Here is a 286,616-nt window from a genome sequence, read left to right on the forward strand (position 1 = left end):
GTGAGTCTCCGCTCAGATAACTCAATTCTGTCTTCTGAGCCAGGTAGCAAGACTGCTTTCCTTTCTGGGATGTGCAAAACAAGTCAGTCCCACTTCCCATCACTGAAAGAAGAGGTTTGTCAGGGTACTTCCCCAGCGGTCCGGTGGTTAAGACTCCGTGCGTCCAGTGCAGGGGGCGCAGGTTTGATCCCTGGCTGGGGAACTAAGATCCCACATGCCAAGCGGTGTGACCAAAAAAAAAAGAAGAGGTTTGTCAGAGCAGGGTTGCTTAAAGAAAGGACGCTACCTGACAGCTGTGAAGAGCCCCAGCAGGCTGATGGGGTGCTCTCCGGGCACCAGATCACGGATGCTGAGACATGTCCAGATGCACCAGAGGGGGCCATAGCTGACAAGGCAGGAGGCCTTTGACCCCTTTGGAATGGCATTCAGGCCCCTTCTGTGCAGCACAGGGGAGAGGAGGATACACCTTCATCTTTGGGCAGCATGGGGTTGGGGGGTGAGCTTGGATTCGAAGGCAGAAGCCAAGCTGTGGCCAGCTTCCAGCCAGTTCTATCCAGTCTGCAGAATAACCCAAGCTGGTGGGCGGGGGTGGGTGGGAGAGGCTGGGCTTGGCTCATGGATTCTGGGCTGGACTCAAGCTTCCCAGAAACTTCTAACTATAAATACCCACAGAAGCAATTTTTCTAGCTCACTTCTCAGATTCTGAAGGATCCTCTCCTCCCATGACTGAGCTGGCAGGGCCTTCAGAGCTGAGCTTTCCACCTCCACACCGATGCTGCTTCACCTTCCCTCCCATCTCAATCATGGTTCATCAATGAGCTGATCACTGTAGACATGCTGTGTGACTTGGGGCAAGGAAGTACCCTCTCTGGGCTCCTCTGACCTCATCTGTGCAAAGAGAGTCAGAATGTTTGTGAAGGTTGCTCCAAAACAGGTGATTTTTTCTGAGATCTAATCAATCACGAGGTGATGTCATTCAGTTAAATCCAACCAAGCCCTGAGCTCCAGGCTTGGGAAAACTCAGAGCCACCCATCCGGTCAGAGTAGAAATGCACAGAGGAATTGTCAAAGCAGAGCCCTGGACAGAGCATGGTCTGTCCTTCGACACACAGGGCAGTCCAGAAATGCTAGAAATGCTGTAAGAATCAGAGGTAGGATTCTCCTCCCCACCCAACCAGGGCTGGCATAGCCAGGAGGGCTTCCTGGAGAAGAAGGTGATTTTCTCAACTTTTCTCAACATATAACCTTTTGAGATTTTTTTTTTTTTCTGTCAGCGTAATTCCCTTGGGGCCCATCCAAGTTGTTGCAGGTATCAACAGTGCATTCCTTTTTATTGCTGAGTAAGTGTCCCGTGATGTAAATGGACCACAGTTTGTGTATCTGTTCTCCCACTGAAGGACATTTGAGCTGTTTTCAGTTTTTAGCTGTTATGAATACAGCTGCTATGAACATTTATGTAAAGTTTTTACATGAACATAATTTTAATTTTTCTGGGGTGAATACCTGAGTGCTATTGCTGGGTTGCATGGGAAGTGCATGTTTCCTTTTTTTTTTTTTAATTTATTTTTGGCTGTGTTGGGTCTTTGTTGCTGCACGCAGGCTTTCTCTAGTTGCAGTGAGCGGGGGCTACTCTTCGTTGCGGTGCTCAGGCTTCTCATTGTGGTGGCTTCTCTTGTTGCAGAGCATGGGCTCTAGGTGCGCGGGCTTCAGTAGTGGTGGCTCGTGGGCTCTAGAGTGCGGGCTCAGTAGCTGTGGTGCACGGGCTTAGTTGCTCCTCCGCACGTGGGATCTTCCTGGACCAGGGCTCGAACCCGTGTCCCCTGCATTGGCAGGCAGATTCTTAACCACTGCGCCACCAGGGAAGTACAGCACTATTTTTTATTTTAGCCATTCTGATAGGTGTGTAGTAGTTGTATGCCTTCACAGTCCCACACACAGTGTGAGAGTTCCAGTTCCTCCACATCTTCTGCAACACTTGGTATGGTCAGGCTTTTAAATGCTGGCCATTCTGGTGGTGTGTAGTGGTTTTGATTTGCATTTCCCCATAATAATGTTGAACACCTTTTCAGGTCCTTATTTGCCATTCATATATTTTCCTTGATGAAACGTGTTCAAAGCTTTTGCTCAGTTTTTAAAAACTGGGTTGTTCGTTTATTATTGAGTCATGCGTTCTTAGTATATTTTAGATTGGGTCCTTAGTCAGATACGTGTTTTGCAAATTACTCCCAGGCTGTGTTTTGCCCTTTTATTTTCATAGTGGTGTCTGTCCCTGACCCAACTTCCCTTTTCTTTATAGCCTCCCCACGCCCTGACACGTGTTTTTTTTTTTTTTATAAATTTTAATAATGGTTATGTTTTTTAAAATTAATTAATTAATTTATTTTTGGCTGCATTAGCTCTTCATTGCTGTGTGCGGGCTTTCTCTAGTTGTGGCGAGCGGGCGCTGCTTTTCCTTGCAGTGCGTGGGCTGCTCATTGCAGTGGCTTCTCTTGCTGCAGAGCATGGGCCTAGGCATGTGACATGTGTTTACTGCTCATTTCCCTTCTACACCGTCAGCTCCATGAGGGCAGGGGCTATTTTCCTGCTGTGTCCTCAGCTCCTAGGAGGTATTCATGCTGGTCCCCCAGCCTTATCATGGCTGCTGGGGAGCAGGGGTCTGGATTGGTGAGCCGAGACCTCAGAGTGGCTTGTTGCAAACTTCCAGGCCAGGGGTGAGGAGGCCTGAGCTGGGGCCTGGGTGGGGGCAGACGGAACAGCAGAGAAGGAGGGCCAGAGAGGCTTCTCCAAGCTTCCCTCCTCCCTTCTCCTGCCAGCAAAGCCGTCCTGCTAGCTACACATGCCCCACCGGCTGCCCAGCACTGGCATCACAGTCCTACCTGCCAGCCTGCCCAGACATAGGTGCAGCACCAGGAGTTTCTACAGGAAATTGATGTGGGGGAAGGTAGGGGAATTCCCTGGCGGTCCAGTGGTTAGAACTCCGTGCTTTTGCTGCCGGGAACTAAAATCCCACAAGCCATACGGGGCGTAGTGTGTGTTATCTACGTAGGGTGTGGTCCAGAGGTATGCACACCTCAGGCCTTTACACCCGTGCAGGGCATCTTTGTGTTATGATGTGGGTCTTTCTGTGGCAACAGAACAACAACTTCCTTTCTAGGATGGAAGGATTGTCGGCTCATCCCTGATGTCTTTTCCCTCTTCCGGGGCCCCGCCTGTGACTCTGTCCCTTTTCTCCATTCTGCCAACACCATGCCCTTTCTGTAGCCAGGGATGTCCTGCAGCGGTTCCCAGCAGTTGCCTACCCTCCAGCTTGGCCTGGTTACTGTAAGTCTTCAGTGTCTGTTTTTCAGTCTGTTAAAGGGGAATAATAATACCTACCGCGTAGGACGACTGATGGTGCGGTAAGATGCATATGGAGAGCTTAGCACGTGGCACGTGGTAGGGGCTCAATAAACAGTAGTGTAAACACGCACACAAAAGCATGTCCACGAGAGCAACTTCTGCACAGAAGTGAGTGGGGTCTGTCCAGGGAACCGAGCCTTGTGGGTTCACGCATACACATATTCACTCCTGGGTTCAGTACCCGCTGAATGAGACGTGCTCACACCCATGGGGTGGAGGCTGGGATGCGGACTCCTACACCCTGCAGCGCCCACACCATGTGACATACATCCGCACCCCAGCACCATGTCGGCTCTGTGTCTACCTGCCCCGCCACTGCCTTATCTGCTCTGAGAGTGTGCAACGCGGCCAGGTGGCAGTGCCTCCCAGTAATTTTCCACAGCTTGAGAGAAGCTGTGTCTCTCTTGGATATGGGGGAGGGGAGGGGAAGGCATTGTTTCCAAGGTGTCCCTTCTGCTGGCTTTGTCCTTGTAAGGCTGCCTGGCTGAGCTTTTGGGTGGAGGGGCTGAGACTTCCAGCCTGCACCTCGCCCGGAGCTGAAATGATTACTCTAGCTCCAACGTCCTGGCACACCCTGCCCGGGGCCCCGCTGTGCCTTGGGTCTGACCTCTGACAGCACCGAGCCCACAGGGTTCTATTTATCAAGGTCCACGCTGGGGCCTGGGGGCCTTGAGGGCAGGGGCTGTCTCCTACAGATCCAGGTGTAAGCAGATAGGTTAGGGGGTCCCCAGAGAAAGAGAACCAGGCATGGCTTTTTTTTTTTTTTTTTTTTTTTGCGGTATGCGGGCCTCTCACTGTTGTGGCCTCTCCCGTTGCGGAGCACAGGGTCCGGACGCGCAGGCTCTGCGGCCACGGCTCATGGGCCCAGCCGCTCCGTGGCATGTGGGATCTTCCCGGACCGGGGCACGAACCCGTGTCCCCTGCATCGGCAGGCGGACTCTCAACCACTGCGCTACCAGGGAAGCCCTAGTTGTGTCTTTTGACTCCACGTTCACCAAGAGGTGAACCCGGTTTTCGGGTAACACAGGTGCCCAGCACCCAGCACAGGTGCTCAGGAAGTGAATTGCACTGTGTTCCGACCCTGGGTACAGGGCATTAGGAGCTGCAGGCAGTGGTGGTTAAATGTGCCTCAGCTTCCCCATCTGGAATAATAACGATGGCGACTTCCTCACCTTGTTCCAAGAACTAAAGGAACACAGGTAAGTGCCTGGTACCACATAGGAAGCCCACCTCTGCTCCTCCTTCACTCCTGACTCACTGGCCCCCACGGTGTTCGGGGCTCTGGGGCCCCAAAAGTTCACAGGCTTTTGAAACTTACCAGCACGACTTCCCTCACGAATGGGAGGCTCCCTGTGGGCTGGGGGTGGGGTGGGGTTTGTTAGCCAACTTTAAAACCCGCGGGGGGTGGGGGTGGGGGGATGGGGGGGTGCTGAGGAGAGAGGAAATAGCCATTAACTCTGGCTTGCTTGGGCAAGGCAGGGCAGGGAGGGTGGACTCAGGAAGGACGGGAAGGCTGGCTAGAGGAAGTGGCTTTTGATCCGGTTAGGTTTTCTTCAGGGAAGGGAAGGGCTTCCAGGGGCAGACAATGGGAGGAGGGGGCCACCAGAATAATAAGATCACTAGGGGACACTAAAGCAGCTGCGTAACGCTGTGCCGAGCCCGTCTATGCGCAACCTCATTTGGTTCTCTCAACCACCCCAGGAGGCGCGCACTAGCGAGCGTCACAGGTTTTACAGACGCGGAACCTGGGACACGGACGGGTGTGTGGTCACTGGGACTCACGGGATCCGAACCCAAGCTGGTCCTATTCTCAGCTTCCGGGTGAGAGTATTTCTTGATGAGGGAAGAGCACGGGTGGACACTCACTCATTCACATTTGGGCACCGAACGTGTGCCCAGCCCCCTTTTAGCTTCTGGGTACCCAGGGATGGACACGGCGGACAAAGTCCCGACTTTCCCGGGGAGCTGGGGAGAGACAACAAGTATACGTAACTTCGGGTAGAATTCTGAAAGAAAAGAACGCGGGGCTGGGGGAGGGGACTGGCGATTTTAGGTCCGCAGGGTCTTTGGCAAGCAGGGCGTGTTTGGAGACCCGACATTGGCCCGGGTCTGGACCCAACTCGGGTTGGAGAATAGAAGCTGTGCATGAGTGTGATGCAGGGCCTGGCTGCAGAGAGGCGCCTCCGATTGCACTTAATAGTCTCTATATCCCTGCAAAGTGCGCCCGCGCCCATTTTGCAGATGAAGAAGCTGAGAACGCGCGGTGAGCAGCTGCAGGCGGAGTGCGAACGAAGGCTCGGCCCAGAGAGAGCCCTCCGCGCACTCAACCGCGCCTGCGCCGGAGATGGGGGCGGGGCCTCCGCGGAGGGCGGGGCCGGCGGCTAGGGAGCCGTTGGTTTTGGGGCGGAACCTTCGCGCGGCGAGGGCGGGCGCACGGGGCAAGGTTTTGCCGAAACGCCACGGCCGGCCTCCGTGGGAGTCGCGGCTGGGGGCTGCGCGTCATCTGCTCCGGCTCCGGCTCCGGCTCCGGCTCCGGCTCCGGCTCCGGGTGCGCGCGCCGTCCCCCCACCCGCAGACTGACTTCCGCCCGGCCTCGCCCAGCGCGAGGGGTGCGCGGCCTCCCGGAGCCCCCGGAGACTTGGACCGCTGAGCGGGAGGAGGCGGCGGGAGCGCGAGCTCCGACCAGCGTCTCGGCGGCGCCGCGGGTGAGCTGGCTGGTTGGGGAGGCCCGGGGGTGCCGGATGGAGAGCCCCTCAAGACCCCCGGCCTCTCTCTGGGTCCACGGCCGCCTCAAGGACCCCAGAAGCTCGGTTCCCAAGACCCCCGTCTCACCCGCCCTCGGGAGCCCCAGCCCCCAGGACCCCTCGGGATCCGCCCCGGCCCCCGAGACCCTGTCGGAGTCCCCGGCCACCTCTGGCACCTACACCTTCAGGACTCTCGAGCCCCCAGACCCTTCAGGATTTCCCCTAAACCCCGATACCACCTGAGGCCCTCCCGCCGTTTCAGGGCCCCGGGACCCCTTAGGATCCTCGGTTCCAAAAACCCCCAAGATTCCCTCAGGACCCCCGAGACCGTCCCTGACGTTCCCATCCCCGGGTTCCCTGAGGCCTTCCGCGCCATCTCTCCCTAGCTCCTCCCCCGGCTCCCTGGGCCGCCGTCCCCACCCTCGGCGTCTGCCCTGCCCTCTGCCACCGGCCCCGAGGTTCAGTTGCCGTTTGCCTCCCTCTCCTTGCTGGTCTCGAGGCTGGGTTTCTCAAACCTGAGGTCCGTGGACCAATGCGGTGTCCGTGAAAGTGCTCCTGGGGGCTCGTGAATTCTTGATAATATAAAAGAAGTAGAGTCACCTGATGACCCTTTGTAACCAGGTAGGGGTGTGATCTCAGCGCAGGCCGTGGCGTCGTGTTTACTGTTGCATTGAGGCCAGAGCAGGACTGGGTTTAATTTTCATGCTCTGCGGTGAGACTCATGGCTCCACAGAAGCGCCTAGAAAACAGATCCGATGTGGTGCAGGGTGGCCCAGCTAAGTAGGTGAGAGCCTTGGGGCGGATCAGGACGCTTTGAGCTTGTCTCCTAATTTTGTCATTCATGGAGCTAACTTTTTTTTTTTTCTTTAAATGGATGTGGTGGGAGAGAATTGTTTGGAGGAAGCAAGACCACATGAGAGGTGGAGGTGACCTCGACCCCGGGTGGTGGCAGTGAGGACCGTGGCTTCTTCAAGCACGGCTAAGCTTCTTAAAGTCTAGACCCAAAAGACTAAGTTTACAGGAATTGGCACTGGAGCCAGAGATGACACAGTCCCTGCTCTCAGGGCCACAATGGAGGGGGATAGTTAAGCACCTAGGTAGTTTTTATATGGCCTTGAACTTAGATGGGGTGAGGGTCAGATTCTCAGGAAGGGGTGTTATGGAGAGCTTCTTGGAGGGGAGGAAAAGTGACAGGTAATAGGTGAGCTGATTCTTGAAGGTTGAAATAAAGAAGTTTGCCAGGGGCTTCCCTGGTGGCGCAGTGGCTGAGAGTCCGCCTGCCGATGCAGGGGACGCGGGTTCGTGCCCCGGTCCGGGAGGATCCCACATGCCGTGGAGCGGCTGGGCCCGTGAGCCATGGCCGCTGAGCCTGCGCGTCCGGAGCCTGTGCTCCGCAACAGGAGAGGCCACGACAGTGAGAGGCCTGCCTACTGCAAAAAAAAAAAAAAAAAAAAGTTTGCCAGGGTCACTCCAGGCAAAGGGACAGTATGTGAAAAGGTAGAGAGGCAGCCACAAAGCACATGAGATTTTGGAAACCAAGAAGTGGTCTGGAGCATAGATTCATCCTGGGGGCGTGGCTGGAGATGTAATACCTCCTTAATGAGCAAGGTCCTCAGGGGCTATTAGAGGGAATCCTAAGTGGGAAGAATCCAGCTTTGTTCCCTGAGGCCCACCGTGCCCTTGGCCCTTTCCCCTTTCCTGAATTACTGCTTCTCCCATCCCCCTGCGTAAGTGATGGTCCAGCTCCAAGCTGAAGAAAGGGGGGCGTTGTCAGTGGAGAGGAGTGAGGGAGGTGTTCTGGATAGAGGAGACCAGAATGGGGGAAACGGGGAAGCCTGGCAGAGGGCGGGGTTTCAGGCGTGGAGTGGCAAGAACGGGCTGGGCCAGGGTAGTCAGGACCAGAGCAAGAGGAGCTCCTGAAGCCTGGTGGAGGATTTGGTATTTGAAGGGAGTGGGGGGCCATCGAGGGGTTTGAGGAGGGGAGTGAAGAGGGATTTTGTGATTTTGAACAATTGCTGGGTCTGATGTGGGAGAATTGTTTGGAGGAAGCAAGACCACAGGAGAGGTGGAGGTGACCTGGACCAGGTGGTACCAGCGAGGACCTCAAGCACGGCTAAGCTTCTTAAAGTCTAGGCCCCAAAGACCTTTCCAGCTCTTTCTTGTCTCAGCCCACCGTTTTCTGCCTGGGGACTGATGCTGGTAACTTGTTAGTCCTTTTAGGGGAGGTTTTGGTCTTTTGCCCATAGGTCACCTAGGGCTTCATCAGGGTGACTGTGTGTCAGAGTGAGCCCAGCATCCACCCCGGAGGTGCACATGTGGCACAGTGGGCAGGGAGAGGAGAGGCTGGGGCTCAGAAGTGGAACCAGATCATGGAGTGTTTGGAAGCTGGGCTTGGGGGTCCTGAAGGAACTGGAAAGCCCTTGAAGGAGAGACGAGTTCAGATGTGTTGTGTCAGAAACGTCACTTTGGAGACAGGGTGGGACCAGAGGGGCTGAAACCGGAAGCAGGGTGGCTGTCAGTCCAGACAAGTTGTGAGGACTGCAAGGCATGGCGGAGGGTATGGATTAGAGATTGATCGAGAATAAATCCACAGGACTTTTATTTGTTGAGGTCTGGACTTGGGTGAGGGGCAGGGAGACTCGCCAGGTACGATGACGCTGTACAGTAGAACTTTCTGTGATGATGAAAACGCCCTGGATCTGTGCTGTCCAGTTCACTCGGCACGTGTGGCTGTCAAGCATTTAAAACGTGACTAGTGTGACCGAGGAACTGAGTTTTAAATTTTATTTAATTTCAATTGATTAAATCCAGGAAGGATACCCATCGCGTGCACATGGTATAGTGGGGATCGCACTATTGTGGGCTCTGCTGTTTTAAGTGTTACCCCTTTTAGTGTTTGCAGCAACCCTGAGGTGTAAGATATTATTCCTTTTTTACAGATGAAGGAAACACAGCTCAGAGAGACGGAGTAACTCGACCCCATATTAAGTAGTACAGCTGATACTCGGTTAACTTCTAAGCCTGGACTCTTTCTGCTGGATCCTACTTCCTCCCTCAAAGAGCCTCAAGGTCTCTTTCCCAGGAGACTGAAGTCCTCTCCAGTGGTGGCTTTGTTTCCCAGCTGAGCCCTCCTTATCTGTTCCTTATCTTATATTTGCTTGCTAAAGTTAACCGGACAGCTGTGTGGTGAGCTGCCAGCCCGGAGCAAACAGAAAGCTCTTCTGAGCTAGTTGTTTGCCCGAGGCTTCTTGCTGCCTCTAGTATCTTCTAATGCTGGCTGTTTCTCTTAGCATTTCTGGAAAATGAATGGAGCGAGGAAGCAGGTGAACCTGCAGATCAGCCAGACTGTGTGGCTTGGTATTTATAAAGATATGGTCGTAAAAAGAGGTACAAATGGGTACCTTACATGAAGTTTTGGGGTCACAGTGGACCAGCTGGTGCCCGGGATAGTGGCAAGATTATGGGACATAAGCCAGGAATGAGTTTATAGCTTGTCCCCAGACTCCCTAGGGGACCTTGACCAAGTCACTGCCTCTCAGTCTCAATTTTCACATCTGTTATTTAGAGTATTTGACATCGCGGAACCTTTAAGATCCCTCCAGCTCTAAAATTCTATAATTTTAGATTTCACTGGAGGTTTACTTTCTAGAACATCTCTTATTCCTCTTGGGATGGATAAATGCTGGTGCTTCAGCATTTGGCCTCTGCATTGATACATTTTAATAAGCCATTATTGGCTTATTGTTAAGTAACGTGTCTATTTGAGCTGTGCAGCATGTCACATCTGATGAACAGGCTGTTAAGCAGTGACCACTTCAGTTGTTGGCAGTGTTCCTGGTAAAATGTCAGGTATGTTTGCTTGCCCTCCTGAGCTGCACTGATGATTGGAGAAAACCTTCAAGGCTCCATTTAGCATGGTGGCTGGCCTCTTAAAAGGGTTTAATGTCAGCGTTGGCCAGGTGAGAGGTAATAAGAGCCACGTCACAGGGTTGTTGAGAGCTTTACGTGAGAATGCACGTAAGGTGCTTAGTGTTTGCCCTTGAATCTAATAGGGGCGTAGAAAGTGTCAGTAATTAATGTTGCTTTTTGAACTAAACTGTGGCCTTTAAATTTTTTATTAGTGGCGGGTTTTGTTGTTTTCTCAGTTTGAGCTTATGTGCCCAAGCAACTCTGGAGGCGCTGGTTTCAAGAAGCAAATGAGCACATTTTGATCATTACAAAATAAGGACTTTTTTCCCCTTGCAGTTTATTTTGACTGAATAAAAAGTGATTCGTTAAGTAGCATGTTTTCAAATTAAGGTTTTGTATTTCCTGTAACTTGAAGAAAACAATTCATCCTGAAGATCTCTTACTAGTAATGACTGGGTTAAGTTTTACCAGAATCCAGGTTAAATGAATATGTCATTGTGGAGAAGCAGTGTTGAGCCGAAAGCTTCCTGTTGCTGAGGGAGAGCAGCTGGCTGCTGAGGTGGTTTATAGTAATAGATAAACATCTTAAGGTTAAGTGCCTTTCAGATATTTGACTCACTCAAAATCTTCGCGACAATCAGTGATGTGGATGATGGCATTCCCATTTGACAGATATGGAAACTGAGGTTCAGAGCGATCTCGGGGCTGGGGGATATGGTGGTGTCTCCTGTCTCCAGATTCTGTATTTTCTCCACCAGAGCCCCAGGTGTTGTGGTTTCAGGGCAAGCCTCTCCTTTGCAGTTCTGGAAGCTTAATTATTCAAGGTCCATTTGTACCTTGTTTTCAGCTCAGATGAACCTACTTAGGCTAACCAAACTCGCCAGAAATACCTCTACCAACCAGACCCCAGATGATTCGTTAGTGGTTAGAAGTCTGTCAAATGTACTTGAAAACTTCCTCTTGTTGCCGAATGATTTCTGCTTCTGTGGCCCCCCTCCCGGTTAACACCGGGAACCAGATTGCCGTGAAAAAGGCAGTTGGAGGGACTCAAGTTAGAGAAAAGGGTGAGGAGGAGGATGTTGAGGACCACGTGTGTCAGTGTCAGTGAGCTGTAGCCCCAGGCACTCCTGCGATACTCGGATGGAGCTGGGAAGAGCTTGCTTCGTGGCCGGAGGCCTGCAGACCTGCCTGGGTGTAGTCACAGGGCGATTGGTTTGGCCTCATTTGAGGACATTCCAGTCCTTAGGAACCACACTGGCTACAGGGGTTCCATTTAATACTAGTATTAATATTTCAGGTCTCCTGTCTCCTGTGAGTAGCAGATTTATAAATCATTTCTTAGTGTGGGTTACTTTTGTAACAGTAGCAGAGTGTAATACCAGAGCTAGCTGTGTTGCCAGGCCTTTACATTAATCAAGTCATTTGTAGTCACAGTGACCTGACTTTTTCCACAAATTCTGGGGGCATCTTATTCCATGACTGTGGATTGGGTACAAGTGAGTTAAAAGCGAGCATTTGGAAATTTTCATGAATATTTGCGATGTCCCTGTGTAAGAGGAATACGTTTTGAGCGTGTCTACTGTAGGCCCCTCTTCCTTCATTGTCATCAGGGGCTGTACCACTTGGGAGCGCTCATCTCCCTGCTCTTATATACCACTCAAAACCCATGTGATTATTTACAGGAAGAAGTTAAGTTTTCTTAAGAATATCTTTGAGGATCCCACAGACTGGAAACTTCTAATTCAGGGTTTGTACTTAAGTGAAGATGTAATTTATAATAGAAAGTGATTCGTTTTAAGTTTTTTATTATGCTACTTGTAATAAAATACTGTTCTTTTTAAAAAAATATTTATTTATTTGTTTGGCTGCACTGGGTCTTAGTTTAGGCATGCGGGATCTTTGTTGTGGCATGCGAACTCTTAGTTGCGGAATGCACTCTTAGTTGCGGAATGCACGTGGGATCTAGTTCCCCAACCAGGGATCGAACCCGGGCCCCCTGCATTGGGAGCGCGGAGTCTCAGCCACTGGACCACCAGGGAAGTCCCTAAAATACTATTATTGACAAATATTTTCTCCCTCCCCCCTCAAAACTTTATGGACCCTTTTCACTCATTGATCTGTGCTTTTTTTTTTTTTTTTTTTTGGTCTTGATACTTTTGTCTTTTTTCCCATCCCTCTGCTCTTTCTGGCTGTGTAGAATGGTGATGAGCCCTTCAAAGAACGGCCAGTTCTGTAGATCAGCACCTGGGCCTGGTTCGGCAGGACTCAGGCTGGCCTCGCTGGGGTCGCTCACGCAGTTGTGGTCATCTGGCCGCTTGCCTGGCGTTGAACGGTCCCTCGTAGCCTCGCATGCCTGTCGAGTGGACGGTGCTGGGTTGTCAGCTGGTGTGCTCTCCATCGGTGGCCGTCCAGGAGGCTAGACTGGGCTTTAGGAGGCTGAGTTCCAAGAGGACAGGCTCCAGCGTCAACATGCTTATCAAACGCTCGCTTGCTTGTTTGCCGACATCCCATTGGCCAAAGAAGTCACATGACCCAGCCCAGAGCCAGTGAGAGTGGGACTGACTGCACAAGGGCCGGGGGACCAGGAGGCATGATGGAGCGGGTCGGGGAGGTCACTGACAGTCTGGTGCAGTGGCGTTAGGGAGCTGGGGAGCGGGACTTCGTTTTGCTCGCTGTAAGTAACAAGTTTGGTGTTTGTAGTTTATTCTGTTGTGCATTAGACTCAGTTTGGTGAACATTTATTTAGTGCTGGACACTAGGGATTCAAAGGATAAGTAAGGCAGTCTCTGGCTACTCTGAAGTTCATAAAATACTCATGATCTCCGATTTTAAGCAGAAAATATCCTATTCAGACTTTTATTCATGGCTTTAAATAAAAGGACAGGAGCTGCTGATACAAACCTGTGCTGGGGCCTGATTTTGCTTTCAGAAAATGCGCATAGGTCCTGGGAAAAAGGGTTACCATGGTGACTTGGCTTTGGGCCTGCAAAGTGTGGTGACGACACGGTCACCAAGGAAGCCAAAAGGTGCCGTGTCTAAAAGGTCTCTGAAGGCTTTTGTTCCTGTTGTCTGGAACCTGACTGGGTTGGAGGAATGGTGTTAGGGATGTAAGCAGAGCCCCAGAGGCTTGCCCGCCTGCAGGAACTTCTAGGATCGGGCACTGGGTGCTTTGGAGGGAGAGCTCCTGCTTGGCCCTTGGTTTAAAACCAAGGAGAGAGTTGGGGTACTTTCTAAGTCATTGTGAGATTTGGCTCGGATAATTATGCTGCTGAAAGAGCAGGAAATGAGGTAATGTCTTTCAACATGCAGTGTTATAATGAACTGTAAACGTCTAAATATGGGCAGCTGTGCAGTTCATCATTACATCGTTATTGTGTTGAGATTTAATGTAATTGGGTACTTCCTGTGTTGGCTACTTTGATCCTTACAGACCCCCACCGGTATTAAAGCTTAGAGGCCCACCTGCCTATTGAGTCTGGAGCGTGTGCGGTTCTGTGGGAAGTGCTGCAGAGCCAGCGCCGGGCTTTCATCACGCTCGGGAGGCGAGTGAGTGCTGAGCGCTCCAGCCGGCAAACCACCAACCAGGAGCGCAAGCTGTCGCCTGTTATGTACATGCTCAGTGCTTGCAGTGGTAACTTGTTCTTCTGGAAAACTTTGAAATCACTTAATTCTGGAGTTAAGTCCAGCCCACAAAAGTTTAATTTGTTCATACCTTTTTGCAGATGTGTAAATGCAATGTGTAGGTTTTCCATTTGTGTCTACCTTCGTACATATATGGAGCATCGAAAGCAGCTGAGCAATAATTGAAAGAACTGGAGAGAGATTTTGAAAGTTCTTCACGATGGTGACAGTTTGGGGCATGTGATTTCTTAAGCCATCGGTTGACCAGTGACTGTTTAAAAAATATTCTAAAATGTCTTGTAGAGCAGGATGAGGTAAAAGACTCCTTTCCCGGTGGGAAGGAGTAACTATTCTCAAGTGATGTAGATTATTTGGGGGAGCAGGATTGGGGGGCAGTTGGCTTAGTCAGCCAGTAAGCATCTTGTATTAACCTTTCACACAGGCTTGAACAGGAAGGACTCTGAGTTCCGTCATGAGGTGGAAGGTTGAGAAAGGAAGTCTGCGGCCTCCTGAGCTCTGTGACTCCAGAGGTTGAATCCAGAGCATCTTTCCTATGAGAGGTTCTCAAGCTTTCAAAGCTCGGTCAGTTAGCAGGATTTCCTATTTCATAGCTGTTGAAACTGAGGATCGACGAATAGTTAGGTCGGTCATTGGAATCTCCTGGCCGGGGCCCAAGGTTGCTTATTCTCGGGATTATATAACATAGTGGAAAACCTCAATATCTGTTCCTTTCCTTAGGAAATATCTAGTAGATAAAACAGAAATGGAACAATCTGACCTTTGATGACTCAGATAGTAACTCCACAGTGGGAAGGAGTTAGGGCCGATCACCAGCCTTGGGCAGGGGACGGGCATCAGGGAGCCGCACTTTCCTCGCCTGCAGACTGGTCTCTTAACATTTGGGGGAAGGTCACAGACACCTTTGGGAGTTTGAAGGGCGCTCTGGACCCTTTCCCATGAGCGGGGGTGGGGGGAGATGTGCACGGGCACCTGCACAGAGTCCTTTGTGCATTTCCAGGGGATGTTCTTAGGATCCTGTTTAGCTTTAAAATCTACAGATGCGCATAGAGTGATCAAGCCTTGTTTCCTTCCCCTGGAAAATTGTTTTTGGTGACCTAATTCTAATTGAGGGGGAAAAAAAAGATTATACATGTGAAAAGGTGGTTTTCAATGAGTGCTGGTTAGGCTGTGCAAAGCAGGCACTTAGGTGTTCTGCTGACCACTTTTCTGGAAAGCAGTTTGGCGGTAATGTGCTGAGATACTTTACAGAGTTCATATTCTTTAACTGAGCAATTCTGCTTGTCAGAAATCTCTCCTAAATAAATAATTTCAAAATAGACGAAAACTTTGTGCACAGAGATGGTTGTCAGAGTTATGGTAATGCCCTACATTGGGGAGGTAGGTAAAGTAAAGGATAGCGTATCAGCAAGATAGAATTTCATGTGTGTTGCTGTTACACTTATATTTAGGAATAGTTTTGAATAACATAAGAGAAATACTTTTATTAAAATGCATGAAAAAAGTAGGATATGACCTATGATCTCAAATGATGTAAAAATTTTAAAGGAAAAAGTCTAGAGGGAACTCTAGAAATGCTAACAGTCATTGCTTGTAGGTAGTAGGATTATGGGCTTTTTAATCTTTTTTTTTCTGTATATTTCCTTCTTTGCAGTAAATGTTAGGTAGAGAATTGGGGGGGGGGGGATGTGATTCTGGAAAAACGATAGAACATGGAGATAGTCTGGCAATAGAGACCTGGCTGATTCGAGAGTCGCGTTTTATGTAAGCTAAGAATTGACCTTTTACTTCGGTTATTCCCTTGGACTGGATTTCAGCACGGCCAAGGGGGGCCTGGCGTCTCCTCGGAAGACTTGCTGGGCGTGTCCTGGTCCCTCTCAGTGCACTGCTCGGTGCCCTCGAGAGCTTGGACAGGCCTGGAAACCCGTGTGTGGCTTTACTTTGTCGTGCCGTTGCGTTGCCTTCCTTCCGTGATAAGTCGTTTGTGTTCGTGTCACCTGGAAGCGGTTCTGGAGCAGAGTCATGAAGGGGCAGTGAAAACACCCAGTGCTGAACCGCTGCACCACCTGCGCTCCCTCACACTAGTTTCCCTTCATTTTCCCCCCAGTGTCGGGCTTTGCAGAATCTGGGTCTGAGACTTTGCCTGGCCTGTTAAGTCACAGAATTAGGAATGGGGGCTTAGGAACCGTTTTGGGTGTATGTTCTTGTATACTATGCTTTTCAGTTATTCTAATTTAAAGAAAGCTCCAAGACCTTTGATTTTAATTCCACCTCATCTCTCTTCCAGGGTACTATTAAGAGAACGTTCATCTGGGAAGTGGAAGTTGCTTCTGACCGATTGCTTCTGAATCTCTTTAGGATTTACAGATGGATTCCGTGGAAAAGACAACAGACAGAAGTGAACAAACATCAAGGTAAATGAAGTCAACTGCACCCCAAACAGGCGCATAGCTTCCATCACAAGTCTCCTTGTATGTTATCTGGTACCCGGGAGGGTGAGCGAAGTGAGAACACCAGCTGGGGAGGGCGTCTCCGGGGCCAGGTAACTACCCTCTGCTCCAAAGTAAGGAACGTTCGCAGAGGCAACTCTCTTTCTGCCCAAGGAGGCGACGGTCGCCTGGCCTCCATACCGAGCAGCAGGTGACCAGAGGGTCACGTCTAAGGCTGGGGGTGCCACGTTTCACAGGAAAGAAACCTCTGACTGGGAGTGGGCGGGTTACACTTCTGTGAAGTGACGCAGGAGAAGGGGGTGCTTGCCGGGGGGTGGGTTGCAGAGGACCAGCATTTTGCCAGGAGTTTTCTTTTCTGTCCCTGTAATCAGGGATCATTTTATCACTATAGTCTGTATTTACAAGCCCTTTGCAGTTTTAAAGGAATTTAAATTGCTGAGATTTCTTGTGCACAAATACGTATCACTTAAGCGTGTGCTCAACACTATGGGGGACTCGAGATGAATAAGACAGTACTGTCCCAAGTCCCTTAGGAATGAGGATAGAACATGTGAGATTAATACACAAAAAGAAAAAGACACAGGCTCCATCTTGCGGTTAGTATAACTGGGGGGACGTGGCGTGTGTGTTTGTGTCCAGCACGGGCTGTGTTTGACCCGACGCCTCTCGGATGTTCCCAGAGTGCATTGTTTTCTTCATGGTTGCAGTACTTCCACGTTGGCTTTCATTCTTTCCCTCCCTTGTTTTTAAGTAGAAAGTTTTTAAAAAGCCTCATCCGGAAACAGCCCCAGGAGCTGCTCCTGGTCATGGGGACGGGAGTCAGTGCCGCTGCGGCCCCAGGGATCCCCGCCCTGTGCTCGTGGAGGAGCTGCATTGAGGCCATCATCGAGGCCGCGGAGCAGCTCGAGGTGCTGCACCCCGGGGACGTGGCCGAGTTCCGCAGGAAGGTGACCAAGGATGGGGACCTGCTGGTTGTCGCCCATGACCTGATCCGGAAGATGTCCCCTGTAAGTCTTTTCGCACAAGTGCGTCAGGTCTCACTGGGGACACCTTGGCTGTGGGCCAGGTTGGTGAATGAGTCTAGCGTTTAGCCTTCTCCAAGCCTGCATCGTGTCTGTTTCTCACCGAGTTGGGCTGACAAGCCAGAAATCTTTCAGTTCATCAGAATATCGTCCCTTTAAACAGAGCGGGTGCCGAGCACAGTGTGGGCTCCTAAAACAGTCCTTGTTAAACAGGGCCTGGATAGGGGGCTTGTCTCAGGGAGGTCGCCGTGCTGCTCTGGGGACCAGCCTGGTGATCTCACCCTCGTTTAGCGAAGGGACAGAGCAGACAGGTCTGCGTTTGGTCCAGGCAGGCCAGCTGCGTCCCTTCACACGACTGGGGCTTCCCAGACATTGTAAGATGGGAGAAGACGGAGCTTCTTTGTCTGCAGGTGGAAAGGATCTAGCAGAGGAAGAGCGGTTGGTGATACAGGGGACACTCACTGAGTGATGCCCTGGAGCCAGTGGGGCGGGTGCAGAAAGGGCTGAGCTCACACAGGTCACAGCCAGGTCGTCATGGGACAGGACGCACACGGGGAGCTGGACGTGCGGCCGAGGCCCGAGGCAGCTTTCTTTCCCTTAGGTTTGTTGAAGAAGTATAGCCGTCATCTGAAGTTGGGGTGGGCAGATGTTGAGGGTTAACTGAGAAGAAAGCCTGAGAACTAGTACGCAGAACTTCGGCTGCTGCAGAAAGAAACCCCAAAGTACGTGGCTTGACTGTGATTGCGTTTACATTTCTCACATAAACATCTGGGTAGGCAGCCCCAGCGGAGCACAGGGGCTTGACGGTGTGGGGAACCCGGGCCCCCGTTTATGGCTCCGCCGTCTTCACCGTGCAGCCCACACCTCATGCTCAAGGTTAGCTGCCCCGACTCCTGCTGTAAATGATGTGTGCCTGCCAGCTAGTGGGAAGGGGACAGAGGGGCCGTGCGTCCTCCCTTACGGGGGCTGCCATGCAAGCCGCTCTGTTTGCATGGCATTGGCCGGAGTTGTACATGTGGCCATACGTGGCTTTAGCAGAGTCTGGGTGGCGAGGCCAGGTGCGGGTGCTGTGTTAATGGGGAGCTAGCACCATGGGGCAGGGTTTTCGTGCTGCTTGCTTTGTAAATGGAGCTCTGCGTTCCTGGGCGGCTGCTTTCATGCTTCAGGGCAGAGTTGAGTATTGGCAGCAGAGACCGTGTGACCTGCAAAGCCTAAAATAGTTTGCTTCCAGGCCCTTTCTAGAGGAAGTTGCTGAGCCCTGTCAGGAGAGGGAGGGGCAGAGGCGATGGACCAGCGAAGGACCCCTCGGATGAGGCCGATCGTTCAAGTAGAGGCCAGCCAGGTGGCTGCTTGTTTAGTCAAGGAGGTGAATCTTTGGAGCATATCTTATTCTCCTCTTTACTTTTGTGTATTTTTGAGAACTTCCATAAAAAAAGAGTTCAAGTGAGGCAGTCAGAATGGTTGTGTTTTCCTCGTGTTCAACGGGATGGGAACAGGTGCAGAGGAAGTGGAGAGTTGGTTTTCTCAGGGCTGGGGTTTTGCCCAAGGATTCCAGCAAAGCCAGGGAAGGGCGGGGAAGTTGAAAGCGAATTTCAGGAGTAACTGCAGTGTTACATTATGGAATCTAGGCTGCGTGATGGGAGAAGTTAGGCTGGCGGGGGAGGGAGAGACAGTGGGTCAGCACCGTGGGTCCCAGTGGGGTGAAGTCCCCTGGGAGCCGCGGTGCTAAGAGTTGGGCAGGGGGAGGGAGAGGCCGGCCAGGGCTTCTGGAAAGGGTCCTGCTGCTGGTCATGATAAGGTTTGGGGTGTGGATGGCGGAGATGGGACAGGATCGCTGGAGGAGGGTGATGGAGGAATTTAGATATAGGAAGGATCAGCTGCGTGGATGTGAACCCAGCGTGAGCTGTGACAGAAGCGCAGCTGGAGAGACTCGGCAGCGAGCGGATGCCACCCTCGCATCCACCCTGGTCCGGAGTGTGCGGTGCCAGGGACGTGGGGAGCTGGTCTTCAGGGCAGAAGGAGGCGAAGGCTCACGGAAGCGCGTGACGGGAACAGCGCGGGGTCTCCAGAGCCGGGAGGGACAGGAGAGTCTCGGAAGAGGGGGCACTGAGCCCCGGGATGAGCGACCACCTGGGAGGACGTGGGGGGGCTCTGGTGGACGCTCCCGAGGCCGATGGCGGCGGTGCCGGGGGCGGGCAGGGGCCGGCAGAGGCGTTTCATGTGAACGCACGGGTCAGGCTCTACCGCCGTCCTGCTGGCCCCGGGGCAAGGCTGGCTGAGGGGCGCTCATGCCTGGAGTGCGTGAAGCATCCTCCTGGCGCCGCACCCCATCTCTCTGATCCCCTTCACAGCACAGCTCTTCAGGGGCTGTTGTATCCGCTCACCTCCCCTTGGAACCCAGCCCGGCCGGGCTCCCCTGAAGCCGCTCTGGTCAAGGCCACCAGTGACCTCTGGTGCTACATCTGGGGGCCCAGTCCCACTCCTGACCCTGCTCGGTCTCTCAGCAGCATGACACGCTGTCTTTCATCCAGTTCCCCAGAGCAGCAAGGCGGAGGAGACCGGTGCCTCTGTGGCTCCCGCGGAGGGGGAGGGAGCCCCGGTCTTCACTGTGGGCTTCAGGGCCCCACGTGATCTGGTTCCAGGTCAGCTGTCTGGCCTCACCTGCGGCACATGCCCTCACTCCTCTCCCGCCCTCAGCCCCACCTGTGCTCTGACCTCGGTGCCTGGCGCTGGCTCCTCCCCCGCTTGGACCACCCTCTCCAGAGCTGCCTCCCTCCCTCCGGCGCTCTGCTCGGAGGCCGTCCCGGGACCACTGGCCCGTCTGTGCTCTGCCGCGCGGCAGTGAGCCCCCTTCTCTGCTGGGCTTCCCCGCAGCGTGTATCACTGCTGACGTGTTTGCACGTTACCTGCCTCCCTCCCCCAGGGTTTCAGTAAACTCTACAAGGTCAGCCGTTTTCTCTTTTTTAAAAAACGACTGCATCCCTGGTGCCTAGAGTACTGTCGCCTGCCTAGGTGCTCGGTGGTGGCTGAGAGCCGGCGGTTTTGTAACTCCGGGTCCACCTCTCCATAGCGCACGGGCGACTCCAAGCCCAGCTTCTTCCAGGACTGCCTGCTGGAGGTGTTCGACAACTTGGAGCAGCACATCCAGAGCCCGCTGGTGCTGCAGTCCATCCTCAGCCTGATGGAGAGGGGCACCATGGTGCTGACCACCAACTATGACAACCTGCTGGAGATCTTCGGGCAACAGCACAACAAGCCCATGGTGTCTCTGGATCTGAAGGACAAGACCAAGGTGTGGGCCGGCCGCCCGGCGGGAGGCGGGAGTAGAGGCGGAGGCGCAGGCGTGTTTGCACTGCTGCTGTGGTGTGGCGCGGGCTGTCACCTCCCAGCAGAGGGCCCCACAGGAAGGGTGCTGTCTGCTCGCGGAGGCTCCTCTCCCCGCTGGAACGAGACATGAAGGGCCTGGGGCAGGGCGCTGCCGCCAGCTCCTCAGGACCCCTCGTCTGCCTGCCCTGGCTTGCGGTCTGCTTGTGTCCTGCACACCCGCAAGGGCTCTGTCATTGTAGGAGATGTGGGTGGTAAAGGCTGTGGTTCAGGAAAGCAAGACCACCTGCAGTCCCGTCGCTGTGAATTCTGGTTAATTTTGTTTATTATTTATTAACGAACACACCGGGCTGCAGCACACGCCAAGCTTTTGTGCTGACATTTTCCCCTTAACGTTGTACTGTGAGCATTTTCCTGTCATCAGACTGTCTTTAAAAGCATGGTTTTAAACGTAATTTCATTGTGAGACTAGATTATAGTTATCATTGTGAGCATATTTTCACAACTATAAATGATGCTACAGTGAAAATTCCTACACTTTTGATAAGTTCCTGGAGAACTTGTTAGGGTCAAAGGGTATGACCGTTTTAAAGACAAACGATGTGAATCACCCACGTGTTCTCCAGAAAGATCCAGTCTACGCTCCTGCAGCTGTGCGAGGGGGACTCCGTCTCCCATGTCTTGCCAGCACGAGGCGTTACTAAAAAACCTAACAAAACACATTTCTCCTGTTGGAAAGGTGCACATTTTACGCTTTTATTGCTAAGGTTGACCACAGTCTCATTGCATCGCTTGTATTTCTTGTGCGCCATGTGTGCCTGTGGATTTGTACGATCCCTGCCGGCTACGGCCGCTGCCTGTACCTGCTTCACTGCTGGTGGGCAGGGGGTCCCAGCCCCGCTCCACACGCAGGGACATCGAGGCCCGTTGTGATGCTGTCTTACTCGGGACCCGGAGAAGTGTGGGAGCTGCCCTTAGGCAGCCTGTCTCCCGGCGCTTGGCCGAGGAATTGTGACGGGGCCCCGGGCGACGCCTCGAGCGGGCCCCCCGTGACACGTGGCAGGACACCTTGCTCCCGTGTCGGAGCAGCGTGGCGCCGTCTGCGGGGCTGCTCCCTGCTGTACCGAGGGCCTCTGAAGTAAGCTGCATGTGGCAGGGAACAGAAGTGCTGGCTCAGACCTGCTCGTGGGGGGCGGGGGCAGGGGCGGGGGTTGCTCCATTTGTCTGGGGTTGTCAGTCCGGCCCGCTGATGTGAGAGCCCGTGGCGTGGAGATAAAAGGAATATACGTGATGTGCATCTTCTGTATCTTGAAATGAAGCCAGTTTAGAGCTATTTGATAAACTATTTTTTCTGTATATGTATATTTTTTCTGGGTGTACAAACATTGTATACCTAGCAGTAATTAAAATAAAACATGTGACTTAGAAGTGAAAGCCTTCATCATCTCCCTAAGCTCATCAGTCTTGACAGTGTGCTATAATCTGAGATGTTAAAGGTATTTTCTACATAATAGTGTCGGTCTCTGAAGAAGTTCTTTTCGATATGGCAGGACAGGAATAGCTAGCATTTAACACCTGAGTTTCTCTTAGGTTTAAAGATATAAACTGAAGCATCTCTTCCTGTTTCCCAGGTAGGTTTGAGAGGCCATGAGTCACTGTGGGTATTTTCCTCTTACACCTGTTTTAAATACCAGTGTTCTTCCTCTGTCTGGCTTGTGCTTTGCTAGGTCCTTCAGTGGGCTAGAGGACACATCAAATACGGAGTTCTTCACATTCACGGCTTATACACAGATCCCTGCGGGATGGTGTTGGACCTATCGGGATACAAAGACGTTACCCAAGACCCGGAAGTCATGGTACGCGCATCCTGACTAGGCACTGGTCGTACCCCTGGGGCTGCGTGGCGGCCGCTAGCCAGCAGTGGCGGTGGTCTGAGCAGGTTCCTGGCCTCCAGGCCTCCTGCCCCTCGGGTCACGCCGCTGCTCTCAGCTCTGTCTCCAGGGCCCGGCACAGGGCCTGGCACCTTGAATAGACGCTCAGTGGACTTTCCGTGATCCTCTTACTCAGGGTTCCAGTTACGTCGCCTCAGCATGACTCACAGGCCCCTGCACGGTCTGCAGCGCTCTTCTCTGGCCACTCCTCTCTACTCATCTTTTTTCTCTGTTCATTCAGGCATCTCCTTCCCCTTCTCTATTTAGCAATCTCTTTTAGCTTTCAAAACCTAGTTTTAAAATTTCATTCTCTGTGAGGCTTGTTTGATATCCTGGACAAAATGAAGTGTGGAGAAACTGCCTGCTGGCTTTTATAAACTCGTTTATTACGGCACTTAGGAAACCACAGGTCTTCACTGATTCGCTGTTGAGCGCAGTGTCAGGCCCTGCCTCCCTCGCCCTCCGCCCCGGGCACAGGGGTGACGCCCTCACCTTGCCGCTACTGCACCTCTCTCTGAGGTGTTTGGGTGTCGGAACTGGTGATTCTCTGCGTGCCTGAGCGACCCGGCTAATAATCTTTGTTTCCCTCTACGCCCACCCCCTTGGGTCCTTGTCACTGGTCTCCTCCTCAGCTCTCCTGCCCGCGCTCCCCAAAACCCTATTCTTCCGAGGCCAGGCCCCTCTCCGCAGAGTTCCCACCTGTGATTCACTGGGACAGAGGTCAATTCCAGGGCCTTACATATGCACAGCTCGGAGCTGAAAGAAAATTTCATGCTCTTATTTTATGTTTTAATCGTTTAAAATTGTACATAACTGTAGAAGATTTGAATTGAGTGACTACGCTGACAAGATGGTGGGTGGGGAGGGGTGGGCAGTAGCGCATCTGCACGGATTTGGGGACGTGGATTTGGGGCCTGGGCCGCTTGCCCTGGCTGGGAGAGGAAGGGGCTCCCTTCCTTTTGCTGCTTTTCTAACTTTGCTCCTCTGTGGCTCTTGGGAAAGGCCGGTTAGGGAGCAACGATTTAAAATCACAAATATCTACTTTACGTCGTAAGATCTCACTCACTTTCAGATGAGCATCTCGATCTCCTCGTTGGTTCTTTCACAGGAAGTTCTTCAGAACTTGTACCGCACCAAATCCTTTCTGTTTGTGGGCTGCGGAGAGACCCTCCGTGATCAGATATTCCAGGCCCTCTTCCTTTATTCGGTGCCGGACAAGGCGGATTTGGAGCACTACATGGTTGTGCTCAAGGAGAGCGAAGACCATTTCTTTAAGCAGCAGGCAGACATGCTTCTGCGTGGGATCAAAGTCGTGTCCTACGGGGACTGCTTTGACTACTTTCCGGGGTATGTGCAAGACCTTGCCACTCAGATCTGCAAACAGCGAAGTCCAGGTATGGGATTTCTTTTTTCACTGTTCACTATACAAATCTGATAGGATTCTTCCATTTTTTTCCCCCTTTTTTGTAGATATAAATTACATACCATAAAATAAAATTGAGAGGTAATTTTACATGCCATTAGATTTACCAGTCTTCTAGTTATTATTTTTCTTAACGTCTCTGTGTACTTTAAAAATAGAAGATTAGGGTTATTGGTATGACAGTAGTAGCGTATAAATAGAACGTTACCGTCAAAGCTGTGCATATAGTTGTACGCTTCTGCTCGTCACAGATGACATGCCATGCTTCAGATTACCTTAACCGAGAAAGAAAACTGCCCAGCCGGCTTCATCAGCTGTGATACTGACAGCCTGAAAAATGCAGATATCTCATACCTTTATCCTGTCACTACATTTTAAAAATTAAAACACGGCAGCACAAAATGATTTCATGAAGACTTTTCTTTTTTAAATAACATCTTTTCCCTGTTCTGCTGAGTGCAACACACCTTTTAAGTAATTTTCCTTGGCCCTTTGGGGAATTGATCATCTGCCAGGAACAACCAAGAGAAGTGAGCACTTAAATTGCTCGTCTTGCCATAAGGGCAGTTCATGGCTTTGAGTTTGGTGTCATAAAACACGGATGACGGCAGACTTCAAGAGGTCTGTATTGGCTGTCATGTCACGGTAATAGGAAACCCAGACATAGTCACCCACGCAGTGGAATTGGGTTAACCACAAAGCTGCCTGCATGTGACCGGCCATGAACTTGAAGACTAGAGATAACGCGAAGATCACGGGAACCAAATGCACAGATAGTCTAGCAGTCTAGCTTCTTCCCACTAGTCCTTTTCCGAATTGCTAATAATTAGCAAGATGGACTGACTTAAGTTGCATTCACATTAATAAAAGTGTCATTAGGGTGGCAGTCTGCTTTTTTTTTACTAAGGGAAAGAGCAGGGAGCCGACACTTGCTGTGTTACACACTGCTGTGAATTTTACATCCTTGGCCTTATTTCACTTTTGGTCACAGTATCCACTGCTACTAAGTAGGTGATTTTAGAGCTGATGAGATAGGCTCAGAGAGTTAGTGCCCAGGTATTTTGAAGCTGGGGCTGGGGTCCTGGACCGACAGCAGAGTGGAACATGCCTTCAGGGTGTCCCTGCGCGGGCCTGCGCGCTGGCGCTGCCGCTCCTGACCCACGGGGCCTCGCCCGGGGCTCCCGCGCCTGCCGCCGCTGGCGGGGCCTCCTGTCCCCACCCAGGCCCCCTTTTCCAGACCCTGGCAGCTGAGTGGACTTGACAGGCTGCTGGGGGCTGAAGGCCGTTTGGACTTGTAATGTGTGACCGTGTCCTTAGGGACGTCTGTACGCGTGTTCTTGAGGTGCTCCTCCTGCTGGGAGGGGCTGGTGGGTCAGCAGCAACCGCAGTCGTGGTGGCAGCTCCCCGTGCCCGGGCCGGCTCGGGGGCTTCACACGTCGGGGTTCAGCCCTCACGTCGGCCCTGGGGGTGGAGAGGAGGAAGCGCTGTGGAGTGGCCTCTGCTGACTGTTCTCCTTTCTTCCCCAGATGCCGATCGAGTGGACAGCACCACGTTGTTCGGTAAAGCACATCTTGGCTTTTGCCAGCCTGTTTTTTGCCTACGGGTTCCAGTGTTTTCCTGCTCTTACTTATAAAATCATAGATGTGTTTCTCACATTGAATACTTAGCCCGTGTTGCGTCAGGACAGCCCCGCCAGAGATGATAGATGGTAACACCTGCATGACGGTCCCTTGAACTGGGAAGCAGCTCTGTCAAACGTGGGCCATCCACTGGTGCCAGGAATAATTTCCTGTCCTGGAACCAAGAGTCTGGGGGAATTAGAACAGGAGTCTACTTGTATCATACCGTTGGGTCTAAGATGTAGTTAATTTTTTTTTTTTAATCGGATATAATTCCTTTACAGTGTTGTGTTAGTTTCTGCTGTATAATGAAGTGAACCAGCTCCATGTATACACATACCCCCTCCCTCTTGGCCCTCCCTCCCCCCCGCCCCCCGACCTAGGTCATCACAGAGCACCCAGCTGAGCTCCCCGTGCTGTACCGCAGGTTCCCGCGAGCTCTCTGTTTTACACGTGGTGGTGCATAATTTGACCCATCCCCTTCAGAGATTTTAATTGCAAAGGTTCTAAGTGTTGGTGTAAAATTTTCTATCTACTACGTGGTTGAAATGTCCATACTCATCTTGCAGGGCTCGACTCTGCCCATTTATGAGTTGACCAGGTACGACTGCGCTCAGGCTCCCGGCGTCCACCCTGGGGTGAACGTAGTGCCAGGTTTCCCCATGCTGGTCAGTCACTTGGGTTAGAAGGGGCTCTGGTCAGTGGAGCCGGAGGCCTTGCAGCCCCGGTTTCCCTGCCCCTCAGCAGAGCCACAGATAGAAACTTGGTAGTGCCGCACGGGCTTCAGTTAAGGAATTGTGAAACAGGCGCGCTCAGCTTTCCGTTTCTCCCTTATCTCCGTGGGAAAGGACGCATTTATTTTAGCTGCGTTCTCTGACTCCCAGAGTCATCCATTTCTTTTGAAAAAAGCATTAACTTGATAGACGTCTGTAGCGTATGGTAGGGATTAGTTGGTCAGTGCTTCAGTAAAATCAGATAGGTGTTTTTTAAATTAAAACAATTTTTTAAATTGAAGTATAGTCGCTGTACAATGTTATATTTTACAGGTGTACGATATAGTGATTCACAGTTTTTAAAGGTTATACTCCATTTATAGTTATTATAAAATACTGGCTATTTTCCCTGTGTTGTACAATATACCCTTGTAGCTTATTTTACACCTCATAGTTTTTACCTTTTAATCCTCTACTCCTATATTGCTCCTCCCCCCTTCCCTCTCCCCACTGGTAACCAGTGGTTTGTCCTCTATATCAGTGAGTCTGCTTTTTTGTTACTAGTTTATTATATTTTTTAGATTCCACGTGTAAGTGATACCATGCAGTCTTTGTCTGACTTATTTCACTTAGCATAATGTCCTTCAAGTCCATCCATGTTGCTGCAAATGGCAACATTTTGTTCTTTTTTTATGGCTGAGTAGTAGTATTCCATTGTATTCCAAGATGTATTCCACAACTTCCTTATCCATTCATCTGTTGATGGACACTTGCACTTTCTTCCATATCTTGGCAATTGAAATCATGCTGCTATGAACACCGGGGGGGCATGTATCTTTTCCAATTAGAGTTTTTGTTTTTTTCGGATATATACCCAGGAGTGGGATTGCTGGATCATATGGTAGTTCTATTTTTAGTTTTTTGAGAAACCTCCATACTGTTTTCCACAGTGGCTGCACCAGTTTACATTCCTACCAACAGTGTACAAGGGTTCCCTTTTCTCCACATCCTTGCCAGCATTTGTCGTTTATGTTCTTTTTGATGATAGCCATTCTTAGATAAGTTTTTTAATAAAAGTTTTCATCTTTCAGGTAATGCATGCCAGGACTGTGCAAAGAGGAAGTTAGAAGAAAATGGAATTGAAGTTTCAAAGAAACTCAGACAATCAGATACTGGTATAACGTCTTTTCTTTTTTTAAAAAAAATTATTTATTTATTTATGGCTGCGTTGGGTCTTTGTTGCTGCGCACAGGCTTTCTCTCATTGCAGCGAGTGCGGGCTTCTCATTGCGGTGGCTTCTCTTGTTGCACAGCACGGGCTCTAGGCGCGCGGGCTTCAGTAGTTGTGGCACGTGGGCTCAGTAGTTGTGGCTCGCAGGCTCTAGAGTGCAGGCTCATTAGTTGTGGCGTACGGGCTTAGCTGTTCTGCGGCATGTGGGATCTTCCTGGACCAGGGCTTGAACCCGTGTCCCCTGCGTTGGCAGGTGGATTCTTAACCACTGCGCCACCAGGGAAGCCCTGTAATGTCTTTTCTTTTTTGCAGATTGGCCTTATTTGGAGGTGTTTTCAGTCATAGTGCTTTGCTTTAATACCCCAGCCTCTTAGTGGAAGGAATGATACATAGATCATTCCAACTGCCCAGAGGTTCCTACTTTAACAATTTGTTTATTTAAGTTAGCATGTTATTGAAGAAAAACTCGCCAAGTACACAAATTGTAAGCAGCCCAGTGAGTTTTCACAAAGTGAATACACAATTGCGAAAACTCCCTGATTACCTCCAGTTCAAGAAACGAAACGGTGTCAGGAGCCTGCCCCTGCCTGCCCCAGGCCCCATCACTTTTTAGTCACTCCCTCGCCACCCGAGGGTGACCACTATCCTGATTTATGTCCTTAGTTTCCAGAGAAAACCACTTTTAATCATGTGTTTTTTGTTACCTCTATCACTGAATGAGATTTATTTAAACTATTTAAATATTTAGTTGAACTGTTTATTTAAATAGACAATCTCTGTCACCCCTAGGAAAGGGGATCTAGCATTCCCTCCCTCTCTTTCTTCCAGGTTTCCCTAGTCTGTACTTTCTTTCTTTAAATAGTGCACTTATGTTTTCTGACCTCTCGATACGAAGATGCAGCTGTAACGGCCCCTACCCTTCTCGCCTCCCCTTCCTCGTCTCACTTCCCAAAGCCCACCAGTTTTTACATCGTCAGTGTTGATCATCGTGGTCACGGACTGAGGGGAAAGAAGCCCTCCAGTTTGTCTATAGGTCGGTTCTAAAAGTTGGAAAACAATAGTTGCTTAAAAACACAGCAAGTATTTTTCCTGGTCAGCCAGCTGCGTGTTGTGTTCATGGGTCCAGTGCCGTGACTGCTGTGCCAGCTGTGGGACGTGTTCTTAGAATCAAGGTCCAGTGTGTTTCTTTCCCTAACGTTCCATTAATCACGCTCCCATTTTTGGTTGTTGCGTATTGGTGGTGTTTGTGTTGCTTTTATTTTGGGGGGAGTTTCTAGATTCTTTTCTCCTTATTGTCCCCCAAAAATCACATTTCACAACGTTTTTAAATGTACGTATTCTCTCAGTCATACTGCCCCTCATTTTCCGAGTCATCCCCTGACCACCTGCAGGCGTGTCACCCTGGAGCCCCCTTCCTTGCTGTCCTGGATTACCGCCCAGGTCTGCCTTCTGCCCACCGCACCCACTGCTGCCAGAACCTCCTCCGGTAGCCCCCACAGCCCCCAGCCCCCCGAGGACCGGCTCATCACTGTTGGTTGGAGCGTGGGATTCTTCATTCATGAATCCCCCTTGGAACTCCGCTGTCTTAAGCGGCCAAGTTTCCTGTTGAAGAGGGTTTGCTGCAACCCAGGTCTCTGTGATTTGTAGGTGACCTGTTCTTTCTTTTCTGGAAGCTTTTAGGATCTTCTTTTTCCTTGCTATTTAGAAACTTCATGAGGATGTGTATAGGTGAGCAAGGTTTTTATATACCTTGCTCAGTGTTTTCTTCCCTTCAGTTCTGGAATAATCGGGCTCCTCTGTTCCCTCTTCCTTCAGTCATATTAGTTGGGACCTCCTGGACTGATTTCTACTGTGTTTTCTCTAATGTCTTAATTTTCTTCAGAAACTTTCTGGAGGATTCTCAAAATACGTCCCACCCTTTTCTTTTTCGTTTGGGTGTTAATTTTATTGGGGTGTTATCGTTCATCTTTTTAGTTTGGGGTGTTATCGTTCATCTCCGGCAGCTCGTGTTTTCTGACTTAGTTGTTCTCACAGCATCTGTTGTTTTAGGGCTACGGTATCTTTTCAAATCTCTAGAGATACCAGAGACTTCCCTGGTTATCTGACTACTCTGTTCCTGAAAACATTAGAATAGAGGATTTTCGGATAACAGAGTTTATTTTTTATTAGATGAGAAAACCTCAGTAAAACACTCTTAAACACCAATATAATAATCCACCAAGAATTTCGGAGAGCTATGAAGCATTTAACGTGCTACCAGTTACTTACTAACATTTCAGTTAGGTCCGCAGTGCATATGTTTGAGCAGTACTGTGATACTGCATTTTCCTTCTACACCACAAGGGACGTGGACTGTTGAAATAGTTTGTTATGGATGTAAAAATTCATAATAAACGTTAAACAAGTAAGCAAACATGGCAGTTTTCTCAGTGGCTGCCTGCAGAGTGAGTTGGGCCCGGTGGGAGGAGGAGACAGGTGAGGTGGTGGCTCCTGCTGGCTGGCGGTGGTGGCGGTGAGTGTTGACGAGCCTTTTGAGGGGCCGGCTGAGTTCCAACCGCGGCTGACACTGCGCCCACCCCCCTTACATTTTGCACAACTACAGTGCACATATCTTTAGAGGAAGAATTCCATTTTGATAGTATTTTGGATAAAATTCTTTGCAGACTTTTAGCAAATATTTGGATTGTGAATCCAGTAGTTAGGGACATCTGTAACTAAATAAAAAAAATAAAACTAGTGTTCTTCGAGTTGTTCCCTCCAGGACAAGAGACTCTCTTCCTCTAGTCTCCTTCCTGCTGCGTGTTTCCCCATGTCTGGGGCTCCTCAGTTGCCTGCCAGCATTTAAGAAGAAGGTGGGCCCGGGTGACTGTGGATTTGCCGTGGCTGCTGCTGCGTATGCGTAGCTTTTCTGATTTGCCTCAGGATTTGCCGTGGCTGCTGCTGCGTATGCGTAGCTTTTCTGCCCCAGGCCGCCCTCTGAATTGGTGGTGTGTGTATAGGGCAGCAGGGCGGACTGCCTGGTGGACTTGGCTCCAGAGCAGTGGGCAAGCCAGTCTGTGGGCTCCTCGGGGATCCCCTGGATGCCAGCACCCACACCAGCAGCCTCCTCTCCAAGCAGGTCTGTCTGTAGAGCGCGCCCTCTGGTCTTTCTTACAGAAAGCTTTGTCCTGCTCTGCATGTGGGTGAGACCAAGGTTCTTCTCAGTGCTGCTGGCCATATGTGCAGGCTGGAGGGCTCAGAGCAGCACAGCAGGCTCCCACCTGCAGGCAGTCCCGTTGTGCACATACCCTGAACCTTCACTCTTGTCTACAAGTCAACAGGCTCCCGCCCTGTGTGTGCTGAAATTGCCCCTCACTTCCAGTCCGCTGAGAAGGGGAGAAGCACTCACATTCTCGGGTCGAGACTTCCATAGAGCTTTGCAAATCTAATGTTATCATTTACTTTGTCCTGTGGTGGTATTTATAACTCAGAAAGCCATTTTTAGACAGTGGCCACTATTTCCATTATGGAGGTATTTTCAAAGTCTTTAGCACATAAGAAAAACCATAATCAGTTTTTGAAATAAAAATCCCACGGCAGATACCTTTTTAAGGTCAACTTTAATGTTTTGGTATTCCTTTCTTTTTGTTTAAACAGATGATGCTGGAGGGTCTTGAAATCTTTAAGACCAATAAAACCTGCAACTTGAAAACCAGCCTTCTGTAACCACAGTGCCATCCCAAACGATGAGGAATGTTAGAGAACTCCACACAGGACCTCTTGATCTGAACCGTCAAATACCCCAAAAGAGCCATGCGGGTGTGTGGCCCTCAGAGGCTGGGTGAGGGAGTTAGGCGTTGTGTTGAACTGCTTGGGAGGTGACGCATACACGGCAGGTGTCCTTTGTGAGGACTGATACACAACTACCTCAGGGACCAAATCAATGGGCAGGGACATACCTGGTATTCCCGACTCCCATTTGATATGCCCTCTGTCAGGTGGTTTTTTTCTCTAATAAAAGGGGGAAAAGTAAAGACTGTCCAAGCAACAGTAGTTGCCAAAGAGAAAATAAGACACTAGACACTAGACACTTAAATTTTATAATTCTTGTGGAAACATCCGTTAGTGTAGAAAAAAAATTAGAAGTGTGTTTGTTACATTGTTAAATAGTAAAGAAGGAATGGAAACTGGAGGCACTGAGTCCGCCAGTGAGAGCGGTATGTTTTAAGAATGACTTGACCTGTAGGCTTCTTTGGAGTTGTGTAATTTCAGTTAGTACTTGGTCTCTAAAGAATGGCAGGTCTAACTGTTACTGAGAAGTGAAGTCTCCAGGAGCCAGGGGGCCTTTTCAGAAGCGCAGGTCAGTGTCCAAGTGTGTCATGCAATGGATAACTGAGAATTTATAAGTGGAGCACAAGACCAAGTTCTAAACTTTTAAATTCCAAGCTTTCCAAGCCTTTTTTCTATGGGTTAAGGTCCAACCTTTCTGTTCTTCTCAAAATCCTCTCCCCACAGCCCATACTAAAGGATTTGCACAGAGTGAAGTAGGCAAAACTTGCCAAGGGTCTGTAACACTTTAGACGTTGTCAGGGCAGATGGCGTGCTGAGCTGCGTGCTCGTGCCCAGGGAGTTGCTCTGTGGCCCTGGCGCTGTCCCTGCTTGGTTTCTGTGTCAAGGCTGCCTGTCCTGTAGCTCCCCACGGGTTTAGGGAAAGTGAAGCATGAAGTTGGGATGTGTAGGGAATGAGAGACAAGCCAGAGAGTTGCTTAAGACCTTTTTTGTTTTTTTTCTTTTTGAAGCATGGAAAACAAACCTTTTATGTTACTCTGGTCAGAAATAAAATTTTACCTTCAATTCTGTTTGCTCAACTTTTCTTTAGTTATGACAAGGTATGGTATCAGGTATTTAATGAGAATTTTTACCTTGAGTTGCCACTCAGTTGTGAAACTGATTACTTGAATGTGTTTATTAAACTTTTTGAAAAGCAAACCAAGTTGGCTTTTTTAAAAAAGACACATTTATAAAGTGCAATCCGGGCAAGATACGTGAATTTGAAAGTTGGTCATACATAGGGTGTAGCAATATTACAAGCATGGAAAATGATGTGAAACAGGATATAAAACTGGAAAAGTAAAGTAGAGCCAGTTCAAGACGAGCTATGAGTGCCACGCTGAAGAATCGGAGGCCTTCTTGTTGTAATGAGTGAATATATCTAGTCAGTTCTGCTGTGATTCTTATTTTAAAATGCAGATTTATTCCAACAAGATTGATATGTTAGAAAGAAACAATCTGAGCATAACTCGCTCACTTACTTATAATTTTGCTTCTGAGAAACACTGAGTCAGGGAGTGACTAAGTATGGATCTGTTTGCTGCCTCAAGCTGGAATAGTTTTTACATTTTTAAATGGTTATATTTTAAATAATAGTTACACAGACACCTACGCAATAGCCTCTTTGCTTCCTCATCGAAGCCTGAAATACGTATGACTCTCTGGCCCTTAAAGAAGTTTGCTGGACCTGCTCTAGGTGAAGGCGGGAGACTGCAGCCGGCTGCACAGAGCTGCGGGGGACACGCCGCCCAGCCCTCAGCTCCCTCAGACGAGCCTTCCCCCACTCGACCTCAGCAGCAAGCTTCACCCGATGGGTTGCCCATTTCACAAGCCAACGTCTGCGTGTTTTGAGATGAAGTGCCATATATGCTCTAGTATTTGTGAATTCCTTAACTACTTAGTGTGTATAAAACCAGCTATTTATTAAGTTCCTGTCTTTTTTTTTTTTTGGACCCCATGTTTCCCATCAGCCGGTGGTTTTCATTGTGCACTTTTGCATGGCGCCGGGGTTTTCAGGAATGTGGGTGTACTGCGTTAGAACAAAACCGTGGTCCTACTCAAGGATCACCGGCGATCCACGAGTCCAAGTTACGAGACAGAGAGAACAGCCCAGGCAGAGAAAAGGGTCTACACTGAGCTCCGTGTCACCGAAGGGACATTTCAATGTAAAGTTGATGCCTTTCAAGGCAGGAGGCGGCGGTGATTTAGATGGTATTACCAGCACTGAAAAAAGGAACAAAGGACTAGTGGCTTCTGCTGTCTCAAGTTCTTAGAGACTAGCTGATGGAGCACAGGAAAGCAAGTTTTACCTGAAATAATGAATGTTGTTCAAAAGCGATTCCATTACTTCAGGAGGCCACTCCTTGATTAATTAATTAGCACTTGGGCCCAAAGCAGCCTTAAATACAAGACCACCAGCACCTTAGAATTTTTTAATTCCATTTTTAAATGGAAATGAAGTACTATTGAAAACTCTGCAACTTTCTTTCCTACCCCTAATAATGTACAGTGGGCCTTCCGTTTCCATGGGTTCTACATCTGTGGATTCAACCAACCTTGGATTGAAAATAGGAAAGGGGGGCTTCCCTGGTGGCGCAGTGGTTGAGAGTCCGCCTGCCGATGCAGGGGACGCGGGTTCGTGCCCTGGTCCGGGAGGATCCCACATGCCGCGGAGCGGCTGGGCCCGTGAGCCATGGCCGCTGAGCCTGCGCGTCCGGAGCCTGTGCTCCGCAGAGGGAGAGGCCCGCATACCGCAAAACAAAAACAAAAACAAAATAGGAAAGGGAATTCCCTGGTGGTCCAGTGGTTGGTTAGGACTCCGTGCTTCCACTGCAGGGGTCACGGGTTCGATCCCTGGTTGGGGGAATAAGATCCTGCAAGCCGTGTCGTGCAGCCAAAAAAAAAAAAATAGTCGGGGGAAAAAAGATGCCAAAAATCAATACTTGGATTTGCCGCATACAGGCAACTATTTACATAGCATTTACATCGTATTAGGCATTATAAGTCATGTAGAGATGATTGAAAGTATATGGCAGAATGTGCACAGCTTATATGCAAATACTATACCAATTTAAATAAGGGGCTTGAGCGTGTTGGATTTTGGCATGCGTGATGCCCACAGATAATAAGGATGACTGTTTACGTGGAGAAGTCAGTTGTTACTTGGGAAAACCTGTGTTCTTCAGTGTTTCCTTAACAGAAATTATATTCAGAAAAATTTAAATTGCATTGAAGGAGACATAATTTAATTTCACCTTAAAGTTTTGTTTCTAAAACTGTAGATGGTAGACATTTGAAATTAGACTTTTTTATTGGCATTTTCAATACTGACTTCAGTTCCTCTGAAATAATTTTCCATAAAACACAGGTTTTAACACCTTAGAAACTAAGAGTTTCCCTTAAAGATTACTTAAACATACAAGGCGAGATCAGAGTAAAGATGATGCAGGATTTGAAAACTTTCTGACTGGCTTTCAAAAATGGAAGTTAAAACTATGGTTGTTTCTTTTTTAAACTTTCAGAGCTAACTCACAAAAAAATACTACCTGCTGGAATGGGGCCTGGGCACTCCTTAATGGAAGTGAGCTACAGCATCTTTGCCTGGTAGCAATTAAGCTTTTTCATAAGTGACACACAGGCTGTCTAGCTTTTGCTCCAGAAGTCTGTCACTCAAGAGTGCTGTGGGGTTGAACGGCAGAGTGAGAACAGTGACTAGCCTGGGCGCTGCGTGACTCTGCTCTTACAGCACAGGGGCATTCTGCGTCCTAACGGGCCTCCTGCTGCTTTCTCTTGTCTTCAGTATCTGGATACTGAGACAGATCTAGGGTCAAAACTCGGCTGAACATGCAGTCATCATGCTGAAAGGGAGAGAAGACAGTTAAAAGTCAGTTCCTTTACTTAGGGAATAAGTGCTATTAAATGTAAAATAAGAGCCATTGGTGAGTCTAGATTTGCATTTGAAAAGGAACCTCCTTAGAGCCACCTCAAAAGGTATTACTCTGCATTACATCAGCTTTATTTATTTCTTATATTAATCTGGTAAAGGGTACCAGAATATGCCACCCGAAAATAGGCCTCTTTTGCATATGGATTGTTTTGAGCCAGAGGCTACTGAAAACCAGCAGATGTAGGAAAAGCTCCAAAAACCAGGCACACGTTTTCCTTTTGTAAAGGAAGTTTACATTTATGTAAAAGATGACACCCTTTCCACTCTTAACTCTTTATCAGTGGAGAGGGCACCTCAATCTGCAGAGCAAATCTGACTGAACAGCCCTTGTTTACTGTACTTCTCCTGGTCACCTTCCCATCACTTGCCTCCCCTGCCCAGAAGCCCCAAGACTCTTCCTTATTTTAGCCTAGGATGGTATTAAGTCCAAGTTCTAGCCAGCCCTTTGAGTTACTCATTGCTGGGTGTACCCATGTGTGCACACATGATGCACATATTAATAACCTGTTTTTCTCTTGTTAATCTATCTATTGCTGGTCTAATTTACAGGGCCCCAGCCAGAGAACCTGAGTTGGGTAGGAAAAGGTTTTATCCCTCTCCTACACTGGTAATGAGAACTTCCATTTCTCTCTGGCAGCATATTTCCAGTGATCCCCTAACATTAATTAGGCACAGGAAGGGAAGTTAATTTTTATCTTAGCTTAAAGGAAAACACAGGAAGCAAAACCTAATTGTCCAAGAATTGAATGATTTGAATGAGTTGCCCTGCTCCATTAGCTCAGGTAAGTATTTTCGGTGGCTCAAGAAAGGTGTGTTTGAATTCTAGAAGTTACTGTACAACTTGGAACTTGCCAATTTCTTTGTTTTTTTTTTTCCTTGGTTAGTTTTGGAAGATAAATAGTTCCTTGTTCTACCACAATGCATTTGTTTTTGCCTACAACATTCAAACATTACAGAAATATGAAACAATATTGACAATTTATTCTAAGTTAATATGTACTACTATTTTATAAACAATTATCATACTGTTCTGCAATTTTCGATTTTCTTTTTCACTTAAAATATATCTTAAATTTCTGTGTACTGCCATGGAAAAATATCTGAGTAGTTACTGTTAAGTCTTATTTGATTAAAAAATCATTTAAGCCTATATTTATAAACTGCAGAAATCAAACAGTATCTATAGACTTCACTAGGAACTTATAATTGTGCTGTCAGGACACTCTAAGGTGATTTTTATTCCTCTCCCCCATTTACTTATCTTTACCTCTGGATAGATGCCTATCAGTGCATCAGCTTTGCAATATAACTCCTCTTTTAGGGAAATGATTATCATCTGAAACTGGTCCTGAGTCTGCTCTTTGATATAACTCGATACCTGGGAGGGAGGAGAAAGCACACATTTCATCAGTAAAGAAAGGTCTCGTCTCTCGGGGTCTGGAGGACAGTGATTCTGCATGTCTCTGCATGAATCTGCCCATTTTAGGTGACAAGGCGCTTACTTCCCTTTCTGTTAATTCAGTAAATCCACTAAAACTGCAGAAATGGAAATAGCTCAGATTGTAAAATAAGAGGTTAGTAAAAAATATATAAACCTCATTAATTCTATACCTGAAAACTTGGAAGAATATTTTTTTAAGAATAAAGCTCTAACTTAAGATACTATCATGTGAATACGAAATCAACCTTTACAACAAGATAAAATCACCACTCAGATATTTTATGAGGGTGAAGAAGGGCTGGTATTTAAACTTCCAACTTCCTATATTGCCAACAAAGCCTCAGGGTGGGAAAAATATGTCGATTATATATGTATTCATAATCCATAATCAACTCATTTGGTTAGAGGGGAGCTCAACAGCTCCTTCAGGAGGCTTAATTCCAAGGAATGAGAATAAGAACAGATAGACTGGATAGAAATGGGTCTTGGTGAACAAACTACTCAGAATTTGGAGAATGATAAAGAACTTAGACTCAAACCACAGTTTAACAAGATACTTGCCAACTCCCTGGATCTCTCTGCAATTCCAGAGGGTGTCTTCTCCATGTGTATTGGTCCTGACTGCACGCAAGATACTAAGGGCACAAGTTCTGGAAGGAGGAATGGCAGCTCTGGTTGAGGAATGAGTCACTAGTTGAGGTGAATGATGAGAGAGGAGGGAAACGGCTTTGGGCTAAGAGGCTGAATTCATAGAAGGAACTGCCGCATTAGAGGCAATGGCAGCCACTATGATACAGGTCTTTAAAAAGTCTTGGGATATTGATAGAATGGAAGAGGAGATGGGATGCAAATACGTAAGGCATGCATTTTGCTAGGAGAGTTGCCTGTGATCAATGCTGGGCACCCTGATCACAAGAGGGACTGGAAGCGCCTTCCAAGCTGCTCATATTACATCACTGCTCATACTCAGTTCAGCAGCGGGGTGCCAGGAACGTAAATCTCAAAGGGAAACTGGAAATTAAGAGGTTTTTGATACATAGGATAGGTGCAAACAGAAAAGTCTTAAGAAAGACCTAGTATGTGAAGATGCCACTAATACGAACATCTAAATTTTGCTAGAAGATATGGATCCCTTAAATGCTACAGAGAGAAGGGGCAGTCCACAGTGATGGATCCCACCCACCCCCCAGACCACACACAAAGGGTATGGGATACAAAGTACTAAAATTAACCTTCTGAGGGGAAATTTCTCCCAAATGAGTGAGGCTATGGAGTCCAGTTAGCTGATGCAGACTGGCTGGCATTCAAGAGAGGGAAATCAAGATTTTCTTTTCTTCCCGTTTTCTTCCCCCGGTAATCCTGAAGTCTCTGGTAGGTCACAGAATGTGGCTCTTGCCTGTTCTCTACAACGTTCGGGGGACTTTGGATTTGTTTTCTAACTTCTGTGGGGGTGGTGTTGATGTGCTATTCTTATGTACGCTATGACATGTTTAAAAAGCAAGGTCCGGGACTTGGCTGGTGGCGCAGTGGTTAAGAGTCCGCCTGCCAGTGCAGAGGACACAGGTTCGAGCCCTGGTCTGGGAAGATCCCACATGCCGCGGAGCAACTAAGCCCGTGCACCACAGGTACTGAGCCTGCGCTCTGGAGCCCGCAAGCCACGACTACTGAAGCCCGCACACCTAGAACCCGTGCTCCACAACAAGAGAAGCCACTGCAATGAGAAGCCCGCGCACCGCAATGAAGAGTAGCCCCCACTCGCCGAAACTAGAGAAAGCCTGAGCGCAGCAACAAAGACCCAACGCAGCCAAAAATAAATAAATAAATAAAATTTTTAAAAAAGTATAAAAAAATAGATAAGGTCCTAGAGAGGTTTGGGTTAGATGAATACAGCCTGGGAAATCTGAAAGATGACATTGTTGCCTAAAATTAGAAGTTACCACAGGCTGCAGCTCCTGAAAAATCCCCTGACTCTCCCAGGCATTACACATGAGGTTCAACAGAGTAACAAATCAGGGAGGTCAGTTTCAGAGACTCAACCTGTCAGGGTGGCACCCCAAGACTGACTACATCTCTCGGGGCTGGACTCATTAACCGAGCTCCTAAGACTAAGGTATAAACCAGAATGCCAGTGTACAAATTAACAGAGATATATCTGTCAGCATGACCAGAGCAGCCTCCTTGTAAGCAGCTGTAAATGCAAAGCCCAGTCATTTCATTCATCCGTTTCTGGAAATGGATGGCTCTGGAAGTAGGACCACAACACAGGGACTCTGCAGGATGGAGCTGTCCCAGCCCTGGGCAGTGACAGGCACTGCCAGTGTTTGCCGCTATCCTTTGGTCACGTGTCCATGGTCAACCCCATTCTCAGGTCAAAAATTTACAGTCAGGATGTGTGGTCTGAGAGCCTGTCTCTCAGGTGGCTTTGTGTATCTATGCACTGATCTTTAAGGCTGACTTTCAGTTGTGTCCTTAGTTCCCCCATGGTCTCAAATACTGAAAACAGTGCAAGTGTAGTAAATGACTATAAATTTTAATAAACGAAGGGGAGCAGAATTTTGAACTTTAATTCCTTTGGAATTTTATTTAGATATGTTATTTTTGGACTTTATTAAACACTAATTTGGTCCTGTTTGCCATGTGGCCTACTATTAAGGTCTGCTGCTGCTACTACTACTAAGGTCTACTACTAGGTCCCAAAAACCTAGATTTAGGGAAAAGCAAGTCACCCAGTAGCAATGTTGTGGATCCAGTATAGTGATTCTCACTTGACTCCCCAGGAACTCATTGAGGGTCCCCTAAACCTTGAATGAAAGCTACTACCCTGAATCATCTTGTTTTTAGATTCTTAACTTAGAAAAATCTATTTTTAACCAGCAATTATCAAATAAACATGTTCAGGGTAAATTGCCTTCTGACTGCTGCATCATGATCCTTGAATTATAGACACTGTACTGGAAATTAAAAGCAGAAAGGAACTTACTTTGCCAATGTTAGTATTGTCCAGGGCTGCATCTACTTCATCTAAAACAAAGAATGGAGCAGGCCGAAAACTAGAAAAAAATTATAATCGCTTAAGTTACAACTTTGTTTTACAAGACTTGGAGGAGAGGACTAAGAGTATTCAGGATAAATAAATAAAACACATCCTTTTGGATGCTTTTGTCTAGGTCACCAATGACCTCTATGTCGGTAAATGCAACGCTCAATTCTCAGTTCACATCCCAGGTGACCTTTGCAGATGGTACGGTGGCGGGGGGTGGGGGGGGGGCGGTCCTCCCCGTTCCTCTGACGTCAAGGACAAGGACATGGCCTCCGCCCCAGTGCCTCACCCATTGCTCCAGGCCCCAGTCTCCTAGCAGCTCCTCCTCATCTCTCTAACTTCTTGACGCTGCAGTGCCTTCGGGGCTCAGCGCCTAGAGCACTCCTCCATCTGATTAGCTCCCTTGGTGATTTCATCTGCTCTGGAGGTTTTAAGTATCTTCTATTGATAGTTCTGACCTCTCTCTTTAACCCTGGCCTCACGGGTCCAACAGCTTCCTCAACTCCATGTGGGTGTCTAGCGTGAACTCGTGCAAAATCAAACTCCTCACCTACCCCTCAAACTCATCCCTCCTGTGGTCCTCTCCAGCTTAGTGAATGGCAGCTCTTATCACTCCCGTTGATTAGGGTCCCTCCTACCCCACGCCCTGTCTGCTCCCACACTGGTCCAACCCGCCACGATCCTCCAGTCTGACTGCTACACGAGTTTCCTAATCCTGTGCCTGCCACTGCTGCACACAGTCTATTCTCTACAGGCGCCAGGCTCCCTCTGGCCTCAGGGCCTTTGCACTTGTTCCTCATGTCTAGAACATTCTTCCCTTAGAATTCTCCCCTAGAACATCCATCCACGTGACTTGCTCCCTTATTTTCTTCAAATCTTTGCTCAGATACTACCTTTTCAAATAGGCCTTCCCAGAAGACTTTTAAATATTGCAAACCCTTCCCTGTTACTATCACCATTCCCTTCTTTAATTTTCTCGATAGCATCTGTCATTTTCTAATAGTCTCTATATTAGAGAATTACTTTACTAATACACCTTATTTATCATCTGTCTTCCTCAACTAAACTGAAGCAGCTTAGAGGCGGGGCGTCTGCCGTCGTCACTGCCGCCTCTAACGTCCACTTTTGAAAACATACTTATTTGGCTGCGGCACGTGGGATCTAGTTCCCTGACCAGGGATCGAACCCAGGCCCCCTGCACTGGAAGCATGGAATCTTAGCCATTGGACCACCAAGGAAGTCCCTCTAATGTCTGTTAACACCACTCGACACACAGTAAATATTTAATAAATATCTGTTGAATAAATGGGATGGGGGTGACACCTAGTATTAGTCTTATTCTGCTAAGATTTACTTCACACAGGCTCTTGTTTAAGTTCCTGCCTCCTGTTTTTCCCAAAGTCCTCCTGCATTAATGGCATTTTCTTTTCCTTTCCTGTAATTGCCAATTCCTTTTCCTTCTTGAGACCAGTAGAAAACAGCTGTAAAACTTTTATGTTGATCTTTCTGATCATGATAATAGAGAGGCAGCATCATCTATACCTTAGTTCTTCATCTAATGCTTTGAATGTCAAAAGTTAATTGCCTTAATTTTAGCTAACATTTTTCCCCTTGCTTTATTTTACAAACGTTAAGTGTCACCATCATCAGTGGAAATGAGGAGGTTAAACATTTTTTTCAGAAGAAATACTTTAACATTCCTTACTAAATAGCAGATCTCTGAATAGGGACAAGGAAAATAATATACAAGTTAGGTGTTTTTATTTTGTTTGGCTTTGTTGTTGGTACTGTTTTTTGGCAATCCTGATTTCACATCTGGCCATTTGATACTCCTTTTTCTCCTTTATTTTCTATGAAGCTGGAATATTAGTAGCTACTGATAATAACAAATTGAATAAAAATCTGTCGAAGACTGAATTCTCTCTTAGATTTGCCGCCTAAATTGTTACAGGCCTACAGCATAGGCCTGACTTGTCTGGCTGAAAAAAAGTTTTGTATCACGTACGCTAAATATGACTAAAGAAAAGTAATTAACAGATCTTCTGTAGGAAGGTCTATTTGGTTTCTGCCCTGATGCAAAATCATATAGCTCACTGTGACCTTACCTGTGCACAGCAAACAGGAGAGCCAAAGCTGCCACACACTTTTCTCCCCCCGACAAATTATCCATTGGCATGAACCGTTTGCCTGGGGCCACACAGTTATAGCTAATTCCCTCCAAGTAAGGCTCTTCTGGGTTTTCTGGGCTAAGAAATGCCTGAAACACATGTTATTTATTTAGCAGCATCAGAAAAGCTATTAGTAAATTTCAACATGGAATTGCAACAGAGTTTAACTACAAAATACTCTTGGTTAGATTTTCTTCCATTTTGATGGAAAAATATCAATGCCTGTAAATAATGTATTTAGCTCTATCTATATGTAATCACAGACAGCAAGGGTGTCTGGGGCGGGGAGTAGAGGGAAAGCATTCTAACATAAAGGATAAGGCCTTCCCATCAGGCTGCCATTCAAAGCTCAGAAGCATACGCTGCAGTCTTACTAAAACAATCTTCATTCAGTTCTTTCATTGGTCCTTTCATCAAATCTTTATTGATGAATCCTGTCCTTTAGTCTTACTTTACTGAAAATAAGTTATTTTTGGTGAAAATTCTAAATATATGATTCAGGATTACCTCAGTCATAAAAGAATCCCATGAGAAAGAGGGAAAAGCAGATAGATCAGATCAGATCTACATCTTTAGTCCACATTCAAGTCCACAGTATTTGCTGTGGATGCTGATCACGGAATGGAGAGATTACAAGGGGCACATCTAGATTTGAACGCTGCCTTTAGTTCTTTCCCCCTCCTTTGTTACTCTGGGCAACTCCACAGACCCCAGATCAACCATTTTCCCCAGATCATCTACATCACCCTAACTTTACTACAGAGATGGCTCTATAAAATCAAATTAGTACAGGTGACAGAATTCCAGAACTGAAAGAGAACCTGGAAACCAAATGCTCTAACCCACTCATTTTGCAGATGAAGAAGCAGGACCAGAGAGATTCTGACTTGTCCAGGCTGGTTAGTGGTGGAATGAGTAGGACCTAGAACACAGGTCACTGCAATGACCAATTTCCATGAGCTGACTTTGCCCGGTAAGTGGGTCATTCAGATAGTGTGGTGGCGATTTCCCACCAGAAAAAAAACACACCACCAATAACACGAAGTTCCCACTCATATTTGAGGTGAAAAATACGTACTTGGGCACTGTTGTTTCTGCAGAGCTTCTTGTAGATCTGATCAATTGCGACTGAGACGTGCTCAAAACATTGGCTGAACAGATTGTATCTCCTTTTTTTCACCTGTTCAAACTCTTGCCTACATATTCTGGCTTCCTTTCTGCTGGCCTCAAAAGCTAAGAGAGAATCAATGTTCTTTATTTTGGAGACCACCAAGGGCTTCTCTTATTTCACCTTTAAAGCATAAAATATTTTTTAAACTAGATTTTGAGTTTGGTTGTCTTGAGTAAAATCTACCTTCAAAACACCTCAACTATTATTAATTCCAAGAAAATGACTTAAAACTGATGAGCCCTTTTTCTGGTAGGGCTGATTTTTAAATAATAATAACAAACTCCAACAGAGTATCTAATATGCCTCTTACGCTGGTATGAAATAAGACACTATTCTAAAATAATCAATACACCTGTCTTTAAATGAAAGCAGAACGCTTTTCAAAAGGAAGGAATTAGTGATTCAGTATTAAAAGTACATTACTATAAGATAATAGAGGAAAAAAAATATATAATAAAAACAAAGGTACAATTCAGGGGGGATTATTAGTAAATGTTATAGAAATCAAAGCTCCTAACACCCATGAATATGATATTGCTAACAACTAAAGCTTAATTTCACCGTCTGTGTACTCCTGAAACTTGTCTCTGACAGTCTTTAGGTTCTCCGGGGCTCTGAGGTTTGGGGCTGCTGTCCTCAGCAGGACATCTTCCTGGGATGCTACTTGTTGCCGTAGGAGTCTAAGGTGGGCCTCAATTTCTTTATCAGATTGTAGAGCCTATTATTGGCAAAGAACAGCAATGGTTAGCATGCCGTTTAGATCCAAACTGCTAAGGTACAATAATTAGGCACAGGGCCCTTCGGGATCTGGCCCATCTCCCTCCGCATCCACTCCTGCCCTCCTTTGCGGCCCTCTCTGAGTCTGCAGTGCGGTCAGGTCACACTGCTGTAGCTTCCTGAAGTTGGCTGTGCTCTTTCATAGCTCTAGAGTCATAGATGCTGCTCTCTTGGAACGCGCTGCACCTTCATCTTTCTTAATCTGGCTAAAAAAGTAACAATTCACGTATCACTTCATTTACTCGTTCATTAAAAAATATTGATCATCTACTATGTATTAGACACTGAGGATTCAGTGATGAAAACTATTCTGTCCCTGCCCTTAAAGAGCTCACAGGGAAGTCAGACATGCAAACTGGCGTCTGCAACAGCGCGAAACCCTCCACCAGGCAAGCACAGGTATTATGGGGCAGGCAGAAGGGATCCAACCCATCTGGATGGGTAACACTTAAGCTGAAACCTAAACAATGAGCAGAACTAACTTGAGTGAAGCGAGAAGGGAAAAAGTGATGTAGGCATCACCTTCCAGGAAAATTTTCTTGACCCCCTCCCAGAGGGGTTAATTAATATCTGATAAAGGTGACATTTTAATTCATTGGGAAAAGAATTATTTAGAAGATGTTGAGTAAACTGGTTAACTTACGTACCTTTTAAAAAACAGATTCTTACCTCATACCATATATAAAGATAAATTTCAGATTAATTAAATAGGTGAGTGAAAACAAAAAAATCACTAACAGGAAGAAAATATTTATAAATATTTAGTCAGTAATGTCGTGGGGAAGGACTTTCTAAATACGAAAGCACTGAATAGACTATAAAATAGATCAGAACTTTATTCTGATTGCCAAAAGTACCACAAGTACAATGAAAAGAGCCCAACAAATGTAACAAAATGTATTAGAAACATCTGAAATTAAAAGATGTGGTAGCTACTGCTACTTGGTGTCCATTCTCCATTTCTTCCTTTCTAACAGAGCCCATGTTTGACCATCTCCCTCATACGTCCCAGGAACCCTGCTTGGTCTAAAGCTAAGTCCATCCCACCCCCAACAGTGATTGGTCAGGAATGAACATGTGACCCAATTTAGGCCACTGTGATGAGAGGACAATTGGTAGAGCTTTGTGGAAAAGCCTTTCTTCAATCTTTAGAACAGCACCACTACAAAAGGCAGTCTCTCTCTTCTCTGAGGGTTGTGGTTGGGTGGCTGGAAGGCCAAGAAAGGCTACAGTCATTTTGCCCTCATGAGAGAAGCAGCTTCAGGACGAAGTCAAAACACAAAGCAAAATATGGCTATAGGGTTAAGAGAAAGAGTGAGAGCTGCTAAATTAAAGAGACCATGAAACTGGATTCCAGGTTTGTGCTCTGTAGCTGTGAAGTATTTGTCGCCTACTGAGGGTACTGCACTGGGACACAGACAGGGCAATTCAGGATGCTGGAGTATGTTGGCTACTTTTGTCTATTTCAGGACTTCTCAAAGACTTTATTATTCATTCTGAATCTCCAAGAAGGGAATAGACTTTCAAAACACTGACAGAAGCTTTTCTTCTTTGGCAAGACATTTCATGGTATTGGTGTTCTACAGAACACACAGTAAGAAACGGTGATATAAAAACTTTAAATGTTTTAAACATTTTATGTGTAACCTATTTAGACTATTTCTTAAAAAACCATTAGGAAATCTACTTTCTCCCCTAAATTTATGCTCTATCATCTAAAATTATTCTGCAGTATTTAAGTATTCACTATTACCATGAGTTAGTCATGAACAACAGAAATCTTTCAATTACCTTCAAATCCTCTCTTAGAGAGCTGTAGTCTATCTCAATGGCGGCTTCTTTTTCATATATATCCATTGTTGCCTGGGTACTTTCTGCTTCAGGTCCCAACTGAAAAACATGAAGCCCTTCCCTTGTTATCTGAAATGGCGATCTCTACTCATCTGTCTGTCCCAAGGCCTCCAGTTGATTGCCACCTCATGCAGATTGAAAGTTAAAACCCTTATGTTGGCCTGCAAGGCCATGATGGTCTGGCCTCTGCTTCCCCTTTAACTTTACTTTGCGCCAGTCTTCCTGGTACTCGCTTTGCTCCCACTACACTGGCCTCCTTGAACAGACCAGGCACACGTCCACCTTAGGGCCGGCACACTGCCCTCTGCCTGGACACCCTTCCCCTAGATGTCTGCATCTCTTCATCTTCTACGTTGTCTGCTAACCAGCTGCCTTCTCTCAGGACATCCATGGCCTCTGCATCTAACATTGCAAACTCTCCTCCACCAATACTCTCTATGCCCTTCCCTGCTTTATATTTTCTTTAGCCTACAGCATCACCAAATACATAAATATTTTATCTGTTTACCATTTTGTTTCTGTGCCTATCTCTCCCCTAGTAGAATGTGAAGGAAGGGATTTTTGGTAGTTATACTCACTGCTGTGGTCTCAGTGCCTAATGCAATGCTGACAACATAGCAATATATTTCAATTTCAATATATATCACTCTGAATGGAGAGAGGAATAGGAAAGAAGGGACAAATACATGAGCACTTACTCAGCTGTAGGCTGGTCTTTGGTGTAATGCTGATACCAAAAACAAAGACTTACAAATTAAGAGAAAAAAACCCCTTTGTCACTCACTCTTTTCTAGACGTTCTCAGCTGAAACAAACCCAATAAAACTACTTTTGGAATTAAGTCTATATTTTATGTAATATATTTATGTTAAAATGGTTCACAAGGAAGTGGAACTTGAATACAACATGTAATGCTGAATCCCTGAATCTCATGGTTCCTGTTGATGTGATTCAACATCGTGTTTTTTATTAAGCTTCTATATGAGTCATCTGATGCCTTGTTATTCAAAGTGTGGTCAGTGGGCCAGCAAGAGCGGGCCTCGCCTGGGAGCCATTAGAAATTCAATCTCTTAGGAAACAAGATCCCCAGATGCTTCATGTGCACAGTATGGTTTGGGAACCAGTGATCTGGTATAGTCTTCCCCACAATAGAAGAATCTTCTATGAGAATCCTGGCAGATGTAGGTAACTTACCCTCTGTCTGCACACCTCCAATGGAAGGGAAATCTCAGGTTCTACCTTACAATGGTTGTAAGACAATGATTCCTTACAACTGTCGTAAGACAATTAATTCTATTCGGCGATCCTTGTCCAGCCCTCTGGAGAGTCACAATTTATACCTAATGCCTTTTCTGTTTTGGGCTTTATACACTACCTTGTATAGCACCCCTATCACATGGCTGCTACTAGATGTCTTGTAAAATTTTAATCAGGGAACTCCCCACTAGAGGCCCTCCCTCTTTCTAGTAGGAAGTGTTCCCTAGTAGAAGAAATCTGACTCTGTCCTAAATCCCCCAGCCCTAGTATCCCCCTTAGGACCAAAAAGAACAAGTAGGGGCCGTCCTCTATGACAGACCTTCTTCTCTTCGAGGGATAACCATATTCTCCAAGACTTCTCTTCCCAGCACGACACGGTTGGGGCCTTTTCACTATCGTGGACACTTTACTCTCAAAGAGCACCATGCTTAGCACGCGAATGCAGTGTCCCAGTGTGGCTTGATCAGCACAAAGTGGAGCAGAACTATCACTTTTTCTTTTTAGGTAATGATTCACTATTAATCCAGCTTAAGGTATTAATACCTGCTTTGAAAGAGCCCACTATGAATATGAAAGTCGTTCACGCTAATAAACAAATAATTTCACACTCATGATGGGCATGTTGGAGAATACTTCTGAAAGTTCACACTAACTGAAAGAATAGGACCAAAGCAGCAGCAGGAGTACTTAACCAACAGCATTTACCTAGATGTCAGTCATTACAACTGCTTCTTCCTCTGCACTATTCTATGACGAACCTCTTCTAAAATTACACTGCCTTTTAAACAGACTTTCCATTTCTCTCTATATTATTGTGAGTACTGTTTTTCTGCTCCCATCCACTTCTGCTGTTACAGATGCCTCCCTTCCCTCTCTCTGCACCCTTAAGAGCAGACACGTGGCCCTGAATGAGCCAGAGTTCTTCCCCAGGATTCTTCTAACTGAGAGGGGGCAGGGGAGAGGTGTCTTTCCCCTCTGGTCAAAGCTGGTGGCTACAGCTGCAGCCCCACGAGGAAAGCTGATCTGAAAAAATAAAGCCAATACATACTGAGCCAGAAAGAGTTCTTGACAGTGTTCAAATTCCTGGACCGAGTCACGTATGAGACTGCCTCCATTCCAGCCCTAGCCCTTTACCTGCCTTTTCCCCCTTTAAAGCCATCTGAGTGGGGTTCAGGACACTTGTGGCCAGCAAAGGGTCTTCTCCTTTCCTTATCCTTTCCTTACCTTCTATCTGGGATGTGATCTCTGCTAAAATAGAGAAAAAAGACTTTTGGCCGAGCTGCGCAGCTTGCGGGATCTTAGTTCTCCATCCAGGGATCGAACCCCGGGGGCCCAGCAGTGAGAGCACCGAGTCCTAACCACTGGACAGCCAGGGAATTCCCAAGAAAAAGGATGTCTGAGTATATCACACCAGAATTATGCTATGAGAAGTGGTCAATATTAGCAGGAGAAAAACTGTTTTATAGTTACTTCAAATTGAAGAACTCAAAGGACTGAAGGCCTCTTCTGGAGTAGAAATTGGATGGAAATGCATGGATTTCTGACTGCGGGCAGAGCAGAAAGGGGAGGAGGGATGTGGAAGGGAGACCACAGAGATTCACTAAAGAACTCAGAGATAATCTGAGAGGTAAAAGAAATAACTATTTTCACCATCCTCTGGATTGGCTAACAGTAAGATATTCTTCCTGAACTGTATAGGCATATCTTTCTTAACATGAGTGACAGAACTAAGGGTGTATAAACTTCCAGCCTAAAGAGTACTGTGCGATACAAATGTGACGAGGAAGAAAGGAAAGAGGCAAACAGAGAAGCGTCCACCGCTGGCCGACGCTGGTCTCGCCCTCTGGCTCCGTGGGGCCTGCTGTTGCCTCCCCTCCCCCACACTCTCACCACCTGGACAGACTCAGTGAGGCACGTTTCTGCTGAGAGAGAACCACCTCAGGTTGTCAGTGAAGGTGCAGAGCAAGACCCCTCCACACACCGCGGACAACATTACCAGAGTACAGAGAAGTGCTCACGCCAGCAGGCCACTGGCACCTGGCCTGTGGCTCACACCGCCTCCCCAGCACCCCTAACTCCAACAGGTTCAAGTCTCTGACCCCTCTTGGGCATCTGTGCACAGGTAAGAGACTCTGGTCCATCCTGTGGGGCTCAAAGGACATGGATTAGCAAGAGAAATAGAACTGCACAAAATGCCCAGCCCTGTGGCATGAGGACCATCCTGCCCTTTTTCCCTCCCAGAGACGTTTTTTCTGCCCCTAAAGGAGCTTCAGAACAAGAGAAAGAATCTGTATAGATGCAACTTCACTAAGCAGCCAAAGGCCTTACATTAAGTTCCACACAACTGCACATATTTTAAAATCATTTGCTAGAATACCTCCACTTCAATGATGTCATCCAGTGACCCCAACAAAAGAATTATTTCAATGTCTTGGACTTTGCAATCAAGCAACATGTTATGTTTCTCTAACCGCTTCTGTTCCAGAGAAGTTTGAAGGATTACAACTTTTTTTTGCCATTTTCCCACTTCCCTGTAAATACACAGATATGAAAAAGTGATTATATTTTACTAATTATGTAAAGTTGCACCAAGGAAGAAAAACATGTTATAAATGTACATGAAAAAAAAAAAGATTTTTTCTTATGAGTGCTGTTAAGTTGCAGGGTTAGCCCATGGATGCTTGTAATTTAAACTTCAACACTCCTGATAAAGGCCATGAATATAATTATTTAATCCAAGGGAGGATTTTCAATAATAAACATTATTACTTTAATCAGGCTAGCACCAATACAGTGCTTTCCTAGTTACCTTATTTTTGTTTTAATTAATTAATTATTTTATTTTTGGCTGGGTTGGGTCTTTGTCGCTGCACGCGGGCTTTCTCTAGTTGCGGCAAGCAGGGGCTACTCTTTGTGGCAGTGCGCAGGCTTCTCACTGCGGTGGCTTCTCTTGTTGCGGAGCACAGGCTCTAGGCACGTGGGCTCAGTAGTTGTGGCTCGCGGGCTCTAGAGCACAGGCCCAGTAGTTGCAGCACGCGGGCTCAGTAGTTGTGGCTCGCGGACTCTAGAGCACAGGCTCAGCAGTTGTGGCACGCGGGTTTAGCTGCTCCGCGGCATGTGGGATCTTCCCAGACCAGGGATAGAACCCGTGTCCCCTGCATTGGCAGGCGGATTCTTAACCACTGCGCCACCAGGGAAGCCCCACTTACCTTATTTTTAAAGCTGTACAATTTTTCAAGCTGCATTTCTCTTTCAGTATAAGTTCTACATTTTAGAACATCAAACCAAGAGAAAGAGTCTCTTAGCAAGAGAAATGTCTTACCAGTTAAGTCATTATGCACCTGACAGTCTCAACTTTTTTTACTGCCACCACTAATGTAATGCCTTCTATCTTAATGAGGGCTTGGGAGTTTTACCAGTTGAAACAAGGTGGAACTTTAAAGAGGACCCAGAAGAAGGACCAGAAATGAAATTAAATAAATTAAGAATTATATGGTTTTTAAAAGTCTGATGACAGAGATGTGGTTCTGTTTAAACTAAATACGAGTTTTAAAAAAAAATCAAGAGTAAATGAACTTATTTCCGCTCAAAAATTTTAGACAAAGAATTTTCTGGCTGTATCTTGAAATACTAAAGGTCTTTGAACATTGTGGGAAATTGTGAAATGCCAAGAGGCTGAGCAAAAACAGAGCTCATTTCATCTGATCAATGTTTGTGTCAGTCACACAGGAAAGCAGATGTCACTGTGGTGCAACAAGCCAGCTGACTCAAAGTGTTATTGGTCATCATCATGGCAAACATACCTGCTTATTGTGTAACAGGTACTGTTCTAAGTACCATATGAACACTCACTTATTTAATCCTTACAACTATTCTATGAGGTAGGCACTATTATTATCCCCATTTTACCGATGAGAAAACGAAGGCACAGTAAATAAGCGGCGAAACTGGGGCATGGAACCATGCAGTGTAGTTCCAGATTCTGCGCCTCACCTGCTATGCTTTGTCACACAGACAGACTAGCAGGAGACTCCCCAACAGGAAGGTACTGGTGTCAAGGGGATTTAGGGAAAGGAACTCTTTACATAGGTCCATGTTTTCACCCACCAAAAGGAACTATTCACTCTAAACAACTAACCACCTCTCTTGGTTTTCCCCAAACTGCAATGCTTGATAGGTGTGATGTGGGACCAAAAGCAACAAAGGGTGTATATTCAAATAATAAGACTTCCTATAATAAAATTCAAATTGATGGTAAACATCTTTTAAACTCTGATAAACTTCTTAGTCACCTATCAACTGCCAAAAACTTCTTCCGTTCCTCTTCAATTTGAGCTTGGACTTTCTCAGTGTTGGTAATCTGAGTGACAACTGTGTCCTTAAGTTGCTGCCGTTTCTCCATGAGTTCATCCACAATTTTCAGACAATTTTCTTCAGCCTGAATGGAGATGATTTACATTGTAGATTTACCATCTTCCACATTAATAAGGTCAATAGATCATTTTATTATTAATACAACAAAACCAGCCATTCCAAGGTAAACCCCTATCCTGTAGGCTGCCTGAACCTCTACCACAGAACGTGACCCACCCTTGTTTACACTTCCGGGTAATCACTACCTACCTTTCTCTTTCACTTCGGAGTCATTTCTCAGCTTGCTGCCGTCTGATTTCTGTTTCCACTGTCAGTGAAAATGTCCTTGCTACCATGACCTCTTAATTGGCAATTTTCCAGATTCTGACCTCTTGAAATTGCCATTTTCCAGACTTTACCTTTTCGACAACTTTCCTCACTTCCTTCTCCCTCCCTCTCTGGGGCTTCTGTAACACCACCCCTTCTGGCCTCTTCATAACCTATGTGGCCTCTCCTTCCAGAACTCCATCCTCGCCCCACTGCTCTTCACTGCCTTCCTCTCTGGTTGGAGCCTCACCCACTCACATACGGATTCAATTTACTCCCCTAAACCGGCCTAGACTTCTGTTATCTACGTCCTCTCTAACTACCTGCTGGAAATTGCTATTTAGATGTCACACAGGGAAGTCATGCTCCACAGGTCCAGAATTTTCTCTCCTTAATCTCTCCTCCTATCCACCAAGTTAGAATTCAGGACTCACCGTGTCACACCCCTCCCAATATCTAATAATTCATGAAGCTGTGTGGACTGTACTTCAAGTATTTCTCAAATGTGTACCCTGCCCCCACCTTCTATCACTATTAGAATTTTTCAGGAACTCAACAAATGTTTAATCATGGAAGAAAGTGATCATTTCAATGACTTCAGCCACCCATCATTAATTACCTTCTTTAGGTTATCGATGTCTTCTCTACCTTTCTGGATAGTTTCTTTTAATGTGTTAATCTTATTCAGTTTTTTCTTCAGCTGATTGCGACTATATTCAAGTTGAACATTAAGCCGAGTATTTTGTTTCTCAAATTCTAATCTAGTATAATAAAGTCAAGCATTACAAGTGGTAAACAGAGTCCTTCAATTATTTAAACTCTTTTTTAGTTTTTATTATGGAAAATTTCAAACAAATACAAACATAAAGGGAATACTATAATGAATTCCCATATAGCTATCACCCAACTCTAATAAAGTATCAATTCATGGTCAATCTTGTTTTATCTATAATCCCACTCATCACTCCTTCCCACCACTGGATTATCTAAAGCAAATTTCAGACATCTTATAATTTCATCTATAAATATTTTAACATGTATCTCCAAAAGTGAAGTGATTTTTAATACATAACCATAAACTACTATAGGTAGAAATGATAATAACATCTTTAATATCAAAATGCTATCACTGCCAAATTTCCTGGGTCTCATTAATTAAAAAAAAACTGCATCAGGATTCATACACTGCATATGAATATGTTTCTTAAATCCTTTAAAATCTATAGTTTCCTTCCCTTATCTTTCTCTTTAAGTAACAATTCATATGTTTATTCTTATTTAATTAGCCAATCAGTCTTTTCAAATAGCTATTCATTCACAAACTCCAAACTTGGGAATTTAAGAACATGTTCCTTCCTGATGTACTTTCCTACTTTGCTAGCTTCATAAAGTCCCCACAAAGAATTCCAGCATCAAAAAGACAGTCTCTTCAACAAGCGATGCTGGGAAAACTGGACAGCTACATGTAAAAGAATGAAATTAGAACATTCTCTAACACTATATACAAAAATAAACTCAAAATGGATTAAAGGCCTAAATGTAAGACCAGAAACCATAAAACTCCTAAAGAAAAACATAGGCAGAACACTCTTTGACATAAATTGTAGCAATATTTTTTGGATCTGTCTCCTAAAGCAAAGGGAAGAAAAGCAAAAATAAACAAATGGGACCTAGTTAAACTTGAAAGCTTTCGCACAGCAAAGGAAACCACTGACAAAAGGAAAAGACAACCTACTGAATGTGAGAAAATATCTGCAAATGATATGGCTGATAAGGGGTTAATATCCAAAACATCCAAACAGCTCATACAACTCAACATCAAACAAACAGCAAGATTAAAAAATTGGCAGAAGATCTGAATAGACATTTTTCCAAAGAGGAAATGCAGGTGGCCAACAAATACATGAAAAGATGCGCAACCCTGCTAATCAGCAGGGCAATGCAAATCAAACCCACAATGAGATACCACCTCACACCTGTCAGAACGGCTATCATTAAAAAGAACACAAATAGCAAATGTTGGCAAGGATGTGGAGAAAAGGGAACCCTTGTACACTGTTGGTGGGAATGTAAATTGGTGTAGCCATGGTGGAAAATAATATGGAGATTTCTCAAAAAAAGAACTAAAAATAGAACTACCATATGACCCAGCAATTCCACTTCTGGGTATAAATCTGAAAAAACAAAAACTCTAATTTGAAAAGATACATGCACCCCAGTGTTCATAGCAGCATTATTTACAATTGCCAAGATATGGAAGCAAACGAAGTGTCCATCAACAAATGAATGGATAAAGAAGATGTGGTTTATATATACAATGGAATATTACTCAGCCATAAAACAGAACAAAATTTTGCCATTTGCAGCAACATGGATGGACTTGGAGGGTATTATGCTAAGTGAAATAAGTCAGACAGAAAAAGACAAATAGTGTATAATATCACTTATATGTGGAATCTAAAAAATACAACAAACTAGTGAATATAACAAAAAAGAAGCAGACTCATAGATATAGAGAAGAAACTAGTAGTTACCAGTGGGGAGAGGAAAGGGGGGAGGAGCAATATAGGGGGAGGGGACTGAGAGGTGCAAATTAGTAGTTATAAAATAAGCTACAAGGATATATTGTATAACACAGGGAATATAGCCAACATTTTGTAAAAACTACAAATGGAGTATAACCTTTAAAAATTATGAATCACTATATTATATACCTATAACATATAATATTGTACATCAACTATAACTCAATAAAAAAGCCGTATCTCTAAAAAGAAGAATTTCAATATCAACTGTAGCTCATACTTTCTCCACCCACTCTCCCTCACATAGCCTGCTAATATAATCATTCATTTAAGAAACATTTTAAAGCACTAATTGTATCAGATACTGTGCTAAATACTAGTAATACAAAGGCAACAACAATAATGATAAAAAACAAAGAGTCATATTTAATGAGAGGTTACTATATGCCAGACACCGTTATAAATGCTTTTACATGAATTAACTCACTTAAGTTATATGACTCTCTGAAGTTGGTAATACCACTATCCCTATTTAACAGTTGGGGAGACCAAGGCACAGAGAGTTAAGTATCTTGCCCAAGGCTACCCACTTAGGAAGTGCTGGAGCCAGGCATGACACACTCAGGCAAGGGCCAAAGAATCCCTGCTCTTAATCACTGACCATGCTGCTTGTACGAGCGGTTAAGAACAAGCCCTTCAGGGGTTTATTTCTGCTGCGGGAGGCAGACGCCCAGGCTGTGTACGAGTGGAACACTTCTTCACTTGGCTCCAGGATACCACTTTGGCTTTCGTCTCCCCTCACTGGCTGCTCCTTTGATAGTTCCTTCTTAACTCCTCAACTTGCTTACATAGCCTAGGATCTCTTCTCTCTTCTATCTACATTCATTCCCTTGGTGCTCGTATCCACTCACACGACTTTGAGTGCCATCTGTGTACTGGCAACCCCCATTTATATCTCCAGCCTGGGCCTCGCCCATGAATTCCTAACTTGTATGCTCAACTGTCCACTCTACTACACCTTCAACTGGATGTCACAGGCACCTCAAACTTAATACCTGGGACACATAATGGATGAGCTACTGTAAGTAATAAGAGGCATTAGCAAAGTTATCAGATGTTAGATAATTTAAAATTTGATACCATTTTTCTAAACCAGTAGAAGGCAACTAGGAAAATATCATAAAAATAGATACTAGTCATAAGAGGAAAAAAACTACAAAATATCTAGAAATTAAGAAGACACAAGATCTTTATGGAAAAAACTTTAAAATTTTAATAAAGGATAGAGATGATTAGAATAAATGAAGATATATTCTATGTTCTTAGATGAGAGTACTTAATATTTTGAAGATGATCTCCCCAAATAAATCTATAAATCCAGAGCAATCTCAATCAGAGTTCCAGTTGTATTTTTATGATTGATTGGCAGAACTCCTTAGCAAGAAACTATATTGAAGTTCAAGCAGACTACAGAACAAGGAATATGACAGGGATAAAAAGGGGCATTTTATAAAGATAAAGGGATTAATTCAGCAAAAAGACATAATGATCCCAAATATATATGCACCTAATCACAAGGTTTTAAAATACATGAAGTTTAACTGACAGAACTGGAAGAAGAGAATGAGAGATCCAAAAGTACTTAGAAATTTCAACACTCCTCTCTTAGGAAATGCTAGACCAACTAGACAGAGAATCAGTAAGTACACAGAAGACCTAGCAACACCAATCAACTTGACCTAAGCGCCACTCAGAAAACACTCCACCCAAAAGCACAATGCATATTCATTTCAAGTGTACATGGAACATTTACTAAGATACAATACATGCCATGCTATCAAATAAGTATCAATCAATTTAAAAGGATTTAAATAATGCAAAATATATTCCTTACCACAATGGAATTATTAAAAATCAGTACCAGAAACATATCTAAATCCTCCCCCCACCACAACAATTTCTATTAAATTAAATAACGCTTCTAAACACCCCACAGGTCACAGAAAGAAACCACAAAGGATATTAGAAAATACCTTGAATGGAATGAAAATGAAATAAAACATACCAGAAGCAGTGGGATGCAGCTTAAGCGGTACTTAGAGGGAAATAAACAGCTTACATGAAAAGAAGAAAAGTGTAAAATAAATAAAGCAAGCTTCTACCTTAAAAAGCAAGAAAAAGAAGAGTAAATTAAACCCAAAATAAGTAGAAGGAAGGAAACAATGTAGTTAAGAACAGAAATCAACAACACAGAAACAGATAAACCATAGAGAAAACCAATGAAGCCAAGAGCTGGTCTTAGAAAGGATCCAAGGATCCAAAGGACCTCTAGCTAGACATCAAGAAGAAAAAAGACAAGACAAACTAGCAATATCAGGAATGAAAGAAGGCACATCAGTACAGATCCTACATAAATTGAAAAGAATAAAAAGGAAATATTAATAACTTTGTTAATAAATGTGATAACTCACATGAAATGCACAAATATTCCTTCCAACACACAAACTACCAAAACTCACTCAAGAAAAAAGATATCCTGAATAGCCCTGTATCTAATAAGGAAACTGATTTTGTAATTTAAAAATCTCCCATAAAGAAAGGTGGGTAGCCCAAGTGGCTTCACTTGAAAAATTTACCAAACTTTTGGGAAAGAAATAATATAAAAACTCTCCATGAGAAAACTCTCCATGAGAAAACTCCATTTTATGAGTCTGGCATTACCCTGATACAAAAATGTGACAAAGACATCGCAAGAAAAGAAAACTATAGGGCAATACTCTCATGAATATAGATACAAAAATCCTTAACAAAATTTTAGCAAATCAATCCAAAATATTTGAAAAGGATACTACAGCATGACCCAGTGGGCTTCACCCAAGGTATGCTAAGTTGGTTTAACATTCTAAAATCAATCAGTGTAATTCACCATATTAATAAGCTACCCCCCCAAAATAAAACCCAACCATACAATTATCCCAAAAGATAGCAGAAAAAGTATTTGACAAAATTCAACACTCATTCACGATAAAAAATTTCAGCAAACTAGAAACAGAAGGGAACATCCTCAATCTGCTAAAGGGCACCTTAAAGTTAATATCATACCTAAACGTTAAAGACTTAATGCTTTGCCCCTAAGACTGGGAATAAGGCAGGATGTCCACTCTCACCACTTTTATTCAGTACTGTACTGGAGGGCCTTGCTAGTGCAATAAGACAAGAAAATAGAAGGCATACTAATTGGAAAGGAACATATAAACATGTATGTGTATGTATATTTTCCCCCTTATTGTCATTTGTCTTCTCATTTTCTTCAAGATGCTTTTGCCATGCAAAAATTGTTTTTAAATTTCTATACATTTGCAGTTTATCAATCTTTTCTTTTATGGCTTCTGGGGTCTGTCATACTGAAAGATCTTCCCTAATCTGAGATTATTTTTTTAAATTTTCTTATGACTTATTCTAGTAATATTTTTATGCTTTCATTTTATTTACATTAAAATATTTGATTCAGCTGGAATTAAATCTGAGTCTAAGGAATGATGTAGGGATTCAAGCAGGTTTTTTTCCAGGATGCTAACAAATGTATTCCAACTGAGTTACTGAAAAGTGTATCTTTTCTCCACTGATGAAATGCACCTTTATTTTAAATCAAATTTCCCTTATAGATCTGAGTATATTTCTGGACTCTGTGAGCCAGTACCTCAAGATTTAATTAAGATAGCTTTATACTATGTTTTAAAATCTGGGAGTTCTAGTCCTTTCTCATTACCTTTTTCATATTTTTCTTAACTAGTTCTGAATGTGAACTCTAGAATCACCTTATCCAGTTAAAAAAAATCTTGTCCATACATGTATTGAGATGATATTTAAAGTACACTATAGATTAAATTAGGGAATACCAACTTCTTTACAACATTGAGTCTTCCTATGAAAGAACTAGTTTGCCTCTCCTTTTAATTCACATTTCTGTATATAATTCTCAGTCTTGTTTGAAGGTTTCTTTATATATTGCTTTCACATCTTAGTTTATTTATAAGTAGTATTTTACCTTTTTCCTCTCTACTATAATTGGGATATTTTCACCTAATATATTGTCTCCCTGGTAGTTTGTTTATAGAAAGGCTACACAATTTCATCCATATATGGATATTTACAGAAAACTAAATAAATTTTAATAACCACTGTGTAATTATTTCCCCATTCTCTTATTTTGTATATTTGTGCTTTCTCTCTTTAAAAAATTGTGGAATAAAAGAATTAGATCTCTTTATTAAAATAGGAATGATTACTAGCTATTTCTTGACAAACTGAAATGAAGACTACCTCTGGCAAATTCCTTTAAATTATGAAATAATAGTTACATTTCTATAAGAGTAACTGCTTACCAACATCTTTTAATAAAAATACCTTTTTTGATCAATTTCTTGTTGCTGTTTAACATGTCTGTTCTCATATTCACGAATATTTTCTACACCAATTTCTTCACAGAAGTGTTGAAAAATATCATCTTCAACCTTTTAAATTATTTTAAACCAAGTGGTTTAATAATTAATTTTAAGAAAATACATAGACAATGCTTAAATCTACGTTTTTCCCACCAAGATTTTCCTGGTTTAGGCCAAAGACTAATCCCAACAAGCATCACTGTACTCTGAAAAGTCAGTGCTTTCTCTTTCTTTAACTCCATAAACTACGCTTACCTATTTTCAAATTTCTTATTCTGAAAACTAAGTAAGAAAGCTCATAGCTGGCCTTTTAAGTGTTTTGCCCCTATGAAGTGTTTAATACAAAATCGGAAGTATTTCATTCACCAAAATATAACATGCTACATAAATACATAAAATATTCTTTATATTTGAGTAATACTTTATATTTGAGTAATACTCTTTATATTTGAGTATATTTGAGTCTTAAGCAGTGTAAAACCAAGAGGACTGAAGCATAGAATTAAGACTCAAAACACCTGGAACAACTAGAATGAGCCATATCTAACAAAATAACATTTAACATTAATATTTTTAAAGCCCTGCATTTATGTACTATTATAGGATAAGAGAGACTTGTTTTAACAACAGGACATGTTAAAAAACTTTCAGATTTCAGTTTAATATAAATTAAATATGAAAGTGATATGACTGACACAACAGTAAGCTATAAATTGTATAAGTAGATAATCCAAGCCATGGAAAGTTATAGTTCTATGTGCAGAGTTCCAGGGTACTCTGAACTGGTCAGATAGTATTTTTACATTATTTTTTGTTCTGGGCATTGACAAATAACAGAGTACCCAAAGGCTGGTTACCAGAATTGGTCTTAGATCCATAGTAAATGTAAATAACTAGGGAATTAGGGGTATTTAACCTGGAAAAGAGATAATTAAGGGGCAACATAAGTGTAGTTTCAAATCATGTGGTAAAAGGCAGAACCAGAGGCAATGGGTGAAAGTTATTGAGCGATGGTGTGACAAACAACTTTTTAAGGATTAGGGATAAGCAACAGCGGAATGAATTAAACCAGAAAGTGTCTGTCACTTTATAAGCAGAGGATAGATGATCATATCTTTGGTGCCCCAGAGCCAAGCAACTGTGCCTGGCATATAATAAATGTTCAAGAAAAAATTACTGAGTAAATACACAACCTTAAAAGATGACACAAATGACAAAGTTCTTTCCTTCTTGGTGTTAAGGGCAGTGAGAGAAAGAAAGTGGCTGCAAATTTTACAATGGACAAGGAGAGGCTGGAGAGCTGAAGAGAATAACCATGTATACTAGTCATTTTCTCTTGAGATTAGCAATAGTGGTTCTCAAAAAAACACAAGGAAATTAATTTGGCAAACCAATAGAACTTAGCATTTATCAAACTTTGCTTTAGCACATATTGAAGAAGCACTAAATTTGGTATCTGGTCTAGAACTATATTCCACATGCCATTTAGTAATAATATATCATTCATAACCTTATGTATCTTTCCTTCAAATTCCTCAATTCTTCGTTGCCGTTGTTTGATTCCTTCACTCAACATAGTACATTGAGACTCAATATTTAGCAGTTCACTTTGTAGCTGAGATTGTTCCTGATTACAAAAGAGAAAAAAATGTCTTTTTAACATGGCCATTTTAGCTTTATATAGTGAAGCCAAAAACATGATAGGTATCTTTCAGAATAAAAAGAGAATCTGTAAGATAAGGTAAATTCAGGTACAACTGGATAACAACATTAACAACCATAAAAATAAAGTAACTTAAAGAACTATAATATACCTCAATCATGGGGAAAAGTATAAAAACTACATGGTGCTTTATAAATGTAATTCCTGAAATTCTATGTCCTGGTTCTAATTTCCATCAAATTTTATGTAAGTCTATGTTACCTGGTAAAAAGCAGCAAGGTGCTTCTTTTTAATTATTTCTAGTTCACTTTGCGAATATTTGAGTCGTGTATGAGTTCCTTGTACTAGAGTCTGTATTTGTTTCAAATCTGCTTCCTTGCGAAGTGTCTTCATTAAATCCTAAAAAGGAAGGGAAATATAAAAATATTTTATAACAGACAACACTTTTACTTTTCACAGTGCTTTCATATGACATAATTCACTGCTTTTTACATATAACCGCATCCACACTCCACCTGCCCTTCTTCTGATACTGGGCAATTAAGTACATAAGTCATCTGGAGTAACCAAGATGCCATACAACATCCTCAAAAACCTAACTATCTTCCTAACAGGAAATGGGCATGAAGATGAGGAATGGGGAGTGCATGTTCCACCCAAGGCACAAAAATGGCATAAATGAGATCATATGATATGTGTTGCCTTGTTTTTAGTGCATCCTTGTCTTGCCTCATCCATTTCCTTCTCCCTTCACCCACCCTATTACTCAACCAAATTAACTTGCTAGTATATGTTCTTCTGTGTTTTTACTCCAAGTCCGTACATGAAAACGTGTATACATACTCACCTATATATGTTGTTTTTTTCAGTCTTGTTTTACAAATTTGGAATCACATTAAACATGCTTTTCTGCCTCCTGCTTTTCTCATTCAGCTACTCACAAAGGTCAACTGATAAAGCTCTAAATTCAGTCTTTTAATGGCTGTGTATTATTCCACAGTGTGACTGTAACAAAATTATTTAACTCTTCTCGTAATGATGGGCATTCACTTGGTTTCCAGGTTTTTGCCAACACAAACAGTGCTGCAATAACATACTTGTATGTATACCCTTAAATATTGGTGTTTTTATTTCCATGCAATAGATTCCCCAGAGTGAGCTTAATGGGTCAAAGGTATTCATGTTTTTATTATACTAGCTGGTACCAACTGCTTTCCCAAAGGCTACAATTCACATTTCTATAAATAACGTTATGAGTATGTGTTTCTTTACAACTCTACCAGCATATACATTTTCCCCAAGTCTTACTGATATGTCTGAAGTAACACTAATTTAATTTGTGTTCCCCTGAGTACTATATTCTATATTGAGCATTTTTTCATGTTTACTAGCCATATGGATTTCTTCTATGAACTGACTACTCTTATCCTTTGCCCAGATGTTTCTATCATGTCTTTTTCAAGTCATTTATAGAGTTCTCTGATACTGCAGAACCTATAGTCTTCATTTTAAACTTTAAAAAAAATGTATCCTCATTTAAAATATTTTTTAATTCAAATTTTCAATCTATCTGGAATTTATTTTTATATGTCGTATTATGGGGCACAAAATTACTTTCCCTAGATGTGCCAATACCATTTACTAAATAATCTAACCTTTTCCCACCAAACTAAAACATCATTTTAGTTGTATATTAAATTATCACATATACTGGGCCCTATTCCTGAAGTCCTTATTCTTTTTCATTAATCTGCCCATTCCTATGCCAATACCACCTCAGCTTGGTTACAATGGCTTTTCATAGTATTCTGTATGCTGGTAACATACAATACTACCACAAGTTCTACCACACTCTCTTTTGTTATACCTATTTTTTGACTAGTCTCAGGAAATTCTTCCTTTGTAAGAATTAGAGGATCATTTTATCAAATAAAAAATTCTTGGTTTTATATATATATATATATATATATATATATCTTTTATTTTTTTTAACTGCATTTTGTCTTTGGTGCTGCGTGGGCTTTTCTCTAGTTGCGCAAGCAGGGGCTACTCTTTGTTGTGGTGTGCAGGCTTCTCATCGCGGTGGCTTCTCTTGTTGCGGAGCACGGGCTCTAGAGCGCAGGCTCAGCAGTTGTGGCGCACGGGCTTAGCTGCTCCGCGGCATGTGGATCCTCCTGGACCAAGGATCGAACCCGTGTCCCCTGCATTGGCAGGCCAGGGAAGTCCTCTTGGTAATTTAAAAAAATTTTTTTAATTTATTTACTTATTGATTTTTGGCCGCGTTGGGTCTTCGTTGCTATGCCTGGGCTTTCTCTAGTTGCGGCGAGCAGGGGCTACACTTCGTTGCGGTGTGTGGGCTTCTTATTGCTGTGGCTTCTCTTGTTGCAGAGCACAGGCTTTACGTGCGTGGGCTTCAGTAATTGCAGCACGTGGGCTCTGTAGTTGTGGCTCACCGGCTTAGTTGCTCTGCAGCATGTGGGATTTTCCCAGACCAGGGATTGATCCTGTGTCCCCTGCACTGTCAGGCGGATTCTTAACCACTGCACCACCAGGGAAGTCCCCCCTCTTGGTAATATATATATATATATATATATATATATATATATTTTTTTTTTTTTTTTTAAAGGAAGCAGTCTCTCCTTATGACTTTTGAGTGGTCTGTTCTCCTTTTTTTAAAAAAATTAATTAATTAATTAATTTATGGCTATGTTGGGTCTTCGTTTCTGTGCGAGGGCTTTCTCTACTTGCAGCAAGCGGGGGCCGCTCTTCATCGCGGTGCGCGGGCCTCTCACTATCGCGGCCTCTCTTGTTGCGGAGCACAGGCTCCAGACGCACAGGCTCAGAAATTGTGGCTCATGGGCCTAGTTGCTCCGCGGCATGTGGGATCCTCCCAGACCAGGGATAGAACCCGTGTCCCCTGCATTGGCAGGCAGATTCTCAACCACTGCGCCACCAGGGAAGCCCTCTTGGTAATATTTTAATTGAACTTGCATTGAAGTTACATTAATTGGAGGACTTCTAACCCAAGAATGTAGTATGTCTTTCCTTTCAGTTGTTTTGTCCTTCAATAAGATTTATTTTTCTAATAGTTACTGTGCCTTTATACTTATCTTTATTCCTATTGTGAGCAGGAATTCCTATTCCTATTATTCCCTTTTTAGATGCTTTTTGATAGTATAGAGAAAAACTACACAGTTTTGTTTATTTATATAGCCCTTCCATTATCTTATTAAATCTAGTAGTTTTTAAACTACAGTCTTATTATCAGCAAAGAGTCAATTTTTCTCTTCTTTTCAAAAATTTATACAAATTATTTCATTTTGTGACTATATTTAATATAACTTCTAAGATCATGTTAAATAATAACAGTGATAGCCCATATCTCTACTTCCTGATTTTAACTAAAACAGTTTTTATGTTTTACCATTTAGCAATTATTTCTGTTAGTTTTGGGTAAGAGCTATTTTTTATTTTATTGAAGTGATTTCCACCAATTACTCTTCTACTTAGAATTTTAATTAGGACTAGCTGCTGAACTTTATCAAATGCCTTTTTATGTATGATCATATGATTTTTCTCCTGCCTTTAATTTGTTAATGTAATGGATTATGTTGATCGATCACTTAATACTGAAATACCCATGTATTCTTAGAAAAAATTCCATTCAGCAGATGTATTTTTCTTTTACTACATTGCTAAATTCTCTATAGTAATATTTAATTTAGAAATTACATATTTATACTCACAAGGGAAGCCAGTCTTTAGTTTTATTTTTTGTAGTATCTTTATAATATTTGATATTAAAGTTATACTGGGGCTTCCCTGGTGGCGCAGTGGTTAAGAATCTGCGGACCAATGCGGGGGACACAGGTTCAAGCCCTGATCCGGGAAGATCCCATATGCTGTGGAGCAACTAAGCCCATGCGCCACAACTACTGAGTGTGCACTCTAGAGCCTGCGAGCCACAACTACTGAGCCCATGCGCCACAGCTACGCACCTAGAGTCCATGTTCCACAACAAGAGAAGCCACCGCAATGAGAAGCCCACATACCGCAACAAAAGCGAAGAGTAGCCCCTGCTCGCCGCAACTACAGAAGGCCCACATGCAGCAATGAAGACCCAACGCAGCCAAAAGTAATAAATAAATAATAAATTTATATTTAAAAAAGTTATACTACCTTTAGTAAATAAACTGAGAAGTTTCCATCTTTTTCTATGATCTAGAACGGCTTATGTAACATTAGAATTATATTAGACAGAACTGAGCTATAAACCCATCTGGTCCCAGTCTTTTTCTTTTTTAATTGTGGCAAAATATACATAAAATTTACCGTCTTTATCATTTTAAAGTGTACAGTTCAATAGTGTTTAAGCACATTTTCATTGCTGTGCAACCAATTTCCAGAACTCTTTTCACCTTGCAAAACTTAAAACTAGACCCATGAAACAACTCCCCATTCTAATCCCCCAGGCCCTGGCAACCATCATTCTACTTTTCTGTCTCTATGAATGAGACTACTCTAGGTACCTCATATAAGTAGTAGAATCATACAGTATTTGTCCTTTTGTGACTTGCTTATTTCACATAGCTAACATCTTCAAGAGTCATCCATTTTGTAGCATGTGTTAGAATTTCCTCCCTTTTTAAGGCTGAATAATATTCCATTATATGTAGAGACCATATTTTGTTTATCCATTCATCTGCTGATGAACACTTGGGTTGCTTCTACTTTTTGGCTATTGTGAATAATGCTGTTATAAACATGGGTGTACAGGTATTATTCCAGACCCTGCTTTCAATTCCTTGGGGTATATACCCAGAAGCAGAATTGCTGGATCATACAATAATTCTATTTTTAATTTCCTGAGTAGCCACCACACTGTTTTCCATAGCTGCTGCACTATTTTATATTCCTGGAGTCTTTTTTCAATGAGAGATCATTCAACTAACCATGGCTTAAAAAAATGTGTTTTTTTTTTTTTTTTCTCACACAAAAGCAGTCTACAGTGATGCAGCTCAACAATGGCATCAACTTTCAGCTTCTTTATACAATGGTTTTTATACTCAAGCTTGCTGTTTCTTGGTGCCAAACTGCTGCTGCATCTCCAAGCCTCTTGAATGCGTTCCAGTCAGGAAGAAGAAAATGCAAAAGATAATACCAACATTCCCATTTATATCTCCAAAACTGCCACAGGGCCACCACTAGCTACAAGGAAAGTTGGGAAATCAAGTTGCTTTAGTTTTTTATGATTCTACAATAGAGGCAAGCAAGGAAGGAAAAGGTTGTGGATAGGTACTGGGCCAACCAACTACACCACTGCCTGCCACTGCCTCATTTTTCAAATGTTCCACTTTTTTTCTGGTCGATCTTGGCAATTTATATTTTTCTGAACATCATCCTTACAGATTTTCAATTTTTTTTACTATATAATTATTTGCTTGTAAGATTCTCTTAAAATTATTTTAATTTTCTCATTCCTGATCTGTACATGATTACTTCTAACTTTTCTTCCCTTCATTGGAGTTGCAAAGAGTTTATCTATTTTATTAGTCTTTCAAAAGAACCAGCTTTAGATTCATTTTTCCCTTTTCTATTTGGAGTTTTCTATTTAGTTAATTGCAGCTTTAAAAATTTCCGTTATTGCTGTTTATTTTGTGGTGGTTCTAATTTTTTAAAGTAATAAATTCCCTTATATTTCATCTTTCTTCTTTAATAATGAAGGTATTTTCCTTTTGATGTAGCTTTACTGTATCTCAAAGATTTTGTATTCACCATTTTCAAGACATTTTGTAACTTTCTTCTTGATTGCTTGTTTGATCCCCAAACTATCTACAAGTACGTTTCTGAATTTTTATGTAGACAAAGATTTTTTTGGTCACTATTTCTATTTCATTAAATTATGATCAAGATGACGAATAAAAATCTCTACTTTAAAAAAACTATTGAAGTTTCCATTGTGGACAAGCATATGATCAGTTTTTAGTGTTTCATAGTTATTTTAAATAATATCTCACATTTATTGAGCACTTATTGTTTTGTAAAGTTTACATTAACCTACTTAATCCTCTTAACAATGCTATGAAATAGGTACTATTATTATCCCCATTATTATTGATGAGAAAATTAAAGCATAAAAGTATTTAAGTAACTTACTCAGAGTCACACTGCTAATAAGTGTTAGAAATAGAATCTGGATTTAAGCTTATTGATTGTATTACCAATTCCGCTAAGTTACTGTTTTTGTCTACTAGATCTGTCCAGTTTTGAAAGACATACAGTGAAATGTTTCACTATAATTTCATTTTTATTAACTATCCTTGCTTTAAATATTTAGGTACTATGTGCTGCAAAGAGGTTTAAAATGGAAATCTTGTTTTTTAATATATAATGTCCTTCTTTATTCAATTCATTCAATAAATATTTATTGAAAGCTTACTATAGGTGAGGATTTTTAACCTTAAAGTTCACATTGTCTGATATTGTCACTCCTGTTCTTTTTTGTTTGCGTTTGCCAGGTGTTCATCCCATAATTTTCAACATTCAATTTTAAGACAATTTCTTACAAATGACATTTAGCTGAGTTTTGCCTTATTTTAAGCTATGATGATCTTGGTCTTTTAATGGGAAACTTAAATCCACTCATGTTTACTGTAATGACTAATAAACAAAAATTTTATTTCCTCCATCTTACTTTTTATCTTTTATTCTTTTCATGCATTATTTTTGTTATTTGTTCCTGTGTTAGTGTACTTTTAAACACTCTAGTCCCACCAAGATACAATCTTTAGAATATTCTTACTTCTTCATCTCCTCACAGATAAGACCTCTGGAACATATTTACTTCTGTCTCCATCTCTAGTTCCCAGGTTTTGCTGAGTTAGTTTAGCACTATTCATTTATTATAATTAGGTCTGTTCTAATCCATGTGTTGCTTAGAGTACTTTCTCTGGTATTTTTGTCACATGGAGTATGTGCATGACATTATCTCTGAATCTGCTTATCTGCAGATTCCTGAAAGGTAAATGATATCTTGGGATGTAGCCCTTTTCCCTCAGTTGCCTATAGCTGTTATTCCAGTCTCATCTAGTTTTGTAGTCGGATACGAGCTTGATTTAAAAAAAAAAAAATACAAGGAATATTTTTTAAAGGGGGGTGGCGTATTTTCGTATTTTAGCCTTGCCTCTAAAACCTAGGACTTCTGTATTAATGTGTGGCTTTTCTCATTAAACCTACATGGAACTGCGTGTGTCCTTTCAATTGGTAAATTAAGGTGGATCCTCAGTTAGAGACATTTCTTCTTTTTTGTTTAATTATTTCCTCTCCTCTGTGCTCCCTTTCCTCTTTCTGAAACTTATTATTCTCTTAAAGTCTCTATTTTTCTCATGATTTCCTTAGCTTTGTGATTTTTTCCCCCTCATTGAGATACTGTTCCACTTGGTCTTCCAGGTTATTAATTTGGTTCTCAATAATGGCAATCCCATCCCTCAATCCACCTACAGCATTCTATAGTTTAGAAATACATTTATTAGTGCCAGAAAGTCTTTTTTTGTGTGTGGGGACAGAGAGAGGGTTGACACTACATTGTATTTCCTTACTGCTACTTTTTTGTTCAAGTGTTGATGGCTCCTGGAACACTTCAAATGCATTTGTGCATTTCTTTCCCTACTGAGGATCAGGTCTGGGTATTAAGGTATCCTAAATGGCAGCTGCCCCACAAGCAGTCTCTACACCCAAAGGCCAGCAATTACAACAGAAAACTGTCAGTGTCCCACTCTGAGACGGAGGAAAAGACGTCTCTCTGGTCTCTTTGGCCTCTCCCAAACTCAGGAATAGGGAGGCCACAACCTACAAATATTTAGCTTCATGGGGTTCAAGACTACGCATATTCACATGGGACAAATATTTAACCTTCCCCCAGGATTCCCCTATGTCCTGATTCTTCTCCCAGCACTCTTCAAACATCAACAGAAGCCCTGCATCAGCTTTTCCTGGTGGCCTCCCCCAGAACCCAAGACATCATTTGCACCCAACTCCCCACTAGGTTCAGGTGAGACACACAGGTAAAGAGCTTAGTATAAACGTGGATAGGAAACCAGATTCATTTCAAGTTGCCACCTTCCTAGAACTTTCTCTGTGCCTAGGCCTAAATTTGTAAAATCTTTAGAAGCTGAATATTTATTTATATATCTTACTTAGATCAAAACATAATTTGCAGTCTTATGCTTACAGAGAAAGATTAAAATTAGCGGAGTAACCTTGCCAGAATATCTCCTTGAATCAAAAACTGGTCATTTGTATACACAAAGGAAGAAAGCTAAATAGGAAAAATAAATAATCTAAAAGCATTCTACTGACTTAGTATCTGTTAAGGTTGACATTTCAAGTAAGTGTGTGTGTGGGATTACAATATTCAACAAATGATACTTTGGAAGGAAGCATTATTGAATTTCTTTTGTCATTTTCAGAAAGAATAAGGTCTTTCTGAGCATGACACTGAAATCCAGAAATTATAAAAGATTAATAAATTTGGCTACATAAAGATTAAAAATACATGTATGATAAAACAAGGTCAAATGTCAAACAGATACTGAATGGCAAAAAGGAATAAACTTTTGATACACACAATATGAATTTCAAAAGCACTAGGTTAAATGAAGAAAGCATAACACAAAAGACTACTTACTGTATGATTCCATTTATATGAAATTCTAAGTCAGAAAAAGCTACAATGATAGAAAGTAGATTGGGTTGCCAGGGTCCAGAGGGTCCAGGGGGTACAAAGGAGCCCAAAGGAATTTTGGGGGGTTATGGAAATGTTCTATATCATGATTTTGGTGGTGGTTACACGACTACATACATTTGTCAAAACTTATTGAATCATACACTTAAAATTGGTGACTTATTGTATATAAATTACATTTCAATATAGCCGACAAAAAAAGTTGAATAGAGAATATATTTCCGGGGCTTCCCTGGTGGTGCAGTGGTTGAGAGTCTGCCTGCCAATGCAGGGGACACGGGTCCAGGAGGATCCCACATGCCGCGGAGCGGTTGGGCCCGTGAGCCATGGGCGCTGGGCCTGCGCGTCTGGAGCCTGTGCTCCGCAACGGGAGAGGCCACGGCCGTGAGAGGCCCGCGTACCGCAAGAAAAAAAAAAATGGGGAAAATATATTTATAACATGAAATACTGAAACATGAACATGAATATATTTACAACATACATGACTAAAGGGTAATTTATTTATAATACAAATAATTCTTAAAGTAGGTAATAAAATAACAAATACCTAATAGAAAAACATGCACAGGAAATAAATAAGAATTTCACAGAAGAGGACTTCCCTAGTGGCGCAGTGGTTAAGATCCATCTGCCAATGCCTGGGACATGGGTTCCAGCCCTGGTCCGGGAAGATGCCACATGCCATGGAGCAACTAAGCCCAGGCGCCACAACTACTGAGTCTGCGCTCTAGAGCCTGCGAGCCACAACTACTGATCCCGTGTGCCACAACTACTGAAGCCCACGTGCCTAGAGCCTGCGCTCTGGAACAAGAGAAGCCACTGCAGTGAGAAGCCTGCGTACTGCAATGAAGAGTAGCCCCCGCTCGCTGCAACTAGAGAAAGCCCGCACGCAGCAACGAAGACCCAACATAGCCCAAAATAAATAAATAAACAAATAAGTTTATTTTAAAAAAAAGTTCACAGAAGAAAAAAATTACAAAGAACCAATAAATACATGAGTCAATGCTCAACCTCAGTTATTAAGAATTGCATATTCAAACAATTAGATTACACTTTTTTCTTTACCAGATTGGCAAAGATTAAAATATTTGTTAGTATCTAGTGTTGCAATCTAGGAACATACACACTCTACTACAGGTTTCTTTTGATGGGAACTTAGCTGTATCTATCAACATTTTAAATACACACATCCTTAGACCCAGAAATTCCACATGTAGGAAATCATCTTAGAGGTACAAGTAAAGATATAACAACAAACATTTATATAATGCTTAGATTTTTGCCAGGCATTGTTTTAAGTATTTTACCTGGAAAATCTGATTTAATCTTTAAAATAATTCTACAAGGAAGGTCCTTTTATTATCCCCATTTTACAGATGGGAAATTAAGGTACAAAGGGGCAAGGTAAGTTGCCTAAGGTCATACTGCTGCTGGTAAGTGGCAGAGTCAGGATTCAAACTCAGGCAGTGTGGCTATAGGATTTATATTCTTAGGCACTGTGTTATTTTCCCTCTCTAAAGAAAGTTTAATGCTGCATCATTTGTAATAGCAAAAACCAAATGTCCATTTTTAGACTCTGGTTAAATAAGCAAAATCTATATAATGAAACGCCAGGCAGGATTCATTAAAAATAAAATGGTTCTCTATATGCTAAAATGAAAACATGTCCACGTTATGGTATTCAGTGAAAAAGCTTGCTGCAAACACCATCAATAGCAAAAGTCCATAATAAAACAAATCAGAAAAATAACACATATGCTTGCATACACAGAGTACATTTCTGGAGGTTATGTATCAAACTATGTTTAACAAATACCACTGAGATGTAAGGATGGGTAAGGGAAAGATTTTTATTTTTTACTTTATTCCATTCTGCATAATTTGAATCTTTTAAACTATAGGCATGGTACTTTTATTACCCAAGAAATTAGCTTAAAAACACAATTACTCTACTTGGTATTCTACAATTTTTACAACATGGATTTACCTTTAATTCTTGGATTAGCTGAGTTCTCCTGTCTCTTAAATTCTTTAATTCTTTCTCATCCCAGCATCTAGCCTTGTATTTTAAGTCACTTGACCCTCCAGAGATGACTCCAGATTTTAAAAATAACGTTCCATCAAGAGCTACTGTCTGTAAAAATTAAAAATATTTTACCTTGGAGAAATGTACATAAAGATAAAAACAGAACGTAATATGACAACTTTCACAGCTGAGACTTTGTAGATGAGAAAAACTACTTACTGAACTCCACTAATAAGATAACTAGCTTATGAGGGACACCAGCCAACAAACTCAAATACAAAACCCTGTTTTGCTAAGGCCCAAACAATTCTAGGCAACAAATTAGCAGCAATCTAAAAATTTCAAAATAAAATTATATATTAGTTCTAAACATATTCAATATTGAGAAGAAAAAACCAGGAGTATTTGTATTTAATATCTCATAGTTTGTATTATATAATACTGTATTTTAAAGAATCTGACATCACATGTCAAAGACATACTATGAAAACAGCCTTAGTTACTTTAGGATATCAAAAATATCACATTCTCTAAAATGAATATGAAACTGGGACCAAGAAAAAACTTAAATGGAGTCAAAGGTATAAAATAGCTTAAAGTTTATAGCCCTATGAGTAACCATATGCTTTATAGAATAAATGAAAGCAATTCTCAGTGTTCTGCGAATGTTTCTAATCAATTAGTCAAAGCAGAGGAGACAGGCTGTGGAGGACTAAAACCACGTAATGTGAACTAATTTTAAAAAAAGCTGACAGGAATCTCATTCATTCCTGCATTCAGTCAAACATTCTCTTTGTGGCTGCTGTGTTTGAAACATTCTATACTGGGGACTGGAGTGACCAAAAGGGAGTGAAATATGGTACTGACCCTTAGGGAGTCATGCTGGTAGGAAAAAGAAACATATAAACATATCAGTACAATGTAAAGTATGAGACAATAAAAACACAGAGTAATCTGGAAGCTTAAAACTTGGGTGCTCCAACCCAGCCTGGAAGGTTCACAGAAGGCTTCCAGTGGAGTTGAAGGCGTTCACTGTATCTTATCAGAGGTACTAGTTAGAAGTACATTAATTATATTTAACAGAAAACTTAGTTTATTTCTCTTTTGCAATTACAGAGGTAAACATTCCAGCGTATGTATGGTGGTTGCATAGTTAACAAAAAAAGACTCCTATAATATTGCTCTACCATCCTTAGTACTTGGATTACTCCTCAAGGGAGACAGGCTTCTTATTTTCTGGAAGGCCCTGGGGGCTCCCTCCCCTCCCAACGGTTAGCTTGGCAATGAGTTTTCTCATCAGGTCTGAACTTTGGAAGGAGACTAGATCTCTACTGGATACCAACAGCCATGGCATGGAAACTGAACTCCTGTAGATAAGCTCTGGCTGGTCTGGAAAGCAGCTTCCCTGACCAGGAAGCCCACTGTTACGTGATCAGCTTACTCCTCCGACCTCCCCATAAAAATATAAAGTGGTATGGAGGCAGCTTCCCCCTCCTGGAACACTTTTAGCTCACGCTGTTTCTGCCTGGCCAAAGCCCACCTCTGTGGAATGAAAGCTGAGGAAATACACAGGCTCCACTGCTTCTCTGCTTTTAAGTTGTTCTAAATAAAGCTTACTTTACATCTACAGTGTGTCACTAGTGATGTGTGTGTCAGTGTTTCTTTTATGACAATCTCAAGTCATTTTGTAGTCCAAGATGACTCCTAGAGCTCTAGCTATGTGTCTGTATTTCAAGAAAGAAGGGAAAGAATGAGGCTGGTAGACAGGGCAGATCACAGAGTTCTCAGTATGTCATCACAGGAAGAATGTGGATCAAATACAAATGAGGACTGATGGGGCTTGTGGAGGGGGCTGGGGGATTAGCACTGAACAGTCTAACAGCAAATAGGAGAGTGAAATGGTCAGATATGAACTTTAAGTACACCAATCTGGCAAGTATCTAGAAAATGGGGTGGTCCAAGTGAAGCCAGAGGTGATGGTATGAAATCAGCCAATACCTACAGTGAAGAAAAGGAAAAAGATTTGAGAAATATTTAGGTGGTATAATCAGAAAACCTTGGGAATTGTAGAGGTTACAAGGAAATCCATGAGGAGAAAACAGAATTTCATTGGTTAGAATAGTGGTACTAAGAATTGAAGAATACAGGAGAGGGATCAAGATCTAGAAAGAAGAACCTGAGTGTAGTTTTATACATGATGATTTTATAGTGCTTGTGGGCTAATAGTTTACTTATTTATAATGTATATCTTGACTATTTCCTAAAAGAAATTATTCTTTTATAGATTATAATAAAGATTATTATAATAAATATAAATATACAATAAGATAGCTACAAATAATAATTAGAGATAACACATTATACTAGGTGAAAAAAGAACAAAGTATAAATAATTTAGACTCTGATGAGAAATCAGTAAATTCGATCAAATAAGTAGGAAGAAGAAAAATTATTCAATATATGATGTTGGGACCGGTAATTAACCATTTAGGGGGAAAAAGCTAATACTTACATCTAATAATACATATTAAAATGAATTCTAGATTAAATTAAAATATAAAAGTGATACGATTAAAAAAAAGTGAAGTTAAGTAAATATATTTTGATCTCATAGTAAAGACTCAATTATACATACACCAATACCTATAAAGGGTAAGAGTAATATAGTTGATTATCAAATATATGGCATATATACCACAATACTCAGTAGATCTTTCTAGGGTATGGTTGCCAGACTTAGCAAATAGGAATACAGGATGCCCAGGTAAATTTGAATTTCACATAAACAACAAATAACTTTTAAATGTATGTCCAAACATTTTATCTGGCAACTCTATTCTAGAGGACATGTTAGGGATGGTTATTTTCCTTTTTGAGCTCTTTTTCCCAAAATGAACATTTATTAACTTGTGTTTCCGATATGTAAAAGCCAAATGTAACACAAAGGAAAAAAATCCATGGGCTGGCTTGGAGAGAAGAGAGAGAAGTGTATTGAGAACTTTGAGCTAAGAATCTGTCATAATACACATGGTGTTCTAATGCCAACTCTCTCTTCCCAGCCATACTTGGGCAAGTCAACTTCCTGTCTCAGAGCAGAGGGACAAACGGTGTTCTGAGACTCTTTTTACTTTCATTGCTTCGTTGGCTGCTGCTGTTGTCATGGCAACCATTTACCATACTGTGCTTGACAGAGTGCATTTATGCTATTCAATTCTATGTTTCAACCCCGTGAGGTAAATATGATTTCCATTTTATAGATTGGGGCTTAAAGATATTAAGAAACTTGCCTAAAGTCATACACAGGGACTAAAATTCCTAAACCAAAAGTTGGTCAAACATCTATGTCCATGTTCTTTTTTTTTTTAATGTCCATATTCTCAATAACCACCATGTTATAGACCTTCAATTCTAAAAATGCAATGGGCAACAATTCATAGAATTACAGGGTTTTTTTTTGATAGTTTCTAGGTTTATTAAAATAATTTACTTCTTCTAAAAGTAAATTTAGTATCAAATAACCTATTTACATTTGATTTACAATCAAATTCCTATTCTGGAAGGACTATAATTTCTATTTCCAGCCTGCAAATTCCTTAACTTATAGCTTACAGTGGTTGCTCAGTGCAGTAATCCTATGCCTACTTTGGAGGTTGCATTCCTGAAAAAATACCACGGCTGGCACAACTGGGATCTTATATAAAACAAGGAGTTGGAGGAATTTTTAAATAGCATTAAATAAAAGTTCCAGAGAACATGGCTTAGGAAAAGGAGAAATTTTTTGGCATTAAAAATTTGCCCTGAGGGCTAACCAATCATTCCACTGAGCCAGCTTCAACTGTTTCAAGAAATACTGTTTCAGTGTTACAAGTAGATCCTCCATAATTTTTGTGTTATGCAGATTATACCTAGTTTTTAAGTTGCCTTTCACTGATATGGAAAATAATATACTTTAACCTTTGCTTTTATTTCTGAATGGGTAAAATATTCATGAGTTCAAAATCCAAAAAATACAAGAGTAAAGAGTAAGAAATCTCCCTGGCATTGCTAGACACCACCACCCAGTTATCCTCCCCAGAGGTAATCGATGCTGTCAATTTCTTATGTATTCTTCCAGAAATATTTTTGCATAAACAAACACACACATATATCTCTTCTTTCCCCATTTTTTACATAAATGGTAACATACTACACTCTAGTCTACTTATTACTTTTTTTTTAACTGAATGTATCTTGGAGATTGTCTGACACTTGTATATAAAGAGCTTCATTCTTATTTAAGGTTGCATAGTGTCCCATTCTATGAACGTATTATAATTTTATTGAACATAGTCTTGTGCAAATTGTTTCCAATTTTGCTTGCTACATACAGTGGTTCGATGAATAACTCTTTATATATATCATTTCATATACATGTGTATGTAACGTTCTGAAGAAGTACAACTGCTAGAATTGCCCTTCACAGAGCTGGTACAAATTCACACACCCACAGCAGTGAATGCAAGGGTCTCTTTCCCCATAAAGTGTTATCAAACTTTTTTATGTTGATCAATCTCACAGGTGAAAATAGTATTTCAGTGTAGTTTTAATGGGCATTTCCCATATTTGGGTTTTTTTTTGTCGTTTTTTTGGTCACGCACATGGCATGCAGGAGCTTAGTTACCTGACCAGGGATCTAAGCCGCGCCACCCACTCCCCACCCTGGCAGTGGAAGAACAGGATCGTAACCCCTGAACCACCAGGGAACTCCCTATCCAAATGTTTTATGCATCCTAAAACACAGAGAATATTCTTCAAGTGGAATAACAGTAATAGGAAGAAGATAAGACTCCCTGGAATATACTTAATGTAAAAATATGACAAATAAACCTGATTAAAATTTTGAAATAACGATAAGAACAAAATACAGCCTCAAGGGGTAAGGCATGTTACTGTGGACAAGATATAAACCATAAATATATGTTGAATGAAGGAAGGGTTAAACACAATCGTATTTTCCTGTGACTTCTTTAAATTGACCACACAAATCTTCAAAAATCAATTTTACAAATATTCAAAAATCAATTTTACCATAGTTAATTAGGTAGCAAAATAAGGAAGATACTGTAGTCGCTCACTTATTACACCTGCTTAAATTTAATATGTAGAAATCAATGACAGTGATTACTAAGACAGTGATCACATTATCATTAAGATAATTATAGATATAACTACTAAAATGTATGAGAAGTTAATCATATTAGACAAGTCAATACATTTAATACTGGAAATTCCTATCTTTCATAAGAATAGCCCAAACCCCCCCACTTTGTGTTAATTTGCGATTCTGGACATTCCAGATCAAATACGTAAAATGACTAGTAAATAAAAAATGACTATCACTTTTTGAGAGCTATTTCCTAGGCACTATAAAAGCATTTTGCATGTTATTACTTATTTTAATCCTATAACTCTATGAAATAAGTACTATTATTTCCCCAAATTTAGATGAACAAACTAAAATTAGAGGTTTAGAAACTTGCCTAAAGTCACATAATTAATTACTAAGTAGTATCACTGGTCTTACTCCATAGTTTATGCCCTGAGGCATTGTGTTACATTTCATCACAGATGTAGTTTTAAGAAAAACTATGTCAGATAATTCGAAGAATTTAATACTGCTTAACTAAATACAAACTCTATTTCAATTGACAGTAAAACAATATTTTTAAAACCAAAATTACTCCCTTGAGAGACTGGTATCTAGTAACCTCGTTTCAATTGTGCTATTTCTACAACTTCAAAATGTGTTAAAACCTTGAATGTGTAAAAGAACAGTTAATATCTCCATTGAGCTATGGAAGAATTAACCCAGAATGTAAAATAAGCACCTAAAATCTTTTCTGGTATTCAGAAACACACGTATTATATACGTAAGTACAGGGAAAATCTGAGATTCGACAGGGGCATTTATTGTATATAGAGTAAAAAAAAATTAAGAGCTTTAGGCTCTCACTACAGTAAATCTAACGTCCAAAATATGATTTATGATTTGGGGAAGTATTAGAGAAATTAATTTTTTGAAAACTGAACATTATAAAAACTACTGAAGCCATTAACATCTTAGGTTCTATTTTAGTTTCCCCTACATAAGAGAACATATGAAAGCATATATAGATATTTGTGTGTGTAATATGTTAGTCTTATAAATACTGCTTCAAATTATCCGAAAGTACAATCTAAGCCTCTTACTTTCCGTCTTTCAGGTCCATTGAAGGCAATATGCCTTGCTTCTTCCACAGTCTCACAGACAAGGCCATTTCCACACACAAACTGAATTACTTTCTTCAGCTGAGGAAACTGAGTCTTTATGACATCAATCGCCATTTTACAGCCTTTAATCTCCCGTAATCTTTCATTGATTGGTTTGATCTAAACGGTTTAAAATATACTTGATATATTAGGTGTATTAAAATAAAAACCAAACACTCAGTACATTCTTTTTCAAAGAATATACATAAGCATGAAAGCAAATGATTAGTAGTATGTACTTATACACAATAAAAGTTTGACAAGAACCTGATGAACAATATCCCACCTTTGGCTTGTGTAATATTTTTTAAAAATACACTTCATCAAAAGCCAGAAGATATAATTTCTAGATTCAACTCTGTCACTAACTAGTTGGGATAAAGCAATAGATGAGAAGCCCTTCATGCTCTCAAAATCATAAAATCTAGTGGGAGATAATACCCATTTACATACTTTCAAAAGAGTGGCACAACAGCATGGAACTCAGAAAATCATTTTAGGCTTAAATGATCAGGAAAGCTTTTACATCTTCTTTGACATGACTTTTAAGTTGGATCGATAAAGAGATCAAAAGATGTCTGCAATATATTACTGAAAAACAGCAAGTATAATTTCATTTTTGTAAAACAAAACAAAGGGAAAACCCTATATACAACCAAAATATGTGTGTATATATATATATGTATATATATATACATATATATATATATACACACACACATATATATACACACACATATATATATGGAGCATATATTTATATAAATTTGTATGGATGGAAGCAATCTAAAATAGTTGTGATAAAGGAATTGAGCACTGAGATGAGGTAGGAGTATTTCCTTTATATTTGATACACTTCTGTATTATATTTTTAAAAAATGAGTGTGCCTTGAAAAAACTCTTAAGCATGAAATACATAAAACAGAATTTTAACAGGCAGATGAACTAGGTTAAATAGTTTTAGTGGGCAGAAGGTATAAACAAAAGTGTGAAACTACAAAAGGCCAAGTCTGAACCATTAATACCCAGTTAGCATTTGCTGAGTCCCTCCTCTGTGCCAGGCACTGTGCTAGGTGTACTACATGTAGTGATTCCTTGCAAAAATACAATAAGGTAAGGACTAATTCCTCCACTTCACAGATGATGAAACTGACACTCAGAAAAGTTAAGGACAAATCAGTGAGAACTAATTAGAAGGAGGGCTACCATTTAAACTCAGGTCAGTCCAACTCTAGGGCATGTGCTCCTAACCACTATGCACACTGCCTGCAGTTCAGGGACTTGAAAGCTGGACCAAGTAGAACATTTTCTTTATTAAGCAATGAAAAGATCACTGAAGGATATCAGCTGTGATAATGATGGAGTTCCTGCCTCAGGAATTTAAACTTTGGATGCTCTAAGGCCTTTCAATACATACCTCAAGGTTCAAAATTTGGCTTGCTCCACACCAAGAGCTGACATGTATATTTACTGGACCACATATTTACAACTGAGACTCTGGGTTGGCATTTCACCGACAGAACATATGTCTTATCCATCTCCTATACTTTGCTATAGGACAAAATAAATTGCTGGCTAGTAGGCAGAGTGGTGCACTGCTAGAGCAATGTCCTTGAAATCACCAGGGTAAATTATGGCAAAACTAGATTAGGAAGAAATGATATGAAGGCAAGAAAGATAGCACCCACTTGATACTATTCTTTGCCTGCCAATACATTAACACCAGCCATTTGAATGAATGACTAACTGGCATCCAACTTACGATTTTTTCAATCACTACCATAGTCTCAGGCAATAAAGACACACTTTAAAAGACAGAATTATATCACTACTAAATACTAAGGATTATAAATTACTTACATCAAGGTAATCTAAAGCAAGGAATGTCTCAGGTTCAGCTCTTTCCTCCTTCAGAAATCGAATACAATCTTTTGCTACCTTTTCAGAGGCTACAACAATGGCAAACATGTACCGACCAAGAAGTTTAGTAACAGCCAGCTGGTATTTCTTATGTATAGGATGACACAGGTCAAGCAGTCTTCCAAACTTAGCAGGTTTCAAAAAAGGAGAGAAAAACAAATACATTAATGAGGAACATATAATTCATTGTTTTCTAATGTAACAAAGCAGCATAGACCAAAAACTAATTTTCTAAATTATAAACATGATAATTTAACAGTCTCATTCAAATGGAAATAAATTTCATTATGAAATATCCATTTAGGTGTGTCACACTTCATTCAACAAAAGAGTAATAAGGAGGGATTAGTCATACCAAGGTATTAAAATATTTTACAGAGCTAGCAATTAAATAGTATTCATTCATTCCCTTATTTATTAAATAAGAAACTGCTGAGGCACCTACTACATGAAGGCACTGAGCCACAAACCAGGTAAACATGCCTGAGTAAAACATCCTCTCTGACCTCACAGAGCTTTCAGACTAGTAGGGAAGGAAGATATAAATAATCAATAATTGCATGCATGTACAAAGTAGAGTTATAACAGGCACTGTGATTAAGCACAGAGAGCTCTGAGAATATGTATCAGAGACGAGGTTGACCTGAGAAGCCAGGGAAGGCTTCCCACGGAGAAGTGTTTTTGGGGATCTGAAGACTGGTCAAGAACCAGACTGAAGTTCAAAAAGTCTATTAAATGTCACAATGCCACCCGTACTGTACCAATGCTCCCTAGAATGTCTGCAGATTCAATTTTACATCTTTAGACTCTTTCTTCAATGTTAGGTTCTACTTCGAAATACCAATTTCTTCATGATAGATCATCATTGTCTTTAATATTTATTACCTTGGTCTTTGTTCTTCTCAATTTACCTATGATTAACTCAAGCCTTACTTCTAGGTCAGTAATTTCATTTTCAGCTATGTGATCCATTCCTTGTTATTTGCAATTTATTATTAGTTCAGCAGTGTTTGTTCTTGATTTGTCTCCTTAGCTCTACATTTTTCTTTTTATTTTATTCCGTTTTAGCTCATATTTGAACCTGATTTTATGAATTCAAGTTCTTATTAAATTGTCCACAGCACAGAACACTTATGGGGGATTTTGTCCTGTAACCTTCTTCCACAAGGCTCTTCGACTTCTAAAAGCCTTTTAAATTATTCTTTCTTTTTATTGTTATATGTACCTATAGATGCCATATCGATTCTCTTCACCTTCCCTATATTTAATGTGGGCAGCTCTGGGCAAAGCTTTTATTTTCTGTGACGGATAATTTTTTTGATTGTCTCACCTAAAATTGAGATGGTTATCTCCTCTGAGCAACAGATGATGGACCAAGTATTTTTTGTTCTATATTCTAAGTATTTTCTGATCTATTTCCCATCATCTAAGGGCTTAGACGGCAGGGGTAAGAGAGCTGTGCTAAGGCTGTGCATATGCTTTACTTGAATACCTGAGTTTTGTTCTTTCTTCTCAGTTTTTAATTAATATCCCATACCAAGGTTTCTCTCCTTGGGGGAAGAGAACAAATCCCATTTTTGGGGAGAGGGTTTTGATTTGGCTTCTCAATTTAACAAGGAGCCCTAGAGCCTTCACTTCCATCTAAGAGAAGCAGAGGTCCATGTTCTCCGATTCTATTTTAGTGATAATTTTTACTCTAAAGGAAACAAACATATGAGTTTGCTTCTTTCTAGATTAAGGGATAATAAGTGAGAATTCTCAGGAATTCACCGATGTATCAGTTTGCCTTCTGCATAATTAAGAACAAGCAATGCTATACTTCAATCTTTTTAAAGAAATTCTGGACTATTACCATTTTCTGAAGGTTACAGCATCTGATGTATGAGCCCCTTTCCTCTTTTGGTTGTTGAACTGGTTTCTCACTAGTTTTTGTCATTCTCCGTAGTATTAGGGGAAGAATTCTGTGACCCAGCCTTATTCCTCCATCATTGTCTAGAAGTTAAGACTAACACTTAAGAGTCAGAAAGGCAAAAAGGATGCTGTAAAGGAAACGAAGATGGGAGGCCAGAGAGACAGGAGGAAAACCAACAGAGTGTAGTATCATGGAGGCCAATGGACAGGTGTTTCCAAAGAGTGCAAGCGGTTAACACAGGGTACACTGGTGTCAGTGACAAGAGAGTGAGATGCCAGACCCCAATTCCGAAGGAAACAATTCTGTGAGGCTGACTCCCCAAGCAACAGGTTAGTAGATATTGCTGTACTGGGGCTAATGAAATACACTAGTAATACTGGATAGCAGTCACATTTGGAGAATAAAAATTCACTGTTTCAAAAGTATGCCAACAATGTCTACTGAAAAAAATATTTTAAAAAACCTGAAATCATGAAGAAATGAGGTTTGAGGACATGTGTCTATGGGCGACAGACTATTTCATGCACCTGTGTCCTTTGGGGATGTTGGCCATACCTGGACTTTCTGGGTAATGTGTTCATGTTAATGTTTCTCCCCAATAATTACTTATCTATAGACATTACTGGGAGTTATTTACATTTTACCTCAGTTATTTACTATTATGTTTTAAATATAAATAATAAAACACAAAACTTATAGATTTCTGAAATAACATTACTTCCTATTAATGGCAAAATTTTAATCCCAAATAAGAAAGCTTAGCCTTTTTATTTCAATTACCACAGAATCTGGGTGAAGTCTTTTAAGGTGTTCCAGAACCTCTGCTCTCTTTTGCTGACGTTTTCCCTCATGGTTATCAATTCCAGCATTCTGCAGTTCACTTCTAATAAGATTCAGCTCTTCATTAACTTCAGACATTCTTGATTTTGTCTTTTCAATTTCATCCACTAGGGTTTCCTCTTGCTGTTTTTTCTCTTTCAAGAAATTCCTACACAACAGTAACAATAATACATTATACAGCAAAAAGAAAACCCCAAATTTAGGAATTACAAGATACAGTATACTCTAGTCTGGCATTGCAGGGGAATGGAATAATGCTCTATCAATTTTAAACGATGAAAAATACAATATAATAAACTTAGCACCAAACATGGACAAAAGATATTTTAATCATTCTTTCTTGATCCAAAAGATACATATTTCTGGATTCTGAAAAAGAAAGGATAGGTCACTATAACCAGAGAAATCATCATAAGCTTAATGGTAAGTAAATACCAATTAAAAAGAGATTCTTCGTGGTAGAATATTTAGGTGGTGCTACCTTTCATGACATACATTTATTATAAAATATCGATACCAAAAGAGAGTTTTAAGTTTCACCACTGTTAGACATTTATATTTTCAGAACTTAAACCTTAGTGGTCAAGGATAATTTTTAATTATCTACAATGAAATAAAAAAACAATGGAGGACAAAGACATTATGATACAGTGGAAGTATTCATCTGATGACTATACTACAAATATCGAGACCCCTGAGATACAAGAAAGCTGCAAGGAATTTGTTTTTACTATACTTACATGCATGTTTTTATATACTCCTCCAACTTCTCTATTCGCTTTTTATGATCTTCTATTTGTTCTTTTATTTGTTTTAGATTTCCCTAAAATAGGAAATGAAATCTGAAATCAATTACAGCAAATCCAAACAAAATTGATTACTTTTCACTATATGCCCAGAACTTACTATAACAGTATACATTGTTCTAAATTTGAAATATATATAACCACATGAAAATTCTTATAAGAGCACATTTTAACTTTGAAAAGGCAATATGGTACAGAGCTTTGAGGTTTCAAGGCTCAGGGTTCAAATCCTGGCTCCATCATTTATGTCCTGGCTGGAGATACCTGATCTCCAGCAAGTTTACTTTGGTAACTTCAAACCCCAGGGAGATTATTTTCAAATATCTATATACAGTTCTTATCTCTCTCTCAAACTAACTCATTCAATAAATATTTATTCACTGCCTACCATGTGCTAGGAACTACAGATATAATAATGAACAAGACAGAGTCCCTGCTCTCAAGGACTAAGGTTTGGTGGGAGAAACAGACAAATAAGTAATTCCGACAGAGTGGCTCAGCACTATAATTGTATAGGAATCTCCGAGGCAGCTATAGGCTTGTGGAAGGAGGGCTTCATGCTCCACATTCACCTTATCACCAAGTCCAAGGATTGTGGTCGTCTCCAATTTGTTTCTCACCTTTAACATTCTCCCTGTCTCATGCATCCTGCACATTATAGCAAGATTAATCTGTCTTACTCCATTACTAAGTGATCTAAAACCAGGAGTGTACAAAAGTAAAAAACACAATTCTTTTTCAGTATACAACAGCAAAAAAGAGAAGAAATACCAGTTTTCAAGTGGTAAAGGATAAAATATACCATGAAGTTAATGATCTCATTTTACTCATTTATCACAGAAATTCACCGAACAAACATCTACTATGCTAGGTGCCAACAGCTATAAAAATGATTAAGATACAATTCCTTTTCTCCAGGGACTCCCACATTTTGAAATTAGAGTCCCCATATTGAAATTCTGTTATCTCACTTAAGAATTCCATTCAGGCTTCCCTGGTGGTCCAGTGGTTAAGAATCCGCTTGCCAATGCAGGGGACAAGGGTTCAAGCCCTGGTCTGGGAATATCCCACATGCCGCGGAACAACTAAGCCCATGTGCCACAACTACTGAGCCTGCACGCCTAGAGCCCGTGCTCCACAACAAGAGAAGCCACCGCAATAAGAAGCCCGTGCACCGCAGTGAAGAGTTGCCCCCACTCACTGCAACTAGGGAAAGCCTGCGTGCAGCAATGAAGACCCAATGCAGCCAAAAATAAATAAATAAAATAAATAAAAGTTAAAAAGAAGAATTCCATTCAAAGAGACAGGAACAAGATTAGCTAACATCAAGGACCAAGTTTAGTCAACTGGAAACACCTGCCTCTGCCTTTACTCTGGCCAGTCCCAGGGCTTGTGTCAGGGCCTGGATGCTCCGTTGGACACGTCATGGGGGATAATCAGACTGCCTTGACACCAGGCATTCTGGATTCAAGATGCCAGCTGATCATGCCAGTTGTCTAGAAAAACCAACCCCTGCCCAGCCCCTAGTGATCTTGGATCTGTGGAAAGTTATAGCCCTTTCCACCTGGGAACCACCAGTCCTGTGGGAAACCAAGTATGAGTACAGATTTTTTCATCTCTTTCCACCCTGATATGTTATTTCTTCTGTCAGTGTTTTTCTATTCAAAAGACAACAGAGATTCAATCAACACTTACCGACATCTACCAAGTACATGGGACTTACAATAGGACACTATTACGAATCCTGCCTTTAAAAAGCTTCCAGCCTAATAGAGCTATACCATTAACTGTACTTTTCCTCCAATCTGATAAAAGCCCTTAGACAGAAACAGATTAAGAACAATGGGTGATTAGATGAGGAAGAAACTATTTTTCAGGTTTTTTTTTTGGTGGGGTGGGGAGAAAAGGCAAACCAGGGAAGACTTTGTGGTGTGGGTAACTATTGAATTGAACATGTAATGATGAGTAGGTTTTTCCAAAATTAGCATGCACAGAGGCAAAAATGTGCAATGAGAAATCAGTGTATAATTTTATAATGTGATACAAATTATACCAGTGTTTTAAAAGTAATTACTGATATGTTATACATTTTTCTCCTTCCACAAAATGTCCTCTCTTCTACTCATATGATTATCAATATATAAGTATATTATCATATACTACCCTTCATATTTGTTTGTATTTTCATCTGCTAACTCACAAAGAGACTACAATGAGAGGCATACAGTGTAGGATTAAGAAGGTTCATTCTGGAGACAAAGTGTTTAGAATCAAATCCCAGTTCCTCCACTTACTAGTTCAGTCAAGTTAACTATCTCGTGCCTTGATTCCTTCATTTTTAAAATTCATTAATCCAACAAATACTTATTATCTGCTCTAGATCAGGAACTATTCTAGGTGCTTGAGATGTACCAGCGAACAAAACAAACATCCCTGCTCTTGTGCAGTTTACATTCTAGAGAGGGACAGTAGACAAACAATATGCAAATTAAACAGTATGTTAGGAGATAAACACTGGGAAAAACAGAGCTAGGGTAAGGGGAGCAGAAGTGCACTGGGGACTACAATTTTAAATAGGGTAGTCAGGGTAGTAGGTCTCATTGAGAAGGCAACATTTGAGCAAAGACTTACAGGACATGAGAGTGTTAAAAATTAAGAAATGTAGGGAAAGCATGTTCCAAGCAGAGGAATAGCCAGTGCAAAGGCCCTAAGGCAGAAACATGTCTGATACGTTCCAGGAGGCCATTACAGCTAGACCACAGAGAACAAGAGCAAGAACAGAAAAACAGGAGGTTTGAGAGGTAAATTGGGGTGGAAGGGGCAAGCAGATCATGTAAGTCTATGTAGGGCACTCAAGGACTTTGACTTAAACTTTATGTGCAAGGGGAAGTCACTAGAGGACTTCAAAAAGAGCAAGTTTCATGATCTGATTTAGATATTAAAAGCATCACTTTGGCTGCTGTGCTGAGACTATTATGAAGGAGACACAAGAGAGAAAACTTTCAGGCTACTACACTGATCTAAACAAAAAACAAAAAGATGGTGGCTTGGACCATGGTGGTAGCAGTAGAAATGGAGAGAAGTGGTAAGATTTTTGGTATACTTTGAAGGTGGAGCCAACACAATTTCCTAAAAGAGTAAAAGATGGACTCCAAGATTTTTGACCCCATCAACCAGTAAGACTGACTTGTCATCATCAGAGATTGGAAAGACTATGTTTGGGGTGCATTTGGGTGTGAGCAGAAGTTCAGTTTGGGACTTAAGTTTAAGATATCTATTCAATACCCAGAATGAAGATGATGAGGAAGCAGCTGGATATATGAGGTTGTGAGCTAGAAATACAAACTTGGGAGTCATCAACAGATGGTATTTAAAGCTATAAGAGTACAGAGGGTATGGCCAAGGTGGAGGAGTAGGAAAACCCTGAATTCACCTCCTTCCATGAGCATACCAAAATTATAACTACTTATAGAGTAACTATGAGAAAAACCTGAAGACTATCAGAAATGATTTGCCACAAAAAAAGATATAAAGAAGGAACCACGAGACAGGTGAGCAGGGCAGAGACATGGTACAGTCAGGACCAATACCCCCGGGTTGGGGACTCATTAACAGAAGAAATATGACGATCATAGAGGTTCTCTCCAAAGAGCAAGGGGTCAGAGCCCCACATCGGGCTCCCCAGCTTGGGGGTTCTGCACCAGGAAGGTGAGCCCCCAGAACGTCTGGCTTTGAAAATGAGCAGGGTTTACATACCAGAGAGCCAGAGGACTGTGGGAAACAGAGACTCTCTACTCTTAAAGGGTGCATGCAAAATCTCATATGCTCTAAGTCCCAGCACAGAGGCAGTAGTTTGAAAGCAGTCTGGGTCAGATCCACTTGCTGATCTTGGAGAACCTCCTGGAGAGGCAGAAGGCAACTGGGATTCTTCCTGGGGACACAGATGCTGGTGGCAGCCATCTGGGGGAGCTCATTCTATAGTGATGACACCAGTGCTGGCAAGCACTGTTTTGGAATCCTCCCTCTGGCCTAAAACTGCCCACCAGCAGGCCTGCACTGGTCATGTGGGGTCCAGGCCCCACCCACCAGCGGTCAGCAGCAGCCCTGGGCCCTCCCAAGCTGTGCAGCCAGCCATGCAGGACCTGGCCTCACCTATCAGTGGGCCAGTAGCAGCTCTGTGCCCTTTAGGCTGCACAGCCAACCACATGGAAGCCTATCTCACCCTCCAGCAGCCGCAACCACGCACAAAGTAGGGCCTTGCAGCCAACAGGGCCAGGGGCCTGCCCCACCTACAGCATGCCCAAGTAGTTACCTCCCTGCCAACAGAAGGGTGCATGCAGCCCACACAGGGGGCACCAGAGGGGAGTGTGCTGCTGGGCCCCACAGGACATCTCCTACGTAAGGCTACTTCTCTAAGATTAGGAAGTAAAAACAACCTACCTAAAACATAGAATTATACACAGAGAATTAGGTAAAATGAGAGGACAGGGGAGTATGCTCCAAATAAAGGATTAAGACAAAACCTCAGGGGACTTCCCTGGTGGCGCAATGGTTAAGACTCTGTGCTCCCAATGCAGGGGGCCCGGGTTCGATCCCTGGTCAGGAAACTAGATCCCACATGCATGCCGCAACTAAGAGTTCACATGCCATAACTAAGGAGCCTGCCTGCCGCAACTAAGGAGTCTGCCTGCTGCAACAAAGGAGCCCACGTGCCGCAACTAAGGAGCTGGCGAGCTGCAACTAAGGAGCCCTCAAGACACAACTAAGGAGCCCATGTGCTGCAACTAAGGAGCCCACATTCTGCAACTAAGGAGACTGCAAGCAGCAACTAAGACCCAGCACAACCAAATAAATAAATAAATAATTTTTTTTTTTTATAGAAAGACAAAACCTCAGAAAAAGAACTAAAGGAAATAAAGAGGAGCAATCCACCCCATAAAGATTCTCCAAGGTAATGATCGTAAAGATGCTCACTAAAATAGGCAGAAGAATGGGCAAACACAATGAGAATTTCAACAGAGAGTTAGCAAATATAACAAAGAACCAAACAGATTAAGAATACAATAACTGAAATAAAAAGTTCACTAGGGGACTTCCCTAGTGGTACAGTGGTTAAAAATCCGCCTGCCAATGCAGGGGCCACGGATTTGATCCCTGGTCCAGGAAGATCCCAGGTCTGGGAAGATCCCAAATACTGCAAAGCAACGAAGGCCATGCGCCACAACTACTGAAGCCCACGTGCCCTAGAGCCCATGTGCTGCAACTACTGAGCCCGTGTGCTGTAACTACTGAAGCCCATGTGCCTAGAGAAGCCACTGCAATGAGAAGCCCACACACTGCAATGAAGAGTAGCTCCTGCTCACTGCAACTAGAGAAAGCCCATGTGCAGTAATAAAGACCCAATGCAGCCAAAAATAAATTAAAAAAAAAAAAGTTCACTAGACGGAATCAACAGAAGATTAGATGAAACAGAGAAATAGATCAGCAATCTGGAAGACAGAGTACTGGAAACTGCCCAAGCAGAACAGAAAAAAGAATTTTAAAAAATGAGCATAGTTTAACAGACCCCTGGGACAATATCAAGTGTACTAACATTAGCATTACAGGGGTCCCAGAAGGAGAAGAGAGAGAAAAAGGGGCAGAGAACTTATCTGAAGAAATAATAGCTTAAAACTTCCCTAACCTGGGGAAACAAACAAACATCCAGGTCCAGGAAACACAGAGAGTCCTAAATAAGATGAACCCAAAGAGATCCATACCAAGACACTTTATAATTAAAATGGCAAAAATTAAAGATAAAGAGAGATTCTTAAAAGCAGCAAAAGAAAAACAACTAGTTATGTATAAGGAAACTCCCATAAGACTATGAGCTGACTTTCCAGCAGAAACTTTGCAGACCAGATGGGAGTAGCACAATATACTCTAAGTGATGAAAGGGAAAAATCTACAACCAAAACTCTACCAGGCAAGGCTATCATGCAAATTTGAAAGAGTGAGAATGAGTTTTACAGACAAGCAAGCAAAAGCTAAGAGCTCAGCACCACTGAACTGGCTTTATAAGAAATGTTAAAGGGACTTTTCAAAATGGAAAAGAAAAGGATACAACTAGAAATCTGAAAATTATGGAAAGAAAAATCTCACTGGTAAAGGCAAACCTACAGTAAAGGTAGTAGATAAACCACTTATAAAGCTAGTAGGAAGGTTAAAAGACAAAAGCAGTAAAATCATCTGTAACCACAATAAGTAGTTAAAGGATATACAAAACAAAAAGATGTAAAATATGATGTCGAAAGCATTAAACTTGGGACTTCCCTGGTGGCGCAGCGGTTAAGAATCTGCCTGCCAATGCAGGGGACACAGGTTCGAGCCCTAGTGTGGGAAGATCCCACACGCCACAGAGCAACTAAGCCTGTACGCCACAACTACTGAGCCTGTGCTCTACAGTCCACGAGCCACAACTACTAAAGTCCACGTGCCTAGAGCCTGTGCTCTGCAACAAGAGAAGCCACCGCAGTCAGAAGCCTGTACACAGCAATGAAGAGCAGCCCCCGCTCACCGCAACTAGAGAAAGCCCACGCGCAGCAATGAAGACCTGACGCAGCCATAAATAAATAAATAAATTTATTTATTTAAAAACAAAAAAACACATTAAACTTGGGCTTCCCTGGTGGCGCAGTGGTTGAGAGTCCACCTGCCGATGCAGGAGACATGGGTTCGTGCCCCGGTCTGGGAAGATCCCACATGCCGTGGAGCGGCTGGGCCCGTGAGCCATGGCCGCTGAGCCTGCACGTCTGGAGCCTGTGCTCCGCAACGGGAGAGGCCACAACAGTGAGAGGCCCTTGTACCGTAAAAAAAAAAAAAAAAAAAAAATTAAACTTAAAGAGGGAGTAAAAATGTGAGGTTGTTAGAATGCAATGGAACTTAAGATATCAAAATAATCATATGTATATATGAATCATATATATTATGTGTTACATATGACATAACATGTTCATATATTATATATGAACCTCATGGTAACCACAAACCAAAAGCCTATGACAGATACACACAAAAAAAGAGGAAAGGAATCCAAATATAACACTAAAAATAGTCATGAAATCACAAGGGAAGAGGACAAAAGATGAAAGGAATAAAAGATAATTACAAAGTGACCCAGAAACAATGAACAAAATGGCAATGAGTACATACCTATCAGTAATTACTTTAAATGTAAATGGACTAAATGCTCCAATCAAAAGACATGGAGTTACTGAATGAATTTTTAAAAAATGTATATGCTGCCTACAGGAGACTCACTTCAGATCTAGCGACACACACAGACTGAAAGTGAGGGGATGGAATAAGGTACTCCATGCAAATGGAAACAAAAAGAAAGCTGAGGTGGCAATACTTATATCAGATAAAACAGTCTTTAAAACAATGATGGGCATTATTATATAATGATAAAGGGATCAAACCAACAAGAAGATATAACAATTTTAAGTATATATGTGCCCAACATAGGAGCACCTAAATACATAAAGCAAATATTAAGAGATATAAAGGGAGAAATTGACAGATACACAAAAACAGGAGGAGACTTCAACACTCCAGTTACATCAATGGACAATTCATCCAGACAGAAAATCAATAAGGAAACACTGGCCTTAAACAGCTCATTAGATCAGATGAAATTAATAGATATATATATGACATTTCATGCCCAAACAGCAAAATAAACATTCTTTTCAAGTGCACTTAGAACATTCCCCAGGATAGATTGGATGCTAGGCCACAAAGCAAGTCACAATACATTTAAGAAAACTAAAATCATATCAAGAATCTTTTCTAACCACAACAGAGACTAGAAATCAACTACAAGGAAAAAACTGCCCAAAACACAAATATGTGGAGACTAAACAATTACTACTAAACAACCAATGGATTGATGAAGAAATCGAAGAAGAAATTAGCAAAAACACCAAGACAAATGAAAATACAATGATCCAAAATCTACGGAATGCAGCAAAAGCAGTTCTAAGAGGGAAGTTTATAGTGACCTAAACTGAGGTAGCAGCTTTGAATGGGAGAAGATGTTTGCAATCAATATATATGATAAGGGGTTAACATCCAAAACATAGAAAGAACTCATACAACTCCACATAAAAAAAAAGACCTGGACTTCCCTGGTGGCGTAGTGGTTAAGAATCTGCCTGCCAATGCAGGGGACACAGGTTCGCTCCCAGGTCCGGTCCGGGAAGATCCCACGTGCTGTGGAGCAACTAAACCCATGTGCCACAACTACTGAGCCTGCACTCTAGAGCCCACAAGCCACAACTACTGAGCCCACATGCCACAACTACTGAAGCCCGCACCCCGAGAGCCCGTGCTCCGCAACGAGAAGCCACTGCAGTGAGAAGCCCGTGCACCGCAATGAAGAGTAGCCTCTGCTTGCTGCAACTAGAGAAAGCCTACACGCAGCAAAGACCCAATGCAGCCAAAAATAAATAAAATAAAATAAGTTTATAAAAAAAGAAAGACCTAATTAAAAAATGGGCAGGGTACCTGAATAGACATTTTTCCAAGGAAGACATATAGACAGCCAGCAGGCACATGAAAAGATGCTCAACATCACTAGTCAGCAGGAAATGCAAGTCAAAACCACAATGAGATATCACCTCACCCCTGTCAGAATGGCTATTACAAAGAAAACAATAACAAGTGCTGGCGAGGATGTGGAGAAAAGTGAACTCTCTTACTGCTGGTGGGAATGTAAATTGGTGTAGCCACTATGGAAAACCTTATGGAGATTTCTCACAAAATTAAAAATTGAACTACCTTATGATCCAGCAATACCACTCCTGAATACTTATGCAAAGAAAACAAATACAATAATTAAAAAAGATATATGCACTCCCATGTTCACTGCAGTACTTTTTACAATAGCCAAGATATGGAAGCAACCTAAGTGTCCATCAATAGATGAATGGATAAAGATGTGGTATATTATATATACAGTGGAATGTTACTCAGCCATAAAAAATGACATACCTATCCTCATTGTTCAAATTAAGAAATCAAAGTTCAGAGAAGTGAAATGATTTATTTATACCAGCACAGGTCAGTGACAGGACAAGACTGGATGGAAGCCAGGTCTGCCTTACTCTAAGGCAGAACACTGTAATGCTGTCTTGATAGTTACCTCTCATGTAGACTATTAAGCTCCTCTTGGGCTATGTCCTTAATGTTTCCAAATGACTTTTCACCTGCATTATGATACTTGTTTTTTTCCTTTATCAACCCTCCTCCTAACCTCACTGGACTAACCTACATGTAAGAATAGACAATATCATCTGCCCACACCTATCATTATACAGGTGCACATAAAATGCTTACTGACTATATGAATGAAGACACTGTCTGTTTATATCTTAGACCATGAAAGAGCACCTAAATGATACAATACTAAGCAGTCTAACAGGTAATCCAGAAAATTTAATTAATTCCTTATGTCTGATGTAAATCCATTTATATACTGAAAAACCAATACAAAAAAGGGAATAAAATTTCATGAAAAATAATTCTAAGTCATTACTGCCCAAACCAAGGTACCTGAGCTTCCCCATGCCTCCTCTTTTCAAATGCCAGTCTTTCTTCATCAGCCTTTTGTTCCCACTGCAGCTTTTCCAATTGTTGGGTCATTATAGCCACTTTCTTTCTTACTTGTTCCTTAAGTTCTTTGTATTGATCCAGCTGTATAAAGAGCATTTAAACATTGCTAACTCACTTAAAGAAGCATGAGAGGAAATTCTTTATATGCTATCCTTCACTAGCTGATAATTAAACTTATCAAAATTATGTTTTATATAAATTAGGCCATAATTAGCCATTTTCTCTGGCTAAGATAGCATGAACGTAAAATGAACGTCTTCTTATTTAAAACTGTTTAGATAGATCAATAAGGTATTCAAAACCAACTCTATAAGGTCTCTGTAAGAAATTCTTAAAAGAGAAAGAGCATTAAAACTCATTAAAATTCTTAAAAAAGTTCAGAGAAAATTGTGTATTTTTCTATTTATACAGTCACAATTATTTTAGTATATATATTGTGATATAAGGTTATTATAAAATTAATGAAAGAGATAAATGACAAATTTAGTTGAGGGACTATTTGAAAACTCAATTATAAATTTTTGGATATCTACTATTGACTTATAATTAAATCTTATGTACTAAATGGATATTAATCACTTAACATTTTAAATAATCTTAAGGAATCAATTTCCCTTTTGTCAATTAAGTGATCATGTTTTCTTCACAGCCATATATTATCTGACTTTTAAGGTTTTACAATATTCATGAGGAAAAAAATGATTACCTTAAAAGCATAAGAATATAATTTAATTACCTAACTTTTATTACAAAATGATACCCTGTAACCTTGGTTGAAGTATTTCCTATGACTTTAATTAACTCATAAATGTTATAATGTCATCTAATTTTATGAAGGAAAAATAGCCTACTGTAAAGATTAAATTTAGATTCTACAATAGGCTGAAAAATTTAAATCCTCATTAATTTAAATTCTGAGGAAAATCTCCTAAAATATCAGAAAGAGAGGTCATCCTTTAATTTTTTTCTAATTAAAAGGAAAAGCTGAAACAATAGAAACAAATGATTTCCCATATGTCAACTTTTTCACCTGACTGGCTTCTAGTTCAATGTCTCGCCCTTTACGTAAAATTTCTTCCTCAATCTGCTTTTCAAAACTTCTCCATGCACCATCTAAATCAACCAGCTCTGTCTCTAAGGCCTTTATGTCATCTTCCTGTTTAGAACATTGTTTTTCACTGTCCTTTATTGATTTCTTAGCCACATCTAACTTCTTGAGGTGGTGAGAAGTGTTTTCTTTAGCTTTAATGTATTGAGGCCTCTTCTGATTTAAAAGTGCTTCAAGAGATCTAAAAAGAAAAATAAAGTTTGCTTTAAAGGAAATTTAATTTTATAGTATATAAAGGGAATAAGTTCTTTTGATCAAATTATACATTTAAAAAGAAACGATAAAAATTGACTTTCAGAGACTATAAGCGGATCAGTGGTTACCAGATGGCGGGGGAGAACCAAATAGGTGAAGCATAGGGAAATTATTTTTTTTAAATACATTTATTTATTTACTTTTTTTTTGGCTACATTGGGTCTTCATTGCTGTGCTCGGGCTTTCTCTAGTTGCGCGAGTGGAGGCTACTCTGTTGCAGCGTGCAGGCTTCTAATTGCCGTGGCCTCTCTTTGTTGTAGAGCATAGGCTCTAGGCACGCGGGCTCCAGCAGTTGTGGCTCACGGGCTCTAGAGCACAGGCTCAGTAGTTGTGGCTCACAGGCTTACTTGCTCCGCAGCATGTGGGACCTTCCTGGATCAGGGCTCGAACCTGTGTCCCCTGCGTTGGCAGGCGATTCTTAACCACTGCGCCACCAGGGAAGTCCCAGGGGAATTTTTTAAGAGTGATAAACTACTCTGTATGATACTGTAGTGGTGGACATATGACATCATGCATTTGTGAAAACTTACAGAAATTTACAGCACCAGGAGTGAATCTTAATGTATCAAATTAAAAAAAAAATCATTTAGGAGGCCGAGGGATCCTAGACAGAATGTAGAATGTGACAAAAGAATCTAACTGTATTACAAATGTATGAAACAACCTTATTGAAGAGGGTGGGGGGAAACGTGCTAACCTAAGTAACTCTGGAAATGAGTAGAGGCCACAAAACTAAAAGCAAAAGGGATTGTACATAAGCCTTGTACTCTAGTTGATAAAGTTGCTTCCCACAAGGATATGGGTTAATAATTCTTATATTGCCATACACGATTACTGGAATTGAACAATTAAGCAAATGGATGGGAGACTGTGGAACCCAGATTTCTTACTGTTGGAATAGGTGGTTACAGATAAGCAAGAAAAGGTCAACATCAATAACGATATGGGACTTCTCTGGTGGTCCAGTGGTTAAGACTCTGCACTCCCAATGCAGGGGCATGCGTTTGATCCCTGATTGGGGAACTAAGATCCTATATGCTGCGTGGTGCAGCCAAAACAAACAAACAAAAATAATAATGATGTCATGCTGATACTATGATATCTTAGATAGATGATATGTCATATAACATATATGATATATATTTTTTAAGTTTTGGTATAGCCACTTTATTTATTTATTGTCCACATCATGCAGCTTGTGGGATTTTAGTTCCCTGACCAGGGATCGAACGGGGCCCTCAGCAGTGAGAGTGCAGTCGTAACCACTGGACCACCAGGGAATTCCTCATATATGATATTTGACATCCCTGATATAATGTGATGATAACGGCATTTTACCTCTGTGGTCTTCTTCCCCCAAACCCATAAACGCTAATTATGAGAAAACTAACAGACAAATCCTAATTGAGATACTAAAAATATAAGATGTTATAAGTGAGAGAAATTGAGTGTGGGGAATATGGGAACTCTCTGTACTATCTTTAGAATTTTTTCTGTATACCTAAAAGTATTTCAAAGTAAAAAAGTTTACTTAAAAGATCAACTTTCAAAGTGTCACTTATATTTTTATTTTTTCTATCAATCTACATAAAATCCAACTGTTAATAACTATTTTGAAAACTCACTTTAATTCTTTTTCTGTTTGTTGCAGTTGTCTGCTTAACATTCCATGTTCCTTCTTCTTGGCTTTAACTGTGTTTTCATGACTAGAAAGAGACTCTTTTGTGACACTCAAATCCTTATTCACACGCTCTAACTCACTGTTTAGAAAAGAAATTTTTTTCTCATTGTGATACAGTTGGAAAAGCTGCAGTTGTATCTTGCTTTTTTTCAGTTCTTCAAGGAGACTCTGGTAACGTTCTGCCTATAAAACAGTACAATTCAACAACAGTTAAAAGGGAGTATATTTTACATTGACCTTTCATAAACTCAACTAGAGTGCCAACAAATGATCGCTAATTAATTTTTATTTTCATCATTAACAAATGTTATTCTTGCCAAAAGTACCATTATTTGGAGAAGGCTTCTGCATATGCTTCTACAATAAACCAGTAAAGGACTTTATTTATTTTCTAAAATTTCTTTCTTTCTTTATTTTTGGCTGAGTTGGGTCTTTGTTGTGGTGCACGGGCTTCTCATCTCGGTGGCTTCTCTTGCTGTGGAGCACAGGCTCTAAGCATGCGGGCTTCAGTAGTTGAGGCTCACGGGCTCTAGAGCTCAGGCTCAGAAGTTGTGGCGCATGGGCTTAGTTGCTCCGTGGCATGTGGGATCTTCCCGGACCAGGACACGAACCTGTGTCCCCTGAACTGGCAGGCGGATTCTTAACCGCTGCGCCACCAGGGAAGCCCAGTAAAGGATTTTATATTCATGCACTCAGTGGTATGGTAGTAAGAACCATGAAGGGCCACCCACTAACCGAGTCCTGTCCCATTTTTGTCTTGACCTCAGAGTTTGGCAAGCATGTCTGACATCAGCTTCCTCATTTGTAAACTGAAGGAAGTTATATGACTTTTAAGGTCCCCAGAGACTTTAAATTCAATGATTCCAGGTAAAATTCCTTCTATAGGATGTAATTTTTTCTAGGAATAGAACTAATAGGACTATTTTAAAGTTCTAAGTTATATGTGAGATGGAAGAATTTCTTTAGTATTTGTGCTATTAATAAAGAAATAAAGGAAAGTGCTGCCTTAAGAGGAAAGCTCTTAATCAATGAAATATTCCAAGTACTGGGTAAACGGTCATCTGCCAGGATGTTGTAAAAAATAACTGGGAAGGTGGACTACTCTAACTGTCCTTATAATTTTTAAAGGTCTTCAATTCTACACTGCTGTAAGCTGTTTGAGTATATTATGCATACTATAGTTTGACTTTCACTTAACACCACCCCTTTCTACTGACAAAACCAAGGACATACACATACATACAAAAATGTGAAGAAAACAGAGAAACATCACTAATAAGGAACACATCCACTTTTCATTTATTTCTTCAAATATTAATTAATTGCCTATTGTGTGCCAAGCCCTCTTCTATGTACTGGAAATATAGTAGAAAACAAGATCGAAACAGTCTCTGCTCTTGTAAGTTTATAATCTAGTAATTTTAATGGGGCAGGGAGGGAAGAAGAGGAGTCAGAGATGAAATAAGCAAACAAATAATACACAAGATAATTTCATACAGCAAAATATGCTACAAAATAGGGACTTCCCTGGTGGTCCAGTGGGTAAGACTCCATGCTCCCAATGCAGGGGGCTCAGGTTCGATCTCTGGTCGGGGAACTAGATTCCGAATGCATGCCGCAACTAAGAAGTCCACGTGCCACAGCTTAAAAAAAAAAAAAGATCCTACATGCCGCAACTAAGACTCGGTGCAGCCAAAATAAATAAATAATAAATCTTAAAAAAAAAATGCTACAAAAGAAACAAAATAGAGTAATGCAATAGTACCAGGGAAGGGATGCTAATTTAGATTGGGGGCGTGGACAGCAAATGCCTGCCTGAGTAAATGGCTTTTTTATGAAAACTTGAATGAGAGTACCAGCCATGTAAAAATCAGGTGTACAACTATCTAGGGAGAGGAAATAGCAAAAGCTCCAGGATAGAAGGGAGCATGGTGTTTCCAATAAATAATAAAGGTCAGTGTGGTAGGAGAGTAGAGGAAGTTAAAGCTTCAGCGGTGAACAAGGGGCAGATCAGCAGGCTGGAAAGGGAGACTAGATTCTCAGTGCAATAGGAAGCACTGCTCTCGAAGAGATTTTATGCAAGACAAAATCTGATTTGTATTTGAAAAAGATTACTCTAAAGGCAAACAGTTATCAACAATATACAAGGCACTACATTAGACATTGTGAAGGGCACCAAGAACTACCACAGAGGGACTTTCCTGGTGGCGCAGTGGTTGGGAATCCGCCTGCTAATGCAGGGGACACGGGTTTGAGCCCTGGTCCAGGAAGCCCCCACATGCCGCGGAGCAACTAACCCCACGAGCCACAACTATTGAAGCCCACGCACCTTGAGCCCTTGCCCCACAGCAAGAGAAGCCTGCGCACTGCAACGCAGAGTAGCCCCCGCTTGCCACAACTAGAGAAAGCCTGAGCGCAGCAACGAAGACCCAACGCAGGCAAAAAATTAATTAATTAATTTAAAAAAAAAAAAAGAAAGAACTACCACAGAATGGCATTCACAAAGTGTGGCTATGGCCTCCTAGAGTTTTACAGTTTCACTCTTTAATGAAACCCCTGAGGTCAAAACTAGTTTCATAATAATACTCAGATTTTATTTGCCTTTTTCACTGTGTTGACATCTGCACTGATGCTGTAAAAGCCAATGGAGGGTAAAGCTGCTAGGTCTTAGCACAAATAAGATTTAATACAGAAGCAGATATGAGAATTCATCTGTCTTCTATTAAGCCAGATATTAAGGAGATTATAAAAAGGTAAAACAATACCACTCTTCTAATTATTTGGTTTTAGAAAACTCAGTTATTTTTCATAAAAATATGTTACTTATGTTAATATGAAGTGAGTTTATTATTATTTTTACACTAATCATTAAAATATATTTTTTAAATGTCTCAGTTTTAATTTTAAATACAATACATATAAATAGATACAACCCACATGAACAGGAACTCTTCGGGGTCCTCAATAATTTTTAAAGTATAAGAGGACAAGATCCAAAAGTTTGAGAGCCTCTGCAATGTAAGATATAAATCCCTCAAGTTTAATTTTAGTTGGGAAAATCAGACATCTTTGCAGTGCAGGTTGTCCTGCCTATTTGGGAGAAAAAACCCGAACAGTGGAAAATACATCAAAAAGTTTATCTCTGATGAATAATGGGCTTTATTTGTCTTATGTTATTAAAAGAATCTTTTTAGTAACCCCACACCAATACCTACAATTCTAACACAAAGTTTTTGTATCCAACACTTAATTAGTTACATCATGACACCTTACCTCTTCCTTCTCTAATTTTGCATGTTTACGCTCTGCAGCTACATTTTTTTTCTTATTAAAATTAAACTGTGCATCTTCTTCGGCTTTCTGTAACTTTCTTTTCTTTTCCTCATATTCTCCTATAAGCTCTCCTGAAGTGCTGATTTCCTCAAAAAACTGCGTTCTTTCTTTGGGTTTTTTCAGTGAAATTGACTCCACAGTTCCCTTTTAAAAATAGTTAAGCACACCAACATATAAAATATAATGATATATTTTCAAAATCATGAATAAAATAAAATACTACAAGCTATTTACCTGAAAAACTAGACAGTTCCGTGCTTTGACTATTATGCCTATCTTTTCTAACTCTGTGATATAAGCAGAACGACTCACAGGACTATCATTAAAACAATATTCTGAGCATCCCCCTAAAATAAAAGAATAAAGGCTGTTATAGGAAGTATAAATACCAGACATATATCAACAACTACTGAAAGCTTAATAAAATTTTTTTCTTACTGAAATAGCCAGTTATGCAATAATATACATGTTAATAAATGCATTTAATCAGTCAACAAATATTGAGTGTCTACTACATGCCAAGGAGTGCTCTACAGCGGTGAACATAACAGATGTCTGACCTCAAGGAGCTTATATCCTAATAATGGAGACAGACAAAAATGAGATATGTAAGTAAAATGACTATCATGCGAGGAAGTGTTAAGTGCTAAGGAGTAAAGTAGAGGTAGGAAGGGGGTGTGGTAGTCTCTGTGTAGGAGAAAGAGGCATTGCAATTTTAAATAGGATGCTGGAATGGTCTGAATGTTTGTGTCCCCACTAAATTCATATGATGAAATCCTAACCCCAAAGGTGATGGTGTTAGAAGGTGAGGCCTTTGGGAGGTGATTAGGTCATGACAGAGGAGCCCTCATGAATGGTATTAGTGTGCTTATAAAAAGATCCTACAAGGCTCCCTAGTCCCATCCACATGTGAGGATACAATGAAAAGTCTGCACAGAAGAGAGCCTTCATCCAACCATGCTGGCACCCTAAGCTTATATTTTTAGTCCCCAGAACTGTGAGAAATAACTTTCTATAGTTTATAAGCTAAGAAGTCTGTGGTATCTTATTATAATAATGGACTAAGACAGATGAGCTGGGAAGAAGAACAGAGCTGGAGGCATCACACTTCCTGATCTGAAGTTACATTACAAAGCCACAGTAATCAAAGCAGTGTGGTATTGTCATAAAAACATACAGAACAATGGAATAGAATAGAGAGACCAGAAAGAAATCTAAGCATCTATAGTTAACTGATCTTCAACAAAGGTGCCAAGAACACACAATGGGGAAAAGACAGTCTCTTCAATAAATAGTGTTGGGAAAACTGGATATCCACATGCAGAAGAATAAAATTGGACCCTTATACAAAATGGACACCATACACAAAAATTAACTCAAAATGGATTAAAGACTTAAATGTAATACCTGAAACTATGAAACTACTAAAAGAAAACATAGGGAAAAAGCTTCCTGACATTGCTCTGGGCAACGATTTTTTTGGATATGATACCAAAAGCACAAGCAACAAAAGCAAAAATAGACAAGTGGAATTGTATCAAACTGAAAAGCTTCTACACAGCAAGGGAATCAATCAACAGAGTGCAAAAGGTAACCTACAGAATGAGAGAAAATATTTTGGAACCACTTATCTGACAGGGGTTAATATCCAAAATGAATAAGGAATTCATATAACTCAACAGCAAAAAACCAAATAACCCAATTTAAAAATGGGCAAAGAACCTGAATAGATATTTCTCAAAAGTTGACATACAGATGGCAAACAGGTATGTTAAAGGGTGCTCAATAGTAGGAATCACCAGCAAAATGCAAATCAAAACCAGAATGAGATATCACCTCACACCTATTAGAATCAAAAAGACAAAAGACAAGTGTTGGTAGGATGTGAAGAAAAGGGAACCCTTGACTATTGTTGGTGGGAATATAAATTGGTACAGTCACTATGGAAAACAGTATGAAGATTCCTAAAAGAATTAAAAATAGAACTACCTTATGAGCCAGCAATCCCACTTCTGAGCATATATACAAAAAAAATGAAATCTGTACCTTGAAGAGTTATTTGCACTCCTATGTTCATTGCAACATTATTCACAATAACTAAGATATGGAAACAACCTAAATGTCTTTCAATGGATGGCTGGATACAGAAAATGTAGGAATATTATTCAGCCTTAAAAAAGAAGGAAATCCTGCCATTTGTGACATCATGGATGAACCTGGAGGACATTATGGTAGTGAAATAAGCCACATACAGAAAGACAAGTATTGAATGATCTCATCTATATGTGGAATCTAAAACAGTTAAACTCATAGAAGCAGAGAGAAGAATGGTGGTTGCCAGGGGCTTGGGGGAGGGGGAAATGGGGAGATGCGGGTCAAGGGGTACAAAGTTTCACTTATGCAAGATGAGTAAGTTCTGGAGATCTAAGTATAGCAATGTGACTATGGTTAACAATACTGTATAGTATAGTTCAAATTTGCTAGGAGGGTAGATCTTAAGTGTTCACACACACACAGAAAATAGTAACCGTGTGAGGTGATACATATGTTAATTAGCTTGATTGTGGCGATTATTTCACAATGTATATTAAAACATCAAGTTATACAATTTGAACATATACAATTTTTATGTCAATTATACCTCAATAAAGATGGGAAAAAATAAATTTATGATGGTTTATTAAGTAAATAGAGTAAGCTAGGGACTCTGACTGAGATGGAGATTTTTTGATAAAAAAACTCCAAGAAAGTGAGAAAACTAACCAATGAAAATATCTAAGTGATAAAGTGGTGAAATACTTAAATTATGCACTAAGGTATATGTACATAATAATAAGTATTTCTAAAATTATCTGTGATTGAAGTTGAGGAAAGTTAATAAGAGTATTTATACATTAGAACATTAGAACCATGTTGTAGTGGCAGACTGAAAACAACAAAAAACAAAACCAAGAAACGTCTACTTACAGAGGCTCTGTAAACTCCCACATAAATAGAAAAAATATATATACATAACTCTCAATCTTGTTTACTCAGGAAATACAGGGATTCATGAATAAATCATAACAAAATACAAAGTCAAATATTTCACACAATTTGCTTTTTGGTGGTAGGAAAAACTTTCTAAACAAACCAAAAATACGCATTTAGTTAGTTCATCACTAGGAAAACCAGAGATAAACGTAAACAAAGAACCTCAGGAAGGACTTTTATGACATCACCGTCTTTGAGGTAGACTCCCTCCTTCATTTTAGCCGAATAACCAGGGAGAAAAATGCTACTTGACAGTAGGGGAATTTGAATAAATATGTCTGCTTAAAGAAAAGTCCGGTGTAGAATCAAACAGGTCCTATTACTTGCTACCCAAGATAAAAAAATACCTCGGATAGTCCTTGCAAATGTTTTCTCTTCTCCACTTTCTTCCACGTATACAATTTTTACACTTGCAGAAGAAGAAACAGGCTTTCCAATATGTGCTCCATGAATAAGTTCTTGAATAGTTTTCACTCTTAAATTAGCTATTTTTTCTCCCATTACAAAACTAAGTGCATCCATTACATTAGATTTTCCTGGGGAAGGAGAGAAAAAGTTATTTATTCTTAATGATGAAAAACCTTGCCCAGAGCCAAAGAAACCGGGCTACCAAGGGCCAATACACGTATCTAAATAGTACTGTCTTTTTTGTATTCAAAAGGCATGTGACGGAACAATTTTATGTAGATAACTGGTTTCTATGTAGCTATGGTAGAGTATTAAGTTATCTAAATGTAAGGATCTATACATGGATCTAAGCCCCAGCACTCTCCCGCTATTAAGTATTATACCATGGCAAATCACTTAACTTCTCTGAATTTCAGTTATCCCCACTTTATAAATTTTAAGTGTCACATATTTTTAAAAAATGGCTACCTCCAGGATTTTCCCAAAGGCTAGACTAGGGTTGCTAGAACATTTATGATTGGTATGTGTTGGTAGTGCAGAAAAGTTATATAGCATGTCCAAGCTTGCTATCTGCTGAAAGTCCTGCTTACAAGGTTAGCTGGCATCATGGGATTGGGATTTGGATTCTGTGAGGGTTTCCACCACTTTCTGATAAGAATGTTGCACTGTGCCTAAACTGTTTATATAAACAATATGATTTATGCTGAATACTTGCTTTCTTTGTAGGAGTCTGGAATTTTGGTATGTGCTAGGCAGAGGTGCTTATGTGACCATTTCCCAATAAAAACCCTAGGGGTTGAGTCTTTAATGAGGTTCTTTGGTAAACAACATCTCACAATGTGTTGTCACAACTCGTTGCTGGAGGAATTAAGCCTGTCCTGTGTGACTCCACTGGGGGAGGATTCATGGAACCTTGCACCTGGTTTCCTCAGAGTTCCTCATGTGCCTTTTCCCTTTGCTGAGTTTGCTTTGTTTCCTTTTGCTGTTATGAGTAACAGTCCTGGGTACAACTATATGCTGAGTCCTGGGAGTCCTCCTAGTGAAACTGGGGGTAGTCTTGGGGACTCCCAATTCAAATGGCAAACTGTTCTCCAACCATGAGCCGATAGTTTAAGACAATTTCCAAGGTGTAATGTCATTTCACCTACTACCATCTGTACTTAATTTTCTTTCTTTTTCACATTCGTTCCCTCATATCCACAAGCAATTTAAATTTCTAGTGCCAAAAGCAGGGAAAGTAACATAAACAAGAGAATACTGCCAATCACTGGAAATATGGCTTAGTTTTAGAAGTTCATGATCTTTCTAAAAAGAACTAGAAGTGGTTAAAAATGCTGCAAATGTATTTAACTAAGTCTCAGTTAACTAACAGGTATGAAACATGGCTTTTTTGGGTTAACTGATAATCTGCAGGTTGAGAGCTATTGTAAGATGGTTACATATATAGGACCAAACGAACAATTGAATTATTAAGTCTGACAGTAACAGAATTAAACAGAAACTGGTTTTGGTCAATCCTTATTGAAAGTCTGCCTAAAATAAACACTTCCCCATCCAAATTCATTCATTACATTAATTCTTTTGTGTGCTAGGTCATAAGGATACAGTAAAAGAACAAGAGAGATACAACTCTGTCTAATGAATATTATAATCTATTAAGAAAGTCAAACAATAAACAAAAAAGAATTATATATTATAAGTATCATGAGGAAACAAACTGAGTGATGAAATAGAGGGTAACTGGGAGAGGTAACTTCAGATAGGATGGTCAGGAAACATTTGTTAAGTGCCTAGCTTAACAACCACCTGTTGGCAAAAATGAATGAATTAATGAACCAAGTTAAGTTTTGTAATGGTCAGAGCAGGAACCTCTGCTATAAATAATTCAAAACCAACATCAGGAAAATAATAATTCTGGAAGAGTTACCTTTTAGACTATCATCACTTGATGAAGATGAACCAAATATTCAAAGACATAAAAATTACAGTATCACTCTCCCATCTCAAAACCTCAATATTTGCCACTCATTTGCCCTCTTAGCAACAGCTAGTAAGTTCCTTTTTTTAAAATAATTAATTAATTAATTAATTTTTGCGTGTTGGGTCTTCGTTTCTGTGCGAGGGCTTTCTCTAGTTGTGGCAAGCGGGGGCCACTCTTCATCGTGGTGCATGGGCCTCTCACTATCGCGGCCTCTCTTGTTGCAGAGCACAGGCTCCAGACACGCAGGCTCAGTAGTTGTGGCTCACGGGCCTAGTTGCTCCGCGGCATGTGGGATCCTCCCAGACCAGGGCTCAAACCTGTGTCCCCTGCATTAGCAGGCAGACTCTCAACCACTGCGCCACCAGGGAAGTCCCATAAGTTCCTTTTTGATTTCAGCTCTGCATATCTCTTCCAATCTGCTCCTTCTTTACCATCCTTCTAGTTATTTAAGTACTCCTTACTCCCAAAAGCCTCCTAGCTGGACTCAACCTTCACTCTCTTGCCTCTTCAAATGCATTCATTCATTCTACAAACATTTATAGAGCACCTATTAATCAGGCATTCTCCTAAGTACTCAGGCTAAAAAGAAACAGTATGTAGAATTTTCCCCTAAGGTACTTACAGTGGGGAATATGATCAATTTTTATTGAACCCCATTTTGTGCCAGACACTCCACATCTATTATTTTATTCAGTCTTTGCAATAATCCTATGAGATAGATATTTAATTTGCATTTCATAAGTAAAAAAGCAGAGGCTCAAAGTCAAACAAATCATGTTTTGGGGTTAGGCGTCTGATTCCAAAATCTATACTCTTCCCACTAAAAGGAGGAAATTATAACTTACTATAGTAAGTTCTAAGATAAAATTAACACAAAGAACTATGAAGCATTTAAGAGAAGCACTAACGACTGGAGACTCTGAGTAGACTCTGCAGGAGATAATTCTGGGCTAAGTTTTAAAGAGTAAGAGTAGTTTGGGGAGGAAGTGCTGAAGGTAAACATAACCACTCCAGGAAAAGATGATAGCTTGATCATTAGTACAAATGGGAAAGCAAGGTACCATTCCAGTGAGAAAAGGGTAAGTAATAATATAGAGGTGGAGCAAAGCTTACAAGGTTGGAAATGATAAGAGAGAAATAAACTTCATGCTGAAGATTATTTGAAGCCATAAAGGATTTTAGGAATAGCAGTGACGTTTTCAGATACATTTTATAAGGATTTCTGAGATAACAACCCACCAGAAAAATGGGCAAAGAACATAAAAGGGCAATTCAGAGAAACAGAAATACAAAAGGCCCTTAACCATATGAAAAGACACTTGAGCTCAGTCATAATAAGAGAAATGTAAATTAAAACTGTTTTGACTACCATTTCTCACTTACTAGACTGGCAAAAATCCAAAATTTTGAAAACATATTCTTAAACAGGACCTCTCATTAAATGACTGTTGGGAGTACAAAATGGTACAACCACTATGGGGGTGATTTGGCAATAGCTACTAAATTATAACTTAGCTCTTGAACCAGCAATTCCACTTCTGGAAATCTATCTCCCTGATACATGTGCAAAACTACACAATGGCAAATACACAATTATACAATTATAAGTCATTTCTAACAGAAGTAGATTGGAAACAACTTAAGTGTCCAAAAATTAAAGGACCACTTGAAATAACTATGTAGCCACACAATGGAGAATTACACAGCAACAAGAGAACAGAAGAGGAAGTGGGAAATGAAAAAAGAAAAGTACATAACAGCATATATAGCAAAAAAACAAATATGAACTTTTACTTAAAGAAAAAGTGTGGGGTTGGGAATAACAATACACACATATTTCCTAGCATTTGCATAAAGAAACACTGAAGGATAATCAAGAAATTAATGGTTATGTATAGAAGGTGAAGAAGAGCGGGACACAGAAACTGAGTTGGACCCCTTCTGTTTGCCTCACCCTGCTTCTGCCTTTATCCACAAGCTCTCATGCCTTTGAGCTTCTAGTTGGATTTGGCCAATGGAGAGCCCTGGCAGGAGGGAAGAAGGGAAAAGAGTGAGGTCAGGGTATTTACTTCCCTATTTTCCTCTGTAAGGTGGCTTCTGACTTGCTGTGCCCTTCAACACCAGGTCACTGGCTTTTTGAAGTTCCTTGTGGGTTCCTTCCTCTCTGAGCCTTGGGGTGGCAGCAGCTCCACTGCTGCTAGCTGTGTGATCCCTCTATTCATTGGGATTCCTCTACAGCCCTCCCACACCTTTGTAATTAGTCCCTTTGTAAATAAATCTTCCTCAAACTGTCCTAATTTGAGTGTGCCACTTGTTTCCTGTTGGGACCCTGACAGATACAGGGAGCAGGGGTAGAAGCAAGATTTCTGTGTATACTTTTCCATAGAGTTTTGACCTTTAAAGTATGTATATGCATTCCTGATTTTTAAAAAAAAAACCTAAATTGAAAAAATCCCATAAATGAAAACAATCACAAACAAGTAAACTTAACTGAATATTAAATTGGTAACACAGGCATACTGAGAAATGATTTATTTCAAGGGACTTCAGATCACAGAATTCTGACTGTACGTTCTTAGTAGGATCCATTCTAAGAACCAAAAAGAAGTACAAAGGAATTTCAAATTTCCTTCAGTTGCTTTATCATTTATAATGTTATTGGTGGTTTAAGACAGTTTTCTTTATATTTTAAGTTAAAGCAAATAAGTAATTATATTAGTCATATTAGGAAATAAGATTTTCAGAGTAAGAAAAAATATTTACAATGACAAAAAGCAAGGAACAGTGAAAACACAGTTAAAAGTGAATGGAGGGACTTCCCTGGTGGTGCAGTGGTTAAGAATCCACCTGCCAATGCAGGGGACACGGGTTCGAGCCCTGCTCCGGGAAGATCCCACATGCCGCAGAGCAACTAAGCCCGTGCGCCACAACTACTGAGCCTGAGGTCTAGAGCCCGCAAGCCACAACTACTGAGCCCACATGCCACAACTACTGAAGCCTGTGTGCCTAGAGCCCATGCTCCGCAACAAGAGAAGCCACTGCAATGAGAAGCCCGCGCACCACAACGAAGAGTAGCCCCTGCTTGCCACAACTAGAGAAAGCCTGTGCACAGCAACAAAGACCCAATGCAGCCTAATTAATTAATTTTTTTAAAAAAGCGAATGGGAAAATATCAGCATGAACTCAAATTTTAAAAATTACTGTAACATGAAAAGATGTTCAAAATCATGTTAGTAATTAGGAAAAAGCAAATCAAAACTATAATGAAATATCACTTCACATCAACTAGGATGGCTAAAAGAAATCACACAAACAATAACAAACAACTGCTGGTGAAGATGTGGAGAAATCTGAACACTTATTCATTGACAATGGAAATGTAAAGCCAGACACAAAGTGCCACATGTTGTATGATTCCATTTATATGAAATGTCCAGAACAGGCAAATCCATAGCGACAGAAAGTAGATGAGTGGTTGCCAGGGACTGGGTAGAGAGGAGATAATGGGGAATGATTACTAATGGGTACAAGGTTTCTGTTTGGGATAATGAAAATATTCTAGAATTAGATAGTGATGATGGTTATACAACTCTATGAATATACTAAACATCACTGAAGTGTACACTTTAAAAGGATGAATTTTATGATATGCAAATGACATTTCAATAAAGCTGTTTATTATTAAAAAAAAGAACAAATCTGAAAAAGCACTTTATGCATTTTCTAGCCCCATCCTCTGAAATGACCCAGAACCACTGTTACCCAAATGCACTGAATATTCTAGTTCCCAGATGGCGGTCTTTAATACCTTAACTTCTAAAAAAAACCAGAAATCATTGGAGAAGTGGCCAAGTCTGAGGCAGAGAAAACTGAAGATAAGCCTGAAAACTGGGACATCTTACGTTAGAAAGCAAGGAAGCTTTCAAATATTAATGAGGTCATGACCAAAGGACACAGGAGGCAGCTTGAAGGAGCTCCCACTGATTAAAGTTATGAACATCTGAGCATCAAAAAGAATGATTTTGGTGGATTAAAAACACAGTGTACCGGGCTTCCCTGGTGGCACAGTGGTTAAGAACCTGCCTGCCAATGCAAAGGACACGGGTTCGAGCCCTGGCTCGGGAAGATCCCACATGCCGCAGAGCAACTAAGCCCATGCGCCACAACTACTGAGCCTGAGGTCTAGAGCCCGCAAGCCACAACTACTGAGCCCACATGCCACAACTACTGAAGCCTGTGTGCCTAGAGCCCGTGCTCCGCAACAAGAGAAGCCACGACAATGAGAAGCCTGCACACTGCAACAAAGAGTAGCCCCCACTCACCACAACTAGAGAAAGCCTGCGCACAGCAATGACGACCCAACACAGCTAAAAATAAATAAATTTATAAAAAAACAAAACAAAACACACTGCACCAATGAAAATCTAGGTGTCCTTTTTTTTTTTCTTTTTTAACAGTATCCACCTTGTGAGCTGCTCAGTTTTCTCTGCTTCTCCTTGCTCAAGAGTAGGACAGAAGTGAGTACATCTGTGAAGCAAAATGAGTGTCTTCAGCTGAGCAGGCAGCAAGAAAGGGAGGATCACTTGGGAAGTTCTTCAATGCCTGATTAAGCTGTGCCAAGTTCAGAAATAGTTTGCTGACCCCTGCTCTAGACTCAGAAATGGAATGTTGCATAGATGACCAGAGAGAAAAATAATAGGATTTAAAAGAAAGGTGAAGACAGCAGAAGCAAGAACAACTACAACCCTGCAGCCTGTGGAACAAAAACCACATTCACAGAAAGACAGACAAGATGAAAAGGCAGAGGGCTATGTACCAGATGAAGGAACAAGATAAAACCCCAGAAAAACAACTAAATGAAGTGGAGATAGGCAACCTTCCAGAAAAAGAATTCAGAATAATGATAGTGAAGATGATCCAGGACCTCGGAAAAAGAATGGAGGCAAAGATCAAGAAGAAATGTTTAACAAAGATTGTTAAAGAAAGAACAATGTTTAACAAAGACCTAGAAGAATTAAAGAACAAACAAACAGATGAACAATACAATAACTGAAATGAAAACTACACTAGAAGGAATCAATAGCAGAATAACTGAGGCAGAAGAACAGATAGGTGACCTGGAAGACAGAATGGTGGAATTCACTGCTGCGGAACAGAATAAAGAAAAAAGAATGACAAGAAATGAAGACAGCCTAAGAGACCTCTGGGACAACATTAAACGCAACAACATTCACATTATAGGGTCGCAGAAGAAGAGAGAGAGAAAGGACCTGAGAAAATATTTGAAGAGATTATAGTTGAAAACTTCCCTAACATGGGAAAGGAAATAGCCACCCAAGTCCAGGAAGCACAGAGAGTCCCATACAGGATAAACCCAAGGAGAAACATGCCAAGACACATAGTAATCAAATTGGCAAAAATTATGGCAAAAATTAAAGACAAAGAAAAATTATTGAAAGCAGCAAGGGAAATACGACAAATAACATACAAGGGAACTCCCATACGGTTAACAGCTGATTTCTCAGCAGAAACTCTACAAGCCAGAAGGAAGAAGCATGATATACTTAAAGTGATGACAGGCAAGAACCTACAACCAAGATTACTCTACCCGGCAAGGATCTCATTCAGATTCAATGGAGAAATCAAAAGTTTTACAGACAAGCAAAAGCTAAGAGAATTCGGCACCACGAAAGCAGCTCTACAACAAATGCTAAAGGAACTTCTCTAAGTGGGAAACACAAGAGAAGAAAAGGACCTACAGAAACAAACCCAAAACAATTAAGAAAATGGTCTTAGGAACATACGTATCGATAATTACCTTAAACATGAATGGATTAAATGCTCCAACCAAAAGACACAGGCTTGCTGAATGGATAAAAAAACAAGACAGCATATATATGCTGTCTACAAGAGACCCACTTCAGACCTAGGGACACATACAGACTGAAAGTGAGGGGACGGAAAAAGATATTCCATGCAAATGGAAATCAAAAGAAAGCTGGAGTAGCAATACTCATATCAGATAAAATAGACTTTAAAGAATGTTACAAGAGACAAGGAAGGACACTACATAATGATCAAGGGATCAATCCAAGAAGAAGATATAACAATTATAAATATATATGCACCCAACATAGGAGCACCTCAATACATAAGGCAACTGCTAACAGCTATAAAAGAGGAAATCGACAGCAACACAATAATAATAGGGGACTTTAAAACCTCACTTATACCAATGGACAGATCATCCAAAATGAAAATAAATAAGGAAACAGAAGCTTTAAATGACACAATAGACCAGATAGATTTAATTGATATTTATATGACATTCCATCCAAAAACAGCAGATTACACTTTCTTCTCAAGTGCGCACAGAACATTCTCCAGGACATATCATATCTTGGGTCACAATTCAAGCCTCAGTAAATTTAAGAAAATTGAAATCATATCAAGCATCTTTTCTGACCACAACACTATGAGATTAGAAATGAATTACAGGGAAAAAGACGTAAAAAACACAAACCATGGAGGCTAAACAATACGTTACTAAATAACCAAGAGATCACTGAAGAAATCAAAGAGGAAATCAAAAAATACCTAGAGACAAATGACAATGAAAACATGATGATCCAAAACCTATGGGATGCAGCAAAAGCAGTTCTAAGAGGGAAGTTTATAGCTATACAAGCCTACCTCAAGAAACAAGAAAAATCTCAAATAAACAATCTACCCTTACACCTAAAGGAACCAGAGAAAGAACAACAAACAAAACCCAAAGTTAGCAGAAGGAAAGAAATCATAAAGATCAGAGCAGAAATAAATGAAATAGAAACAAAGAAAACAATAGCAAAGATGAATAAAACTAAAAGCTGGTTCTTTGAGAAGATAAACAAAATTGATAAACCATTAGCCAGACTCATCAAGAAAAAGAGGGAGAGGACTCAAATCAATAAAATTAGAAATGAAAAAGGAGAAGTTACAACAGACACCGCAGAAATACAAAGCATCCTAAGAGACTACTACAAGCAACTCTATGCCAATAAAATGGACAACCTAGAAGAAATGGACAAATTCTTAGAAAGGTATAACCTTCCAAGACTGAACCGGGAAGAAATAGAAAATATGAACAGACCAATCACAAGTAATGAAATTGAAACTGTGATTAAAAATCTTCCAACAAACAAAAGTCCAGGACCAGATGGCTTCACAGGTGAATTCTATCAAACATTTAAAGAAGAGCTAACACCCATCCTTCTCAAACTCTTCCAAAAAATTGCAGAGGAACACTCCCAAACTCATTCTATGAGGCCACCATCACCCTGATACCAAAACCAGACAAAGATATGACAAAAAAAGAAAATTACAGACCAATATCACTGATGAATATAGATGCAAAAATCCTCAACAAAATACTAGCAAACAGAATCCAATAGCACATTAAAAGGATCATACACCATGATCAAGTGGGATTTATCCCAGGGATGCAAGGATTCTTCGATATATGCAAATCAATCAATGTGATACACCATATTCACAAACTGAAGAATAAAAACCATATGATCATCTCAATAGATGCAGAAAAAGCTTTTGACAAAACTCAACACCCATTTATGATAAAAACTCTCCAGAAAGTGGGCAAAGAGGGAACCTACCTCAACATAATAAAGGTCATATACTACAAACCCACAGCAAACATCATTCTCAATGGTGAAAAACTGAAAGCATTTCCTCTAAGATCAGGAACAAGACAAGGATGTCTACTCTCACCACTATTATTCAATATAGTTTTGGAAATCCTAGCCACGGCAATCAGAGAAGAAAAAGAAATAAAAGGAATACAAATTGGAAAAGAAGAAGTAAAACTGTCACTGTTTGCAGATGACATGATACTATACATAGAGAATCCTAAAGATGCCACCAGAAAACTATTAGAGCTAATCAATGAATTTGGTAAAGCTGCAGGATACAAAATTAATGCACAGAAATCTCTTGCATTCCTATACACAAATGATTAAAAATCTGAAAGAGAAATTAAAGAAACACTCCCATTTACCACTGTAACAAAAAGAATAAAATACCTAGGAATAAACCTACCTAGGGAGACAAAAGACCTGTATGCAGAAAACTATAAGACGCCGATGAAAGAAATTAAAGATGATACCAACAGATGGAGAGATATACCATGTGCTTGGATTAGAAGAATCAATATTGTGAAAATGACTATACTACCCAAAGCAATCTACAGATTCAATGCAATCCCTATCAAATTACCAATGGCATTTTTTATGGAACTAGAACAAAAAAATTCTTAAAATTTGTATAGAGACACAAAAGACCCCGAATAGCCAAAGCAGTCTTGAGGGAAAAAAACGGAGCTGGAGGAATCAGACTCCCTGACTTCAAACTATACTATACAAAGCTACAGTAATCAAGACAATATGGTACTGGCACAAAAACAGAAACACAGATCAATGGAACAAGATAGAAAGCCCAGAGATAAACCCATGCACCTATGGTCAACTAATCTATGACAAAGGAGGCAAGGATATACAATGGAGAAAAGACGGTCCCTTCAATAGGAGGTGCTGGAAAAACTGGACAGCTACATGTAAAAGAATGAAATTAGAACACTCCCTAACACCATACACAAAAATAAACTCAAAAAGGATTAGAGACCTAAATATAAGACCGGACACTATAGAACTCTTAGAGGAAAACATAGGAAGAACACTCTTTGACATAAATCACAGCAAGATCTTTTTTGATCCACCTCCTAGAGTAGTGGAAATAAAAACAAAAATAAACAAATGGGACCTAATGAAACTTCAAAGCTTTTGCACAGCAAAGGAAATCATAAACAAGACAAAAAACCCTCAGAATGGGAGAAAATGTTTGCAAACGAATCAACGGACAAAGGATTAATCTCCAAAATATATAAACAGCTCATGCAGCTCAATATTAACTAAACCAACAACCCAATCCAAAAATGGGCAGAAGACCTAAATAGACATTTCTCCAACGAAGACATACAGATGGCCAAGAAGCACATGAAAAGCTGCTCAACATCACTAATTATTAGAGAAATGCAAATCAAAACTACAATGAGGTATCACCTCACACCAGTTAGAATGGGCTTCATCAGAAAATGTACAAACAACATATGCTGGAGAGGGTGTGGAGAAAAGGGAACCCTCTTGCACTGTTGGTGGGAATGTAAATTGATACAGCCACTATGGAGAACAGTATGGAGGTTCCTTAGAAAACTAAAAATACAATTACCATATGATCCAGCAATCCCACTACTGGGCATATACCCAGAGAAAACCATAATTCAAAAAGACACATGCACCCCAATGTTCATTGCAGCACTGTTTACAATAGCCAGGTCATGGAAGCAACCTAAATGCCCATCAACAGAAGAATGGATAAAGAAGATGTGGTACATATATACAATGGAATATTACTCACCCGTAAAAAGGAACGAAATGGGGTCACTTGTTGAGACGTGGATGGATCTAGAGACTGTCATATAAAGTGAAGTAAGTCAGAAAGAGAAAAACAAATATCGTATATTAACGCATATATGTGGAACCTAGAAAAATGGTACACATGAACCGGTCTGCAGGGCAGAAATTGAGACACAGATGTAGAGAACAAACGTATGGACACCAAGGGGGTAAAGCGGCGGCGGAGGGGTGTGGTGGTGGTGTGATGAACTGGGCGATTGGGATTGACATGTATACACTGATGTGTATAAAACTGATGACTAATAAGAACCTGCTGTATAAAAAAGTAAATAATATAAAATTCAAAAACAATAAAATCAAATAAAAGGTGAAAACAAAATCCATGTGTCCATAATGATACCAACAACAAAAAGAGAAAAACTCACTTTCACTATTTGCCCTATTAAAACTCTTTTCTGGGCTTCCCTGGTGGCGCAGTGGTTGAGAGTCCGCCTGCCGATGCAGGGGACACGGGTTCGTGCCCCGGTCTGGGAAGATCCCACATGCCGCAGAGCAGCTGGGCCCGTGAGCCATGGCCGCTGAGCCTGCGCATCCGGAGCCTGTGCCCCGCAACAGGAGAGGCCACAACAGTGAGAGGCCCGCATACCACAAAAAAAAACCCAAAACTCTTTTCTTTGAAAATACCAACTAAAAGGGGCACGCATTTATTCTGATTTTACAGTGCAAACTGCATTTTACGTTAATAAAATAATCCCAATTAATGAAATAAAACTTTTTTTTTAAAATATGGGAATATCATCCAATGAATGTAGAAAGCATGACAGGATTAGAAAAACCTGGTTTTGCAAACCTGAATGAAATACTGGCTCAGGCAAGATTATTAATTGGCATTAAAACCATTTGGGTAAATGGTTGATAGAGAATATTTGTATAATGCCAAAGTAACACTAGAACACTAGGCTAGAAAGGTTACATACAGCTAACTGTATAATGGAGAGATCATTGTCACCACCCTAATCCAGGGGTCAATCTTAGCATCACCAGAAATTATGTGATATAAGGTAATGTGAAGTACACAATAGCACCTAAAATGAAGTCTAGCCAAAAATCTTTAATTTCAAACCATCAACTTTTTAGACATCTTCCAGTTCAAAAAAATAGAGGGGATAGAGGAACAAACTAAACTGCATCATAAGGAAGCAATCAGACACATCTAAACATTCTATGGAAAAACGTTTTCAACCTTTTCAATGAGTCTGTTATAAATTAAAAAAAGAACTATGCTAAATTAATAGAGATCTAAGGGATATAACAATCAGATGGAATATGTGATTCTGGGATGGAAAATGGTTTGGTCAAAGAACACTATGGAGTAAACTGAGGAAATGTGAATTTGAGCTGTGCATCAGATGAAATGCACTAAGAAAGGTGAGGATAATTGTTTGAAAAGAGTGAGTTATACAACAGTATGTATTGTATAACCTCATTTTCATTAAAAAAAAAGTTTGCAAGGAAAAAGATCTACATGGACATGTACTAAGGTATTACAATAGTACTGTCTGGATTGTGGGAATATGTTTTTACTTTTTTACTCGTTTATTTTCTAATTTTTTACAATTCATATATAGTGCTTTTGTAATAATAAAATATTATTTTTAAGAATTCAGCTGCCATTCTGGATTATCTAAAATGTTTTTTTAAAATAACATTTTTATCCTGATTAGAACAGTAAACCATTCAATGTAGGGTTTTGGAAAACAGAAAAGTATTTTAAAAATCACCTGAAATATCACACCATCTGGAAAAAAACTATTGATGGAAATGGATATTGAATTTTGTCAAATGCCTTTTCCTCAAAAAAATAAAATGAATCTTCTTTCTTGAAGGAACGAATGAAGATTACTGTGGCAGCAGTGTGCCACATAGATTAAAGTAGGGTAAGACCAGAGGTTGGGAACTTAGCTAAAAGGTGACTGCATTAATCCAAGGAAGAAATGATGAGTGTGAAATAAAGTGATAGCAGCGGCATCAGAGGGAAGAGGACAAGGTTATTAAGGAGGCAGGACTGGAATGATGGGTAATGTATTGGCTGTGACAGGGAGAATTTATCAAGGATGATGGAGAATTTATTAAGGTAGCAGCCATATGAAACCCTGTGAGAAAGGCATTCTAAGTCCAAGGAACAGAAAATGCTAAAACCCAGAAATAGCAATGAGCTTGGCCTGTGTAAGGAAAGCTAAAAAAGCAATTCTGACCAGAGAACAGTAAATGTGGAGGAAGAGAATATTTGAGAAGAGAAACATACAGGGGTCAGATTATAAAGGGCTTTGTGGATCATGGTAAGAAATATGGATTTTACTCCAAGTGCAGTGAGAATGCACTGCACAGAGACAAAAAAGGAAGCAGAAGGACCTGTTAGGAGATTATAGCGATAGTCCAAATGAGAGCTCTAGCAGCTTCAACTGTAGTAGTGAAGAGTGGCAAGAAACAATTGGATTCTGGATACATTTCAGAGGTAGAGTCATTAAGATTTATAGGCGACTGGATGAGGAAAGTGGGGTGTAGAAGGTAAAAGGAGGAATCAAGAATTACTCTGGCTTTCTGTCTGAATAAATGAGTAAATTGTGCCCTTTACTGAGCTGGTAAAGACCTAAGAAGGAACAGGTTTGTTGTTTGGTAGTGGTGGGGGAGAGGAAATTAACTACTCTTCCTGATTATATTGTTTTAGGTGGCTACTAGAAATAGGAAACTAAATGCTAAATATTATAGGCTGGAAATATAATTTGGAAAGTCAGTAGCTTAAGGATGGGACTGGATAAGACCACCTGGGGAAAGGAGGGAGAGATGAAATGTGGTCTACCTTGCCTCCTTGACAGCAAGGCCTTCCCATGACCAACTTCTTTTAAAACACCCCCAGCATTTACTATTCCCCTCCCTTGTTTCTCTTTAAAACTTAACACTTTAGGGGCTTCCGTGGTGGCGCAGTGTTTAAGAATCCGCCTGCCAACGCAGGGGACACGGGTTTGAGCCCTGGGCCGGGAAGATCCCACATGCCGCGGAGCAACTAAGCCCGAGCGCCACAGCTACTGAGCTTGTGCTCTAGAGCCCGGGAGCCACAACTACTGAGCCCACGGGCTGCAACTACTGAATCCCGTGTGCCTAGAGCCCGTGCTCCGCAACAAGAGAAGCCACCGCAGTGAGAAGCCTGCGCACTGCAACGAAGAGCAGCCCCCGCTCGCCGCAACTAGAGAAAAGCCCGCACACAGCAACGAAGACCCAACGCAGCCAAAAATAAATAAATTTATAAAAAATAAACAAAAACCCCCCCCAAAAAAACCCTTAACACTTTAATATTCTATATACTTTTCATATTTAGTTTGTTGTCTGTCTCTCTGCACTTGAATGTCAGTTCTATACAGGCAGGAATTTTTATATAATGTTCACTGATGAATCCCCAACAAGCTAGAACAGTGCATGACACACAGTAGGCACTCAATTACTTTTAAATGAATGAAATACTGCTGAAATGTCAAACAGGATGAGGACAGGGAACTAACCGCTGACTTTTATAAGATATAGCTCAACAGTGACCTAGATAAGTGTCATTTCAGTAGACTTTGAGGCTGAGAACTGAATCAAGGCGGCTGAGAAGAGAATGGAACTACAGACAATGGTTTCAGAGAGTTTTGCTGTACTGATAAAAAAAAAAAAATGGGGCAATAGCCTAAGGAGACAGTGAGGTTCAAGGGATTTCCCCCCAAGCATTTCATCATAAAATTTTCAAACATACAAGAAAGTTGAAAGAATTTCATAGTAAAAATCCATATATTCACCACTAAATTCTATAATTAACATTGTACTATACTTGCTTTTCACACATCAACTGATCCTCGATGTCCTGAGAGTGTTCATAAGGCATGTATGTATTTATGCCAATGAAAATTATCCAATAAGGGAGAAAGATACAATTCAAGAGAGAAAGATAATAATTACAAAAGCAAAGAACTGAGGAGGGGACAGGATCCAAAGCACAAGTGGAGAGGATGGCCTTAGATAGACTCAGGCACCCTTGTGGTAGTTCACTGATAAAAATCCTTCAAAGTCTAACTTCTTTTTCCAGAAAGTTAAATATAAACTCTTCACTCTAGCAAGAACTTATCCAACAAAATTCCATTATATCCCACAACTTCCCTAAATATGCACTATATTCTGGCCAATTTGGACTATTACCTGCCCCACAAATAGACTTTCACAAACCCCTGGAAAAATACTCTTTATGCTTTCAGCCCAGGTCAAATGCCAACTCCTCTAGAAAACCTTTCCTAATCTTCACCTCTTCCTGCTCAAAACTCCCCAAATCAGATGTTGTATTTTTCTTGTTTAAAGTTTCATAAACAGTGTTACCTGGCTTTCTATTTCAATTAATGTGTCATTTTCTTATACTCCCTATACCTTCAGAGCAGGAGCTGTCTTAATCTACACACCTTCTTTTGCTCCTAACATTATATATAGGCAACAACCATTTATTTGCTGCATCTGAGTGGAAAACACGAATGTTAAAATTTAAAATGAAAAATTTCTGCTACCTATAAAAAGCCCCAAATTAGATTTTATTGAAAACAAACAAGGGACTTCCCTGGTGGTCCAGTGGTTAAGGCTCCATGCTTCCAATGCAGGGGGTGTGGGTTCGATCCCTGGTTGGGAAACTGAGATCCCACGTGCCATGTGGCATGGCCAAAAAATTGAAAAAGTAAAAAAATTAAAAAATAAATAGATAAAAACAAACAAATGAGAACATGTCAAGTTTTGGCAGGCAGTGACAATAGAAAATTATTACAAAAAGTATGACTAACTAAATTAAAGTATAACAGGAAATGAGCATGATGGGAAATTATCAATTGGTTTAACAAATTCTATCTGAATGTGCCAGTAATTCTGTAAGATTTTTAAAAATGATGATCTACCAACAAGTGCTCAAATGAACACAAATAGAATATCATCCATTCAATCGGTCATGGGTAAGTACTATATTGAGTTTGGGCCTTCATATAGCAAAAAGAATGTTAACACTTTAGGCAAAATTGAAAAATAAGTAAACCAGAAATTTCTGTTGTGGACAGATGGTATTGAAGACACTGCTGAAATGATCCACAATGGCTTTACCCGGTTCTATGCATAGTCTCTAGGATACCAGTGATTCTCTAGAGGGGAGTTGAGCTTCCAGGGCATGTGGATCTAGGGAGAGCAAGAGGATTTGTACAGGCATTTTCACAATCACGTTAAGATATGTTGTTAATCACAAAAAGTATTTTTAAATCAGGAAAAGAAATAATATTATTTTGAAACTCGTTTGGCACTAGGTTAAACAAGTTCAAAGCACCATTTTCACAGGATCTTGAATGGTAATGGGCATATAGTTCAAGTGGACTAAACGATGTTCACGAGTCTGCACAGATACTCATTCCAAGTATTGCACTGTTTGGAGTTGCAAAATGTAACTGAGCAACCCTTCACATAATCACCAGTTAAAAGGTGAAAATCCCCTGGTGGTGGGCTCAGCAACTTCCCAATAAAAGAGTGGAGAAGATTAGTTACGGTAACAGTGCAGGAGTGATTCCAGTAATTATTTTTTTCAATGTTTTCTGATAACAGAATAAAATGAAAATGAGGAAATATATTACACAGAAGAGGCAAGGAAATCTTCAAATACGTGAACGCATCTAAGCTCAGGTATTCTTTCGCATATACTAAGTGCAAAAGAAAACCTTCAACAGCAGCTGTTTTTGTAAGGCGACAGAAATTTCACAATAGTTTCACAGTAATTATATTCCAGATTTGGTGTGCGGGGAAAGCACACATTCAAGTGTCCTATTCATGTCTGTCAAATAAATTGAGTTACTGAGGCTAAGAAAGGAAAGCTGGGCTAAGAGAGCCAAACGGGAGACTCCAGGTTTCAGAAGGCTCTCAAGGTCACGATCCTTTTAGGCCCTACTCCACCTGCCCTGCTCATTACCCCAGTTTCCCATCATGGAGCCAAAGGGGGCCTGGCCAGGCCGCAACTCCAGTTCAGACTCTGCCCCTTACTGGGCAACCTTGGAAACTCATCTGGCCCCTCTGAACCTCAGTTTTCTCCACTGTAAAATGGGGATCATAGCCATCTGTGAGGATTAAACAAAAAGAGCGGGGCCAGGAACTCGGGAATAAGCTCAACAAACGCGGCCATTTCCACAATATTCCTGCGAAGCTTCCCTGGATCCAAATGGTTGTTCGGGCTCCTCGGAACCAATGACTTCCTCCCGATCTCGCTCCCACTTAATCTTTTTGGATGAGAAAGGGAAGGGGATGGAAAGGTGACCAAAGCTGAGGGCCGAAGAAGCCCACGGGGGGGGGGGGGGGGGGGGAAGGGGGGGGGGGGGTGGGGGGGGAGGGGCCAGGGTGGAGCCTCTCGGGTGGGGGGTGGGGCGGGGGTCTGGCCCCTGGGGGTGTTGTCGGAGGGCCGGGGGTCCGGGGCCGAGGGCTAGTGTCAACCTAGGGTGGACGGCAAGCAACTCCCTGCCACCTCCAACCCGCCCTGGGCGGAGTCTGAGGGTCGCCTCCCACCCCATCCCCCGTCCCCGGGGTGGATAGCGAGGGTCGAGCCCGAGTCCAGGCCGCGAGGCCACCCTCACGTCCCCTCAGGCGGGAAGAGGCCCGGACGACCGCGGCAGGTGGGGACGTTCTAGGTCCCAAGTTACCGGAGCCGTTGGGGCCAATGATGCAGGTGAACCTCCTGAAGGGGCCTATGACCTGGCGGCCCCGCCACGACTTAAAGTTCTCCACAAGCAGGACCTCCAAACGGCCCATGGCTGCGCCCTCCGCGCCTCTGCCGCGTCCTCACACGCCGGCCAGAAAAGAGCGGGAAGGGCCTTGCGCCGTCTCGCGAGAGGAAAACGAGAACACGAGCGAGCCCTGCGCTGTTTCTTAGCAACCGGAGTTGTTTTTGTTTCCGAGGAAACTGGGTCTCCTCGCCTCTGGCGCGGTGGGAGAAGGCCGGACTGAGAACCTCTGAAGCAGGCTCAGATCCCACCAGCCCAATCCTCTAGGGAGCCAGGCTCGCTTGGCTTGAGCTTGTTTTATGTTTGTTGTCTTTTCTTTTAATCTCGCATGTTTTAAAAACCTCTTAGAATTTCTTGGCGATTCACAGTCATGGAGGTAGCGCAGCTCAAGGACCTGGAGGAGAACTTCGGCCTGGCCAAAAGGAGATATGAGGAGCTGCGCAGGCAGAAACGGATCTTCAATGCCAGGAACAGGATCATCGGGGTGAGACCCTCCGGCCCGGAAGGGAAAGGGGCCGGGAGGGAATGTGGAGGAGCGGCTGGGGGCGAGCGAGGCGGGCGGCGGGAAACAAGAGGTGATGAACCCTTGGAATGAAACTTTTGATCCAGGCACAGCTGCAGACGGCTCCAGGCTTTGCCGGGAAGATTTGTTCCATGTATTAACTTTGCTGAGGATGGAGGAGACCTTAACAGACCAAATAATGCTCCCTGTCCCTTGTCAGACAGGCAAATTGAGTCCTGCAGCGGGGAGAGAGCTTGCCTGGAGTTAACGGCCAAAGACTGGAACGTGATTCTCCTCTCTCTGAGCCGGATTTTCTACATTGCCAGGAATTCCCTCCAGTCCGTTCATTTGACAAATGCCAGTGGAGTTCCTATTTTGTGGCAAGCCTGAGCTGGGCCCAGGAGATGAGGAGCAAGGGAATACTTGACCTTGCAGAGTTCATAGCCCAGAGTGGAGGAGGCAGGCATTAAAATGGTCACATTATAATGCAGTGGAGTCAGTGCTGTGAAGGAGGCGAGCAAAGGCTGCCAGGGAGCACCAACTGGGGCTGGGAGAGGAAATCAGAGAGGACTCCCCAGAGGAGGTGATGCCTAAACAGTGTTCTGAGGATGAGGATCTATTGACTGAGAAGGGGAGAAGGAAGCTCTAGGGAAATTTAAGACAGGCTGAAGAACCAGCTATAAGCAAAAGCATCCGGGTATGACAAGATTTGACTTACAGTAGGATTGTTATCAACTGAATCAAATTATCTGGCTCTAATTCCCTTTGTTTTCCTTTCCCAGGGAGACACAGAAGCCTGGGATGTTCAGGTTTGTGACCAGAAGATAAAAGAAGCAACTGAAAAAGCTAGACAGGAAGCCTTTGGTGAGCATTCCCTGAATGGCCATCTAGCGGTTCAGGGCTGTGTGCCTTTCGACCCCAGTTCACATTTCCTCACATATGTAAAAACTTGCAATTTTCATGCTCTTCCTCTTTTTAAAACTTCACAATTTCTTGTGCTCAATTAGCTTAATGCACTGATGCTTCCTCACTTAAAAGAAAAACAGCTATTGAATTCTATGTGAGCTGTAGGAAATATATTGTGAGGATAAATGTATGTTTTTCTCTGTTTTCTTAAAAAACTGGGTATGAAAAACTTTAAACACACACATTTTCTGCCAAAAAGTTCAAGACCTTCTACCGGGGACAGCTGTTTACAGTAGACAACACACACTTCTGAGCTCATACCCCCGAGCTGACTCAGAACCAGATATGGTTCAAATAATAGTATTCCGGCTCTTAGATCAAATACTCAAATAGTATTCCTTTTCCCCCATCATGTCTAGCAATTTCTTTTAAAGCACTGTAAAGATTTTTTAAATAGAAAAAAGCAGGGTACAAAATTGTATATACAGTGGGTTATCAATTAAGTTTAAATACATATATAAATATATATGTTTTAAAATACATAAAAATATGCTTAGAAAAAGACAGAAAGGAAATATACCAAAATGCCAGCAGTGGTAAAGTTGGAGTGATGGCATGATGAGTGAAATTGATTTTCTTCTTTATACTGTTTCATATTTTCTAAACCTTTTACCTTTTAAAATTCTAGCTTAAAGTAATTCAAACCTGTGATAAACCATAATGGAAAAGAATATGAAAAAGAATATATGTATGTATAACTAATCACTTTGCTATATAGCAGAGGCTAACACAACATTGTAAGTCAACTATACTTCAATAAATTTTTTGTTTAAAAAAGTAATTCAAACGTACAAAAATGACGTGACAGACATATACATACCCACCACCAGACAAGATATGAACATTTTGCCAAACTGGATTTAGATATCTTAAGCATGCTTTTTGAAAATTAAATGTTATACAGACATAGCTAAAGCTCTCCCCCACCTTACCATTTTCCTCTTCTTCCCTTCTCAGAGGTGTGATCATTCCCATGCATGTTTCTGTACTTGTACTATTTAGGTATGTACATCCATGACAATGTAAAATTTGTGTGTTTTAAAATTTTACATAAATGATGTTATATTGAATGTATCCTTTTGCAACATTTAAAAAATTCAACAGTCTATTTTTGGAATTTATAGGTGATCTACATACAGAATATTCATTTTAATTGCTTTATGATATTTTGTCGTATGAATTTTAACCACAATTTCTTTATTCCTCTACTGGTGGCTGATTTAGATTTTTTCCAGTTTTTTAATGACTGTCCTGCATTATGTCCCAATGTTCATGTCCCTGGTGTACCTAGAAATGGAATTGATAGGTCATAGTATATGTATGTTTTCAGTTTTACAGGATGTTGGCAAATTGCTTTCCAAAGTTATAAAAGTGTACCAAGTTACACTCCCACAAGCAGTAAACGAGAAATCTTTGTTTCCCCACATCCTTACTAATACCTGCTATTACCTCCAATTCATTGGATGTTTCCCATCTTGTAAGGTTGATGATCTTTTCACAAGTTTATTGATCATTCAGGTTTCTTTATATTGATTTGCCTTTTCCTCTCCTTGGCCCCCTTTTTGGTTAGGCTGTTTATTGGTTTTTTTTTTAAGTTGATTTGTAGGTGCTTTTTAAATATTCAGAATACTAATCCTTTAATGGTTGTGTTAAGTTTTTGGAAGGTTGGATTACTTTTAGAATCACTAAAAATCACTTTTTAAGTGGATTTGATCTTGGAGAGGCAGCAGTGAGTGGTGGCGTGAAGCAAGATCTTAATTCCCTGCCCTGGAATTGAACCTGGGGAGCTTGGATGAAAAGCAGGAATCCTAGTCACCACACCCCCTAGCTCTTGCCCCCAGTGAAAAATGCATTTCTCACGGAGGCAAAAACTGTAAAAACAGTTACAAAGTTTATTATTAGAGACACAGCACAACAAGTGGGAGAGCATACAGAGAAACAGTTTGCTTAGTTAAGACAGAAGCAGGGCAGAGATGCACACGGGGAGAGAAAGGGTGTGGGTGTCCCCCCTAATGAGGAGAGGCCCAGTAAAGAGGTGGTGACGTCATTCATATAGGGCAGTTCTTCCGGGTCTGTTTACCTTTGGCCAATCATCTGGCTTCTTTTTCCACACGTGACCTGCCCTAGGACCCTCCCCAACATGCGTGCGCAAATTTTTTTGCAAGATGGTATTTCAGCCCAGAGGCCTATGGGACGGCCTTAGCATCACCTGTTATGGAGTGGTGCCCCCTCCTTTTTTGACCCCCAAGGAGCCTTTCTGCACATGTGCAATGTCTCCCTTGCCCCAAGGATGGGAAATATGTGACCTTTTGATCCTTTACCCAAACAAGGGTTAGCCCCTCTCTGTTCCTGCCACTGACTGTTATCTTCGGGCGTCCTCAGGAGACAAAGCCTGGCTATTTACCTCGTTTCTGTTGTTACTTCCATTTCGGAGAGCAAACAGGAGGCTGATTTTAAATGTCTAACCTGGAGCCCATCTATGTCCTAATGCAAACAGGAGACTAGTTGTTAGTGTCTGGCCCAAAGCCCACTTTTTCCTGCTCCATGAAATGTACACGGGAGGCCAGCTGTAAAGGCCTAGCTTGGGACCCATCTATCTCCTGCCTCAGATTCAAATTTATGTCTTTCCTCTGAATCGTAAGCTGTATCTCTTCTAGCTGCTGAAATGAGGCAAAATGACAAGATCGCATGCATATCAGAAGACCGGGAAAGGAGAGATAGGAAAAATCTCTGTAAAGCTATCAATGATTTCCAACAGAGCTTTCAGAAGCCAGAAACTCGCCGTGAATTTGACCTCTCCGACCCCCTAGCCCTTAAGAAAGATCTTCCAGCCCGGCAGTCAGATAATGATGCTCGGAATACAGTATCAGGAATGCAGAAATTCATGGGAGAGGATTTAAACTTCTATCAGAGGAAGAAATTCCAAGAGGAACAAAACAGGGAATGGTCCTTGCAACAGCAAAGGGAATGGAAGATGGCCCGCGCCAACCAAAAATGCGCAGGTAATGGAACAAAAAAGACAAATGGGTCTCAATACTTTCTTCAACAAAACAATCCCCCCCCTTTTTTTTTCTTGTTTCATTTTGTCTTTTAAGTCTCACTAATATGTTACTTTGGCCACGTGGCCAAAGAAAGAAACATGAGAACCCGGGTTCCAGGATTTAAGCATCTTCAGCCACGTGCTCATCACGCAGGAAACACCTTCTGAGCTTGTGCTCTGTCCGGGCCCCAGTGGGATGCTGGAGTTCAGGGTAACTCAGCATCGCTCCCGGCCCTCAGTGTGTGGGCAAGACATAGGTCCAGCCTATATCAGTTCGTGTCCAGTAAGAAACTCTGATCATCCCCTGAACCTGACCGTCCACCTCCATCAATGGGAGCTCTGTTCCTCTAGTTGCCCAGGCCCAAACCCAAGTCATCTTGACTCCTTCCTTTCCCTCAAATGCCACACGCAGTCCAGCAGCAAGTCATCCCAAATTCCAACCACCTTCACCATGTCCTCCACTACCACTCTGGACTAAGCAGTCAGCATCTCCCAACTGGATCACTGCAATAACCTCTAACTGGTCTCCCTGCTTCTGCCCTAGTCTCTCTATAGTCTTTTCTCAACCCAGCAGCCAGAATGATCCCATTAAAAGTTAAGCTGGATCCTTTGCTCAAAACCAATACCTTCTCATTTTACTCAATAAAAACCAAATTTATTTCAAGGGCCAACAAGTCTGACCTTACCTCCTGCGATGCTGCCCTCTAAACCCCTCTCCCCTGGTTCCACGGCAGACATTACCAATCCACAGCAGACATTACCAATCCACAGCAGACATTACCAGGCCACAGTGGTGATTGCTAACACCGCCAGGCACCCATCTAAGAGCTTTACTTGAATTGACTCATGTCAATCTCCCACAGCCTTCCGATACACCCCCTTTCTTTGGATGGGGCCGTGATGAGAAACAGTTACTCCGCAGGGTGCTCTGCACATCTCGGAAGGATCTCCGGGCAGGCACGCAAGGTTTGATTGCGTTTTGCTTCCTTCCAGAGGATCTCTACCTGAAGACAAGGCTGCAGTTTGACGAAACAGCCAAGCATTTACAGAATCTGGAAAGCACCACCAGAAGGGCGGTTTGTACAGCTGTGAAAGAATTCAACAAGAACCAGGTGTATACCCCAGGCTCTGTCTGGAGGGGAAGACAAACACACAGCCACCTCCCCGGCGTGCCCCAGCCTCCTTGACTCATCAATGATAGCAATTCTTTTTTTTTTTTTTTTTTTGTGGTACGCGGGCCTCTCACTGTTGTGGCCTCTCCCGTTGCGGAGCACAGGCTCCGGACGCGCAGGCTCAGCGGCCATGGCTCACGGGCCCAGCCGCTCCGCGGCATGTGGGATCTTCCCGGACCAGGGCACGAACCCGTGTCCCCTGCATCGGCAGGCGGACTCTCAACCACTGCGCCACCAGGGAAGCCCAGCAATTCTTTTTAATCCCTGCAACAATCGGCTGCTCTTATTAGTCACTGTGTTCAACAACCCTTTCAGAGGGGCGTGATTAACCCAATTTAATCGATAAAGAAACGGGCTCAGAGTGGGGAACTGACTTTCTTTGGGATGCCTAAGTACTAATCTGAGCTGCTTTGGCAGATTCAAATACTGGACTTCCAAAGACCGCAAGTCCAGTATTCAAATCCCAGCCTGTCCAGCTGCAAGGCGTGGGCTTACGTAACGTAGTTCAGCTGGCCTCCTTGTGAGCACCTGCTGTGTGTGGGCACCTCAAAAAGTGCCCTGTCCATTCATTACTAAAGAGAACTGGTAACACTGACAAATGTCTCTTAATCCGTCTCTTGACTTTACGGAGAAATAACTGCAGCCCAGAGAGGGGAGGTGACTTGCTCCAGGTCACACAGCCAGGGCCCGTTCCCTCCACCCATCATCCTCATGTGAATAGGGATTTGGCCAGGAATTTATTTGTCCCTGGGGCTGAGGTTGCGGGCAGTGGGAGCACCTTTTAGAAATCACCACTGCTGTGCATCACTTGGTTGGCTGTTCTTTGTGGCCTGCCGCCATCCAAGGGTGACCAGGACCACACGGAGGGGTACACAGCCCTGTCCTGGGGTGGGTGAGGCCAAGCCCAGGGGAGATGGCAGCCTAACAGGGGGAGGCAGCTCCCTGCTTTGGCAAATCACTGCAGACAAAGACGTGCAGCAGTTATGCACACGACCAACAGGTAGTGGTCCCCTGAGCCCAGTCCACTCACCCAGCATCTCCCAGGCAGCTGGGGGTCTGAGGGCCTCCCCACATCCATGCCTGACAAGCGCCCCCATCCCCGGTGCCCTTGAGCACATTCTTCCTTCAAGGGCCCCAAGTGAGACTTGTCAGCCTGTGCCTCAGTCCCACCGGGGTCACTCAGAGCATCTCCCTTAATATCTTGCCCTGAGCAGGCCTTGGAGTCAGCAGAAAAGAAAATCCAACAGAAAAAACAGGACCAAGAGGACAACCTGGCCGAGATCTCCAACCTGCTGCGTGGGGACCTGCTCTCGGAAAACCCCCAGCAGGCAGCCAGCTCCTTCGGGCCCCATCGCGTGGTCCCCAACCGCTGGAAGGGCATGAGCCGGGAGCAGCTGGAGCACATCCGCCTGGTTCAGAAACAGCAAGTCCAGGAGAAGCTGGTGCCTGTCCCCCGCAAGCCCTCAGATGGGGCCCTGTGCTCCCTGCCACCTTCCTCAAGCATCTAGTTATAGCTACTGTCACGCTCGGCCCTAGAAGCTGCCCTCAAGGAGTCTGTGTTCTAGTGAGAGGAGGACAAGTGCTAGGGAGGGCAGGAGGCTGGGGAAGGGGCTGAGATTGCTGGGCGTGAGGAGGGTCATCAGGGGACCAATGGCTCTGGAACAAAGGGCTGAAGGTGCAGAGGGAGCCTTGCACGTGTCTGCGGAAAGGACGATCAGGCGGGGTGAAGAGCAAGGGCAAAGGCCTTGAGGAAGGGCCGTCTTGACGTGTTCACAGAAGGAGGCATCTGGTGGCTGGAGTGGAGGGAGGGGAGAGGGTGGGATGAGGTCCAAGAGGCGGAGGGTTGAGGGCCTGGCAGGTCACTGGGGAAGACTTTGCCTTTTTTGTGACCGAAATGGGGAGCTCTGGCGGGTTCTGAGCAGAGGAGAGACAGGATCTCACAGTTGATCCCTCCCGCCGCTGTGTTGAAGGTGGACTTAGGGGGATAAGGCAGGAAGGAGAGAGATCACTGGGGAGGCTGATGGTCGAGGTCAGAGATGGTGCTGGCTGAGGCCAGGGCGCTGGCAGCAGTGGTGCTGAGAAGTGGTCGGATTCTGGATGTATTTGGAAGTTAGAGCCAACAGAATTGGCTGAAGGGTTTGGCATGGCATATGAGAGACAGAGGAGTTAAGGATTACTCCAGGCATCCTGGCCTGAGCAACGAGAAGGAAGGAGTTGGCACTTACAGAGATGGGAAGATGGTGGTAGGAACAAGTCCAGGAGGGAAGTTCATGGGAGAATGGAAATCACAAGCACAATTTTGGATATGTTGTGTGCAATGTTCTTTAGATATCTATGTCTGCTAGGATTCAGCTGAAAATCCCAAATAACACCATCTTAAAGAAAATAGAACTTTATCTCTTGCATGTAGACTAAATCCTTAAGAAAACAGCCCAGGGCTGGTATGGCAGCTCCACGACCATTGACTAAAGTTCTGCCATCCTCATCACCTGGTTCCCACCTCTTAGTGCAAGATGGCTGCTTGAGCTCCAGTCATCATATGCATATTCCAGCTGGCAGGAAGAAGGAAGGGGTAAGAACGCTAAGGACACTTCCTAGAAGTTTCACAAGACATTTCGTCGGACAACTCAGTCACTAGGTTGCCCCAAACTATAAAGAAGAAATGTAGTATTTATTCCAGGCAGTGAAGTGCTGGTGATTCTTTTATTAAGAAAGAAGGAAAAATGGCTACTGGTGGACAAGTTATATTTTCTGACACAACTTCCAAGTAAAGTCCAGCAGGCAGCTGGATGTAGAGTCTGGGGCTCAGAATGAGATCTGGGCTAGAGACATAAACAGGAAGTCATCACTGCACTGAGAGTATTTAAAGCAGCGAACCTGGAGATCACAAAGGGAGTGAGCGTAGACAGAGGGACCCTCCCCTCCCACCCCCATCATTTATAAAGAGCAAAGCGGCCTGAAAGGGAGCAGCCAGAGAGGTAGGAGGGATGCAAGCAGTGGTGAATTCAGAGGGAGTGTGGGAACCCCTGGGTCAAACGCCACTGGCGGGCTGCCGACTGGATGCCGGACCCAGCACTGGGCAGTCACCTCTTTGGTGGAGGGGTGGCAGCCTGTCTAATGGGCTGGAGAGAGAACAGGCAGGAGGGCCAGGAGACAGCAAGTGCAGACGATACTTTCAAGACGATACTGTAAAGAGCACAGAGAAATTCACCCCCAAGATCCTGAGCCATTGTCCCGGGGTGGGGCTGTGGCATCAGCACATTCTAGAAGTGACCAGAGGACCCCAGTGACCAGCCAGGTGGTGCCACTGCCCACTGGTAGCATCCCAGATGCAGAGGACCTGACACCCGTGGGCCCTGCTTATGGAGCCCTGGGCTGGGAACCACTGTTGGAACTGAGACTCTGCTGTCCCTTCAGGCTCAGAGGACCAGCCAAGGCCTCCCAAGAGGGGGAATCAGCTGGGCCACCAGCATGATGACAGGTGGGGGGGGGGGGTCTCCTCTGATTTCCGGCATGACGTTGCTCACCTACCTGCCCCCTTCTGGGCCTCAGTTTCTCCATCTGTAAAATGAAAGGCCAGCTCCTCGAGACAATCCCCTTGGGGCTCTTGTGCTGGGGACAGGCGGTGGTGAGTCACCTCTCCTCTCTCCAGAGGCTCCAGGAAGAAGAGCGCCAGCGAGACATGGATTGGGACCGGCAGAGGGTCCAGCGGGCTCGCACCGCCTTGCTGCTTGAGCGACAGCGGCAGTGCCAACGGCGTGACCTGCGCAGAGCCCTGGACTGCAACAACCTCAGCCTGGCCAAGGAGCAGCTTTCGCAGTCAGTGCCAGGCGGGGGCCTGGGCGGGAGCGGGGAGATGGGGGTACGGGTGGGGAGGGCAGGCAGAGGGGGCTGGGATCAGGTTAGGGTCAAGGGGGGCAGGTGGGAATTGGGGGCATCATCGAGGGAATCAGGCTCGGGCAAGGCGGGGGTAGGCGCTGGCCGTGCAGGGCCCGTAGAGTAGGCACCGTCCTTTCCTGGACCCCTGGCTCACCCTCCTTGAATCCTTCCCACCCAAGGGCTCAGGACCCTTGGGGTGTATTTCACCAGAGGCCCTGTAGCAGCAGTGGTTGGGGCTATAGCATAGCCTCCTGGTAAAGAGAAGGGGAAGAAGGACTCAGAGCTAAGAAGCCAGAAATTAAGTGCGAGGAAACCATTGGTCCCCGCGCAGACCAGGGATTGAGATTCCTTTGTGCCCTCAACCTGTAAACACCCCTCCTTGGACGGTCCTCACCTGGGCACTGGCGGACCCCAGCAGGCTCGGACATGGGAGCTGGTGATGGAGTACACGGAGGCCACCAGGAGTCCCAGGGGAGGGCACCGGGTGGGCTTCCAGGAGGAGGCTGCTTGGCTCAGACGTGGGGGAGGACAGTGCCAGCTGCCCACTGCAGGGAGGGCTCTCCGGGGAGAGGAAGGGGCTCCTGGGCACAAGTCTGGAGCCTCTTCTTCATTTCAGAAAGGCCCCAGGGGTAGTTCAGAGTTCCAGCTACAGAAGATGTCAAATGCAGATCAGTAGGTGAATTTGTCACTAAAAAAACCCCAACCCATTATTTATTTACTTATTTATCTGTCTATTCATCAAGCTCTGGCTTGAACTCGGAGGGGATCCACCAGTATTTTTTCCAATGTCTGTTTATCGGTGGGTCCATCATTGGGGGCCTAAATAAGGAGAATTAAGAGAGAATCTCACAGAAATCAAATGGGATGAGCAAATGTCTTAACAATCATGGAATTCTAAGATATCCCCACATTTCACGTGCGCAGGTCGCTAAACTAATCAGCAGTGATGCAATGCCCCCTTCCTCCCCCTTTAGCTCGTAGGGCTGGAACGCACTCTGTATCCTGGGGTTAACACACCAGTTAAACAGTAGAATGTTTAGGAAGTCAGGCATTTGCTGATTTCTTTTTCTCCTTGTTTTATTATCAGGAAAAAATATATGAAGGAAATCTGTACAAATCATCTCACAGAAGATTATTTCGCACAATTTAATACAAGAAGTCGATAATGAAAAAGGCACCTTCTTTCCCTCTGAATCGTTTACCTATAAAGGGCAGTAACCTTGAAGAGTCCCATGTGTTAAAAAAAAAAAAAAAGGCGCTCTTTGGTCCATAAGTACTGTTGAACTTAATTTTTCCACCGTACACAAAACTTGATTAAACCCCTTCCTGTATTTCTATGAGGAGCATTAGTGTCCGTTCAACTCAGCTCAGACTATTTCTAGAGCAGCTCTGGTGCTGTAGATACAGGGAAGAAAGCCTGCGTATTAGACGCTAGGTTCAGCTGGTGCAATCGCCAATACTCACGGGCATCATTTTAACCGCTTCACGTGGAATTAACAAATTTGGTTCTCACAGCAGCCCGGGGTGGGTATTTTTATTACTCGCATTCTCCAGGTGAAAAGCCTGAGCTATAGACACGTTAAGTGACTTGCCCAAGGTCACGCTGACGGGAGGTGGTGGACCTGGGGTTGAACCCAGGGTGTCTGGCTCTCAACCACTTCTCTCTCCTGGCTCCCGGTAACACGACCCAAAACACGAGTGGTCAAAAAGGCACAGGTTTATTTCCTCCTCTCGTCAGAGCCCCAGCTGAGCAGTGCTCCCTCATTGCTCTGCCATCTAGCATCCTGCGGTCCCGGAACGCTGTTCCAGCTCCCACCAACCTATCACATTCAGGCCAGCAGGCAGGAGAAAACGGGAAGAAAAGGGGTGGGTGAACGTAGCACAGCAGCAAGGCCGTGCATCCGGAAGTGTACATTTCACCTCTGCTCACACCCTATTGGCCAGAATTTAGTCATGTGACCATGCCTCGCTGCGGTGGAGGCTGGGGAGCCTTGCTGGCTAACCACGTGACAGGCAATAATTCCGCAATGGTATAAAAGATGGAAGAGCACAGAGTTGGGGACGGCTAGCAGTCTGCAGAGTCTTGAACCGTGCTTTGGAATTTGCCCGTAGGGAGGTGAAGGGAGGCAACTTACACGGGGGGAGGGGGAGAGTCTGTCCAGCAGTAACGGGGTCACTAGCTCCCAGGCCCAGATGACTGGGTCCCGACCAGTTACCTCTACCTTCTCCGTGTAGGCTTCTTGCAGGACCATATGCGTCTGGCCAGTGACAAGTGGCAGCTCTCGGTGGCACTTCATCATTAGCCAAGGTGGAGCTGGATACGCCAGTGCTAGCTGCTTAGCCCACATCCCTCTTCTAAACACAGCGCCTCTTTCTCCCCAGCTGGAAACCCTTCACTGGCTGGTGTTTAACCAGAGCCTGAGCATTGGCAGGGTGTTCCCAGGTGGATCAGTTGGAGCTGAACATCCTTTAGAGAAGCATGTTGAGGGTGTATAGTTTCCTGGAAACTATCACAACAAAGTACCACACGTTGGGGAGCTTAAACAAAAAAGGTACAGTTCCTCCCAGCTCTGGAGGCCAGAATCCGAGACCAAGGTGTCGACAGGGCTGGTTCCTTCTGAGGGCCTTGCAGGAGAACCTGTTCCTGGCCTGTCTCCCAGCTTCTGGAGGTTTGCTGATGACCTTTGGTGTTCCATCACCCACATCTATGCCTTCACCTTCACATGGCATTCTCATCCCCTGTGTGTCTGCGTCCCAATTTTCCCTGTTCATAAGGACACTAGCCATATTTGATTAGGGTTCAGCTTAATGACTTTACCTAAACTATATCTACAATGACCTTATTTATAAGATCACATTCTGAGGTACGGGAAGTTAGGAATCCAATATACCTTCTGGGGGGGTGGAAGGGCACAATTCAACCCTTAATGGGGGAAATGCAGAGGGGCACCTGCCCGCTTGCTTCCCAGGATAATCCCATTGAGAATGTTGTTGCCCAGGCTGAACAAGCCACGCTTCAGGGAGGGCCCTGGATGAGCGACACCCTGTGTAGATTGTTAATCTTCCTGCAGTTGGGCAGGGAGATAAAATGAGTGATGGGAGGTGATGTCAGTTCATTCAGTGCACATCGAGTGCTCTTCAAATCCTGGACGCTGTGCCAGGCCCTGGGCTAGGATCTCTCACAGTCTAGTGGGAGACCCATTTATGGAAGTAGGTCCTTGCACAGGAGTGGGAGGTGGAATCATACACCGGGCTGCTGGGCACAGGCTAGGAGGGCGATGGCGCTAGAAGGACCCTGCAGTCGTCAGTAATACCAGTTATATGCCTGGAATCACAGGCCCAAAGTGGGGAGGCTTGCTTTGACTCTGAATTTCGCATCTTTTTTTTTAAATTAATTTTTATTGGAGTATAGTTGCTTCACGATGTTGTGCTTCTGCTGCACAGCAAAGTGAATCAGCTACGTATACATATATACCCTCTTCTTTGGATTTCCTTCCCATTTAGGTCACCCCAGAGCATTGAGTAGAGCTGAATTTCGCATCATTATAAAAAATATTCCGAAAGGAAGGCGAGGCGCGAAACCCGGACATTTGCTTGCTTTAAGTGCGCCCTCTGCTGGTGACCAGCAGCACAACACATTCCCCGTGGTTCTCAGGCAGGAAAATGAATGAACCCCAGGGATTAATTCAACTACCGCATCCCAGGCCCAGTGTTGGGTAGGTTGTTGCAACACCCGTGCACCCCTGGATGTTGTGATTGCCGTCCTGCCGAGAGAAGACAAAAGAAGGGAGGTTGAGTAACTTGCCTCCACCTGGAAGGCAGAGCCAGGTTCCCGGTGTGGGACCCTCTCCATGGCTCCTCTGAATGGCCCCATTACGATTTTACAGACACACACACCCCAGAGGGTTTTGTTTTGTTTCTTGGTTTTTCACTTTTTCCCCGAACATTTATTATGAAAAATGTCACACATACAGAAAAATTGAAATCATTATGCAATACACTCACACACCTACCACCTAGATTCTACAATTAATATTTTGCTAATATTTGCTTCGTTGTCTATCTCTGCACAAACTGGCTTTTAAAAATTCCAGTTATCAGAGAGGGGGAAGGGCAAACTGAGACGAAGTGAGAGAGTGGCATGGACATATATACACTATAGATAAAATAGGTAGCTAGTGGGAAGCAGCTGCATAGCACAGGGAGATCACCTCAGTGCTTTGTAACCACCTAGAGAGGTGGGATAGGGAGGGTGGGAGGGAGACACAAGAGGGAGGGGACATGGGGATATATGTATACATATAGCTGATTCACTTTGTTATAAAAAAGAAACTAACACACCATTGTAAAGCAATTATACTCCAATAAAGATGTTTAAAAAAAAGAATATTTGATCTAATAAAATCACTCTGAACTTAAAAAATCTATTAAAAAATTAAAAATATTAAAATTCCCGTTATATGATGCTTACAAAAGACACATCTAAAACAAAACAGCACAGAAAAGTTAAAATAAGAGGATTCAAAAGTCATTTGACTTTATCCAAATAAGTTGAAAACCTATGTCCACACAAAACCCTGCACATGAATATTTACAGCGGCTTTATTCATACTTGCCAAAACTTGGAAACAGCCAAGATGTCCTTCAGCAGAGGAATGGATAAACAAACAGCAGTCCAGCCATACAGTGGAATAGTATTCTTTGCTCAAAAGGAGTGAACTATCAAGCCATGAAAAGACACGGAGGAACCGTAAATGCATATCACTGAGTGATAGAAGCCAATCTGAGAAGCCTGCAGACTGTATGATTCCAACTTTATGACGTTCTGAAAAAGGCAAAGCTGGGAAGACAGTAAAAAGATCAATGTATGCCAGGGATTTGGGGTGGGGGGTGGGGTGGGGGCGGTAAATAAAGGCAGCACAGAGGATTTTTAGGGCAGCAAAACTATTCTGTATGACGCTACGATGGTGGATACGGGTCATTATACATTTGTCTAAACCCATAGAACGTATGACACAAAGCGCAAACCCTAACTATGGACTTGAGTTGATAATGATGTATCACTATTGACTCATTAATTTACACAAATGTGCTTCACCAAAGCTAGGTGTTAGTAACAGGGGAAGGGGGGGGGGGGGGGAAGTAGGTATATGGGAAGTCTCTGAACTTTCCACTCAATTTTTCTGTAAACCTAAAACATAAAGTCTAATTTATAAGAAATTAGACTCTAAAAACTAAAGTCTAATTTATAAAAAAAGAAGAAGCTATGGAATACAGAAATGCTGTCACGGAGGTGCTGACACAGAGGGGGAAGGTCTAGTACATGTTGGGAATTAGGAGCAAAAGAAATATTAAACTAAATGCACGAAATATACGGTGCAGCCTTGTCTAGACACCATGTTGTATCTGGTAATTTTTGTGCCAATAAACGACATCAGAATTAAAAAAAAAATAGAAGACGACATAAAATAGCTAGGAAGGGGAAAAAAGTCACTTGCGCTTTGTTCTTTATCTCTATTCTGAGTTCAAGTTCTAGTGTTCAGAATGATGGAGGGAAAAACTGAAAAAGGAAGGATTAGCCCTATGCTAAGTACTTCAAGGATTCTCCTTTGTAGCCTCTGTGTTACTCCTGGCCTTGCCAGTCTGTTCTAGTTGAGTATGTGGAGACTGAATTCATTTGCAGACTAAGGGGTATAATCCTAGAACCGAATTCCTTTGTCTGTCCTCTTATCCCTACTTTACAGATGGCCCAACAGAGAAAAGGCACACGCAGCGTTTCACGATTGCATACTGTAGAAGTGAGCTGTGCACCTTTATTCCTCTCTAGGGCCCACTGCCCTGTTCCTCCTTTGTCCTAGTATCTGTTTGTAGATGGTGTTGTACAACCAAGAGCCTTTGTAGAATCAAGACCCTGGACGCTGCATAGTATCTTAATGGCAAATACGAATATTTAAATCCTGGGTCATTGTTTCACCAATAGAACATCTTTACTGATGAAGTAATATAAACAGAAATTGCACACAACACAGTGTGTGTGTTCAATAGCGTGTATCTTTGCACACATCAGAAACTTCGTTTTGCTTCTCAATGTTTTTACTAGTATCTTTCCCTGCCTATTTTCTTTGGACTGCCCTCCTTTAGGAAAACCTAGCAAAATTATGTTACTATTACTAGTCACTGCTCAAGGGTCAGCGCTTCTGACTTTGCTAAAGGGTAGATTGACTAAAGGAATAATTTGGAAACGTTTTTTATTTGTCAGTGCCTCCTTACCTGTTCAGACTTCCTGTGTATAACTTGTCCAGCAGTTTGTACCCTCTAGTAACTGTGGTCCAAATGAAGATAAAATTTTAATTGGTTCTTGCCCACACCATTTCATGCAGAACTTGGCCCTTTCGTATCATCTGGTCTTCCAAGATTCTCACTCCAGAGTTTTTAATAAGCATCTTCTACGGGAAAAGCATATATCCTCAGCATAAGGGACTGGTACGAAATCATTTGACGCAATTATTTTTAAAACTTTTGGCGAATCTTCCTGCCCCTGCTGAGTGTTTTTCTCTTGCTTTTGTCTGTTTTCCAAATATGCAAATTGCAGCACACGTATCCAATTTTACACATTTCACATAATTAGAGTGTAAAACGTTCCTCCATAATCTTTGACAGCCCAGTTATGCTTACGCCACACTCCTTTGGCTTCCAAATATCCCCCATTATAGGAACGGTTCCTGCTAATCCAACACCTACTATGTGCCAGGCAGGAACTCAGTGAAGTGTGTTACATGGAATATCAGCTCGTCTCGACAACCGCATGATCGCTGTTTATCCTGGTTTTACACATGAGGAAGCTGAAGAGCAGAGAAGTCATCAACTTGCTGGAGGTCAAACAGCTAGTAATGGGGGGAGCTGGTTTCAAACCCAGATAAGCTGAATCACCATCAGTCTCCCTACCCTTAGTGTTCCCTACCACCCTTGCTACTGTAATGGGGAAGAATCTTTGTGTTCTATTACAAGTTCATCACTAAAGGGATGTTGCCTATAAGCTTAAATTATACATGGTGGCCCATCTCTGGGAACCCTGCCTCCCAGGTAATGAGCGTTAAGCTAAAATACCTCTGTTTAGCTCACAGGAAACCTCCAGAGCGGGGCCACCTGTGAATGACTGCAGGGAGGAAGAAATGAACACCTCCTCTCCGGAGGCTGATGGGAACCAGGAAATGCTTGACTTTACCCCACTCCCCTTTTCGTATAAAAGGAGCCTGAATTCTAACTCAGGCAAGATGGGTCTTTGGGACATGAGTCCACCGTCTTCTCAATACGCTGGCTTTTCAAACAAAGTTGCTACTCCCTGTCCCAACAACTTGTCTCTCAATATATTGGCCCATCAAGCCAGTATGAGCTTGGACTTGGTAACACTACCAGCCAGCCCCATTTCATGGACACAGAGCTCCGTAGCCTCAAGACGTCACCTCCCTCTCTCCAGTTCTACCTGCCTAATAACCTCTGACATCTACATGCTGCATTGTAGACAAGTGTCACTGACATAATGTCATTGGATCCTTGCAACCAACTTGTGAGATAGGCAGTTGTCTATTACTTTGATTCACAGTTAAGGAGACTGAGGTTTAGAGAGATCAATAATGTCACAGCATGAGAAGAGAAGAGCAGGGATCCAAACCCGGGTCATGCTGACTCCTGCTTTAGTGCTCAGGCCATCTAGCCACAGAGAGGCCCAGCTCAAGCACACAAACCCCACAGACGGAGGTGGTGCTTTTGTCCCGGGCACCTGGCCTAACTTTTGTCTTTGTTGAAGAGTAAACAGTGCGTCATGTTGTATTTAGTGCTTTGGTCTACCTCCCACTTCAGAATGGCTACTGCAGGCAGGCTGCATCTGTGACAAGCACTATGCTAAGTACCTTCCTTTTACAGATCTTGGTTCCTTGCAACAATCCTCAGAGGTCAGGATTATCGTCCCCATTCTTCACAGATTTCTGCTTCCAGAGGAGTGATGTGTACGGCAGATTAAATATCCTAAAAAGTCCGTCCACTACAATTCAGCTAGATCCTAAACAAGTTACAACCAGCATTTTATATGCATTGCTGAGCTCACAAGAGGGTAAATGAAACCATGAAAAAGTTACACACGCACAAGAAGGAACAGTGGACTGAAACCAGAACAGTGAACGGTAACGAAAAAAAGAAGCTGGGGCTGCCCTGGTGGCAAAGACTGATAACAGAAACCCAGAGTTTGGGGACTAATAATAAGGGGACTAATAATCAGGAGGAAGATGAGAGACCCTCGTAAAGGGTGAGCCTCAACATTGAGACCTCAGCGTTAATCTGAAAACTTGGAAGGTGGCTACACTCTTAGGGATAGAGAGATTGCTAGAGACCAGTGAGTCTTCCCTGTGGCTGAGACAGTGATAGTGATGACGGTGGTGATGACGATGATGGTGATAAGATGATGGTAATGGTGGTGATGATGGTGGCGTTGCTGGTGATGATGATGGTGATGCTGGTGATGATGGTTGGTGATGATGGTGATAGTGATGATGATGGTGGTCTTTGAGAATTCACACCCGTATGCTCACTCTTTTTTTTTTTTTTTTCCACTCCTAGGTATATGCCCAAGAGAAGTAGAAACATGCCCATACAAAAACTTGTACATGGGACCTCCCTGGCAGTCCAGTGGTTAAGACCTTGTGCTCCCGATGCAGGGGTTGAGGGTTCAGTCCCTGGTCCGGGAACTAAGATTCTGCATGCTGCACGGTGCAGCCAGAAAAAACAAAAAAAAAACACCAAAAAATCCTTGTACATGAATGCTCAGAGCAGCCTTATTCACAATAACCAAAAACTGAAAACAACCCAAATGTCCATTGACAACGAAATGAATAAACAAAATGTGTGTGTGTATACATACAACAGAATATTTGTCCATAAAGAGGAATAAAGTCCTGTGAAACGCCACAATGCGGATGAACCTTGAAAACAGTACGCTAAGTGAAAGGATCCAGACACAAAGGACCACATTTTGTCATTCCATCTGTATGAACTTTCCAGAATACACAAATCCATAGAGACAGAAAGTAGATTAGTGTTCTGCCAGGAACTAAAGGGTTTTGGAGTGATGAAAATGTTATGAAGCTAAATAGTGGTGAAGGTTCCACAACTCTGAATATATTAAAACCCGCTGAGTTGTACATTTTTAAAGGGTGAATATTATGGTATGTGAATTATATCTCAGTGTTTCAAAAGCCCATGAGATACCATTACATAGGCACTAGAATGGCTAAAGTTAAAAAAAAACAAACAACCATACCAAATGATGACCATGATACAGAGCAACTAGAACTTTAATCCATTATTGGTGGAAAAGAGGCAGTTTTCACAAAATGAACCATAAACATTTAAAGCTAACATTTAACTCTACATTTAACCATATAGTTAACATCTAACAAAGTAACCATACATTTACCCTATGACCAACTATTCCAAGAGAAATGAAAACATATGTCCACAAGAAGACGTTTACAGGAGTGTCCGTAGCATCTTTATTCATAATAACCCCAAACTGGAATCAACAAAAATGTCTATCGCCAGGTGATCAGATAAACAAATGTGACACCCATACCACTCACCGATTAAAAGAAACAAATTACTAATATACCCAACAAAATGGATGAATCAGAACTGTAGTCAGAAACATTGTAGCAGGCCCCAAAAAGTACACAAATACAATTGTCTATATGTGAAGTTCTACAGTGCGCAGAAGTATTCTGTGTTTGCCTAGGTCAGGGGGGGGGGCGTTGGCTGCAAAGGGCACGAGGCAATTTTTTTTTGAATGATGGAAATGTAAAGAAAAAAGCACCAAGACCCCACTTCACCCCAGCCCCCAGCCAGACAGCAAAAGCAGGGGCCTTAACACACCTGCTACCAGACAGTGGGAAACGAGCTGGCTGCCAGCTGCCCATGCTGAAGTCCACCAGCAGGTGGCGTTTCTGCCTCGCATGCGCCAGCCCTCCGCAGGGCCCCGACCCCCGGCCGCCTCGTTTCCCCGTGTGCCTCTGGTCTCTCCAGGCAGGTAGACGGGGCTGCTCTGGAGGCTGTGGGTGTAACGGGCTGCGACAGCCACTTTACAGCATCGGCGCACTGAGGCGGTGACTGGTCCCCATGCTTCTCTCCTGGTCACAGGCAGGTACATGGCGGGGCGGGGTGGTGGGGAGTATGGAGCTGGCGCCTCGGGTACATTTTCCAAACGAGGCGTCTTCCTGATCGTGTGCGATGTGTCCACATGACGTTAAGACATTGATGAAAGGATTTGGAAGGAGCCTAGTGAGAGCAAGACGGAGCTACACGGAGGAAGCACTTGCAGGGTGGGGCCTCCCTCTGCGCTTTCCACAACCACGCAGAGGCCCCGCCGTTGCCCCCAGGTTCACGCTGCCCCATCTTGGAAACTAGCCACCCCTCTGCCCAGGGCCGGCCAAGCTGGTTTTGCCCATCCTGTGGCTGTTAGGTCTGCCTTCCTTCTTTTCCTTCTTTTTTTAAAAAATATATTTATTTATTTATTTTTGGCTGCGTTGGGTCTTCGTTGCGGTGCGCGGGCTTCTCATTGCGGTGGCTTCTCTTGTTGCGGAGCACAGGCTCTAGGTGCGCGGGCTTCAGTACATGTGGCAAGTGGGCTCAGTAGTTGTGGCTCGCGGGCCCTAGAGCGCAGGCTCAGTAGCTGTGGTGCACGGGCTTAGTTGCTCCGCGGCATGTGGGATCTTCCCGGACCAGGGCTGGAACCCCTGTGTCCCCTGCACTGGCAGGCGGATTCTTAACCACTGCGCCACCAGCGCAGTCCCTGCCTTCCTTCTTTCCTTTTGCCAAGCGAGGGATGAATCCAGTGCCTCTGTGGCCAATTCCCAGTGCTGGTTATGGCCCCAGAATGTGGACATGGATAGAGATGTGGGAAAATGGAATGCCTGTGATTTCACGGCTCTTTGCTTTTTACCAGAAGTTCTAGAAAGCTTTCAAAACACACTTGTTTTAACAGCGCCCAAAGAGACTTCAACCCCATCGTCCACGATTGTTGGGGACAGAACATTCCAGAGCCCATTGGAGAAAGAAGCAGCCGGGCCCATCTCCTCCACAGCAGGCTGAGCCGTGAACTCATCACCCCGTAAGGTTCCCATTGAGGCTCCTGGGCTCAACAGATATGCCTTTGTTGGCTGGATGTCCAGTGGGAATTCAAGGAGGCTGAGCACAGGCCTGACGGCCATCTGGGCCTCCCAGGGATGACAGCAGGATCCAACCAGCCACCACGAAGTCTCTCACTCAAGGTCACTCTGTCCTTGGCTTGCTCACATGGGAAGTGACCCAGAATGGCCTTTCGGCTCCAGACCCACCACTGATGGCCCCAATTTTCTCATCCCCAACTCAAATTCATGCCCAGGGAGTCTGATTAGACCAGGACATCCTTTCAAATCAGCAGTGCGGAGGTCAAGGCCCCATCTCTGGTCCCCATCACTGTGGCCAGGGGGACATGGCTCAGAGTTAACCAGAGGCCCAGAGGGCAGTGGGTTTGCAACAACAATAAACACGCCCAGCAAAATATAACGGCATCCATGGCTGCTGCTCTGTGAGGTCAGCACAACACTGGCACAGCCTATATTCGGTGATTAAAACCTTCATGAAACTAGTGTATTATTGCTAGTTTTATTTCCCAGTTGAGGAACTGAGACTCAGAGAATGGGACTGACTTTCCCAAGGTCCTGGAGCCAGTTACACGTGGAGCCAGGCATTGACCCCCAAGTCCCACAGGCTGAACCCCCGACAGAGTGCCCGGAAGTATGATTAGCAGAACCCCAGAAACTGGAGATGGGGGACAGCTTGCCAACGTATCTCTCTAGCCCGACCTTGGCCCTGAATCCCAGGCTCAGCATCAAACGCCGACTTGATAGCTTCAACTGGATGTCTAACAGACGGTCAGAATGAATGTGTCCAAGCAGCTCTATCCCAAACTTGTTCCTTCACACTCTTTTTCAGTTCAGTCAATGGCAATCCTATTCTTCCAACTGCTCAGGCCAAAAAGGATGGATTCATCCCTGGATTTTCTCTTTCTCACATCCCACGTCCAATGCTGTCAGCAAATCCTGTTGGCTGGACTTCAAAATATATGAACAATCTGACTGCTTCTTACCACCTTCATGGCTAACCCCTTGTCCAAGCCCTTATCTCCTCACTGGTACCCCTGCTTCTCCCCTTGTCTGCACATTCCTTCTCAACACAATAGCCCCAGAAACCAAGTGAGAATGCAAGTCAGACTGTCTGTCTGTCCTTTCACTCAAACCCTCCCGTGGCTCCCAGCTCACTCAGAGTGGAGCCAGTTGTCTCTGAGCCCCATCTGACCCTGTTGTCTGCGGTCTCTCCCACCTCCTCTCCTGCGCACGCCCCCGCCCCCTTGTTCACTCTGCTCCACCGTCCTCACTTCCCTGCTCTCCACTGAGCATGCCAATTACACTCCTGCCTCAGGGCCTTTGCACCGGCTATTCCCTCAGTTTAAAATCCTCTTTCTCGGAGTATCCCTGTGGCCAACTGTATCACTTCCTTAGGGACTCATCTCAAGAGTTACCTTCTCAGTGAGGCCCTTTCCTGCCCCCTAAGTAAAAGGGCAACACCCCTCCTCCATGGCGCCTCCCTCCTCTCCTGCTTTATTTTTCTCCATGGCATATATCACCTGATGTGTATATTGACCCCCCGCCGCTAAAATGTACGTTCCTAAAGGGCAGGGACTTGACTTTATTCGCTACTGTTCCCAGATCCTTGGACGGTACATGACATGTATTTGTTGAATGAGATTGATGATGTGTGGGGCGTGAGTTTCATAGCCTGAGCCTGAGCAGGTCCACCCAGTGTTCTGACATACTCAGGACACGTCTAGAGAGCAAGTGGGTGAATCCACTGGGGTCTTGTTTGTGTGATGATTGAGGAGTTGCTGGGGAAAATCTCAGTGTGGGGAAAATGACAGTCCAGGCACACGGTGTTTCCTAATCATAGTGGCTTAGTTGATAACAGAGAGATCCGCGGCTCAGCTCCGCGGCGCTTCTGTTAGAGATCCGGGGGATGGCACTGGAAGTCCAAGGACCAGCATTCCTGGGAGCCACAGGGAGTACCAGGCAGCATGTCCCTACAGTGGTCCCTGAGAGGCGCCCCAAGGGGTCAGAGAGCCTAACCAGCGAGGCCTGGGTGTGGAAATGTGACATCCACTTCCTGGGGGTGATAGGGCCAAGAGGCCAGCACAACACGACCCTCATGCTCATATCCCAACCCTGGTAACTCACGGATTAATGCCAAAAGCCTCTTCTGGCAGATCCAAAGTCACATTCTGTAAGGGGGAGAGACGTTCATTCATCTGATGCTTGTGTATCAAGAGCCTGTAATATGCCAGGCACAGTGCTAGGCCCTGGGCTGCAGCCGTTACCAAGATGTGTAGGCTAAAGAGGGGACGGAAATAAACAAGCAAATCAGTACGCAGATAAGATCAACAAAAGCAGACAGAAATGCTACCGAGAATATGGCTGTGAGAGCTACTTTGTTCTATGCAGCATTTTTGATGGTGACTTGGATGGAGCTCCAAACTGTATGCTTCTCAGTTCTCCAGGGGATTAGAGTCAGAACCAGGACCGACACAATCAGCAGGATGGAATGTAGCCGTGACAGGTTGTCGAGATCTGGAATCAGGCCCTGAAATCAATTACACAAACTCGGAATGTCATAGTCGACAGAGTGTGAGAAAAGGATTTGGAGGAATTTGTTGACTACAAGTCAAGGATGGTGTAGCTGTTCACTCACTCATTCACTCAGCAAATTCTGAGTGGGTGACGATGGTGCCAGGTACTGTTCTGGGCCATGAAAGGACAAAACAAAACAAGTTCCTGTCCTTATGGAGGTTATGTTCTGGTGGGAGGAAAGACAATCAACAAGTGAATCTGTGGTTGTAGGTGGTGATGGGTGCTGACGAGCAGGGAAGGAAGGGCTGAGGGAGTGTGAATTTGGGGAGAAGCTCTGCGATTTTAGGTTGGGTGACCGGGATAACTGAGTTCCCGGGGAAGCAGGTGCTGATTTGGGGATTCGCGTGGGGGTATTTATTGGGGAGGACAGTTGGAATCCACATATGCAGGAGGAAGGGAAGGAAGCAGGATTGGGCTTTGGGAGGAGTTGAGCTGTGACTGAAGCCGAAGAACTCAGCCAGCGCCCCATGGAGTTCTGGACACAGATGAGCCTTCAGAATTGTCTCAAATCCCCCATGTTCACCAGCATCGGATGAGGCTGCCTTGGAAGGATGCATGTGCTTGAACAGGAGGTTTTCTTCAGCTGAGACAATCCTCAAAGGGGCTGAGAGCCGAGGGCGCCTCCCAGCAGCCAGGGGACAAGTCCTTCGCTCCTGAAGAGGGGTCAGGACTGCACGTCACAGTGCCCACTACCCCAGGGAAGGCTTCAGCAAGAAGAAGACATTGACAGAAGAACCTGAAGGTGCGAGGACCAAAACCTTTCCAGGCAGAGGGAACAGCAAGCACACAGGTCCTGAGGAGGGACGATGCTTGGGTGGTCCAGGAGGTTGGCATGGCTGGAGCACAGTGGGGGAGGGGGAGGGGTGGGGGGAGCTGGATTCTCGGTGACGGTCCAGGTTGCAAGGACTGTGACTTCTACTGGGAGTCAGACTGGTGCCTCTGGAGGGTTTTTAGCGAGGAACAGTTTGACCTGCATGTTGAATGGCTTCTCTGGCTGCTGGGGTGAGACAAGCGGGGGGGGGGGGGGGGGCGGGCAATGATGAAGCTGGGAGCCGATCAGGGAGCCCGCGGTAATGATCCAGGCAGGCGACGATGGTAGCTTGGACCCGGGTGAAGCAGCAGACGTGGAGAGAAGTGACATGCCTCTGGACAAATTTAGAGATGGAGCAAATAGACATGATGACAGATCGGAAGAGGGGTCAAGGGTGATGCCAAGGTTTGGGAACCGAGGAACTGTTTGAAGGAGTTTCTGTTACCAAAATGGATGCCTTCCTCCAAAAGGATGTTGGGCTGAGCCTACCAGGAGAGGCCTGCACTGGGCATTAAAGAGTCAATCCTATAGAGAAGAGGCTTGTGGTTGCCAAGGGGGAAGGGGGGTGGGGGAGGGAAGGATTGGTAGTTTGGAATTACCAGATGCAAACTGGTGTATATAGGATGGATAAACAACAAGGTCCTACTGTATAGCACAGGGAACTATATTCAAAGTCCTGGGATAAACCATAATGGAAAAGAATATGAAAAGGAATGTATATACAGGTATAACTGAGCCACTTAGCTGTACAGCAGTAATTAACACTACATAGTAAATCAGCTACACTTCAATTAATCAAAAAAAAAGAGTTAGTCCTTTTCCAAACCCTCCCCTCCATGCAGGAGACGCTGGGCGACAGGTGGTTTAACCGATCAGGCGGGCAGGCTGTGTGCACAGAGGGACCTCACGTAGCTGAGGAGCTGAGACAGACCCCGCTGGCCAGCTGAGGGCTCCTTTCCTCTGAGACACACACTTCAGGAAGGGCACTGACAAATTAACGCATTAAACAGCAAGACCGGTGACAGATCCAATGGTGATTGTAATTTTGTTTTAATTAATTAATTATCTATTTACTTATTTGGCTGAGCTGGGTCTTGTTGCTGCGCGTGGACTTTCTCTAGTTGTGGCGAGCAGGGACTACTCTTTGTTGTGGTGCGCGGGCTTCTCATTGCGGTGGCTTCTCTTGTTGGGAGCACGGGCTCTAGGCGCGTGGGCTTTAGTAGTTGCAGCTCTCGGGCTCTAGAGCGCAGGCTCAGTAGTTGTGGCGCACAGGCTTAGTTGCTCCGCGGCACGTGGGATCTTCTCAGACCAGGGCTCGCCCATGTCCCCTGCATTGGCAGGTGGATTCTTAACCACTGTGCCACCAGGGAAGCCCAGTGATTGTAATTTCGAAGTAGCCACAGCCATTAATTGATGACAGGTCACAGGTGCTACTAACACTCCTCTGGAAGCTCTGTGCCTTCACGGTGGAAGGAAACGCCACATTTCAGTTATAGGTTGGTTGAAATAAAGAGGTAACTATTCCCCATCCTCTTTTATGGAACCCCCTCCATCCTTTCCAAGGATCTCTCAGGCATCTGTGGGCCCAGGTCAAGAACCCCTGGAGGGAACCCATTTGGCTGATGAGATGAACCAACGGAGGCTCCGAGAGGTGAAGGGATTTGCTCAAAGCCAGGCAGTACTGAGCCGGGATGGGCATCTGGGCTGTGTGGTCCCAAAGCCCACTTTGGATTCCGCCATCCATCTGTATATTGGAGATAAACCTGCTCACCTTGCTGGGCTGATGGGCAGAGGCCTGGTGCACAGAGGCTTCCGTAAACCGCCGCTTCTGGACCCCATGACACCACGATGCGGTGGAGGGCAGACAGTGAGAATGGGCTCTGGGTGCTCGAGCCGCAGCTGGCAGCATCCTGGATGATTTCAGGCTGTTCTCGGGGAGCCCAGTCCTCTCTCCTGGGCTGGGTGGGTGGGGCAGGGGACTGGCTGGTCCCTGGGGCACCACACGGGGAGGAAGAGAGGCTTCCCTTGACTCAGACCTGCTAAGCAAGCAAACCTCCTAAGAGGGACGGGATTGGATCAGTCTCTCGATTCTGTTCATGTGGCCGTGTGCACGGGACGAACAGCACGGGAGATGTGGAAAGGAAGGACGGGTACTGGGATCCAGGCTCCCTTCACGTGGTATTAGTGGCACGTGGTCCATCTCTTTTGCCCCCTGAGCCGCGCATGGTGCGGCCACAATTGCACTGAGGCCCCGGAGGGTCCTGGAGGTTCCCAGGGCTGAGGCTGACCCCTCTCAGCCTGGGTGCCCCTGGGAGACCCGATGGAGACCTGCTGTCTAACAGAGACTAAGTCTCGGGCACTGGGGAGAATCAGGGGCTACAGAGGGAGGAGCAGAGTCCTGGGGCCGGTGGGAAGACAAAGGGGCATGCTGGCGTCCTTGGACCCAGGTTCAGCCTCTGTCATGTCACACGGCTTCACCTCTGTGAGGCTCAGTTCCCCCAGCTGTAGAGTGGGTTCAGAACACGACCTATGTCTCAGGGTTCCCGAAAGGAATAAGCAGATGAATGTTCGTGAAGGCCCATCCCACCCACCCCCGGCTCACCGTTGGCTCAGAAACAGGAACAGTCAGTAATTGGGCCGCGGGGTCACATTCCTTAGGCTCAAATACCAGCTCTGCCTCCCACTAGCCGTGGGCCCTTGGAAAAATGGCCTACGTTTCCCAAGGCCGAGTCACCATGACTGCAAGATGAGGATAATAAGCATATCATCGTCCCAGAATTGTTGTGAGAATTAAACGAGATAATTTGTTAAAGTGCTTGGCATGTAAGAAGTACTTCATAAATGTTAGCTATTACTACGTAAAAAATATACTTTGGGGATAACCAGGACTCACGAATGAGGAGCCCTCTACTAATTACCGATGCTTGAGGGGACCCCAAATCACTAATATAGAATTTGACACAGGAAAGATAAAGTTCTCCATTAAAGTTCAAAACATCAGTTCCGCATAAATATGTTTCCATTTCTGACTTACAGAAGCTTCCTTTCCCTGTAATTTAAGCCCTCGGAACCTTTGAAAGGAAATGTCAAATGAGAAAACCTAGCATGTCCTGACTTAAGGTATTCAGCTGTTTCTTTTTTCAGTCAGCAAACCCTTAGTGAGCATTGTCTGTGTGCCTGGATGTGTGTCAGGTCTGGAGACATCAAGGGGAAATGCCCATGCCTAATTCACCATCTAAGGCCCTAGGACATTCCTGATTGAAGGTTCAGATGAACGGCCTGAAATTTACCAAAGGGCTGGCTTTCTTCCACCCAGAAACACACTGGAAAATGGATATTCTAGAGCAGTTATCCAACAACCATTTCTTGGAATCGTAAATGTCTGAGAGTTGCTGCAGTACTTTAGATTATCTTGTTTTCTTTATCCATCGAAGCCAAGATTTTTAATGCTACATCTGTGTGAGTATCTTTTGATAATAAGAACCAAATGTTGTCGGTGGAAATGACTGGAAATTACACTTAGGATCAGAATGTGGGGTTTTAGATTCCCACTTGGAAGGCAGTGCAAGACGTTTTCCCTATAAATCACCTCGGGATGTTGCAACACTCTTCTATCCAGGCATCAGGAAGACTGGGATGAAGTGGATGGGGGGAAGGCATCACCAGTTGGTAGTAAATACCCCACGGCCCAGATTACGCCTCCAGCACCCACCTCCAGCTTTTCTCGTCTGCCACTAGAGCTCGCCACCTGGATGTCCACATGCATCTCAAACTCAACACGTCCAAACTGAACTCATCATTCTCTCCAGAACTGCTCTGCTATATTCAGATTCCACACTGATGAAAGGCACCACCTCGTCCTGGGCAGGAAAGCTGGGAATCATTCCCCGTCTCCCCCGTCCACCGCCCATGCTGCTCTCACATCAATCAAGTGCTGGCCCTTTGCTCTCTGATTTGGTCCCCTCTTCCCCAGCCCCCTGGTCCCTGTCCTGGTTTGGGGTCCTCCTCCAGAGTCTGGAGCATTGCAGCAGCCTCTCCTTGTCCACCTCTGACAGCCACTCCCTACCCCTCCAGCCAAAGTGATCTTTGGAGAAACCCACATAGATTCCATTTGGCCATGGCCTTTTTTGAGAACTGAACTGGAGTGCAAATCCATCGGTTTCTCCACTTGAACCCCACCTTCCAAGAAAAATGTAAATAACAACAATATCAACCCATACCTAGGATTTAACACAAGAGGGGACCTTCCAGAAACTGCCCTGAGACTAGGACACCCTGGGGGAGACTGTACCCCTTCTTCCGGTCCACCACGTCCTGGATAATGGAACTGATGGTCTGGTGGCAGGATTCTGGCACATGGAGATGACCCAGATGCCGTCCCTGCCAGGTGGGGCTCCAGGATGGGTAGTTAGGAATGACTGAAAGGAAAGTTTCCAGAAGGAGGGAGCAGAGAGGGGCAGGGCCAGCTTGAGAAAATCTTGAGCCTTGAAAAGGCCAAAAGGATGGACCAATGCCTGTGGTCTGGGGAAGCTGCCAGTGCCTTAGCAGGACAGCAGACGGGCAGTGCTGGGCATCGGACAGATGAGGCATGCTGCAAGCTCTCCCGCACCCCCTTTCCAATTCTTAATAGCCTTTCACCTGGGCTTTGCGTTTGGAACTCATGGTGCGGGGCACAGTTGACCCTGGCCCAACCCCCCCCCCCCCTCACCTAGAACTGGCACCTTGGGACTGGACCAGTGTCTCCGAGTGCTGGGAGGCCCACATGTTGCAGCCTCAGGGGGCTCTGATGAATAACAAACTTGTATGCGTTTGTTTCTTTGCTTTGTTCTTAGAAGGCAGCTAGGAACTAAATATTTTCCGGGGGAGTGCATATCCCCATTTCCCTAACCGGCTTCTACCAGTCTGCCCATGACACCCAAAGGACAAAGCTAACGAGCTCAGTGTGGTTTTTTTTTTTTGCGGTACGCGGGCCTCTCACTGTTGTGGCCTCTCCCGTTGCGGAGCACAGGCTCCGGACGCGCAGGCTCAGCGGCCATGGCTCACGGGCCCAGCCGCTCCACGGCATGTGGGATCTTCCCGGACCGGGCCACGAACCCGTGTCCCCTGCATCGGCAGGCGGACTCTCAACCACTGCGCCACCACGGAAGCCCTGGTAGAATCTTCATAGTAGCTAACGCTTGCTGCATCCGTGCCGTATCCTGAGCATTTTGCTTGGATTATTTCATTGAATCCTGACAAAGGCTTGTGGGCTGCACACTATGATCACACCTATTTGCGCGTGAGAAATCGAGGCCCTACTCAGCTAGGTCGCTGGCCCAAGATCGCACAGCCGGTCAACGGCGGAGCCAGGCTTTGAACCTGACGTTGGCACCCGCAGATGTTTGCTGATAGAGCACTCGGATGCCAGACAGCTCCCACCACCCAGCAGCTCCCACCCATCCAAACCCCGGCCTCCCCATGCCACACCTCGTTTGGATTCAGCACTGAAGGGCCTTTCTGCAGCTGTAAATGGATATCTGGAAGGGGAAGTCCCCACTCTCCACTCATTTAATATAAACGGACCCACCACCCACCCTTTCCAAACGGCTGATGCCACAGCGGCTCCCGACCGGCGGTCAGCTCTGGGGTCATCAATTTCTTGGTCACCCACGGAACACTCCAGCTTTTCAGCGAGTTCACGATAAATGCTGTGGGGTTTTCCTCTGGGAGGGCAGGCGCGGGCTCCAGGCACAGACGGGTCACAGGACTGACAGCAGGGTGGCCCCCCGCAGAGGAGGCCGTCCCAGGGGGTCCCCTTCCAGCCACCCCGACCAGAGTTGCGGCCTCCTCTTCGGAGCCGGGCGTAATTGGTTCTGCATGGTGTTGTTATGGCTTATGTGGGAATCAGAGCAAAAGAATTCGGTGGGGAAGGCCGCTGTTGGGGACCACGTGGCGACTCCCGGCGGATGTCTCCGCTAACCTGTTCCCAATTAGGGGCTTGGGGGGCTCCAGGCCTCCCATATGTTTGTGAAGCGATTTGACCAAATTCTGCCTCAAAATTGGTCAAAGGGGAAGGCCCTTTGTGGAGCCGTGTTCATCTTTTCCTTTTTAAGTTTTTCTCTTTTTTTTGGCCACACCAGGTGGCTTGTGAGATCTTACTTCCCCAACCAGGTGAGAAAGAACCAGGTTTCCCAGTCGGGCCGCTCTACTGGATTTTATGGGAAGGGTTGGAAAATTGTTAAGCTTTGTCCCTCTGCATTGGACGGTGCCCAGAAGTCAGGTGGACACACTGACACTCCGTCAGCTGGAGCTTCCAGATGTGCCTGGCCACCTGGATTCAAGAAAGAGCTAGCTGGGAAATTTGGGAAGAACCAGCATTTTCTTCCCCAGTTTGGGCACCATTTTTGCCATCTACAAAAATACACTTTGCTATATTTAGGTGGTGCTATTAACAGGACTCTCTGTCTCTTTTTCCCTCAAGAATGTTTCTCGGTCTGTTTTTGTCATTTCATATTTTTTCCCTACCACCTGGGGAAATCATCAGGCACTCACATTCCTGAAGCAACCTTTCCCACTGCTAGCTAATTAAAAGAAACCTCTGTCCAGATTTCGACCTTCATATTTTAGGTATCGGTGGAAAGTATTCGTGCATGTTTCCCCCACCTTGGATGGACGGCACGTTGCTGGCATTTCTGGGGTGTCTGCTCTGTGCCAGGCACCATGCTAGTTGCCATCTGCGTGTTTGTTCATGTCAGGCTCTTGTCTACCCTGTGCAGGGGAGCTGTTAGCATCACACTCTGTTCCATATGACAAAGCCGAGCCCTAGGGGGTCAAGCAACAGCCACAGGGGCTTGGGGACACTGAGATCTGAATACAGGTTTATTTGACTCTAAGTTCTGTGTCGAACATGACGCACAGGCTGGGGCTGGAGGAGATACACGCTGGGAACATTCACTTCTGAAGTTCTGTGGGTTCTCCTTTAATGTGGAATTCCATGAGCCTCTAACTGACCCTGGTCAGCCTCTAACTGACCCCTCCACGGAAGGGGCCTTGACCTGGGGGAATCAAGGGGGCAGACCTCCCTCCCAATTTGCCCCCGCCCCCAACACCACTCTGAGATGCCTCTTAGCTTCCAGCCCTCACCCCAAATGGCAGCACCTCTCCAGGGGGACCCCAGGACATCAGGCACGAATTAGGAAAAGCCCCCAGCCCCTTCTCCCAATGCAGGGCTTGGCAAATTGGAAAAGGGTGTCGGCTGGCTCTCTGGATGGGTGTGGTCCCGTGTCCAGGCACACGGCTTGGCCAGCTTGCAGGGGGCGGTGCCCAAGCCACCATTCACCCCTTGGCCTGGCGTCCGTGTGCAGTAAACAGCTTCACACTGCGCAGCACTGACTTTCCTTAGCAAGGAGGCCATCAACACAAGCGCCCAGGCCATGTGCTCCTGAGCCTGCCATCCCGGGCCTGACGAATGATGACAACAGTGACACAACAAGAAAATAGGTCATGCCGATCTGTAGCTACGATGCATGTGCCGGGCACGAGGCTAAGCATGTCTGGTTGTATTAACTCGTTTAATCTGCACCACAGCCCCATGAGGTACGTTCTATTATTGTCCCCATTTGAGAGATGGGGAAACTGAGGTTGTCATTTGAAAATACAAGGACCATGAAGTCAAGCTTCTTTAAAAAAAAAAAAATCTGGGAATTCCCTAGTGGTCCAGTGGTCAGGACTCTGCACTTTCACTGCCGAGGGCACAGATTGGATCCCTGGTCGGGGAGCTAAGATCCCGCAAGCTGCATGTTGGCTAAAAACAAAGAATGAATGAATAAATAAGTAAATAAGTACACAAATCTGACCCGATCACTCCACTCAATCCTCTGGGCATCCACCCGTATAACCTCAGAGCAGGTGGGTATGGCTCCAAAGCCCTCCATGGTCAGCCTCCTGCCTGTCCCTGCAGCCACGTCTGCTCTTGGGCGCCCCTACGTACTCTGCTCCAGAGGTACCGTAACCTCCCACCCCGTACGAGACATTTGCCTAGGCTGCCGGTCCCACCCGGTCTGCCTGGCAAATACCTCTTGTTCACCTTTCATCGGTGGTTTGGTCTCTTTTCAAGAGCAGCTCCCTCCTTCCTTCCTCTGGGTCCTGCCGCTCTCACTGCATACCTCCGTCACGGTCCACCTCCTGCAGTCGAGCGTGGGTCCTAGGAGACAGGTGTGGCTGCTGTGAGCAGGGTCTGGCTGTGAGTGTTAGGGAAGGGCCCTGTCCCTCTCTTCTCCGCCCCTGACCAGCATTCCGGGTTAGGCTCCCATCGGTGATTCAAACCACGAACCTAACATTTGTGTCAATAGCATCTTTCTACATCTGATAGTTGCAAGATTCTAGCCTGTCTCTTTTCATACTTGTTTGGTGCCCCTGGTGCTTGTGTCCTGGGTGTGTGTGAAATGAGCCTGCTGAGGCCTGGGGAGAAAGCATGCAGACACATAAATCTTGCGGACGTTCCATTCATTTCAGTGAACCCAGAGGCCACGTTCTTGGCAAAGCACCCAGGGAAGGCCTGGTGGGGGGATGCTTGGTGAGCACGGGGCCTCAGCCTCCCACTTCCTCCTAGGAGATGTTTTCTGGTTAATGGTGACAGCAGTCTGAGTCCAGGGTGGGGGGATTTCTGAGTTGAGAGGAGCCCAGAGTAGGGACCTCTTACACCCCTAAGCACCTCACTCTGAAATTACAGCACGATTGCCTTCTGTGGCTGCAAAGCGTGTGAACTGGTGTAACGCCCACGTCCCTGGTGTGATTTCTGAACACCACAGGACTGTGGCATCCTGGGAAGCAACGTCTGGGTGGCACCCACACGCAGGACGCTGTAGCCACCGAGCGCTCCCCCAGCGGTGGCCACGTGTGGTCGTGCTCATTGGGGCTACAGCTCCTGAGAAACACTGAACTTGGCAGTTCTGCCTATTTCGTGGCCAGTCAGCCTTGGGTGGGAGCAGGGAGGGGGCGGGGCTGAAGAGATGGAAGGAAGTTAATGGATTTAAGAGCTATTTAGGAGTCCAAGTGCCCAGGTGTGGCCGTGGACCACTGTGGAAGACACAGAGGAGAAGGATTTGGAGGAATCTTCAGCTTCTTCCTGGCTTGGGCAGTTGCCTGGTGGACGTGTTTTTCACAGAGGAGGGAGCACAGGAGGCAAGCCAGGTGGGGTGAAAGTGTGCGTATCGGTCTGCTAGGGCTGTCACCACCAAGTTCTACAGACTGGGGGGTTTAAACAACACACATTTGTTGTCTTACGATTCTGGAAGCTGGAAGTCCAAAGTCAAGGTAGCAGCAGGGCTGGTTCCTTCTGAGGCCTCTCTCCTTGCCTTACAGATGGGCATCTTCTTCTTGTGTCCTCACACGTCATCCCTCTGTGTCTGTGTCCTAATCTACTCTTCTTATAAGGATGCCTGTCATATTGGGTTAAGGTCCACCCTAATGACCTTCTTTTAACTGAATCACCTCTCCAAGTGCAGTCACATTTTTTTAAAGGTAAATGAATTATTTTTTCTTTTTAAAAAAATTTTATTTATTTTTGGCTGCACTGGGTCCTCGTTGCTGCGTGCAGGCTTTCTCTAGTTGCTGCGAGCACGGGCTACTCTCTGTTGCAGCGTGCGGGCTTCTCATTGCAATACCTTCTCTTGTTGCAGAGCACGGGCTCTAGGCGCTCAGGCTTCAGTAGTTGTGGCACACGGGCTCAGTAGTTGTGGCTCGTGGGCTCTAGATCGCGGGCTCAGTAGATGTGGCGCACGGGCTTAGTTGCTCCGCGGCATGTGGGATCTTCCCGGACCAGGGATTGAACCTGTGTCCCTGAATTGGCAGGTGGATTCTTAACCACTGTGCCACCAGGGAAGTCCCTGCGGTCACATTCTGAGGTACCGAGGATTAGAACTTCAACAGATGAATCTTGGGAAGATACAATTCAGCCCATAACAGCATGCATACAGTTTTAAACAGGTTGAGTCCTGAGAACCACGCAGACACCCAAGCCATGTTGGATGTGTCCTTCTGGGTTGAGAGGGAAGGGCTTGGCTGGAGCTGTGAATTTGGGGGTCGGTGGCAAGGAGATGGTAATTGGGGCCCCAGGAGAGGAGGAATTGGTCCAGGAGAGAGAGTAGAGGGAGATGAGAGGAGATTCAGGACCAGCCATCCAGGAACCCAACATGGGAAGGGCGGGTGAAGCCGTGGCGGGTGGGACTGGAGAAGATCCAGGGGAGAGTGGAGTCCCAGAAGGGACCCCAAGGAAGGGATTGCTTCAAGGAAGAGGGTGTGGCTGTCGTTTTGAACAGCAAGTGCTCTTTTTTCTATCTGGCACTCGTTCTGTTTCGTGTCTCCCACAAGGCAGCAGACAGCTTGGGGCAGGGGCTTAGTTTTGCTTTTCTCCAAGCCCGCTCCCACCCTCGACTCACCCCAGGGCCTGGTTCAGGAATAGAATAAAACTTGAAGTATGGAAATATTCATTTCCAGTTTTCCTTAGGCAGGTGTGAGTTTCTGTTTTCGTGAAATCAGTCTACTCCTGGGAGTTAAAGGTGGATAAACGTGTCCTCTAGTGGCAAGAGGCTCGTGTCCCCCCCCCACCACTAAGGCAATCTCGTGGCAGCAAATGACCGTGAGCTAAAATGAAACACCCAGATGTGCTGTTCGACTTGGAAGGTGGGGGGGGAAAACCTGGCTGTGCTCGCTGTGGCTTTGTTTGGCCTTTAAACATTGATTGGTCAAAGTGAATGATGCTTTCCAGATGCTCCAGTTTCCCCCAGCCAGGAGTCCGGCTGGCCAGCTGGGCCCCGCTGCGGGCCTCTCCTTCAGCCCAGCCTCCCGTGCAGCCAGACAGCCTTCCTCAGGCCCGGCTTCCACCCGCCTGGCTAGAGCTGTGGGGCTGTGGCCTCGCTTCCTGCTGCGGGGGGGGGGGGGCTGGGCAGATGGTCCCCAAGGACCCTTCCAGCTCTAACAGGCAACAGTTGTGTGCCTTCTAGCCTGGCAACTGCCTCAGAATCAAAGTCAGGCATTCGAGGACCCCCACAGGGTGAGCGGTAATGAGGCCCTTCATTTGCAAAGGGCTTCATGATCTTCTGAGACGTGATCTTCTGAGACGCCACCCGACATGTCTGCCCCGAGCTGCCTGCCCAGCCCCAGTGCTCTGGGCACGGCTGCCTGGATAACCCACTCCCGGTGACGTCAGCCCCGCGCCTGCCCCTGCCTCTGAGCTGCTGTCCTTTGGAGTTTATCACACTTTGATGTGAATTGATGAACAGGCTTCTTCTCCTAGAGTAACTATTTGTCTCGGATTCTAATACTCGAACAAGCTGGTGAGACGCCTATGTTAGAATTTCTTTTAAACTTTTAATTTCAAAATAAATATAGATTCACAGGAAGTTGCAAAAGTAACACAGAGAGACATTTCTGCTTCTGGAGCAGATGTACTTTTCCCTATTCCTCCCACTAAGTACAAGTAAAAACTCTGAATGTTTTATATAAAACAAATAGAAGAAGATTCTGAAAGGTGGAGAGAAACAGGTGGGCTGACTAGGGACCTCAGGACCCAAGGAATTCCACAGTGGCAAGTTCCCTGGGTTTTCTTTTGCCTCGTACATCCTAGACTTGGAGGAGGAGAAGCTGGCATTTAAAAATGTCAGCAGGCACAGACAAACAAAAGCCTTCTCTCTCTGGCCAAAAGACCAGGAAAGGGAAGCCCAGCAAGTCAGAAAACTTGTAGACAATAACTGCTCTACTTTAGCTAAACACACAGAAGCAAACACGGCCCCGCCCACACCCACACCGCACTGAAATGAGGTGTCCCAACATCCCCACTGGTGTCAGAGGAGGCTGAGTGGGAAGCTAGGATTTTCATCCCTGCCAGCTGGAAACGAGGCCCCTCTCCCGTGGTGCCTGTAGAGACATGTGGGGAGTCCAGACCTCTACCCCGGCCTGGCGGTAACAAGGCATCTCTCCTATTCCCCACAGGGTTTTGTCAGAGGAGGACCGGTAGAGAGTCAGGTCTTTCACCTTGGCCCGATAACAAGGTCACCCCTCCCCCAACCCCATGTCTACAGGTGAGGAGAAGAAACAGCCCTTCTGTCCCTCCCAGCCAGGGAGTTTTCCGGGCAGGCTTAGCGGGGAGCCAGAACTCCCACTTCCATGCAGCGGTGATAGGAGCACCTCCACCATGGGTGCCACTGAAGGCCAACTGGGAAACCAGGACTTCTATCTCCACCTGGCAAGAATGAGGCTCAGCCCACGCCACCCCTTCCAGAGCAGAGTGAGAGGAAACCAGCTGAAACAGAAGGTTTAAATAAGATCCAGAATCTCATGTGCAATATGAGAATGTCCAGGTTTCAAATGAAAATCACTCAGCATACCAAGAACCAGAGAGATCTAAAACTGAATGAAAAGAGATAATAAATAGAGACCAACCCTGAGATGACAGAGATGTTAGACTATCCGACAAAGATTTCAAAGCACCCATGATAAAAATGCTTCAACAAGCCATTATGAATATGCTGAAAACAAATGAAAAAATAGAAAGTCTCAGCAAAGAAACAGAAGATAAAAGGAAAGCGTCTGTGAGTTGGAAGACGACAATCAAAAGTACTCAGTATGAACAACTGAGAGACAACAGACGGGAAAAAATTGAACAGAGCCTTGGGGACCCGTGGGACTATAACAAAAGATCTAATATTCGTTACATCAAGTCCTGGGAAGAGAAGAGAGAGAGGTTGGAGCTGAAATAATAACTGAAATCTTCCTTCATCTGGCAAGAGGTGGAAACTTATACATTCAGGAAGCTGAGCAAATTCCAAATATGATAAACCCAAAGAAATCCACACCAAGATGCATCACAGTCAAAACTCCAAAAACTAAAGACAAAGAAAAAAATCTTGAAAGCAACAAGAGAGAAATGACACTTTACCAATAGGAGAAACAACTCAAATTATAGCAGATTTCTCATCAGAAATCATGGAGGTCATTAGGAAGTAGCATGACTTTAACAAGGGCTGGAAGAAAAAATTTCAGAATTCTATACTCAGAGAAAATATTCTTTAGAAATTAAAGGGAAACCAAGACATTGTCAGTTGAAGGAAAACTAAGAGAACTTTTTGTCAGTAGACCTATCTTAAAAGAATTGCTGAAGAAATTTTTGTAAACAGAAAGGAAACAATAAGGTGAGGAACCTTGGAACATCAGGAAAGCGAGCAAAAGTATAGGAAAATGGGCTTCCCTGGTGGCGCAGTGGTTGAGAGTCCGCCTGCCGATGCAGGGGACACGGGTTCGTGCCCCGGTCCAGGAAGATCCCACATGCCATGGAGCGGCTGGGCCCGTGAGCCATGGCTGTTGAGCCTGCGCATCCAGAGCCTGTGCTCCACAAAAGGGAGAGGCCACAACAGTGAGAGGCCCACATACCGCAAAAAAAAAAAAAAAAAAAAAGTATAGGAAAATACAATAGGTTTTCATTCTCCTCTCGAGTTTTCTAAATTATGTTTGACACTGAAGAAAAATTATAACACTGTCTGATGTGGTTCTAAATATATGAAGCGGAAATATTTAAGACAACCGTAAACAGAAAGAGTAAAGGAACCTAAAGGGAGATGAGATTTCTATACTTCACTCTAACTGGTAAAATAACGCCAATAGACAGATAAGTTATGTATACATAATGCAATACCTAGAACAACTACTAAAATAGTTATATAAAGAAACACTGTACATAAGTAAAAATGGAATTCTGAAAAAGTTCAGTGAACCCACAAAATAACAGGAAAAAGAAAAACAAAAAATAGAACAAACATAAAACAAAAAACAAATTGGCAGACTTAAGTCCTCACGTATCGATAATTACATTAAATGTAAATGGTCATTTACCATTTAAGGACAATTGAAAGACAGAAATTGGCAATTACAAAAGGGAAATAGAGTGAATTTTAAAGATGACCCAACTATGTACCATCTACAAGAAACCCGTGTACAATAGTTCAGGCAGCTTAAAAGCAAAAGGGCAGGAAAGATAATATCGTGCAAATATCAATTTAAAAAATCACATGGGGGCTTCCCTGGTGGCGCAGTGGTTGAGAGTCCGCCTGCCGATGCAGGGGACATGGGTTTGTGCTCTGGTTCGGGAAGATCCCGTGAGCCCGTGAGCCGTGGCCGCTGAGCCTGCGCGTCTGGAGCCTGTGCTCCGCAACGGGAGAGGCCACAGCAGTGAGAGGTCCGTGTACCGCAAAAAAAAAAAAAAAAAAAAATCACATGGTTATATGAATATCAGATGAAGTAGACTTCAGAGCAAAGCAAATTGCTGTAGATAGAGATTATGTAACGATAAAACGGCAAATCTACTAACAAGACAGACATACCAATCCTAAATGTGTATACATCGAGGAACAGAGTTGCAAAATATGCGAAACAAAAACTGATGGAATTGAGAGGAAAAATAGATAACTCTACAGTTACGTCTGGAGACTTCAACGTTCCTCTCTCAACAATTGATAGGACAACTAGACAGAATGTCAACAAAGATATAGAAGAACTCAACTATACCATCCACTAAAACGATCTAAACAACATTTAGAGAACATCCCAGCCAGCAATAGCATAACACACATTTTTTTAACTGTCAGAGAACATATACCAAGATAGACCATATCCTGGGCCATAACACAAACCTCAAAAAAAATGAAAAGAACTGAAATTATACAGTGTGTTCTCTAATCACAATGGAAGCCAACCAGAAATTCATAACAAAAAGATAACAGGAAAATCTCCAAACACTTGAAGACTAAACAACACACTTCTAGATAACCCATGGGTCAAGAGGAAGTCTCAAGGGAAGTTAAAAAATTATATTGAGCTGAATTAAAATGAAAATACAATGTATCAAAATTTGTGAGAACAGCTAAAGCAGTGCTGAGAGGAAAGTTTATAGCATTAAATTCGTACATTAGAAATGAGGGGGGACTTCCTTGGTGGCACAGTGGCTAAGAATCTGCCTGCCAATGCAGGGGACATGGGTTCGAGCCCTGGTCCGGGAAGATCCCACATGCCGCAGAGCAACTAAGCCCGTGTGCCGCAACTGCTGAGCCTGTGCTCTAGAGCCCACGAGCCACAACTACTGAGCCCACGTGCCGCAACTAATGAAACCCACGCGCCTACAGCCCGTGCTCCGCAACAAGAGAAGCCACCACGATGAGAAGCCCACGCACCACAATGAAGAGGAGCCCCGGCTCACTGCAACTAGAGAAAGCCACGCACAGCAACGAAGACCCTAAGTAGCCAAAAATAAATAAATAAAATAAATGAAAGAAAGAAAGAAAAAAGAGGGAAAGTGTTAAATCAATAATCTAAGAGTCCACCTGAAGATTCTATAAGAGTAAAAGCAAAAAAAACCCAAAACAAGTAGAATGAAGGAAATAATAAAGAGCAAAGATCAATGACATTGAAAATAGAAGAAAGTAGAGAAACTCTACGAAACAAAGGGCTGGTTGTTTGAAAAGATAAAACTGACAAACCTAGCAAGACTGACAAATTAAAAAAAGAGAGCCTACACAAGTTACCAAGACCTGGAATGAAATAGGGAATATCACTACAGACTCTGCAGACATCTAAAGGATAATAAGGGAATTCTAGGAGCAACTCTACACACATAAACTTGACACATTTGATGAAATGGGTCATCTTCTCAAAAAACTCATGCTATCACAACTCCCCCAATATGAAATAGATAATTTGAAGAGCCCTATAACTATTTAGGAATTGAATTCATGAGTTTAAAACTCCTTAAAAAAGAAGCCTCCAGGGCTTCCCTGGTGGCGCAGTGGTTGAGAGTGCGCCTGCCGATGCAGGGGACACGGGTTTGTGCCCCGGTCCGGGAAGATCCCACATGCCGCGGAGCGGTTGGGCTCGTGAGCCATGGCCGCTGAGCCTGCGCGTCCGGAGCCTGTGCTCCGCAACGGAAGAGACCACAACAGTGAGAGGCCCGCGTACCGCAAAAAAAAAAAAAACAAAAAACAAAAAACTTACCTGTGGATCTTGCCTGTAGACCTTTGGTTTGCAGCCCCTATAAACACTTCTAATTCCATATTTTCTTAAGACATGGAGGCGACGGTAGAGGACAGAGTATGAGCTGAATCATACTGGGAAATATAAAATGTATAGATGTGGCTCTGTTTGGTGCTCTCTTCACATTGATTCACCCTCCTACCTTGCCTCATTTCTCTTCTCTCTCACTCTTACTTCCCTGGGATTGCAGGCTTCCAATAAAGCATGAGCATGTTTAGAAAGAAAGTGGGGGAGGGGAGAGTTATGACACCATGCAGCGCTTGCCCAGCAAAGTGTTAGGGACTTATCTAAGGGATAGAGAGATAAGAAATGCCTGGTGATGTTCTTATCAATCCAGGCCCAGCTAGGATTCTTGCTGGCGGTGTGAAGTGTTGGGGCAGCGTTTCCTGGCTAGCCAGCCACAGCTGCGCAAGAGCTGGAATTCTCTCTCTTGGTGCCTTTGCTCCCACCCCCCAGGGTTTGGGGGGCAGATTCATTGAGAAGAGGTCGCAGTACTTGTAGTCATTCATTCCTAGGCTGCTGGGGCCACTCTCCCCTGTCTTTTCATCTTCTGAGTCTCACTCATAGAAAGGGTCAATCCACAAACTTTGGCTGCATGTCTGTCCCAGGCGGGGCAGTATGCTGGGTGCTCAGAACGGAGCCAGACACAGCCCTGCCCAGGACGACTCAGGACTAGGCATCATCAGCATAGAGATTAGAAACCATCAAAGAAAAACATGATGAAATAAACTCATGCCCTGTTTCTAAAGGCAAGGAAATGTGTTCTGCATTTTGGAAATCTTTCCGTTCAACACCGTCAAAATAAAGAAGCAAAGGGTTGTTGCTGGAAGGGATAAGCTTCAAAACTGGGGAAAAATAGCTCATGTGGGACTGTCTTTGTTCCAAACACACTTGATCAATGAGTGGTTACTGCGTGGTGTTTTTAAAGGGAGTTAAAATGTTGTCCTACTAGAGCACAGAGGGTCATAGGGCACCACGGCCTCTAGCTTTAAGTCTTGGTGATGACTTCAGTGTTTCAAATAAAAATTTTTTTTTGGTGGGGCCGATCAGATCTAAAGTCTTACTAATTCTGTATAACTCTGAACAAATCCTTACCTGTCTCTCTAAAGTACATCTCTTATCTTTATGGGTTGTTTCATTTCTCCATTGCAGTTTAAAAAATATATTTTGAATTTTCCCTGGCTTCAGAATGAAGTCATAAGACCTCAGAATTGCCAACAGATGCTCTCTTTCTAGAATGTGAATGTGCGGAGGAGTTTTATTAAAGTGATTTTTGTGTGCAGAAAAAGATTAGACATGTATAAAATCTGCCGTAAAAAGTACACACATACTCTGGGGGATGTCTCAGATTTGATTTAAGGGTTCACTCTTGCATAGATAATGATAGCCTTTAATTTATACACTGTTTTTTTTTTGGGGGGGGCTTCTTTTTTGTTTGTTTGGCCTATGTCCCCACTGTGATTCTAAATTGCCAAAACTTAAACATGGAAAACTGGTATTTGAGATTAGGCATAAATTATGAGATCATATACCTCCAAAATTTTTCATGCATTTTGGATATTCTCAGTTCCAGTGTTCTTTTTTTTTTTTTTTTTTTGCGGTACGCGGGCCTCTCACCGCTGTGGCCTCTCCCGTCGCGGAGCACAGGTTCCAAACGCGCAGGCCCAGTGGCCATGGCTCATGGGCCCAGCCGCTCCGTGGCATGCGGGATCCTCCCGGACCAGGGCACAAACCCGCATCCCCTACATCAGCAGGCGGACTCTCAACCACTGCGCCACCAGGCAAGCCCAGTTCCAGTGTTCTTTAACACCAGTAATGAACATGGGCTGGGAGCAGTGTAGGTTGTTAAAAGTACTTGCCAAACATACTTCTAAAGCTTAACCCCATTAAGGGAAAAAGAAAAAAAAAAAAAGAAATAGCATTACTGCACATTGGCTTGAAAGCAATCTGCCCAATGACTGGCCTCCAAATGTTTCTCATTAAATACCTTCCCCAAGGGCAGGACTATAGGACTCATTCATTTCTTAATTTACAGCCCCTATAGCTCAGGGTCAGACAACGTTAGATGCTCAGTAGATATCAGCTGAATGGATTATTTGAAAGCATGTGACAGTAAGAGGCGTGTTAAAAGGATGGGTCCCCAAGAGTAGGAGCCATACCTCAGGGCAAAGGATGCTGCGCTTTCACTTCCAAGGTGGACTTCTGGAACTCTGAGCAGAGGTAGTGCCTTGAAACCCAAGAAGCTGCCTTGCCTGGAGGAAGGCACTCCGCAAGAGCCAGAAGACAGTCTGATGCTGCTGAGTTCCTGGGTGGGGCCTGGGCGCTACTCCCTCTTCCTCCCTCAGAATGCACTGGGGGCAGTGGAATCCCAGGAGAAGTTCTGGGGAATCCTGAGGTGGAGGGACCTTACCCTCTTGGAGGCCCTTTGCGGTGGGGTGGAGGTTACTGCCTGGAGGTTGGTGCAGAGAGGACTTACTGGTGGCTTCCGTCTAGAACAGTCTTCTCTCTTCCCCAGGTGGTTCTCACCTGTTCTTCAGGACTCCAGTCAGATGTTCCCTCTCTGGGAAGACTACCCTACCCCCCAGTCTGGGTTACCTGTCTCCTCTCCTCTGGGTCTCCTGGTTCCCCATGTGTCCATCTACCATAAACAAATCACATGATATTGCAATCCTGTTGCATTCATAGCCTGTGAGCTCCTTTGGGAGGGACCATGTCTCCAGGCATCACTGTGTCTCTGTGATCAGAACAGGGTGTTCCTGGGTCCCCACTACCCCTCCCTCTGCCCACCCCAATTTATCAAGGTTCTATTGAAGATAATGTATTTTCCCCATCCCCACTCATACCCCCAGCTGCTTTAAATATTTTTCTTTGTGTTTGTTTTTCAACAGCTTGACTATTCGGTATTTAGAATGTGGTTTTCTTTGTGTTTACCCTGTTTTGGATAAATTGAGCTTCCTGAATCTGTGGGTTGGCATCTTTCATTGCTTTGGGGAAATTCTTGACCATAATCTGAGTATTGCTTTTGCTGCCCACACCCACCCCTGCTTTTCTGGGGCTATAATTACATGTATGTTGGGCCTTTTGACTATGTCCCATAGGTCTTCTATCCTCTTTTAAAATCAATTCTTCTCGGCTTCCCTGGTGGCGCAGTGGTTGGGAGTCCGCCTGCCGATGCAGGGGATGCGGGTTTGTGCCCCAGTCCGGGAAGATCCCACATGCCATGGAGCGGCTGGGCCTGTGAGCCATGGCCGCTGAGCCTGCACATCTGGAGCCTGTGCTCCGCAACGGGAGAGGCCACAACAGTGAGAGGCCACAACAGTGAGAGGCCCGTGTACCGCAAAAAAAAAAAAAAAAAAAAAAAAAAAAATCCATTCTATTTTTTTCTATGTTTCAATTTACATATTTTTATTGATTTATCTTTGATTTCATTTTTCTTGTGTTCTACTATGTCTAATCTGTTGTTGAACCTTTCCCTTGAGTTCTTTATTTTTTTTATTTTTCTTTTTTCTTTGGCTGTGTTGGGTCTTCGTTGCTGCGCACAGGCTTTTCTCTAGTTGCAGCGAGCGGGGGCTACTCTTTGTTGAGGTGCTCTGGCTTCTCATTGCGGTGGCTTCTCTTGTAGCGGAGCACGGGCTCTAGGCACACAGGCTTCAGCAGTTGTGGTGCATGGACTTAGTTGCTCCTTGGCATGTGGGATCGCCCCGGACCAGGGATTGAACCCGTGTGCCCTGCATTGACAGGCAGATTCTTAACCACTGTGCCACCAGGGAAGTCTCTCCCTTGAGTTCTTAATTTTCCAGTTCTAGAATGTCAGTTTGGTTATTTGGTTCTTTTTTCTCTAAAGTGTCCAATTTCCTATTGAAAATCTACCTTTCATTATTTTGCCTATGTTTTCCTTTAGTTTCCTTGACATATGCGTAATTATTATTTTAAAGTTCTTGTCAGCTAACTTCCATATCTGGATCAACAGTGGTTATATACCCTTTGTTTGTCTTTTCTGTTCATTCCTTGTCATATTTTCTTCACTCTTTTCAGGTATAGTAATTTTAATTGAAAGCTGAACATTGTGTACGGAAAGCAAGGAGGCTCCAGGTGACTTTATTCTCCTCTAGGGATGGTTTCTCCTCACCTCTTAAAAATATTCCTGCTTATGTGAAAAAAAGCTAAATACAAAACTGTCCCTGGGCTTCCCTGGTGGCGCAGTGCTTAAGAATCCGCCTGCCAATGCAGGGGACACGGGTTCGAGCCCTGGTCCGGGAAGATCCCACATGCCAAGGAGCAACTAAGTCCATGCACCACAACTGCTGAGCCCGCGTGCCTAGAGCCTGTGCTCTGCAACAAGAGAAGCCACCACAACGAGAAGCCCGCGCACCGCACCGAAGAGTAGCTCCCGCTCGACACAACTAAAAGAAAGCCCACGCGCAGCAATGAAGACCCAACGCAGCCATAAATAAATAAATAAATAAATAAATTTATTAAGAAAAGAAAAAACCAAAAAACTCTCCCTATTGGATAAATGGTATGAGAGCCTTTTCACCTCAGTCCAACCAGAAACTGAGCAGGGAAGGGGCTGAGTTGCAGTTTGAGTCATACTCAGTTTGTCTCTGGGGCGTCCCTGTTCCCAGATCACGCCCTCCTGAACTTTCGACTGGACGCCTGCTGGGCTTTGTCTCCCAGCCCCGAGAGACTACAGGACAGTCAGCTCTCCTGCATCCTGCCCAAGTAGCTTCAACATCCACTACTACATGGTACATGGAGGCTGGCTGCATTTTGGACGTAGGTCTCCTCCCAGGCTGGGCTTTTGTGTCCTGAGCCCCACTCTGCCTTTCCAATTTCCTTCTGGTTCCCTGGACCCCTGCACAGCTCCAGAACTCAGCAAATGCGCCCCCCAGGACAAACGGGCTGTGCCTGCAAACCCCCTCAAGTTTCCTAGCCCCGCCTTCCCGTGTGACCACCGGATACTAACGGGATTCCCCTTCCTCTGGCCAAGCCTCCCAGCCAACAGCAGCCCCCTCCTCAGTCCTCAGAAAGAACAATGGTTAGAGATTGTCAGCTTCTCTCAGGGTCTCCCGGCGCTAGAACTTAATCTAATCTAAGCCTCATTGCTTCCATGACTCTTTGGTGCCTTTAAAAATATGATTTTTGCAATTTACCCAGCTTTTCGAATTGAGGTGATGGGAACATTGGCCTGTTACTCCAGTTTAAAAAGTAGAAAAAGAATGTCTCCTACATAGTTTATCCACATACTTGCTTTTTTTAAAAATACAAGTCATGGGCTTCCCTGGTGGCACAGTGGTTGAGAGTCCGCCTGCCGATGCAGGGAACACGGGTTCGTGCCCCGGTCTGGGAAGATCCCACGTGCCGCGGAGCGGCTGGGCCCGTGAGCCATGGCCGCTGAGCCTGCGCGTCCGGAGCCTGTGCTCCGCAACGGGAGAGGCCACAGCAGTGAGAGGCCTGCGTACCGCAAAAAAAAAAAAAAAAAAAAAAATACAAGTTATGCTTAAGTGAAAAAACTAAAGACGCAATTGTATCGACACTGTGATTACAGCTGTAAAACTCCTTTGTGCAAGTGAACAAGAACTAGAGAGGAACGCGGAAAAATGAGTCTAATGGGATGGGGCAGTGGGGTTGTCCGTTTTTCTTGGCCTTCTGATTTCTGTTAATATGATTAAAACGTGGTTTATAGAATTTTCAAAAATATTATTTTGGAAATCCACGCTTGGCTGTGTAGCTCCGCCTGAGGTCTGCTTCCAAGATGGTGTCCCAGGTTCTTGGAAATGGGCCCCTTCCCTCACTTCCCATCCGTTCCCTGCTCTTTCGGACACCTGTCTGGCCCCTTCTTCCTCCTCACTGAGACTCTTAGAGAAGTTGGGGAGAAGTCACCTCGTTGACCCAGTGGGTCCCCTGCCCATTCCCTGGTGCTTTAGTAGACGGAGCCCTAGGCTTGGAGCCAGGAGAGCTGGGGAGAGGGGAGCACGAGGTCCGGCTCTCAGGGGCTGCACAACGCCTGGCGAGCCCCTGGCCTTCCTGAGCCCCAGTTTCTCCATCTGTAAAGTGGGCACAGTATCCCTATCTCACAGTGTCAGTGAGGACTCAGGGCCACGCTGTGTGCAGCTGGCCAGAGGTTGGCTGAGTCTGCATTCGAGCCCTGGGATCCACAGATGTGAGCAGATGGCAGCTGTGGAGGCTCAGGCCGCTGGTGGAGGGACGCATAGGTGGTCTGGGCCGTGCTGGGCTGATCTGATCAGATACATTCACAAGTCAGGCCCGTCTGTTCATGCCTGACGCTTGCATGGGACACTACATATGGGTGATCGCAGGACAAACATGCACTTTCTCCTGAGCTGGGGTCCCTGGGAGGAGCAGAGGGGAGCCCTGCCCAGTGGTAAGAGAGATGGGCAAAGGATCGGTGCCAGGACAGGCTGGCCAGTGAGAGAGCCAGGGCAGAGGACCCGGGGACATCCCGAGGAGGGCCGGGGGAGAGGAGGCCTGCATCCCACCAGGCCCACAGACCACCCAACCTCGACCAATGTCAAACCCCCAAATCCCAGAGGGAGTGAAAGGTGTTTGGTGGTCTGAAACACGAGAGCATGTAAAGTGTGTTCATACATGAAGTCAGCCTCGTAAATTGTGAAATCGAAGACACAGGCTGACTTTTTCCCATGTTGGGGTAAACACTGCACTTTTCGTGTTAAGACGGAAACTAAAACCGAAGATAAAGTCGGAGCCCCCTGCAGCGGTCACTGGGTGCCTTGTCAGATGTGTCTCTCAGCTCCCGAAGCTTCTGTCTGTGGCCAGGGCCGGGGTGAGGGGGGTGCCCAGGAGCGGCGGTGCAGAGGCGGCCCACACCCTCATTACACCATTCCTGAGACAGTTGGGACACCTGGGGTAGCTTTTGAAGCGTGAGAATGGGCTTGCCAGGAGGAGGACAGCCTTCAGGGGAGGGAATGGCAGCTCAGGCAAAGGAGGGATGTTTCATGTCTGAATGGAAACTCCCTCCCCCATAGCAGCCGCTCCACGAAGGCAGGATTTTGCCTGTTTGGTTCATGTCTGCATCTAGGACAGTGCCTGGCACGTAGTAGGTGCTCAATAAAATACTTGGCGAGTGACTGGATGAGTGAGCTGGGTGTGCAGAGAGAAGAGGCTGGAGAGGAAGCTGAAGGAAACAGGGCAGTTTGTCCAGGGGCCTCATGTGGCAGAGTCTGAGGTCCTGCACGCGGTCCTGCAGACAGAGAGGAGGTAGCAGAGTTGCAGCAAGATCTCTTCACTATCGCCCACTGTCCCGACACTGTGGGAGGGAGCAGCGGGCGTGGGGCTGACTGGACCCTGGGCAGTGTCATGGCCACAGCCACAAACATCGCAGCCCTCCAGGACAGCCCAGGGGCCTGGCCTGGTTTCTTGCTGTAAAGCTTGTAGTACGTGCAAGGCTTCTCCTGGCCACCCCTACCACATGGCCACACGGCAAGAGGAAGCGGGAAGCCATCCTGAGCAAAGCCAGGCTGCCCGAAGGAAGGTGAGGGGCCAGGCTCAGCAGCCGAGGTAGAGACATCGGAGGAGGCCACCCTGTGCCCTGAGCACCGTGTGCACCTGGATGCCGGCGGTCATCCAACCCCCAGGGCCTCCCTCTGTAAAGCGGCAGCTCCCCAGCGCACCAGCTTCTGGGAGGACCTCAGCTGATGATGTGCCGACACGTGGCACAGGACCTGGCCCGTGGTCAGGGCTCCATAAAGACATACCAGGATGTAGACATACAGAGACGCCAGGCCCACCTGCAGAGGCCAAGGCCTCTCTCCAAACCTTCGTCGTTCTTTCTGCCTTGGGTGTCTCTCGCCTCCCACCTCTGTCCATGGAATTCTTCATCCTCTTCCCAGCTCAAGTTTCCATGAAGTCTTCCAAGACCAGCTCTCCCTGCTACATCCTCCTCCCCCGCCCCCTTCGTCTCCTCCTGCATCAGAGCTAACGCTTATCAGATGGTTCCACGTGCAGAGCACAGGTCCAGAAGCTTCACAACGGTATCCAGGTTAATCCTCCCAGCACCGGTATGAGGGTGATGTCAATATCCTTTTTTTTTTGCGGTACGTGGACCTCTCACTGTTGTGGCCTCTCCCGTTGCGGAGCACAGGCTCTGGACGCGCAGGCTCCGGACGCGCAGGCTCAGCGGCCATGGCTCACGGGCCCAGCCGCCCCGCGGCACGTGGGATCTTCCCAGACCGGGGCACGAACCCGTGTCCCCTGCATCGGCGGGCGGACTCTCAACCACTGCGCCACCAGGGAAGCCCCCAATATCCTTTTTTTATAAAGAAGCCTCTGCAGCTCAGGGCAGGTAAGTGACTTGCCTAAGGGCATCCAGCCAGTGAGGGGTGGAGGCAGTGTTTTAACAGAGGTCTGTGAGGTCAAAGCTTGCTCTTAGCTATCAGGAGACGCTGCCAGGAGCGAGACGGGGCTAGACGGGGCTGCGGTGTCCTCTAACCTTGTCCCTTGGCGCTCTCTGTGTACAGGGGAATCCTGACGATCTACTTTAGGGCTTGCTTCACACACTGTCTCCATCCGGGAGACCTGGAGCTGAGTATCTTGAAAGCCAGGCCCAGGGCCCACTTGCCCAAATGCACCACCCACTCTCCTCCTTCTTTACTTGCCCACCTGGCAAACTTTTGCTGCTCATGCCTGAGAGCCCCCCTGCTCTCTGAATCCTGCGTCTTCTCAGGGCACCTGTGGCCTCCCCCAGGCCGTGAGCTCCCGGGAGCCGGGCCGGACACCTCCAGGCCTGGCACAGATCTGTGCTCAGTCTTTGTGAATGAACAAATCCAGTCCCACATGGATTGATTTTGAAGGGGCCCTGGAGCTGGAGGGACGAGATTGAGCTTTGGTTTTGCTATTTAATTGCTGTGTGCTTCCAGCAAGTCCCTTCACCTATTTCAGCCTCAGTTTTCTCATCCATAGAATGGGGGCAATTTGTGGCAAAGAGAGATGGAAGCGCTTCATAAACTTTGAGTTGTAAGGAGGGATGACGGTGGCCTCAGGGAAGGCCTGGTGGATCTGCTCCTTGTTAAGCAAAGCAGACACTTGGTAAGGCTCACAGCTATACAGATTGTCCTAAAATATGAATCCATGCAATCAAAAGATTGTTGTGTTCCTTTAGAAAAACACTACCTACGGAGACACCCTGCCCCCACCATTTAGTTTAACAAGTTTGCTCTGGTCACAAAAACCCCAGCGACTCCCCGGTACACACAGCTGGAACCTATGAAGAAAGTTCAGGCCTTTATTTAATTAGAACCATTTGTCCTTCCAGCAAACGGCAGGTGTCTGGGCCAACTTAGAAAGAGATGCTCATTAGAGCAGCATGTGCCCTTTGACCTGTTCATCTGACTTCTGGGAATCTGTCCTAAAGAAATAATCCCAAATATGGAAAGGCTCACGAACAAATAAACAGTCCTTGCAGTATTTCTTATAACAGCAAAGAAACTGGAATCAACCTGACCCTCCAACAAAGGATGAGCTGATGATGTTTCCCCAACCTGATGGCATTCTATCCCCCACTGGCGAGGATGGCCGTGGAGGCTCTGCAGCAACGCGGAGCGCGGTTATGAGAAGAGGTTAATTAAGGAAATCAGGTTGCAAACTGTGTGCCCCGAGACGAGCTGCGTAAACTACGCGTATAAGACACTGGAACTAAATGTACCACCATTCTACCTGTGTCAAGAGAATGAGATTATGGGTAATTTTTTTTCTCCGTCTTCCCAATCTTCTGCAATGTGGTTACAGTTAAAAGTATATTATAAACCTAAAAAACTCAAAACAAAGAAACAATGCCTGGTTTTCTTAGGGTAGAGGTAGAACTTCCAACTTTGTAAACACAAATTCTACAGAACCACTCCTGTGGCCTGTCTTAGATGTTTTTCTTTAATGTAAAAGTAATACATGTACAGAGGAATAAATGTGCAGGGCAGAAAGACCAGCAAACGCCACTGTCCTAATGACACTGCCTTTTTCTTCCAGTAGTCTTCACATTTATATACAAATTAACAAAGCCTGGGGCTTCCCTGGTGGCGCAGTGGTTAAGAATTCACCTGCCAATGCAGGGGACACGGGTTTGAGCCCTGACCAGGAAGATCCCACATGCCACGGAGCAACTAAGCCCGTGCACCACAACTACTGAGCCTGCGCTCTAGAGCCTGCGAGCCACAACTACTGAGCCCACGTGCCACAGCTACTAAAGCCTGCGCACCTAGAGCCAGTGCTCCGCAACAAGAGAAGCCACTGCAATGAGAAGCCCGTGCACCGCAACGAAGAGTAGCCCCTGCTCGCCACAACTAGAGAAAGCCCGCGGGCAGCAGCGAAGACCCAATGCAGCCAAAAATAAATAAATAAAATTAATTAATTAATTAAAAAAAACAGAAAAACAAAGCTTGGTGTATATCCAATTTTAAGTTCTGCTTTTTTGTTTTATTTAAAAAACAAGCACCTCTGTTGCAACAGTCTTCATAGGTTAAATTTAATAGTTCCCTGATAAATCAACTACACTCCAATAAAAATTAAAAAAAAAAAATTACATGATCTTCCATAGTGGGGATCTGTCATGTACTTACTTAACTCTTCCTCTATATTACATACTAGTTATTATGTTTCCATTTGTGTTTATGTTTCTATTATAAATCTCATGCCAATAAATATAATTGTACGTAATGTACACATGGTTGTCCATAATGAATATGTAAAAACTTATAGCTTTCCTTTCCATCAGCAGCAACAAATTAGAAAACGTGATGGGAAAAATATTCCATTCAGAATGACAATAAAAAATATAAAGTGCTCAGAACTAAAGGATTAAGATGTAAGATCTGCACTTTAAAAAAAAAAAAACTGCAAAATTTTAATAAAAGCTGCAGCTCTCAGGGAGTTCCTTGGTGGTCTAGTGGTTAGGATTCAGTGCTTTCACTGCTGCGGCCTGGGTTCAATCTGAGATACCACAAGTTGTGCAGCGTGGCCAAAAAAAAGTAAAAAAGAAAAGGTTAAAATAGTAAAGTCTATATTAAAAAAAAAAGTTGCAGCTCTTAAAGAAGAGGGGGTCATGGGCTGGGCTGCAGTTCTCAAAGGTGCCTACCACGTTCCACCCCTTGGCTACTCAATACTCCCATACCCCCTTGCTCTCTACATACAAACTTGTTTTTGCTTAACTCAACCCAACTGTCTCGCGTTCCACTACAAAGTTATTAACTTTCCCCCACCCAGAGGCAACCAACATCATGTCCAGATGTTACATCCAGATGCAATCAAATTAAGGCCCCTGTTCAGCATCCACCATCCTCAGGGGACGGTCCTCCACTAATTCTGTAACAATCCCTGTAGCAATCAGGACTGTTCGTCTCAAGCTGTGGAAACCAACTCTGGTTGAAGTCAATAGAAAGAAATTTATCGAAATGGTATTGGGTAGCTTGTAGAATTATCAGAAATACTGCAGACCAAGCCTAAACCTGGGCTAGACCGGGGACACTTGGAGTAAAGCCAGGGCTACAGCCAAATTCAGGGCACAAAACCGGTCAGGTGATGTCACTGCCAGCTACCACCGTGCCACTCAGCGCCGGCCGCCACGGCTTGCGCTGCTTCCAGCACTGACCCCAGAAACTCCATGTTCTCGCTGCTGCTGCTTTTAACTGCTAACACAATGGATTCGCCACCAACCTTGCTTCCTTCCATCACCAGCTGCCTGTACAAAATCTGGGGCAGTTCCATGAGATTGGCTCGCCTTGGTCACAGGCCAGCACCCTAGCTTTAAGGGAGGCTGGTGTGGGGACGTGAGGGTTTAGTTTCTGCAGTGGGAAGGAAGCAGTGCCTCTCCGTGAGGCTCTAAAGTGGGGAATTTCTCAAACAAAGGTGGAAAGTGGATAGATGCCTATTATAATCCCATTCACTTTTCTGGACTAGCAGGAAATTTCAAGATCGTCATTCTTTTGTCTGCGGCCAACAACAAAAGAAATGCAAATCTGCCCTGAAACAAGCAAAAACCCAAGCTCAAGTCTTCCCAGCCTCCACTGCTGCCCCCAGGGCATCCGGAGAGCATTTTTCCAGAACCTCAGCAGTTAGAGTTTCATTTTGTCAAAACAAAATTACATGTGCTTCAGCCTTGGAATGGCTTCTCCTCCTCCCTTCTTTTCTTCTTTGACCACAGGAGCTCCAATGGTTTTAATCTTTATAACTATCACCTTTCCCATTTCCACTTCCCTGCTCTTAGGACAGCCGCGTACCATGCCCCTACCCCCCACGTCAGGCTCGCATCGCGGGCTTTTCTGTTTTCTGGGCTTTCGTTTGTGTGAGGCAGCAGTTTTATATAGTCTCCAAAGCAGAGTACAGCTCCTCGAGAACTATCTTTTCACAGAAAATTCAACGATGGCGGTTTTTATTTGAATTTGCCCTGATAACCCTTCTTCTGATCCGCGGAGAGTTCCAGGACAGCTGACGTCATAAGAGTCCCTCGGACCTTGTCGCTCCCCGACCTGCTTCCTTCCCTGGTCCTAACGCCTATTTACAGAGTCCCTGACCACAGACATGGAATACCTCTTCCGAACCCCTCTCTAACTGTATCAGTCTGCAGTGCTGCATAACAAAGTACCACAGACCGGGGGACGGAAACGATAGAAAGGTATTTCCTCACAGTTCTGGAAGACAGAAGTTGGAGATCCAGGTGTTGGTAGAGCTGGTCCCTCCTGAGGTTTCTCTCTTTGGCGTGTAGACGGCTCTCCTCACCCCGTGTCCTCACATGGTCTTTCCTCCGTGTGTGTCTGTGTCCTCACCTCCTTTTCTTCTAAGGACCCCAGTCCTACTGGATGGGGGACCACTCTAATGACCCCATTTAATGTGATCCCCTCTTCAATGGCCTGGTCTCCAAATACAGTCACATTCTGAAGAACTGGGAGTTAGGACTTGTGACTTTTGCGGGGGACTCAATTCAGCCCAGGACACTCACTCGCCAACCACCTGTCACCGGCTGGGTGGGCACTGCGGGCTGGTGACGAATGCGTGGGCTCAGGACCCAGACATGCTGGGGTGCACCCCGGCCCCGCTGCTGGTGCACGTGAGGCTGGCAGTCTCCTCTATGGTCCTGCCCCCCCTGCTGTGAAAGAGGGTTCGTGCAGAGTGAAATGGGATCAAAGGCGGAGACGTGCAAAGGTGCGGGACAGATGGGAACAACATCGTTCGCCGTCAGCGGGGAGGTGGACGAATGAGACGGGCCCAGGCAGGGACTTCTGGTCACTTCCCGGTCACCGGCGGTCCTGACGATGGGGGCTGCCGTGCCGCGTGGGGGGCACAGGTTCAAGGCCTAAGAGTCAGGATAGAGAGGCGTCTGTGGGAGGCCCGGGAGAGCCCAGGGCTTCTCCACAGCTTGTGTGGCACACAATTTGGAACAATTTGGAAGCTCTCATTTTGGGAACCCACTTGAAGGGTTGGGACTTTTTGCACGCGTCCCCCTAGTCACACGGTTGCGCCTCTGAGGAACACCTTCCGCATGAGGAAAGACGCCGGTGGAGTGGAAAGGGACCCAGAGGGGGCGGTGAATGGGCTCAGGAGCAGAGGTGCTTGGATGGCAGCCCTGGGCCAGTTCCCAGGCTGGCAGAGGGCAGCGTCTGGGGCCACACTGGGCACCAGCTCTGCCATGCCCCTGAGCCACAGGCTCCCCAGCCGTCACGTGGGGGGGAGGATACCCATCTCAGCAGAGGTTTGGATGCTGGGCGTGGCCCTGACTCAAAGCCGCGCTTGCTCTCCATGCTGCACTGCCAGCTGCTGGAAAGGCCGCTTCTGCATTCACACACTAGACAGGATTTGGTTTTTGGCTGTGCCCTGCGGCATGCAGGATCTTAGTTTCCCAGCCAGGGATCGAACCCTCCCTCGCCCCCTGCAGTAGAAGCGCGGGGTCTTAACCACCGGACCGCCAGGGAAGTCCCTTGACAGGATTTATTGAGCACCCAAGGTGTGCAGACACAGTCCTTGCCCTCAGGGAGCTAGTGGGTTAGTGGGTGGAGAGAAAACCAACACTTTAACAAAGAAAGAAAGGAGTATGAAGGGAGCAGTGTCATGAAGGGGGTGGCATGTCGCCTGAGACCGGAAGGACCGAACGGGGCGGCTGGCCGAGTGGAGAGGCAGGAAGGGAGGGGAAGAGCTTGGGTGTTCTAGGAGCCGTGCAAAGGCCAGGGGGCTGCCGCCAGGGCGTGAGGGATGCAGGGCCAAGATGAGCCTGGAGCGGTGGGCAGGGGCCAGGGCAGCCACTGCCCTGAGAAAACCACCCGGGGGGGTAGCAGCACCTCATGCGAGAAAACATAGCGGTCCTGTCCTCCAGAGCCTGGGCAGCGTCAAGCACATTTGCTTTCTGACTTGGGGAAAAACAGTCCACGTGTGCCAACAGTGATCTTTCAAACAAAATGGAGAATTATTTGTTATGTGGAGGAGGGCAAGCATTTGTTCTGCTCCTCAGAGATGGGAGAAAGCTGGACTGTCACAACGGGACATAACAAATGACTTCCTGCTTGGAGCAGAATCCGAGGGGTGTGTGTCATCTTGTCCTGGACTGGGGGCCAGGTGGCGGGGGGCTCCTTTTGTCCCTAATTCCCCCTGTGGAACCTCTCTGAAGACCATTCCATCTTCCACAAACTACAAGCAAATGTGCAGCTTATCAAGTTTCCTGACTCTTACCTCAAGACCCAGAAAGAAAATGATTAGAATTTAGTGCCAGAAAGAAACTTGTCTCTCCAGATAAAATGATACATTTCCTTTGGTCAGAAAACAGGGACTGCATAAGTGATCATGATTTGATTTTTGCTTTGGTTGCCAAGAAACTCAGAGTCAAGTTTATGTGCAGGAGTTATATCACTCCAGGTTTCCTCCCTGTCTCAATTGTATCCTAAAAAATAAAAATTAAAAATAACAACCTTATCACTAGTCAAACACAACATCCACTTTCATTTAGCTCCCTTTTGATCTTTAACTGCATGACTATAGCTTTTACAGAGTCATAACTGCAGTGTGAATCTAAACTCACACTCAGTCTTGTTTTCCTTTTTCTTTTTACATAATATTAGTTCGCAAAGATCCGATTTCTACTCAAGCACTGTATTTAGCCCTTTCGAGTATGGCACAATATTCTGCTGAATCACTGACTACTGACATTGGTGAATTCAATTGTACATACCGTAAATAAGCTATTGTCGGACATTGCATTTTTCTAGCTTTTCACTGGAATAAACAATTCTGCTACTATAAAAATAAATGAATAAAAGTTACGAAAGAGAAATACAGATATGAAAAATGTTCAACCTCTGTGATGATTAAAGACATATATTGAAACATCGAGACACCCGTCCTTTTGACTGTGGAAATAGCCCAGATTAAACAAAGATACTCGTGCTGGAGAGGAGATGGAGACACGCACGGCTCAGCTCCTGTCTCTCTCTGGGCATGTGAATTAGTCCATTCCTGGGTGTAGCATCTGCTCTTCTAGCGTATCCATGCGGGGAGCTGAGCCCAGAGCACACAGGTTTCACTGCAGCATGAGTTATAACCCCCAACGTTGAAATGATCTAAGTGTCCAATAATAGGAGAGTGGTTAATTAAACGTGTGTACAACTTGTATACTATTCACTCACTGGATGTATAATGTAGATTTCTAATAAGAGGGGGAATGTTTATGCTATAGTGTTCGGTGAAGAACAGAACCCTGGATACAGATGAGCCCGGGATTGGGAGTCAGATGGCCTGGATTCAGATCCCAGAGCTGCCAATCACTGGTCGTGAGAATTTGACCAACGACCTCACCTTTCTGAGCCTTGGTTTCCTCATCTGCAGAATAGGGGTACTAAAGCCTCCCGGGGCTGTTGTATTAATGAAATAACATAAGAGCATATAATCTACTACACACACTACACTTTCCCTGGTTCTCTAACCTCCTTCCACGGCACCCTGGTTCTCCCACGGCTTAAGAACATCAAATTAATATTAAAGTACTAGTGAGTCTCCAATCTGCCTCCAGCTCAGAGCTCCCCACTCACCCTTTATCCAACTGCCTTCAGGACTTTACCATAGCACATCTGTGGGCTTCAGGGACCCACATCGTCCAGTCAAAATGGACCAGATAATCTTCCTGAGCTGCTCAGGGTCTCTGATGCCTCCACACTTTGCAGATGCTACTCCCTCTGCCCAGGAAACCCTTCTCCCTCTACTGCTCGTCTTTCAAGGGCCGGTCCCATGTCCCGTTTCTGGGAAGCCTCCTTAACCCGGGAGGCCATTAGCAAGTGAGCCCCTTTCATGAGCTTTTCTGGGCTCTTTGCAAACCTCAAACTTAGGAGGTAACCTGTGGGGAGATGAGTGTTGTGTCCTTCTGTTGTTGTTGGGGTTTTTTTTGGTTGTGTTGGGTCTTGGCCACAGCGCGCAGGCTTTCTCTGGTTGTGGAGCAGGGGCTGCTCTTTGCTGCGGTGCGCGGGCTTCTCATCGCGGTGGCTTCTCTTGTTGCGGAGCACAGGCTCCAGGCACGCAGGCTCCAGTAGTGGTGGCTCACAGGCTCAGTAGTTGTGGCTCACAGGCTCTAGGCACACGGGCTCAGTAGTTGTGGCTCGCGGGCTCTAGAGCGCAGTCTCAGTAGTTGTGGCTCGCGGGCTCAGTAGCTCGCGGCCTTAGTTGCTCCGCGGCATGTGGGATCTTCCCGGACCAGGGCTCGAACCCGTGTCCCCTGCACTGGCAGGTGGATTCTTAACCACTGCGCTACCAGGGAAGCCCTGTCTTTCTGTTTTTGATTTTTTTTTGTTAGAAAATTTCTTTATTATTACTCATTAAGCACCAGCTTAATACTGCAGAAATTTCAAATCACCCATCAACAACTCATTCTTCCCCACCCCACAGCCCCAAATTCTTGATAAAGAGCTCTTCAAATAAAGACACACTCTCTTCTCTCCTCTGTATAAAACTTGACAAAATAAAGGCAAAGAACTGTGTACATCTTGCTGTAAATGCTGCCCACAGCTGTGGAGACAGTCTGCCCAAGGCTCCCTTTACTGTCCAGGTCCTGAAAGACTCTTGTTCATGAATTGTCTCTTCACAACGCGAGTCCACCACTTGCTGGGTTTATCATTCTGAGGGTTAAAAACTTTCTCCCAAAGTCTCAGTCCAGTCTCTTGCCTCAGCTGTTGTAAGCAGGTCCTCATCACCTCATCTTCCTGTTTGTTCGCAGGTTTGGCGTAAATTGCATTAAGTGGAAAACCAGGCTCTCCGGGAATGGGAAAATTAGTGATTCCCAGTGTATACATTTCTTTCTCACCTTGGCTTTTAGAATTGCACTTTTGGAGTTTCCTTAGACACTCAGAAATGTAGAGAGTTATATATATCAAGGTCCTATCAGCTTCATTCTTAATTTCATAGTTTTTGAAGAAGACATTGGCCTTGAAGTAACAGATAGCTTCAGTCACAATATCTGTATCTTTTGTCTCTCTAGGGGCGGGTCCTTTGAACTGACTTCTGATAGGCAACAGTGCCATGTTTCCAATGAGTTTCGTGTCAGGGTCCGTGAGGGGAGAGTGGTAAGCCGGCATCTTGGAGGCGCCCAGGTTTCAACCCTGGTGAGGAGGGTCGGGTTAGAGCGCGGCGCTTCCACTCTGGCAGCCCGGGTGGGGTTGTTTTTGATTTTTAAATCTATCATTCATTCAGAAAAGGGCTCATGTAAGTGAGCAGCTTCATAAAAATTCACACACTGAACCCAACCTTGAAACCAATACACAGATTTTAAAAAACATCCTAACTGGCCCCAGAGAAAGCTGCCTCATGCCCCCTCCAGTCCCTAACCCATCACCAGGGTCATCACTCTGCTGACGTGTCTGAGAGCCTCCCTGTAGCTGCCTGGGTTGTAGAGCTCTCACTTTTCAGGGCTGTGTAGTGCTCCAGCCTGACTGCCCAGGGCTTTCCTTTCGCTGCTGGTGAGGTTGGGGCCTTCCTTGTTGGAAGCCGTTATGAACTACGCTGCAGTGAACACTCTGGTACAGGACTTTCTGTCTCTCGGTGCACACTGCACAACACGTATATGCCTTTCTGCTGGGTGTAAACCCAGAGTGGGACTGCTGGGTCAGGGGACCCCTACACTTGGCTAATGGTGTTCCTGTGGGTCTCATCCCGTTGCCCTTCATCTTCACCCGTACACGTTTTGTTTTTGTTTTTCTTCTTCTTTTAAATAAATCTATTTATGGTCCCAACGGACTAATTCATCCTCAGTAACCACCGACTGGTTGCAGCCATGAACTCCTACACAGGCCCAGCGCAAAGGCTGCTTCCTCTCCGGCAAAAAGAATCTCTTTGTCTCCGCGGTTGGGTGTCCCGGGTTCATCACCCTCCACGGATGCTGGGATGTTGGTTGACTCTGTCCGCTGCCCGCCCCACTGGCGGTCCCCTGAGGGCAGAACCAGGTCGCAGCCCGGGACACACCTGGAGTTAGCCACCGACCTGTAGAGCCCCAGGCGACCCGCGCGCAGGGACGGCGAAGGCGCGAAACCCGCAGACCGCGGGTTCGGGGCATTATTTGGGGGCCGGGTCCCACAGGGAGCCCCCCGAATGGTCACCACCCTCAGAAGGCGCCTCCGACCCTGGGGACCCCTTGCCGCCTGACTTCCTTTTTGGCGGAGTCGGGCGGAGCTAACCTTTGCTACCCAGCCCGCCCCTCCGGCCGATGGGTGGGGAGGGGATCGGGTTTCACTGGCGCAGGGGGGGGTGAGGGGTGAGGGGGGAGTCCCTCCCGCCCGACTGCGCCCCCCTTCCCCGGCCCCCACCAGGGAGAAGTCTGGGGTCCCTACTCCCAGCCCGGCAGTGGGCCTGCGCGCCCCTCGGGCCTGGGGTGCCAGGAGGGAGGGCCCAGGAGGTCCCGGGCGGGGAGCGGTCGAGGGGGGAGGGGAGCGGGCGCCCCGCGGCCCCGCCTCCGCCGCGCCCTCCTCCGGGGCGGGATAATTGAACCGCGCGGCCGGGGCCCTGCGTTGGCTGTGGAGGCTCTGCTGGAGCTTGGAGCCCGCGCTGCCCGCGTGCCGCGCCCGGAGCCGAGAGCCGCGCCCCGCGCCCCGCGCCTTTGTCCGCCCGCCGCCCGCCGCCCATGGAGCGCGCCGTCCCGTCGCGCCGGGTCCCGCTGCCGCTGCTGCTGCTCGGCGGCCTCTCGCTGCTGGCGGCCCAAGGTAGGGGCGCGGGGGCGCGCCGGGGGGGTAGGGAGCGCCCAGAGCCCACGGCCCCCACGTTCGTGACTCCCCGACACCGCGACCGCCCGGACCCGCGCCCCGTGCGACTTTTGGAGCTGCCGGCGCCCGGGAGCGTCGACCGGCGCTGCGCCCCTCCGCGGTCGTCAGGGTGTGTGTGCTGCGCTGCCGCTAGGCCCCGGCGACGCTTCCCGCCCCCACCCCGACCCGTCTCCTGGCTTCGGTCCTGATCACCTCGCTGACGTGGGGATTTGTTTTAAAGACGGATCCCTGCAGACACATCCTCCTGCCGGCCTTCTCGTCCACCCTGCCCACCCTAGCGCCCACCCACCCCCTGGGGCCGGGGTGCGGGCTGGGGGAGAGGAAGGCTGGCTGGTGGTTGCCAAGGACCCCCCCTACCTTGCACCACCCAGTGCCTGCTCCTTGCACCTGGAGCGCCCCTGGCGTACCTGTTCCCACTGCCCCCACCTCCAACCCTGCGCAGGCGCTGTGGTACCCAGCTTGCTGGGCAGTGGGGACAGTAATTTGCCCAAGAGGCAAAAGCAGTCATGGGGTAGGAGGTGGACGTGAAGAAAGCAGAGAGGAAGGGAGTGGGCTGAAGGTGTTCAGGGCCATGGCTGTGTGTGCAGAGACCCCTGCCTGCCCACCTGAGACACTGAGGACCCCAAGACACGGGGTTCTGCCAGGCTCCAGACTCAGCTGTGGCTGGGGACAGGCCACCTCCAAACCCAGCCACCTGGTGGCAGAGGGCTGCCAGGGGGTCTCCACCAGCAGACCTGTGGCCCAGAGCTCCCAGCCATGACCTCTGACCTCTCTACTGACCCGTGGCTCATCAGTCATTAGCCAGGCCAGCCTTCCTGGGGCCAGGCCCAGATAAGAGCCCCGACCACCCTCGGCATCCCACATTCTTTATCTCTGGCTCAGTTGAGTTTCTTTTAAACTCTCTGGGGACCACCCTCCTCCTCGTCAAAGGTCACTGGTCAAAGGTCACTGGTCTCAGCTAATACTTTGCCAGGATTCAGGGATTCCTGGAGAGGCTGCCGGGGGGCGGGGGGAAGAGCTGTGCAGAGGTTTCTTGGCTCAGTGGCTCCCTGCAGCAGACCTTCACGGAGCTCTGGCTGTTCCAGGCATCGGCTCCATCCTGGGCATGTCTGGGGGGGGGACATCTCATGGGGTAGGGGGAGGTGCAGGGCTCAGCATTGGCAGCAAGAGCCATCCCAGGCCCTGGGGCTTGCGGGAGGCTTCCTGGAGGAGATGGCGTTTGGGCAGGAGCTGGTCAGGCAGGCAGGGAAAGAAGGGAATTCTGGTGACCCCTGGCTGGATTGAAAGCCCAGAGGGGCCTTAGACTGGGGGCCACACAAGACTCCTGTTGGAAATGGAAGGGGCCCCAGAACCTCCTGTATTTTACACCCAAGGAAACTGAGGCGCAGAGAGAAAGCTTAGTTGAACTTTTCTGAGCCCGAGTCCCCAGATACTCCATCGCTGTTCTTTTCTGCCAGCTGTTTGAGAAGGGTCCCCTGCAGCCTGGCAGTGTCCAGCTTTGAAGGAGCACCGAGACTTGCTAGGCTGAAGCCTGACTGACGGTTTACAACCATCTTCTTCACAGAGAAGGTCCTAACTTGAAGTGTATAAAGGAAACCTGAATTGCACACTGATGAGAACGCTGTGGTCCTTTGTCTCTTTTGGGAGGTCCCCCTCTGGAGTTTCAACAAGTTTAGTGTGGTTTGGGGAGAGAGAGTTAGAAAATTGCCTGGTTCCTTTCTGTGCCTGCAAACTCAGAAGCTGTAAGGTTCCCTGAAGCCTTGTAAGGCCGAGGGTGACACTGTCCCCACCCTCCGTGGAGCTGCGGGGTCCAAGAGGAAACATGCAGTTTAAAAGTGATCGTGGAAAAGGCCTCGATGGTGAGCCCTTTAGCTAATCTGCTGAAACCCATTTGGTGACCTGGCCACGGAAACGCAGAAGGGGGCTGGACTTCCGTGCCAGGGGGCAGAGTTGGAACCACCGGTCTGTCCTGTATCCATCTGTCCAGTTGGGTTTTCCTGAGAGCCAGGGTGGGCGGGAGTAGAGAGAAGGACGGTGTTGGGAAAGACGGTTGTGTTTTCTCCAAGACTTCTTGGCCTCTGGCTCCAGCCGGGCAGCCTTCCTGACTGATTACAGAGAACATCGCTGGGAGGAGAACAAAGGGGAGAGAGGACTTGGCTTGGAAACACGTGGCGGCACCGCTGCCGCTCCTAGAAGTTTCCCAGTTGGGTGGCAGTGGCGGGACATGCTGATGGGGCTGCTGGAGCGTGAGACAGTGTGCGCTGAGGGTGCAGTGCCAGGGCCTCTCCCGCGGAGCCACAGCTCTGGGTCACGACCCCTCCTGGCACTGCCCAAGGCCACTCCCAACTTGGGCTCATTTGCTGCCTCTGATGGTGGCGGGGGAGCGTGACTCACCGTTGGGACCCAGCAGGCTGCCAGGAGCGTTTGTGGGACTGCAAACATCTTTGCCTGTCATCCCTCAGAAAAGAACCACGGGCTTATCTGGTGGTTTTCTCATTTGTAAAATGGGGATAACAGAGACCAACTTTTTAGTTTGGCTGGAGGATTGAGGGAGAGAACAAAGGACGACGCCTGTCATGGTAGCTGTATTATTATTATCTGTTATTTGTGATGTCCCCTTCCTAGAGTAGGATAGGACAGTATCCTTTTCCCCAAGATTGCACTACTAAAACTGCATTTCCCCAGCCAGGAGCTGGGAAGGAGGCCCAACAGGGCCGCAGAACCTGCGGCAGCTGTCAAATGCAAAAGCCGTGTTGGTAAAGGTCATGCAGAGTGGCCTCAGCTGGCCCCCTCAGGCGTTCAGTCATCTGTACGCGAAATATCTCCTGAGGGCCAGCTCCGTGCCAGACACTGTTCTAGGTCTTGGGGATATGGCAAGGAGGAAGAGAGACCTGGCCCTTCTGCCCATGGGGCACATCTCCCGGGAGATCCAGAAAAGCGAACAATTACAAACCAACTGCAACTGGGAGTGAGTCAGGGAAGACTTCCCGGAGGAAGCAGCATGCAAACTGGGATGTAAAGGAACAGAAGGAGGGCTGGGAGGAGGGTGGGGAGGGTGTCCCAGGCAGAGAGAACAGCATGGACAAAGGTCCGGAAGGTGAGAGAGAACGTGGGACTTCTAGGAGTTCTGCCCCCTCCTCATGCTTGGGGAAGACCGCCGTGCCTCGCACCTTTTCCAGCAGCCCCTTCCCCAGCAGCCTCTTCCCCAGCGGCCTGCACACACCTCCCCCCGCCCTTTCCTCTGAAGGTGGAGCTCTGAGCAGTGGGCACAGTGGGTGGAGCAGGTTTGCAGGAAGACTGTTCTAATAGGGAGTATTTTGCCGGTATGTTTTACGTGATAAGAGGTTTTTCTTTTGCAAAACATCAAATTATAACAATTTCATTAATAATGCTTTTGCAGGCTTCATATGGTTCCAGTTTCCCTGTAATGGTCTCAAATGTGGCCAGATAACAAAACGGGCGGCGCACCCATTATGGCCACTTTCCTGGGGTCAGAGACCCTTCAGCCTGGAGGGGAGCTCAGTGTTGAGAGGGTGTGGCGCTGAAGCCAAGTCATCTGTCCCAAGTCATCCAGCTCATAGCAGGCATGGCTGGACCAGAGGCTGTGCTTTGCGGCCAGCACTCTTTCCACTGGTCACTGCTTTTAAGCCCCAGGCTGGTCATAACGAGAGGCTGGGACAGGAGGGTCCTACACCGACCCACCCATTGCTGGGGGTCAGCACTTGACCAGGGTTAGGAGACTGGTCCCAGCCCTGAAAGTGATTGGAGAGAGCTTGACAGACTCCCACACGCTCTCTGCTCTGTTTCCTTAAAAACAGAATGAAAACTCTCTGTCCTAGGAAATTATGATAGTTGGAAGTCTTTTACACTTAGTCACTAACTTAGTCCTTCTCCACAGCCCCATGAAGTAGGTACTACTGTTATTTCCACTTTACAGGCATGTAAACTAAGACCCAGAGCGTATATTCTAGCGGACGACAGGCTCCAAAAGGAAGAATAGGTTCAAGAAAAATACTGGCTCAGCCCATTAGCGTAAAAACACTGTGATCTTGGGCGTTTAAAATCCAGTCCTGGGGCTTCCCTGGTGGCGCAGTGGTTGAGAGTCCGCCTGCCGATGCAGGGGACACAGGTTCGTGCCCCAGTCCGGGAGGATCCCACATGCCGCGGAGCGGCTGGGCCCGTGAGCCATGGCCGCTGAGCCTGTGCGTCTGGAGCCTGTGCTCCACAGCGGGAGAGGCCACAACAGTGAGAGGCCCGCGTACCGCAAAAAAAAAAAAAAAAAATCCAGTCCTGGCAACCAGCCCTTGCTCAGGACGATGTGGTAGTAAATAGAGGACTCAGGACCCCGTGCTCCTAACCGCTTGGCTGGACGGGTACTTCAGTGCCAGAAACGAGTGCTGTGTGTATGAGGGGCTCCTTTGAAAGAACAGGCATTTTCCATGGGGGGTAATGGACGGGCGGGGGGGGGGAGACCACAGAAGTGGGAGCCACAGTCTGGGCCCTTGAGGGGCTCGCAGCTGGCTTGACAGGAGGTGGCCCCCCAGACGACAGCACCCGTCTTGGTTCAGATCTGTGGATGGGCCTGTCCTGTGCTGGCTGGGCCATCCAGCCCAGGGTCTGGCTTGGTCGCACCTCTCCCTCAGGTGTGGCCTGAGTCAGGGCCTCCTCCCTGCCATCTGGGGTGGCGCCTAGGAGTCCCCCAAAGAACCAGAGCCTGTAGTGCTCACCCCGCTGCAGGGCTTGGCTGGCTGTGGCCTCGGGATGCTGGGAGCGGTCCAGAACTGTCCTCAGGATAGGGAGTCGCCCCTTTGCTGACACTCTGTAAAGGAGAGTACTCTTGGCTGGTCTTGGGTCCTGGACACAGCAGGGCAGACCCGGCCTCTGAAGAGAGCAGCCCTGGAAGTTGTTTAAGTCCCGTTTCTGCTTAAGCCATGGGGACACCGCCGCCGGCCTTGCCAAGGAAACTTGTCAGAGCGCTGGGCCGACACGGCCGGGGCCAGGAGTCTGGAAACCAGGTTCCCGCCCAGCTCTGTCCCCGGCTTCCTGGGGGATCCAATGGGCAAGGGTGCCCGGTTATTCCTTCCCGAGGCCAGAGGCCCAGAGCCTCTTTTCCCCCAGTGAAGGGTTCGAGGTGTCTGAGGGTTTCCCTTCCTCCACGGCTCTGGGGCGCCCAGAACTCCGTGGCTTGAGGCTGCCTCTCTCCAGTCTCTGCCTCCATCTTCACGTGGCTTCCTCCTGCATCTCCTCTGTGAATCTCTAAGGACACTTTCGTGGGACTCCGGGCTCACCTGGATAATCCAGGATGATCTCATCTTGAGAGACTTCATTCCATCTACAAAGATTCTTATTCCAAATAAGGCCACATGCACAGGTTCCAGGGGTCAGGACATGGACATATCTTTCTGGGGGCCCCTGTTGAACCCACTACACACACTAAGAGTAAACACAGAAACAGATGCACTAACAAAAAGTATCGGGGGCACCCGTGCCATAGTAACTGTAACACACTGTGACAGTGGGACACGGGTGGCTCTCGAGTGGGTGTCGGGGGAGGGAGGGAGCGAGTGAGAGCAAGTGATACCTGAGCTCAGATGTGAGTGGCGAGAAGCCAACTCTGAAAAGACCTGGGGAAGAGCGTCTGGGCGAAGGGGACAGCCAGCACGAAGGCCCCCAGGTGGGACCAGGTGTACCAGAGGGACCGGAGAGCTGGTGTGAAGGGAGGGGAAGGGGGGGTGCCCGAGAGGGTGGCCAAGGCGGGAGGGGCAAGGCAGTCTTGCAGGGCCTTAGAAATCAGGGTGTGGACTGGATTTTATCCTAGATGCTTGGGGAAGGCGCTGGAGGATCCTCCCCAGGGGGGTGACATTCCTTGACTCCCACTTCTAGAAGTCCCTCTGTGCTGCCTGGTGAATGCATTATAGGGAGACCAGAATGAAGGTGGAATAAGCTGGGGGGAGGCTCCTGCAGGATCCAGGGCCAAAGATGCCCTGGGCCGGGGGACGGGGGGGGGGCGGGATCTGCGGGCCAGAGGGAAGTGGACAGATCTAGGGCGTTTGGGAGGTAGAGTGGACAGGACTCGCTGAGGGCTTGGATGTGGAGGGGGAGGGAGATGGAATAATTCAAGCTGGCCCAGTTATTTTGGCTCCAGCCTCTGGATGCATGGTGACTGCTAATGGCTGAGGCGGAGAAGCTGGACAGGGGAGGGGATCAGAGTCCTGTGTGGAAACCTTAAGTTTCCTATTAGACGTCCGGGTGGAGCCTGGGCTCATGGGTGAGACCAGGCTGCAGACAGAAGTGTGGGAGTCTCGGCCGATAGGGGAGGCTGGATGAGGCCACCCAGGGAGGTGGGGGCAGTGGAGGGAGAGAACAAGGGGCCACGGCACTGAGCCCTCCCAGGCAGTTTGAGGAAGAAGAGTGGCTAAGTGGCATCCCCTCAGGGGGGTCCCCAGAGCCGTGGGTGGTAGCTGGGACGCGGCCAGGACGGGTTTTTAGATGCTAGCTATCAGTGTTTTTATGCTAATGGACTGAGCTAGTATTTTTCTTTCTTTCTTTTTTTTTTTTGAGCCAGTATTTTTCTTGAACCTATTTTTCCTTTTGGATTGTGTTGCCTGCTGGAGTGAAATGTACTGGAAGTTTTGTTACCTACGTGCGCCACTCGTTTTGACGTAAGACGGCTCCCTGAAACCCATCGCGCCACGCGTGTCGTTATCCCCATTTTCCATTGTTGGTGTGAGACCCACCCCACCCAGGCACAGAGAGGCCAGGCAGCGCGCCTGTGGACACACAGCTGCTAAGTGGCAGCCCCAGGATTCGAACACAGGCAGCTTGGCTCTCACATCGTATTCTTAAGCAGGACACTGAACTAACCGCCTCACTTTTCTAACTGAAAAGTCTCCAGTTTTTTAAGTCCAGCTTCAGGGGGAAGCCACTGTCTCCTTTGGGCCGCCTTTGTGTTTGTCCCATGGCCTCGGGCAAATTGCTTCATCTCTTCCCGTCCCCTGTTTCATAGAGTTGCTAGGATCACATGAGATCATTCGTCCATTCATTCCTTCACGGACATTTACTGTGTGCTGGCTCTGGACCGGCTGTGGGGCAGGGTGCAGAATGAGACTCCTGTCCAGCCCTCGTGGCACAAGTACACCCTCGGTTAATTACTTGTGCTAATTGCTGGGAAGTTCAGGGAGCAAAGAAACCACGAAAGAAAGGAAACATGTCTGCCCCATGTTCACGTGTGTGCACGTGTGTGTGTTGGGGGGTGCAGTTAGGGAGGACTTCCCGGAGGAAAGGACCTTTGTACTGCTGTGGGTGTGAACGAGCTAGCTGGAGGAGAGGAGGGACCCGGGACCACCCAGCCTGGCAGAGCTTTAGTTTCCAAAAGCCGGGTGCAGAGGACACTTGACAGGTGTGCATACATGGTCTGAGATGTGAGAGGAGAACCAGGGGGGTTGGGTCCTGCAGTGGGGGATGCTGTAGAGATGCGGGCAGGGGGAGGACGGCCCACACGTCCACTGGGCTTGATCCAGGAGGTCACTGTGAGCCGCCTGGAGGGAGCAGTGTAGAAGCTGCTTCTTCTCGCCTTCCCAGAGATGTGTCTTCTGGTTCTTGTCTCCTGCTGCCTCCTTTTAGCTGGTGCTCTATCCGAGACCCCGTCTCTCTGTGCCGGGTGCTGGTGTCGGGGGGTGTGAGGGCACCAGCCGTTCTTGTGCTGAGGACAGGGCTGGAGCCATAAGAGCAGACTCAGCACGCCCTGCTTCGTCCTGGGGAGGTCTCGGGGCCTTGAGGAGGGGAGATGGGTCTGTCCTCATCCCAGTCGTACAGAATGGTGCCAAAGCACTGGGACACACCAGGTGACAGTTGCTTGTCGTCTCCCTGAGAACGGGGTCGTGACTCTGGATCCCTCGCCCCAGAAAGCCTGCCCTCCCATCTCCCCTGGGCTCGGGCAGTGAGCGGCCTCCTCTGCTCCGTGGCCCCATCTGCCAAAGGACTTGTCACACTCCCAGGTGACAATCGCTTGACCCAGCCGCTCCCCCCACTAGTCTGGGAGTGGCGGACCGGCACTGAGAAGGTGCTGCATTGGGGTGTGACAGGATGCACAGGCTGAGGGTGGCCGTCGACGGACATGTCCACAAGTGGGGACAGGAGAGAGGCGCCTCTTTGGGCTTCAGGTCACCCCCGGTTTGGTGATGGGGCAGAACTGAGAGGCAACCTGACCCCCCAGGTACAATGAACAAGCCACAGTGTCCGCAGTGATGCAGGAGGTCAAAGCCAGGGCAAGTCTGAACTTTAGGTCTTTCTGCCTCTCCTCCTCCTGTCCCACCCTCTGCTGGCCACTGCCCCAGATGCATGGGGGAGAGACAATCCCTGGGGATTTTTGTTTTGGTTGCAAAGTTACAATTTACTTTTTAAAAAAATATATTTATTTATTTATTGGCTGCGTTGGGTCTTTGCTGCTGTGTGCGGGCTTTCTCTAGTTGCGGTGAGCGGGGGCTACTCTTCGTTGCGTCGCGCGGGCTTCTCATTGTCGTGGCTTCTCTTGTGTGGAGCACGGGCTCTAGGCGCGCAAGCTTCAGTAATTGTGGCACGCAGGCTCAGTAGTTGTGGCTTGTGGGCTCTAGAGCTCAGGCTCAGTAGTTGTGGTGCACGGGCTTAGTTGTTCCGCAGCATGTGGGATCTTCCTGGGCCAGGGCTCGAACCCGTGTCCCCTGCACTGGCAGGCAGATTCTTAACCACTGCGCCACCAGGAAAGTCCCACAATTTACTTTTTAATTAACATTTTCACCCTTCCCGTTTGAGGTCTCATAGCTTGCCTTGGAAAACATTGCATTCTCTACCAAACTGCTATACAAAGATGTTGTAAAATACAGTTTCCCAAATTAGTCCTCTTTGCCGGTATTCAGATTAGTGCATAAAGACAACATCGATTGAAAATGGCAAGTGACTTAATCGGCAGAACGTACAATTCCTTTCCTAATGAAGGGTGCTACAAAATGGTACACGAAAGCTCAGTTTTTCAAATGCATTTTAAAAACACGCATAACAGTGTGAGCTATTATATATAGAATGGATACACATCAAGGTCCTACTGTATAGCACAGAGAACTATATTCAATATCCTATGATAAGCCGTAATGGAAAAGAATATATTGAAACAGAGTGTATATATATGTATAACTGAATCACTTTGCCGTACAGCAGAAATGAACACAACATCGTAAATCAACTCTACTTCAATTAAAAAATTTAAAAATACGCATAACATACAGTTGACCATTTCAGCTCTTTTTTAAGTGTTCAGCTCAGTGGCATTAAGCACATTCACATTGCTGTGCAACCGTCACCACCATCCGTCTCCAGAACTTTTCATCTCCCCCAATGGAAACTCCGTCCGCATTAAACACTAACTCCCCCTCCCCCTCCCCCAGCCCCTGGCACCCACCATTCTACTTTCTGTCTCCATGGATTTGACTGTTCTCAGGACCTCATATAAGTGGCATCGTACAGTCCTTTTGTTTGCCCTTTTGTGACTGGTTTCACTTAGTATAATGTCATCAACAATAAAAAAATTAAAAGAAGGATTCCTTTCAATGTTGGGCATTCAGCTTCCAAAAACAACAATCATGGGGAAGTTAGTTCCCCAAAGTAATTTTAACCCGAGGCTGCATATATAACCGTCGTTCTACAGGACATAAGGAAAGATAAATAATGGCCCGTAGAACCAGACCGTCATACTCAACATGGTTTCAATAGCATAGCCAAGTTGGGATCGTTAGAATCTGAAGACAAGGTTGACAGATGAAGATGCTCAACCCAGAGCTGTTTGTTCCCATAGTGAAATATCGGAAGTAACGTAGATGCCCAGACTGGGGGGGAGTGGGTTGGAGACGATGCTACTTCTATACAACAGTGTGACGCCTGTGCCTGGCACAGGGGCATAAGAAAGGAGTTTAAGGGGGTGAGAGGTGGTGAATGGATGGGCTGTCTCTGCGGGGATCCTCATGTGTCCGGCTGTTACGAGGAGGACGGCGTTGTCCTGTCTGCTCTGACCTCTCTGCTGCGTCACCATCCAGCCTGGCCGTGGGTGCCCCGTGGCCCCTCGGATTGGGAGTGCAGGAACTTCCCCCTGGCTGGAGAGGGGGCACATCCTGCCCAAGGAGGGTGTGCTGACCCCGGCCACTGGGAGTTCCAGCTTTATGGCTGCTTGGGGCATTCCGGGGATGTTCCACGTTTCTGGATTGAGCGAAAGATGTCACATTTCATTGTCCTTCTGAGAATAAGGTTCAGAGTGCTCCAGGCTCCCCAGTGGGAATCATTTCCAAACGTTTCTACAGCTTGGGCACAAAGTTCTCGCGCCACTGAGCCAGCTCCAGGAGTCTGAGCTTCACCTGTGCTTGCCTTTCTCAGAGTTGAGGGAGGCCGAGGGGCCGCCACTCATCTCTGGGCCATTCTGCACCCCGAGACGGGGCCTTGGTTCCCGCATTCTTCACGGACAACGGCAAGCAAATTCCCTTTGTTCCTTCCACGTGTAATCCAGCCACTGTTTACTGGGGCTCCCTGTGTGCTCGGAACTTTGTAAGCTTTATCCATCTCCGCAGCCACCTTCAGAAGGTACTGTGAGCCCCGTTTTGCCGTCCAGGAAGCTGTGGCTTAGAGAGGTGAAGTGTCCTGCCTAGGGTCACACAGCAAGAAGGCGCCGGAACTGGGATTGGAGCCCACGCCTGTTCGGCTCCGAAGCTGGCATTGCTACTCACCCCTGTAGCTGCTGAGGGCTGGCTGTGGGCTGAGGGCTGAGCCGGAGAGGGAGGCCTGGCTCTGCATGGGTGGGAGGGAGGGAGGGAGGGAGGGAGGGCGAGGCAGACAGATGTTGTCAATTGTGAGTTTGCTCCAGGCCGGGCTGGTGGGCAGGCGGGCTGCAGGGGCTGGGGAGAGACTGGATGGGGGTTGGGCCAGGGCCAGAGGGGCTGAGAGAGCCACGAGGGGTGAGACTGTGGGCGGGAGAGCTAGGCAGGCCCGGCTGGGATTGGGGTGAAGGGGTACAGCACAGGGGACATTGGCCTCTGCCAGGCCACGTGGCTGGGTCACAGTCATCTTGGGGGAGAACCACAGGCCATGTTTTATCTGTGACGGGTCAGGTCCTGCGTTTCGTGAATGCTTCCCTTAGAATCAACTGGAACAAGAATGAAGGAAGGAACGAATGAATGAGTGGGGCCCCTGGAGGTCACCCCGGTAACCGAGAGGCTCTCCCTCATGAGGGACCTCGCTGTTTGGGGCTGGGAAGCCAGTGATGCCAATTATATCTGACCCCCAGCCCATGGTGCCCCCCACGTTCACCAGATGGCATCGTCGGGAAGTGTGGAGGGGGACAGCTGAGGTCGGGATGGGCCGAGCGGCCGGTTGGCAGTGGACCGGCAGACTTTGCTCTGGGGTGGACTGTCACCCTTATTGCCAGCCTGGGGGAACCCGAGAGAGCAAGGATGCAGCAGCGCATCTTCCGCTCCAAGCTCCCCCAGCTGCGGGTGGGGCTGAGGTTGTCATCGTTGGGGGACCTGGCAAGGCCCTTCCTCCTCCTGGTTCAAGAAATGCCCAGGGCTTCCCTGGTGGCTCAGTGGTTGAGAATCCGCCTGCCAATGCAGGGGACGCGGTTCGAGCCCTGGTCTGGGAGGATCCCACATGCCGCGGAGCAACTAGGCCCGTGAGCCACAACTATTGAGCCTGCGCGTCTGGAGCCTGTGCTCTGCAACAAGAGAGGCTGCGATAGTGAGAGCCCCGCGCACCGCGATGAAGAGTGGCCCCCACTTGCCACAACTAGAGAAAGCCCTCGCACGGAAACGAAGACCCAACACAGCCACAAATAAATAAATAAATTTAAATCATATGGGCTTCTAAGAAGACCTCTGCTTATAAAAAAAAAAAAAGAAGGAAAAAAAAGAAATGCCTGGCCCAGCCTCGGACCACGCCCACTGGGGGTCTCCCTGAAGGTGAGCCCAGAGCTCAAGGGCACCGTGTTCCAGGTGCCGTTTGTCGGCAGAGGTGCTCGAGGTGGCCGCGGGCAAGCCGTCCCAGCCGGTGTTTCTGGACGCATTGGCCTCGTGCTGAGCCCTGGAGTGACCCTCTCTTTGGGGCCACCCCGAGGGCCGGGCCTTGGAAGAATAATGAGCTCAAACAGAACACCCAAGGCCCTTGGTGCCAGGAACGCTGCCACGTCCGGCGGGATTTACCCCGTGGGGCGCGGGAAGCTCAGCCGTGAGGAACCGTGGCGTTTTTTTGTTTTTGTTTTTTGCGGTACGCGGGCCTCTCACTGCTGTGGCCTCTCCCGTTGCGGAGCACAGGCTCCGGACGCTCAGGCTCAGCGGCCACGGCTCACGGGCCCAGCCGCTCCGCGGCATGTGGGATCTTCCCAGACCGGGGCACGAACCCGTGTCCCCTGCATCGGCAGGCGGACTCTCAACCACTGCGCCACCAGGGAAGCCCCCCGTGGCGTTTCTTAGAGCTCAATTTTGAAATGTCCTGCTGAGAGGTGACATTCTGCCTGGGAGCAGAGGCTGTTGCCACTAACAACAGCCCCCTCCCGGCTGCGGGTGGAACTGACGCTGGGGGGCGCCTCGGTACCCGGTTGCTCCTCCCTTGGGGAAAGGTGGGGTCCCCTCCTTCCTGTGAGCCGAGGGGCCCAGCGGGGCAGCAGCCTGGGTGAGGCTGAGTGCCGGGCTGGGCGCTGGAGGGCGTGGGTGCCCCAGCTGCTGGACCCACCTGAGCCTTCCATCTTTCCTTTTTGTGAGCAAAGAGGCAACCTTGTGACAAAGCAAGGGCAGAGACCATCACCGGCCTCAGTTTCCCGACCCGCACAGTGAGGACTGATGCTCTCCTAGAAAGTGGCTCCGACGATGGAGTGAGAACACAGAGTGGGTCCCGGAAACGCTGGCTCTCAGCTTCTCCGCAGAGCCGGCTGTTGCATTCGAGGCCCCGCATCACGGTTCCCTCCTCTGTACTCTGTTCATGCTGTACCTCTTCCTTGGTGTTCGCTCCCCACTCTCGAGAGATGCCTTCCTTGGTTGTCCCAGTTTGGGGGACACCTCTAGGCCTCCCCAGTTCTGCACTGTTCATTTTTAGTGATAGAAACCATCTGTGACCCCATAGGAGCGGGGTCGGCAGCGTCCTGGATACCCACCCACTGGGCTGGACGGCAGCTCGGCCGTGCCTTGGTCAGTAACAGCTGTCTTTCCTTCTTCTGGACTGCGAGGGCAGGGACCCCGTCTGGGCAGGTCCCCATCCCTGTTTCCGGCATCTGGCTGGAGCAGGGATCCCGGTGCTGAGCTGCAGCCCCGTCAGAATTGGATTTGGAAGGCAGTAGTTAAGGTTTCAGGCCTTTCTAGGAGGAGAGGAGTGTGTGCTCCCAGCCTGTGACTCAGCGGAGTTCTCAGTACACGTTTGTCGAGTGACTGAAGGACCGGATGTGCCGCGGCCCTTTCAGCCCCGTCCTGATGCTGTTGAGGAGACCTAAGGAAGGGGTGTCCAGATGATGCGGCCAGGAGGGGGCGCTCTCGGCCACCTGAGGGGGCCACCCGTCTAAGGGGACCTTGGGCAGGGTCCGAGGTGAGTCACCTGTCGCCAGTCACCCCATTCTCTTCCCTGCACGGCAGGCGCAGACGTCCCCATGGAGGCTTGCTGTGCAGACGGACATCGAATGGCCACTCAGCACAGGGACTGCTCACTGCCGTACGTCTCGGAATCTAAGGAATGCAGGTATGTTTGCCAGTGCCGCTGTGCTACCAGAATAGTGTTCTTCTAGACAACAGCAGGGGAGGAAGGGGCAGTGGGTGCCAGGCCCCCGGGAGAGGCTGGGCCCCCAGGGCCAGGCTGCGGGAGGTGTGGGGGGCTGGTGACCCCCGCATCCCTCCTCTGTGCTCCCACGGGCCTTGTACGGGACTCCGCTTACCCTTCCCGTGCCACCCTGGCATTGCCGGGGCATCCCGTCATTTCACCAGGCTGCAAGCAAGGGGATGTGGGTCTGTAGCCCTTGCTGCCGCACCTGGGCAGTGTGGCCAAGTCACCCAGCAAGGGGGTGGTTGTTGGGGGCGGCGGATGAGATCGTGTGACTGCAAGTGCTTTGCAGATAAAAGCATGGGCCACCTTCAGACCCTGAAAACGCAGACGAGCGAGTCCCAGAGCAAAAGTTCTGCCAGACCGTTGTCTACTTTATACAGTAGCCAGCCTCTGGATCAACTAGTTTTGTTCCTCTCTTCCTCAGTTGACTCAAGCTCCCTCAAAGTTTTGGGAGAATGTCAGCTTAGAATAAATGATAAAGGAATGTCATGTTGATCATCACCGTAAAAATAATAGCGAGCCTTTATGAAACACCGACTTTGTGCTGGGCGTTTGCTGCCCTTCGTCTCATTTCACCCTGTTACTGATCCCATTTCACAGATGAGGAAACTGAGCTTTCCCCAGTACGCACAGCTGGTAGGTGATGGCCTTAGGACTTGAACCCAGATCTGCTTGCCTGGGGAGCAGAGGTTGAGGGGGAGGCGAGGGTATGAACGCATTCCATCCCTTGACATCCGTTCATTTTCTCTGCCTCTAATCCGAGTCTAAGCTGCTTGGACGCTTGGAGCTGTGGGATGCTAGGTGGAGAGCTGCCATGGAAGGAATGTGCAGGGGGGGCTTGTCTGCCTCACTCTGGAGTTTTGCATTTGTGTTGGCATCGAGCAGAGACTGCTGCCTGCCAGCAGTGACGGAGGATGTAAATCTCGATTTAGGAAATTCTTGAAAAGTCGAAAGCATTATAGACCAAACAAAGGAAGGGAAGACGGGGCACTCGGATTGTTTGAATTGACTGGGAGACCATGCCGTTAGGATTTATGGCGCGTCTGATGAGTGAGAGCGGGGATCTTGGCTCCCGAGCGTGGCTTCGAGCTGGAAACGTCAGAGGGTGGCTGGCAGTTGCGGAGCGAAGCTGGGTGGTGAGCGCCAAGTGTTCTGTTTGCAGACTGGGCTCTGAGAGGCAGCCGGGCCCCGGGGACCCTCCTGGGCCGGCTTTCAGGCTGTGTGACTTGAGCCAACTTGGAACCTCAGTTTCCCCAAATGTAAAAGGAGGACAGCGATAGCTTCCTTTCAGGGTTGTGATAATGACCGAGGTGAGGGAAGCACCCGGGACCACCAGGCCAGGCTGTGGGGCTGTATGTGTCTGCTCGAGCCGCCAGCACAGATACCTCTGCCCGGACGGCTTAAACCACAGACATTTACTGTCTCACAGCCTGGCCGACAGAAGTCTGAGATCAAGGTCTCAACAGGGCTGGTTCCTCCTGGGGCGTCTCTCCTGGCCTGAGGATGCCACCTTCTCCCTATGTCCTCACGTGGTCTCCCCTCTCTGTGTGTCTGTGTCCTAATCTCTTATCCTATAAGGATGCCAGGCAGATTGCACTAGGGCCACCCTAACCTTAATTACCTCTTTAATGACCGTTTAATCTCCAAATAAGTCACATTCGGAAGTCCTGGGGTTAGAACTTCAACATAGAATTGTGGGAGGCAGGGATACAATTCAACCCAAAACGGGGAGCCCTTTGTAAATCAAAGGCTTACAAAGTGAGGCATCGGCCAGCTGACCCCTCAACGGACAGAAGGAGGAACTGAGGTCAGCGACTCAGTGGCCTCTGGGCCCCACCTGTGAATTTGGATTTTAGTCACAACTGAATTTGTTACTGACTTCTACTCACCAATGTTTTGACTGGGCTTTGAAGGTATCTTGAACCCCCTGTGGGCTCCAGGCTCTAGAGAAACTACCTTCTTGGCTATGCAGCAGGCATTCGTGTTATGATCTACTTTTTTTTTTTTTTGACAGTTATGTTTTATTTGGTGGACTTTCTGAGGACTTCAAGCCTGGGACACAGTCTCTCAGATAATGCTGAGAAAACTGTTCCAAAGAGGCAAGGGGGGAGCCAGGATATATAGGAGTTTTTGCAACAAAAGACCAGGTAGTCGGAACATCAAGATTACGGTCCATGATCTACATTTTGGGCAGGGTTGTAAACTTCAAACGCGCAGTCAGAGATTTCCTGAAACGTGAGTCATATCACCTGAATGGCTGAGAGGGAAGGTCTTCTCTCTTGGGGGCAGATATGGGTGCAAGTCCAGGTTCCCCCTGACCCCCGACATGTTTCCAGTGGGGCCCACTCACTTCATCACGTGGGACCCAAGGGAACTCTGGCTCGATAGTGCGAGTTTCCATATGACAGGGTCCTCAAGACGTGTTATTCAACTCCCAGGACGCTGACTGCCAGCGATTGGCCTTTTGTTTCCCCGAGGCCCAGGGAGGCCGGTGGACTTGTCGCTGAACTCACGGGCAGGGGCTGCGTCTGTGTCCAAGGCCTCTTAGTGAGTTAGCTGCTGGGCTGCTGGGCTCTGACCGCACCCCGGTCCTGTTTCCCTAGGTGCTGCCTGCCCTGCGCCCTTTCCTCTTTGTCAGTTAATGTCGGGGTCTGAACCCCATACCATCTGCAGAGGTCAGAGGCCAAGCTTGTGGTCTTGGGCTCAAAGTAAGATGCAGCTCATCTAAGAACACAACTGGGTTTTAATTCCAGGGGCAGCACTGGGTGCCACCGTAGGGAATGATCAGGAGAACAAGAACCGCCCCCCGCCCCGCCCCAGCCCTCCATGCTTTCCTCGCCCGGTGGATGGGGACGGCACACGACAGATGACTCTGAGCCCCAAGTCAGAGCCGCGGTGCTAGGATGAGTGGGGCCGTGTGCAGTGGGGAGTGACAAGCAGCGCAGCGATGCTGATAGCAGGGATTTTCTAACAAGTTCAGGGTTATCGTTTTTAATGAAGGCAGAGAAGGGAGAGAGCAGGTCAGAAATCCAATCTGTTTTAAGAGGGTCCTCTTACTAGTAATAGGTAAAAGATACAAGAAACAGGGCTTCCCTGGTGGCGCAGTGGTTGGGAGTCTGCCTGCCGATGCAGGGGACGTCGGGTTCGTGGCCCGGTCCGGGAGGATCCCACATGCCGCGGAGCGGCTGGGCCCGTGAGCCACGGCCGCTGAGCCTGCGCGTCCGGAGCCTGTGCTCCGCAATGGGAGAGGCCACAACAGTGAGAGGCCCGCCTACCGCAAAAAAAAAAAAAAAAAAAAAAGATACAAGAAACAGAGACCAGCGGCCACTTGGTAACTCAGTAGTTCTGGTATCATTTTTCTTCTTTTGAAGTGGAATTCTGCTGGCATCTCCAGTTTTAAGTTCTCATTCATTTGGCAAATCTTTATTGATCTCAGTGCTGTTCTAAGCTCAGCATGAGGAGAATGGGATCAGACGGGTGGGCGAGCCCCAGGCCGAGCCTCCAGGGTAGAGGAAGGAAGGCACTGAGGGTTCTGTGGGGCCCAAGAGGCCTGGGGTTGGTGCCACTGGCAGACGAGGGGATTGGCAAGGACCGCAGAGGGGCCAGCCCCTCTCTGCACACATGGACTCCAGCTGGGCACGTTCGGCCTCTGCCTGAGCCTCTAACACATGGTACGTTGGGGGGCGATCGTTTCCTCAACTCATGCATCGCCATGCCTTCTGGCCTCGACCAAGGGCCCATATGCCTTAGGACCCACATATAAATTTGCCTCAAACCTTGGGTTGAATTAAGCCCGTGAGTCTCTCGGAGGAATTTGGATACACACGGAGCCAAAACCTAAGGCGGATCCTCAGATGATGGTTTTCAGTCTACCAGTCACTCTCCGAACCCCTTCGTTTATTTATTTCACAAATCGTATTGAGGGCATTCTGGACAAGATGGAGATGAATCAGTGAACAAAATAGGCAAAATCTCTTCTACGGAGGATACAGATGACGGCGTGGGAAAGTCTGTCGTTTGTAAGAAGGCACGAGGTATCGTGGGAACGGAAAACCCAGGGACAGGAGGCAGGGTCTCCTGATCAGGGCAGGTTTACAATTTTAAATAGAGCTGTCGGGGGACGCCTCGCTGAGAACAGACGTCTGAGCCAGCACCTGAAGGAGGTGAGCCAGGCAGCCAGGTGAATGCTTGTCCAAGTTGAAAGGCAGCAAGGGGAGAGCAGCTCTCTGGACGCCCAGCCCCACCAGGGTAGAACATAGTAACTGCTACCCCAGAAGCCCCCTGGTGTGGGAGGCTGAGCTTCCCCACCAGGCCATCCCTCTCCCCGTCCCTGAAGCCTCTGTACAGGTCTGGCACACAGTAGGGCCACAGCCACATTTTTTAAAAAATTGCATTAAAATATACATAACACAAATTGTGCCATCGTAACCATGTTTAGGTGTATAGTTCAGTGTATTCACATCACTCTATCGCCATCACCACCATCCATCTCCAGAACTTTTTCATCTTCCTAGTGAAACTCGTACCCATGAAAGAAAACCTCCTGCTTACTCCCCCTCCCCCAGCCCACCCCTTCTATCTTCCGTCTTTATGAATTTGACTCCGCTGGGTCCCTCATATAAGGGGAATCACAGTATTCCTCCTTTTGTGTCTGGCTTATTTCACTTAGCTTACTGTCCTCAAGGTTTATCCATGTTGTAACATGTGTCAAGGTTTCCTTCCTTGTTGAGGCCGAATCCAAGTCCATCATACGTACAGACCACATTTAGCTCGCCTATTCCTTGATGGACACTTGGGTTGCTCCCGTCTTCTGGCGATTATGAATCACGCTGCTGGGAATGTGGGTGTGCAAATATCTGTTTGAGTCACTGCTTTCGATTCTTTTGGGTTTATGCGCAGAAGTAGGATGGCTGGATCCTATGGTCATTCAATTTTTTTTTTTTTTTTTTTGCGGTACGCGGGCCTCTCACTGCTGTGGCCTCTCCCGCTGCGGAGCACAGGCTCCGGACACGCAGGCTCAGCGGCCATGGCTCACGGGCCCAGCCGCTCCGCGGCATGTGGGAACTTCCCGGACCGGGGCACGAACCCGTGTCCCCTGCGTCGGCAGGCGGACTCCCAACCACTGCACCACCAGGGAAGCCCCCTATGGTCATTCTATTTAAAATTTTTGGAGTACCTGCCATACTGCACCATTTTACCTTCCCAGCCACAGTGCATCAGGGCTCCCATTTTTCCACACCCCTTGTTTTCTGTTCAGTCAATAAATATCTTTGAGTGAATGGATCAGTGAATGCATATCTGCTTGCTCTCCCTGATAATGCAGTGAAATGCCTGTCATTTGCAAATCCACTGAGAGCATGAGTGGATGTGTGGTGGCAGAGTACAGGCATATCTCATTTTATTGCTTTGAAGGTTGCGTGTTTTTTTTTCTTTACAAATTGAAGGTTTGTGGCAACTCCGCGTTGTCAGATGATGGTTAGCATTTTTTAGCAAGGAAGGTTTTTTTAATTAAGGTATGTATTGCTTTTTTAGACATAATGCTATTGTACACTTACTGGACTACAGTACAGTGTGAACATCATTTTTATATGCACCAAGAAACCAAAAAATTCATGTGACTAACTTTATTGTGGTTGCCTGGAACCAAACCTGCAGTATCTCGGAGGTTTCTCTGCAGACAAATCCATCCTGGAGCCCGAGGGCAGTTCTAGAAGTGCACGGGAAGCCGGGTGCAGAGCTCTGGCCCCATAGGGTGGAGGCTGGGGGCCGAGGCAGCCTGGCTGGCAGCACGCGGAGCCCAGCAGGGCCCCTCCCTCTCCGGCCCAGTGCAGGTCTGACGGCTTCTCCTGCCCTTGGTGGCTCTGGCCAAAGCCAGGGTTATTTGGGGTCTGGTGGGAGCCACACCTGTGATCACGCACCTCGCTTTCTGTCACCTGCCTGCCCTCACCACCTGGAGCTGTGTCTGAGGGACCAAGCCTGGGAGGTGACGGTCCTTCTGGCGACATAAGCTTTTGTGCACGTGTGTCCTCGGGTTTCCGAGGACCTTCCTCCCGGAGCCCTCAACGGGGCTGGGAGACGTGGCTGCCACGGCCCGGTGTCACCATTGCCACCATCCCTCACTCCGTGGCCTTGGGCAGGCTACTCCACCTCTCTGGAGCTGTTTCCTCTGATTCCGGAAACTGGAGATGAGTGTTGGGAAGGATTCAACTTGATAAAGGATCAGAAGGTCTGGCCCAGAGTCAGCAATCAGCTGCTTTTGTTTTTTAAAATAGGTGGGAACTTTCTGTGGCTGGGGCTCAGAGGTCACAGAGGTGAACTGGAGCTCTGGCCACACAACTGGGGCTCTCGACTCCACTCCCAGATACCACCCTGCATCCAGTCTTCCTAATTAAACACTGTTGGGCACCTTCTGTATGCAGGCGTTGTGTGTGTGTCTGTGGATGAGTGGAGGGGATGGGGAAGGGGGGACACCCAAAGATGACAGAGCTCCCATCCCCGAGGGGCTACTGCTTCCAGGCCCTGAGTACCAGCTGGTGGGCCCCCCGCCCCACAGAGCCCTTGGGCCAGCCTGCCCCCTCTGCCCACAGGATGGTCCAGGAGCAGTGCTGTCATAGCCAGCTAGAGGAGCTGCACTGTGCCACGGGCATCAACCTGGCCAACGAGCAGGACGGCTGCACCGTGCCGCATGGTGACAACACCAGCCTCGAGGCCATGTTCGTGAAGGTGAGGACCTGGGCCCCTCCCAGCTCAGCAGCCACTGCTTCAGCAGGAGGCCTGGGGCGCTCCTCCCTGCACCCCCGACCTCAGATGCCTTTCCTTATGAGCAGCGCATTGTGCTCAACTCGGGGGGGAGGAGGGACACTCAAGTCTCCCCACCTCCTCCAGTTTATTCAGTAAACCCTGGACAACACCCCGGGCCCTGTCCGACACCGGGGAAACAGGGATGGAGTGACCCAGCCTTGCCCTGAAGACTGCCAGTCCCGGGGCTTCAAACAGGAATGTGGAGGTCAGAGCAGGGGTTATCTGGGCTCAGGGCCTTCTGAAGCCTCTTCTCAATTCAGATAGGCATTCCCCACCCCACTCTGGAGGCCCTCCAGCTTCTCTGCTCTCCCGAACTAGTCAGAGTTCAGGATGGGCCCCCACCAACGCCTCTGATGACACGTGACCTCCATAACCGTCCTGGAAGAGAAAACTGAGGTTCAGAGAGGCCAACACTCCAAAGTGGCCTCTCAGCAGGGGTCCCTTCAGGACCAGCAAGGGAGGGATCTGGTGAGGCAGAGCTGGGAGTGTGGTCCATCTGGCCCAGAGGGAACCCTGCCCAAAGGTCAGCTATGAATGAAGGCCGTAATCCATCCTGGGACTCCAAGTCCGGGCCAGGTCACTCAGGACCTCTGTCACTGTGGAAGGCCTGCATCTTTGCACGGATGTGGAAAGGTTACTGAGAGCGTTCCCAGGTCTGAAGACTGCAAATAAACCAGGCTGTCCCTCTCTTGCCACCTACTGAGGGAGAAAAACAGCCCGACCAGAAGGCACTCAGGTTTGGAAAGTTAATTAACCTGGACATCTGGGTCTCTGTTGGAGGTGCCAGGTGACAAAGATGAACTTCCTGGAAGAAAGATGCCCCCGTTCCCAGTTAGGAAGGCCCTGGAGTAATTTCAAGGAGCAAGCATTGCAATGAAGTCTGGATCCCGAGACGGGGTGTGTGGGTTCCTTTCCGGGGATTCTCTTTCCACGCAGGTCGGAATGTGTAGGGAGATTCCACGTAGAGGAGCTGTGGGTCCAGAGCCCCTCTGCCCGCCCCTCAGCCTTTGTGGGCTTTCATGGGAGGAGGCTTCTGGTGTGAGAGAGCTGGCGGCGGGGGCGAGGGGGGTTGATCTGGTCAAGGGGGCCTAGGAGCCAGGACCTTATGTGTTCAGTGACTGCCTCCCAGGAAGGGTTGGGGCTCTGCAGACGCTGTCTGCCCCGCAGACACTTCCACCAGTGTCCCCCGACTTGAGAGAAAGGCATGGAACTTTCTAAGGGGAGTGGGAACGGATGGCTTTGGCAGATGCGTGGTCTGTGTTTCCGGGAAGGGTGCCTCATGGCCTGAAAGGTGGGGGAGGTAACTGAGGTTCCCACTCTTTCCGGCAGCAGAGGCTGTAGAATGAGCGGATGGGAGACCCGTCAACCTCTACGAAACTCAAGCAAAGCCACCCCTCCTCTGTTCCTGCTGTGGACCTTCTGGAAAGCTCTTATGCTTTTCTTAGAATGATAAGGACTGAAATGGGGCTTTTCATGTGCCCGGGTGAATGTTGTCCCTGGGATTCAGCTGTGACTTTTGGAAACACTGGGGTCCAGGTGACAGGCAGCAACTCTGTTCCTCACTCGATGACCAGGCTTGAGGTTCCCTTCCTGCTGCTTGAACCGCCCTCACTCAGTGCGGGAAGAGACGAGGTGCATATTCATCCTTCCAGGCGTGGTAGAGAAATCTCAGACCACGCAGAAGTCATGGACCCTTAGGGAGCTCTCGTGTGAGCCCCAGAAGGCCCTCTCCTAACCCCCTCTTCCTGGAGGTGGAAGCTGGGCCGGCAGGGATGTTGGGGGGCAGTCAGGTATCATGGAGCGTGTGCTGGGATAAGGCCCTTTAAGGTTCCTTTCAAAATCAGGACCTGCGAGATTTGGGGGCAGCAGGCTTCGGGCCTGGATTGCTTTGCTGTTTCCTGCCAACATGTAGAAGATGCAGCCCAGGTCAGGCACATGTCATCACCGTCCAGGGAGCATTAACACGGCGGGGCTGAGAGGTCCATGGGGATCCACTGTGTCCTGTGTCTGGCTTCCCCAACGGGAGTCTCCTCCTGTGTTTGCAGAGGTGCTGCCATTGCTGCCTGCTGGGAAGGGCGGCCCAGGCCCAGGGTCAGAGCTGCGAGTACAGCCTCATGGTCGGCTACCAGTGTGGGCTGGTCTTCCGGGCATGCTGTGTCAAGGGCCAGGAGACAGCAGAGTTTGCCCCGGGGGACGTTGGGGACCTTCAAGAAGCAGGTAATTACCCCCTTTCTTCCCTCTTGGGCAGTGCAATTAGTTAAGGTCATCCAGAGAAACAGAACCAATAGGACTTGGAGACAGAGAGACATTTTAAGAAATTGGTTCACACAGTTGTGAGGGCTGCCAGGTCTGAAATCTGCAGGGTGGGCCCACTGGCCAGGGACCCAGGGGAGAGCTGATGTTGCAGCTCGAGTCCAAAGGCCGTCTGCTAGCAGGGTTCCTTCTTACTTGGGAGAGGTCAGTCTTTCTCTTAAGGCCTTCACCTGATTGGACGAGGCCCACCCACATGATGGAGGGCAATCTGCTTTACTCAAAGTCTGCTGATTTCAATGTCAAACTCATCTAAAAAATACCATCACAGCCATATCCAGACTAGTGCTGGACCAAATATCTGGGCACCGTGACCCAACCAAGGTGACACATAAAATTGACCATCACAGGCAGTGTGGGCGCGCACATTTACCATTGTCTTAACTCAGAAGAGACGGGTTCTAGTTGTCAGAGCAGTTTCACGTTTGTCACTGTCCTGGAGTGAAACTGAGGACTTGGGATCTGGGATCTGACAAATCTGTGTTCATGTCCCTGTCCTGACATGTATTTGGGGGGCAAACTGGTGTATCCAGGCCTCAGTTCCCTCATCTGTGAAAAGGGGATAATTAGAGTCCTACTTCCTCAGGTTGCTGGGATTAAATGGGAGAAGTATAAAGTGTTTGCCATCACATTTCGTCCCATCCCTCCAACCACCTTGGGCAGCGTGGGTGGCCGGCCGTGATTTTGTTTCACAGAGGAGGACCTGGCACTCAGGATCACGTGGCCAGGGGACTTCCCTGGTGGTCCAATGGTTAAGACTTCGCCTTCCAATGCAAGGGGTGCAGGTTCGATCCCTGGTCGGGGAGCTAAGATCCCACATGCCTTGGGGCCAAAAAACCAAAACATAAAACAGAAGCAATAGTGGAACAAATTCAATGGAGACTTTAAAAATAGTCCACATCAAAAAAACACAAAAATCTTTAAAAAAAAAATCACAATTATTAAAAAAAAAATGATCACGTGGCTGACATACAGAGGAGGGAGAACGCTGGCCTTCCGATGCCTGGCCAGTGCCACCTCTCCATCTGGAGCTGAGGCAGGGGGCACCAGTCGTTAATAGCAGGGGCAACACTCATTAACAGCAGGCTGTGAGCATTCAAACACTAGATATTTATTCAGCAAAGGGGCAAATGACCCCAAGAGCAGCTTCAAGAGGGCTCCCAGCTGTGTGTCCACCAGTTCGGTCTCCACCCTCCACTTGTCTGAAGCCACATAAATCCTGAAACCTTGGGGCTTCATGATTCAGTTACATGGTTCAGGAAACTTCTTGGTTGTCTAATCATCTCTTCCACTTATGCAATGGTTTCCTGTGCCATAATGGAAAGAGCCCTGGAAAATTTCAAGCATCTGCTCTGCCCCAAGCTTGCTGCGTGACTGGGACCTTTGCCTTCTCACTCTGAGCTCCGTCTGCCCTCTGTTAAAAATGGGAAAGGGGCAGGAAGGGGCTCGGAAGGGCGAGCTCACAGACCAGTGAGTCAGGCCATCCATTCATGTGGCTTTGGGGTCCTCGGTCCAACGACCAGTCTTTCATTCTTTGTTTTGATTTCTCAAGTCCAGGGCCCCATGGCCGCCGTGGGGCTGATTTCAGATATTTTAGTCATAAAGGGGGATTGGAACCACATTCTGGCTCCTTCCTTGACTTTTGAAATCATGGATGACATTTTCACTTTAAACAAACTCAAATTCTTCATACTGATGGAGGATTTCTCCTGTGTCTCCAGGGAGGACTTTTGTTGATTTATGTCTTGTTTCATTAATGATCTCTGAGCTTTTCTGTTGCTCCAGATGTCTTATTTCTCCCTTGTCTTTTATCTGCTTCATTTCTTGCCTCAGACTTTCCTCAGTGTCTCTATGAGGACTTCCCTGTGTTTCCTCCTCACCCAGACACAGACCTGCTTTCCTGTCTTCCACTGACATTTATTGTGGGCCTACTGTGTGCTACCGTAGCGGGCCCGCAGACCAGTGCTGGCCTGCAACAAAACAAGTGCAGAAGTTGGGAGTAAGCTTTTAGAAACTTCTATAAGCATTTGATAGAGTAACATGTCTGTTTAAATATAAAATTGGGACTTACATGTCTGTTTTCTTATCTTAGTTTTTCTAATAATCTATATTATAAGTGATCAAAGTATTGGTCTAAGATGGGGGAAAGAACCCTGTTCCTTTGGGATGAACTGTGCTAGGGCGTATCTTGGTTATGTCCATTCTACAGATTGGGAGACTGAGGCTGTGGAAGCCTCAGTTCAAGATTCCTTTTCTGGCATTCTTTGCCAGGCTTGCTGGCTCCTGAAAAATGCTGTGGAAATCTTGATGACCTCATCACCTGAGTGATAAATAGTTTCTCATGAGTCCTCCTGGCCTTCTTACCATGAGTCCTTTGGAGGATGAGGTCTGGACACCCTGGCCTGTGCCTGGCACATGGCAGGGACTTGGGCTTTGCTGGGATGGAGTGCACCAAGTGAATGAAGAGTCCCCAAGTTAAACATTCTTTTTTTTTCTTTTTTTCTCTCTTTTTTAAAAATTGAAGTATAGTTGATTTACAGTGTTGTGTTAATTTCTGCTGCACAGAAAAGTGATTCAGTTATACATACAGACACACACACACACACACACACACACACACACACATTCTTTTTCATATTCTTTTCCATTGTGGTTTATCCCAGGATATTGAATATAGTTCCCTGTGCTCTACAGTAGGACCTTGTTGTTTATTCATTCTCTATCTAATAGCTTACATCTGCTAACCCCAACCTCCCACTCCATCCCCCCCCACCCCCCTCCCCCTTGGCAACCACAAGTCTGTTCTCTATGTCCGAGAGTCTGTGTCTGTTTCATAGATAGGTTCATTTGCGTCATATTTTAGATTCCACATGTAAGTGATATCATTCTCTTTCTGACCTGCTTCACTTAGTATGATCATCTCTAGTTGCACCGACATTAAACATTCTGAGCAAAGGTGCTCCCGGCCTCCTAACCTAGAGATGACTCACACCCTAAGTGTCTCTGGCTTAGTTCCTCCCTAGCTGAAAAATTCTTTGGATTATTTAGGAACCCTTACCATATCTTAATAACCCCTAAAAAATAACACCTTATGCGTAGTTAGTGTCTATAAATTATGTTACGCTGAAACTTACAGCAGAATTACTAATATGTGTCTTTCTACTGATGTCTGCTTTTCCAGTGTGTGTGTATCATGTGCTCACTGTAGGCATTTTAGAAGACACGGGAAGGTAGAAGGAAGAGGAAGTCAACATGGAGATAAATATGGTTTCCATTAGGTCACGTTTCCTTCCAGTCTTTTTTCTGTCTCTCTTGGCTTCTCTTGTGTAGGTGTGGCTGTGCTGGGGATACCTTTGCTTTATGCTTCCCCCCACCCAGCGTTGTAATGTAATGGCTGTTGGATTGTGATTGAATTGTGGTCACTGTCATTCCATCTTGCGGAAGGTCCTCATCAGCAGAGCACTTGGTTTTTCAAGTATTCTAGGAATTCTGGGGTCTACCCACCCAGGTTAGAAGGACTAATCCGTTTCTTCTATACCAGAATTGCCAAGGGAATACAACCCTTTAAAATGAGGGCCTAGGTCTCCCGCTGGGTCCCTCTCTATCCTGTTGTAATTACTGAGAGGAGGGGCCTTGTCTGTGCTGAGCGCTTGACCCTCAGAGCAGATACTCAGATACCTTTGTTGAATGAACTGAGTGAGTGACTGTTGATGTCCGGCACTACATTGAGCTTTGCAGGCAAAGTGTATAAAATAAGTGAATTCATTTCCTGGGGCTGCTGTAATAAAGCACCACAGACTGGGGAGCTTAAACCACAGACATGTGTTGTCTCACAGTCTGGAGGCCAGAAGTCCGAGACCAAGGTGTCGGCAGGGCCGGCTGCTTCTGAGGCCTCTGGGAGCATCTGCTCCAGGCTTCTCTCCCAGCTGCTGGGAGCATCAGATATGCCTTGGCTTGTAGATGGCTGTCTTCTCCCTGTTTCTTCACACCTCTTTTCCTCTGCGTGTCTGTCACTGAGTCCCAATTTCCCCTTTTTGTAAGGACACTCATCATTGGATTAGGGCCCACGCTAATGACCTCATCTTAACTTGACTGTCTGCAGTGACCCTTCTCCAAACTAAGGTCACATTTCCAGGTACTGGGGATGAGGACTGCAACATCTTCTGGGGTTTGGGGGGGTGGGTGGGACACAATTCAACCTGTAGCCATAAGCTTTTACCAGGTGCATTGTTTTCGGTTTGGAAGACGTGACTTAGTTTATAGTAGGGCCGTGACTGCATTTGCAGAAATATTTGAGCAATGTGGACAATGTAACCACACTCAGCATTAAGTTGATGACTACAGACAGACCCTTGTGCCAGTGCTGTTTCTGTTATAATAGATCTTTTAGAGATTTGGCTACATTTATAAGTGTGACTCTGTTTTTAAAAAGGATAAAATGAACACTGAGCTTTTTATAAGATGTACCAACAGGCGTTACTGCGTGATATTTACAAGAAGAGAAGATGCTCGGCGTTGCCTCTGTGTTAATGTGGGCACTGTGTGTGGACAAACCTGTGTTTGCCTCTTCCCCCTCAGCTAAGGTCTCTGAGATCGAGGAGGGACAGGAGGACCCCTACCTGAATGACCGCTGCCGAGGTGAGACTGGCCCCCCCCACCCCAGGACTAGCTGGTGGTTAATGAAGCCCGAGAGGAAGTCAGTGCTAATCTCGCTGGGAGCTTGACCGCAGCCCTTTGGCTGGGAGTCAGCTGTAAGGCCCTGTTGTCTGCACTCCCAGGCTCCTTCCCTTCCTCTCCTCCTACCTGGGGCCTGATGGGCGAGCGAGGGAGAGGGTGGGCTTGTAGAGAAGGGGCCGCTTGAGGAGCTGGTGTGCAGAGCTCTCCCACCACAGCTCACAGACTCTGTGAACGGTGACCCCCAAGGCTGGGAGCCCCTTAGGGGACGGGGGTGAGTGATACTTCATTTTGCGGCTGGAGCTCCATCTGTGGATAGTCATCTGTACCATCTGTGTACCATCTGTGATAGTCATTTGTCTCATAAGAGAGGCGTTTGCAGGTTTAGTCAGTAGGGCCTTGGGACTTCCCTGGTGGCACAGTGGTTAAGACTCCGTTCGTGCTCCCAGTGAGTCAGGGGGCCCGGGTTCAATCCCTGGTCAGGGAACTAGATCCCACACGCATGCCGCAACTAAGAGTTCTCATGCCGCAACTAAGGAGCCCGCCTGCCACAACTAAGACCCGGCACAACCAAATAAATAAATATATATATATATATTTTTTTTAAAAAAAGACTTTAAAAATGGTCCACATCAAAAAAAAAAAGTCACTAGAGCCTTGCACCTTTGTTTTCCGTATGCTAAGACTTTATTTCTCTTTATGGAACATTCCCGCATGTCTGGACTGGCAAGTCCGCTCCCCGAGCTCATTCAGTGGCTTGCCTTGTGGTTGGGCTTTCATTAGGGAGCCAGTTTAATCACAAAATGATGTGGTTGGTGTACAGTGACACTCGGCACAGAGGGCTGGGGGTTGGGGGTGGGCGGAAGGGAGGGCAGAGAACCCCAGAAAGGCTCGTAATCCTCTCTGGGGGGCGTGCGAGGCTCTCCCTGGGGGAGGGGATAGCTGGCTTGCAATGGCTGAGGATGGGTTAGCCAGGGAGATGACACTGGCAGGGGGTTTGTGGCAGTGGGAGCGGGGACTTGCAGACCCGCAGCAGCTGGGCACTGGTGGGTCATGGGGTGGGGTGCGGGGAGAAAGGAAGAGGCTGGAGAAGTGGGCGGGGCCCTGCAGGCCCCGGGCAGCAGTCAGAATTTTATTCCCTGGGATCTTTGCCTGGTAGAGGTTTTGTCCCCATGGGATTTGCTCTTTGGGCGTCACGCTGGCCGCCCTGCAGGAAGCCTGGTTGGAGGGTGGTACCAAGCGATGCTCAGAGAGCCAGGGGAGCGGGCGGCCGGAGCTGAGGCAGTGGCGGTGGAAATGGGATATCGGGGCCCCGCACACGCCCCCGATCTGTCAGATCAGGGCTGGGACCTGAAGCCGCAGCCCCGGGGGGTCTCCCATGGGAAGGGAGGGCGCTGTGAAGGCTGCAGTGGGCTCCAGCCTGGGGAGCCTGCCCTTCTGTGTCAGCCTACCCTGAGGGCGCTTTCTCTGACCCCATCCAAACACCTGGAAAAAACCAGGAGGTCTCCGGGGTGCACCTGGCCTCCGCTCACGTTTGCTCTGACTCCAGGCGGCGGGCCCTGCAAACAGCAGTGCCGAGACACGGGGGAGGAGGTCGTCTGCTCCTGCTTTGTGGGCTACCAGCTGCTCCCGGACGGTGTCTCCTGTGAAGGTAAACGTCGTCCTGCCCCGGGAGCCTCTGCCTCTGCCTGACAGCCAAGCAGGGCCTGCTTTGCACAACTTGGGGCCCCATTCGTAGGTGAAGAACGGTCCAGGACCGGCTTCCCAGCATCTCCTGGAGTTTGCAGCGCCTGGCTTCCGGCCACGGCTGTCCTCCAGCAGGATGTAAACACCGTGCTGTGAAAAGGGGTTGGGTTTGGGGTGTGACCGGGCTCTGAATCCAGGATCTGCTGAGTGGCCCTGGGCACGTCCCTCAGCCTCTCTTGGCCTCTCACCTGTGAGATGGGGGAGACGGAGGGAGGTGGTAGCCCCGAATAGGGGGTTCTCTGGGATCACATGAGTCCAGTTCAGGGCCTGGTGCTTGCTTAGCAGGTGCTCAGGAAGAGCAGTACGTCTGAAATAGCTCAGCAGGGCAGAGAAGCCGTTGCTTTTGCACTGATGGCGAGCACCCAGGGCTCCATTCCGGTGCACGGCCTGAATACGCACGTGCCCGGGGAGCTTGGTGGATGCGGGGGGTCGATCCCATCGTGCCCTCTGGTACATTCCTTCTGATAAAGCGTGAGGGTCGGTTGTTCTTGCTGGTTACTCCTGCGTCACCTGTGTCTCTCCTAGATATCAATGAATGTATCATGGGCGGCCAAAACTGCCGTCTTGGAGAATCCTGCATCAATACAGTGGGCTCTTTCCGCTGCCAGCGCGACAGCAGCTGTGGGACTGGCTATGAGCTCACAGAGGGCAATGACTGCAAAGGTAGGATAAGCTCCGAGTCTCAAAACCCCATCCCCCGGAAGTGCGTATGATGCGATGGGGAAGTGGCACTGGGCTCCCTGGGGTCTGGGCTCCGTGGTGCCGTGTCCCCCCTTTGGCTGCCTGGGGCACTGGCCAACCCTGTTATTAGTGAAGATTTACCTCCTTTACCGTAATGCTGAGTTAATGACAGTGGAGAGTTTGGATTTCTGAAAAGGCTTAGAACACGCTCATTTAAAAACAAGACCAGAGATGAATTTCAGGTGCTCACATGTGCTTTCCAGTCCCCCCACCCCCGAGCTGTTTTTTTGCACAACAGCTGCCTTCCATCTGATTCCAGGTTTCCTTGAAGTTCAAAGCATATTCCCTTCCGCTGCATAAAAAAACATGACATTTCTGGCTGCTGGCTTTCCCCCGCCAAACCATAGATGTTATTTAGCAGATAAGCCTTTGATGAGGATCTGTTAGAACATAGTTTTCTGCTGAGGGTTTCCAGCCCTTCAGAACGACAAGACCACTTGTGTAAAAACGTCGTTTGAATTATGAGGGCCTTTGGATGAGCTCAGTCCTCCCCACCCCTGCAGACTCCCTGGGCGGTGTGGACCTCGAGAACCCAGGGGCCCAGCCAGCTGAGTATACACTTTTGAACATTTGACGCCATGAACTTCAAGGGAAGGGCAGCCAACGTCCAGTCACGACAATCATCTTTGTTAATATCTGGAATATTGCGAGGACTGCAGAGTGAATAAGTTTATAGGGACAGTGTTTATTGCCACTTAAGATCATCGTCGCTTTGTAATCTAAACTAAACATGCCTGAAATGAAAACCAAATCAAACCACATATTGCCAGGAAAATGCCTGGGTTATTTATCACATAACAGAAAATTTGCATCATAAGAACCTTGGGGGAAAAGTCAGTTTTGAATCTTTAGAAACACGAGCACCATTTGGCTAAGGCCCTTTTGGAATGTGACCTCTCTATTGGAACGTTTGGGGTTATAGTCTGAGTAATGAGCATTAAAAAAAAAAAAAATTCTTGTGATTTTAAAGTGTTGAAAGATGCTTCTGGCAGGACTCTTGCTAACAATTTCCTTTTTTTATGATGTACCAGATATTGACGAGTGTGAGAGTGGTATTCATAACTGCCTTCCCGATTTTATCTGTCAGAATACTCTGGGATCCTTCCGCTGCAGACCCAAGCTACAGTGCAAGAGCGGCTTTATACAAGATGCTCTAGGCAACTGTATTGGTAAGATGCTGCCGCCAGGGCTAACGGGTCTGCCAGGTGGGGGAACCGTCCAGTGATGGGGCACTGCGTAGTGTATAGAACGGAGGTCAGCAAGCTTTTTCTATAAAGGACTGGATAATAAGTTATTCACGGTGGGCTGTGTGGTCTCCGCTGCAACTACTTAGCTCTGCGGTTGGAGCTGGAAAGCAGCCATGGCGGTGTTGAACAAGTGGGTGGGTCTGTGTCCCAATAAAACTTTATTTACAAACACAGGCGGCAGCTGGGTTTGGCCCCACGGCTATAGTTTAGCAATCTCTGGTTTAGATGAAAGCGCTTGTGTTTTGAGGTCAGAGACACCTGGTGTTGAACCAAGTGACCTAAGGTCATTTACTTCCTCGGAGCCTCAACTTGCTTCTCTATAAAATGGGAATAATCATCATGTCTGGTTTGTAGGCTTGAGGCAAGGATTAAACAAGGTGGTTGTGAAGTGCCCTGTGTATTAAAAAATGGTTTTAGAAGATACTCTGTGTTAGGAGTCAAGTTCATAGAGACAGAGAGTAGAATGGCGGTTGCCAGGGGCTGGGAGACAGGGGTGGGGAGTTATGGCTTAACAGGTGGAATTCTGCTTGGGATGAGGAATGAGGTCTGTGGCTGGACAGCGCTGCTGGTCGCACAACACTGAATGTGCCTGATGCCACTCACCTGTACACTTAAAAATGGTTAAAATGGCAAAATACTGTGTTGATATCGGAGGAAGATCAACGTGAAATGAAAGCAAATCCCGTGGAATTTAGTAAAAAGAGGAGGTCTGGGTGAGACTGCTTCAGTTGCAGAGGCAGCGCGGGGCAGGGGCGAGCGCGGGAGTAGTGGCCAGAGTGACCTGTTCTTCAGACAGGAGGTGGTCCCCGCTTTCTCCTGCAGTCGCCCGAGACTAGCCATCTGGCCAGATCACTGTATGCTGTTGGCGTTTGAGTCCAGGTCTGCCGGGCTGCCCTTGCCCTCTGCTCAGCAGAAGCTTCCGGGTCCTCCCTTTGAGGTCAGAGAGTCGTCTCCCTTGTTCTGCGCTGCAGGCGCCACTAGTCAGAACTCACCCTTCCTGGAGCTGCCCCGTCGCCCCCCCTGGAAAGGCTGGTACGCCACGAGCAGGGGGCCGAGAATTTCTTCTGTCTCACCCTCTTGCAGATAAATCTGTATTGATCTTTGATTTGAAATGGCAGTTTGGACTGAAAGTCCTTCCCCGCTTTTATTACCATCCCAGGATATCTAAGGATGAATAGAACATCAGCCCCTTAGGACAGGGGCCTCGTCTGAAGCCAACCCCAGTCTTTGTTCCTAAAGCTCCCCTTTCAAGGGCAGGCGAGGCTTCGGAGCCGCGGGGGCCTCAGCTTGGCTGCATTGGCCCCTCGCCAGCCTCCTGCCAGCAGGGGGGCTGTCCTCGCTCCCAGAAGGAGGCCAGGCGAGCCGGAGGCTGACAGCTCTCCCAGGGCCAGGAGGGAGGAGGGGCCTGCCTAGACTTGCAGCGCACTTGCAGGGGGCTCCGCGGAGGATGGCATCTGCCGGGGATGTAAACCCTGACTCATGGCAAAATCAGCCCGATTTCCACAAAGAAGGGACCGTTGCAAGTCTCGACTTAGCCTCGGTTCCCACCCGCCCCCCACCCCCGATGGCAGGGGTGCAGCTCTACGGGGGAGGCTCCAGAGCAGGAGCCCGGGGGCCCAGGACTGGCCGCAGCCCAGCACCCACCCCCGAACTTGGGTCTTCAGAGGTCCTAGAGGCGCCCCTCGTCTCAGCACGCTGGGAGGGTGGGGCAGTCCCGCTTTCTGTGCGCCCACAATCAGGTTCACAGCCTAGTTCACAGTCAAGTGCCACGACCAAGTTCAGGAGTCTTTCGTTTTAAAAATTATCTTTTTTATTTCAAAAGTTATGTCCCTCTTTATTTGCAAAAAAGAAAGCAAAAGCCGAGTGCAGAAAGGGAAAGCTTCCACCCTGCTTGGCAGCGGGAAAAGTTCTAAACACTGCATTCATTCTCGACACAGGGCCAAGCTTTTTCTGAGAAGGACTAGAGAGTAAATATCAACCTCGTCGACCGAAGGGTCTCCGTCACAGCCACGTGGAAGCAGCCGTGGACACTACATAAAGGAATGGGCCTGGCTGTGCTCCAGTAGAACTGAACTTAGGAAAACAGGCAGTGGGTGGGATTTGGCCGGCGGGTGGTGGTTCGCCCACGCCAGGTTTAGGGGCCCTCGTCCTGGCTGGGAGGCGGGAGACCCTGATTCTAGACCTGAGTGGGTCCCAGCCTTGGGCTCGGGGAGTTTCCTGTTTATAAAATGCAGATAATTCCGTCCTGCCTAACTTGCAGGGCAGTACTGGAGGGGAAAGCTTTTGTAAACTGTAAAGTGCTGCACTGCAAGACCGGCAGCACAAAGGCCGACACCAGGATGGGGAGGGAGTCGGGCTGACCATTTGTCCGAGGAGGGTGGGCCTTGGCTGCGAGGGGAGAAGTACAGCTGGTCCACTACCATCACCCCCTTCTCTTGGCCCCCCTAGATGTTTATAGGTGATTCCTGAAACCTTAGGTCCTTCTGGGAGAATACTCCTGGTAGGAAGTTCAATCTGTGCGGTTTGGCACTGAATCTCAGTGTGATCAGTGAACACATGTGTAACCCAGTTCTCCTTCTTGGTTTACTGGTTCACACTTGCTGGGCATGTGTTCATCAAAGGGGAACGCACGCCCCACGGTCCCCCATCAGAGGCGTGTCCAGTCGGGGAGGGAGCCACCGTGCGGAGAGCTTAGAGCAGCCCTTCCCCGGGGGCGCGAGTGCACACAGGCCCTGTGGAGCCCGGAATGGGGGTGGGGATATGGGAGAAGGTCGTGCCCAAGCTGTAAGAAAGGCACGTTCACCAGGCAGACCCGGGCGCTGGCTTCCCAGGAAGGAACTGTGAATAAAGGCACAGAGGCGGGATCTGAGTGGCCGCTGGAGGCTAGGGCTGGAGTCTGGGCTGCAGGAGAGATGGACCCGAGTAAGGCTGGGGAGTGGGGCGCGGGGGCCAGCCAGTCACTGGAGGAGCGCAGAGCACGAGTGCCGGCACCGAGGGGGCGGCCGCCTCTGCCCCTCAGCCACTGCTCAGCTCAGGGAAGACCCTCATTAACCGTGTGGAGTATGTGAACACAGGACGGCACCTGAATTGCCAAGTTCACCGTGTGGGACTCACAGGCGGGCAGCTTCGGATTCTGTGCAGTGGAAGATGGAAGTGTTGCGGGTTTAGGGGCAGGAGCATGGACCGGGGAGGGGTCGTTACGGTGTGGTATGCTGCTGAAACCTGGGAGCCAGTTGGGAGGCTGCTGTGTGGTCCAGGGCGAGGGCATCGTCATAACTGCATTCGTGGTTTTTAAAGAGGAGGGAAATGGGATTTCTTTGAAGATCCAGGGGTTGGGTTTTGGGAAGCCCTCCGGGTTTAACCCCGTTGTCTCCGTCTTTCCCCCTGTAGATATCAATGAGTGTTTGAGTATCAGTGCCCCATGCCCTGTGGGGCAGACATGCATCAACACGGAGGGCTCCTACACATGCCAGAAGAACGTGCCCAACTGTGGCCGTGGCTACCATCTCAATGAGGAGGGGACCCGCTGTGTTGGTTGGTATTAAAAAAAGAAAACCTATTTGAAATGGACTTTTGGTCTGCTCCCAGCACAGCCCTCCCTTCCCTGGAAGGAGAGAGCAGATCCCCAAAGGAAGCTGTTTGCACCTGTCTGTCCATCCCATTGCTGATCTCCAAGCATAGGTCTTTACTGGCTATAGCCTGCACCGTTGCAGTAGAATGCCAACCCACCCACTGGCGCCAGCTTTGCCCCTTCAGTCTGTCTGGTTCCTCCTGAGCTGAAAGCTCTCTTGCGCCTCCCTGCTCACAGCCCCCGTCGGTGATGGCCCCCCATTGGCGGCAGACAGAGGACAGATGCCCTCTGCTTACAAGTCAGTCCTCCCGAGTTGGCCCCAACCTCACAAACTTTATGATCCAGGTGCCCTTTCCTCTCTGTGTGGTGTTTGCTCTTACATGCTTCCCTCTTAACCTACGTTCTTTTGGATTCGGGCAAGGGCATTGTGCGCCCCGCCTGCCCAGATCCCTGCCACACCGAGGAGTCTCCTCCCTGTAACGCCCAGGGCACTTCTTCAGCCTCTGCCCAGTCACTGGGCACTTCCTGCCTTAACTAGGGTCACTGCTGGCCCAGAGCAGCAGGAGGCCCCCGAGGGTAGAGGCTGCGTCTGCGTCAGCCATCTCGCCAGCATGGACTTGGCACATCGTAGGTGCTCTATGAAATCGGGTTAAGAATTAAATGATGCCGCTTTGTCCTTACGTTTTAGTTGGCTCCTTCCTTTCTGATCATCTTAGGGCAAAAAGCCCCCGGCACACTAAAGGTTCTTCACCGTGTCTTTCTCTTTTGCAAGATGTGGATGAGTGCTTGCCGCCCTCTGAGCCCTGTGGGCCGGGGCATCACTGTGTGAACTCCCCTGGAAGTTTCCGCTGTGAGTGCAAGGCCGGCTACTACTTCGACGGCATCAGCAGAACGTGTGTGGGTACGTGGGTGTCCCTGCAGAGGGCCCGGCCAGATGATATCAAGGAGAACCCAGCCTGGGGCACCCTGGAATGACCGTGGTCTACTCCTCACCTCTGAAAATCCCAAGTGCAGACAGTGCCAGAGAAGGGACCCCGATCGGGAGACCCCCGTTCTGGTTCCAGCTCTGCTGCTGCCAACCATGTAGCTCCTGGGGAGGCCCTCCTGGGCGTGAGCCAGGGTCCTTACCTGTAGAACAGGTGCTCTGCTTGCCCCGGGACCTCTGAGTGTTTGAGGCTCCAGCCAGCTCTACAAATGCCCCAAAGTCTTAGTGATTTCCCAGAGGTTCCTGCCGACGTGCAGGGCTGCAGGGCCCAGAGCTGTGTGCTCGCCCAGGGCAGTGAGAACCCAAGATGGCATGGTGGCCCGAACACCAGGGGCTAGGACAGGTCCTGCTGGTGGACGCCAGCCATCCCCAAACCAGGGTGCTCAGGGGAGCTGGCACCTGCCCCGCCCAGCCCCACAGCACCTTTGTCGGATCCTGGAGGGCACTCTCTTGGGCTCTGGGGTGGAGAACTGGCGGGTGGGAACGTGCCCAGGCGTGCCGTCGCGGAAGGAGCACGAGGCTCGCCCAGCGGGCAGACAGGCCGGGGCCGTCCCAGCTCCCCTGCTGACTTGCCGCGTGTTTGGGACAAGTCAGTGGTCTTTCTCTTGGAGAGGAGGCCAGGGGAAGTGGGGGACAAAGGTCGTGAGCTGCCACCACGGGCAGCACTGCCCAGGGAGGACGCTGCCTGAGCCACCTCCTGCTCTGTTTCAGACATCAACGAGTGCCGGCGCTACCCCGGGCGCCTGTGTGGCCACAAGTGCGAGAACACGCCTGGCTCCTACTACTGCAGCTGCACCATGGGCTTCCGGCTCTCCTCTGATGGCCGGTCCTGTGAAGGTGAGGGCAGGGCGGGGCAGGGTCAGGAGCTCTGTGACTGCAGCCGCGCCCCTTCCCCCAGGCTGCCCACCTCCTGGGGAAACCACCACTCTCCCTGCAGCTCCGTGTGGGACCGACTCACATTTATGCCCTAGAGCGTATCAAACAACATATCAGCAGGGGAGGGACCTCTAAAAGCTTGCTTGTCGGAGATGACTGCCCTCCCCAGTTTCTCCTGGGCCCTGCAGGGGGTGATAACACCTGTGCACACGTAGGGATGGACAAGTTGGCTGCAGAAGCCGGGTGGGAGGTGGCTGAGGGTGTGGGGTTTGGGGGCGTCTGGCCCACTGCTTACTCACATGACCCTGGGGAGTGGCTGACCTCACCTGCCTAATTGTCCTCACAGGGGAAACGCGGTTGTTTATGCCAAAGAGAAACAAAAGCTGGACACTTGTTAAAAGTGGGAAGACAGACTTTATTTAGACTACGCAGTAGGGGAAAGAGACTTCAGCGTAAATTGGTCTCAACTCCACCAAAAAAAAAGGTGCAGGTTTTTTAAATGCTGGGGCCTGCTAAGGAATAGTTCTAGAGGATGTTAAGGGCGCTGGTCAGTGGAATTAGGCCAGCTGTGTCTTCTCACTGGCTCTGACCCTCCTGCAGAGTCTGGGAGATGCGGTGGGGGTGGGACCTCCCCCTGATGACCGCATTTCAAAGGCCTGGTTCCCACCTTAAAAGGACCTGGGTTGCAGAAGATACATCTCAAAGGGACAGAAAGGATTTACATCTGCAGGTTTTCTAAAGTAAATGCTTCTAAGGAAAAGGGAGGTCAGGGCCTGTCTTCCGGTGTTGGCTGGAATACACAGGAAATTCTTTGGCAGCATCAAGCTTTCCCAGGCAGGCATTTCAAGGGTCATGGTCTTGGGCTGATGCTAAAGTTTGGTCAGGTCTCTGGGTTGGGGGGCGGGTTGGACCGAGTCATGAGTGTCAAGAGTCTTGGGGTTGTCAGATAACACGGACCCCACCTGATGGGATGGACTGAAATGAGGGGAGGGCCTGGCACATAGGAGGTGCTCAGTGGATGTCACATCTTCTGCGGGAATTAGGTGATGAGGTCAGCGAAACTGAGAGCTTCTGACCCCCCTCGGCAGTCCCTCACATTGCCCATCGAGCTCCCTTCTTTGCAGCGTGGTGCCCAGGGGCAACCGGTAGAGCCACACTCAAGACATGGCAGGTCTTAAATTTCTGGATTAAGAAGGATGATCACCAAAGTCAGATATGCCAGGATGCACCCCAGTGTGTAATTCTCAACCTGGAGCATGGACAGTGTGAGGACTCCTGGGGCTGAGGCTTCTCCTGAGATTCTGGAATTTGTCCCCAAAAACCAGACCCAACACACACATGTAATGGCAAGGGGCAAGATTCATGCACGGTGGTCCCCCTCGGGCCTGGGTTCACATCCCAGCTCTGTCACATTTACGGCCTTGAAGGAGTAACTCAGCGTTTCTGGGCCTCAGTGTGCTCATCCGTAAAATGGGGAGAGTAGGACCCACCTTGTAGGGGGTCGTGAGGGTGAGTCAAGGTGAAGCCTGTCAAGGGTTTGTCATGGTGCCCACTTGTGACATGGGGACTGCTCGGATCACTGTCATTATCACTCGTGGCTAGTGCCGTCCCCGGTCACTCCTCAATGGCTGAATAGTAGGTATTCATATCTATGTTAGTGGACAGTATTGTGGACACAAGGCCAGGGCCTGGCCAGCCTTGCAGTGTTACTCCACTAAGCACTTATCAAGCACCCGCTGCCCCAGACGTGTAGCAATAACATGGTTCCTGTCTTCAGGGAGTGTCTCTAGGATGCAAGAAACCACACTGAGCAGAGGTGAGCAAGTGAACAGGTGGCAGCCAGGCCAGGCACGCGGGGCTGCAGGGATGAGACCCGGGGCAAGAGGCTAACGGACATTCTCGGCTGCTCACCCCTCCTGCACCACTGAGAATTAGCAGTAAACAAAAATGACGAGGGACGTCTAGGTCAGAGGTTGGCAAACTTTTTTTCTGAAAGCCACGTAGTAAATAGGCTTTGCCAGCTGCATCTCTTTTGCGACTATTCAACTCCGCCCTTGTAACGCACAAGCAGCCGTGGACCATAGTAAATGAATAAGCGGGGCCACGTACCAATAAAACTTTATTTGCAAACACAGGTGGTGGGCCGGAAGTTTACTGATCTCTGCTCTAGGCAAAGGGAGCAGAGGAGCAACAGCCCAGAGTCGGTCTGGCTTGAAGCAGGTGGTGGGTGTGGGGAGATGCCAGGTCCTCCGGCTGTGAGGGGCCGGAGTGGGGCCTCTCTCCCTTGGGGCAGCTCCAGGCAGGTCTCTGGCCCTACACGTGGTAACCTCTGCCTCTGGGTGTGTGTGTGTTAACTTGAGGGAGGTCATGGCCCCGCCGGCACTGAGCGGTGACCCCGGGACCCTTTCTTTCAGACGTGAATGAGTGTAGCAGCAGCCCCTGCAGCCAGGAGTGCGCCAACGTCTACGGTTCCTACCAGTGTTACTGCCGGCGAGGCTACCAGCTCAGTGACGTGGACGGGGTCACCTGCGAAGGTGAGGGCTCCCCGCTCGGCTGGGGGTGAAAGCACCCCCTCCCCTGATCTTCATCCCCCACCTCCTGGCTGCCGGGTGGTTTGTTTATTTTTCCCTCTAACTGAAATTTATTCCGATGCACGTTGCCCATCGTTGAGAGTGAAGTGTGTAAAGGGGCAAAGCCACCCACAGATTTTTCTTTAGTAAAATGACACGTGACAGTGGGGATCGCCACGTGTGCTGGGACCTCGAGCAGGGCAGTGGTGGGTGAGGAGGGGCCTCAGGGGCCGCCCACGTCTCTGACACGCAGCTCTGCCTCTGGCCTTTTAAAAGCCCCTCCCTGGGCCTGGACCATCCTCTCTGTCACATGGAGGTTCAACCCACACACACCAGGTTGTCAAAGGATGAATCCAAATGGTGACTCAAAAGCACTTCATAGGTGCCTGGCACGATGTAGGTGCTCAAAGGATGACTCTGGTTAAGATTATTACTGTTTCTGTATAAGGTGTGTTTGTTATTAGCACATTTATAATAATCAGCATTAGGACGTAGCCAGCCAGGGCACCTCTACGTGTGTCATTCTGAAGTCCTGGGCACTGCCTCCTGCCTCCGGTTCCCCAGTCTCCCTCCTCCCCTTCCACGTGCACACTTCACACCATGAACTTGCTGTGTGGCCCTAGGCTAGGCTCTTACCCTCTCTGGCCTTCAGTTTCCCCTTCTGGCGTGATGGTCTCTGAGGCCGCCCCAGCCACAGCACTTTGAGGCCCCCCGCGCCGTGTCCGGCTTGTACTGCGTGGCTGCCCTCCAGGCCGCAGCTCAGCCCACCACGGGGGGTGTAGCCCAGCCGGGGTCCACACAGATGCTGAGGGTGGGCTTTGCCGTCACAGACATCGACGAGTGTGCCCTGCCCACTGGGGGCCACATCTGCTCCTACCGCTGCCTCAACATCCCCGGAAGCTTCCAGTGCAGCTGTCCCTCGACCGGATACAGGCTGGCTCCCAATGGCCGCAACTGTCAAGGTGAGCGGGGTGGGACTCCCGGGGTGTCTCGGGCCGGCTCGGGACTCTGCGGTGTTGGGGGACAGAGGCCTGGCAGCCACACCACAGACGGGATGCGTTCGGAGAGGGGACAGCTCTGCATCCTGGGTGTGTCCTGGGCTCCACGGGCACCCTGGTCTCCCATACCCGGGCACACTTGTCCGCCGGGGGTTCTGAGCCTTCCACCCTGCCCTGGACCAGCCCCAAGAGGGCCTGAAGCGGGGCTGACAGCCTTTAGGAAGATGCCCACAGTGGAGGAAACAGGATGTCAGTGCCCAGAAGACCCCATAGCATAGCACTGCTGTTTAGTCTTTCGTTCAGTCACTCGACAAACCCAGGCCCTGCTGGGTGTTAAGGGCAAAGCAGTGAGCAGACGGCGCAGTCCTCTGTCCCAGGGTGATGATCCCCACTTGGTGAGGGGATGGGCCTGGTCAGAGTGTGTGACAACCCAGAGGTCTCTGTATTTAGGGACACTATGGCTGGAGGATGCCGCGGGGGCCCGGGGGTCGGCTAAACGAGGGGCGAGCGACATCCATCCAGTTGTACTAGGCTCCCATTTCTAAGGACACTCCAGGGGTCATCAGCGTCCTGTAACCATCCATTTGGTTACGGGGCGGGGGGTGCTAAGTAGATATTTGTGAAGGGGCGACCCTGGAACGGGCGCGTGGGCCTCACCTCCGGGAAGGGCCGCAGAAGCTGAGTCAGAAGTTGGCTCTGTTCAGCCCCTCCTGATGAGTCCCCACGTGGGGCTGGTGGCCCAGAGGCTCTGGAGGGCCCGGGTCCTGCAGATGTCCTTTCTGGTCATGAAGAAGGTTTGAAGACTTTGATCAAAGGCAGGCAGGAGCTGTGGCGTTTCCTGGTAGGGACCCGCTCAGCTCGTCCAGAGCTCCGGATGGAAGTTGCTCTGTTTTCACATTTCTGACGAAGCAGATGACCTGGCCAGGCGCCCTCACCGCAGCCTGGGGTCCTGCCAGACACAGTGAAAACACATTCCTGAGCCTCAGCCTTTGAGATTGGGGAGAGCTGTTTTTGCCACCAATGGTCAGGATTTGGCATCTCTTAACAGATGCCTCTGGCACAGTGACATCCCCTGGGCCCACCATTTGGCTGCTCCGGAAAGTTGAGGGAAGGGGACGGCTCCCCATGTCCAGGGTGACCTCGTGACATGCCCCAGGCCGGGTTCCGGTCCATCCCAGATAGTCACTGACTTTGGACACTGGGCCCAACATAGAATCCCTTTAAGCCTCAGTTTCCTCGTCTGTAATATGGGGCTAGTGGCTTCTGCTCATTCCCTCCTAGGATGTTACAAGTGGCACGTGAGGTAAGGCTGATGCAACTCGAGAGCCTCAGAGAGGCACTGGCTGCCTGGATCCAAAGCTCGACTCCACCACTTACAGAATGTGTGACCTTAGGCCAGTCACTTAACCCCTATGACTCTTCCCTAAAATGGGGAACGTGGTTCTAGAATAGAATGAAGTAGAATAGTGAAATATTTCACAATAGAATAGAATAAGTGGGGATAATAACAGTACTTGCCTCATTTAATTAGAATGAGAAGCAGGTGTTTCCTGCAAAACACTTTAAGGGCTGTCATATAGTGTTTGCCATTATCCTTATTATGCTTAATCCTAGGATTGTGAATAATAGGTATATTAAATATAATCTCCTATAAGTAAAAACACTGGCACAGGGCTCTGCTCCAGAGAGCAGCCTGTGGAGGGCAAGGATGGCCTGATCCCCCCTGACCCTGGTTGATGGGAGGCCTGGGCACCCCTGTCTGTGGATGGGGATGGCTGGGGGGCCTTGGCCTTCACCGTGCTGCCTTGGGATCTCCTGCAGACATTGATGAGTGTGTGACCGGCATCCACAACTGCTCCATCAACGAGACCTGCTTCAACATCCAGGGCGGCTTCCGCTGCCTGGCCTTCGAGTGTCCCGAGAACTACCGCCGCTCCGCAGACACGTAAGTCCCTCGGTCCCCGCGATCGTCTGTCTGTGTTGGCCTTCCTGGGGGCCCGGCTCCCGGCCTGGGCGGGTAGTTAATGAGCCGTGCCCTCCCATGTGGGTGTTGGGAAACTCAAGGATCCCTGGTTCTCAGGCGCCTAAATGCCAATGAGACTGGTTGCAGAAAGTGAAGGTAGTGACCTCATATGGGCTCAAGGTGGGCAGGCCTGCTCCCAGACCCGCCTGTGCATGGAGCCAGGCAGAAACCCCAGCCGTCTCTCTCCCCGGGGTGAAGCCTTGGGCAAGGGACAGCTCTCTGGGCCTCAGTTTCCTCATCTGTGACACGCAGATGGCAGAACCTGCTCTGACTCGGATAAAGGTAGCAATGACTCTGGGTGAGCCGACGTGACTCGTTAGGGTGTCATTGTTAGATGACCTCACCTGAAAGTCAGATTCTCTTCAACCCAGTGACGGCGTGGGAACAGCACGAAAGGTTGTGTGTCCTCAGCTTGAAGCTGTGTGTCCATATGTCACTGCAAGCTCACTCAGTCTCAGGCCACCGGGATATATCCTGCTGGGGTGTCCAGGAGCCCTGTTCCTCAGGGAGCAGTGAGGACCCTCTGGTCTCGCCCCACACGGCCCCATCCCTTATTTTATCAGATGGGTCTCCTTTCGTGCCCCCGGCGGTTGTTTCAGGAAAAGCTCCACGGTGGGAGCCAATCTCAGGAGCGTGGATGCGTGACCCCTTCCCTCCAGCCCCGGGAAGTGCTCACAGCCAGCACACAGCCAGGCTGCCTGGGAGACTCGGCCTCTTGGCCTTGGCACTGGTCAGTGCCATCTTGGGCGGGGTCCCAGGCCCCGGCATCCACTTGTTGTTCTGGTCCCGCCTCCTGCTGGCCGAATGCCAGAGCAGGAGATGCTCAGATGGCCCCAGTGTTCTTCCCGGCATCCGCAGTGTTCATCCCCCGGCCTTGCGGCTCCTGCCCCCACCCCCGCAGGTCCTCTCAGTTTCCCCAGCGGGCGTGCTTGCCAGGTAGGGAGAAGCCACTCCAGAACTGGGTTTGCCAGCATTCCAAAGAGCCTGTGGGTTATGCAACAGCTAAGTGGGCGGTCTTGGTGCTCCCCTGAGCCGTGAAGAAAGATCCCTGTCCTTACTTTGAGGCTGCGCTGCTCCCAGGACCCTCGTCGGGGTCTGGGTCTGGGTCTGGGGATTCTGGAAGACTGGCTGACTGCTCTCCATGTGTAACTCACACACAATCACGAAAGCAAAAGGGAAGGAGGCTGCCCTGTGCAGGGACTTCACGCCTCCTAAGCGGGGGTGGGCAGGCCGGCAGGCTAGCGTCGTGTCCTGAGGTTGCGGCTGAAGTTGCCCCCTGCGCCCCACCGCATTGACGCTCGTTGCGGAATCCTTCGCCGCCCCGCAGTGCCAGCGAAAGTCATTTACTTGTTTGGGGAATGTTCACCGTGAGCCTACTGTGTGCGGGCACCTGGGCAGACAGTGGGCCCACAGAGGCCCCCCATCCCCTGCTCTGAGCCCCGGAGGAGCATATGCAGAATGGCAGTGGGCAGGGTGCAGGGGTACTGAGACCAAGGAGGGCCCCCCAGCTCCGGCGGGGAGCACGGTAGCCAGGGGAGCCTGGAGTCCTGGCCGTGAATATGGGGTATTCAGCGAGGAACCACGTTCTGCTGACCGAGGGATTGATGCTCCAGGGCCTGGTCTGTCTCCATCCCATGGGTTCCTCAGCCTGACCCCCAGGGGGTGATAAAGAGGGGGCTCCGTCATTCTCTGTATTAAAAGGGCAGGAAGTGAGCCCCTACCCACAGTCAAGGTGAGAGGGGAAGGGTGAGGCTCCAAGCAGTCTCTCCAGGGAAGACTGTGGCCCCATTGACCAACGTGCCGCTCACCAGCGCCACCCAGCGGCCGGAGCAGAGGCTGGGAGGCGAGTGGAGCTGGGAGAAGGTGTGGTCCCCGCCCTGAGGGTCCTGACTGAGCCCCTGTGGCTGTTCTCGGGTCTCATGGAGATGCTGTCTGGCATTGAGATGAATGTCCACCTCGCTTAGGTTTGCCTCCTACGCTCAGTCCGTTCCAGGCCCCTTGACCTTGACCGTGACCAGGTCCCGTGAGCTTCTTGCTGTAAAGGGGGCGGTGATACCGCCCTCCTGTGTTCCTGTAGGGTGACCTGCGATTGTGGGGCTGAGCCACCTCCGTACCGCTCTGAGTTCAGCCCTGGGGGGTATGGATAGGCGCCCCAAGGCGTGTTTTACTGCCAGTATTTATGGATGGAGGGAAGGTGGGCCCTGGTGTCCAGGTTGGGGCATGGCCTGGGAGGCCGCCCGGAGGAAGAAGGAACCAGGGCTGGGTCCCATCCTGGCTTCCGGGCCTGGCTCTCCTGTTCCTCGGTGCTGTGACTTTGGGTCTTGGTCACCCAAGGGCCCCTTTTGCCTCTGTAACACAGCGCTGACAATACCTGCTTGTCAGTGCCTGGAGGATTGGCAGTAACGCCCCACGTGCCCAGCCCACGGCCAGCATTGGTGCCCAGACAACAGTGGTGGTGAGAAGGATGGCAGCTGGCCACCCTGTTCTCTCATCCTCAGAATCCAGAGGTTCCTCAGAGCAACTCTGCAGCCCTCGCTCTGCTGCTGACTGTGTGCCTGTGGGCTGACTGTGTGACTGGAAGGTCTAGGGTCCCTCAGCCCTTAGATGGGAAGACGAGGCATGGGTTCCTGAAGGGCTGTGTGGTCCTGGGGCCGTGCCTGCTGCACATGGCAATCTGTCTAGTTAGAGTTTCTCCTTTGTTAACCCTGTTGAGGTATCACGGACCCGCCAGGAGCCCCGCGTCAGGCACGGGAAGTGAGGGCCGGGCCTGGAATCCCAGGTTGAGGGGCCATAGGGGGTCTCATCCTGGTTGCCTCGTCCCAGTTGGGGGGGTTACTCTGGGACCACAGGAGCACCGCTAGCTTAGGGTGAGCACGGTGACAGATCACTGACACGTCATGTAGACCGGCGTGGGCAGGACTCAGGCCAGAGCTCCAGGTGCTCCAGGTGCGGAGGGGCCGCCCCTCTCAGCACTGCAGACCCCTCAGATTGGAGTTTTCTACTTTTCAGCCCTTTTCCTTCTCCACAAAAATCCTCTTAAAGAATTTACTATCTGACCTTCGGAAGCAATTTGTAAAATTTAAAAAGGCTGCATTGGAAGGACCCAGTAACTGGCCCTTCTGTGGTTAACATTAAGGGAGCCTTTACAGGCAAGACTTGACTCTCTCTCTCTCTCTCTCTCTCTCTCTCTCTCTCTCTCTCTCTGTGTGTGTCTCTTTGTCTTTCTGTCTCTGGGCCTCAGCCTTCCCTCTCTCCACACAGCCTCCTTCTGGCCAGTGGTAACTGGAACATGACCCAGCAGGCTGGGCCGCAAACCACAGGGCTGGGCCTCACGGACTGACCAGGCTATTAAGATCCCAAACACACAATTCCCTCCTCCCCACAGGAGGAATGTTCAGTGTTGCAGAGCCTGGGGTGGGACCGAAAACATCCTCTTTACCCCCTCGGTGGGGCAGCCCCCTGAGACCTGGGGTCTTGGAAGCCAGAGCAAGGCTGGGCAGCCTTGGCTGGCACAGCTGTTCGGCCCCAGGTGGTAATGCGGGTGGACGGAGCGGGTGAAGCCCTGCCCCGGCCGGTTCCTGGGGCTTGTGTCCAGAATGACAGGAGCCTGAAAGTCAGGGAACCGCCAGCAGGGACGGCTGCGGGCATCAGACAGCCTGGGGGGCGGCCAGAATGGCCATGCCTCCCGAGAGAAGGGACTGGCCTTGAGGACCTTTTTTCTCTGGCGTGTGGTGGCCTTCAATGATTGCATTTTCATGGAACTTGGGGTGTCCCGATCAAATTCGTTGAACTGAAAAATCGGGGCACATCGTTTCTCATGCGGGTCGAGACGGAAGCCAAGGTGCGTGGTCCCGGGAGTCGGGGCCTCCTCTGCTCCGTAATAGATGCAGTGGCGACGGCCCCTCCTCTGTCTAGACATACCGGCTGACAAAGACTCTGCTGCCGTCCCCAGGCTGACAGGCAGTTTGCCAGAGGCCGTTGTTATAATTTCTGAGATGTTTCAACAAATATGGGGGAGAGCAGGATAGGATAATTGATGTTGGAACTGACCAGGAAAATCAGGCCCATATTTACTCGTGTGCAGGTAGAAAGCACGTAGGTGTCGAGCTGGTCCTGGAGATGAAGCCAGAGAGCCACAGCCCCACCCTTGGGAAGCAAGCCATCTGAAAGGAGCCAGGCCCAGAAGGGCCCAGAGTGAGGAAGGGCTGGCTCTGCTTGGTGACCCTGTGGGGTTGGGGGTGGGTGGAGACCATCAAGGAGGAAGGAGGATCCAGCTCTCTGGTGTGTGATACCAGACCTTCACGCACACCTCATGTTCCCTGCCTTCCACCCGTGCCGGGTTAATCCTCTGGCGAATCAAAATCCTGGCCTTGGATACGGGAAACGTGGGAAAACTTTAACGCACATGCAGGAGACCCTGGCGCCACCTGCTGGCCAGATCCACCAGGCCCTTCCTGAAGCAGCTGGGCCGTGTGTGTGGTGTGTGTGTGTGTGTGTGTGTCTGTGTGTGTCTCTGTGTGTGTGTCTGTGTGAGCGCGCGCGTGTGTGTGTGTGTGTGTGTGTGTGTGTGTGTGTGTCTCCTCACTGTCAGTAGGATAAGGAGAACCGGGTGGGACAGTGAGGTGAGCTTGGGGAAGGAGAAGCCCCGATGCACCCAGCATGAGGCCAGGCCCCGTCCCTCGGTTTCTCCGCAGTCGCCTGGCACACTCCCAGCTGGCCTGGACCTGGGTGTCTCTGGGGGAGGGGCCTGCCCCTCAGCAGCACCCACGCCTGCCTTCTTTCCTCCCTCTCCCCCTGCCTCTGAGCCCCCTCCCGTGCAGGACCCTCCTCTTCGGTGTTCCTGATCTCCACACCCCTTTACTAGCGTGGAGCTCATTCCCAGGGCTGCCCTTTCTAAGAGCTCAGAATGGTAAATGGCCAACTAAAAGAAAGGATTTTACATCCTGGGCATAGGATGTAAAAAGAGACAGCGCTCACAATAAATGCCGAGTGTAAGTAAGTCCTAGTCACCTGACGAGAGGCGTGGAAACTAAAAAAGTTGAAATGGAGGCATGATAGAAGACTAGGACAGTAGATGCTTGTGGTTGGAGAAGCCAGACAGTCAAGATGGCAGAACTTCCTGGGACACGTGCTCTGTCAGGTCCCGCAGGGCTCCGCACCTTGGCTTTGCTCCTAAGGCAGTTGCCTTCGGAGTGTGATGGGCCTGGAGTTCAGGAGGCAGAAGATAGGCCCTGTTCTTATCTCACAGGGCGTTAGAACCTGTCCCCATCCTGTCACAGGACGTTAGAACCTGTCCCCATCCTGCCACAGGACGTTAGAACCTGTCCCCATCCTGCCACAGGACATTAGAACCTGTCCCCGTCCTGTCACAGGACGTTAGAACCTGTCCCCGTCCTGTCACAGGAAGTTAGATCCTGTCCCCATCCTGTCACAGGACGTTAGAACCTGCCCCCGTCCTGTGACAGTAGGTTAGAACCTGTCTCCATCCTTGTACAGGAAGTTAGAACCTGTCCGCATCCTGTCACCGGAAGTTAGAACATCTCTCCATCTCCGTCTCAAGCCCTGGTTGGCCCTGTGGACACAGACAGGGAACTGGGCCTAGAGCACAGGGAGTGGGGGAAGATGGGGAACAGACCTCACTGCCTGAGCACAAATCTAGCTTCCCCACGCACTCTGTGACCTCAGGAAGGCCACTGACTCTTTTCAGCCTCAGTTTCCTCATCTGAAAAATGGCCCTCAGCCCCCCATCCCCAAGGGGTGTGATCACACTAGCGGAGGTGTGGTGACGAGTAGCCGTGCGCTCCGTAAGCGGCAGCAGCCGTGCTTGCCGGCGTGCAGACAGACACGCACGTCGGGGGTCGTCTCCAAGACCCGCTCGGGAGCCCTGTGTCGCCCTGACCACTGTCTGGGTGAGGAGCCAGGAGCCTGGACAACACTCAGAGGGCAGGGTGTGCCTGGTGAGGACAGCCCGGGGTGGGGCTCTGCCAGTGAGAAGGGGACACGTCTCGCTCCAGGCACGACCCTTGACCCCAGCCACCCAGCGCCCCCTGAGGGTGTTGGAAGAGGCTAGTGCCTGAGCCCGCGGCCCGGAGGTCCCCGGCACCTCCCACAGGTGAGTGAGGGGTGCTCTTCCCGTTGGCTGATTGGCCAGAGGGGCGGCGGGAGGCCCCGCCCAGCGAGCCCCCGCTTCCCCGCCCCCATGCTCTGTTGTTTCTCCGCTTGCTGAATGGGCCCTAACGCTCTTTCTCTCTGTCCACTTTTCTTGCAGCCGCTGCGAGCGCTTGCCTTGCCATGAGAATCAGGAGTGCCCCAAGCTGCCTCTGCGAATAACCTACTACCACCTCTCTTTCCCCACCAACATCCAAGTGCCCGCCGTGGTTTTCCGCATGGGCCCCTCCAGTGCCGTCCCCGGGGACAGCATGCAGCTGGCCATCACCGGCGGCAACGAGGAGGGCTTTTTCACCACCCAGAAGGTGAGCCACCACAGTGGGGTGGTGGCCCTCACCAAGCCCGTCCCCGAGCCCAGGGACTTGCTCCTGACCGTCAGGATGGAGCTCTCTCGCCACGGCACCGTCAGCTCCTTTGTGGCCAAGCTTTACATCTTTGTGTCCGCAGAGCTCTGAGCACGCGCTTTGGGCCGTGGGGGGCCCCCTCTTGTTGCTTTCCTCACCCTCCCCTCCGGGATCCGAATAAAGGTTCAGCGGACGATCCCACACAGCATGGCTGGCGTGCCTTGGTTTTATTTGGCGTGGTCGGGTGTCTCTGTGCTTGTCCCTGGTGGGGAGGGGGCAGCCGAGCAATGCCTGGCGCCCCCAAGGGTGACCACGGAGTGTTTTCCGTGAGGGGTGTGCGCCCAGGAGCCCCCGTTGGGGGGCCTCACAGCCCACGCCGCCAGGGAGCCCAGGCCCGGAGAGAACGAGGCTCGGGTGTTTCATTTGACGTGATTCTCTCTCCTCCGCTTGTGTTTAGCCCAGAGGACGAGGTGACCAAGGCCCCCAGGGTTGATGGACCTCCGTCCCCTCTCACTTCACAGATGTGGAAACTGAGGCCCAGAGAAGGGGAGGGACTTGGCCAAGGTGACGTGGGCCATTTGTGGTAGAGCCAGGTCTACTGGCCCCAGCTTCGTTTCCTTACTGTGTCACCAGGAGCTGAGCCTTTAACCGAGGCAAAAAAGCTCTATCGTGAGACTCAAACCTCCCTTTCTGTTTGTCTTGATGGGAGGCCCGAACTTGTGGAAAAACACTGAACGCAATCGCAGCATCTTGGATGCAGCCCTTACCTAAGTGAGGTCGGTTCCCTCCACGAAGGTTCTCAGCTTCGTACCAGGAAGAGGCAAAGGACAGCACGATGAATGTGCCGCTCATGGGAACCCCTAAGCCAGCGTCAGGTCCTTCATATGCGTTGCTTCCCATCCTGTGGGGTGGGTGTTTCATCCCAGGAGAGACTCAGAGGGGGCGAGCGATTTGCCCAAGATCACACAGTGGGTGTTGGAACCTCGGTCTGCTGACTACACAGCTTTGACTCTTCCACCATGATCCCAGCCCAGTCCCCAACGTGCCTCTCAAGGCCCTGCATCATTTAGTGCTAATGTCCATCTCCAGCCTGACCTCAAGTTGTTCTCCCTTCGCTCACCTCCCTGGAGCCACACTGCCCAGCTCTTTGCTGCCTCAGGCCCTTTGCACATGCTTTTGCACGCTTGGCCTGAATGTTGGTTAAACCTCAGCCTGTATGTTCCTGTCTCAGCTGGGCCTCCCTTGACATCCGTTGGTTATGTTTTTCTGTCAGTCTTTCTCATAACACTGCGTTTGGGATGCTCATCACAGTTTGCAGTTCCTATTTATCTGTTTTGCTTTTGTCTTCCCCACCATCCAGAAGGCTCCATGAAGGCAGGGACCAAGTCTGTCTCATTCAGTGCCGTGTCGCTAGCTCCCGGCAGGGCCTAGCGCACAGTAGGTGCTCTACCCCTGTCTGTTGGGGGAATGGATGACTTCCTGCCAACATTGCTTTGCAAGTCTAGCATTTCTGTGGCTGCTGGCTCTGTTTTCAAGCAGAAATGTGAAGGGAAGGCAGAATGTCAAGAGGAATCAAGTAAAGGTTACTGGAGGATCCTAAGGTCCTTCCTACAAGTACATGGAAGGAAAATGGGGAAGGGGCCCACCTTGCTGTCTAGTGGAGAGGACGGGTATACAGTTAACACTATGCCCAGTGCCCTATGACAGAGGCAGCGGTTAACTCGCCATGCTCCTAGCCATTCATCTCCAAGCCCCCACTGTCTCCCAGACCCCTCTCTGAGCATCTCTGGTCTGGACTGGCTTCCAGTCTCCTATCTTCCAAGCTGAAGCCAGAGGACCTCTCTGAAGGACCAATCTGGTTATGTCCCTCCCCTCTTTAGAAACCTCTATGATTCTTTCACTAGCAGATGAAGCCCAACTCCCTTGGAATGGCATTCGAGGCCCTGCCTACTCCAGCCTCTGCCCATCTTTTCAGCTACATCTCCCTCCCGCTCCCCGCTCTAGCTCACCCCCTTGCTTGTGTTCCAGCCACGCGGGGCTCTTGTCCTTCTCCGCATGCACTTTCTCTGGGCTTTAGCATGTACCATGCCATCCTCCTGCAAACTGCCGTTCTCCCTGAAGCCACGTCCTCAGCGAAACCTCTCCTGAAGCTGAGCTCTTCTAGCGCCGGGTGTACTCCATCAGAGCAGTTACCCTGTCGTTACTTTTTATCATCCCCACTTCTCTGGGCCTGTTGGAAGGCAGGGATTGTATCTGTGTTCTCTACACTTTCAGAATGTCTGGCCTGTGGAAGGAGCTCAGTAAACATCCGAGTAAACATATGGATGGATGGATGGATGGATGGATGGACGGACGGACGGATGGATGGGTGGGTGGATGGATGGATGGATGGGTGGGTGGATGGGTGGATGGATGGATGGATGGATGGATGGATGGATGGATGGATGGATGGTTGGATGGATGGATGGATGGACGGATGGATGGATGGGTGGATGGATGGATGGATGGACGGACGGACGGATGGATGGGTGGATGGATGGATGGGTGGGTGGATGGATGGATGGATGGATGGATGGATGGTTGGATGATGGATGGATGGATGGATGGATGGGTGGATGGATGGATGGATGGGTGGGTGGATGGATGGATGGATGGATGGATGGTTGGATGATGGATTGGTGGATAGTATTTTCAAGGTTTAGTTCAAGTATTACCTCTTCTGTGAAATCAGCAAGACACAGCAGGGATTCCTCATGTATTCAGTGATTCTTTTATCATGGTCCAGATTATTCGGGCCACAGAAGCACTTTTCCCATAGGAGTGTTAAGATGGGGGGGGGGAATTCTCAGGGGCTTTAGAAGCCAGAATCCCCTCTACAACATCCCCACCAGCTTTGTTTGCACTTGCCCTTGTCTGTGAAACTCCCTGCCTCTTAAGGTGGCCTGTTCCATTTCAGGACACCTCTGATGTTTCTCTGTGTGTACCTGAGAGCACATGTGGGGATGATATCTGAATTACCTGCCTGCTCACCTCCCTGCAGTTCCTTGAGGCCACTTAGCAGTATTCCTGGATCATCCTGCTGAGATCACACAGTGCAGAAGAAACCAACCAACCAAACAAACAAAAACACAAGAGTTTTAATGTCCTCCTTGCCATTTATTAGTTCTGTGACCTCGGATAAGTCATTTGCCTTTCAGAGCTTCAAGGCCCACTTCCTGGATTATTTTGAACATTACGTGAAGTTACTTACACACGAGGCAGTGTCTGGCATGTGGTAGGCAGTTAATAAGTATTGGTTTCTCCCCTCATTGGAAGGTACTTGAGTGTTCATTTGGATCTTGATTTAAATGGGGAATAGAAGTTCAGAGGGTTTGTAGAGCTGCCATCGCTTCCGACTCCTGGACCTGCGTGTGCACTTTTTTTTTGGGGGGGGGGGCTGTGCCAAAAAGCACAGTGTGCTTTGTGGCTTCTGGGATCTTAGTTCCCCAACCAGGGATTGAACCTGCACCCTTGGCAGTGAAAGTGCAGATTCCTAACCACTGGACCGCCAGGGAATTCCCATGTGTGTGCCCTTCTGACTGTCACGGTACCAAATCAGGCTCCCAAGGGTAGAGGATAATAATTATGATTATCATTATTATACTGATGAAAATAATAACTATGACAGCTAACACCTGGATGCTGCTGTCTGTGAGCCAGGCACTGTGCCAAGCATTTAACTAACCCTCACGGAGCCTAGTGAGGAAAGTGCTGTTATGATCCTCATTTCACAATGAAGACATCGGGGAGAGAGAGGTTAAGTAACTTGCCCAAAGTCCCAGTGCTGATGTAAGGTGGGCCCGGGGTTCAAACACGGGCAGCCTGGCTCTGGAGTCTGCTCTCAGAAGGGCAGCCCCATGCTGTGAAGGGGGCAGGATACCGGGATGAGTCAGTGCTCCTCAGCTTGCTACTCTAGCCTCTTCTCAGAAAGCCCTGCATACCAGCCCCATTCTAAAATTCCCAAGTGAAAAACAAAGCATTTTATTAGCTAAGGAAGGAGGCAGTGTGGTGTAGAGGAAAAAGCTGTGAAGGTTAAATGAAGTGATGTGTGCAGCTGTCCAGCAGAGACATCAATGAGGTCTGAAAAACCACTGTGAACCACGCCTCTTTCTCAAATTTCAGGAAAACTAATTTCACATTAAAATGATCAACTCAAAATTATCCAGGTTAAATCTCATAAAAGATATTGTAGGGAAAAAGAGAATAAAGAACAGAATGATATCCTTCTGGGTAATGAAAGTACACCAGGAAGATATGCTCACAGACTAGATCAAAACTGTAGCCTATATCAAAACAAACTAAAAGGATTGAGAAAATTACCAAAAATGAAGGAAAAATGTAAGCCAGAATTAAGAAAAACCAAGAAATGAAGTAATGGAACTCAAGAAATAATTTAAAATTAAAGCAGAAAGCAATTTCAGAAATAAATACTTAAGGAGAAGTTGAAAAGAAGAAAAATTTTATAAATTGAAAAATGAATAATGAAAGAGATGAAAAGGCTTGAAGAGAAAGTGACAGATATTAAAGATAGGCAAAGAAGATCCAACATACAGATAATAGAAATCTCCAAAGAACTAACCCAAAACAAGGGAGGGGAGCAATAAATACTAAAAATGATGACTCAAGAAACTTTACAGAAATTTTAAGAAAAAGATTTGAAATTCCATATTGAAAGAACACCCAACATACCTGAAGATATTGACTCAGAGCAACCAACACCAAGACAAAGAGAAAACAAAAAAATCCCTGTGCTTTTGGGCAAAAACAGCAAGTGACTTATATGGGAAAAAATTATATTATCATCAGACTTCTTCACAGCAACACTTATGCCAGAAGGAAATGAATACTTAGGATATTCAGGAAAATGTAAGCCAAGGATTTTATACCCAACAAAACAGACTTTCCTGTACAAAGGGCACAAACTATTATCAACATGCGAAATTGTCAACATGCAAGCACTAAACGTAGTTACTACTCATAGAACTACAACTAAATGAGTGCAGTAAGAAAAAAGGGAAGTATGGGGACTTCCCTGGCGGTCTAGTTAAGACTCCGCACTTCCACCGCAGGTGGCGTGGGTTCGATCCTTGGTCAGGGAACTAAGATCCTGCATGCCACGCGGTGTGGCAAAAAAAGAAAAAAAAAAAAGGAAAGAAATGGCTCAGACAATGTAGAAATAGCACATCTATTTAAAAATTGTAGGTAGAATAGGGAGAACATATCCAAAAACAATTATTCTGATTAATTATGTTAGTGGTAGTAATTTTAGTATTGTTGTTCTGAGAGTACTGGGTTAAATATGAAATATACTGAATAAATAAGTATGGAATATTCTATCATCTCCTGTGTTCTTAAGAACGAGGATTTTGATATGGAAAAAAGGAGATTCCTTTGGTACATAGAAGAGATTAAGTAAAAAGCTATGTGGTTCTTGTTTTGAATTGTCAATATCAGTATGAACTCATGATGTAGTTTATCTCTAAAAATGTCCACTGAAGAAGCCTAGAAACAATGACCAGCTCAGTAGGACTGAGCAGTCCTGGTATCCAGACTGTGGTCTTGAAATACCATTTTCTACTAAAAAACAAAACAAACCCAACACTTCTTGGAGAAATAGCTGGGGCAGTAAAAGTGTAAGATGAGGCTGGACCGCCTTGTCAAGCCAGACAGCAAGAAAACCATCAGAGATTCCTAGGGCCAGGTCCAAAGGACTTGGGAGCCAACCCGATTTACCCTGTGGCCAAAGATGGGAAAACGTGAGCTCCAGTAAAGGATAATGATTGCAATAGGTTGAAATCCATCCAATAGTTTAAATCTATGAGTTCATACTGATGTTTTTAAAAAGTCAACTGATAACCTCTGGATAATGATCGCTAGTTCCTTATCCTGAAAACAGGTCAACACAAAGAAAGAATCAAGCATTAATCTTGCTTTTCCTCTATGAACTATACCCCCTGGTAACCAGATAGTGTATGAGGGGAAGCATCTCTTTAGGGAAGTACTCAAACTAACAAGTGAAAAAGAAATTATCGACTCGGACCACAGCATTGTGCCATCCCCGGTGAATCAGTGGACCTGGACCCTGAGCATTAGCAGCTGCTAACGTCACAGAAAGGAGATGACCAGACACCACGTGCCTCCGATGGAAGACACACCAGCACCTGTCATTTCGCTGAAGGACCTGGGTCTGCATCCGATCAGGTGTCTGGATCCGGCTGCCAATGGGCAGGGAATGCAGAGGACAGGGGAACACGCTGGGCTGCGCCGCCAGGATGCAGTCAGCAAGTCCAGAAGCTACGGAAGCTCCATAGCTCAGATGCTTTGCTTCCCTGACAGGTAAACTGTATGGAAAATGAAGGAATGGAGAGGAAACCTCAAGGTTAAAAAGGACTTTAGAAAGATATAACAGGGACTTCCCTGGTGGTCCAGTGGGTAAGGCTCCACGCTCCCAATGCAGGGGGCCCGGGTTCGATCCCTGGTCAGGGAACTAGATCCCTCATGCCACAACTAAGAGCCCGCATGCTGCAGCTAAGAGCCCGCATGCCGCAACAAAGATCCCACGTGCTGCAACTAAGACCCGGCGCAGCCAAATAAATAAAAAGAGAAAGATATAACAAAAATGTTTTAATGGACAAGCTTAAACGATGGTGTCTTGAGATGCACACTTACGTGACACAGATGTAAAGGAGCCCAGGTAAGTGATTGCTAGGACAGTCAGGACAGGAGTTACTCTGGGGGTGCACGAGGGGGTTGAGACGGGTCTGGGGCCCACGAAGGGCCCTCAGGTGGCAGGTGAAGCTCTCTTTCCTGACCTGGGTGCTGATTATAAAGTGGTTTGCCTTATAATACTCATTCAGTGGTACCTTTGTTTTGTGTAGCTCTTGCATTTGTGTTTTATTTTATGATAAAGAGGTTTTGAAAATATCGCTAGACCTGTAACAAACTTGGGCCCCTTTTCCTTCCTCCCCGTCCATCGTGTGACACTGGAGATTGGACCGCTTTGTGCTGGGCGCCAAGCTGGGTGCTTTACATACACTCCCTCATTTATTACCCCTGCAGCCCCCCGACCCGGGGCCCCAGGAAAGCCAGACCCTGTCTCCCTTGTTTGCTTTGGTGTCCCTGGTGCCTGACACCCAGCAGATGCTCAAAACACACTTGTTGAGCAAGTGAATGAATGAATGTGATTTGCAGTTGTAGAAACTGAAGCTCAGTTCGTATAGTTGGCAAATAGCAAAGCTTTGCTTATCCCAGCCGGGACGGACGGAAACCGGGGCGTGTCTCAGGGGTTTGGGTTCTGGTCCAGTTTGCAGCAAGGGCAGAGAAGCATCCTCTCGGAGCAGCCGGGCTGCGGAGGCCAGTGCGGGTCTCCGACGGAGCCATCTCTGGGACAGGTGGTCCCGCCTGGCCACCTGCTTGTCCTCCCCGGACCCCGGTCTCCTTGGAAGTGCTGGTTCCACCTTTCCCATCGCTTCTTGTGCTGTGGTTCCCCTCAGGCTCCGCCAAGAGAAGACAGACACCGTCCGCTGCATCAAGTCCTGCCGCCCCAATGACGTCACCTGCGTGCTGGACCCAGTGCACACCATCTCCCACACTGTCGTGTCGCTGCCCACCTTCCGCGAGTTCACCCGCCCTGAAGGTGAGTGGCCGCTCCCACGGCTTGGAACCGGCGTAGGGGCCCCGGGGGAGGCCGTCGTCTGGAGGAGCTTCCTTGCCAGGCAGCCCCCTTGCTGGAGTTGAGAGCCTGGCCTGCAGGAGCCACTCCTTGGTTGGGGTGTGGGTTTGGGGTTTGGAATGCAGACCCCTCCCTGCCTCTGCATCTCCTCCGTGTCCCCAGACTCCATGGCGGTACCGTTCCAGCCCATTCCCAGCTCTCAGTTCGGGGGTCTCTTCTTAGGGGTTACAGTTGTTCAACAAATAGCTATCAAGTGTTGATTCTGTGCCAAGCGCGGGGCTATGGGGGCCTCCAGGAGGCAGTGACTCCACTCTGGGTCCTGAGGGGTCAGTAGGAGGCAACTTAGTGAAAGTGGGGAGAACGGAGACATCTGGAGGTGAGTGCGGAGTGTAGATCTTTGAGGAACAAAGCCAAGTTTTTCTGGCTGGAGTGGTAGACGGCTTGGCAAGAGAGGGCCTGAAAGGGTGAGAGCGGGAGGCTGCACTTGGAGTTGGGGCTTCAGCTCCTAGGCCTTGGGAGCCAGTAGAGGGTTGGGACTGATGCTATTTGCACACAGAAGCATCATCCTGGAGACCGAGGGGCAGATGGGCTGGTGCGGCCAGACCAGCTCCAGGGAGCCCAGCATAAAGAGTCAGTGTGCCCTGCGCCCGGCAGCTCCTGGCCTGCAGTGTAGACCTGCCATCACAGCCCCCTTTTCACACAGGCAGTCCCAAGGCAGCGGGCTCCTGGCGCCCGGCAGAGGGCTGTGGACGGGGTGCTTCTCCGTATGCCTTGCTTCGGGGTGTGCAGCCCACGTGCCAGGGCTGGTGTGGTCTCCAGACACCGCCTCCCTCTGTGGAGGCCTTCTGGGGAGCTCGCCATGAGGATCCACTCTGTAAACGTCGACTGAGCCTCCGATGTGTCAGGCTCGGGCCAGACTCTGGGACACAGTGATAAGAAAGGGCCCTCTGACCATCTCAGGGAAGACGACAGTTTGCCCTGTGTTTACACGCGGCAACGGGGTCCTGGAGGGTAATGCAGGTGCACATGCCGGAGCGTGGAGCCTGGCCACGGGGGTGGGAGGGCACCAGAGGCACCCCGGGGATGTGCTTGCCTGCGGGAGCCGGTGGCCCTTGCCCCGCCTCCCCACTCCTTCCTCTAGAAAAGGGGAGGCACAGAATCTTCACAGGGTGCGCGGACTTGGGTCGGAGAAAATCACTGACTGCAGTTCGCCTTGTGCAGAATGACGGGTTCCACCAAACCACAAATCCTTCCCGAATCCCTAATGGCCGGTTTTGTGGCCTCCTGGCCAGTGCCGATCCATGATTTTGTTCTAGCGGGAACTGGGTGTGGTTAGAGACACCTGTCGGCGTCTCAGGCCCAGGCGGTCCAGACCTTGACCATTAGCGTTGAGAGGATCCTTGATAGGCCCTGGCGGGCTGCCTCGTTCACTTTACGGATGAGGAAACTGAGGCCCAGAGAGAGGACATTCCCCCCCGACCCGAGACAACACAGAGCGGGGGTAAATCGGGGCCTCGCGCTCCCCGCCCAGGGCAGGCTGCCGGCTTCATGTCAGGTGGCCCGGGAGACGGATACAGCCACCCAACTGCCCGGCCCGGCCTGAGAAGTGGCTTCTGACCCACATCACTGTGGGGCAGGGGACCAGCCTGCTCCCTTGCCCTTTCTGACCTCTCGCCCATATCCCGTCATCCACCCCCCTTCCCCATCTCCCCAGCGTCAGGGAGACTCCCGAATCATCACCAGTTCCTTTAGCACCGGCCCTGCTTCTGATCAGCTCCATGACTTTAGGGAAGACTCGCAGGCGCTCCAGGCCTCGGCTTCCCCGTTGATGAGAAGGGGGGACAGGCTATGATCTAGGGCCCCTGAGGGGCCCTCCACCTTCTCCATGCAGGGGGTCCCTCATGTTGGGTCCTCATTGCCTTGGGGGGCATTTCCAGGGTCACAGGGCCCAGCGCTGCACGCTCTCCATGCCGTGCTTCTCTCTGCAGAAATCATCTTCCTCCGGGCCATCACGCCCGCGTATCCTGCCAACCACGCTGACATCATCTTCGACATAACAGACGGGAACCTCCGCGACTCCTTCGATATCATCAAGCGCTACATGGACGGCATGACCGTGGGTGAGTGGCCGGAGACGGCAGGTCCACCTAGACTCCCCCTCGTCCTCCCAGCCAGTGGCTTAGCCGAGGCCCGTTGGGAACCAGCCCGGCTCCCATCTGAGTCCCCTGGTCCTTCAGGGCTCAGCTGGAACCCCCCCCCACACACACACCCCAGCCAATCACAGTGTGAGGAGCATCAGGGTGGTGGAGCCGCCAGCTCTCGGGGAGACCCCTGTGGGCTCAGTCTCCCGACCTACAAAGGGTGGATTAACTAGGTCTCTGCATCTCATGGATTTCAAACATGGATTTCAGACAAGGTCACACAGGTAGAGCGCTGGTCCGGGGACTCGGCGCAGCTGCCCCATCGTGGGAGCTGATACGATCTTTATTCTTATGGTGCAACAGAGGAATAGCTAACGGGCGTCAGGGCCTGGCTCGCCTTGCAGGGTGTCCGGTCTTGTCCCCTCCCGCGTGTCATTGGGTAGGAGGACTGAAGTCGCATCAAGGTGCACGTACAGCCCCCCCCACACACACACCCCGAGATTCAGCACCGAGGGAGGGCTGGCCGGGAGGGGGAGAAGCAGAAGCGGGTGCGTCTGGGAAGCTGTTCTCGGTGCCTCTCCTGAACTGTCACGCTTTAAAGACTTCAAATTCATGGAGAATGAAAACCATCACATCTGCCACTTTGGACGTAAATGTAGACTCGCGTTTTCAAAGCAGCTGAGCAACTGAGGGCCAGGCCTGTCCTCGCCTAGGCCTCCGTCTCCTCGTCGTGCATAGGGTGGGCAGGAGTGGGCCTCGTGGTCTCTTAGGCCCCCTGGATTTTGTGAGGTCTTGAGCGCCCACTCGGCTGGTCCTGGAGCCGAGCATTTTGGAACATGGTCTGTAGGTGGCGCTGTTGGACCTCAGAACCCCGGTCCCCTAGGCCCCCAGCCACCACCGTTGTCGAGCTGCAGCTGAAGATAGGGAATGGTTATTCCCCTGTTGCCAAAGAGCCATCTATAGCGACTTTACAAGCTCTTAAGTGGGTTTGCATGTTGTAAACATGACTGAGTCATCTGGGGGGCCCCCACCCCCGGCTCCTCCTCCGCTAGTTGGCAGCAGGAATAATTAGTTAATTACAGTTAATGGTACATTAGCTCGCACTGGGATGCCGAGGGGAGGGCGTGCAGTTTGGTCGTCAGCAGGCTTAAAACTTGCCGCTTGCGCTTCAGTCACTGCCTACCCTGGGCCTCAGTTTCCCCCATCGTTAGGTGAAGAGACACTTAAGGGACCTTCGGGCGCCTGGGGATGAGGGCAGACAGGAGGAAGTGGGGTCAACTCGCCCACAGAAGCCCACCTTGAGCCAGCCCTGTGCTTGGCGCTGGGCCTGCAGGTGTGGCTGCAACACAGCCCACCCTGGGGCAGTTCACAGCTCTCGGAACCACAGGAGTTGGAATCAGAACCTTCCGACGCACTCATTCATTCTTTGCACTTCTGCATTGTTCCCAAGCCCGCCCTGTACCAGGCCCTGGGCCCGGCCTTGTGGGTACAGAGATGGGTCAATACCACGCAGCCCCTGCCCCTAAGGGCTTTGCATTCCACCGGGGTGGGAGGAGGTGTGCGGCGCATAAACAGATCATCAAAATGCGGCGGTGGAGAGACAGTGGCAAGGGTCTCCGGCCGCGGCCTCCCTGGGGGCGGGCTCTGTACCGTGTGTGTGCCTTCACTTCCCAGCTAAAGCCTTCCTGAAGTGACCCACGCCAGGGGCTGGGCAGCCGCCAGGCCCGGAGCCGGTGCTCAGCGGCACAGTTTTCTAGCCGCATCTATACTCCAAACAGAACCAACCTGGGAGTCTCGATTTCTTGGCTACCCATCCCCTGGGGCAGAAAATCCTGGCATCTCAGAGCCTGGAGGCTCCTGGAGGCCACCTCTTCCAAATTCTTCTTTGGCAGAGGGGGCAGCAAGGGGGCTGGCCGATCTTCCCAGGGTGACTCGGGGTAAGGTGGGGAACAGGACAGACCCCTGGTGTGAGAGGCGACGCCCAGGCCGCAGAGACAGAGCAGCCTCTCTCCTCACTGTGCTTCGTCACATGGGCCCCGGTCTTTGGATTCTGGTGCTGGGGGAGGGCCCAGGCTGGCCCTTGGGAATTCATCCTGCCTGTGATCCGGCCTCCTGGGTAGGCCCGGCCTCTTCAACTTCTCAGGACATTTGCTGGACGTCCCATCGGTTGGGCCCCTGGAGTTTACCAACGCCCTCTCCCAGGTGGAGGACCAAGGCCAGAGGGGGCAGGGTCTCGCTGAGGTGGGACCCAGGCTGTGCTGGGCTCTGGTCTCTGTACCCTCCGGACGCTGCCTTGTTTGTCTGCTTGGGGTCTCTTCCCTGGGCTTCCCTATCCCCACCTCCTTCCTGCTCCTCTAAAGAACCAAATAGCTTCTGTGCCCTCCAGGAGCTTCTGGGCTCTGGGGGTAGCCACCCTGGCACACGCTGGCCCTGGACACAGGCCTGTCCACCTGCGATGGACTTGAGACCAGTCTGAGCAGCCCTGGGAACCACCGCTGGGCACGCTCACCCCCGCATCCCTGCTCGCTCACCCCCGCATCCCTGCTTGGTCCTTACAGATGCCTCAGGGGATGTGATCACCTCCCTTGGGCAAAGGAGGGAGCAGAGTAAATGACCACCTGAGACTGAGCAATGGAAAAACCACAGGGCCCGGGTTGTCTGCAGACTTGTTAACGGATGAAGGAGCGATGGCCAGAAAGGGCAGGAGGCTGGTCCTAGGCCCCCTGGTGCTGGGGGGCAGAGCAGGCCTAGAACCCAGTCTTCCCCAGACATCCAGAGTTGGAGGCTGCGGACAGCTGGTGTTGACTCGGGCAAAGTTACCGCGAGTTCGTGTCCCAGAAAATTACCCAGCGTACGAGCCGCCATTGAGTTCATTCCTCCCCCAAATAACAGAAGAAGAAGAAAGTACCCCAAGTCGATTAAGAACCGAAAAAGGCCAGACTTTCCCCTAATGTATCCTTTAAAAACCAGTTCTTCGCGGGGATAAAGGCGGCTCTGAAGCAGAGCTGAGCTGCTGTCTCTGTAAAGCCCCTTGCAGCCACCCTGTTGCATTCCTCTTTCACCAGCTGTCAATGAAAAATGAAGAATGCATTTTCGACCTGTGCGAAAATGCTCTATTAATGCCTGAGGTATTCTCCGGCCACTACAAAGCCTTCCTTATCCAGCCCCGGTTTCGTTCTTCGCTCAGCAGAGTACTGGCTGTAATCGGGGGCTGCTCCAGAAGGGGTCTTTCAGGTAATGGCTCCTGAGAGATGACTCATGGGGACCCTGGCGAGATGGGCACAGGCAGTGTAGCATCAGCCCCAGCAACTGGGGGCCACCCCTGGACTCCCCAGGCCGCTGGGTGGCAGCTGGTGTCTGAGCCTCAGCCTTCCCCAACCCCTCCCTGCTCACTACTTCTTTTTAACTATTTTTCTAAGGAGGGGAAGCAAAAGTCTGTCTATATTGAGGGTCAGCTTGGCCACAATTTCTGCTAAAACCTCCCCAAAGCCAATAGGAACTAGACAGCGCTCAGCGGAAGCTGCTTTTTAGACCCACTGGTTGATTTTGTGAACAGCCTTCCTGATCCTTGGCTGGCATCACTGTTTCTATAAGAAAAGGCTGACGTGCTGGCCCGGGGTCCCACGGGCTGCAGCTGACAAGCAGGTATGCTGTACGTTGAGTCTGTTCTGGGTTGTTCCCTGAGCTCCGCTTCCTCCGCTGGGTCCCCTGAGAAACAGAAGCGCTCCCGTCCTCAGCTCCTGGCGAGGCACCGTGGCAGCCAGTCCTGCTCCCAGTAAAGTCTGAATGAATGGCGATTGGCTGGCTCACCTCAGAGATTGCTTACCTGTATTAGGTTGAGGAGTGATATTCCCTAATCACAGACACCATTATTGTCATTAGATGAAATGATTACGTGACAGGTCCTAGCAGCGCCTGGCACACAGTAGGTGTGCAGGAACTCAATCTTAATGGAACCCAAACCTTTTCCCAATGCCGATGCTGTCTGTACTGAAGCAAGATGCGGGGCCTCTAAGTTTGCCCGGTCTGTACCACCCTCATAATGATATCCTCACTCCCCCTCCTAAAGGGAACCAAAACCTTTTGCATTTTGAAATAGCATTCTAAGTTTCATCTGTGAGCATATAAGGATTATTACCCTATTTCAAGTTAAGTTTGAAAATATCAGTGGCTGGGGTGGCCCTTTTTGGGCAAAACACAGTGGAGTCTCTGCTGCCACAGAGGGAGCATGGAACTTGGGCTCAGATGTTCTGGGCATAATTCTTGCTTGGTTCTCTGTTTCAAGCTGTGTGACCTCAGGCAGGTCTCATAAGCTCTCTGAGCCTCAGTTTTCTTCTCAGCAAGCTTGCCATAATAATACTTGCCTTGCCGGGTTATGAGGACTGGAAGGAGTTGTGTGTATTTTAACATAACTGGGTAGGTTGTTAGGGTGATACATGAGCCACTGTGAGGAAGCCGTTTGGAGTGGGAGAGCTGGTGAGAGCTCGGAGCTCCCTGAGAGGACAGGACAGCAGGCCAGAGGGAGGCACGTGGGACGGTGCCAGGACTGTTCGCCCCAAAGTGGCTCCAGCTGCCTGGGAGCTATGTAATAGGCACATCTCGTGGCCTCGGCTGACCAGTTGGGCCCACCCTGAAGCAGAATGATGGAGGCTGTGCCTCCCGAGTTCTGTCATCCTTGAATTATCTCACTCATTCGACGAGAGCATCCTGGGTTCCTACTCCACGCCGAGCCCTGTGCTGGCTGCTGAGGAACAAATTTACACCCAAGCCCCAGGTCCTGCTTTCCAGAAGCTGCCTCCTGGCTTCCCTAGCCTCCTGCCATCGGAATTCCTATAGCAGAAAGTGCTTCCTTTTCAGCAGTAGGCTCTGTGCCTGTTAATGTCTCAGTGGGAGAGACAAGTGGTGTGTGTCAGGGCTGCCATGTACAGTTGAATATGTTGTGCACTGAGAAACCCTAGGGGGGACCATTCGCAGCTGCTTCTATGTGCAGTGCACAACCTAGTCAGCTGTACGTAGCAGCCCCAGTACAAGAGCTTGTGAGTGAAGATACCAGCCTAGGGCTTCCCTGGTGGTGCAGTGGTTGGGAGTCCGCCTGCCGATGCAGGGGACACGGGTTCGTGCCCCGGTCTGGGAGGATCCCACATGCGGCGGAGTGGCTGGGCCCGTGAGCCATGGCCGCTGAGGCTGCGCCTCCGGAGCCTGTGCTCCGCGGCGGGAGGGGCCACAGCGGTGAGAGGCCCGCGTAGCACAAAAAAAAAAAAAAAAAGATACCAACCTAGCTGTGCCTCTGCCCCTGGCCAGGCGAGGCCTCATGCAAAGCAAAGAGCTGTTCGCCCGGCCATCTGGCTTCAAGTTACCCTCAGTGGTCCCAGCTACCAGGGCCCAGATCGCCTCTGCAAAATCATTACCTCTTAAGGGGTTAAACATGCGCTGCTGACCCCATCCGGCAGCCTGATTCGGAAAGCTTGGCCCGGGATCAGTACACATTACGAATGAGATTCAGAAATTCCACCTAAAAACAACAGTGCAGCCATCCCTGCCAGTGATGAGTGATCCGCCCTGTCCCGGCTTTCACGGCAAATCCCGGGGATTAGGCGCTTTCTCTTCTCCGGGAGGCACAGCCCCGTCACCAGGGGGTGGGGGGTGGGGGGCCACACCCTGGCCAACAGCCAAGTTGTTTCCCGGGTGACAGCGCAGGGACGGGCCTCGGCCCGACTTCACCTGGAGGCTGGCCTTCACCTGGAGGCTGGCCGTGCGGGGAGGGCAGGCGGGGGTCTCTCAGAGGGGTGAGATGGGGTGCGAGAGGGGGACAAACTTTGACACTTTTTGTGCTTCCTGCGCTGGGACCCCGTGGAGCAGAGATGGGTTCATAGGCGTCAGGCCCAGTGCCGTCCTGACTCGTAGAAATGCAGCTATTCCCCCTGCAAAGCCCTGTGAGGAGGGCTTCTGACACCCAGTTTCACAGGTGCAGAAGCTCTCAGAGGCCACCCCCCAGGCAGCCCCCTGGCTCGGGCAGGACTCTCAGGGCTCAGAGGGGTCCACTGGGGCACAGCCCTGCTTTTGAGCTCCCCACCCCGAGGGGGGCACACAGGGGCCACAGGGATCCTCGCTGGACACCTGCCCGCTCCTGCCCCTGGACCCATGCGTCACATGGGCTGCTTCTCACACCTGCCTCCGATGTCTTCAGCTGGCTGTGAGGTCCTGCGAGCCTGGCCAGAGCATCTTCCTCTCTTAGCAGAGCACTTCCGTGTCACGGGAAAATGTGCTGCAGCTACTCTGTTCCTGAAGCTGGAAGCCAGGGACCCTCTGCTCTCCTCCTCCCCCCCGCCCCACCCACAGCCAGTAGCTGCTGGTTCTGTCAGGTTTTAAACCCCAGCTTTCACGTCCAAACCTGCTGCCTGGCTGGAGAGACGTCCTCAGCCTCAGCCTGCTTTTCTCCTCCCCAGCGTCCAGCGCTCTCATCCCTTCCTTTCCCCTCCACTCTACTCCAGCCACCCCAGCCCGTGCCCCAGACCCCAGACATTTTATGGCCTCTCTCTTCTCCTGAACTTTAGCCATAGCATCCACCTGCTTCTCCTCTTGGTAAGCTCCTATTCATCCCTCAAAGCCCAAGTCAGCCATCACCTCCTCTCACATGCCCTCCATGCCCCCCACAGGCAGAGTGTGCAGCTCCTTCCTTTGTGCTCCCAGGGCACCCTGGATGAGCTTCTTATAGGACTCCTGTCATACTCATTCTTCTAGCAAATAACGTGTGTGTCCAATGGGTGCAGACCCTGCTCCAGGGGATGTAGCAACGACCAAGACAGACAGACATGAATCCTTACCTCATACATGTTTTATTCCAGAGGGTAGCAGCAGACAAGAAACAAGTACAGTCTCCACACTGTCAGGCGGTGGCGAGTGTTATGCAGAGGCAGGAGAGGAGGGGGGCAGCGTGTGGGGAGCAGCAACTGTACATCTGGTGGTGGAGACATTCGCCTAAGACTCGAGGAGCTGAGGAAATGAACCATGAGGAGATCTGGAGGAAGAGCTCCAGGCAGCAGGAACAGCAGGTGCAAAGTTCCTGAGGCAGCGGCGAGCCTGGCGTGTTTGAATCACGGCAAGGAGGCTGCAGCTAGAGCAGAGGCACGGTCTTGAGGCTGTCGGAACGGCTCTGGCTTTTCTGCTGAGAGAGGTGGGAGCCACATGAGGGTTTCGGGACGAGGAGGGAGATGACCTAATATTATAAAGGCTCCCTCTGGGCTCCGGGGTGAGGCTGGGCTCAGGAAGACACTGCAGCTAGCTCAGTGATCCAGGCTGGAGATGACGGTAGTTTTGACCGTGTGGCCCCGGCAGGAGGGGCGAACAGTAGACTGATACCAGATGTGCTGGGAGGTGGTGCCAGGCTTTGCAGACAAATTAGGTGCCGAGGCAGGGATGACCCCTTGGATTTCACCTAAAGAACAAGGAGACTAGGGTTGTCATCAGGTGAGCCAGGGGAGCTGTGACATGGCAGCTTTGCGGAGGTCAGAAGTTCCCTTCGACATTAAGATTGAGGGGCTTGTTGCACACCCGTGGCCATGCGGGGTAGAATAAGTGAGTCTGGGAGGTGTTAGCACGTGGTAGTTGGAGCCCCAAGGCCAGACAAGCTTGCCAAGGAATTGAGTGTAGACAGAGGAGAGAGGAGGCCAGAGACCAGGCGCTGCAGCCTCCTGTGCTCAGAGGTCGGGGAGATCAGGAGAGGAGGCCAGCCTGGAGGAGGAGGCCTTTCCAGGAGGAGGCGCAGTGAGCCGTGTCAACGATGGTGAGTCTGGTCAGATGAGGACCAAGGATTCCCCATCGGATTCAGTATCGCCCCAGCTGACGGTGACCTTGACAAGGCTGTCTCAGTGCAGCGGGGTCAAGGGGAGAGACACCGGAGTGGGAGTGCTAGAGGTGGCTCTGGGGACTCCTTCTAGAAGATCTGCCGTGCGTGGGAGCAGAGAAATGCTGGTGCCAGCAGGAAGGGTGTGGTGGGCATGACATTGTGAGTTTCTGCTTGACTCTTCTCTTCCACCGATTGTGAATTCCTAGAGGCAAGAGCCTACGAGGGGATCATTTGTGCCATGCCCCCATCACCCTGTTTGTCTTTCTTTCTTGCACACGCACGCATGCACACACACAACACACCCACTAGGAGGTAACCCGGGCCCGGCACCCAGCAGGCTGCAGGGTCACACTCGCCTGCTCGCTTCCAGAGTAACCAAGGGGTTAAAGTGAGTCCAGAGCAGCCTCTTAGCGTTTCCCGAGGTTCTCCTGGGGATCGGCTGCGTCCAGAATGATTTGTGACCCTCTTACTGCTGCTGTTATGCACCTTTTGAAAAGCCTTTGATATCACCGGCACATTCATAAATTATTCTTTTTTTTAAGAAAATGAAGTGTTTTCAGTCAAACAGCAGTAGAGGCATGTTGTGCAAAATGAGAAAAAAAGAGTCTGACGATGATATGAATCTTCCGACGGCCTCACCTGACAACCATATATACACAGAGGACCCAGACACCCACCGTCAACCACTGTCATGGAGAATGCTTCCTGTGGCCTCGGAGTTGGGTGTTTCCAGATGGAACGTCCAATCCGTGCCTGCGGCTTGAGGACCCCAAGTATTGGGTCCCGATTATCACAGTTTTGTCTTAACAGCAAGCCCTCCTCGGCCCCTGCCATGTGCCAGGCACTCTTCCAGCATGTTGTACACACGTATTGTGTCACTTAAGCCTGTGGGTGATGGCCCCATTCTCCAGGTGAGGAAACTGAGGCACGGAGGGAGTTCCAGGCTCAGGGGGCGTGACTGAGGCATGCACACAGCGTGTTGGGACTCGGTGTGGGGTTCCTGCTGCCGTGACCATCCTCTGTGACCTTGAACCAGCAGGCAGAGTCCTCCTCTTTGAGGTCTACCCCAGTCCTGAAATTTCTCTGCATCCCTGGTAGCCGTGAACACAGTACACAGAGTCACTGCATAACAAGTGTTCAGTCACTGGCTGGTCAAATGATTCTCTTTCTGAGGATCCAGTGCCGGAAGAGCCTCTGTGGAGCCTTGGCCAGGGATAAAGGGAACTGAAGGCTTGGGTGTTTCGGGCTGCCGCCCTGCCAGCAGGAAGCCCTCTGTGTCCTGAATGGGCTCATTCTTAGTGCCTCTTGGGAAGGAAAGGAGAAAAAGGGATGGTTCTCCCCAAACCTCAGCATGTCCCCTCCTTCTGAGGTCTGGCAGTGACCCCATCACTCCAGGAAAGGGTCTCAGCTCCTCGGGGCCACCAAGCCACTGCCCACCTGCTGGCCTCCTTGCTCGCCCCTCCCCCCTAATTCTCACCCACTTGGGAAACTGAGAGCAGAAACCCTCCACCTGAGCCCCTCCCCGAGGCCTGTTTCTGTCCTTCAGAATCGAGCTCCAGGTCAAAGTCCTTGGTGACGCGCGCACGGGCGCCGTCGTGGGTCCCAGCAGAGCGCTTCCCTTTAGCGCTGCCGAAGCAGCTTTGCTGACCTTTACCGGCCTCTACGCCCCGTCATCTGTGTCTGCCTCCCCGGGGGCCCAGAGCTCCGTGAGGACGCAGACCGGCGCTGCTCTCACTGTCTGTAACCCCAGCACCCGCGCAGCCCGGCAGCAGGGGGGGCTCGGGGCCCCCAGGCTGCACTCACCAGCCAGGCGGGCCTCTTAATCCCTCGGGGCCTAATCGCCTCTGGAGAAGGAGGTAGCACAGCCTCAATGCCTGCAAAGCAGAGGGGGGACCCGTCTCTCTGCAGTCTAAGTCAGGCCGAGCTGGCCAGACCCCTGCTCTTCCTGCCCTCTCGTGGCTTTTGCTCATCTTGGGGGTCTGCGAGGGGTCTGGCGTGGCCGGGGTACGGCCAGTGCTGAGAAACCAGGCTGGACAGGGAGGCGGGGCCTAATCAAGGGGCGCCTCACCTGCTGTGGGCCAGGGGCTGGGCGGCCGGTCGAGAAGAGTTCTGGCCTTGGGGCAAGAGGCCTGTGGACTCCAAGTGCCAGGCCCAGGGGCCTGGGGGAAGGGCATCGGGTTTGGGGGAAGGGGGGGAGTTCCAGTTGCCCATCTGGGGGCATCTGGAGAGATGTGAGTGAGCTGATGAGCTTGGGACTGGGCCAGGGAGGGACCCCAGCGGGCACGTGGGTAGGGGCTGATCCAGGCGGGGAGACACACAGAGGAAGAGGAAAGGGTTTCTCACCCTTCCCATCACAGTCACAGTTTTGGCCAAGTTGGTAAAAGCAAGTGCATCAGACGGTAAATCCCTTCTGGAAAACTGCCCAGGCCTCCTCTTCCTCTGGCGAGGGCATGTGGCTTGGTGGAAAGGGCAGCAGGCAGGGATCTGGGTTCGGGACCTGCTTTGCTGTTGCTGGTACCCTGAGGTTCAGAACTCACTTCACCACCGGAACCTCCTTTGCTCTTCCTGGAACCTCGGACCACGAGGCCCCAACGAGTGTAGCTGAGATGAGGGAGAGGAGATAGTGGATGGGGGTGGGGACCATACCGACCACGCGCCCTGGAAATGTTTGGACCCGCGTCCCGGAAGGAGTCTGAAAAGTTCAGGGCGGAGCTGACATTTCTTCTATTTCTCCTCTGGGGAAACGTGGAGCCTGGGGGTTGACTCTTAGTTGCTTACAGCTGTCCAAACTGTCCGGTTTAGCTCACAGGAGACCCGTGGAGAAAGCGCATTTGTCATAATCAAGAAATCGGGAGGATAAGTTCTGCTGAGGCACGTTGGGTGCCATTTGGTATTTGAATATGTGGCCCAGACACCTGTCCCCCTCCTTCTAAGCTCCTACCTGAGCGTTTTTCAGGGCAAGAAGAGAAGACAGGGTGTCAGGAACTCCATTCCTTCCCCGCCAGTGAGTGATGTGATTACCCTCTAGTTCCTTTCTGCCATTTTTGCCCTATAGCGATGACTCAGCAGTAAAGTTTCCTCCATACCACGTCACACCGTGAGGAGAGAGCAGATGCCGTGGGGCGGAGAGAGCTGGGCTCGGGGTCAGTCCTGGCCGGATGGACGCCGTGCCCTGAGGGCTGTGTGATCCGGGACATACAGCCCCCAGAACCTCATTCTCGTCCCCAGTGGAAGGAAGGCGATGATTCTTCCCCACTAGCAGCGTGGGGAGAACAGGATGGAGCAGTGGACACGTGGGGCCCCTCCGTTTCTGTTTCCCTCCCCTGCTGTGGACCTCCTTCCAAGCCCATCAGTACTCTAGACTGTTTGCTTTAGAAGTAGGGACCGCATTTCCTCGTGTTCCTGATTTTTCCTCTTTGCCTTTGGTCTGTGCTGTTAATGCTAGCCTGCAGAGACGTTATTCCTATCAAGGCAGATTTCCCGAGATCTGGGTGATGGTTTGCTCCTTTCCAGTCGCCCATCGTGTTAGTGTTTGGCGAGACCACCTGGGCCTCCTGAGCTCCTGGGTTCCAGCACCTTGTCCACACAGGCCCACTCGTCACCTTCCCCCTGCTCGTGGCTCTGTGTGGTGGCCACCAGGGCCAGACAGTGAGACCTGGCTGTCACGTGTCGCCTTCCTCCTGCCATGCGGTCAACGCCTGAAAAGCCAGTGACTTTTGACTATTGTTCATTTCTTTCCGACACTTTCATTTCTGGGTGGTAACTTTCAACTTTATAAATTGTGCTTAGCACTTTGATCTTTAGTTCATTCATTCATTTAGCAATTCATGTACCGAGTGCCTCCTGTGTGTCCGGTCCGTGGTAGAACCAAGGACCTACTATGTTCAAGAACGAGAGATACAAGCGTGACCAGGAAAGACAGTGCCATTGGCCTCTGGCCTCACACTGCAGTGGGGAGACTGTGATAACCAAGAAGAAAAATGACTCTATAACCTGATTTCAGGTAGTGATCACTTCTTATTCTTTTATGATGTGGACACGTGGCTTTCTTTTTTTTTTAATAAATTTATTTATTGGCTGCTTTGGGTCTTCGTTGCTGCACGCAGGCTTTCTCTAGTTGTGGCGAGCGGGGGCTACTCTTTGTTGTGGTGCGCGGGCTTCTCATTGTGGTGGCTTCTCTTGTTGCAGAGCACGGGCTCTAGGCGCAGGGCTTCAGTAGTCGTGGCACGCGGGCTCCAGTAGTCGTGGCTCACGGGCTCTAGTCGCGCAGGCTCCAGTAGTTGTGGTGCACGGGCTTAGTTGCTCCGCGGCACGTGGGATCCTCCCGGACCAGGGCTCCAACCCGTGTCCCCTGCATTGGCAGGTGGATTCTTAACCACTGCACCACCAGGGAAGTCCCGACATGTGGCTTTCTTCCCTCTTCCTTTTCTAACTGGAATCTCTGTCTTTTGAAAAGCACAATTTCCACTGGCATGAGATATCATGCAGTCTCTAGATTGATCATCCTTTTTGTCAAGATACTCTTTGACAACTCTGTTCATGCCATTTCACTTGGTCGGTTGTAGAATCACAGGACTTGGGAGTTGGAGGCTGAACTTCAGAAAGACGGTGACTCGTACAAGGTCACACGGCTGGTCGCTAAGGAACCAGCATAGGAACCTAAGCTGTGACTCCGGGTCTCTTTATAGATCAGTGTCTCATGCTGGTGAGACACTCCGTGGCTGGTCTTCCTCCTTATAAACAACGGGGAGACAATCAGTTGCAACCTCAGTCAAGCAGCAGAAGCTTGGAGATGGCTTCAGGGGCCTGGAATCCAGACCACAGTCCCCGAGAGGTGACGGAGGTCTCCCACTGGACTCTCGTGCTCCGTGTTCAGGCTTCTGCATCCCCCGCACATCAGCTGCAATTTACAAAGCAGAGACGAGACATGAAGATGAAGTGCCTGAGGGGACCTACATTTTTCAAAGGGAAAAAAAGGCTTAATTATATCTTTAAGAGGCACAGACACGCCGAGGAATACCAGCAGTGTCTGAGACCCGAAGCAGAAATGCCAAGGATGAGGGTTTGGAAGATTAACACAGTTGAACTCAGCATCATGGCCTTTTTTTTTTCCTGGGGCTCTTGAAACGTAGGGAGCTAAATACTTCAGCAGGTAAGATGGACAAGGCAGGCGCGATGGAAAGGCAGCTCTCCCTTTGTCCTGCATTTGCTGCTGGAATGGTCATTGCACGTAAAGCTGCTCTCACTCGGAGCCTTCAGTGGCCCCCTTTCCTTCAGGACAGTTTTGAGGGGCCCTCAAGGACTGGTGTCCCTTCTTTCCTCTCTCCTTCTCTTTTCTCTCTCCTTCTTTCTTCCTCTGCCTTCATTTCACTCAGTAACCTTAATGGTGCTCCTGCTGTGTCCTGCCCCAGGCCCTGGGCTGGGGACAGTGAGACAGAGACGAGTATGATGCAGACCCTGCCTGGGAAGGGGGAGCCAGCTGTGAATATTCCCTGCACTGGGCAGATGCAGGGCTACAGCCGAGGGAGACACAGAGTGGGGCTGCGGAGGCTTCAGGAAAGAGGACACAGGCAGTCTAGCTGGTCCCCGGTGCCTGGCACATAGCAGATGCCAGCTATATCTCTGTAGAATCGGTCCCCTGGTGGAGGTCCAGTTTCTAATGTTTGTGATGCCACATATGGGCAGCAAGGGTTTCTCTTCTTCCCTCTCTTGTTTCCCTGCACTGGGAACGTTGTTGGTAGTTCTGAAAGAACACCGGTCTAGAATCGGCATTGGGGAGGAAGTCAGGAAACTGCTGACCTGCGTTCTGGGTTCTGTGAGCCTGACGAGGTGTGAGGTCCCTGGAGAAGCCCTTTACCACCTTCTCAGCCTCATCCATCTATCTTCCCCAAGATTAACACTGTTCCCAGAGCTGACCCGAACCTTCACACTTTTGGCCTTTGCACATGTCATACTTGCCTCCTTAGCTCCTACTTACTCTTCAAAATCTGATTTGAAGTCAGCTCCTCTGTAAAATCTTCCTTAAACCTCCCCCGTGCAGAATGGCCCCTATTGAATGGATGGGTGGGTGGATGGATGATGGATGGATGGATGGATGGATGGGTGGGTGGATGGATGGGTGGATGGATGGATGGATGGATGGGTGGGTGGATGGGTGGATGGATGGATGGATGGATGGATGGATGGATGGGTGGATGGATGGATGGGTGGGTGGATGGATGGATGGATGGGTGGATGATGGATGGATGGATGGATGGATGGATGGATGGATGGATGGGTGGGTGGGTGGATGATGGATGGATGGATGGGCGGATGGATGGTTGGGTAGGAAAGCTGTGAAGAAAGAAGTGATATCAAGAGAAAGTCTAGGTTCAGTGAAGATGAAGACAAGGAGGTGGAACTCAGGCTTGAAGTAACCTGGGAATGAAGGGAGCGTGTTCACCCAATCAGAGCCCCCAGGAGGTGTGGCTAGGCTGAAGAAGAAGTGGTCAGGTCTACTGAGTGGGCGTGGGTAGCCTGGGAAACTAGGGCTGACTAAGGTTATAGATAGAGTTGGAGATTCAATGTGGACCTCAGGGCGGAGGAGAGGGACCGAGCAGCTGATTCTGGAGGAGTGGGAAGGGAGGCACATTCCTCGGCACCTGTTGTGTACACTCCTACGACGATTTCTTTAACCCTTGCGGCACACCTATTTCTTCCACCTTAATCATTTTTTGTGTTAAATGCAAAGATCCTGAGAAAATCCAGGCCCTGAATGTGCCCTGAATCTGAAATTCAGCCCCTTCTCAACACCCTTTTCATTAGAACAGCCCTTTCGTCCTTCAGTGTTTCATTTGTCTCTTAGCTGTTTACAGTTGGAACAACCAGCCGACAGCATGCAGTTCTGGTCTTCGGCCATCGTAGAAACTAAACCTCGTGAAGTGCCCTAACACGACATATTTAGGTACATTTTCTACACATTCAGAGCTTTCCTTTCTCATAAATTTTTAAGTCAATCCAATAAAAATATTCAACTCTTGCCATATTGTTCAATCATGTAAGAATTCAGCTCTATTTTAACTGAAAATCAGATCACATTTGAACGTTGGGAAGCTTTGTGACATCCAGCAGTCACTTCTGAGGGAGAAGCGGCAGGATGGCCTTGGGATGGTTTTGTTTCTGATTCTGAAGTTGGCTATTGTTTTTCGTTTTTTGGTCGCGCTGTGTGGCACATGGGATCTTAGTTCCCCAACCAGGGATCAAACCCGCGCCCTTGGCAATGGAAGCCGGAGTCCTAACCACTGGACTGCCGGGGAAGTCCCTGAAGGTTGCTGTGTTTAATCCTTGTTTCACAGGAGAGGAAATGAGGACTCAGAAAGGTTGGATAACTAACCTGGGGTCATGCTACTGACCGAGGTCGGTTGGACTCCAACCCTTTGTCCTGAAGAACTGCAGTCTTATAATCCAGCTAGAATGACCCTGTCCTCGAGCCCAGCTCCCTGCGTCAGCACCTTCTCTTTCCTCTCTGTCCCCAGGCTGAGCCCACCAAGGACAGCCCCTCATGTTCTCTACACTAGCTCCTTAGCCCGGTGCCCGGCTCACACAGGTGGGCCCAGAAACTTCTGTGGGTCTGAACTGTTGTTGCTACCAGAGCTCCCACACGCAGCCAGGAATCTTCATTTAAATGTGCGTGTGTGTGATGTAATTATTTTGTAATATTTACATTTTATGTATACATTTATAATAATACATGTTTATATATTAATATATAAATTGTATTTTATATAACAGTAATATAAATTATATAAACATCTATATAAAATATATGGATGTATGCAAAAGATTATATAAATATAAAATAAATACTATACATTGTAATAGTATTTATATATAAATTAGATTTTGATCTATTTTAAATAAGCTCACTTATATTTTTATATATGGTTATAATATATATTTTGTATTTATAATCAAACTATATATTTCTATATCATATATTAATTATATGATATTTAATATAATAATAATATATAGAAATAAATATATATCAGATCATAGCTTGCAGAAGCGTTCCCTCCACCTCCGTTGCTCTCTGTCCTAAAATAGTTGTCAGGCTCGCGCAGCCTCTCACCCCTCTCCTTCAAGCCCCCCGAGCCCCTCTGAGCACCGCCCCTGGGATGGATGCCGTCGGCAGGTAACCCAGGCCACTGAGGCTGGTGGGCGCCCGTGGTGGTCTCAGGCCTGGGGAGAGAAGAGGGTGACACTGATGGGGCTACTGAGGAGGCAGGAGAGCTTGGGGCCGCGCCCCCCACAGGGGCCACGCTGACCCAGGTCCAGCCAGTGCCCAGGGAAGGGCAAGTGGGAGTGGCCCGGTCATACTGAGGGTGGTGACAAGCCCGCATCTTTAGCCGGGAGCTGAAGATGTTCATGGGCGTTCAAACAGGACAGAGCTGCCATGTCATCACCAAGTAGGGGCAGAGAAAGGGTGCTGACAGCCCGCAGAAGCCTGTGCTTATCTCTCCATCAGAGCTAAAGCCCTTGTTTGCTTAGAATAGCTTGGAATTCCGCCCTGCTGCTGGGCATTTCACTTTTGAAACTCAAGCTCAGGGAGTGAAAGGGGGGATGGCGTGCCCAAATTCCCCTTCTGAGCATGAACTTGGTGGTCCTGACTGGGAACTGGCCGCTGGTGCAGAAGGCCTTAGGGACACTTCGGTCTCCCTGGAGCCTTCGCTCCTCGCGGGACGGATGTCAGGGGCCTGACTGCTCTGCCCCACGTGCACATTTCCCAGGTCTGCGGCAGGGCTGTTTGTAGAGACCAGCTTGGAATCGGTGGTTGGATGCAGCAAACAGTCAGTGGCTCTTTGTCAGCATGCGGTTGAGGAGCTGCAGGCTCCAGGGTGTTCTCTGCGGGCATCCCTGCAGTGGTGTACGGGCACTGAGCGCTCTTTCCCACCCTGCCTTGTGTGACGTCATGTTGGTGGCTTGAGATCGGCCATGGAGATTGTCGTGTGGCACAAGTAGAGGGCCGGCCGCTCCAGCACACCCCTGCGCCACGTGACTTTGGGGAAGTCCTAATATCAGAGCGGGTATGATGGAGGAGTGACCTTTCCTAAATGTCAACAGCTATGGGCGGCGCCTGCTCTGTGCCAGGCACTGAAGATCTGCAGGGAGGGCCACCTCCTCCAGGAAGCCTTTCCTGATCCCCTAGCCATGCTCACCTCCATCTTTGCCCCTGCTGGACAACGTGCAGACTTCTATCAGAGCACGGCACTCATCTAGATCTGCCACCAGCTTTGAAGCCAGGATTCTTTTCATTTTCTCGGTGTCACCGGGAACAGCGTCTGGTACCAGTTGAGGAAATGCATGAACTCAAGTGGAAATGAAGCACTGAGCCCGCTGGTCTGGTGGGGAGGTAGCCCTGCACACCTGGAGCTCACACCTTGGCAGACGCTGTGCTGGGGTGTCTGCATCACACAGTGCAGAAGCACAGGGTCAGGTGGCATCATATGCTCACTGAGGAATCTGAGGCCCAGAGAGAACGGTGGTCTCTCCAAGTCCACGCAGGTGGATAGCACTCACCTTAGCCCCATCTGTCTGGTCCCAGAGCTCAGGAGCATATTCTCTCCGTGAGCCTTGGGGTTGCGCTGCATGGCCAGGCAGTGGCAGCAGGGTCCGGCCTGGAGACGTGGAGCTTCCAGGCACAGGTCTGGGGAGACTTACGGAATCCACTCATACCACCCAACCCCGCTCCCCTGCAAGTCTGCAGAACGCCTGGGGTTGTTCCTTCTTCCACTGTGACTGAGCTGAGCTTGTCTGCCCTGTACTCTGAGCCTTGACAGGGGAGGCCTCGGATCATGACCTTTGCCTGGCCCCTGTCTGGTCCAGGCAGAACTCCTCGCCACCCCCAGCAGCTTCACACAGGTTTCTGCTTCCCCAGAATGGACACCTGTCTCCACTCTGCCACCTGTCCCATTTCTGCTTGCCCTGCTCGGGCTGGACCTGAGCCGCCTCTTGCGTACTTGTTACCATGAACACGGAACAGTGAACTTAGGTGTCACCCTCCAGAAAAGAAGCGTGGAGAGCGAGGGAGCCAGGAGTATGTCCCATGGGGAATCGGGACTTCTCTGCTCAGATAAAGCGTTTCTGGGACCCCACTGCAATCCTCAGTGGGAGGGATTGAGAGAAGAGGATCATACCTGCTTTATTTCTTCCCAAGGGTCACAACTGGGCACAGTGGGTAGAAGGGAGTGGGACAGGTGTCTGCTGGGCATCTACTCCATGCCAGGCCCTTTATCTAGACTCTTAAATCCTCGGTCACGTAGATGGTGGTAGAGGAGGGAACCTGGGCTCAGAGAGAACAGGAGCTGGTGTTGACCCTAAGGCATCTGACTCCAAAGCCCACACGCACAGATTCCCTCACATTCTGAGCCGCACACAGTGGAAAGGTTGTGGTGAGCTCACTGTCACTCGTCCCTAGAGGTGGCAGCAGAGCCCGGGAATGACCACTTGGAGGGAGATGCTAAGCATCTAGTTCAGGTGGGACTTGATGAGGCCTAAGTCCTCCTCTAGCTGTGAAATTCCTGGAAGGAAATCATTTCCCAGATCTCCGTGTTCCTTCGGTCCCTGCTAACTCCCAGAACACCTTCTGCTCTCTCCCCAGGTGTTGTGCGCCAGGTGCGGCCCATTGTGGGCCCATTTCACGCTGTCCTGAAGCTAGAGATGAACTACGTGGTCGGGGGCGTGGTGTCCCACCGAAATGTCGTCAACGTCCACATCTTCGTCTCTGAGTACTGGTTCTGAGGGCCAGCTCACAGCGCAGCCAAGCCTGTGCCTCCAGGCCAAGTCATTGCTGACGATGACAACGCCCTGTCCCTGTTTGTACCACCCAGACATATCTTGATCTTATGTATTTGTTTGTAGTGTTAGGCCGACATGTATTAAGCTGGGCCAGATGAATAAGTCCATCTTTTGTATTTTGGTGTTTAAATAATGAGTCCAATTACCTAACTGTTTGGTTGAAAACCTTGCTTATTTTTTAATGCGAAAGTTACATTTTGCTCCCTTTTTCTGCCTCTGGGCTGGGCGTTGCTAAGGACCAAGGGAAAACAAGACATTTTTCAGGGGGCAGCTAGTCCAATTGCTAAGAGAAGACCAGTTCTTGCCCTGATTTTATGAAATTTGACATTTGGTGCTTTTTTCACCAATCAGATTTTGTATGTCCAATTCTAAGGACGCAGCTGCCAAAGAAGAGCAGGTATGATAAACTCTGCCCAGAAGCAGCGTGCCACAGTGCCTTGGGGAGCACTTCTAGGGTAAATTACAGTTCTGTGGAGACAGAAAAATCCCTCAGTAAAGACAGAGCCAGTTAGGTTTGTGTGTGGCTCTAGTATGGTCACCAAAGGCATCTCTGGGTTTTCCGCAGCCTGCGTCCATCATAGGTGGGAAAATAAACAGCTTTGTGACGCTCCCGATGGCCTGTGCAGGGGAGTCTTTCAAGAGGGGGGATCCCGACCAGCAAAGAGCCTGCGAATATTCCCCAAGGGCTTCTCAAAACCCTCCTGCCTCCCAGGGTTCTGGGCGGGGTCCAGCACGTGTGTTGGAAAAGCTTCCAACTCACATCATTTCTGACGGCTTGCCCGCCCCCTAGGAAGTGGGGCTCAAGCACCCCCCATGCCCCACGCTCAGCCCAGCGGGCACGTCACGGACCTCTGCTGATAGGGTCCGTCGTGGGCACTCTGATCCCCTCTAGAAGTTGCTGGGGAGAAATAAGGAGTCTCTTCAGTGGGAAGGAGAGACCACCAGAGGCACTGACGCCCCGTGCATTCTAAAACTGGTGCTTCGTTTATTCCTCCCGGGAGCCCAGCCGGGGGGTGTGGTCTTGCCCGATTTAGAGACACGCAAACTGGGCTCAGAGAGAGGAACTCGACTGCCCAAAGGCACACAGCTTTTTAGAGATAAAGAAGGGATTCAAATTCAGTCTATCAGACTCCAAACTCCATTCCTCTGTAAAACCCTGGGTCAGAAGAGACTGGATTTATGGGGTATCCTGACACCACCTTCAGCATGGATGGTGGAGCCAGGAGCAGCCTATGCCCAGAGGCCCGCTGGGACGCGCAGGAGTTCAGCGTCCACGCCCTTCGTTTCCACGCACGTGTGTTCTCCGAATCCTGCCCCGGGTTTATCCCATATTTTTAGGCATCTCATTCATGCCCAGCTCATCTCAGCAGCCTGGTCCCTGGCACTAGCTGAGCTCTCAGCCCCACACGTGGGATTTCGGCCTGGCCGGTGTTCTGGTCATTCAAGCCTGTCGTGCTCCAACTCTGTAGAAACTTTGGGAACTCCCAGCGTCTCTGAGGTCACTCATTTGGGGTACTTGTCCATCAAAGCCAGACCTGGGCCAGCCTGTCACATCGGGAGCTGGTGGGGAGGGGAAGAGTCAATGTGGGGCTGGACTGCCCTGGGAGTCAGGTCCAGGGATGAGGCGAGTGCAGGGGACATCTGAGCAGCTCTCAGTGCCAGTGAATTGGGGTCTTGGCAGGGAAGGGGAGGGTGCCTGGGGTCTGATCACAGGAATTGAAGCCTCACTATAGGGGCAGGAAGTGAGGAGGCCACAAAGGGTTCTGGTTTTCCACCTGCAGCCTGTGGGGCAAGTCTGCAGAAGCCAGGCAGTTCTGAGCACAGGCCCTTGGAGAGGAAGTTTTCTGGGAGTCTCTTCCTTCCTGAGGCCTGGGTGGAATCGGGTGGGAAGACATAGGCGCTGGCTCCTCCTGGGAAACGGCCTTTCCCACACTCTTAACAAGAGTTAAGGTGAGAGGTGCCATTGGTGGACAGGGCCAAGCCTCCCGCCATTGATTGGCTCACAGATGAGCACATGACCCAAGCTGGCCAATCAGACCTTCCTGACGAAGGGTGGCAGGGCATGGGAGAGGGCAGAGGAGAGGTGGTGAGGTCAGGGAGCTGCGGGGTAGAAAAGCAGAGAGGAAAAGGGAACGGAGGCCTGTTCCTGCCTGATTCAGAGAGCCAGAGGGGCCGGGTCCGAACCTCACCTTGGCAGGAGCTAGCCATGTGAGTCACTGCCATCCGCCAAGCCTCAGTTTCTGCATCTGCAAAATGGAGCCAGGAATCCCTGCTCAACTGCCTTGCTTCCCGATGGCAGTGAGCAGCATTGGAGGTGATGAGAGCAAAAGGGCTTTGCAGCTGTCAAGTGCTGCGTACTTGCATGAGATCTTATCATTATTCATTGTTAAAGGTAACAATGGTGATGATGATAACGGTTGCCACTGTCAAGCCACACGAATGTCCTCCGGAAGCCAGACATCTTTTTAATTCTGCATTTCCTTTTCTTAATCATCTGTGAGAGATTCGGGACAGACAGTCGTGTACATTACACACGAGCCTAATTTTTCATATGTCACATCACACTCCGGGTTGGACACCTGATGGACAGTATATATCCCATTATTCTTGCAAAGTAATCACTGTCACTGCTCAGTGTCAGCTGCATTAGGTTCCAGAAGGTCTTGTGCTGTAATATTCTACCAGAAAGCCATGTCTGCTTTGAATGAAGGGAACCTACTTTAATGTTCAGAGCAGCGCCATAGCCTTGTGGCAGGAAATGATTACCTCCTTTCACCCTGTCCCACTGGTGAATGATTTCACCTGAGTCTACTCTCCTCTATATTCACGCCTCCCCACAGCTGCGAAGTCATCTTTCCAAAACACAGATTGGATGGAGCTCCTCCTGGTTTCAGATCCTTCAGGGCCTCCACACCCACCTGGTGGTGTGGCTACAGGACCCTCCACGTTTGGGCCAGAACCTTACTGCCCATCACTTCCACCATCCACTCTACACAGGGTTCAGATACGCAGCATTCATTAGCCTCGGACACGCAGGCCTCTGAGCCTTTGCACACAGGGATCCATCCACCTGGAATGATACCACTTCCACCTTCTCTGCCTGGTGAATTTCTCCTGAGCCTCCACGACCCAGCATAAGATGCCAGCTGCCCTAGGTACGTATCCAGAAGAATCGAAAGCAGGGACACAAACAGATACTTGTACACACACGTTCAGAGCAGCATTGCTCACAGTCGCCAAAAGGTGGAAACAACCCAAGTGTCCATTAACAGCTGAATAGGTAAACAAAATGTGTTCTGTCCATACAGTGGAATATTATTTATCCGTGACAAAGAATGAAATTTTGATATATGCTGCAACATGGATGGACCTCATGAACAGTATGCTTAATGAAATAAGCCAGACATGGGACAAATATGATACGATTCTACTTAGAAGAGGTACCTAGAATAGGCAAATTCACAGAGACAGAAAGTAAAATAGAGGTTTCCAGGGGCTGGGGGAGGCGAGTCAGTGTTTAATGGGCACAGGGTTTTTGCTGGAGAGGATGAAAAATTTGGGGTAAAAATAGTATAGATACAACACACTGTGAGTATGTTTAGTGTCACTGAACAGTACACTTTCCCATGGTTAAAATGATAAATATTATGCTATGAATATTTTATCATAATTTTTTTTAACTCTAAAAAAGAAATGCCAATTGCTCTGAGACATCTCCTTTAATTTCCCAGCTATGATCAGTTCCTCCCTTCTCTGCTGTACTTTCAGAATCTTTCTATGGTACTTGCTTGCTGAACTGTACTTTATTTATTTTTTTATTTTTAATTTTTTGGCTGCACCACATAGCTTGTGGGATCTTAGTTCCCTGACCAGGGATGAAACTCGTGCCCCCCTGCAGTGGAAGTGCGGAGTCCTAACCACTGGACCTCCAGGGAAGTCCCTGAACTGTACTTTAAATGGGAAGGGGTGTCCATTTATGTGTCTGTCCCCTGCCAGATGTGGAGCACCTGGAGGGCAGGTCACAGAATAGGCTCTCAGGAAATGTTTATTAGGTGGAAAATATAAAAACACTGTGTCTGGACTGAATTGTATCCCCCCCAGATTCATATGTTGAAGCCTTAACCTCCAATGTGACTGTATTTGGAGACGGGTCCTTTACGGAAGTAATTAAGGTTAAAGGAGGTCATAAGGGTGGGGCCCTGATCCAATAGGGTCAGCGTCCTTGAAGGAATAGGAAGAGACCCCAGAGCTTTGTCTCCCTCCAACATGTGAGGACACAGCGAGAAGGTAGCTGTTCACAAGCCAGGAAGAGGGCCCCCCCGACGACCTGAATTTTCCTGCACCTTGATCTTGGACTGCCCAGACTCCAGAACTGTGAGAAATAGATGTCTGTTATTTAAGCCCCCGAGTCTTTGGTATTTTGTGACGGTGGCCCAAGCTGATGGGTGTGGCAAACAGACAGGAATGGACGTAATGCTCACTGACACAGGACCATCAAGCCATTTGATGACCGGTAATATCAGTGTGGAGCCTGTGTGAGCAGGTGGCAGTGAAGGGAGCTGAAGAAGGGCAAAGGGTTCTAGGGGGCTTCTCCATTTCTCCAGAATTCAGGTATAATAGGGTGTCATGGCGTGAGAAGCTCTTTCTGAGATCTAATCTAAAGCCACCCCTCCTCACCCTCCTCTTCTCTCCCCAAATAGAACTTTAGCCTTTCCAGAAAAGAGTCCATTGAAAAGGCCCAAGACTCAACCTCAAATCTGCCCCGAACCAGGCCTGAAGCACTGGTCTCCCCTCCCCAGGATCCTTGTGCCCTTAACCGTCATCCTCTCCAGGTCAAGTCTGTTCAGCAGGCAGGGTTGGAAAAGACCAGGAACCATGTCAGCTTCCTCCACCTGCCCCGCTTCCTGATCTCCGAACTCCAGCCTGACCCAAGGACCACCACGTCCCCTTCAAATTCCACGCTGCCATATCATGTTAATACTGCCAGCTCTGGGGGGTGGCAGCATAGCAGTGCTTGCATGACCAATAACCTCCGTAGCTACAGTTTAGGTTTTGAAAATGATAAATACATGTGGAAGCTGGTCTAACCCCAAAGTGCTGGGTATTGCTTTAAGTGCAGCTGGCCTTGTGGGACTCAGAAATCAGAAAGGAATGTTTTCCGCTCTGCGGAGGGAAACACTCTTACCCGACGGCCTAGCTTGACAACTTGATGGTTGCTCTTCTCAGCCCAGCCTAGATAATTGCATAATTAATTGCAGGCAGGTAACTCACCCAGAGAAGGTGGTTATTAGGAGCCGGGAGCCCGACGCCCACTCCCATGGAAAGTGGCCAGGCTCACCTCCGCGCCAGGTCCTGGGTGGGGGAGCGCCTGCCCGTGTGTGGGGCTGCTACGCTCCGTCTGATCCAAGGAGCAGCTTGGCCCCAGAACCCGGCAGCCCTGCCGCTGCGTGTTGGCTCGGTCGGGTCAAGTTAGAGGCCGTTTCTGGAACCGAGGCCCGGCCAGGGTGGTTGAGGTGAAGCAGTCTCCCCTCCTTGAGGTTGGGAAGAGTCAGGGGTTTCCCTAGGGTCTTTGTCCATTGCCCCTGGGAGTTTTCTGAGAGGCTCTGGAAAGCCAACCTCCACTTTCTTCCCCCTACACCACGCCCACACCATGATCCACATAGCCGTACATTCACCCGGGGGTCTGATGCCTCCGCGCCCAGACTGGCTCCCTGAGTCCCAGCCAAGTCACGACGCTGAGGAAGCACTGCAGCCCCACCCTGCAGGCTCTCAGCCTTCGGGGAGTCTGACCATCGCTCAGAGGGCTGTCACCTGGCGAGTGTGCCCTGGCACCGCTGGACCAAGGGCTTTGGTGCTGGGGTCAGGGAAGTGGTCCCCAGACAGACCCGATTCTTTAAATTAGCCCCCATCCCCACCATTCTTGGCCTCTGCTGCCTCATCTGCCACTCACACGTTTCCAAAGGCCTCTCCCCACTCTGCTGTTCCGTGGCCTGGGCAGACACAGCTGCCAGTGCTGGAGGGGCAGGGGTGGTGCAGGGGTAAAGGGGGTCAGCCTGGAGTCGTTGTCAAGGGGCCGGCAGAATAACTACATCACATCATTGCCCTGCAGACCTCCATTCTCCCTCCCTCTTACTTTCTCTATCCCTCTGCAGAATATCTGGGGACAAAGCACATGGTCTCTGTATATGGTCAGCTTGTGACCATTTGCCCATGAGTCTGGGGTAACCATAGCGTGCAGTGCAGAAGCCCAAGATGTAGGGAAGCCTGAAGACCCCTTCCAGCACCTTTCCCTCCACACAGGCCCCTCCATGCACCTGGAACCCTAGCTTTGGGCAAGACTATTAAGGAGAGGGACAGTCAGGGGTGGGAGGTAGGGAGAGAGGTGGGTGCCCCTTGTGGAACTGAGAAAGTGGGGGCCACCTGGAGGGTAGGACCCAAAAGCTGTTGAAATGTCACAGAGCAGAGGTGGCCATCTAACACCCCTGCTTGCAGACCTCTTGGGGAAGTGGCCAAGTTCCAACATCCTCAGTGGGAAACCTAAGTAGTTACTGGAGCCAACCAGTTGCCGCGCTTGGCAACACCGAGCAACAGCTCTGACCTTGACACTGTATTACTGCATGAGACCCTCACTCGCACCTTGCCCTACTTTCTGCACATTTAAGGGTAAATGATTCCAGTTGGTCTGTGGAGTGGCCAGTGATACGGGATCATTCCTAAGAGGCGAAAGCCAATTCTGCATTTCTTTTTTTTTTTTTCAATAAATCATTCCTTCATTTATTTAGTAATTATTGAACTAAGCATTGTGCTAAGCTCTCATATAAAAACAAAATGCAGCCAGAAAAAGTTAAAAGCAGAGACTCCAATATTTGTACACCAAATGTTCATAGCAGTGTCCACAATAGCCAAAAGGTAGAAACAACCCAAATGTCCATTGACAAACGAATAGACAAACAAAATGCAGTGTATCCGTACAACGGAACATTATTCCTGCTAATCCATGCTACCACATGGATGAAACTTAAACATTAGACTAAGTGAAATAAGGCAGACAAAAAAGACCAAATGCTGTATGATTCCATACGAGATACCTGGAACAGGCAAATTCGTAGAAACAGAAAGCAGAATCAATTTTTATTCTGCACTTCTTGCGGTCAACATCAGGTAGATCCCAGGAATCATCTTCAGATTGCCAAGAAAGCGCTCTCCCCCGCGTCCTTTCCTCTCTGACTAGCATGCTGCTGTGCACACAACAGATGCTTACTGCCTGCTCTAGACCGCAGAGCCTGCCTGCCCCAGCATGAAGAGTGTGGGTTTGCACAAAAGAGCTATTTCCACATTGTCTCCCTAGATTAGCAAATTTCCTGGTTAAAATCACTTCTCCCGAGCCTTTACTGTGAGGAACGAACAGAACCCTTCCAGCAGTGTTGCCCTGGAAACGTGAGCACATCTGCCCCCAAACCCAGGTCGCAGCAGAGAAAGCTTTTGTCATCCCTGGACTGCCTGCTAGTGGCACTGAGGTCACAGGAGAACACCCTCTGTCCTGTGCTGCTGGTGACTTACTGCTGGTAATATTCGTGTTTTTGAAATCCATTCCAGCAAAATTAATCCAATCGGGATTTAGGAGCATTTTCCACATTCCAGACTTCTTAGGCTCCATGGGGGAAAAAAGGGCTATATTTTTTTTCTTTCTGTGCCACAAAACTTTGGCAGAACGTACTAACCTAGGGTAACATGAGAAAGCTTATTTGGTCGGTCTGTGGCTTTTCTGCCAACCTTTCTGTTTATTATACGACAGGAGACGGATGCAGCTGGAGGTAAGGCCGGCTTGGTGGGTGAGCACCCTGGGTCCTCAGTGCTACCAGAGTGTCTAGGGAGAGGCGGGTTGGGTGTGACGGGAGACAGGCGGGCGGAGCTCAGAGATGGAAGCCATCTAGTGTTCAGTCTGTTTCTAATAGAGGTTGGAAAAGAAAAGTCAAAGACATCCCCAGCCGGACCAGGATGACTTTCTCTAGAGAAATATCACTAGCTCGGCGTATGTCACCTCCACACAACACCGGGAGGTCTTTATCATGATTACCATTTTGCGGAGGACAAAACTGAGCCTCAGAAGTTGAGGGACTCACCCAGACTAGCACTCGGTCAAGCTGCTTCTTCCACTGGGGCCCTCCGACGCCCTTCCCACAGAAAGGAGAGGCTACCTTCCCTCTTGATAAACTTTGGAGCCAATCTGTCCTCCCTGTGAACAACATTCCTTTCAATTTGATGAATATCGATTGTTTATTATGTGCAAATCCTTGTATCCAAATACACCTGAAATTAAAACAACAGCACAGTCATAACCAAGCCAGCAGGCATGGACACAGGGTCCAGGAGAAGCTCCTCCGTGGCACATGTACCCTGAATCAGCTTAGCTGGTGAGGCTGCTCCAGGAATCCAAAGGGGGCAGGTCTGGCATTAAATCACTGGAAAAGGAGTCCTTTCCTCACTTCTCTCTGTAGGACTAAACCCAATGTCCAGTGCTTTTCTCCAACTCATTTCAAGATCCTTCTAAGGGTTTTCTTCAACTGTATCAGTTTTCTCATCTGAAAAATGGGCCTACTAATTACTACCTGGCAGGGCTTTTGGTGGAAGAAAGCAAGATTGTGGATGTAAAACACAGGGCGCAGAGCCTGGCCTGGAGGAGAAGCTCAGCAAATACCTGTTCCTGGGGACTTGCTTTCATGGGCTCTTGGTAAACATCACTTCACTCTTCATCCTTTTTTTTTTTTTTTTTTTAAGCAAATTTTTACTGCACATCTTCTGTATCACAGGTATGAAGCAAGGCCCAGAGATATAGTGAACAAGACACAGTGGCCAGCGGAGAATGTGGAGAAAGGTGGGCAGGGGGGTGGTCTTTTAGGTCCGGAAGAAGTCGGTGTCTTTAATTGTCTCTTCCAAACATGCTGGACTAAGTTCTGTTTTCAGCACTTTTTTTTTTAACATCTTTATTGGAGTATAATTGCTTTACAGTGGCGTATTAGTTTCTGCTTTATAACAAAGTGAATCAGCTATACTTATACATATATCCCCCTATCTCAGCACTTTTGTTTTATTAGTTTTCTCTCTATGCAGCAAGATGTTTAAGACAAATTCATTTCATTTTCAAAAATATTTAGAGAAATATAGTCTCAAAGAAAGAGGCAATGAATTAGTCATAATTTAACTTAACTAACTTTGCTAATAAAAGTACCATATGGGGACTTCCCTAGTGGCGCAGTGGTTGGGAGTCTGCCTGCCGATGCAGGGGACGCAGGTTCGTGCCCCGGTCCAGGAGGATCCCACGTGCCGCGGAGCGGCTGGGCCCGTGGGCCATGGCCGCTGAGCCTGCACGTCCGGAGCCTGTGCTCTGCAACGGGAGAGGCCACAACAGCGAGAGGCCCGCGTACTGCAAAAAAAAAAAAAAAAAAGTACCGTATGCTTTTAGAATCCTAAGAACCAACATATCCCTTTTTACTTTGGCTACTGGGAAGCTCAAATCTAAATGTGATATCCAATTGTATAATACCCTATCTGACATTTAAAATTTAATTTTACCTTCCACTTTGTTTCTGATCTCCATTTTCTTACTCCATTCTGTGATAAAGCATGGTTTTTACAGGAAGTCATCTCATATTCTTTTTTTTTAATGAGGCATAAATTATAAATAATTTTATAAAAAATGAAGAGAGTGTTATAACAGAAATCACCTGACACAATAACCAAAATGTGGAAACAACCCAAGCATCCATCAGTAGATAAATGGGTAAACAAAATGTGGTCTATGCGTACAATGGAATATTATTCAGCCTTAAAAAAGGAAGAAAATTCTGACTCGTGCTACTCCACAAATGAACTTTGAGGACATTATGTTGAGTGAAATAAGTCAGTCACAAAAAGACAAATACTGTGTGATTCCACTTTTCTGAAGGACATGGAAGAGTCAAATTCATAGAGACAGAAGGTAAGATGGTGGGTGCCAGGGGCTGGGGGAGGGGAGATGCAGAGTTGGTGTTTGATGAGGACAGTTTCAGTTTCGCAAGATGAACAAGTTCTGGAGACGGACAGTGGTGAAGGTTGTACCACAATGTGAATGTACTTAATGCCACTGAATGGTACACTTAAGGATTAAAATGGTAAATTTTATATTATGTGTATTTTACCACCAAAAAAAAAAAAAACCAGCTTAAAAATAAGAAACCACCTGAAAATGAACACTATAAAATTTTGTCCTATAGAAAATGTCCTAGACCAATTTCTGCTAGTTTTTTCTTAGGAGAAGGATAATACAATAGCTTCCACATAGATGTATCCATCCTCCTACCAAAGCTGATTTGCTCTAGGCCTCTCCAAGGAGGTATCCGTGGTACAAATGCTGACTTGCCACCAGCGCAGCTAATACAGTCCGGCTGTAATTCGATGCAACCCCCTGTCCCCAGAGCAGGTGGCGGTCTGTTAGGCAGCGGGACACAGGCCATGCCTAGAGCAACAGAGCGACGCTGCGTCCCCCTCCCCGCAATCCCCGTCCCCCGCCGGCCAGCCCACAGGCCTCGTCAGGAAGGAACACGGTAAATGTGGCCTTTCAGCAGCAGCCGCGACTGTCATCACCGTTTTATTTTATCTCTGGCCTCCGGGGATTCACACTGCTTCCCGGTTATTAGTCCTATTATATCATCATCCACAATTTTGCTTGTCAACCAGTTGGGGGAGGGGGGTATACCATTATAACACGGGAGCACTGAGCAAAGAGAAAGAAGCTGTCTCTCTCTGGGAAAAGAGGAAGCCAGGCGGGGGTGACCGTATGCCTGGTGCTTCAAAGGTGGCTGGTGACAGATGGGGGCCCAGGGAAAGCCTATCGTCTTCGGGAGCCCTTGAGGCCAGTTCTACTAGAGGTGGGCAGAGGCCAGGCCACCTTGTTGGCTGGTGCCCTTGGAGGCCTGGCGGCGCTTGTGCCTGACTTGGGTCTTGCTGCCATCTTTTTTTTTTTTTTCATTTTATTTACTTATTTTATTTTTTATTTTTGGCCACACTGCGTGGCATGTGGGATCTTAGTTCCCCGACCAGGGAACGAACCTGCGACCCCTGCTGTGGGAGCTCAGAGTCTTAACCACTGGACGGCCAGGGAAGTCCCAGGTCTTGCTGCCTTCTGAGCCAAAGGTGACCTAGGCCAGGAGGAGGCGCGGCAGGGACACGGTTTCCTTGGCAACCGACTCTAACAATAGCCAAACTGCAGTGGAGAAGAGCTCAGACTGTGGAGCTGATGGCCTGGCTGTGAGTCCTGGCTCTGCCACTGACAAGCAGTGTGATGTGGGCAGGTTGCTAAACCTCTCTGAGGCTGATACGGGGACCATGATGCTACCTGTGAAAGCTCCTAGAGCGGTCCCTGACACCCGGTCCCCTTCCCCCACCCTCCGCCCCATCAACACACGGTGAGAAATACGGTCCTGTTGGTTTCGGTAACAAGACCCCAGACGCCACCCGCATCCTGTGTGCTCAGGCTGTCCCCGCACTTCCTGCTGTCCGTGGAGAGGGCAGCCTCCAAGGCACAGTGATCACCGCCCCCTTCTCAGAACTGCTCTGCGTCCTGCACGGTCAGAACGGCTAATTGTAAGGACTCGACCTGGATAGTTTGCAGCTATATCCTGAGGGGGAGAGACAGAAAGTCTCAGAGCTCGTCAGAACCCGGGAGGTGGTGGGAAACTGAATATCCAATTGCTTCACAAGCTGTGTCACGACAGCCTCCTTGGCGGTCACGGAAGAGAATGAGAAGTGGTCTTGTAGCAGCTCCTCACAAGCCTCCCACGATCCCATGGCCCAGGCGGACCATGAGACTGAGACTCAGACCGGCTGTGTGTCAAGCCTTGCCCGTGAGACCTCTGTTGGGTACACACAGGGGCCAGAACATAGCTGTTTCCCTACAAGAATATAAGCAAAATATCGCTAATAAAATACTTGATTGGGGGCTTCCCTGGTGGCGCAGTGGTTGAGAGTCCGCCTGCCGATGCAGGGGACATGGGTTCGTGCCCCGGTCTGGGAAGATCCCACATGCCGCGGAGCGGCTGGGGCCATGAGCCATGGCCGCTGAGCCTGCGCGTCCGGAGCCTGTGCTCCGCAACGGGAGAGGCCACAACAGTGAGAGGCCCGCGTACCGCAAAAAAAAAAAAAAAAATACTTGATTGGGCTCATAGAAGACCTTTTTTCAACCACAATAATTTCTTAAAAAGGTGGGTCTACAGTTTGTTGGACCTCAGTTTGTTGTTTTTTTTAAAGTGAGGTTTACCATATATACAATGAAGTGCATAGATCTTAAGTTTACAGCTTGAAGAACATTTATATTTGTATACACCCACGTAATCACCACCCAGATATAGAATATTTCCAGTACCCAGAAAACTCCCGCATGACCCTTCCCTGTCAGTGCTCAGCCCACCAGAGGTAACCACTATTTTGACCCCCTGTCATAATTTTGCTTACCCTTGAGCTTCATATAAAGGGAACACTCTTCTGTGTCTGGCTTTTGTTTTTGTTTTTTTTTAATATTTTAAACAAATACATTTAATGATTGTATACATACATACAAAAACATACATACATAAAAATTCATTTAAGATTTATTATAGACCTAAGTGGAAAAGGTATAACTATGAAACTTTTGGAAGAAAACGTAGAAGAAAATCTTCTTAAACTTGAATTATGCAAAACGTTCTTAGATATGATGCCAAAAGCATATTACAATTAGAAAAAAAAATCTTCCTCATCCCAATAAATAAAATTATTGGATATGCCTATTCTTTCTATCATGCTTAAAAAAGTTACTTAGACGTTGTCTCTAAGATAGTGATTAAGCTATGCATTTCCACTCCCTTCACTTCTATTCAACATTTTGTGGAATTCCTTGCCATTGCAATAAGACAAAAACACACATAAAGTGTATATAGATTGGAAAGAAGAATATGTTTTAATTCACAGGTCATATAATTATGGGTAAAGGAAAAATCCAGAAAGGCTTCAAGAAAACTCCATCAACTAATATTTTAAATTGGCATCATCACAGGATACAAGGCCAATTTACCAAAATTAACTAAATCTATAAATAAGCCATAGATGCTTGGAATATGAAGTTCTAAAAATAATAATGTTTCAATTTAAGAATAAATTGAACAAGATATGTTTAAGGGCTGAATACTAAAACGACAACATTCAGGTTGAAATTACAGAGGATCCAAATAAATAGAGATACGTAATTTTCAAAGAACAGAAAACTCAATATGACTAAGATACCAATTTTTTACACTTGATCTGTTGATTCAACATATTCCCAATCAAATTCCACCAGGGACATGTAGAAATAGATAACTGACTCAAAAAATATTTATGAAAATGTAAGTAACCTATAATAGCTGAAACAACATTGATAAAGAAGAAAAAGATGTAAGATTTCACTATCTGACTTCAAGGCTTACTTCAAGAACATATAAAAATCAATGAAATAATAAGAGTTCAAAATCAAATCATGCATAGATGATAGACTGACTGACAAATCATGCATAGATGATATTGACTTTGACAAAGTTACTGATGTAATGCAGTGGGGAATAAAAGTCTTTTCAACAAATGACTCTGAAACAACTGTAGTTTTTGTTTTTGTTTTTTGTTTTTGTTTTTTGTTTTTTTTTTTTGCGGTACGCGGGCCTCTCACTGTTGTGGCCTCTCCCGTTGAGGAGCACAGGCTCCGGACGCGCAGGCTCAGCAGCCATGGCTCACGGGCCCAGTCGCTCCGCGGCATGTGGGATCTTCCCGGACCGGGGCACGAACCCGCGTCCCCTGCATCGGCAGGCGGACTCTCAACCGCTGCGCCACCAGGGAAGCCCAACTATAGTTTTTAATAGAGAGAAATACCTTGATCCTTAACAGAGGCTATGCACAGAAATTAACTAAATCTTGATAAAATGTCTACATGTAATGGCTGAAACTCTAAAATACCTAGGAGAAAATCTTGGTAAACTTGGGGTGGGCATAAGTTCCTTTGATGGAATACAAAAAAGATGAACAACAATAGAAAAGAAATAATTAACACATTAGACTTTTGGTCATTGAAAGGGATCATTAATAAGATGAAAATGCAAGTCCTGGAGAACACTATAACAACAATTATAAAAAATAGAAAACAGCAGATTACATACGTTCACATTAAAATGGAGAATAAGACTGATATTTTTATGAAAGTCACCTCTGTCATTTCCTCAGAATAAGTATAATTATGATAAACATCGCCTGCCTTTTTGCAACAGTAGCAGTAGCGTAATACAGATCACTTTCTACTTTTTAATTCTTCTGGGTTTATTTTTACTACCTGTTGTAACAGAGGGAATAGAATTGTGGAATCCAAGCTCTGGAGTCTTATTGGTGAGAGTCAAGCAGGACAAAGGATTTTAAAATTAGACGTAAATACACTACCGTGTGCAAAATAGATAGCTAGTGGGCACCTGCTGTGTGGCACAGGGAGCTCAGCTCAGTGCTCTGCGATGACCTAGATGGGTGGGATGGGGGGAAGGGAAGTCCAAGAGGGAGAGGATATATGTATACATATAGCTGATCCACTGCATCGTACAGCAGAAACTAACACAACACTGTAAAGCAACTACACTACGATAAAAAACATTAGCATTGTGAAAATGGAAAGCAGAAAAGTTTTTGTTTATTTTAAAAAATGAATATAGGACATGTGCTTTTTATTTTTTTTTACTGCAGAATAACATTTATTTTATTTTATTTTGCCATAAAAAATTCAGAAAATTTTTATATTGGAGTATAGTTGATTTACAATGTTGTGTTAGTTTCAGGTGTACAACAAAGTGATTTAGTTACACATGCACATATATCTATTCTTTTTGGATATTCTATTTCCCATATAGGTTATTACAAAGTATTTTTTTAACATCTTTATCGGAGTATAATTGCTTTACAATGGTGTGTTAGTTTCTGCTTTGCAACAAAGTGAATCAGCTATACATATACATACATCCACATATCTCCTCCCTCTTGCGTCTCCCTCCCACCCTCCCTATCCCACCCCTCTAGATGGTCACAAAGCACCGAGCTGATCTCCCTTTGCTATGCGACTGCTTCCTGCTAGCTATCTGTTTTACATTCAGTAGTGTATATATGCCCATGCCACTCTCTCACTTCGTCCCAGCTTACCCTTCCCCCTCCCCCTGTCCTCAAGTCCATTCTCTGCGTCTGCATTTTTATTCCTGTCCTGTGTCTCGCTTCTTTTATTCAATATTATTTCTGTGAGATTCATCCATGTTACCGGTATATCATGGATTCATCTTTTTTGTCGTTGTGTAGTATTCCATTGTATGAATAAACTACAATTTCTTGATCATCTAGCAGCTATGTGCTTCCCTGTCCATGCCTTTGGGTGGACACATGCACTCATTTCTGTTGGGAATAAATTTAGGAGGGGGATTGTTGGTTCGTGGTGTGGGCCAAAGTGGTTGTACCAGTTCTCAGTTCTGTACAAGAGTTCACTTATTCTACATCCTTACAAACACTGCTATTGTGGTCATTTTCGTTTTAGTCATTCTAGTTGGCTATATCATTTTGAGTACTTTCTTAACTTCAATGAGTTGCATCTCATTGTGGTTTTAACTTGAATTTTTTTTTTTAATACTTTCCGGTAATTTGGATATTCTCTTTTGTGAGCTGCCTCTTCAAGTCTTTTGTTCATTTTTAATGCAGTTACTTGTCTTTTTTAATTGATTTGTAACGTTTCCTTATATATTCTGGATATGAGTCCTTTATTGGATATAGGTAATGTGAACATCTTCTCCCAGTCTGGAGCTTATATTTTTACTCACTTATTAGTTTCTTTTGGTAAACAGAAGTTCTTAATATCGGTAAAGTCCAATTTATCAACCTGTTCTTTTACAGTTAATGGCTTTTATGTCCTGTTTAAGAAACCTTTGCTTATCTGAAAATCGTGAAGATATTCTTCTGGAAGCTTTATTGTTTTACCTTTCTCATTAGGAATATAGTTCATCTTGAGTTGATATTTGTGCATGCTATGAAGTAGGGGTCAAGATTCGCTTTTTTCCAAATGAATATCCAATTCAGCATCATTGACTGATGAGAGCATCTTTTCCTCCATTGTCTTGCTAAGTGCTTTATTGTAAATTAAGTGGCCATATATGTGTGGGTCTATTTCTATTCCATTGGTATGTCTATTCTAATAGCAATATCACACTGTTTAATTGCCATTGCTTACTTATGTTTGCTCTATAACGGGTCTCAATATTTACTAGAGTAAGTCTCCCAACTTTGTTTTTCCTCTTCAAAATTTTCCTGGCTTTCCACATTCTTTGAAATTTAATTTAAATCAGATTGTCATGATCCATTACAAAACCACTGCTGGAATTTTGATTGAGGTTACATTGAATCTATAAATCTATTTGGAAGACTTAACACTATGACAATATTGAACTTTCCAATTCATGAACATGGAATATTGCTCTATTTATTTAGATCTTCTTTAATCTCTCTTTAAAATGTTCCATAGTTTTCAGTGTAGGTCTTACACATCTTTCAAAAGATTTATTCCTAATTATTTTATGTTTTTATGCTAGTATAAATTGTTTTAAATTTCATTTTCTAGTTGTTTGTTGCTAGTATATAGAAATAAACTTAATTTCATATACTGACATTTTATCCAGTGATCTTGCTAAATTCATATATTAATTCTAATAGTTGTACATTCTTTTGGATTTTCTATGTACATAATTATGTCATCTGAAAATAAAAACAGTTATACTTTCGTCCTTTCCAATCTTTATTTCTTCTTCCTGCTTTATTGCACTGGCTTGGATTTCCAGTACCATACTCAACAGAAGTGGTGATAGTGGACAAGAGGAAAGTGCTTAAGAGTTTTATTTACATTAACAGTAGGGTCTTAAATATACCGCCTTTATTAGATTAAGAAAGTTTTTAAAAATTCTTAATCGATGGACAGTTTTTATCATGAATAAGTGTTGAATTTTATCAAATATTTTTCTGCGTCAATGGGCATGATTGTATGTTGTCTCTCCTTATTCTGTCACTATGGCAAATGGCATTGATTGATTTTCAAATGTTAAACCAACCTTACATTTCTGGAATAAACTCTACTTGTCATGAAGTATTAACCTTTTAATAGATCTCTGAATTTGCTTTACTAATGTATTGTTTAGGATTTTTCATCTGTGTTCATGAGAGATATAAGCCTGTACATTTCTTTTATTGTAATATCCTTGTCAAGTTTTAATATCAGGGTTTTGCTGGCCTCATAAAATGAGTTGGCAGGTGTTCCCTTTTTCTGTTCACTATAAGATTTTGTGTAAGATTAGTATTATTTCTTCCTTAAATGTTTGGAAAATTAATAGTGAAACCACCTGAGTCTAAAGTTTTCTTTGGGAGAGGTTTTAAATTATAGACTTTGTTGTTTTTAACAGTATAGGATTCTTTGGATTTTCTATTTTTTCTTGTATTAGTTTTGCTAAATCGTGATTTTTAAAGAATGTGTCCTTTTCATCCAGGTTCTCGCTTTTATTGGCATAATATCCTGTTATTACATTTAACATGTCATTGGGATCTGCAGTGATAGCCCCTTCTAATTTCTGTTATTGGGATTAAAAAAAAGGGGGTGTTATTTTTTTCCTATTTTTTCCTGATCTGTCTTGATGGAATTGTCAAATTGTATACATCTTTTCAAACCCCTAACTTGGCTTTGTTAATTTTTTCTATTGCATTTTTGTTCTCTAGTTAATTGATTCCTACTCTTATCTTGTTTACAGTCTTCCTTCCACTTTCCTTGTATTTAACTTACTAATTTTTTTTCTAGTTTCATGAGACAGAAGCTTAGATCATTCTTTTTCAACCTTCTTAATTTATAATTGATGCATTTAAAACTAAACATTTCCACTCGGGTGTTTCTTTAGCTGCTTCCCACAAGTTTCAATGTGTTTGTTTTCATTATCATTCGGTTAAAAGTTAAAAGTATTTTCTAATTTCCATTGTGATTTCCTTCCTGACCCATGAGTTATTCAGAAATGTGTTGTTTAACTTCCAAACACTTGGGAATTCTCCAATTATCTTTCTGTTATTAATTTCTTGTTTAATTGCACTGCGGTCACAGAACACACTCTGTGTGTGATTTCAGCTCTTTGAAATCTGTTAAGACTTGCTCTAGGGCCCAACATATGGTCTATTTTGGTAAATGTTCCATGGCTGCATTTATTCCTTCCCCACCCCAGTGCCATTAATATTATGTCTTTTAGCATTTAATAATTGATTATTACTTTAAATAGTTAATGTGTTTGTATCTTTACCGTTTCTAGTGTTCCTCATTCCTTCCTGAAGTTCGGTGCTCCATTCTGGGGTCCCTTTCCTTCAGCCTGAAGAACTTCCTGTGGAGGTTCTTGTAGTGCCGATTTGCCGGTAAATACTTCTCTTAGCTGTTGTTTGAAGGTATTTTTGTTTGGCCTGCACCTCTGAGGAGTATCTTCCTTCAAAGAGGTTGGCAGGTTTGGGGGTTCTTTTTCTTTCAGCAATTTAAAGATGTTAACCCATCATCTCCTGGATTCCAAAAATGTGAAATGCTTCACGAACCTGCATGTCACCCTTGGGGGCCATGCCATCTTCCACGAGTCAGTCTAAAATTAGTGTCGGCGCTGCCAATATCAGCACATAACATAGTTTTTCAAACATTTATACTTGTCCTTAAAAAAAAAAAAAACTTTCCTTCCAGCTTCTCTGCTGGTTCCCTCCTCTCACTGAGGAAGCCGACAGTCTCCCACACCCTCTCGGTGTGTTCTTTTTTTGGGGCGGGGGGTGTCCAAAAGCACCTTTATAAATAATACCCTCTTCCTTCACTCAGGTTCTGAGGAAGCTAAGAAGAAAAACAAGGAGTGGCCGTTGCAGAGCTAAATACCCCTTTTATTTTGGACACAGGATCCCAAGTCGAGGGCGGAGGTATTTAGAACAGGGACAGTAGCTGCCATTGTATGAGGGCCGCCGTATGCCCCAAACCACAAGGGACACACCCCACACATTTTCTCAGCCACTCAGAGGCCCATCCTCTGAAGCAAGTGCTGATAATTCCACCAAATAGACAGGAGACCAAAGTTCTAAGGATGAAGCCAACTTCCCACCAGTCTTGTAAGCAGGATTCAAATCCTTGCTAGTCACAACTGAATAAGGCTTTAAACGTGGGATGGGGTCTCCGTTTCCAGCAGAGTGCCTCACATGGCAGATTTATTAAACAGAGTGGAATATGTTACACACTTCTGTGTATGAAATAATGGCATCAAGCCACCCTCTCCCTTGTTCACAATACTCTGGCTACATTGGCCTTTTCGGTTCCCCAAACACTCCAAACTCTTTCCCACCTTGGAGTCCTGCATGCTGTTCCCTTGGTTAATATGCTTGTCCCGGCCCCCTTCACCTGGCTAAGTCCCACTCCTGCGGGTCTTCATTTAAATGTTCCTTCTAAAGTTGTCTGCTTGGGGAATTCTCTGGCTGTCCAGTGGTTAGGACTCAGTGCTTTCACTGCTAGGGCCCAGGTTCCATCCCTGGTCGGGGAACCAGGATCCCGCATGCCGTGCAGGTGGCCAAAAAAAGAAAAAGAAACGAACAAAAAAAAGCTGTCCATTTTAATCCCTCCCCCGATTTAAATCAGGTCCCCTTTATAACCTTTTATCACCTCCTTTCAGTTTTTTCTTTCTAGAACTTGCCACAGTTTGTAATCGTATGAGTCTTGTCATATACATAATTTTGCCCTTGACAGATGTCGCCTCCTTTAGACTGGAAGCTCCTCGAAGGCAGGGGCCCATCTCCTTGATCGCTGGCCATCCTCCCAGCCTGCAGCCCAGCACTAGGCACAGGTATTTGTCTCCATCCTTCTCCTCCTCTGTCCTCTTCACAACTTTCCTCTTTCTACTGCCACTTGCTTCCCTCCTTCTCTTGGTCCTATTTCTAGTGGAGACAAGCCAGCGAGTTTTCTGGGAGCCGCACAGGTGAGCGGAGGTGATCCCTGGCGTGACTGTACTGGCTGGAGCACAGCAGGGCGGCGGGCGGCTTGTTGGCATGTTTACCTGAGTCATTGTTGGCAAAGGTTGCCGGCTCCAGGATGGAACATGTGTGTGAGGAACGCCTTTTCTGTGGGACGCCCGCCCCTCTTTAGACAAGGGCGGGCGTGGTCGCCAGGCAAAGAAGTCTTGAGGTTACCAGGGATGAGGAATTTATGCGCCAAATAAGGAATAGGTTTCATTTTCAAGAAGCTGGGGCAAAAACCCCGTTCAGGTTAGAATACCTCAGCCACCTTTGGCCCTGTTTTATTTGTATGAAGCCACGTCGTCACAACTGGATTCGGCTCCCTCAGAGCAAGGATTCTGTTACCTTTTTCTTTTGTCCCCCACAAACCCCCAGCCCAGTGCCGGGCCAGCAAGCGCCCAGCAGACCGGCCTTTAGCACATCCTGAGCGCCTCCAGTGAGGGCGATCGTAGGAGCAACGGCAGCCGCTTTGAGCCAGGCGTTGCCAATATCACGTACGTGATCTCTCATCCCCACGGCAAAGTCCTGATGTCTTTATTTCTCTTTGATAAATGAGAACACTGAGGCCCAGGCCTTGCTGCCTTCACACGTTTAGTAAGAAAAGGATTCCAGATGTTGACCTGGCCTCTTGACTTTGGGTAGAGGTATAAATAGGGAAAAAACAAAATAAAATAAAGAAACCCCAGAAACCTCTAATGGCATTGAAAACAATTACTGAAGATATTGAGTACTCTTCCTTGCAAAACCCCAGGCTTGCTGGTTGGTCGAATGAGCGCAGCCGAGTTGGCGCTGTGTTACCGCTGTGCAGGCTGCCCAGCCCAGCAGTCAGGCCACCCTTGCTTATCTGCAGGTGCGTCACCGGCCCTGGTTTCGTGGGGAGGGAGGGGCATCCAGGCTTTGCTTACCCAGGTGGGTCTCACCCTTGAATTCCTTTCCAGGGACTGGGTAAAGCAAAACAAACCCCCAAACCTCAGATGAAATGGGATATAACAAATCAATGAAGATCCTGCAGTCAGGGATGTTTGCATCTGTAAAATATTTCCAGAAACCCAGGCAGTGCCTGATCCGAATGACTGGCGTGCTGCGTGGCGGGGGCGCCAAGGATCTGTCTCCTCGCTAGAACCAGCCTGACGGTCACTCGGAAGACACGCGAGAAAGATGCAAAGGTGAACGAACTCACGTCAGCAAAACGGATTTGTGTGGGCTTCCCTGGTGGCGCAGTGGTTGAGAGTCCGCCTGCCGATGCAGGGGACACGGGTTCGTGCCCCGGTCCAGGAAGATCCCACATGCTGCGGAGCGGCTGGGCCCGTGAGCCGTGGCCGCTGAGCCTGCATGTCCGGAGCCTGTGCTCCACAATGGGAGAGGCCGCAACAGTGAGAGGCCCGCGTACCGCAAAAAAAACAAAAAAAAAGCAGATTTGTGGCAATTATGTTGTGGCTGCTTCAATTTGGTAATCATCCTTTACGGCAGGAGTAATAGCCTAAGCGAAAAAAGAACGAGAAAAACAGAATTTGTGGCGGCGTTAACTGCTGCAGCAACGGCATCATTTATCAGCACACCCTGATGGGGACTTCTTTGTGCATCCTTAAAAGATTCCTTTCTTTTTTGTTTTTTGGAGATGCTAGTATAGCTATTAGAGGCACGTGAGAAAAAATTCACAACCTCACTTTAGGGAGACAGAGCATCTGTCATTTAAAATGAGTCCAAGCACGTAACCTACCAGAGGGAAGTGGCCACTGACTTGATGGCCCTGTGGGTCTGGATACGTCATTTCAACTCCCTGAGTCCATTTCCTGGTCGAGGAAGTGGGAATAATAACGGGGTAGGAGCGCGCCTTACATTGTGGACAGTACCTAGCCTGGCGCCGAGTCGGGGCTTCTTAAACGTGAGCTGGCTGTCCTTATGTGCAAACACAGCTGCTGTTACACTTCAGTATATACTCTCCCTGTTTGAACGATGGATGTGGGTCTGACTGTAATTTTTACAGAGAACCTATAGATTCTGGGCAAGGTGCGAGAACATGATATTATAGGGAAGTCAAATGACTTGACTGAGGTCACAAAGCTAGTAAGAAGCTGAGCTGGAATTAAAGGCAGACATTCTTTTTTCCTTCTTTTTTTGTTGTGTAAATCCCATCCCACCCCCTCCCAAAAGTGTCAATGAGTTCAGCCTCTTGGGTTTTTTTTAGCCACGTGGCTTACAGGATCTTATTTTCCCAACCAGGGATCAAACTTGGGCCCCCAGCAATGAAAGTGCCGAGTCCTATAACCACTGGACCGCCAGGGAAGTCCCGAGTTCAGCTTTTTGAAATGCGACCTTTTCTACTCAAATTGTCAAATGAAAAATTATTGTAAGGGCTTGTCTCCCCATTCTCCCCTCCCCTCACTTCTCCTCTGTCAGGGGTCAGGATGATGCAGAAATTCTGGAGATGTCCACGTGTCCACACTCTGTGGCCAGGCAGGTCACGTCAAAGGCGTCTGGCCGGGTGAGGGTGCGTTTGAGTTTATACACTTAACCTCACATTACTACCTCATAGAGTGATCTCCTCTGTCCACACTCCGTTAGTTTCATAACATTCTCACCCTTTCTCCGAGGGTCTCCGGGGAAAGTTAAGCCATTTGCGCTACTTAATAACTACAGGGAAAAGTGTGACACTCTCGGCTCAAAGGGGACAGAGGTTCATTTGTGGGCTTGTTAACCGCGTTTTGTCCTTGCCTGCCCTTCATCACTGGTTTTCCCAATTAAGATGTGAAACAGCTGAAAAATTCACATCTCCGGCATAGATGGCAGGGGGCTGAGCATGGTGGAGTCATTCAACCGTGCATGTCATGTCACAAGCCAAGGGCTGTGACTGAGCCACGGCTCAATGAGATCCACCGGAGTTTCCCCTTTAAAAGATGTTTTAAAGAGAGGAAGCAGAGGGATGGCGTGAGACGCACAGGAGGCTGGTGAGAGCGGGATGGAGAGCCAATCTGAGAAGCACCTGCCTGAGACCCACACAGGAGGTGGAGACCACAGGGCTCGTGATTCAGCACATGCGTGTTGAGGGTCTGGTGTGGAACAGGGCCCCCAGAGCATAAAGACAGGTGACTGGTGTACCTGGTCCTGGGGGTTACGCTCGCTCGGGGCTTGCTATTCATCATCTCATTTAGCATCGCCAGGACCCAGAGGCCAGCGCAGCTGCTGGGGGGAGGGATGCACATCTCCAAGGTCAACAGGAGGGATCGAGGGAGCCTGGGGCAGGAGTAAAGGTTGCCAAGACCCTGGGGGGGAAACAGGAGGAATCTGCAGATGGTGCCTTCTCAGGGGGCCGAGAGCCCAGCTGGAGTTGGACCAAGAAATGCCAGGGTCTCCCTGACAGCCCATGAGTGAGAGAGCGAAACCAGCTGGCTCTCAGTTGTCCTGGCAACACGGGAGTTTAAGTTCAGGGAATTATTATGAAAAAGTCGCATGCAAATGAGGTAAATTGCCACGAGAAGGAACCATGTAAGGTCTGTCCTTGAGGAAGTACTGGGGGGAGGGTGGGGATGTCTGGGAGGGGCTTGTGCTGCAGACAAAGAACAAGACAAAGTAAGAACTCGGCCTTGTGTAAGAGCCACACACCAGGCCTGGGGTGCCCTGCTGTAACTCCCCTTAACTTTGCGGCAGTCGGATGAACAGTGCACATCACATTGTGGGACCCTGTGATGCGCCATAGACCAGAGGGGCGGGGTCAGCAACTCAGCAACTAGAATTCTCTCCTTCTCCCAGATGACAAAAAAAGAGGCTTAGAGAGATAGAGCGCCTTACCCCAGCTATCCGAGGTGGCAGCAGGTTGGAACGCTAGCTCTCCCCGAGATAAATTCAAAAGTGGGTTTCTAGAACAGTCAGCCACCTATTCCTGAAAACCCTGGGGGTTAGGCCATATCCTCCCCCACCAAAATCCTTCTCTAAAGACCAACCTCCTGTATTCGGACATTTAGGGAGCCGCTACCCACCTGGTCACTCCAAACTGAAACCCACCAGCGCGGCCTGCCTCCCTGTCCAGGGCTCTGATCCACTCATTTTCTGCCTCAGATGAGGAACACAGACTTCAAGGAAAGCCTCTGACACTGGAGACCAAAGTCAACAGAGAATTAAGGGAATGGGCAAGAGCAAACACAACAACAGAAAGCACCACAAAAACCTCTAATTAGGATCCTTAGAGAGATTGGAGAAGATGCTGCGTTCGTAAAACTAGAAGAGAAAACATTGAGAAAGGACTGTCCAAGCACAGGAGAATGTCTCCGGAAATTAAGAGAGCAAGAAATGAAGCAAAAAGGAGGCAGAAGAGGGAGAGGAGAAGGGAGCGCGGGGAGGTTTGTTCCCAGCAGAGGAAGGCGCCGTGACCCAGGGTTTCTGCATGCTGCCACTAGGTCCTTAGCCACCTACTGGCCAAGGGCGCCTCAGACCAGACCTGACCCAGTCCTGCAGCATCACCTCCCAACCCTCCGAAAAGTGCCCAACCTGTCCTCTTCCACACGGGTCAAGGGACAAGTTGTCTCATTTTCCTCCGGCTAACCCCCACCTGGAAACTGATTCTTTATCCCCCAGAACAGGTGATGGAAAAAGGAGGACATTGTATTCAAGTTCGTAGCCTGCCTTCCCTTCTAGCGGGGCAAGGGGTGGGGTGGACCAGGGCGCCAGTGTTTATTTTCCTACCTGATAGCCTGGGATTATGACCTAACTTCAAACCACCCAAGCAAGAACGCGCTTCCATTGTTCTGTCTCAAGAAGCCACCTTAGCGTGTGTAGCTCAGGGTCGACCCTGGGAAATATTAGTCATGGAAACTAAGACTCGATGAGGGACTGGGATGATTAAAAGCCTCGGACCAGGACTTCCCTGGTGGCGCAGTGGTTGAGAGTCCGCCTGCCCATGCAGGGGACACGGGTTCATGCCCCAGTCCGGGAAGATCCCACATGCCGCGGAGCGGCTGGGCCCGTGAGCCACGGCCGCTGAGCCTGCGCGTCCGGAGCCTGTGCTCTGCAACGGGAGAGGCCACAACAGTGAGAGGCCCAGGTACCGCAAAAAAAAAAAAAAGCCTTGGACCTGAGAAGCAGCCAGCTAGTCACTGCTTCCCAGGAGTGAGGCCCCTGAACCCCAATGCGTCAGGCTATCCTGCAGAAGTGCTCACAGTAGGACCAGCCTGGCCCAACCTGGCCCAGGTCACTGGTGTGAAGTTGGGGAGAGCCGGGCGGAGAGCGGAAATCCTACGACATAGATAGCTGATGGGGAAACTGAGGCACAGAGAGGTTGCGTAGTGGACCTGAGGTCACACAGCAGCGGCACCAGCATGTGTCTGGGGTGGAGCAGGGCCAGACCCTGCCCTATGCTCTAGGGCCTCTCAAAACTTTTAAAAATATATGTTTGCAGATGGGGTTTAATCAAGACAGTATATTCTCAACCCACCTGCTTTGTTTGCATTGGCTCTTTCTTTCTTTTAATGTCTGGTTGAAGTTTGCATAATTGGGTCTTTAAGAAAAAAACGACAGACTCCCCAGGGAAAACCACCGGTAAAAGACGGTGGAACCCACAAAGGTTGGCAGGGGACTGGGCAGAGATCTCCAAGCCAGACTTCCACTGTGCTCTCAAGAAAACTCTGGAGCTAGGTCCCAAGTGGCACTGAGGCCAGTGCAAGAGACAATCGTAAGCTGCGAAGGAGACCAGGGACCCCGCTCGCGCAAGTGTCACTATAGTTAGGTGGAAATGTTGAAGATCCCTTCTCTGCGTGAATTTAACCCAATCAGATGAACAGCGGCAGGGCAAGGAATATTCCATTTACTGAGGGATTTTAAGCAGCTGATTTTGACTCTCCTTTTTTAATTAATTAATTTATTTATTTATTTTTGGCTGCATTGGGTCTTTGTTGCTGCGTGCGGGCTTTCTCTAGTTGCGGTGAGTGGGAGCTAATCTTCGTTGAGGTGCACAGGCTTCTCATTGCGGTGGCTTCTCTTGCTGCGGAGCACAGGCTCTAGGCACACAGGCTTCCGTAGTTGTGGCATGTGAGCTCAGTGGTTGTGGCGCGCGGGCTTAGTTGCTCCGCTGCACGTGGGATCTTCCCAGACCAGGGCTCGAACCCGTGTCCCCTGCATTGGCGGGCAGATTCTTAACCACTGCGCCACTAGGGAAGCCCTTGCCTCTCCTTTATAAGTCCTTAGGAGTATGATCGAGTTAACCCAGCCACTTCAGAGATGACACAGAGGTGGGAGGAAAGTTCTGCAGAGTCACAAAGTCCAGTGAGAAGCCAAGACAGTAGTTGCCTGCAGGAGCTTCCAGAGCCCCCCAAGGCCTCGCTTCTTTGTGTCGTGGCTGCAGGTCCGATGGGGAAGTCTGGGTAAGGTTTGGTAAGAGTGGATGGTGGTATTCCAGCTGTCCCTGCTTCTGCAGAATGATAGCCAGTGATCACCCACTGCTCACTTGCCAGGCACCTCACTGCAGGAAGGCGGCCCTGGCATGGGAACAGTTTATAAAAAGTGTTGGTCTCATCTGTACTGGAAAACCTGAACTGGCAGGAGACAGAACAAGTTGGTCGCAGGTTCCTTACTGACATTCAAGCAAGCTGGCCTCACTCGCTCGAAACCAGGGTCAGGTGGTAGAGAAGCAAGGGCCAAGTTTGGGAAAAACAGTGGAAATTTTTAGTGGTTTCTCATGGCTTGGGTCACGGGTCAACCGGATTCCACTCCGAAGGTTCTAACATTCCCAGCCTAAAACTTCAGAGGCCCCGTTTGTTTCAGAGAAAACAGGACACTGGGTTGTCAGCGAAATGGGGCATTTCAAAGTTAGCTTTCCTTTCTCCCGCTGTGTGACTCCAACGATATTAAACCTGTGAGTCGTGAAGACTGGGGCCACTCACCCTAAGTTTACATTCCAGATAGTGAGGACCAGCTGATGGATGCGTATTGAAGAAGTGAAACCTCATTGGCTGTTGCAACATCAGGTGCAGACGGGCTGATGTGGCCGAGGAGTTAACACTGGCCGGTTGTTTGCTCCCGGTGGATTTTGCTCACGTGGGAGGGGAAGTGATAGTTTTGGAATCTGAAATTTGCCATTAAATAATGTCTTCTCCCCCGACCTGTGCACCTGCCAAGGCCTCGCTAAACCTGTGTCCGGGTAATGCTTTTCCAACCCCTTCAGGCCAAACCAGCCCTGCCCCTTGGCACTCCCTTGTCTATTACAGCACCCGTTCCAGCCAACTAGACCGGGACTTCCCAAGGTCATCCCCTAGGACACCCTCGTTTGGGTGTAGGCTGGACAAGCGGCCCCCTGCTCGAGCCACCCTCACCGCTAAGGCTCACCCTGACTGCGACCTGTGCTTCTCAGGCCCAAGATAAGGCAGCTACTGCAGAAAAGGGAACACCTAGAAGAATGCAAAGCCGTTCATTGATATGAGGGGAGACTGTCCTGAGCTCCTAGGTTTCTGCTCGCTGGAAAACATTGACTTTCTCCTTTCGTTTTTCCCTAGAAAGGAGATTTCCCTTCCCATCTCTTCCATTTCTTTTTTTTTTTTTTTGCGGTACGCGGGCCTCTCACTGTTGTGGCCTCTCCCGTTGCGGAGCACAGGCTCCGCATGCGCAGGCTCAGTGGCCATGACTCACGGGTCCAGCTGCTCCGCGGCACGTGGGATCCTCCCGGACCGGGGCACGAACCCGCGTCCCCTGCATGGGCAGGCGGACTCTCAACCACTGCGCCGCCAGGGAAGCCCCTCTTCCATTTCTTGTATAACTTGTCCCTCAAAAGGAAAATTACAAAATCCTCTTATAAGAATATTCTCAGCAGCAGTGGCAGATCAAAAAATAATATTCTTGTGTTGGGTGTGAATCCGAATCTAGATTCATTCAGATTCTGTATCTATAGCTGTCTGTATCCGTCCATCTGACCAAATTCCTTTACAAGTATTTGCACCAAGGAAATCTGACTTGCTGCCTTTTGAGCTATTGTGGCTAACTGGGCTTTTTACTCGGCAAATCCAGAACCTTCCATCCCCATCCACCAAGTCCTTGTGAGCACTTATTAAGGCCTGATGGTCCTGAACACAAGCAATGAGATTAGTAAAGCTTTTAAAGTCAACAAAGAAAATAACTCAACATTTCTGTTTGTCAGTAAGAAGCTGATGGCGTATATGTGTGTATATGTGTGTGCGTGTGTGCGTGCACATACGCGTATCTAAATAAATGACACACATTGGTGAAAGCAACGTTATTTGGTTAAGACTGAAGGCTTTGTTGGGAAGGAAAGTGGTGGAATTAGATGTTGATACAGTAGGTGTTTCAAATGTCAGATTTCAATGGTAATGGGAAGGAAAGGAAAGAAGAAAAATGGCTCCTTTAGACTATATCAATTCATCATTTCCCCCTTTGCAAACATTGAAAAAAGCAAGAGAAGCTGTATGCCTTTCCTTGAGAGGTGCCCTTTAGTTCTCAGAGAGATGAAGTTTGGGCTGATGTCAAGGTTACTAAGGAAACGATGTAGGCTTATGGACAGCAAAGCAAATAGACATGTAACACTTGAGTAAATCATTAATTCATTAATATTATTATTGATGGGATCTGGAGAGACTGACATATTCCTTCTTTATTCCAAGTTCTCAAAAGTTTTCTTTCATCACAAGACAAACACTCGGATGGCCACTTTATGGCTCATTATTCCCGCTAGGCCTCACTCTTGAGTCGAAGGAGGACTCGCTCTCGGATTTTAACGGATCAAAGAGAATGGGAAACCAGTCAAGAAAAGCGTGCTTCGTGGTTTTTTTCTTTTTTTAATTGACGGCTCTGGGTTTTGTAGAGAATGGAAAAATGCATTAAGGATAGTTTGACTTAAACACAAAGCACCTTTTGGTTTGACAAACAGATGTGAGTAGCGGCAAAGTCACACTGTTTCACCCACGATGAGGTCCGTTTTCATGGTGACTTTTTCGTGGCCAGATTTCGTGGCACGAGGAGGGGTGCTAGCAGGAGGCCGTGAGGGACCCCAGCTGCAGGGATGGAACGGTCTCTGTGCGTTGATGCAAACCCGGGAAGGATGTGGGGCCTGGCGGCCGGGCAAGGCCAGAACCCCTGTGAGGCTGAGGTTACAACACGAAGGAGTGTCCTGGCTTCCTATTATTTCCTGCGGTCGAGTGAGTCAGCATTTTCTCCCCTGGCGCCCAGCAGGCCTGGGGGTCACGGCGGAGGTGAGCGAGAGGTAAACCGTTCCAGCTGGGCTTTGCC

General features: G+C 47.3%; 4 protein-coding genes, 1 long non-coding RNA gene and 1 pseudogene across 22 annotated transcripts; 3 read left to right on the forward strand and 3 right to left on the reverse strand.

Annotated features, from left to right (window-relative positions):
- Nucleotides 1-5,106: 5,106 nt before the first annotated feature.
- Nucleotides 5,107-42,910, forward strand: SIRAL2 (SIR2 antiphage like 2). 14 transcript variants are annotated; one of them, XM_027107946.1, is made up of 10 exons: nt 5,847-6,104; nt 14,116-14,315; nt 15,979-16,105; nt 16,893-17,148; nt 20,234-20,455; nt 22,215-22,343; nt 23,527-23,812; nt 25,368-25,400; nt 27,265-27,348; nt 32,910-33,132. In XM_027107946.1, the coding sequence occupies exons 3-10, from the start codon at nt 16,059-16,061 to the stop codon at nt 33,062-33,064; spliced, it is 1,212 nt and encodes a 403-aa protein (XP_026963747.1). In that variant the 5' UTR covers nt 5,847-6,104; nt 14,116-14,315; nt 15,979-16,058; the 3' UTR covers nt 33,065-33,132. The 14 variants fall into 14 exon arrangements, with proteins under 14 accessions (XP_026963750.1, XP_026963755.1, XP_026963747.1 ...); XM_027107949.1 differs by lacking the exons at nt 5,847-6,104; nt 14,116-14,315 and adding an exon at nt 5,107-5,220; XM_027107945.1 differs by lacking the exon at nt 14,116-14,315.
- On the reverse strand, nt 34,029-120,528 carry SMC1B (structural maintenance of chromosomes 1B). 3 transcript variants are annotated; one of them, XM_027107943.1, is made up of 25 exons: nt 120,366-120,528; nt 102,123-102,311; nt 98,977-99,089; nt 98,683-98,886; nt 95,354-95,592; nt 93,396-93,654; nt 92,306-92,446; nt 82,646-82,728; nt 81,846-82,053; nt 79,094-79,279; nt 77,174-77,353; nt 70,907-71,053; nt 60,438-60,575; nt 60,024-60,140; nt 58,476-58,582; nt 52,163-52,304; nt 51,156-51,301; nt 49,241-49,394; nt 45,548-45,646; nt 43,541-43,697; nt 42,887-43,041; nt 41,746-41,897; nt 39,581-39,650; nt 36,427-36,537; nt 34,029-35,070 (listed from the first exon to the last, which is right to left on the reverse strand). In XM_027107943.1, the coding sequence occupies exons 1-25, from the start codon at nt 120,472-120,474 to the stop codon at nt 34,978-34,980; spliced, it is 3,699 nt and encodes a 1,232-aa protein (XP_026963744.1). In that variant the 5' UTR covers nt 120,475-120,528; the 3' UTR covers nt 34,029-34,977. The 3 variants fall into 3 exon arrangements, with proteins under 3 accessions (XP_026963744.1, XP_026963745.1, XP_026963743.1); XM_027107942.1 differs by lacking the exon at nt 34,029-35,070 and having other exon boundaries at nt 36,024-36,537; XM_027107944.1 differs by lacking the exons at nt 39,581-39,650; nt 41,746-41,897.
- A 100-nt stretch (nt 120,529-120,628) lies between these two features.
- Nucleotides 120,629-131,275, forward strand: RIBC2 (RIB43A domain with coiled-coils 2). The gene is made up of 7 exons (XM_027108265.1): nt 120,629-120,930; nt 121,731-121,812; nt 124,572-124,916; nt 125,948-126,066; nt 127,341-127,568; nt 129,779-129,945; nt 131,093-131,275. Exons 1-7 carry the CDS (start codon nt 120,817-120,819, stop codon nt 131,169-131,171), a joined length of 1,134 nt encoding a protein of 377 aa, XP_026964066.1. The 5' UTR covers nt 120,629-120,816; the 3' UTR covers nt 131,172-131,275.
- Nucleotides 131,276-145,872: 14,597 nt separating this feature from the next.
- Nucleotides 145,873-152,988, reverse strand: LOC113621340 (uncharacterized). 2 transcript variants are annotated; one of them, XR_003433129.1, is made up of 3 exons: nt 152,894-152,988; nt 152,648-152,764; nt 145,873-146,041 (listed from the first exon to the last, which is right to left on the reverse strand). It is a non-coding gene; the product is annotated as an uncharacterized LOC113621340 (long non-coding RNA). The 2 variants fall into 2 exon arrangements; XR_003433130.1 differs by lacking the exon at nt 145,873-146,041 and adding an exon at nt 147,592-148,442.
- Nucleotides 152,989-177,670: 24,682 nt separating this feature from the next.
- LOC113621150 (actin-related protein 2/3 complex subunit 3 pseudogene) lies at nt 177,671-180,581 on the reverse strand (annotated as a pseudogene).
- FBLN1 (fibulin 1) lies at nt 179,638-257,453 on the forward strand. Of its 2 annotated transcripts, XM_027107961.1 has the most exons (17): nt 179,641-179,825; nt 193,517-193,619; nt 200,288-200,423; nt 202,547-202,718; nt 207,390-207,449; nt 209,035-209,136; nt 209,757-209,894; nt 211,004-211,141; nt 214,610-214,753; nt 215,563-215,691; nt 216,487-216,612; nt 219,066-219,185; nt 220,052-220,183; nt 222,041-222,164; nt 236,287-236,429; nt 238,454-238,585; nt 257,092-257,453. In XM_027107961.1, the coding sequence occupies exons 1-17, from the start codon at nt 179,747-179,749 to the stop codon at nt 257,229-257,231; spliced, it is 2,118 nt and encodes a 705-aa protein (XP_026963762.1). In that variant the 5' UTR covers nt 179,641-179,746; the 3' UTR covers nt 257,232-257,453. The 2 variants fall into 2 exon arrangements, with proteins under 2 accessions (XP_026963763.1, XP_026963762.1); XM_027107962.1 differs by lacking the exons at nt 236,287-236,429; nt 238,454-238,585; nt 257,092-257,453 and adding an exon at nt 228,511-228,961 and having other exon boundaries at nt 179,638-179,825.
- The last annotated feature ends 29,163 nt before the right edge of the window (nt 257,454-286,616 follow it).

This window comes from Aethalodelphis obliquidens, unplaced genomic scaffold (genome assembly GCF_003676395.1).
Source record: "Aethalodelphis obliquidens isolate GAN/ISIS:26980383/991018 unplaced genomic scaffold, ASM367639v1 scaffold8, whole genome shotgun sequence".
Lineage (NCBI taxonomy): Eukaryota > Metazoa > Chordata > Mammalia > Artiodactyla > Delphinidae > Aethalodelphis > Aethalodelphis obliquidens.

Excerpts from the sequence above, each read along its gene's own strand:
- SIRAL2 (XM_027107949.1), top strand. The coding sequence starts at position 16,059 with ATGGATTCCGTGGAAAAGACAACAGACAGAAGTGAACAAACATCAAG. Across the intron at positions 20,456-22,214 it reads ATCTGAAGGACAAGACCAAG|GTCCTTCAGTGGGCTAGAGG; the intron begins GTGTGGGCCGGC and ends GTGCTTTGCTAG. Across the intron at positions 27,349-32,909 it reads ACTCAGACAATCAGATACTG|GTGAAGGCGGGAGACTGCAG; the intron begins GTATAACGTCTT and ends GACCTGCTCTAG.
- SMC1B (XM_027107943.1), bottom strand. The coding sequence starts at position 120,474 with ATGGGCCGTTTGGAGGTCCTGCTTGTGGAGAACTTTAAGTCGTGGCGG. Across the intron at positions 82,729-92,305 it reads GGAGGCATGGGGAAGCTCAG|GGAAATCTAAAACAAATAAA; the intron begins GTACCTTGGTTT and ends TTCCTATTTTAG. Across the intron at positions 45,647-49,240 it reads ATGACATCATTGAAGTGGAG|TTGGGACCTGAAGCAGAAAG; the intron begins GTATTCTAGCAA and ends CATGTTTTTCAG.
- RIBC2 (XM_027108265.1), top strand. The coding sequence starts at position 120,817 with ATGGAGGTAGCGCAGCTCAAGGACCTGGAGGAGAACTTCGGCCTGGCC. Across the intron at positions 121,813-124,571 it reads AGCTAGACAGGAAGCCTTTG|CTGCTGAAATGAGGCAAAAT; the intron begins GTGAGCATTCCC and ends TATCTCTTCTAG. Across the intron at positions 127,569-129,778 it reads AGCAAGTCCAGGAGAAGCTG|AGGCTCCAGGAAGAAGAGCG; the intron begins GTGCCTGTCCCC and ends TCCTCTCTCCAG.
- FBLN1 (XM_027107961.1), top strand. The coding sequence starts at position 179,747 with ATGGAGCGCGCCGTCCCGTCGCGCCGGGTCCCGCTGCCGCTGCTGCTG. Across the intron at positions 214,754-215,562 it reads GGAGGGGACCCGCTGTGTTG|ATGTGGATGAGTGCTTGCCG; the intron begins GTTGGTATTAAA and ends CTCTTTTGCAAG. Across the intron at positions 222,165-236,286 it reads TACCGCCGCTCCGCAGACAC|GCTCCGCCAAGAGAAGACAG; the intron begins GTAAGTCCCTCG and ends GGTTCCCCTCAG.